General features: G+C 45.3%; 7 protein-coding genes across 33 annotated transcripts; 6 read left to right on the top strand and 1 right to left on the bottom strand.

The window, feature by feature from the left end:
• Positions 1 to 17,125: 17,125 nt before the first annotated feature.
• Positions 17,126 to 25,429, bottom strand: LOC131198944 (HIG1 domain family member 1A, mitochondrial-like). Its single transcript, XM_058184279.1, has 4 exons — positions 25,288 to 25,429; positions 21,305 to 21,406; positions 19,397 to 19,531; positions 17,126 to 17,912 (listed from the first exon to the last, which is right to left on the bottom strand). The coding sequence occupies exons 2-4, from the start codon at positions 21,399 to 21,401 to the stop codon at positions 17,848 to 17,850; spliced, it is 297 nt and encodes a 98-aa protein (XP_058040262.1). The 5' UTR covers positions 21,402 to 21,406; positions 25,288 to 25,429; the 3' UTR covers positions 17,126 to 17,847.
• A 10,840-nt stretch (positions 25,430 to 36,269) lies between these two features.
• GALNT4 (polypeptide N-acetylgalactosaminyltransferase 4) lies at positions 36,270 to 41,489 on the top strand. The gene has a single exon (XM_058184272.1). The coding sequence runs from the start codon at positions 36,374 to 36,376 to the stop codon at positions 38,096 to 38,098; it is 1,725 nt and encodes a 574-aa protein (XP_058040255.1). The 5' UTR covers positions 36,270 to 36,373; the 3' UTR covers positions 38,099 to 41,489.
• Positions 41,490 to 63,831: 22,342 nt separating this feature from the next.
• BPNT2 (3'(2'), 5'-bisphosphate nucleotidase 2) lies at positions 63,832 to 71,817 on the top strand. Its single transcript, XM_058184277.1, has 5 exons — positions 63,832 to 64,388; positions 67,312 to 67,471; positions 68,342 to 68,437; positions 69,599 to 69,760; positions 71,003 to 71,817. Exons 1-5 carry the CDS (start codon positions 64,020 to 64,022, stop codon positions 71,272 to 71,274), a joined length of 1,059 nt encoding a protein of 352 aa, XP_058040260.1. The 5' UTR covers positions 63,832 to 64,019; the 3' UTR covers positions 71,275 to 71,817.
• Positions 71,818 to 75,216: 3,399 nt separating this feature from the next.
• Positions 75,217 to 95,081, top strand: CDC25A (cell division cycle 25A). The gene is made up of 15 exons (XM_058184280.1): positions 75,217 to 75,450; positions 76,710 to 76,792; positions 77,325 to 77,376; positions 78,234 to 78,270; positions 78,846 to 78,947; positions 80,475 to 80,594; positions 80,793 to 80,927; positions 84,599 to 84,676; positions 85,586 to 85,732; positions 89,869 to 89,949; positions 90,081 to 90,143; positions 90,743 to 90,841; positions 92,054 to 92,184; positions 92,721 to 92,832; positions 93,704 to 95,081. Exons 1-15 carry the CDS (start codon positions 75,350 to 75,352, stop codon positions 93,842 to 93,844), a joined length of 1,482 nt encoding a protein of 493 aa, XP_058040263.1. The 5' UTR covers positions 75,217 to 75,349; the 3' UTR covers positions 93,845 to 95,081.
• An 8,689-nt stretch (positions 95,082 to 103,770) lies between these two features.
• On the top strand, positions 103,771 to 239,150 carry LOC131198937 (protein piccolo-like). 27 transcript variants are annotated; one of them, XR_009155201.1, is made up of 28 exons: positions 103,773 to 103,941; positions 126,834 to 126,884; positions 135,750 to 136,016; positions 140,534 to 140,602; positions 164,928 to 165,059; positions 168,822 to 168,926; positions 170,720 to 170,836; positions 174,653 to 174,754; positions 175,773 to 175,874; positions 177,168 to 177,482; positions 178,078 to 178,224; positions 180,155 to 180,307; positions 181,495 to 181,647; positions 182,835 to 182,987; positions 185,538 to 189,434; positions 210,325 to 210,419; positions 211,533 to 211,745; positions 212,322 to 212,496; positions 212,954 to 213,013; positions 213,110 to 213,402; positions 217,764 to 217,886; positions 222,028 to 222,120; positions 227,129 to 227,209; positions 229,879 to 229,960; positions 231,802 to 231,914; positions 234,556 to 234,709; positions 234,901 to 235,321; positions 238,937 to 239,150. XR_009155201.1 is itself a non-coding variant. In XM_058184251.1 (28 exons), exons 4-28 carry the CDS (start codon positions 135,776 to 135,778, stop codon positions 234,906 to 234,908), a joined length of 7,176 nt encoding a protein of 2,391 aa, XP_058040234.1. In that variant the 5' UTR covers positions 103,773 to 103,941; positions 113,760 to 113,806; positions 126,834 to 126,884; positions 135,750 to 135,775; the 3' UTR covers positions 234,909 to 238,930. The 27 variants fall into 27 exon arrangements, 22 of the variants coding, with proteins under 22 accessions (XP_058040253.1, XP_058040252.1, XP_058040240.1 ...); XR_009155199.1 differs by having other exon boundaries at positions 234,901 to 236,214; XR_009155197.1 differs by having other exon boundaries at positions 234,901 to 237,049.
• Positions 239,151 to 244,049: 4,899 nt separating this feature from the next.
• Positions 244,050 to 260,078, top strand: LOC131197704 (zinc finger protein 282-like). The gene is made up of 7 exons (XM_058182084.1): positions 244,050 to 244,203; positions 246,607 to 247,008; positions 249,076 to 249,202; positions 250,178 to 250,300; positions 251,686 to 251,799; positions 252,349 to 252,471; positions 258,439 to 260,078. Exons 1-7 carry the CDS (start codon positions 244,180 to 244,182, stop codon positions 259,158 to 259,160), a joined length of 1,635 nt encoding a protein of 544 aa, XP_058038067.1. The 5' UTR covers positions 244,050 to 244,179; the 3' UTR covers positions 259,161 to 260,078.
• A 4,201-nt stretch (positions 260,079 to 264,279) lies between these two features.
• On the top strand, positions 264,280 to 270,517 carry LOC131198289 (uncharacterized). The gene is made up of 4 exons (XM_058182776.1): positions 264,280 to 264,462; positions 267,026 to 267,164; positions 267,719 to 267,820; positions 269,154 to 270,517. Exons 1-4 carry the CDS (start codon positions 264,280 to 264,282, stop codon positions 270,515 to 270,517), a joined length of 1,788 nt encoding a protein of 595 aa, XP_058038759.1.
• Positions 270,518 to 286,310: the final 15,793 nt, after the last annotated feature.

Raw genomic sequence — 286,310 nt, 5'->3', positions numbered from 1 at the left:
GCCCTGGCAGAGCCAACGCCGGTACAATCCGTATCGTGGCAAACTCTGCAAAATCTATTAAAAAACCATTTCGCACCAACACCGTCCAAATATGTACGGCGTTTTGAATTTGGAGAGCGCAGACAGCAAGAGGGCGAATCCATCAGCGATTACATGGCTGCCCTGAGGAAAGCTTCAAAGGATTGTGGGTACCGAGACTTGGATGAGGAGCTGTTGGAGCAACTCATCCGTGGGGTCAGAGACATTCGTTTGCGGAGGCGGCTGCTATCAAAAAGCAATCTAACGCTGGCAAACGCTCTGGACGAAGCCAGAGCGCATGAGATGTCCACCCAAGCGGCGGAAACCCTACAAAAGCCGCTCACGCCAACAGCGAGCGCGAAATCAACCCCGGTCCACAACGAAGAAATCCAGACCGAATCAGACGGCGAGGATGAGGAAGGAGTTTGCCACACCGGGAGAAGAGGCAAAGAAGACCGGGATGAATGCGGAAGTTGCGGAGGGCAGCACCAGCGTCAACAATGCAAGTTCAAGGACGCTACATGTCGGCGGTGTGAGAAGAAGGGGCACCTGGCTCAAGTCTGTCGAGCACCCCAACCTTCCCGCCGAAAATTCAAACCGACCAATCAGAGCGCGGGATCGGCAAGGCGACCCGTGATTGGTCAATACAAAAAGGGCGCGAAGTCAAATCGAACGACCGTGGTAATAGGTCATGCAGCAACCCGGGTAGAGAAGAAAATCTTCATAAAACCGAAAATCGAAGGAGTGCCGTGCCAACTGGAAGTGGACACAGGGTCAGCGATCACAATCATGTCCTGGGACACTTTTGCAAAAGCTATGCCGAAAATCGCCAAACGCAAACTGCAAACACAGCGGCTTAAAGTTCAAGACTACCAGGGGAATCGCATCCCTGTTCGAGGGACAACCTCCGTCCGCGTCGAGTACGGACCACACAAGAAGACCCTGCCCATCACGATAGTCGAAGGGACCCTGCCAAGTTTGTTGGGACTAGACTGGTTCCGGGCATTGGGCATGGGAGTGACTGGCATCTACCGAAATGACTTTAACCTAAAGGACACACTCATGGACGAATTCGAAGATGTGTTCAAGGACTGCCTGGGCAAGTACAAGGGGACCCCTATCTCTTTCAATTTAGACCCCCAGGTAGCCCCCATACGGTTAAAAGCAAGGAGGGTCCCTTTTGCCCTTAAACCCAAGATTGACAGGGAGATAGACAAACTCATCAGTCAGGGGATACTAGTGCCAGTCGATCACGCAAAGTGGGAGACGCCAATCGTCACCCCAATGAAACCAGATGGGTCAATTAGAATCTGCGCTGACTACAAGGCGACGTTAAACAAAGCCTTGCAAAAAAGCGCTTACCCGGTCCCCGTGGTGCAACACTTGCTGCACTCGCTGGGGCAAGGGCACGTTTTTGCCAAATTAGATTTGGCCCAAGCCTATCAACAACTGCCCGTAGACGCCAACACAGCCGAAGCCCAGACAATTGTGACTCACAGAGGTGCTTTCAAGTGTACCAGGTTACAGTTTGGGGTGAGTGTGGCACCTGGTCTATTTCAAAATTTAATGGAGCGACTTCTGCAAGGGCTCCCGGGGGTAGTCCCCTATTTTGATGATGTATTGGTATCAGCCGAAAATTTAGAAGAATTGGGGGAGCGGTTGAGAAAAGTTTTGGGCATTTTCCGGTCTGCCGGTCTAAAAGTCAAAGTGAACAAATGCCAAATAGGGGTAGAATCCGTAGAGTTCTTGGGCTATAGAATAGACAAGGAAGGAATCCACCCCACTGAGAGCAAGGTCAAGGCAATAAGAAAGGCTCCAGCGCCAAAAAACAAAACAGAGCTACAGGCATTCCTGGGTCTAGTGAACTTTTACGCGGTCTTTTTGAAAAATAAGGCAACCGTTGCCGAACCGCTACATAAGTTACTGGGAAAAAATACTGTTTGGTCTTGGGGAAAGACGGAAGCTAGGGCTTTCGAAGCAGTAAAAAACCTACTTTCGAGCGATAGCTTACTAATACAGTATCATAGCACAATGCCATTGGTATTAGTTTGCGATGTTTCCCCTTACGGGGTGGGTGCTGTGCTCAGCCACAGACTGCCAAATGGCACAGAAGCCCCAATAGCCTTCTACTCAAGAACGATGTCCTCGACAGAGAGGAACTACAGTCAGTTGGATAAGGAAGCCCTAGCTATAGTATCCGGGGTAAAAAAGTTTCACGAATACGTTTTTGGTAGAGACTTTGAAATTGTCACAGACCACAGACCACTGTTAGGGTTACTGGCTGGCGATCGCGCAACGCCTGTGGCGCTTTCGCCCAGATTGACCCGATGGACTATATTCTTAGCCGCTTACGCCTACAAGCTGCGGCATCGGCCAGGAAAAGAGTTGGGGCATGCGGACGCGTTAAGCAGATGCCCACTGCCAGGGGCGATCGAGGACCCCACTCCGGGGACGCCCATACTGTTAATTGACTCTCTGGACTCTGGCCCAGTCACATCTAAGGAGGTGGCTCGGGCGTCATACCGGGACATTGTTTTGAGAACTGTACTTGGTTGGGTACAAAGAGGGTGGCCCGCTGCGCCGGGCGAGCGTTTTAAAGAGTATGTGAAGAAACGCGGGGAACTTTCGGCTCAAGGGGGGTGTCTGCTATGGGGGGATCGAGTGGTGATCCCAGAGAAATTGAGGAAAAGGGTGTTGGATCTCCTCCACGAGGGTCACCCAGGGATCGTTAGGATGAAGGGTCTAGCGAGAAGCTATGTCTGGTGGCCTTTAATGGACTCGGAAATTGCTGAAAGGGTAGGGAAATGCCAAGCCTGCCAGGAGTCCAGACCACAACCCCCAACGGCCCCGGTTCGGGAATGGGAGAGACCCCAAGGGCCCTGGTCTAGAATCCACATTGACTTTGCCGGCCCCTTCCACGGCCAAACCTTTCTAGTAGTAGTCGATGTCTACTCTAAATGGCTGGAAATCATTCTCCTGAGATCCATGACAGCCGAGGCCGTGATCTCAGTCCTACGACACCTATTTGTAACCCATGGGTTGCCCGACACGTTAGATAACGGCCCGCAATTCACAGCAACACAGTTTGAGGAGTACTTGGCAGAAGAGGGCATCCAGCATGCCCTCTCGGCGCCCTTCCACCCTGCGACGAATGGCCTTGCAGAGCGTTTCGTCCGGAGCGCAAAAGAGGCATTGTCCAGACTCAAGCCAGGCGACTGGCAAACAAAAATCGATGTTTTCCTGGCCGTCCAACACAGAACCCCCTGTGTCACAACCGGCAGAAGCCCAGCAGAATTATTAATGGGCCGAAAGCTCAGGTGCCCCCTAGACCGGCTAAATCCAAACTACACACCGGATGGTTACAAGGGGGGACACGAAAAAACAAGAGGGATGGACATAGGCGACCGAGTGTGGGCACACAACTATGGGGAAGGCCCGACCTGGGTAGCAGGAAAAATCCTAAACACAACAGGTCCAAAATCATACTTGGTAGAGACAAAAGACGGCCGGGTATGGAGGCGCCACATAGACCAAATAAGGAAACACATAGCCGAACAATCCGAGTTAGACGAAACAGGCCCTGACTATACAATGTTTGAATCCACAGCTGACTCAAACCCGGGAAAATCGCAGGACTTATCTGAGTTCCAGGAGGTCCAGCGACGCCAACAGGTTCCATTAGAAAACAGCAGGGACGAATCGGCAAATAATCCAGGGCCGGATGGCCTAGAGGAGGAGCTGAGAGGAGCAAACAGCCCCTCCGGTCAGCTCGACCCACTCCCAGAGAATGAACTGCGCAGGTCCGAAAGAGTCAGGAGACGCCCAGTCTATTTGCGTGATTACGTTGAAAAATAATATGTAAATATCATGTAAATATTGGTAAAGTGTTTTCTGGGAGGGAAGGAGTGTAATGTATCTTTAAATATTTTGGCGGGAAACAAGCACGTTGCTGATTGGTTGAAGCCGCCGGCGAAACTGTATTTAAGGAGAGGTTTTTCCCCAGCCTGGTTGCTGGGTTCACCATATAGTAAAGAGCTGTTGTCACTATCCTGGTCTCCTGCCTCGTTATTGCCCGAATCTAACACAGGGGGTTGGACTAGAAGACCTCCAAGGTCCCTTCCAACTCTGTTATTCTACTCTATAAAATAAAATAAAAAATGAAGTGAAATGAAATGAAATGAAATGAAATGAAATAAGGAAAGAAAAGGAAAGGAAAGGTGGAATGAAATAAAATAATAAAATAAAATAAAGTGGAATGAAATGAAATGACATAAAATAAAATAACATGAAAAATAATATAAAATAATAAATAAATAAAATAAAATGATAAAATGAAGTGGAATGAAATGAACTAATGAAATAAAAAAACAAAATACAATGAAATAAGGAAAATAAAGTGAAATAAAACATAAGATATAATAAAATAAAATGTTTGCTTGAGAAAAACCAAATTGAGGTTCCTCAGCGACAGCGGGTCGGGTTTCCAGAGCCGGGAAACCGCGTGGAGCCGACCACCGAGCTGCCGAAAGCCCTCCGCCTCTTACTTAAGCTCTCCGGCGGCCGATGGAGAGGTTTTTAACCTCGTTGGATTCTCGGCCGCTGAGAACGAGGCTGGAGGTATGACTAGGCAGCGGGCAGCGGCGGGTGGCAGCGGCCATCTTGGAGGGGTGCGGAACGGCGCTCCCTGAAGATTCGGTGGCCAGCTGGCTCTCCGGGCTGCTGGATGGCCGGATTGTTGACTTGCGGGCCTTTGGGCTTGCCGGCTTGCAGGAGATGGACGGCGGCGCTCATTTTGGGGGGGGTGCGGTTCGGCGCTCCCCGGAGATGGCCGGCCGGCCTTGCTGGCCCTGCTGGCTTGCGGGCCTGCCGGCCTGTTGGTTCCCAGCCTGCTGGCCTCCCGGATTGCCGTTTTGCTGCAAGTACCATCGGCGGCTGGAATTTCTCCGCTGGACCTAATACCATCGGCCTGGTCATGAGCCTGGACATCGGCTTCGTCATGAGCCTGGACATCGGCTTGGACATTGGCCCTGACATCGGCTGGACATTGGCGGCTTGGACGGTTTTTTGGCTTACGGTACTCACCTCACCGCGAAGGACATCAGCGGGATTATCATCCTAATGGGAACGGCATCGATGGCCTTTTACCACGCTAGGCTTTAAAGGCCTAGATTATGGCTGACGTTAAGTTAACGATATCTGCCGCTATACTTGTCATCAGCGGCATTGCAGACATAATTGTTAACTGTCTGATGTAGTTAACTCCGAATATGGCCGTTCCTTACGGTGATTGCCTGGCAGCGGTGTACCGGTCCGCTAATTCCATCAGCAGACTTCAGACAGTTCGATCCCAGTTTGAATACATCTTATACGGACAGTGGGGTTGGTTTTATTACACCTGTAGAGATCTTGCCGGCCTGGGACACCCTTTTTTCTGCTGTTATTTGATTTTTTATGAGTTACTCGGCGCTTGAACTCTTACGGCTGCGAGGTTCCCCTGCCTCGCAGGAGTGGCCCTCTGCTTTATCGAGGGCCTACCTTAATGAAGGGTCTTGGGATCCAGAGAGGTGGTATGCATCGAAGAAGAATCTTTGGGGTTTTTTTAATAGGTTTTTAAATAAGGGGTTTTCAAGGGGGGGGGAGGGGATTGACGGGTGGGGGGAGTAACCCGTCGGGGAGGGTATGTCCAGTCCCAGCGCTTCCTCACGACACTATTTTATCTGGTCCGAAGACAGGGGGTGAGGGGATTGTACAGAGCAGAGAATGCTACTCCATCTGTACGGTAAGTGGGAGGGGCAGATATGGCGGAGGCGGGGGGCCGCATCGTTCTTTGGGAGCACGTGTTCGATGTCTAAAAGCGATCACATGCTCCGGCCCCTCAATCCTTACTCGTTCCCTGGATGGTCAAGACCCTCAGAGCTTGGGTCTTCGGTTGATGCTTTGCAATGCCCGGTCCGTGGTAAATAAGGCTCCCCTGATTTGTGATCTTATTCAGAGGGAGTCCGCGGACTTTATGGGCATTACGGAGACCTGGCTGGGCACAGAAGGGGGTGTACCCCTGGTCGAACTGTGCCCTCCAGGTTTCCGGGCATTTCATCAGCCGAGGGCCCAAGGCAGGGGTGGGGGGGTGGCGGTTGTGATTAAAGAAAGTCTGGAGCCGAGGGAGTCCACTGTTCCTCAGATAGCTGGTTGTGAATCCCTCCTTGTGAGGTGGGGCCACCGGAATCAGATGGGGCTGTTGATCACGTACCTGGCTCCTTGCTGCGTGACTACGGCCCTACCTGAGCTACTAGAGGTGCTTGCTGGCATGGCGGTTGAGATTCCCAGACTTTTGGTCTTGGGGGATTTCAATTTGCCATCAGCCGGCTTGTTATCAACGGTGGTTCAGGAGTTCCAGGCCTCCATGACGGCCTTGGACCTGATTCAAGTAATTGATGGCCCTACACACATCGGGGGAGGCGCACTAGACTTGATTTTTATCTCTGGTCAGTGGGTAAATGATCTGGATTTAGGAGATATAGTGAAAGAACCGGTGTCATGGTCAGATCATTTTCTTCTTCGCCTAGACTTTCGGACCGCCGCTCACCACCGCAGGGAGACGGAGCCAATGCGTTGGTTCCGTCCCAGGCGCCTGATGGACTCGGAGAGGTTCCTGACGGAGCTTGGGCCGTTTCCTGAGAATCTTATCCACGGCACGACTGAAGAACTGGTTGCGGCCTGGGAACGGGCCGCGGCTGGGGCTTTGGACCGTGTCGTGCCTTTGCGGCCTCTGACCCGGTGCAGATCTCAATTGGCTCCCTGGTTTTCCGAGGAGCTGAGAGAGATGAAAAGCCGGAGAAGACGCCTAGAGAGCACCTGGAGGTCTAGCCGTTCCGAGGCTGATCGGACACTAGTGAGGTCCTTTACTAGGACCTACCTAGTGGCAATGAGGGAGGCGAAGCGTTCCTACATTTCCACCCTCATTGCATCGGCAGATAACCGCCCGGCCGCCTTGTTTCGGGTGACCCGTTCCCTCCTTCACCAAGAGGGACGGGATGACCCCTTACAGGGACGAGCTGAGGAGTTTAACAGTTATCTATACGATAAAATTGTTCAGCTTCGGGATAGTTTGGACCAAGATTGCGATGATCCAGCCAAGATGACAGAGACTCGTCTTGTTGAGGTTATTTGGGATGGGTTTGATTCCGTGGCTCTCGAGGACGTGGACAGGTTGCTGGGGAGGTTACATGCAACTACATGTTTACTGGACCCGTGTCCTTCCTTGTTAGTGCTGGCTGCTCAGGAAGTGACACAAGGCTGGCTCCAGGGGATTATAAATGCTTCTTTGATGGAAGGGGTTTTCCCCGCCGCCTTGAAAGAGGCGGTGGTGAGACCCCTCCTCAAGAAGCCTTCCCTGGACCCAGCTATTTTGGGAAATTATCGTCCAGTCTCCAACCTTCGCTTTGTGGTGAAGGTTGTAGAGAGTGTGGTTGCATGGCAGCTCCCCCGGCACCTGGAGGAAGCTGTCTATCTAGACCCGTTCCAGTCCGGCTTCCGACCCGGTTATAGCACGGAGACTGCTTTGGTCGCGTTGGTGGATGACCTTTGGAGGGCCAGGGACAGGGGTTGTTCCTCTGCCTTGGTCCTATTAGATCTCTCAGCGACTTTTGATACCATCGACCATGGTATCCTGCTGCGCCGGTTGGAGGGATTGGGAGTGGGGGGCACCGTTTATCGGTGGTTCTCCTCCTATCTCTCTGACCGGTCGCAGACGGTGTTGACGGGGGCAGAGGTCGTCCTCGAGGTGCCTCACTTGTGGAGTACCTCAGGGGTCGATTCTCTCGCCTACCCTGTTCAACATCTACATGAAGCCGCTGGGTGAGGTCATCAGTGGTTTCGGGGTGAGTTATCATCTGTACGCTGATGATACTCAGCTGTACTTTTCCACCCCGGACCACCCCAATGAAGCAGTCGAAGTGCTGTCCCGGTGCCTGGAAGCTGTACGGGTCTGGATGGGGAGAAACAGACTCAAGCTCAATCCCTCCAAGACGGAGTGGCTGTGGATGCCGGCATCCCGGTACAGTCAGCTGCATCCGCAGCTGACTGTTGGGGGCGAGTTAGTGGCCCCAAAGGAGGTGGTTCGCAACTTGGGCGTCCTCCTGGATGGACGGCTGTCTTTTGATGAACATCTGGCGGCCGTCTCTAGAAGGGCCTTTTACCAAGTTCGCTTGGTCCGCCAGTTGCGTCCCTTCCTTGACCGGGATGCCTTATGCACGGTCACTCACGCTCTGGTTACGTCTAGGCTGGATTATTGCAATGCTCTCTACATGGGGCTGCCCTTGAGGTGCACCCGGAGGCTGCAGTTAGTCCAGAATGCGGCTGCGCGAGTAGTAACGGGAGCCGCTCATGGCTCCCATGTGACATCGCTCCTGCACAGTCTGCACTGGCTTCCTGTGGTTTTTCGGGTGCGCTTCAAGATTTTGGTTACCATCTTTAAAGCGCTCCATGGCTTAGGACCCGGGTACTTACGAGACCGCCTGCTGTTACCCTTTGCCTCCCACGCTCTCACAGAGAGGGTCTTCTCAGGGTGCCGTCCACCAAACAGTGTCGGCTGGCGGCCCCCAGGAGTAGGGCCTTCTCTGTGGGGGCAGCGACGCTCTGGAACGAACTTCCCCCTGGCCTGGGTCAAGTGCCTGATCTTCGGACCTTCCGTCGTGAGCTCAAAACACATTTATTCATTCAAGCGGGACTGGCATAATTAGTGTTGGATTTTAATTGGGTTTTCTTACTATTTTAAAATTTTAAATCTAATTTTTAACTATCAGCCTTTATAATTTGCTTTGTTTTAATTGTTATCTTAATTGTATATATTTTCTTTTTTACCCTTGGCTGTACACCGCCCTGAGTCCTTCGGGAGAAGGGCGGTATAAAAATTTAATAAATAAATAAATAAATAAATAAATAAATAAATTAGAGAGGCATGAGTTTGCCAGTTCCGGCTGGAAAGGACTCGCAAAAATGAGGCGCCTTAATTTGCTCCCTCATACAATAAGATTCTCGGAAGGGACGTGCCAGATAATTGAAAATATTTTCTCTCCCCGCCTCTTTTCCAGCATCTTTTCTCAAGGCTGAGGGCCAAGTCATCCATTAACCCCAGGCAGGCCATTTCCACCACCGATAATAATAAGAATAATAGGAATTTCCTGAGCTGCTGATAAAACCCTTTTCCTGTTTTGGAAGTCTTCAAAAATAATTGACTCCTGTCAAACCGAAGCAGAGAGAGAAAATTCCTGTGTCCCTCCACCCCCATCCTGCCACCTAATAATTTTGCAATTCTCCTTTTGCTTAAGGTCTACCTTTTAAAAAAATGACACAAATAAAATAACATAAAGAAAAGATAAGCAGAATGAAACAAAACTAAATATAATTAAAAAGAAAAAAGATAAAGTAAAAAAATAAAATATAAAATCACAGGAAATGGAATGAAAAATATAAAATACAATAGAAGCAAAGGAAAATAAGTAAAATAAAAACGACAAGGTAAAATAAAATAAGAAACAAACACAATAAAATAAAGTAAAATGAAGTATAATATAAACTGAAAGAAAAATGACCAAGACAAAATCAAGGAAGAAATAACTGCAAGAAAGTAAAATGAAATATGATATAAAATAAAAAATAAAGTAAAACATAATAAAACAAATCTTATCCTGCTTAAGGTTTTTTCAAACTAAAGCAAAATTAAGCAAAATAAATCAAAACAATCAAAATAAAATAAAAGCTTACAGTTGTGGCAAATCAAATCAAACAGAACAAAACAAAATAATGAAAGTAAAATAAAATCAAAATAAAATAAAATTATACTGAATAAAACAAAACAAAATGAAACAAGTAAAATGAAATGGAATAAAACAGAATAGTGAAAGTAAAGTAAAATTAAAACAAAATAAACAAAACAAAATAGAATGAAACAAGTAAAATAAATGAAATGAAATGAAATGAGGAAAATAATAAAATATATTATTTTTTTAAGGGGATGTGGCTTCCCCATTGACTTTGCTTGTCAGATGGTCATAAAAGGGGATCATGTGACCCAGGAACACTGCAATTGTCATAAATACGAGCCAGTTCTCAAGATTTTTTTTTATTTGATTGAATTTTGATTATATGACCCCCAGGGATGTTGTAACGGTCCTATAAGTCACTTTTTCCCAGCACTGTAGTAATCTAGAATGGTCACTTAACAGACAGTCGTAAGTTGAGGACTACCTATATTACAGTTCTGGTCGTCGCTGATTTCTCCTTAAGGAGATAATCGCTTGCAGAAAGAGAAAATGACATGGAAGATTAAGTCCCAGTCATGAACAAATTCACCCATTGTGCCCACACGCCGAAATTTACGATGGAGACGTTTGGTGTGGCAGCCTGGATTTCCTGGATGTCACGCTTAACCAAATGAAAGGAAGAATTTATGAGGTCATCTGCGAGCTATTTAAAACTCAGAGAGATTTTTTTTTTCTTCAAGATAAGATAACACAAGCTTTGTATTTTTATCAGGTTGCAGTATTTTTGGCAATCGCAACAGCTCCCGGTACGTCGCCATTCATTCGGAAGAAAGATAGTACATAATCGGTCATTAATTAGGTCATTAATTAAATAATACGCCACCAGTCATTCATTAGAAATAGACAAAGTCTCCTTGTTCTCCCAAGTTTTACAGTGATAATAATTTCCCGTTTGCTAAAGTACTCTTGCTGCAGGTAGTCCTCGACTTACAACAATTCGTTTAGTGACCGTCGAATTGTCAGCTCAAACTCTGAAGGCCAGATGACAGTGACTGGGGAAAAGCTTGTTTAAAGACAATACAGATATAGGTCTGAGAAGGAGGGACAGGTCAACCCGCCAGTTTTGTGCTTATTAGAAGACTAGAACTCTCCATCACCTGGTGATTGGTCTACACTCACCCGGACAGTGTTCAGGATTGAACTAGAACTCATGGCCTCCTGGGGATTTGCTCAATCATCCAGCCAACTTTTGTGCCTAAGGTGGGACTAGAAATCACCGTCTCCTGGTCATTGGCTCAAAGTCACCCAGCCAGCTTTCAACCCTAAAGCAGAACTAGAAGTCACTGTCTCCTGGTGATTGTCTGAAAGTCACCCCACCGGTTTTCATGCCTAAAAGGGAACTAGAACTCACCATCTCATGATGATTGGTCCAAAATCACCCAGCCAGCTGTCATGCCTAAGGCAGAACTAGAACTCACTTTCTCCCAGTGACTGGCCCCAAAATCACCCAGCTGACTTTCATGCCTAAGGCAGAAGTAAAACTCTACTGTCTCCTGGTCATTAGAAACTGTTACTTCAAGGAAGACATGGGTGAACATCGCAAGTTGACTTCAGCTGGAGTCCATCCAACACAATCACACTCTGGAAACCCTCTCGAGCACCGGGAGGGGGCTCCACAGATATTGTGCTTCAATAACAACCTCCTTTGACCAGCTGGCGAGCGGACATCTCGAGAACAAAACAGTCATTGTAAGTCTGGAATTCTTCACACGGGTTTGCTCCGCGTTGCAGTGTATTTTGGAATCTAGCTTTGGTGTATTGTGTGTGTGTGAGTGTGTGTTGGAAAATTCAGCCTTCAGATGTCCTGGGTGTGTCCCGTTTTTAGAACATGACCTCGCGCGAACGCGCAGGATGATACCTCGTTCCCACTAACCCTGAGATTGTGCCGCCTGAAGCAAAGGATTTTACTTTTTACCAAATATACAGTTTAAAAGTGTTGTGTCTCCGCGACCACACAAGTGGTGCAGGCGGATCTCAAGGCATCGAGTTGCGCTTGGGTCATTACCAGTGGAATGAGGGTTAAGGATAGGAGAGAATATTTGTAGCTCGGGGTTGCAGGTGGGCTCCTTGGTGGTCACAGGTGGGTCATTTCACACACTCAGAAAGAAAAAAAGAAAGAAAGAAAGAAAGAAAGAAAGAAAGAAAGAAAGAAAGAAAGAAAGAAAGAAAGAAAGAAAAAGGAAGGAAGGAAGGAAGGAAGGAAGGAAAGAGAAAAAAAGAAAGAAAGAAAGAAAGAAAAAGAAAAGAAAAGAAAAAGAAAGAAAGAAAGAAGCGGCGAATAGAAACCACACGAGTTGACGCTTTATGGGACATGCAGCATCCACGGAAACAGACCAAGATCATCCTGGCTTCAGGGCTGTGTTTCTAATTTTGCAGTAGGGACATTGGGAGGGTATCAATAAAACAGAATATTTGGGATTGGACTGTGAGGGACCTTGGTGTTCTCTGAGCTTGGTGGTTTTCTTGCAGATGTCTCGTGACCCTGCTAGGTAACATGTTCAGGGGGAGGAGAGGGAGGGGGAGGAGAAAGGGGAGGGGAGGAGAGGGGAGGAGAAAGGAGCGGAGGGGAGGGGAGGAGAGTGGGAAAGGAGAAAGAGGTTTCTTGACCCTCCTAGGTAACATCTTCAGGGGAGGAGAGGGAGGGGAGGAGAAAGGGAGGGGAGGAGAGGGGAGGAGGAGAAAGGAGCGGAGGGGAGGGGAGGAGAGGGGGAAAGGAGAAAGAGGTTTCTTGACCCAGCTAGGTGACATGTTCAAGGGAGGAGAGGGAGGGGAGGGGAGGGTGAAGGAGATGGGAAAGGAGAAAGAGGTCTCGTGACCCTCCTAGGTAATATGTTCAGGGGAGAAGAAAGAGGAGGGGAGGAGAGAGAGGAGAAAGAGGTCTTGTGACCCTGCTAGGTAACATGTTCAGGGAGAGGAAAGGGAGGGGAGGAGGGGAGGGGAGGAGAGGGGAAGGAGAAAGAGGTCTCGTGACCTAGCTAAGTAACATGTTCAAGGGGAGGAGAGGGAGGGGGAGGAGAAAGAGGAGGGAGGAGAGGGGGGGAAAGGAGAAAGAGGTCTTGGGACCCAGCTGGGTAACATGTTCAGTGATAGAGGGAGTGGGGTTTGTAGACAGGAGGAGGGGGAGAAAGGAGGAGGACTGTGGGGTCCTTGGGGCTCTCTGACCAGGGTGGTTTCTTTGCAGACATTTCATGACCTAACTAGGTAACATCTTCAGTGCTAAAAGGGAGGAAGGTGGCAGAGAGGAGGAGGAGGAAGAGGAGGAAAGAGGATTGTGGAGTCTCTTTCTTTCAATGATTCGGGTTCTTGATTGCAGGCCACCCCTGCCAGAAGAAAACAGAATTAAAAGTTTGATTTAACCTCCTGTATTTTTGCCACGGCCGCAAATATTTTTGGCCCACTGCAATTGTTTGCTTGAAAGGCCATGAACTCCGAGAAAAGTCGAAGTCAAGGACAGAACGAGGGTGAACCCATCCAGGGTGTGTCACACAATTTTTTTGCTTTTCAGTGAGGGATGATGAAGGAGACTTGACAGCTCTTGATGAATCTCAAAATGTTGCGTTCGACAAAAATACCTTCCTGATAGCGATAGGAGTAAATTTCCTTTTTTTTTTTCCCCTTTCCTCCAGGAGATAAAAGTAAAAATATTCCTTGATGAATGAGGAGCTATAAAAAGGACTCAGAAAATTCCATGACCTTCACACATAAGAAATGACTTTTTTTCCCCTCCTGCCTGGAATTGTACAACTTTCCTTGACGAAGCCGTTAAAGGGACCGTTACTGAATTCAATTAATAATTAATATTAAATTAATAATTCATCACAATTAAACTTTTCAAATGGCTTATTTTAAAAGGTTTTGATTGCTTTAATTGTAGGAAGTTGGATTGAAATATTGTAAATATCGGATATTTCGCTGTAGTAGGGAGTTGGTTTGGTCTAATAGTTAAAGCATCTGGTTCATAAGATGGAGACAGTGATTTCTAGTCTCGCTTTAGACATGAAAACCGTTCAAACCTGAGCTACAAGGATTCTCACCTACCAATATCCTTCATAATTTATGCACCAGACTGAGGTAGCAGCCTCTATTTTGTGAAGGTGACACCAGAATTTCCTCCATTTCCTTGTGAGTGCCAGCCTTGCTAACTTTTTCAACTGCAAACATCTGAACCAGCCTCCAATCATTCAAGGGCACGATTCCCACAACACAGTGGACCTCCAACTAATCAGCTATGTGGGGTTTTTTTTTTCAAGCAGCTTGGGTGATCTTAACCCAAGATTGTTAGTTTGTACCACAATGCTGGCCTTCTAAGCTAGGGGTCTCCAAACCCAGCAACCTTAAGACTGGTGGACTTCAACTCCCAGAATTCCCCAGTCAGCAGGGGGGATTTTGGGAACCAACTGGAGAATTCTGGGAGTTGAAGTCCATAACTTTTCAACTTGCCAAGTTGGAGATACCATCCTTAGAAGATAAACTGCAGTCCAACAACTGGTGGACTTCATCTCCCAGAATCCCCCAGCCAGAAAGAGGGGAAAGGATGGCTTAAGAGGGGAAGACTTCAAGTCCCACAATCCCCCATCCAGCATGCTTTAAGAGGGGGCAACTTCAACTCCCAGAATTCCTCAGCCGGTATGCTTCAACTGGTGGAATTCCGGGACCAGCTGGGGAATTCTGGGAGTTGAAGTCCACAAGTTTTAAACTTGCCAAGTTTGGAGAAGGCTCGCCTTAGAAGACCAGCCGAACTGCACAAATAGGTGAACTTCGTCTTCCATAATTCTCCAGCAAGCATTGGGGGGGGGGGTTCTGGGAGCCAGATAGGGAATTCTGGGTGACGAAGTCCACAAGTTTCCAAGCTTGGAAAACCCAGTTTGAAGGCAACGAACGTCAGGAAAGGTTTGGTGAAAGTTGACCTTGGTGAAAAATCCGGACACTTCTTTAAAATTCTGCTGACTGGGGAATTCTGGGAGTTGAAGTCCACAGGTCTTAGCCCTGATTTAGAATACAAGCATTGTGGCACAAACTAACCATCTTGGGTTAAGATCACCCAAGATGCCTGAAAAAAAACCACCCCTCAAAAAATCCCTATTTTAAAAGTTTGATCCAAAGTTCCCTTTTCGTTCACTGAAAAAAGACTTTTAGAAAATGGATGTTCTTACCAACGAAGGAAGTGTGTGCCTCCTATTTCATGTTATGCCTTGAAATCTACTTTAATGTTTATATGTTAAATATATATTTGGCATTTAAATGTACATTTTTGGAGAAGAGAAAGACATCAATCTCTCCTAATGATTCTATGGCATGAGAACCTGATCCAGGAAAATGGATTAAACACTGCCACCTGCTGGCCAGATTGTGGATAAAACCATCAGAAAATATACAGTCCTTGACTTAAAAGTTCCTTTGGTGACAGCCATTTATTTTGGAGGGTCTCCTGCTCAAGCAGGGGGTCAGACTAGAAGACCTCAACCTGATGGCACGTTTTTGGGGTGATGGACCCAAGGGACATTATGTGGGACAGCAAGAGTTCTATGACTTTAGTCTGATTCTGCAGAGGATGGCTGGGTCCTTGGTTCTCTCAGCTTGCTGAGCTTCACCTCTTCCTTTCCTTACACCACACTCCTCACTAGCACTGAGGATGTTATCTAGTTGGGTCATTGAAATGTCTGTAAGGAAGCCACCCAGCTTCCTCCTCCTCTTCTCCATACACCCCAATCCCCTCTACGACTGATGATACTACCTAGTGTGGTCATGAAATGTCTGCTCAGACCCCTCAGGTCTTCTAAAATCCAAGGTCTCCAAACCTTGCCACTTTTTAAGGGTGGTGGACTTCAACTCTCCAAATTCCCCAGGCAGCATGACAGAATGAGGGACTCGTGAGAGTTGAAGTCCACAAATGTTTGAATTGGCAAGTTGTAAAATTTATTATCGTGAGGCAATAAATATTGAGTTTGTCAGAAGTTTGGATGAAAACAAAATGTTTGATCCCTCTGGAATCTAGAATTCCAGATTTGTGGGCTCTCCTTGAAGATTTTTTTTTCTGGGAAAACCTATTTGTCTAGGATGATACAAGCAGCCCTCGTTTAGTGACCATTCGTAGTTACGGCATTGGAAAACAAGTTTTTTACCATTTCTCAAACTTTTGACAGTTGCAGCATTCTCTGAACGAAATGCAGAGGCTTGGCAGCTGGATTCACTTAATTACCCCGTTTTACTCCTTTTTACCACTGTGATTCACTATACGACGGTGGCAGGAAATCTCGAAAAAAGGGGGCCAAACTCACTTGTCTTGCTTAGTGAGAAAAATGCTGGGGGTCCACTGTGACCGTTAAAAAAAGCAGAAATTCGCATCCGTAGACAGCACAAAACCACAAAACACACAATCAAGGCGTGTTTATTATATTTTAATATAAAATCAGGATTAGGGTTGAACTCAGGACTCCATAAGCAACTCATCAACAGGAGATCAAAATGAAGAACAGATCCGGGGTTAGAGTATTTCCTAAAAGAGCCATCCAAACCCCAGCCAGGAAGTCCTCTGCTTATGACGGTTCCCAGCCCAAAGCAATCTGCAATTCTGTCGTCCGTCCTCACTGCATTCAAGTGGTTTGCGATAATAGATTTTTTCCTCACAAAAGCAGCACTTCCGATTTCAAAAATTGAAAAAAAAAAATGAAGCAAACCGTTACCCCCCAAAAAAGTGACTTCGCTTAACGACAGTGTGTTCACTTAATGACCACTACAAAAAAAATATTAGATGAAATTGGGTCGGGTTTTCTAAGGATTCTTCGAATAACAAGACGAGAATCATGACAGGAATCGCCAGATTCAGCGATGGTTGTTATCTTGAGGTCTAGATGTATTTTAGGGGTTTTTTTTAGCATGTCGTCCCTGCCTCTCCATTGTGCCTGGTCACACTTTATGTAAGTCACAATCTCTTCCCAAGCAGAACTGGGAGAAGCAGGCAGATGTTTTAGCTTGCACACAAACACAGGATGCACAACTGAAGCATGACATAACTGAAGTGTAACTCAATTCAACAATTGTTCTGTGTAAAACGTCGCCTGTACCAAAAATTCCTTTTTTAAAAAAGGAACATATGCATACGGAGGTCCTCAAAGTTATGGTCGAAATACATTGGTAGTCATGACTTTGTGTAATGCTTTTTTTTGTGTGTGTTGCGAGAAAATTTTTCTGCCTGTGGGATCCACGTAAAAATGGCAACATCACTGCTGTCATTTTGCTTTTTAAAAAAATTTATCTTAGGAAAAAGATGGCCTATTTTTACACACACACACACACACACACACACACGTGTAGACTGGACACATAAAAATATTAAGGTCACATATATATTTTTTGCTAAATAATTTAAATATCTACGGTTTTAATAAGGTGTAATAAATACAATTGTAAATAGCTTGATAGACAGCTGAAGAGTTAGAATTCTTCCTCATTTCTCTCACAGTCACAATGTTGTGGTTTTTCTGGTGTGCATGGGCACCAGTGTCCCAAAAAAAGCACATTTAACAGGAGGGCGACACAATTTCAAGCGACAAAAACACCACAACTTATCCACCTTCCCCAGAAATGGATTTAAAAAGCAAATTTTTTGTATCGGCGGATTGATGATTTGTGGCCTAAATTCATTTCTGAAGGAAGCAGGGAAAAATGTCTCAATTTTGGGCGGAAAATATACACAGTGGAGAGTGTCACAATTTGATTTTTTCCCCCCCAAAAAAGTTATCTGTGAAAGAGAAAAATCTGGAATTGCCTCGATTTCACATAGTGCCAACGCAGACGGTTGAAACGGCAGCGAAGGAAGAAAACTCAATCCGTAGTTTTGGGCAAATGAAAGTAAAATAAAATAAAAAATAAGGGATTTTTGTGACACCCAAAGGAAATTGGTGGCAGGGAAGGTTGTGTGTGGAAGAGGTATAATTAAATTGTTTTTTTTTCTCCCTTCACCGCAGTGTGGAAAACTATCCCTGTGGTAGTGAGGAACTGGAGAGTTTCAACGGGTTTCTGAAGACGACTGAGGCTTCCTAACATAATCCCGGATCATGGAATAGACTACGCCTGGAAGACAAAAAGGAAAAAAAACAAACAATTAGAAACTTTGGTGGGGGGGAAATGTGTTGATGTAGTAACCACAAGAGTGATCTGGGGAGTCCTAGCGGATGATTGCTTAATGATGAGCCAGCCATGTGTGGCAACAGCCAAAAAGGCCAATATGATCCTAGGCTGAATTAACAGAGGGATAGAATCAAGAATACGAGAAGTTTTAATACCAATTGATAAAGCCTTAGTAAGACCCTATGTGGAATACTGCATCCAGTTTTATTATAAAAGATTGTACTTCATATTATTTAAAATATTATATTATATATTAATTATATTATAAAATATTGGATTATAAAATATTATTAAAATATTATATTATAAAATATACTGAATTATAAAATATTACATATTGTAAAATATTAAATTATACTGTATTGTAAAATATTATAAATATATATTGTTATATTTTAAAATATTACATTATAAAATATATACTGTTATAAAATACATTATAAATATTGTAAAATATATTATAAAAAAGTATATTTTATAATACTTTACATTAATTATATTAAATATATTATAATAAAAATATAAGGAGGACATTGAGGCTCTAGTCTAGAAACAATGGAAAGAAGAGCAATGAAGATGATGAGGGGATGGGAGGAGAAAACATACAAACAGTTGCAGGAAAATAGTATGTCTGGTTTAATGAAAAGAAGGACTAGTGGGGACATGATAGCAGCCCTCCAGTATTAGAAGGGCTGCCCCGAAGAAGAGGGGGATCCCCCTAGTCTCCAAAACACCAGAAGGCAGGATAACTGGATATTACCGTATATACTCGAATATAAGCCGATCCGAGTATAAGCCGAGGTCCCCAATTTTACCCCAAAAAACTGGGGTAAACTGGGGACTCGAGTATAAGCCGAGGGTGGGAAATGAGGCAGCTACTGGTCGGGGAAACCCTCCCTCCCTCAGCCGAGAAGGCTGGCGGCTCCCCCGCCCCGCCCTCTCACTGCACCGGCAGGGCTTCCCCGCGCTAATGCAAAAGCCCGCCAAGTTTGCGCCATCCGGTATAATGTGAAAAAAAGAAGAAAAAAAAAACTCGAGTATAAGCCGTATATACTCGAGTATAAGCCGAGGGGACGTTTTTCAGCACAAAAAACGTGCTGAAAAACTCGGCTTATACTCGAGTATATACGGTAAGTGAATCTGCCTGTTCTCCTTGATGTTCTCGTCCAAAGGTTGCAAAAAGGGATGACACACACACACACACCCCGAGTACTGCGACTGTGGCAAAGACAAATCCGTTGCTGAGCATTTGAATTTTGGAAATGCTGCAAGGGTTTTAAGTGTGCAATGTGGTTCAAAAGTCCCTTTTTTCCCCAGCATCGTCATAGCTTTCAACAATCGCTAAGCCAATGTTTGTCAGTGGAAGACTAGCTAGGTATTTGTGGTTCTGCCTCCATGCGAGGCATGACAACCGCAGCCCAACTTACCACAAACGATGCTGCCCACCACAAAGCCCTGGGCGGCCAACCGGGTGTGGATCAGGTGGATGGACATTTTGGTCTCTCCTCGGTGCTTCAGCCGGTAGATGCCGTAGGCGGCCAGGCCGAAACAGCCCGCCAGACCTGGGAAAGGAAGAGGAAGAACGGCTCAGCGGGTCTGGGGTGGGGAGGAGAGGGGAGGAGGATAAGAAGTATGCGGTCCTGGGTGTTCTCTGAGCTGGGTGGTTTTCTTGCAGATGTCTCGTGACCCAGCTAGGTAACATTTTCAATGCTACAAATCCCTCACATCCTGGACATCAACTGTTTCAACTCCTGCCCTCAAAAACAAAGCTATAGAGCACTGCACACCAGAACAACTAGACACAAGAACAGTTTTTTCCCCGCCATCACTCTGCTAAACAAATTATTCCCTCAACACTGTCAGACTATTTACTGAATCTGCACTACTATTAATCTTCTCATCGTTCCCATCACCAATCTCTTTCCACTTATGACTGTATGACTGTAACTTGTTGCTGGCAATCCTTATGATTTATATTGATATACTGACCATCAATTGTGTTGTAAATGTTGTACCTTGATGAAGGTATCTTTTCTTTTATCTACACTGAGAGCATATGCACCAAGACAAATTCCTTGTGTGTCCAATCACACTTGGCCAATAAAAATTCTATTCTATTCTACAAGGCAGTGGGCTTTTGTGGAGAAAGGGAGGGAGGAACAGTAGGTCTGAGAAAGGCAGAGGAAGAACTGTCAAGGCTCCAGGGGTATTGGGTCCCAGGAATTAGATGAGGGAGGGAGGGAGGAAGGACTGAGAAAGGTAGAGGAAGAACCATCAAGGCTTCTGTGGGTCTGGGGTCCCCAATGTCGTGCCCTGCAATACCGTCCCTAGAAGGAGGGGGAGGATGGAGGGAAGGACAAAGGAAAGAAGGAAGTGCAGGAGGGGAAAGAGAAAAAAATGGAAGGAATGGCATGAAGGAAAGAAGAAAGGAAGGGAGATGAGGGATGAAGGGGAAGAGAGAAGAAGAGAGTAAAAGAGAAAGGAAGGAAGGATTGTGGGGTTCCTTGGTAACCTCTGAGCTTGGTGGTTTTCTCAGACATTTCAAAACCCAACTAGGTAACATCATCAGTCCTACAACTGAGTGATGTGTTCGAAGAGGAGGAACAACAACCCACAGACAGCCTAGGCCAGGTGTTTCAAACTGGCAGCCTGAGGGCCTGACGCGTCAAGTGCAGGCCATGCCCACCCTGGCTCCACAAAGGACCCAAAAAAGGTCACGTGACATCAACGTGATACAGCGAGTTCGAGACCCGTGGTCTAAGTTTACACAAGACGGATTTTGCAAGTCTCGTCACTTTCTAATCGAGCATGTGAACCCACAATCACATCGCCCCCTCAATCCCACAAATCCCTTTTGAAATACAGATAAGTCCTCAACTTGGAAAAGCCCGGAAACAAGAGACTTAGGACCAGTCCTCGCACTTATGACCATTATCACCTTCTCGGCGACACATGATCAAAATTTGCAGGCTTGGCAACTGGATTCATTTCACGACTGTGCAATTCGCTTAAGGACTCCTGCAAAAAAAGTCGCAAAACCCAAATGTGACTCATTTAATGACTGCAAAAAAAAAAAGGCCCGGTCCCAATTGCAGTCGTGAAGTCGAGGACCACTTGAATAGAGAAGGGATTCTCAAGATGGTCAGTTGGAAGATGTGGGGAATTCTGCGTGTTGGGAGTCCAGGTGGAGAAATTTTGATTTCACTCCCGTTGGGTGAATTCGAACCCGTTGCTCAGATTTCAAGAAATTGTCAGAATTCACCGAAGACGCCATTGTGAAATGGGACGAGCTCAGAGCAACCGGCCATCGGACAAAGCCGAAGAGAAGCACCTACCTATGGGGACGAAGGGCATTTCCTTCGATTTTCGGAGCAGTTTCGAACCCGCTGTTTCTTCATAACTCAGGAAGACTTTTTCTGAGGGGGATGCCATGGTCACTGTAAGGAAACAAGAAACGGATGAAATGTTATGTTGGAGGGAGCTGGGGGGGGGAGGGGAAGCAGACTTTGAAAAATACAGGGGGTCCTCGACTTAGTCCATTTAGTGACCGTTTGAAGTTACATTGCCGACGGTCCTGGCAATTACGAGTGTCAAAAGGTCCTCATGAATACATATGTGGGTGGTCCTCGACTTATTACCGCAATGGAGCTCAACTATGTTTTTGAGGGAGGTGTTGGTTGAGTTTTGCCCTATTTAACGTTTCTCACCACACTTGTTAAAAGTGAATCATATGTATATATGTATATGTATATGCGTATACACACACACACACATATACATACACGCACATGTACACACACACACACACACACATACTTATTGTGATCCACCAGCAGCCTACGGAGTTGGCAACGGAGTCAGACAGCGATGAGGCAGAGGTGAGGCCAGGGCCATCGGGGAGTAATGTGCGGACTCCAGAGCCTGGCAGTAATGAGGCAGAGGAACAGGAGCAGCCTATTCCTAATGCACGCATGAGAAGAGCTGCCAGAAGGCAAGAGCAGCTCAAGCAAATAGGACAACTCAGGAGTAAGGCCAAGAGATGATTGGCCACTCCCATAAGGCTTAAAACAGACCAGCAACGGCGTTTGGGCTTTGCCGGAAAACAACGTTGGTAGCTTCGTCTTCTTGAATTTATTTTTGTATGTGTGACTTCTGAACATTTGCCAAGAAAGGCCCTTGGCAGTCTGCCTAATTGGACCAAGGTTTGCAATAGGACTGAAGAATTTGTGTTGGGAGGAATTTGCTTTAATTTAGTTGAACTACGCTGACAATGAAGTAATTCTCAGCTGTTCAAATAAAGTTTGTTTTTTCACTGACCCTGGGCCTGGGCCACAATATGTAGCATATACACACACGCATACATATATGCGCACACACATATATACATACATATGGGCAGCATACAAATGGCCAGCATATAAATTTAATTAAATATAACAGAATTGGAAGGGACCTTGGAGGTCTTCTAGTCCAACCCCCTATTCAAGCAAGAGACCCTTACAGAATCATAGAATAATAGAGTTGGAGAAGACCTCTGAGGTCATCTAGTCCAGGGGTCTCCAACCTTGGCAACCCTGATCTAGTCTAACCCCCCACTCAAGCATGGTTAAAAACTGTGAGTTGACCAAAAGCACCAAATGCAATGAAGTCAATGCATAAACTCCCTGTCTGTCAACCCCCTCCCCCAAAACAAAGGAATAAAAATCTATTTCTCTCCACACCACTGGTCTGGATAATAAGTTAGCTTCCTTGTCTCAAATTTGTGACTTCATTTCCTGGCAACCTTTCTGCCTCCAATTTCATCAGACTCTCTCCCAGATGGTTGTGAGCAAAGGGCTGTTGCATCATTGTGTAAAAATGTTCCGGAAATCCCTCCCTTTATGGCTTGTGGCTCATGTGATTTCACCTCTTTGCGAAGTGATTTTGCAAACTTTAAAAAAAAAAAATCACCTTGCCAACGTCTTTGACCTTATTCCAATTTTTCCACCCCCAAAATCCCAGTCAGCAGTTTCTTGGAAAGGAGAAAGACAGGGATTTTTTTTTTTTTAAAGAAACGACTTTCATCGAACTAAGCTAGAAATAAAGAGAAGTTTCCCAACAGGGAGAACGATTAACCAGTGGAAATGCTTGCCACAAGGAGATGTGAGTTTTCCAACATGGGAGGCTTTTAAGAAGAGATTGGGCAGCCCTTTCGCTGAAACGGTAGAACTGGAGCATGAACTCCAAGGTCCCTGCCAACTCTGTAAAGATCTCCTGCTGTAGCAGTGGGTTGGACTAGATGACCTCCAAGGTGCCTTCCATCTCTGTTATTCTGCAATCCTGTAAGGGTCTCCTGTTTGAGAAGTGGGTTGGACTAGAAGACCTCCAAGATCCCTTCCAACTCTGTTATTCTGAAGCACTCACATGACTATTTGGGCGCCAATTTCAGAAAGTCCTCGACTTATGACCACAACCGAGGTCCAAATTTCCATCGCTAAGTGAGGCAGTTGTGAAGTGGGTTTTTCCCTGTTTTATGGTTTTTCTGGCCACTGTTGTTCAGGGAATTGCTGCCGTTGTTCAATTACCACTGGGATTCCTCAAGTTACGATGCAACTGAGCCCAAAATTTATGTCGCTAAGTGAGACATTTGTGAAGTGAGTTTTGCCCTATTGTATGACCTTTCCAATTGCAGTTAAGGCAAATCACTGCTGTTGTTAAGTGAGCAACCCAGTTGTTATGTGAATCTGGCTTCCAAGTTCACTTTGCTCATCAGAAGGTCACACTGAGGGATCATGCAACCGCGGGCGCTATGACCGTCATAAATATGAGTCAGATGTCAAAGTGTCCAAATTTTGATCATGTGACCTTGCGGATGCCACAAAGGTCATAAGTGTGAAAAATGGCCCCTTTTTTCACTGTTGTAACTCCAAACAGTCACTAAATGAACTGTCATAAGTGGAGGACTACCCATACAGAAAGGAGCCTTTCAGACCACAAAATCCAACTAGGCTTCACTAGGCCAAAACTGGACGACAAGGAGGAAACCCGATGCCATGATGGGAAGTTCTGGAGGCTAGAAGTTTTGTTTTGAGAAGTCACAGTGACCTCTTCACAATTTTTGGGAAAAAGAGGGGTGGAAGCATTGCTTTCCAGCAGATTGACAATTGTCAATATCCAGAAAGTGATTTGCAAAGGGAGTGGAGCCTGAGGGTTGTCACATCTTGCCATATTTTGCATGCAGTGAATAGTGCTTCCAATTGTAATTTTAATAATTTCTGCATTTCTCTTTTTTAATGTTTGCAAGCTGCCCAGATGTAGCATAGATAGATAGATAAATAAATAAATATACACACACACACGTATATACACATATATAATGCTGTATCAATATATGCTGTATTGATCAATTACATTTAATTTACATACAAACACAATGTAATTTAAATTTATATATACATATATATTATGTACTTTCATTAAATTTAATTTTTGTATGTATAATGTACTGTTTTACTAATTTTTTTATACATATATGGTATTGATCAATTAAATTTAAATTATTGCATGTACTGAGCTATTAAACTTAAATTTTATATATTATACATATATGTGTGTATGATGACTTATCAGTTATATAGTGTATTGAGCTATGAAATTTAAATTATACCTATAATGTAATTGCTTAAATTTAAATTTGACATTAAATTTTATATAGATATATCATGTATTGACTGATTTATTGAAGTATATACAATGCATTTTAATATGTATTGATTTATTAAATTTAATTTTTAGTCAGATATATATATTTAGATATTAAATTTATCTTCAATACTTCTTACAGGTGAAGCAACTCTGGGCAGCTTAACAAAAAATAAAAATATCAAAAAAGATATTACAATTACACTTTTCTTTAGGAAGTTTCACCGCCCCTTTCATTTAAAGTGACCCTGGGGAGTTTAAAACGTAGATCTAATAGACGAACACAGATAGGTGGATAAATAGATAAAACGTACATTAATCATACGCCATAAAATGTTACGTAATACACAATTATTAAGCAACACTATTATAATTATAATTATATTATAATTTCTAAATCATAAAAAATGGAGTTAACAGAATATATTACAAGCGCAGGATGGCACATGGGGAGGGGGGGGGAAGGTAACCCTAAGACTTAGACGGGCGGGCGGGGATGATGGTCACCGTATCCCGCGCAGCCGGAAAGGGTGGGGATGATGGGAGGGGTAGTCCCCTTTCCAATAGTCAACCAGGGAACGGCGGAAGAACTCCCCCCGAGGCCGCCGGCCTCACTTCGGCCCTACCCGGGACTCACCTCCGAGTATTCCCGACCTTCCTTCTCACTCGCCGGCCGGCTTCTAATCGAGGCGTCGATGAGGAGGCCTCAAGTCTTTCACCGAGGGTTCCACGCCCCGAAAAGATGACGCACTTCCGCTTCGCGCCCCGCCCTTTCCGCCCCTTGTAGTACGTTCGTTCTTTGTGGGCCTTGAAGGTTGCCAATTTTCCCAAGGAAGCGGTTTCGGGCCGTGAGGTCTTTCGCCGCTCCGCCTCCTTGACGTAATAGCCTCCGCTAGGCCAATCAGAGGGCCTCGCCTATTTCGCTGCCATGGTGACGCAGGGCGACCGCAGAATGGAATGTGAGACGAGTCGAGGCCCTGATTTTTTTTTCCCGCGCTTTTTTTTTTGTGGCGGGTTCACACGACGCGCCAAAAAAGCCAAACAAACAAAAACCAAAACAAGCGAGTCGAAAGTTCGTTGACTCGGGTTCTCCTGGGTATCAAAAGGGGCGGAAAAAAAGAAAGAAACTCGGAGGGAGGGCGGAAATTCACCCTGCTTCGTGTTCGTGGAGGGTTCCTGGTTGTATGAACACGACATTTGTGCTTAATGCGTGTAGGCAGACCCAAAAACGGGTTATGCTCTTTGAATGCCTCAGGAGGGAGAAAAAATTGACTGGAGGCAAAACAATCCCCCTACTGATTTTTATTTCTTTATTTAAAGCATTTCTAGGGCCTTCCCTTCAGCCTCTTGACCCCCGGATTCACTTAACGACGGCCACAGAAAAAAAAGGTTGTAAAATCGGGTATGGTCACGTGATGACCCGCTTAACGACCATCATGACATACAGTGATGTAAAATTATCATCATAAATTGAGGAATGCCTCCCCTGCCTAAGTATTTTTGGGGAAAAACCCCTGATCGAAGGGTAAAATCCAAATCGACGTAGTCCTCGACTTACAACTGTTCATTTAATGACCGTTATAAAGTGATGGCGTTGCTGAGAAAAGTGACTCCATTTTTCACACTTAGCGACGGTTGCATTTCCCCACATGTTCAACTGATTCATATTTGTGACTGTTGTAGCGTCCCGAGGTTATGTTCGCGAGCTTCTGACAAAATCAATGTGGAAACCACATTCACTTAATGACCGTGTGATTAACTTAACACCCGCACGGACTCACTTAATGGTGGCATTAAAGGTAGTAAAATGGGGCAAAACTCAGTGAACAAATGTCTCGCTTAACAATGAAAATTTGGGGCTCAGTTGTGGTTGTAAGTCGAGAACTACCTGTAGATGAAGTAGCCTGATTCACTGTTACTTTCTCCAGACAGGAAGTCCTCGACTTATGATCACAATTCAGACCAGTGTCCTGGGGTCATGTGATCCCCTTTTCTGATCTTCTGACCAGTCTTCGGCTTACGACCACAGTTGAGCCCAAATGTCTGCTGCTAAGCGAGACATTTGTGAAGTGAGCTTTGCCCCGTTTTACGACCCTTCTTGCCGTGTTTCTGAAGTGAATTGCGGTAGTTGTTCTTTGAGTCACAGGGTTGTTAAGTGAATCTGGCTTCCTGCTGGTCGGAAGGTCGTAAAAGGGGATCATGTGACCCTGGGACATCGCAACCCATCATAAATGTGAATCGGTTGCCAAGTTTTTGAATTTTGATCATGTGATCAGGGAGATGCTTGTGTAAGAAATGGTCGAAGTCACTTTTGTGACTGCTGTTGTCATTGTCATTAAATATTGTGTTGTAAATCGAGGACTTACCTGAAATCAATGGGGAAACCAGATTCACTTAACAACTCTGCTACCAGCTTTAGAGAGGGGACCAGATGGGGCAAAACTCAGTGAACAAATGTCTCGCTTAACAATGAAAATTTGGGGCTCAGTTGTGGTTGTAAGTCGAGAACTACCTGTAGATGAAGTAGCCTGATTCACTGTTACTTTCTCCAGACAGGAAGTCCTCGACTTATGATCACAATTCAGACCAGTGTCCTGGGGTCATGTGATCCCCTTTTCTGATCTTCTGACCAGTCTTCGGCTTACGACCACAGTTGAGCCCAAATGTCTGCTGCTAAGCGAGACATTTGTGAAGTGAGCTTTGCCCCGTTTTACGACCCTTCTTGCCGTGTTTCTGAAGTGAATTGCGGTAGTTGTTCTTTGAGTCACAGGGTTGTTAAGTGAATCTGGCTTCCTGCTGGTCGGAAGGTCGTAAAAGGGGATCATGTGACCCTGGGACATCGCAACCCATCATAAATGTGAATCGGTTGCCAAGTTTTTGAATTTTGATCATGTGATCAGGGAGATGCTTGTGTAAGAAATGGTCGTAAGTCACTTTTGTGACTGCTGTTGTCATTTGTCATTAAATATTGTGTTGTAAATCGAGGACTTACCTGAAATCAATGGGGAAACCAGATTCACTTAACAACTCTGCTACCAGCTTTAGAGAGGGGGACCAGATGGGGCAAAACTCATTTAACAACTGTCTTGCTTAGCAACAGAAATTTTGGGCTCAATTGTGGATTACTTCAAACAATCAAAAGAGCTGGAAGGGACTTTGGAGGTCTTCTAGTCCAGCCCCCTGCTCAAGCAGGAGACCATGACAGAATGACAGAGTTGGAAGGGACCTTGGAGGTCTTCTAGTCCAGCCCCCTGCTCAAGCAGGAGACCCTTACAGAATGACTATAACAGCTGCAAGGGACCTTGGAGGTCATCTAGTCTAACCAGAGATGGGTTTCAGTAGGTTCTGACCAATTCTGGAGAACTGTTAGCGGAAATTTTGAGTAGTTTGGAGAACCGGTAGTAAAAATTCTGACTGGCCCCACCCCCATCTATTCTCTGCCACCTAAGTCTCATGGGGATGAGGGAGGAAATGGGGATTTTGCAGTAACCTTTTTTTGCACCCCTTGGAGCGGGGTGGGAATGGAGATTTTATAGTATCCTTCCCCTGGAGTGGGGTGGGAATGGAGATTTTACAGTATCCTTCTCCTGCCATGCCCTCTAAGCCACGCTCACCAAGCCATACCCACAGAACCAGTAATAAAAAATTTTGAAACCCACCACTGAATCTAACCCCTGCTCAAGCAGGAGACCCTTACAAAATTATAGAATAATGGGTGGAAGAAGCTTAGAGGTCATTTATTTCAACCTCCTGCTCAAGTAGGAGATCCTATTCCATTTTAGGCAGGTGGGTGTCCAGTTGCTTCTTCAAAAACCCCAGTCATTTAGAACAAATAAATAAATAGAAATATTTGGGAGATGCCTGCAAGGCCTTATCAGCATCTCGCCGTCGATTAATTCAGAAATGGTGGACAATCCTGGTTAGGATAAACTGGAAGTGGGATGAAAGTTAAAGGGAGTGTTTTTTTCCCCAACCTTTCAACGATCAAACTTGGCTTGTTTTTTTTTTTTTGAAACAAGAACACATTAAAAAACCCAGAATTATTTCTGCTTTGCACGCAAGGACTTTCTCACTCCGCTTTCCAACCTGGCTGGCTGCCATGTACCCATTCAGCATTTCCTTTTTTAATTCTCTTCCATTTTTTTCTGCTTTGACTCCCAATTTTCATTTCTTTTTTAAATTTTCATTTAATTTTTTATGCTTTAACTCACAGTGTTCATTTCTTTTTTAATTCTCTTCCCTTTTTTTCTGATTTGGCTCACAGTGTTCATTACTTTTTCAATTCACTTCCAATGGCTCACCATTGTTGTCTTTTGTAGCGAGTCCCGGCAACTGAGAGAGGCCTGAATATTCTCTTTTCTTTTCAGCCAAGAGTTACACAACCAGGGAAGTGATGACTAAAGCAACTGTGTGCCTCCACAGTTACAGTATTGGTGTGGCTGGTTACATATTGACCTTAAAATGTCCCAAGAATTGTGTCTGTTACAGACACTCGGAACAAGAGGATTGCGTGCTTACGTCAGCGTACGATCACAAGTTTTGTCTTGCACATACTTGTTCCGGATAACCCAACCCTTTTTCAAATACAGGCAGTCCTTGAATTACAACCACAATGGAGCCCCAAATTTACGTTGCGAAGTGAAGCAAATTTTGCTCCGTTTTATGACTTTTTTTTGGCCGCAATTGCTAAGTGAATCATTGCCACTGTTATGTGAGTCACACTGTTGTTAAGTGAATCCAGCTTCCCCCATTGACTTTGCTCGTTAGAAGGTTGCAAAAGCGGATTGCATGACACCCCCCGGCGGATGTTGCGACCGTCATAACCATGAGTCGGCAGAACGTGTGAATTTCGATCACAGGACCATGAGGAGTCCGTGACTATCATTAACTGTGAAAAATTTATTTATTTATTTATTTATTCGTATTTGTATACCGCCCTATCTCCCGAAGGACTCAGGGCGGTTCACAGGCAAGTAAAAACATATATGTACAAATTAAGATAACCATTAAAAACTTATTCTAAAAGCCAAATTATTAAAAATAGTATAAATATTAAAACCAATTAAAACCACTATAAATTTAAAATCTAGTCCAGTCCTGCGCAGATGAATAAATGTGTTTTAAGCTCGCGACGGAAGGTTCGGAGGTCCGGAAGTTGACGAAGTCCTGGGGGGAGTTCGTTCCAGAGGGTGGGAGCCCCCACAGAGAAGGCCCTTCCCCTGGGTGTCGCCAAACGACACTGTCTAGCAGACGGCACCCTGAGGAGTCCCTCTCTGTGAGAGCGCACGGGTCGGTGAGAGATATTCGGTAGCAGTAGGCGGTCCCGTAAGTAACCCGGCCCTATGCCATGGAGCGCTAAATGGTCCTAAGTCACTTTTGCCAGGGCCGTTGTAACTTTGAACTGTCAGTAAATGAACTGTTGTAAGTCGAGGACTACCTGAAAATGCAGTTGGTCCTTGTTTAGTGGCCTTTGAAGTTACAATGGCCCTGAAAAAGTGACTTATGACCATTGTTCACACTTACGACCATTGGCGCATCCCCTTGGTCACATGATCAGAATTCAGACGCTTGGCAACTGAGTTATATTTACAACGATCGCAACGTCCCCGGGGGATCACGCAATCCCCTTTTGTGACCTTCTTGCAGAGGGTCAGAAGGGGGAAGCCAGATTCACTTGTAACTCATTTAACAACTGCAGGGATTCACTTAACCACGGTGGCAAAGAAGATCATAAAATGGGGGGAAACTCACTTAACAACTGTCTCACTTAGCAACAGAAATGTCTTAACTACCTAACTTAACATTTGGGGTGCTTCACTTAACAACTGTGGGCAGAAAGTTCATAAAATAAGACTCACTTAACAACTGTCTCACTTAGTAACAGAGATTTAGGGCTCATTTGTGATCGTAAGTGAAAGACTGCCTGCAATATATACACCACATTAAGGAAACTTACCCATCCATCTCTTTAATTCTCTACGTTGTTTTTCTTTAGCTACATGCAGTCCTCGACTTACGACCTCAATAGGGATCCGAATTTCTGCTGCTAGCCAAGTCGATTGTTCTGCAAGTCTTTTACTGTGCGAGAAGTCCTCAGTTTATGACATCCCAATTTCTGTTGCTATGTGAGATGCTCATTTTGCCTCCTTTTATGACCTTTCCTGCCACTGTTATTAAATGAATCACTGTAGTAGTTCAGTTAGTAAGCTGAATCTTTTCTGGACAGCAGGTCACAAAAGGGATGGTGCAACCGTCATAAATAGGAGTCAATTGCCAAGCGGTCAAATTTCGATCAGGTGACCCTTGAAGATACTGCAACAGTTGTAATTGTGAAACTGCTCGCAAGTCACTTTATTCGTGCCATTGGATGTTTGAACGGTCCCTAAACGAACGGCTGTAAGTCGAGGACTCCCTGTGATTGCTGGCCTCTCTATTTAAGGGATGTCTTGGTAAATGAAACTCCTTCCTCTTTTGCTGAGAAAACAAATTTTGGGGACCCATGATAGCAATTTCATTTTACGCTCGCTCTGGGCTTTCACCACAAAGCTATTCGTTTTATTACTTGATTATCTTTTCCTTTTTCGCAATCAGGATTGGGGTAATAAAAAAAGAATGGAAAAAAGCAGATTTTATCATTTTTAGCAGTAAACTCTTCCATCCTTGATGTGCCTAAGCAGAGGTCAAACACCTGCAGGTCGTTTCCCTGACTGGTTTTGGGGGGGGGGGGAGAAACAGAATTTAAGTCGGAGACAGAAAGCGAAAATGCAGGATAGCTGATGGGAGTCAAAGTCCCAGGAGAGATTTGTATATTCCACCTTTATTGAGGAGCTCCAGAGCGTGTAGAGAGTCTTTTTACTGAGGCTTACTGGTGTTGGCCAGCCCAACTTACTTGCATTATTGATTGATTCTGGACCCTAGCTTTAGTCAGTGTATTGCTAATGCAACACTTTTAAATTAGGACGACGACGACTGTATATCTTTGATGCTCTCTGAGCTTAGTTGTTTCCTTGCAGATGTTTCATGACCCAACTAGGGAACATCATCAGTTCTATGCATTGATATAGCATTGATGCTAGAGCCCTGATGATATTCCCCAGTTTGGTCATGAAACGTCTGCAAGAAAACCAAACTAAGAGAGCATCAAGGTCCCCACAGTCTTCCTCGTTCTTCCTCCTCCTCTTTTCTTTCTCCTCCTCCTTCTCCTCTCCACAACCCCCCCCCTCCCTTCTAGCCCTGATGATGTTCCCTAGTTGGGCCACGAAACGTCTGCAAGGAAACCACCCAGCTCAGAAAGCAGCAAGGACCCCTCCGTGCAATATCTATGTACGTTGCCAGGTATAAATCCTCGACTGAGAAATTTAGGCTATTGGCTTCTAAGGGCCCATTCCTGCCGAGTAATTTCTGTGGAAATATGGAGGAGCTCCCTTCCAATAAATGAAGGTCGCCCTTCAAGTATTTATTCTGGGTAGCGGCTGTGTTTCAAAAGAATGTTGGTCTCTTTTTGGAACTCATTCTCTTCCCAGCTCAAGCACAGAGATCGTGACGATCAAAGAGGCACGTTCAAACAAAGCTAATATTATTTTATTTTATTATTTTATTATTTTAATTTCAATGTAAGAAAAAGTTTGCATTGCAACGGCTTTCACGCTGCATAACATTTTTCGGCTTTGCTGCTTTGTGGGTTTTATTTTTTAAAAAAATATTCACACCATAAAGAACCCAGTGACAGAGTTTCCCATTGTTGATTGTGCTTTTCTTAGTCAGAGGGAGGTTTAGGTAAGGCAGGCACTCCTCAACTTACGACCGCAGTGGAGTCCAAAATTATTTGCTGAAAAGTGAAACAATGGGTTCAGGGAGTTTGGCCCCATTTTACGAGCTTCCCTGCCACCATCGTTGAGTGAATCGCTGCAGCGGTTAAGCCAGCAATGTGGTGGTTAAGCGAATCTGGGTTACCCCATTTTGCTCATCCGAACGTGTGACTCTCGGAGGACCCTGCAACCATTGTAAATACGAGTTGGTGGCTGAACGAGGAGGCTGCGACGATCGTAAGTATGAAAATGGTTCCCGGTCCCTTTCCCCACCCCGCTGTTATAACTCAGAACCGTCACTAAATGAACGATTGTAAGCCAAGGACTTCTTGTACTTTCCAAACCAACAACAGTTTTAAACTCTTGTAGAGCCTTTCCTGGGTGACTATTTGCCAACCTGCCTTAACAAAAACATCACAAAATATTCTCCTTAGTCATGCTGTGTTGTGTCATTTTGTGAGAGGCGGCTTTTTTGGAGTGGCCGGTTTTTTTGTATATGTGAACAGCATGAGACCTGCGCAAAGCTTTACAAAAGTCACAAATGAAGCAACGGGGGCTTCTCTCACTGCAGCTTTTGGAAATGTCACAAACCAGTTGTGTGCCCAAATTGGAGCATTTGCACAACAGTGTTATAATAAATGCTTTACCGCAATCTTCTGAGGTCCAAACTAGGCATGACATTAATTAATTAGAATAGCGCTGGAAGGGACCTTGGAGATCTTCTAGTCCAGCCCCCTGCTCAAGCAGGATACAGGAGACCCTTCCTTTCTGTCCCTATTCTTCCTTCCTTCCCTTCCCTCCTGCTACCTCCTTACTTTTCCTTCCTTCTTCTCTCTTTTTCTTTCTTTTTTCTCTTTATTCCTTCCTTTTCCTTCCTTCCTTCCCATCCTTCTCTATTGTTCCTCCCTCCTTCCCTTCCCTCGTATCTTTTTCTTTCTTTCTTTCTTTTTTCTTTCTTTCTTTCCTTCCTTCCTTTCTTTTTCTTCTTCCTATTGTTCCTTCCCTCTCCTATCTCTTTCTTCCTTTCTGCCCCTTTCTTCCTTCTTTTATTTTTCCTTCCTTCCTCTTCCTCCTTTCTTTCTTCCTTTTTTTTTCTTTCTCCCTTACTTCATCTTTTTTCTTTATTTCTCTCTCTCTTTCTTTCTCTTTCTTCCCATTGCTTTTTAAACTGTTGCCTAATTTATCACCCCCATCCTGGCTAATAATTAAGACTCCTCAAGTTGTACATTTCCTGTTAATAAAGTGCATACTATGGTGCTCCCCCCCACAAAAAAAAATGGCAAGGAAGGTTGTCGAATGGGACAAATCTCACTTCACCAATGTCTTGCTTAAGGACAGAAGTTTGGTCCTCCATTGCGCCGGTCTTTAAGACAAGGACTGCCTGTATTGCCGTTGTTTTATGTTGCAGACGGCTGGGGAGAAGCTCCTGCATTATTTTTTCCGATCTGGGTGTGGAGCCAGAGAACAAAGTTTCCTTCTTTGGAAAGGGAGAAAGAAGTGTGTGATTTCGTGGGTGTGTTATTTGTTGTGTGGTTTGACCTCCCCTTGGTTATGAGCCATGGGTTGCGTCAGAATAAATCCCTCAGTTTGGCCGTAGCCAAGAATGTGGAGGAAAAATAAAAGCCCAACCCAGTCAGATCCAATTGCTGGGACTTTTCCACTGTGAAATTTAAGACCTGGGGAAAACCTTCTGGCTAATGCCAGAATTCCAATAAAAGAGAATATTGGTAGCTCGGGGTTGAAATGGGGTCCTTGGTGTTCTCTGAGCTTGGTGGTTTTCTTGCAGATGTTTCATGACCCAATTAGGGAACATCATCAGTGCTAGAAGGGGGTGGTATTGTGGAGTGAAAAAAGGGAGGAGGAGGACTGTAGAATCTTTGCTGCTCTCTGAGCTTGGTTGTATAAATCCAAACAAAACACTTCCTTGTATGCTTTACATATGTGTGTGTGTATCTTATTCCACCTTTGGCTTATTCCTCAGATCCGGGAAGGAAGGAATTCTGTTTTCCCTGCAATGTGTGTACACACACACACACACACACACACACACACAGACACACACAAAAATATATTTTCTCATATATGGCAGTCTGTCATCTTTTCAGCTCCAATATTTGTTTTTGGGGCTGCCTTCAGTGTTTGCAGGCATCTTCGGAAACCTTCCCTGGTTAGACTCAAATCCGGCTAGTCCTCGACGTACGACTGCAACCGAGCCCAAATTTCGGTTCCTAAGTGAAACATAGCTACAGTGAATTTGGCCCCTTTATTCACTGCAGTTGTTAAGTAAATCTGATCATCAGGTTGCAAAAGTGGATCACGTGACCACCACCACCACCACCCCCCAAGACGCGTCGTAAAGATGAGGCAGTTACCAAGCGCCTGAATTTTGATCCTGGGAGCCTGGAGATGCTGTGATGGTCGTTAAGGGTGAACAACCGTCCTAAGTCATGTTTTTTTAAACTGCCATTGTAACTTGGAACTGTCACTAAATGAACATTGTAAATCAAGGAGTAGCGGTATCCCTCATGGCCTCAGTTCCAGAAATAAAGCCACATTATTTTTAGATGTGATTTCATAGAAATTGTCCCACCATTGATGCATTTTGCAGGGGAAAAAAATCCTTTGTGGCAAATTCCCCGTGGCTAAATTTGCACTCAGCTCAGGTTCAAACCTTTACCATCTACATCAGAAACCAAATTTCTCCTTGTAAATAATTTAATTTGTTATCTATCGTGGCTGGCTGAGGAATTCTGGAAGTAGGAGGTTCTCCTGCTTGAGCAGGGGCTGGACTAGAAGACCTCCAAGGTCCTTTCCACTTCATTCTATTCTATTCTATTCTATTCTATTCTATTCTATTCTATTCTATTCTATTCTATTCTATTCTATTCTATTCTATTCTATTCTATTCCATTCCATTCCATTCCATTCCATATTCTGTTCTACTCTGTCCAATTCTATTCCATATTCTATTCTTTCTATTCTATTCCACAAATCTTCAAGTTGTCAAGTTTAGAGACCCCCCCCATCTAGACTAATTTATCTTGGTAAGCTCTCCCTCTGATCATAATAACCTGGACGGTTTGGGACAGTCACTATTCTATTATTCTGTCCTTCTGACCTGTGGACTTCAACACCCAGAATTCCCCAGGAAAACCATCTTCTGTAAATTGTGTTTGTAAATATTAAATGTGTTGACAAGTTGTAAAATGGATTTCTATAGGGCCGGGAGTCATTTGGAGAGGCAGGGAGGCAAGGTCTAAATCTAAATGTAGATAGATAGGTAGGTAGGTAGAAAGGTAGATAGGTAGGTAGGTAGGTAGGTAGGTAGATAAATAGGTAGGTAGGTAGGTAGGTAGATAATGATGAATATAATAACCTTTATTGTCACTTTTTTTGGTGAACACACTGGCAGACATTATTAAACAATGAAATTGATACACACATATATACATACATATATATACACGTACATACATATAGACATTAAATGATAGATAGATAGAGACAGAGAGACGCAAGGAACAGATGGTTTTTGCCTAAGATTTTAGCCAAAAACCACCCTCCCAATCCACCCCCCATCCCTTACAGTTTTTTTTTCTCGCACCCTCCCCGCCGGGCCTTCGCTGGGTCCTCTTTTCCCATCGGGAGGGGGGCTTCCCTGTTCTTTGAAGACGCGGGGCAAGCCCCCCTGCCCCCCCTCCCCAAAACCCGCCCGAGCGTAACCGTGCAGCAAACATGCACGGAAGCGAAGCGAAGCGCACGGACTCTCCCACTTGCAACAGCCGGGCGCGCCTCGGCTGGGCGGGCGGAGGGGAGGAGGCGCCAGTGCCGCCGCCTCCTCCCTCCTCCTCCTCGTCCTGCGATCGTCCTCGCTGCTACGGCCGCCTCTCCGCCTCCTCCTCCTCCTCCTCGGCCATGCGAACCCGGCTGGCCCGTCGGGGCTGCGCGCTTTTGGCCTTGTTGAGCGCGGCGGTTTTTCTAGCTCTCCAGCTGCCTCTGTCTCCTTTCGGGGCGCCCCCGGGAGCCCGAGCTGGAAGAGGGACCTCCGGGGGTCTTTCCTCCCCACTGCCCGAGCAACTCTCCCAACCCGTCCAGCCCAAACCGCCTCCGGATCCCTCTGCGCCGGGAGAATGGGGCAAAGCATCTCACCTGAGCTTGGATGCGGAGCAGAAGCGACAGGAGGAACGCTTGCTGGACCGCTACGCCATCAATGTCTACCTTAGCGACCGCATCTCGCTGCACCGTCACATCCAGGATGGTCGGATGCCTGAGTGCAAAGCCAAGACATACGAATACCGCGGGCTGCCCACCACCTCAGTGGTTATCGCCTTCTACAACGAGGCCTGGTCCACCCTCCTGCGGACGGTGCACAGCGTCTTGGAAACCAGCCCGGCCGTCCTACTCAAGGAGGTCATTCTGGTGGATGATCTCAGTGACCGGGCGTACCTGAAGGGCCAGCTGGAAGCCTACCTCAGCCGCCTGCCCCGGGTGCGCCTGATCCGCACCCAGAAGCGCGAAGGGTTGGTGCGTGCCCGGCTGATCGGTGCCACTTTTGCCACTGGAGAAGTCCTCACCTTCCTGGATTGCCATTGCGAGTGCATCCCCGGATGGCTGGAGCCCTTGCTGGAACGTATTGCCTGGAACGATTCCGTCGTCATCTGTCCGGTGATCGACACCATAGACTGGAATACGTTCGAGTTTTATATGCAATCCGGTGAGCCCATGATCGGCGGCTTCGACTGGCGGCTCACCTTTCAGTGGCAGGTGGTTCCTGACTATGAGAGGCGACGCCGGAAGTCCAAAGTGGATCCCATCCGATCGCCCACTATGGCCGGCGGCCTCTTTGCCGTCAGCAAAAAATACTTCGAATACCTCGGCACGTATGATACCGGTATGGACGTCTGGGGCGGTGAGAACTTGGAACTCTCTTTCCGTGTCTGGCAGTGCGGCGGTGTCTTGGAAATCCACCCGTGTTCCCATGTTGGACATGTCTTTCCGAAACGGGCCCCATACGCCAGGCCTAACTTTCTACAAAACACCGCCCGGGCCGCCGAAGTCTGGATGGACCACTACAAAGAACATTTCTACAACCGGAATCCTCCTGCACGTAAGGAGAACTTTGGCGACCTCACTGAACGGAAACTCTTACGGCAGCGTCTGCAGTGTCAGAATTTCGACTGGTATTTGAAAACCGTCTTTCCCAATTTACACGTCCCGGAGGATCGGCAGGGCTGGCACGGCGCCATCCACAACCTGGGCATCTCTTCCGAATGTTTGGATTACAACTCCCCGGAACACAATCCCACTGGAGCTCACGTGAGCCTTTTCGGATGTCACGGCCAAGGGGGCAATCAATTCTTCGAATACACGTCCAATCTGGAAATCCGTTTCAATTCTGTGACTGAACTCTGTGCCGAAGTGCGAGAGCAGAAAGATTTTGTTGGCATGAGAAATTGTCCCAAGGATAAGTCTCCCGTGCCGGAAATCATAATATGGCATTTTAAAAAAGATGGAACCATCTACCACCCACACTCCGCCAAATGTCTGAGCGCTTTCCGTACACCAGAGGGTCGCGCAGACGTAAAGATGAGGACGTGTGATCCGTCGGATAAAAACCAACTCTGGAAGTTTGAAAAATAGACCCGGATCGCCTCCTAAAATATAATTCCTGCCGATATAAAGTTTGGGCCTCTTGAAATAACTTTTCCCAAGATTTCCAGATGAGAACAACGGATTGGGGGGGGGGATAAGATTTGTGGATCGGTTGGTGAAAAAGTGCCTTTTTTTAAAAAAAAAAAAACTGAGTGATTGGCAGAACACAACAACACTTCACACACAAGTTGAAGTGTGTTTGTTCTGCACAGATTACGACAAACGGGATCATCCCGGGAACGGGCTAAATTCGAGGGAACTAAAAACAGCACAATAATTGTTCCATTTTTAAGATTTGCTAAAGGATGCACAAGGTTGTGAAATTCAGGAAATGGTTTTTCTGAAGCTGGACCAGAAGCATTGCTTTCATATGATTTTTTTCAACCTTGGCAACTTTAAAATGTGTGGACTTCAACTCCCAGAAATTCACTTCGATGTGTTTGGCTAGGGAATTCTGGGAGTCGAAGTCCACACATCTCAAAAGTTGTCCTGGTTGGGAAAAACTATAATGAATGATGCTTTAACAAGTGTGCCAAAATGCAACTTATGGAATTAGGGAATTCCTTGTTTTAGGACCGACTTTTAATTCCTCTCCTTTGCTCAACGCATCTCTCTTGTCATTAGATTTAGTGTTTAAAGCAGTATTTAACTAGTGTTTAGTTAAATGAGTTAAACAAGAATTTTACTAATGATTGGTTAAATTGGTTAAATGAGTGTTTAATCTTTGGTTAAATTGGGTAGATTGGTTAAATTGGCTAAACACGTAAATTGCTTAAATTGGTTAAACAAGTGTTTAGTGTTTATTTAAATTGGTTAAAAGAGTGTTTAGTGTTTCTGTAAATTGGTTAAATGAGTGTTTTACCTGGTATTTGGTTAAATTGGGTAGATTTGTTTAACCAATTGAAATTGGTTAAACAAGTGTTTAATTAGTGTTTGGTTAAACTGGTTAAACAAGAGTTTAGCGTGTTTCCTTAATTGGTTAAACGAATGTGAGGGTTTGGTTAAATTGTGTAGAGTGGTTAACCAACTGTTTAATTAGCGTTTGTGTCAGTTGATTAAATTGGTTAAATTAGTTAAACAAGTGTTTAACTAGTGTTTGGTTAAATTGGGTAGATTGATTAAATTAGTTAACCAATTGTTTAGCTAGCATTTATGTTAAGTGATTTAATTGGCTAAACAAGAGTTTAGTGTTTGTGTAAATTGGTTACACAAGTGTTTGGTGGAAGACTGAAATACTTTAAACACTCATTTTTAATAGGAGTGCAGCTAGGGAAAACTTGATAGCCTTCTGTGGGAGGAAGGGGAAATTAAAAAGCAATAAAATATTGGTTAATATTTCTAATCAATCCCAAAGTGAAATTGATTTGGGAAGGCAGGCAGAAATAAAATCAGTTTTAGCCAAGATTGAAAGAATGAAATAGCCAAGGATTCCTCTTTGGCCTGTGTTAAAAAGACAGAAAACATTTGTGCTAAATTTCAAAAGCTCCAGTTTGCAAGTTATTATTATTATTGTTTTGTGTGTGTGGGAAAAAATGGGATTAACCATCTCTGCCTCTTTAGACAATCAATCCTCTTTTTTAAGGGCAGGGGGACTTTTGGCCGGGTTCTTCATGCATCATCTCTTACAATGAACATTTTGCTTTTCTTGAGGCCTAGAAACTTTCCATCGAAAAGGTTATTTATCTTGAGCTGGGTTTTTAAGGCAGCGTCCTCCATCCTCCTTAGCTACGTGGCAGATCCGTGAGTAAGGAGTGGTAGTAACCAGTGAGGGCTTGTTTGTTCCCAAGGTTGAAATCTCGTAACCTCTACCGATGCCCTAAAAAAATTCCATTTGCCAAATATTGAGAATGCCCTGGCCAGCCAAATCTGGGGGGTTGCCAAATTTTTAAACGTTTCATATTAAAATAAAGGGAATTTCACAGCTCGATCTTGGCGGGGCTAAAAGAAAAACAGGAAAATTAAAAACATCACCATAAAAGCACACGTGAGTCATCGGCCTTCAACCTCAAAGCTTCTGGAAAGTTTTTATAGACTGTAAATAGAGCAGAAGAACAAAGTCACAGAATTGGAAGGGACCTTGGAGGCCTTCTAGTCCAACCCCCTAATCAGACAGGAAATGCTTCTCCTTCTCTCTTCCTTCTCCTCTTCTTCCTCCTCCTCCTCTGAATAACAGTTTGAAGGGACCTTGGAGATCATCTAGTCCAACCCCCTGCTCAAGCAGGAAACCCTTTTCTCCTCCTTCTCCTTCTCAGAATAACCAAGTTGGAAGAGACCTTAGAGCAGTGGTTCTCAATCTTTATAGTGCTGTGACCCCTTTAATACAATTCTCCACAATGTGGCGACCCCAATCGTAAAATTATTTTCGTTTTGAATTATCGCGCCTGAAGCCTTATTGGCTAGCGATCTGAACTGCTTGCGATTGCCTTGAGGACGGAGGCATTAAAGCGGAGACTCCTCCTCTATTAAGTTTATGGCGCCTGAAGCCAGATTAGGCTAGCAATTGGGAGTGATTGCAGCTGGCTTGAGAGGGAGACATCAGAGCAAAGATTTCTCTCTTTTTTAATTCATCGCGCCTGAAGCCGAATTCGGCTAGCGATTTGAAGAGCCTGCAGCTGGCTTGTGGAGTCAACCATTGTAGCGCGATTCTTCAACTCGCAAGTATACTTCCCATATTTCTGATGGTCTTAGGCGACCCCTGGCAAATCGTCATTTGACCCCCAACGGGGTTGCGACCCACAGGTTGAGAACCGCTGCCTTAGAGGTATTCTACTCCAACTCCCTGCCCAAGCAAGAGACCCTTCTCTCCTACTCCTCCTTAGAATAACAGAGTTGGAAGAGACCTTGGAGGTCTTCTAGTCCAGCTCTCCTCCTCAAGCAGGAAGCCCTGTTTGTCAACCAACCTCTGATGGTCTTTTTGGTTTTGAGACTTTTAGACCTTAGACAGGGAAGGAAGAGTGAAACAAGTCAGCTTTCAAATGTTTGTCTGTGCCTCTGTTTTAACTCGGGTGCGTTTGTCGGACGCAAGCTGAGAAACCTACAATTGAATTGTAGTCTCCATTCCTGCAGAAACTCTGCAGAAGTTCCTGCAGAAACTCAAAATAGCTCTCCAGCTAAGCTAGGTTTTTGTTCTAACCATCACATTCTCCATTTTTCAACAGAACTAAAAATTTTGTGCTGCCGTTTGGAATTGTGGGCTACACGGATGATATATATATACATATATATATATGTAGGTCTTTGGTTGTTCGGGTTTTCTCCCGTGTAAAATTGGAAGTGTCTTGGCGACGTTTCGACGTTGCTCCCAGAAGCACGAAGCTGAAGCCTGAAGATGACGAATGAGACTTCGTCGAAACGTCGCCAAGACACTTCCAATTTTACACGGGAGAAAACCCAAACAACCAAAGACCTACATACAAACACCCGTGAAAACCTCAGAAAACATATATATATATATATATATATATATATATATATATATATATATATATATATATATATATATATATATATATATATATATATATATATGTATGTATATATATTTTCCCAGGGTTGAAAAGTAAGACCAGGGAACCCCCAATTGCTGCATCGCGTCCCATAAGAATCCATTTTTCTTCTCAAAATTCAAACTTTGGGGATTTTTAAAGGGAAGGATGTCTGTTCCCATCCCATGGCACAGATACCGTTTCCCACAGTTTACTCTGGATTACATTAAAAAAGATATATATACACACCTCCACCCAATCAGAACACAGCCAAGCTCCCAACCAATCAGTTCAAACCCCCACTAGCAGTTAAAAGGAAGAAAGCGATCATACATTTCTTCTACAAATAGGAAGCTGTAAGCACCTAGCCTGATGATGACGAATGGGATTTCGTCGAAACGTCGCCAAGACACTTCAAATTTTATGCGGGAGAAAACCCGAATAACCAAAGACATATATATATATATATATATATATATATATGTATGTATGTATGTATGTATGTATGTATGTATATCCCGAATAACCAGACACACACACACACACATATATATTCATTCTTAATTTTGTATGCCAGCCATCTGATGGACACAGCGATGCAGGGCAGCGTAATAATTTAATAAATAAATGATGCCTCCTCTCTTACATAACTTTCCAGAATGACTTATACATTGTAAGCCGCCCTGAGTCTTCGGAGAAGGGCGGGGTATAAATGTAAACAAACAAACAAACAAACAAACTTTGATAAGTGGTTCACCCTAAACTTTTTAAAAATTTTACAATGTAAAAAATTTGTGTTCTTTCTACATAATAATAATAATAATAATAATAATAATAATAATAATAATAATAATAATAATAATAATAATAATAATAATAATTTAATTTGTATACCGCCCTTCTCCCGAAGGACTCAGGGCGGTGCACAGCCAAAATAAAATACAAAAACTACACATACAATACTAAGAACAACCCTTAAAAAACTTATTCAATTGGCCACATTTAAATAAAATATCTCCCTATAAAATTTACAGAAATTTAAAACCCATAAAATCAATTTAAAATTTTAAAAATTCAAGCCAGTCCAGCAAGACGGAATAAATACGTTTTAAGTTCACGGCGAAAGGTCCTAAGGTCAGGTAGTTGTCGAAGTCCAGGGGGAAGTTCGTTCCACACGGTAGGAGCCCCCACAGAGAAAGCCCTCCCCCTAGGAGCCGCCAGTCGACATTGCTTGGCTGACGGCACCCTAAGGAGTCCCTCTCTGTGAGAACGCACCGGTCGCTGGGAGATAGACGATGGCAGTAGACGGTCCCGTAGGTATCCCGGTCCTAAGCCATGGAGCGCTTTAAAGGTAGTAACCAACACCTTGAATGGGAAAGGAGAACTACAATTAAGCTGCGAAGGAAGGAAAGGAAAAAGCTTGTAGCATCCGTTTCTTCCAGGTTTCGAATCTTAACGGCAAACATGGGGGGGGAAATTTTATATTAAACTTCGCACGGGTCTGTTGCTGATTTAAAAATAGATTTTTAAATATTATTTTTCAATGTGTAGGTGACAGAGATGGAAGGATGTTTTCGAACTGTGTGCTGATTAAAAATAGATTTTTTTAGATTATTTGTCAATGTTTAGGTGATGGAGAGGGAAAAATAACTTCGATCCATTGTCACTCGCAGGGTTGGGAGTACAGTAAAGAATTTTGCAATTCTTCACCAGAAACAAGACATAATTCTAGAATTAAGTTGCTCGAATTTCTCTTAAGGGGAACTTCGTTTGGAGAAGTTTTGGCGATAGGGCAAAACAGTCTTTCCTTCCTTCTCTTTTTTTATAAAAGTTTCAGGGTTTTTTCTTTGGGGATTTGATAGCCCAAGACAATCGCAATCAAATTGTCTGATTTATTATGGAAGAAAATACCTTGGTTTACCTAGATTTTCCTATGCACTTCTGTCTATGGCTACGCCAATAAAATTCTTTGACGCTTTAGCACTGAGATGGGAATTAACACTTGCAAAATTTGTGTCTTAAAAATTCACAACTGGCCTTGGCTTTTGGCACCGAAGATGTCGTGTGAATTAAAGCCGCGTTAGCTATGCAATTATTCCTTTCGCCCATATGCCTTATCGCATGTTTTTTATAAAAAAAAAATCCACATTTTTTAAATGCAAAAATTGTATATGTGCCTAGTTTAAAACTGATTTCGGGAAAAATTCTGCCAACTGAACAGAAAACCCAGCGGAGCCAAGATATCTATATCTATATCTATATCTATATCTATATATTAACTATGCATAGATCTAAACCAGTTTACTGTATTTTTTGGACTATAAGACACATCAAGATTTCAAAGAGGTAAGTAAGAAAAAAAAAAGGCTTTTGCCCTCCCCAGCCCCCAGGAACACTCTGCAGGCCTCCCAAACACTCTGTGCACCCTATTTTTTTGCAAAAACGGGCCTGTTTCTTGCAAAAAATGAGGGTTTTTTTGCCCATTTTTGTGAAAAACGGCATGCAGAGGGTTGGGGGGGCTGCAGAGTGCTCCTGGGGGTCCCCATTTTTGCAAAAAATGGGCCCATTTTTTGCAAAAACGGGGGCTTTCCCCAGCCCCCAGGAGTACTCTGCAGGCCTCCCAAACCATCTGCGCACCCTGTTTTTGTGAAAAACGGGCCCATTTTTGGCAAAAATGGGATGAGTGAGGCAGGGCTTTTGGGAAGCCAAGAATGGTTGTATTCAGTGTATAAGATGCACCAACATTTTCAGCCTCTTTTAAGAGGAAAAAAGTGCATCTTATACTTTATAAAGTTGATTGCAAGGAAAATATGCATTAAAAATGCCTTGTTTCACTGTGCTCAAAAGCACAGACCCTAGCAGCAAATTTGCAATAAAATTGTTCAGAATAGCAGGCGTACGTGTCTATTAAAATTTTGTAAATATTTTTTTGTGTGGAGAATTTGCACTCGCAATCTTTTTAATTTTAGCTCTGGCTTTGTTCATAAGTAAAAGTTCAGAAAGCAATAACAGTTGCCAACTTTTTAAATTGTTTGATAGCTCGCAAAAAACCAAGGTAGAAGTACTTGCGTTCTTTTAAGAATGATAACATTAGATTTGAGTGGGATAAAAATTATGTCTTACTGTGAGGCCTTGATACTACTGAATTTTTTTTCCAGATCTGTCTTTAGGGACTTGAATGATTTGACAAATACACGTTTTGTGATAAATGATTTGAAATGGCAGAAATAAAAAAAAATCCAGTTAAATCTGTGATTGTAAGCTTAATTTTTGTCTGTTGTGGTGATTTTTACAATATATTTCTGGACCTACCTCTCTGTTTCATTAATACAATGTGGGTAAGTTGTCCTCAATTTATGGCCGCAACCAAACCCACAATTTGCATTGCTAAGCAAGGCTATTAAATAATTCCCATCTTGTTTTATTACCTTTCTTGCCACGGATGTTAAGCAAACCGCTCCAGTTGTTAAGTGAATCATGCAGTTGTTAAGTGAATCTGGTTTCCTGCACTGACCTTGCATTTCCATGAGGGGAACCAGAATACAAAATGCAGAATACAGAATAAATACAGAATACATAAGGCAGAGAATAGAATAGAGAATGCAGAATATAGAACACCGAAAAAATACAATACAGAGTAGTTAATACTGAATGCAAAACCCAAAATGCAAAACCCAGAATGCAAAATAGAGAACCCAGAATGCAGAATAAATACAGAATGTACAATAAAGAATAGAGTACAGAATGCAGAACGCAGAATAAATACAGAAGAATACCGAATAGAGTACATAATACAGAATGCAGAACTCAGACTGCAGAATACAGAACACAGAATAAATACAGAATGCAAAATACCGAATGCCTAATACAGAATGCACAACCCATAATAAATACAGAATGTAAAATACAGAATAGAGTGCAGAATAGAGAACGCAGAATAAATGCAGAATGCAAAATACAGAGTGCCTAATGCAGAATGCAGAAGAGTTCGTAAAACAGAACAAGAACCCCAAATCGCCTCCCAAAATTTATTATTTATTTATTTATTTATTTAATCATATTTATATACCGCCCTATCTCCCGAAGGACTCAGGGCGGTTCACAGGCGCTTAAAAACATATAAATACAAAATAAAAACAATTAAAAAACTTATTTTAAAGCCCGTTAATTAAAATATACAAATAAAACCCAATTAAAACCCAGAAATTTAAAATCTAGCTCAGTCCTGCACAATTAAATAAGTATGTTTTAAGCCCGCGGCGGAAGGTCCGAAGGTCCGGAAGCTGACGGAGTCCGGGGGGTAGTTCGTTCCAAAGGTTGGGAGCCCCCACAGAGAAGGCCCTTCCCCTGGGCGTCGCCAGACGACATTGCCTCGCTGACGGCACCCTGAGGAGACCCTCTCTGTGAGAGCGCACGGGTCGGTGAGAGGTATTCGGTAGCAGTAGGCGGTCCCGTAAATAACCCGGCCCAATGCCATGGAACGCTTTAAAGGTGGTCACCAAGACCTTGAAGCGCACCCGGAAGGCCACAGGTAGCCAGTGCAGTCTGCGCAGGATGGGTGTTATACGGGAGCCACGAGGGGCTCCATCTATCACCCACGCAGCTGCATTCTGGACTAACTGAAGCCTCCGGATGCCCTTCAAGGGGAGCCCCATGTAGAGAGCATTGCAGTAATCCAGGCGAGACGTCACGAGTGCGTGAGTGACCGTGCATAGGGCATCCCGGTCCAGAAAGGGGCGCAACTGGCGTACCAGGCGAACCTGGTAGAACGCTCTCCTGGAGACGGCCGTCAAATGGTCTTCTAGAGACAGCCGTTCATCCAGGAGGACGCCTAAGTTGCGGACCCTCTCCATCGGGGCCAATGACTCGCCACCGATGGTCAGCCGCGGATTAAGCTGACTGTACCGGGATGCCGGCATCCACAGCCACTCTGTCTTGGCGGGATTGAGCTTGAGCCTGTTTCTCCCCATCCAGACCCGTACGGCCTCCAGACACCGGGACAGCACTTCGATAGCTTCGTTGGGGTGGTCCGGTGTAGAAAAGTACAGCTGGGTGTCATCCGCATACAGCTGGTACTTCACACCGAAACCACTGATGATCTCACCCAGCGGCTTCATGTAGATGTTAAACAGAAGGGGCGAGAGGATCGACCCCTGCGGCACCCCACAAGTGAGGCGCCTCGGAGCCGACCTCTGCCCCCCTGTCAACACAGACTGCGACCGGTCGGAGAGATAGGAGGAGAACCACCGATAAACGGTGCCTCCCACTCCCAATCCCTCCAACCGGCGCAGCAGGATACCATGGTCGATGGTATCGAAAGCCGCTGAGAGGTCTAATAGGACCAGGGCAGAGGAGCAACCCCTATCCCTGGCCCTCCAGAGATCATCCACCAACGCGACCAAAGCCGTCTCCGTGCTGTAACCGGGCCGGAAACCGGACTGGAACGGGTCTAGATAGACAGCTTCATCCAGGTGCAAGGGAAACTGATATGCCACCATACTCTCTACAACCTTCGCCGCAAAGCGAAGGTTGGAGACCAGACGATAGTTACCTAAAACAGCCGGGTCCAGGGAAGGCTTCTTAAGGAGGGGCCTCACCACCGCCTCTTTCAAGGCGGCCGGGAAGACACCCTCCACTAAAGAAGCGATCGTAATCGCCTGGAGCCAGCCTCGTGTGACCTCCCGAGTGGCCAGCACCAGCCAGGAGGGGCACGGGTCCAGTAAACATGTGGTGGCATTCAGCCTACCCAGCAACCTGTCCATGTCCTCAGGAAATTGTGGATGCTTCATCACCAGAGTTTTTAAAGAAGAGACTGGACGACCATCTCTATCTGAAATGGTATATAGGGTGTTCTGCTTGAGCTGGGGGCTGGACTAGAGGACCTCCAAGGTCCCTTCTGGCTCTATTCTGATTGATTGATTGATTGATTAAAGTGATAGTTGCACTATATTTATTTATTTTATTTTATTTATTTTGTCACAACAATATATGTAGGAATCATACAAAAGATTATATAGTATATAAACATATATGGGTAAATATAAGGAGATATAAGCATATATATAGAAAGAAGAAAAGAAAAACAATAGGACAGGAACAGTAGGCACGTTTGTGCGCTTATGCACGCCCCTTATGGTCCTCTTAGGAATGGGGTGAGGTCAATAGTAGAAAGTTTTTGGATAAAGCTTTTAGGATTATGGGAAGAGACCACAGAGTCAGGTAAAGTGTTCCAAGCACTGATGATTCTGTTACAGAAGTCATATTTTCTGCAATCTAGATTAAAGCGGTTGACATTAAGTTTAAATCTATTAGTTGCTCTAGTATTATTGCAATTAAAGCTGAAGTAGTCTTTAACTGGAAGGACATTACAATAGATGATTCTGTGAGTTAAGCTTAGGTCTTGTCGAAGGCGACGGAGTTCCAAGTTTTCTAAGCCTAGGATTTCAAGTCTGGTGGGATAGGGTATTCTATTGTTTTCAGAGGAATGGAGAACTCTTCTTGTAAAATATTTCTGGACACGTTCAATTGTATTGATGTCAGAGATGTGGTGAGGGTTCCAAACAGGTGAGCTGTATTCTAGAATTGGTCTAGCAAATGTTTTATATGCTCTGGTTAATAGTGTGGTGTTTTTGGAAAAGAAACTACGCAAGATTAGGTTTACAACTCTTAGAGCTTTTTTTGCTATGTAATTGCAGTGGGCTTTGGCACTTAGATCATTTGACATGAAAACTCCAAGGTCTTTAACGGGATGGGGGTCATCTGTAAGGTAATGTCCATCTAGTATGTACTTAGTTTTTGGGTTCTTTTTTCCTATATGTAAGACTGAGCATTTGCTGGTTGAAATTTGGAGCTGCCAATTTTTAGACCAAGCGGTTAGATGATCAAGGTCGTTTTGAATGATAGAATATTGTCTGTGATGTTAAATAGTTTGACATCATCAGCAAAGAGAACACAATTACTTGAGTCACAAAGATCATTAATGTATAGTATAAAGATGTATAGTATAAAGAGTGTATAATGTATAGTATAAAGAGTGTTGGCCCAAGAACGCTGCCTTGAGGAACGCCACTCTTGACAGGAACAGGATTTGATAGAGCATTGCCAATTTTGACCACTTGTTGTCTGTTAGACAGAAAAGCAGATATCCATTTTTGGAGGGGTCCTGAGATGCCATAGGATATTAGTTTTAGGAGAAGTTTATCGTGTACTACTGAGTCGAAAGCTTTGCAGAAGTCTATGTAGATTGCATCTATTGATTTGCCTTGATCAAGATTTGAAGTCCATATGTTTTTGCAGTGCAGAAGTTGTAAGTTACATGATAATTTTTTTCTGAAACCAAATTGTTTGTTGGATAGTAGGTTGTTTGTTTCTAAGTATGAGGTAATGATTGGTTGATGATAGATTCCATGACTTTGCAGGTGACACAGCAAAGGGAGATCGGTCTGTAGTTTTTGACTAAGCTGGGGTCTCCTTTTTTGAAGATAGGGATGACTGTGGCTAGTGACCAAAGTTTGGGAAGAGAACTGGTAGTGAAAGCTTTTTCAAAGATAATACTTAGGGGTTCTGCTATATTAATGGAAAGTTTTTTTAAGAAGTATGCGCACAGTCCATCGGGTCCAATAGATAGCGATGGTTTTAAGTTGTGAAGAGCTTTTCCAACGTTGTCTTCTGTGAAATCTATATGAGTTAAATCATCATAATCATTGCTGGTACGTTTGTGGAAAGTCGGATATGTGTTATCGGAGTTAACAAAAACTGAGCCAAAGAAAATGTTGAAGAGGTTTGCTTTAACTGTTTCGTCATTGCATTCTTTGTTGTTAGAATCTTTTAGTGGTGGGATGGATCTAGAGTCTTTAAGTTTATTGTTAACAAAATTATAAAAGGCATGATTGGAATTTGTGCGCAGAAGATTCTCTTCTTGCTTGGTGTGGTAATTTGTGCATTCAGTTTTTATTTGGTTGCATATGTTTCTGTAGCGGTTTTTAAAATTTGTAATATAGCCTTTTTTGTTTCTTTTCCAGAGGGATTTTTTTTTTGATTGAAGCTTTTTTATTGATATGGGTAGTTTGTTTTTCTTGATCATGGTAGTCATTTGTGGTACATATAATTTAATGACTCTATTGATTTCAAGTAGGAAGACTCTATAGTGGTCTTCAGCAGATATGCAGGTTGCAAACATATACTGCTTTAGTAAGGCAGCACTTGGAATACTACATCCAGTTTTGGTCACCACAATATAAAAAAGATGTTGAGACTCTGGAAAGAGTGCAGAGAAGAGCAACAAAGATGATTAGGGGTCTGGAAGCTAAAACATACAAAGAACGGCTGCAGGAATTGGGTATGTCTAGGTTTCATGAAAAGAAGGATTAGGGGTGACATGATAGCAGTCTCCCAACATTTGAGGGGCTGCCCCAAAGGAGAGAAGGGGTCAAGCTATTCTCCAAAGCATCTGATGGTAGGACCAGAGGTATTACAGCTAGCCAGCAAAGGCCCACCTAATAACTCTGGCTGATCGAACGACTAGCCTCATGGTGCGACCGTAACAATCTGGAACTGAACACACTCAAAACTGTAGAAATGGTGGTAGACTTTAGGAGAAACTCTTCCATACTTCCACTTCTCACAATACTAGACAACACAGTATCAACAGTAGAAACCTTCAAATTTCTAGATTCTATCATATCGCAAGATCTAAAATGGACAATTAACATCAAAAACATTATCAAAAAAGGACAACAAAGAATGTTCTTTCTGCACCAACTCAGAAAGCTCAAACTGCCCAAGGAGCTACTGATCCAGTTCTACAGAGGAATTATTGAGTCTGTCATTTGCACCTCTATAACTGTCTGGTTCGGTTCTGCAACCCAACAAGAAAAACACAGACTTCAGAGGATAATTAGAACTGCAGAAAAAACAATGGCTACCAACCTGCCTTCCATTGAGGACCTGTATACTGCACGAATCAAGAAGAGGGCCGTGAAAATATTTACAGATCCCTCACATCCAGGACATAAACTGTTTCAACTCTTACCCTCAAAACGACGCTATAGAGCACTGCACACCAGAACAACGAGACACAAAAACAGTTTTTCCCCCGAAGGCCATCACTCTGCTAAACAAATAATTCGCTCAACACTGTCAAACTATTTACTAAACCTACACTACTATTAATCTTCTCATTGTTCCCATCACCAATCTCTTTCCACTTATGACTGTATGATTGTAACTTTTTGTTGCTATCATTAAGGGTTAAATTGCAACCTATGACCATCATTTGTGTTGTAAATGTATCTTTGATGAAGGTATTTTTTTTCTTTTTCTTTTATGTACACTGAGAGCATATGCACCAAAACAAATTCCTTGTGTGGCCAATAAATTCTATTCTATTCTATTCTAAAGCCAATTTCCATTTTACAAAAGCTTCTTGTTCCTTCTTAATAGGCCAGTCGGCCACCAGATGTTGACATTGGAAGGAGGGTACAGCTGTAAGTCAATACTAATCAAATATCCACTCGTCCAACAGGTTTGGAGAAATCCCGAATGGCCAGCCTCAATTGTCCTGGCAAACTGGTTTAGCCAGCTGGGTTTGATTGAGAGAGGGAGGCAGGAGAAAGGGGATCTTAAAGGAACTGGCTTAGGTGCTTTGTGCCCGTTCTGCATTCGGGTTCAGTGGCCCAGTGCTCTGGCAACTCGAATTCAACTCTTGGCTGCTGCTACTGAATGCCAGGTTGACATATATCCAGGCTGACTTACCTGACAGTCGCTATTAATGGATGGGAGCCTGGCATAGATCAGATCTGGTCCACCAAAGTGCCTTCCATCACTGTTAATCTCCATTCTGCGTTCTGCATTTGGTATTCTGCACTGTGTATTCTATGTTCTACTGTACATTCTGTATTCTGTATTCAAGGTTCTGCCTTCTGGGATCCGCGTTCTGCATTCTGTATTTATTCTGCATTCTGCATTCCGCATTCTGGGTTCTCATTCTGTTTTATGGACTTTTCATTCTGTATTCTGCCTTCTGGGTTCAGCATTCTGTATTAGGCACTCTGCATTATCTATCTCTATCTCTACATCCATATCCATATCGGGCGGGTTTCAAAACCTGTCGCTACCTGTTTGCTTGTGGGTGTGGGCATGGTTGCACGTACACACAACGCTTCTGCGCATATGCAGAAGCATCCAAGCAGGTGGGCGGAGCTTCTTGCTGCCACCGCTACCAGTTCGCCCAATCCAGGGCGAACCGGTAACAATCCACCACTGATCCATATATATCTAATCTGCATCTCTATATCCATCTCTATTATTTATCTATCTATCTCTATCTATGTATACATACACAGATATATATATTATATACATATAAATATACATATATACATACACACACATATCAGCAAATAGCCCGAGCCTGTAAAGATTTTATTTATTTATTTATTTATTTATTTGCATTTATATCCCGCCCTTCTCCGAAAACTCAGGGCGGCTTACACTATGTTAGCAATAGTCTTCATCCTATTTGTATATTTATATACAAAGTCAACTTATTGGCCCCAACAATCTGGGTCCTCATTTTACCTACCTTATAAAGGATGGAAGGCTGAGTCAACCTTGGGCCTGGTGGGACTAGAACCTGCAGTAATTGCAAGCAGCTGTGTTAATAACAGACTGTCTTAGAAGTTTGAGCCACAAATGAAGTGAGGAAAGCTAAGGCTCACAATGAACAAAGGCTAGCGGCAAAAGTAAAAAATAACAAAAAAAGCTTCTTCCAACATGTTAAAAACAAGAAAAAAGTCAAGGAAACAATTGGCCCATTGCTGGGAGAAAGTGGCAAGAAGATGACAAGCAACAGGGAGAAAGCAGATCTACATAACTCATTTTTTGCATCTGTCTTTACACAAAAGGAAAAAAACAATCCAACCTATCAAAAACAGCACCACAAAAAACAGATTAGAAACACAAGTTAAAATAGGGAAGAAAATGGTAAGTGAACACCTGTCTACCCTAGACGAGTTCAAATCACCAGGACCGGATGGATTACACCCCAGGGTTCTGAAGGAACTGGCAGACGTGATCTCAGAACCACTGAACTATATCTTTCGTTATATTATATTATATTATATTATATTATATTATATTATATTATATTATATTATATTATATTATATTATATTATATTATATTATATTATATTATATTATATTATATTATATTATATTATATTATATTATATAAATATATTTTTTTAAATACACACACATACCTATTTGTGTAGGTGTGTATATATCTATGTATATATACTTGTAGTACGTATACATGTATTTGTATGCATATGTGTGTGTGTGTATATCCAGGTATTCAACATGACAATTGAGCCCAAAATTTATGTGGCTAAGTGAGAAATTCGTTAAGTGAGTTTTCCCCCATTTTACGACTTTTCCTGCCCCTGTTGTTTAGTGACTCATTGCAATTCTTAAGTTAGTCAGACGGTTGTTAAGTGAATCTGGCTTCTCCGTTGACTGCGCTGGTCAGTAGATTGCAAAAGGGGATCACCTGACCTGGGACACTGCAACCCGTCATAAATATGAAACAGTTGTCAAGCATCCGAATGTAAAAATCACGTGACCAGGGGACACTGCAATGGTCGTAAATGTGAAAAACAGTCATAAGTCACTGCTTTCAATGCTGTTGTAAGTTCAGCTGGTCACTAAACAAACGTTTGTAAGTCAAGAACGAACCTGTATATAGGGCTACTATTAGGGGTGAAATGCTCCCGGTTTGCACTGGCTCGTCCGATCCGGTAGTGATGGCGGCTGGTGGTTCGGAGGACCGGTAGCAAAAATCCCTGGCCCCGCCCCCTGCCTCTGCTGAGCCACACCGTCATCAGAGGTTTGTTTTGTTTACTTTTAAAAGCAGTCTTTCTTCAGCCGAAAACATGCCTTTAAAAGTAAAAAACCTTTGAGGATCCCGCGGCTCAGCTGAGATCAGCAAAACCCTTAAAAAAAATTTTTTTTAACAACCTCTTCGGTCGAAGAGGTTGAAAAAAAAATGTTTTAAAAGGCTCCTCTGGCGATCCCAGATGAGTTCCTCATCACCAGAATCTTAAAAAACATGTTTTCTATAAGCTCTTCAACCGAAGAGCTTGTTAAAACAATTATTTTAAGAGGTTCTGGGCTGCTATGTGGGAACTTCAGTTGAAATCGTCAGAGGAGCTTTTAAAATCTTTTTTTCCTCTAGCGATCCCAGATGAGTTTCCTGATCATCACAGGCTTTTAAAATCACTTTTTAACTGCCTCCACTTACAAGAGCCCCCACCTGCTCCTTTCGGGCTGGCAAAGCCATGCTTTACTTCAGCTACTGTAATCGGTTGCATCAGCTAGCAACTTCTTAGTGTGGTAGGGAAGCTGCTTGCCCGTGTCATACTGATGAGGCTCCAGGTGCTTGCAGAGAGAATCTATCCAGAATCACAGTATGGATTTCAAGCCAACAGGTCCACTACTGACATGGTATTTTCCCTTAGACAATTGCAGGAGAAATGCAGGGAACAAAGACAGCCACTTTTTGTAGCCTTTGTTGTTATATAATATAACAACAGAGTTGGAAGGGACCTTGGAGGCCTTCTAGTCCAACCCCCTGCCCAGGCAGGAAACCCTACACCATCTCAGTCAGATGGTTATCCAACATTTTCTTAAAAATTTCCAGTGTTGGAGCATTCACAACTTCTGCAGGCAAGTCGTTCCACTTATTAATTGTTCTAACTGTCAGGAAATTTCTCCTTAGTTCTAAGTTGCTTCTTTCTTTGATCAGTTTCCACCCATTGCTTCTTGTTCTACCCTCAGGTGCTTTGGAGAATAGTTTGACTCCCTCTTCTTTGTGGCAACCCCTAAGATACTGGAACACAGCTATCAAGTCTCCCGTAGTCCTTCTTTTTATTAAACTAGACATACCGAGTTCCTGCAACCGTTCTTCATATGTTTTAGCCTCCAGTCCCCTAATCATCTTTGTTGCTCTTCTCTGCACTCTTTCTAGAGTCTCAACATCTTTTTTACATCATGGCGACAAAACTGAATGCAATATTCCAAGTGTGGCCTTACCAAGGCATTATAAAGTGGCACTAACACTTCACGTGATCTTGATTCTATCCCTCTGTTTATGCAGCCCAGAACTGTGTTGGCTTTTTTGGCAGCTGCTGCACACGGCTGGCTCATATCTAAATGGTTGTCCATTAGGACTCCAAGATCCCGCTCACAGGTACTACTATTGAGCAAGGTACCACATATACGGTACCGGTGCATTTTGGGTTTTTTTTGCCTAAATGTAGAACCTTACTTTTTTCACTGTTGAATTTCATTTTATTAGATAGCGCCCAATGTTCAAGTCTGTCAAGATCTTTCTGTAACTTGAGCCTATCTTCTGGAGTGTTGGCTATTCCTGCCAGCTTGGTGTCATCTACAAATTTGATGAGTTCCCCATCTATCCCCTCATCCAAGTCATTGATGAAGATGTTGAAGAGTACTGGGCCTAAAACAGAGCCTTGGGGTACTCCACTGCATACTTCCCTCCATGTGGATGTAGTTCCGTTGAGGACTACACGTTGAGTGCGGTTGGTCAGCCAGTTACGAATCCATCTGGTGGTGGTGCTGTCTAACCCACATTTTTCTACTTTATCTAGTAGTAGGTTATGGTCTACTTTATCAAATGCTTTACTGAAGTCCAAGTAAATTATATCGACAGCATTCCTCTGGTCTACTAATTTTGTCATTTTGTCAAAGAATGCGATAAGATTAGTCTGGCATGATCTGTTTTTGACAAACCCATGTTGGCTTTTGGTTATTATTTTGTTTGCTTCTAAGTGTTCGTTGCTTGATTATCTTTTCCAGAATCTTCCCCGGTATTGAGGTCAGGCTGATAGGTCTGTAGTTTCCTGGATCTGTTTTTTTCCCTTTTTTGAAGATGGGAACTACATCAGTTCTTTTCCAGTCCTCTGGCAGTTCTCCTGTGCTCCAGGATCTTTGAAAGATATAGTTCAGTGGTTCTGAGATCATGTCTGCCAGTTCCTTCAGAACCTTGGGGTGTAATCCATCCGGTCCTGGTGATTTGAAGGACCGGATGGATTACACCCCAAGGTTCTGAAATAACTGGCAGACGTGATTTCAGAACCACTGAACTATATCTTACGAAGGCTTTTGACTTGGTTAGTAGGGACAGCCTTTATAAAATTCTCCCCAAGATTAAATGTCCACCTCTGCTCCTCAACATCATCAGGTCCTTTCCAGTGGTGGGTTGCTACCGGTTTGCACCGGTTTGGGAGAACCGGTAGTAAAAAAATGTAGTCGGTAGTAATAGCTGGCTGGCCACGTCCCTGAATCGATCGCCGGTTGCTCGCCCCGGCTGCCATGTTCATCACCACCATGTTCTTCACGCATGCGCATCCCATTGCCTTGCAAGTCCAATGGGATGCACATGCACAAAGAACATGGCGGCGACAGCAGCAGCTTTTTCATTCTGGCACTTTTTGGCCTCTGGTGGCTCAGCAGACTAAGTCTGTCTGTTATTAACAGCAGCTGCTTGCAATTACTGCAGGTTCAAGTCCCACCAGGCCCAAGGTTGACTCAGCCTTCCATCCTTTATAAGGTAGGTAAAATGAGGACCCAGATTGTTGAGGGCAATAAGTTGACTTTGTATATAATATACAAATGGATGAAGACTATTGCTTAACACTGTGTAAACCGCCCTGAGTCTTCGGAGAAGGGCGGGATATAAATGCAAATTTTTTAAAAAAAGCGGCTTTTCAGCAGCGACCGAAAATTCAGCTTGCCTTCCCGACTCTGGACCATTTGCTGAGTAAGGTAAGCATCCAAACAAACAGGCGGTGGTGAGAGAGGAAGGCAGGCAAGCGGGCCTGTCACGGGACCACCAGGAAGGATACGTGGAAGGGAGACAAGCATGTCAGGGGCCTCCGGCCATTAGAAAGGCAGCTAGCAGCCTATTCCCTTCCCTGCGGCCATGCCATGTTTGCCTGCCACCAATGCCTGCCACAGCAAAAGCCGCCCAGGAAAAGTCTCTGGGAGTTCCGGGATGGCCTGTTGCAGCTGCCGTTGCCTGTTGTGGCAAAAGCCACCCAGGAAAAGTTCCTGGGGTGGCCCGCAGCTGCCGCTACTGCTGCCACCGCATGCCCTGCCACTGCCACCATTACTGCTGCCACTGTTACCGCCACCGCGTTACCGCCGCCACCGCCAAATCCTGAAGCTCCCATTTTGGTCCCCATGTGAAGCCCCCATTCTGGGTTCCGCCACTGCTGTTTAGCACTTTCTCTCGGGCCTCCTGGTCTCACACTCCTAGACTTTGAAGGAGGAAGGGAGGGAGAGAGATAGAGAGAGAGATAGAGAAAGAAAGAAAACGAGAAAAAGAGAAGGAAAGAAAGAGAAAAAGAGAAATAAAGGGAGAGGAAAGAAAGAAAGAGAGAGAGAGAGACAAGAAAGAAAAAGAAAAGAAAAAAGGTAAGAAAAAAGACAAGAAAAGAGAGAGAGAGAGACAAGAGAGAAAAGAAAGAAAGAAAGAAAGGGAGAGAGAGAAAAGAAAGAATGAAAGAAAAAGAGAAAGAAAAAAAGGAGAGACAAGAAAGGGAGAGAAGAAAGAAAGAGAGAAAGAAAGAAAAAGAGAAAGAGACAAGAAAGAAAAAGAAAGAAAGAGAAAAGAAAGAATGAAAGAAATAGAGACAAAGAAAAAGAGTAAGAGGAAGGGAGAGACAAGAAAGAGATAAAGAAAGAAGAAAGAGAAAGTAACAGAAAGAGAGAGAGAGAAAGAAGAGGAAGGAAGGACCACAAACCCTGGCACTAGACTTGGCTTCAGAAGACGTTTTGAAATAGGACAGCAATCTAGGGCTGGAAGGGACCTTAGAGGCCATCTAATCCAACCCCCTGGTCCAGCACGAAACCTTACATCGTCTAGATTATTTTGGTGCCTCTAACAGAGAGGAAAATTGCCAGAAAGGAGAAGGAGTTTACTAGGACAAGGCTGCCATGCAGAGGAAAGCAGAGATAGTCCTTGACTTATGACCAGAATTGAGCCCAAAATTTTGGTTGCTAAGCAAGAGCATTGTTAAGTGAGTTTCACCACATTTTACTCAATCCATGTTCTCTCCTGGCTCTAACAGTCATGTGCAAGTTAGGGAAGAACATCTTAAGGTGTTTCTTATGTTCTAAATGTACAGAAGTTATAGTTAAATGTGTGGCAGAAAGTGGAAAGTTTTTCCAAATGTAGTAAGTGAGGTTGAATGTGTATAGTTTTAGAAGAGGTGTGTGTGTGTGTGTGTGTGTGTGTGTGTGTGTGTGTGTACATACAGTATATATCTATATCTATATATCTATATCTATATATAGTAGATAATGTATCTTTTTGTGTGCCTATACACTCTATACTATGTAATATGTATGTACACATATTGCATATCTACATAGGATTTAATAGTATATTTTGGATATTCAGTAGTAAATAAATAGAACGGGAAATTGTATCTCGTTGAGACCTTTGACGTGAGTAGTGGCCAGGCACTCTAACCTTTGACGTGAGTGACATCAAGTTGGCCACACCCACCCAGTCACATAGAATAGAATAGAATAGAATAGAATAGAATAGAATAGAATAGAATAGAATAGAATTTTTTATTGGCCAAGTGTGATTGGACACACAAGGAATTTGTCTTGGTGCATATGCTCTCAGTGTACATAAAAGAAAAGATACGTTCATCAAGGTACAACATTTACAACACAATTGATGATCAATATATCAATATAAATCATAAGGATTGCCAGCAACAAGTTACAGTCATATAGTCATAAATGGAAAGAGATTGGTGATGGGAACGATGAGAAGATTAATAGTAGTGCAGATTTAGTAAATAGTTTGACAGTGTTGAGGGAATTATTTGTTTAGCAGAGTGATGGCCTTCGGGAAAAAACTGTTCTTGTGTCTAGTTGTTCTGGTATGCAGTGCTCTATAGCGTCGTTTTGAGGGTAGGAGTTGAAACAGTTTATGTCCAGGATGCGAGGGATCTGCAAATATTTTCACGGCCCTCTTCTGACCACCAAGCCACGCCCACTGTCACATGACCACCAAACCACACCCACAAAATAAGCCATGCCCACAGAACCGGTAGTACAAAAATTTCGAACCCACCCCTGGTCCTTTCATGAGGAAATGAAGGGCTCTGTAGTTTTTGATGGCTTATCAAAGGAATTTGGTATTCGAAGTGGAGTGAAGCAGGGCTGTGTCCTCGCACCAATTTTATTCGGGATCTTTTTTGCCGTCATGCTGAAACATGCTTTTGGATCTGCAACAGAGGGTATTTACCTCCGGACCAGATCAGATGGAAAACTCTTTAATCTCTCTAGATTGAGAGCAAAGTCTAAAGTCCAGCTGAAATGCTTACGGGATTTCCTCTTCGCTGACGATGCTGCCATCACTGCTCACTCTGCTGAAGACCTTCAGCAACTTATGGACAGTTTTAGCAAGGCCTGCCAAGACTTTGGACTAACAATCAGCCTGAACAAAACACAAGTCATGGGTCAGGATGTGGATTCACCTCCCCGTATTACAATCTCTGCACAAGAACTGGAAGTTGTCCATGACTTTGTGTACCTCGGCTCAACTATCTCTGACACTCTCTCTTTAGATACTGAGCTGAAGTGGCCACCACATTTTCCAAAGTTACAAAGTGAGTACGGCTTAATAAGAAGCTGACGGAACATACAAAGATATAGAGCCTGCGTCTTGTATCTATAGAGCCTGCATCTTGTACTGCAGTAAGTCTTGGATGCCTTACGTGTGGCAGGAGAGAAAGTTGAATACCTTTCATATGTGCTGTCTCCGTCATATTTTTGGCATCGCCTGGCAGGACAAAGTTCCAAATAGCGCAGTCTTGGAACGTGCTGGAATTTCTAACATATATACACTACTGAAACAGCAACATTTACGCTGGCTTGGGCATGTCGTGAGAACGGCTGATGGTCGGATTCCGAAAGATCTCCTGTACGGAGAGTTAGTGCAGGGAAAGAGCCTCAGAGGGAGACCTCAGCTGCGATATAAGGAGATCTGCAAGAGGGAGCCTGGGAATGGATGTTAACAACTGGGAAAGCTTGACCTCCGATCCTTCAGCTTGGAGGCTAAAGACGCAGCATGGCCTCCTCCAATTCGAAGAGACATTTGTTCGGCAGGCTGAGGCAAAGAGGCAGTCCCGGAACCAGCGAAATCTAGGGGCTGAGCAGGGGACAGAATGTATCTGCCCTCAGTGTGGAAGGGATTCCCACTCTCAAATTGGCCTTTTTTAGCCACACGAGATGCTGTTTCCAGAGCACGATACCATAGTCTTTTGAGACTGAAGGATGCCAATAGAATATATAGAGGTAGGTAGGTAGATAATAGATAGATAATAGATAGATAATAGATAGATAATAGATAGAGAGATAGATAGACAGACAGACAGACAGACACATAGAAACAGTACATATACATACACATTTATGCATATACATATATGTATACACAAACAGGCTCTGGAGAAGACGCCTAGAGAGTGCTGGAGATCCAGCCGTTCTGAGGCTGACCGGACACTAGTTAGGTCCTATAGTAGGACCTACCTAGTGGCATTGAGGGATGCGAAGCGTTCTTACGTTTCCTCCCTCATTGCGTCGGCAGATAAGCACCCGGCTGCCCTGTTTCGGGTAACCCGCTCTCTCCTCCAACAGGAGGGGCGGGAGGACCCATTACAAGGGCGTGCCGAGGAGTTTAACGGTTATCTATACGATAAAATCGTTCAGCTTCAGGATGGATTGGACCAAAATTGGATAGATCCAGGCGAGAGTTTCGAGACTCATCTTGTTGAGACTGTTTGGAATAGTTTTGACCCTGTGACTCCCGAGGACATGGACAGGTTGCTGGGAAGGTTGAATGCTACCACATGTTTACTGGTCCAGGGAAGGCTTCTTGAGGAGAGGTCTCACCACCGCCTCTTTCAAGGCAGCGGGAAAGACCCCCTCCCGCAAAGAAGCATTTGTAATCCCCCAGAGCCAGCCTCGTGTCACCTCCTGCATGGCCAGCACCAACCATTATTATTATTATTATTTATTAGATTTCTATACCGCCCTTCTCCCGAAGGACTCAGGGCGGTTTACAGCCAAATAAAACACAAACAATATACAATTAAGAACAAAATTAAAAAACTTATTATACAGTTGGCCGACATTTAAAATCTAAAATCCATTAAAACATGTTAAAAAAACATTTAAAATCTAAAAGCCGATTAAAATTCATCTAGAAATTTAAAAATTTAAAAATTTTGTTTGATTAGATCAAGATTCTGTATTCTAATTGTCCCTATTTTGTTTCCTGGGTGGTGGTCTGGGTCAAGGCTTCTTCGCCTTGGGGAATGGAAATTCTATGTGTTTTCTAACTCTATCCTGAATCCTGTCCATTTGGCCTGTCTCAAGTCTTCTAACTGGTGTTACTTGAGCCCATTCTGGCTGGGAGGCAGGGATGGCTTGACCTTCTCTGAAGGTGGGGGGGGAGTGTCTTATGATTATTCCTACATATACATACATATATGTGAATGCCTATATCTGTCTACATATGTGTGTGTATATATATATATATGTATGTCATATATATATATATATATATATATATATATATATATATATATATATATATATATATATATATACAGGGGATCTGAGCTGGTGAGCTGCACTGCTGCTGTTTGGCCGTGTTCGTGGTGGTGCTACATCTTCGTGAGTGGGTGTCAGTCTGCTGCATGTATGGATTGGAGGGTTTGAAATGGCTAATGTTGCAGCTGCGGTCTGGCTTCTGGTCCTTGGTCGTGCTTCCTGATCAGTGTGGGTTTGGGTGTGCTTTCTGGGTGGATGTGTGGTGGTGACATCCTGTGTGGACCTCGTGAGTGTGGGTCTGGTGTCATTCCTCGTGTTAGGGACACATTTGTCAATAAGGGCAGGTTTCCAAATGGCTGGTAGGCGGGAGGTATCATCTCGTTTGTTCATGCTGTGTGGGCGTTTTTCTATCATACATTGACAAACCAACAGAAGAATAAGTGCACGATTGAAGAACACAAGAACTCATTCAAAAAGAGGAACTAACTTCTTCCTGGTCCAACACTTTAAAGTCACAGGACACTATATTGACTTTAAAAGACCAGAACTATCGCCAAAACTGAACACTTTAACAACAGAATAATCAGAGAAGCCATTGAGATAGAAAACGCCACACAGCATGAACAAACGAGATGATACCTCCCGCCTACCAGCCATTTGGAAACCTGCCTTATTGACAAATGTCCCTAACACGAGGAATGACACCAGACCCACACTCACGAGGTCCACACAGGATGTCACCACCACACATCCACCCAGAAGCACACCCAAACCCACACTGATCAGGAAGCACCACCAAGGACCAGAAGCCAGACCGCAGCTGCAACATTAGCCATTTCAAACCCTCCAATCCATACATGCAGCAGACTGACACCCACTACGAAGATGTAGCACGACCACGAACACGAAGCCAAACAGCAGCAGTCCAGCTCACCAGCTCAGATCCCCTGCAACTCAGACTAATTTGAGCACAACCAAGCCCCCACCCAAACAGGACACACCCCAGCCAATCAGAGCACAAAACCCCATCCAATCAGAGCACAGCCAAGCTCCCACCCAATCAGTTCAAACCCCACTAGCAGTTAAAAGGAAGAAACAGCTGCAATCACACATTGCTCCCAGAAGCACGGTTGAAGCCTGAAGATGACGAATGAGACTTCGTCGAAACGTCGCCAAGACACATCCAATTTTACGCGGGAGAAAACCCGAATAACCAAAGATCTACATATATATATATTTGTTTTCTGAGGTTTTCACGGGTGTTTGTATGTAGGTCTTTGGTTATTCAGGTTTTCTCAAGTGACGTTTCGACGAAGTCTCATTTGTCATCTTCAGGCTTCAGCTTCGTGCTTCTTGCTCCCAGAAGCACGGCTGAAGCCTGAAGATGACGAATGAGACTTCGTCAAACGCCGCCAAGACACTTCCAATTTTACACGGAGAAAACCCAACCAAAGACCTATATATATATATATATATATATATATATATATATATATATATATATATATATATATATATATATATATATATATATATATATATATATATATATATATATATATATATATATATATATATATACACGCCCTTGTGGCTCCCATGTGACACCACTCCTGCGCAGACTGCACTGGCTACCTGTGGCCTTTCAGGTGCGCTTCAAGGTTTTGGTAACTATCTTCAAAGCGCTCCATGGCATTGGGCCGGGTTACTTACGGGACCGTCTGCTGCCACCGATTGCCTCCCACCGACCCGTGCGGTCTCACAGGGAGGGACTCCTTAGGGTGCCGTCAGCCAGGCAGTGCCGATTGGCGACACCCAGGGGAAGGGCTTTCTCTGTGGGGGCCCCCACCCTCTGGAACGAGCTTCCCCCAGGACTCCGCCAACTTCCTGACCTTCGAACCTTCCGCCGCGAGCTTAAGATACATTTATTTATCTGCGCACGACTGGACTAGAATTTTAAATTTTAAATTTGGTTTTAATGGGGTTTTATTATATTATTGTGGTTTTAATATTCGGCCTTATTTAATAAGTTTTTTAAATTGGGGTTTTAACTTGTATTTATATGTATGTTTTGCTTGGCTGTAACTTTTACTTGGCTGTAACCGCTTGAGATAGAGCGGTATAGAAATATGATTAAATAAATAAATAATAATAAATATATATATATATATATATACACATGCCTGTGTATATGTGTATGTATATATCTGTGTGTGTGTATGTGTACATACATATACACACACATACACATATTTTCCCCATGCTCTTCTCGGCTTTGAACTTTTACAACCGTTTTAAAAAATCTATTCCGCCAGCAATTTATTATTTTTAAAAAAAAGGCAGAACAGGTTTCCCAATTGTGGAAGTCGACGCCTGGCCAACGTCTTCCGTTGTTCTTCCCCCGGAAGCGAACCAAACCTCCCGCCGCCGCTTCCCTCCGTAAAGTGGCCGCTCTCTCCCTGCTCCCTCTATCACCCTTCTAACCCTGACGCGGTCGAATGAGGAGGAGGAGCTCCCGACGGACGTCAACCGCGTTGAGGAAAAGACAGGAAGTTGCGTTTTGGCTCGGATGCGCGCGCCGAAAACGCAGGCCCCTCACCGGTGCTGAGGCGCCCTGGCCCCCGAGATGAGGGAAAACCTCAGAGGCGTTGGGAAGAGAATCGGAAGTGACGTCTCGGCGTTGATACGCGCGCCGGAAATGCAGGCCCCGCGCCGCCCCTGAAACGCCATGGCTCCGCTCTGAGGTAAAAAAAGGCGGCCATGGCGCCGATGGGGATCCGGCTTTCCCCACTAGGGGTGGCCGTCTTTTGCCTGCTGGGCCTGGCCGTGCTCTACCATCTCTACTCGGGCTTCCTAGCCGGCCGCTTCGCCTCGTTCGTCTTGGGCGGGCCTCCCGCTCCGGCCGGCGGCGGCGGCGGCTTGGTGGACTTGCGGGAGTTGCTGGCGGCTTCGGTGGCTGCGGCGGTCCGCGGCGGGGCCGAGGTGCGGCGGGTTCGCGAAGGAAACGTGCTCCACGCCCGGGCTAAAGGCAAGACCCGCGAAGGGGCCGAGGAGAAGATGACCAGCGGCGACCAGCTCTCCAACCGCAAGATGTATTTCCTCCTCAAGGCCGCCTTCCCCGACGTGCAGGTGAGAGGGGGACTCCAAAGCCCATCCTCCGCTCTCCCTCTATGTGTGTGTGCGGTGTCAGGAAGACGGAGGCACCCGCGGGTGCCCGGTTGGGCCAAGGGCCGGCGGAGGCCATCCCTGCAGGGGAGGCTTTTTCCCAAGCAAGGCAAAGGGGAAGCTGAGTGAGCTGCAATTCCCAGAATTTCCCAACCAGCCATGCATGCAAGGAAAAGCCAGGTGGAGTTCAACTCCCATGATTCCCACCCCGCCATGCATGCAAGGGGAAGCTTGGGTGGACTACAATTCCCAGTATTCTCCAGCCGAAGTGCTTTCATTGGGTGGAGCTCAACTCCTGTCATTCCCACCCCGCCATGCTGGGTGGGGCTCAGCTCCCATGATTCCCAGCCAGGCAGGCTTGCCAGGGGAAGCTGGCTGCCGGTTTAGAAACCGGAGGTTTGAATTTCAATCAACATTGAAGGTGCGGTCTCACTTTTATGTCACTTACACAACAACGTCCCAGTTTGTGCAATGTAACCACAAATCGGGATGGGGCAAGCGAAAAGCAGAAGTTGCACACCGTTGTAACCCGCCCGTTGCTACGTATTGCCGTAGCATCAGGTGTCTTTCGTTTTATCCCAAAGTGAAGCAACACCTGGCCCATCTGGTGAGTTTCCCAAAAGGGACCGTTCTGAAAATACAACTAGTCCTCGATTTACGACGGCAACGGTGCTCCCAATTTCTATGGCTGAGCGAGAAATTTCTTTTCTACCACTTGATGGATTTTCTTGCCATGTTGGCTAAGGGAATTTCTCTACAGGCAGTCCTCAATTTACGACTGTGACAGGACCCCCAGTGAAGTAAGATGTTGGTTAAATGAGCTCGGCCCCATTGAACAAACTTTCTTGCCACCGTTGTTAAGTGAATTGCCGTGGTTGTTAAAATGAATCTGGCTTCTCCCTTGACATTGCTTGTCAGAAAGACCTTTGGATGCAGCAACGGTCATAAGTATGAAGCGGTGCCAAGCGTCTGAAATTCCATGGCATGATTAGGGTCGGGCTGCAAATGTTGTAACGCTGAAACACATTTTTTTCAGGGCTGCTGTCACTTGGAATGGCCACTAAGTGAGCTGTCGTAAATCAAGCATCTCCTGTTGTTAACTGAGTCACCCGGTTGTTAAGTGAATCTGGGTTTCAAATCAGGTCACAAACGGGGAATGATGTGATCATGGGATGCTGCAGCTGCTGTATGTGTCAGCTGTCAAGCATCCGAAGGGAAAGGACGAGATTGCGAGGATGCTGCAATAGTCATAAGTGCGAAACACGCTTATGAGAATAGAATAGAATTAGAATAGAATTCTTTATTGGCCGGGTGTGATTGGACACAGAAGGAATTTGTTTTGGTGCATATGCTCTCAGTGTACATAAAAGGAAAAAAAATACCTTCATCAAAGGTACATTTATAACACAAATGATGGTCATAGGTTGCAATTTAACCCTTAATGATAGCAACAAAAAGTTACAGTCATACAGTCATAAGTGGAAAGAGATTGATGATGGGAACGATGAGAAGATTAATAGTAGTGTAGATTTAGTAAATAGTTTGACAGTGTTGAGGGAATTATTTGTTTAGCAGAGTGATGGCCTTCGGGGTGAAAAACTGTTCATGTGTCTAGTTGTTTATTTATTTTTATTTATTTATTTAAATTTTGTTCTGGTGTGCAGTGCTCTATAGCGTCGTTTTGAGGGTAGGAGTTGAAACAGTTTATGTCCTGGATGCGAGGGGTCTGTAAATATTTTCATGGCCCTCTTCTTGATTCGTGTAGTATACAGGTTCTCAATGGAAGGCAGGTTGGTAGCCATTGTTTTTTCCGCAGTTCTAATGATCCTCTGAAGTCTATGTCTGTCTTGTTGGGTTGCAGAACTAAACCAGACAATTAAAGTCACGGTTTTCGGTATCATAACTTGGAACGATCACTAAATGAACAATTGTAAGTCAAGGACTACTTGTACAGAATTTGGCACTGTCTGTAAAAGGGTTTCAGTTAGGGGCAAAAATAGCATTTCCATAGGAAGCCTTACTGGTTTCATGTTTCAAAGCACTTTCCTTGGGTAACATTAATATGACACTGTATTCCAGGACATCGTTAAGAAGGAAATGCATTATATATTGTGGAGTCCTCGTTGATCTCCGAGCTTGGTCCATTTTTCCTTGCAGATGTTTTGTGACCCAACTAGGAAATGTCATCGGGGCTAGAAGGGAGTGGGGTTTATAGAGAGGAGGAGGACGGTCCATGGTGCTCTATGAGCTTGGATGTTTTGTTTGGCTCAGTTGGGGAATATTGTCACAGCCAGAATGGGCTATATAAATAGAGCAAACCCCCACTTTTCTTTTACCACTGATGCTGTTCCCTAGTTGGGTCATGAAACATCTGCAAGAAAACCATCAAGCTCAGTGAGCACCAAGAACTACAGTTCTCCTCCTTCTCCTTTCAAGCAACTCCGTTCCCTAGTTGGATCATGAAACGTATGCAAGGGAATCACCAACCTCAGAGAACAGCAAAAACCCCATAGCCTTCCTCCTCCACCTCCTCCTTCTTTTCTTCCTCCTTATCCTTTTCTTCTTCCTCCTCCTACCTTCTAACACTGAAGCCGTTTCCTCATTAGGTCATGAAACGTCTGAAAAGGTAACCTCCAAGCTCAGAGAACAGCAAAAACCCCACAGCCTTCCTCCTCCTTCTCTTCTTCCTCTTCCTCCTCCTCTCCACAAACCTCACTCCCTTCTTCCATTTATGATGTTCCCTACTTTGGTAATAAAATGTCCACAAGCCCATCCCAAGGCTCAGAGAGTGTCACAGTTCAACCCTGTGGTACACAACTATTCTCTTCTAACGGGATAAATGCACTTCCGTTGATTTCATGATGGTACTTGCGTCCTTTCCCTTCAGATAAACAGTGAAGAACACTTGGATGAAAACGACCTGGAGGTTGTCTCCTGGGACCACACCATTCCTGATGACATTGTGAGACAGGTCCAGCCGAAGTTGGTTCCAGCCGAGAGCATCACCATGTGGATCGATCCCTTGGATGCAACTCAGGAATACACCGGTAACAATGATCAAAGATCAACTCGGAGAAGAATCTATCTATCTATCTATCTATCTATCTATCTATCTATCTATCTATCTATCTATCTATCTATCTATCTATCTATCTACCTACCTATCATTTATCTTCTAAATATTATTTATCTATTTATGATGTCTGTCTGTCTATCCTTCTAAATATTATTTATCTATCTAATCTAGCTAAACATTAAAGATTATCAATTATAATGAAGAAAAAAGACAAGACTGAAATTCCAAACCCCTCTGTTGCCAAGCCATATAATGGCCAAGTGAGTTTTGACCTGTTTATGATCTCCCTGGCCAGATATTTTTTTAAGTGAATCCCTGCAGTTGTGAAGTGAGTCACATGGTCGTTAATATATTAAATCCAGTTTATTACCAGCCTAGACCCTCGGTGAATCTCCAGTTAAAAATTCTAGAGTAAGATAATACATAACAGATCAAATCTATGATAAAATCCAGTCTGTCAATTCCATATGGCCTTAACTATACTAAAATAACAATCCATGGGGACTTCCCTGTAGTTGGTCAATTAGTCACATGGTTGTTCAGTGAATTTACTTATTAGAAGGTCACAAAAGGGGATCACGCGACATTCCCCCTCCCCTGGAATATTGCAACTGTCATAAAGACAAGTCAGTTGCCGAGACACTGAATTTTGATCATGTGACCACGAAGATGTTGTAAGGGCGAAAAACCAGTCCCGAGTCATTTTTTATCAGGACTATGGCAACTTCGAACAGTCACTAAGTGGACCTCTGTAAAACGAGGACTAGCTGAAATGTTGTTGATGTTCGCTTCGTTTTAAGATGGACCTGACGTGTGGGTGTTTTCTCCACTTCCCCTTCAGAGAATCTTTCCCAGTACGTCACCACGATGGTGTGCGCGGCCGTGGATGGGAAACCAGTCATTGGCGTCATTCATAAGCCATTTTCCAGATATACTGGTAAGTGGGTTAAAGTCTGTAGAGATTCATGGTCATCCAGGTCATGGTTGTCCGAAAGGTAATTTTTCCAGGAGGCAGCTGGACTCTCTTGGTTTTTTTTTTTTTTAAGATGTTTCACTTCTCATCCGAGAAGCTTCTTCACCTCTGATGGGACAGTGGGGAATGGAAAGATTTATACTCCTTGCAAACAGCTGGTTATTTGCATCCTTTTAGAGAAGGGGTGTCAAACTCCAATTTCATGGACGGCCGCATCAGGGCTGTGGTTGACCTTGGAGATAGAGTTGGGCGGGTGGGCATGGCTGACTGGGTGGGTGTAATAGATATATACATATATATTTAGATGGTAGATAGATTTGATTGATCGATATATAACAATGTAGATAGATATTTAGATAAAATGGATTTAGATATAGATTTATAGACAGATATGGATATTTAGATAATATAAATACAGAAATATAGATATGGTACATAGATATAGATTTAGAGATATAAAGATAATTACAGATATAGATATAGGTATATATATATATACATACACACACACACACACACACACACACACACACACACACACACACAGAGGTTTTCGTGGGTGTTTGTATGTAGATCTTTGTTTTTTTGTTTTTTTTTTGCATTTATATCCCGCCGTTCTCCGAAGACTCAGGGCAGCTTACACTATGTCAAGCAATAGTCTTCATCCATTTGTATATTATATACAAAGTCAACTTTTATTGCCCCCAACAATCTGTGTCCTCATTTTACCTACTTGTAAAGGATGGAAGGCTGAGTCAACCTTGGGCCTGGTGGGACTTGAACCTGCAGTAATTGCAAGCAGCTGCTGTTAATAACAGACTGTCTTACCAGTCTGAGCCACCAGAGGTTATGGTTATTCAGGCTTTCTCCCACGTAAAATTGGAAGTGCCTTGGTGACATTTCGACGAAGTCTCATTCGTCATCTTCAGGCTGATGTTTACTGCTTCGTGCTTCACATTGCTCCTAGAAGCACGAAGCAGTAAACACCAGCCTGAAGATGACGAATGAGACTTCGTCAAAATGTCTCCAAGACACTTCCAATTTTATACGGGAGAATACCCGAATAACCAAAGACCTACAGCCACAATAACCAACACCGTCAACTGGCAACTTGCTGTTTTCCAGCTTGGGCGATGGTCAACGGTGGATCCAACATTCAGCCCCGCTCTTCCTACAACGAGCGGACGCCAACCATCATCGTGTCGCGATCCCATGAAGGGCAAGTCAAACAGGTGGCGTGGCAGAGCTTTGGCAACCAAACAGTCATCATTAAAGCCGGTGGAGCCGGTGAGTGAATTCGGATTTTTCTTTTTGTTGCATTTCGAGTGGCGAGTCTGTGGGCAAGTGGAAAATTTGTGAGATATTCAGGAAAACTCGCAATCTCTATCGAAAATTTTTGCCCGGTAAAGAATATGATTAGTTCCTCAAATTACAGCAGTTTGGTTAGTGATTGTTGAAAGTTACGACGGCCCTGGAAAAAGTGACTTTGGATCGTTGTTCATACTGACGACCCTTGCAGCCTCCCTGTGGTCACGTGATCAAAATTCGTTCACATGGCAACCAACTCGTATTTGTGACCGTCACAGCGTCCTGGGGTTATGTGGTCCCCTCTTGTGATATTCCGACAAGCAGGAAACCAGATTAACTTAACAACCGTGTGATTTAGGGAACAAGTGCGGTGATTCACTTACCAACTGGGGCCAGAAAGGCCATCAAAGGGAGCAAAGCTCACTCAGGCAATGTCTCGCTTCACAGCTGAAATTTTGGGCACAATTGCGGTCGTAGGTTGAGGACTGCCTGTATAGCTCCTGAAGTTTGAGAGAGATGAATTAAATCCACCATGCCTTTTGTTTGCCACTCAGGGGTGCCAGGCCGCCCTGAGATACAGGCACTCCTGGACTTACAACCATTTGGTTTAGTGACCATCGAAAGTTATGATGGCCCTGGAAAAAAAAGGACTTAGGACCGACCCTTTTTCATACTTAACAACCGTCGCAGCATCCCTGAGGATCACCTGGTTAAGATTCAGACAGACAAATAAAGTCAATAGGGAAGCCCAGATTCACTTAATGACCGGGTTTCTCACTTAATGACTGCAGGGATTCCTTTAACAACTATGACCAGAAAGGTCGTAAAATGGGGCACAATTCCCTTAACAAATGTCTCACATGGCAACATAAATTTAGGGCTCAAATTGTGGCCATAAATTGTGGCTGTGCTGACTTAACTACGGTGATGATTCACTTAACAATCATGGCCAGAAAAGTCATAAAAACGGGCGAAACTCCCCTAACAAATGTAACCCGCATGATCCTGGGATACAGCGACAGTCGTAAATGTGCAAAACGCTCAGAAGTGTGAAAAACGGTCCTAAGTCCCCTTTTTCAGTGACGTGGCCTGTTTGAACCGTCACTAAGTGAATTGTCATAAGGGGAGAATTAGCTGTATATTGCTAACACTCCAAAAATCGGCCTTCCTCCCAATCTTTAATTTTTTTCCCCCTTCCTCCCCCCCCCCCCATTCCCTCAGGATACAAAGTTTTATCTCTTCTCGATGTGCCTGAAGTGAACCAGGAGAAAGCCGACGTCTACATCCATGTCACCTACATCAAAAAATGGGACATTTGCGCCGGCAACGCCGTGCTGAAGGCCCTCGGCGGCCACATGACCACCTTAGCTGGGGAGGAGATCACCTACACGGGCTCTGAGGGTAATGAAGACGGCCTCATCGCCAGTGTCCAGATGAACCACCAAGCCCTGGTTGAAAAACTCCCTGTCCTCGCCAAAACCTCGCGAAATTGAAAGGTGGGGATAAAATCCCGTGCGAGCTACTTAAAACGAATTCAATGAAAGAGGAGGATTGAAAGCAAGGAGGCTTCTTCAGGACCGGAATCTTGCCATGGCGGCGTTTGGAGAAGACGATTGGAGCACGGGTGGGATGGGCTTCCGAGTCGAGGTTTTCCATTTTTAAATTTTGAGATGGTTCTGGTGGCCGAACGTTACTGAGAAATTGAGAGATGGCTTCTTTGTCTGAAATGAAATCTCTGGATTTCTTTGTAACGTCTGGAAGGGCTTGGATAATATTTCTTTTTTTTCGGGATACGATACGATTTCCTCCCGATGGACGATCCTAACTGAAGCAACAAGAAGGAACCCCAATTTTTACGTTTACTTGAAAATGCAAACCAGCGTCATGTGGAGGAGCGTCACTCTCTTTCTCTCCCTCTCTGTGGGTTTTAATTATTTTTATTATGAGAACATTGCTTTGTTCCATGTGTCGTTGCGAAGAACGGTGTGCCCCTGTGCGGATCCCGACTACTGAATATTATTGCCGTGATAAACCTTTGTATGGCCCAGAAACGCTTTTTTACCCCACCCCCCTCGAGCTTCTGTTGTAAGGCAACGCCTTTGATCCTTCAGCTCTTTATGCAAAGGATCGTGTGTGTGTGTGTGTGTGTGCGTGTGTGCGTGTGTGTGTGTGTATGACAAATCAATCATTCTGTTACATATACTATAGGTAGGAAGGTAGATAGATAGATAAATATAAGCAAAGGATCATATGTCTACAAATATATATGTGATCTTTCATAATATGTAGATATAAATATTATTTTATATAAATATAGTATATATAATTATATATAAATACATATATACATATATGTATGTATATATGTATATATATGATTCTTTGCATATTTATACATATACAAACACAAAAATCTACCTACCTACGTATTTTAAAATATATAAGCAAAAGACCATATATATGTGACAGTATTGGCGTAAGCTGTGCCACAAATCTTGATTAGCACCTATAAAATTACCTTCGATTTCATTGTTGGGCTGAGCACACAAAGCCCAGAAATCATAAAATATGGTGGGATTAAGCATCTTTGTTTTCCATTTATTGGATGGATACACACAACTGCACTTTTTGCTGCTTGACGCAAAACACTAACCGGATTTTCTTCCAAGTGAAATTATTCAACAGTAAGTAGCTGAAAAAAACTGGCCATTGAGTTGGTTGATCAAGAGTTGAGGATGGATTAATTTAGAGGCTGGTTGGAGATGTTTCTAAAGGTTAATGACTTTAGGAAGGTTGGACTTCCACTCCCAGAATCCCACAGCTGACCTGCTTTAAGATAGGATAGCACAGCTTAGAATAGAACAGAATCAAATAGAATAAAATTTCTGTTGACTTGTGCTCATCAGAAGGTCCCAGGACACTGTGACCGTCATAAATATGAGTCAGTTGCCAGGGTCTGAATTTTGATCACCTGATCGTGGGGATGCTGCAATGATTGTGTGAAAAACAGTCATATGTCATTTTTTCAAGTGTCGTAACTTTGAACGGTCACTAAATGAACTTTTGTTGTGAAGTGAAGGACTATCTGTAACTTACAACCGCAGTTCAATGTAAAATTTCTGTCATTAACTAAGACATTTGGTGACCACCTTGTATTTATGACGGCTTGTGATGTTTCCGGTTCACGTGATTCCCTTTTGCGACCTTCCGACCCGCAAAAGTAATGAGGAAGTGAGATCCAGTCAACAACTGTGTGTCTTAACGACTGGAGGGATTCACTTAAGAACCGTGGCAAGCAAGGTCGTAAAATAGGGGCAAAAGTCTGTTCACAACTGTCTTGCTTTCAACAATGGCAATTTTGGGTTCAATTGTTGTCGTAAGATGAAGACTTCCATCTTCCACGGTTGCACTGCCCCAGCTTTAGTTCTTATGGGCTTAAACAACCTTGAATTGAAGTCAGGGTTCTCCCAAGTGGGCCATGGTTATGGTTTGTGAACTTCAACTCCCAGGATTCCTCAACCCACTGCAAGGAATTCTGGGAGTTGAAGTTCACAAGTCTTAAAATTTTGCTAAGTTTGGAGATCCCTGTTTTAATGCCTCTCTGCCTGTCAATCTTTCACTGAAACTTTGAATCAGATCAAAAGACTATCTCCACCATCCCCCACTTCCGATAGAGCTAGTCTTCGACTTATGGCCATTCATTTAGTGACTGAAGTTCGGACAGCCCTGAAAAAATGGACTTGGGATCATTTTTCACACTTACAATCATAGCAGATATCTTCACGATTATGTGATCAAAATTTAGATGCTCGCCATTGGAGTCATAGTTACAAGGGGGTTGCGTGATCCTCTTTTTGCGACCTGATGAGCAAAAGTCAATGGAGAAAACTGGATTCACTTAACGACCGTGTGACTTAATGACAGAACTTCGCTTCAAAACTATGGCAAGAAAGGTCATCAAATGTCACTCAACATATGTCTCGATTAGCCACAGAAGCTTTGGACCCCCTTGTGGTCGTAAGTCGAGGACCCCTTGTATTCTTTATTAGGGATTGGCCAATTATGACTAGGCACAGAAGGAATTTAAATACCCAATCAATGTAAATGAAAGTCCAGGTTAAATATCAGAGTTTAAAACAGCTTAAAATGTACCAATTAAAACATACCAATTTTTAAAAATTTCTTAACTTTTTAAATTTTTTTTAATTATTTCAATTTTTTTTAAAAGAATAAAAGTTAAAAATTCAGAAGGTTAGAAGTGAATCCACCCACCGTCTTCCAGGGTTAGATCCAACTCCAAGACTCATGCTGATTGGCCCGGCCAGGTCCTTGACTTACAACAGTACACTTAGTGACCATTCCGAGTTATACAACGGCAGTGAAAAAAAGTGACAGGACCGTTCGCACTTAACGGCCGTCGGAGCACCCTTGTCGTGCCATCAACATTTAGATGCTTGACAACTGACTCGTATTTATGACGGTCACAGCATCCCAGGGTCACATAATCCTTTTTGCGACCTTCTGATCAGCCGAGTCAGTGGGGAAGCTGGATTCACTTAATGACTGTGTTACAGGTAGTCCTCAATTTAAAAGCAGTCTGTTCAGGTTCCAAGTTACAACGGCACCAAAAGAAATCGACTTAGTACTGTCTTTCACACTTAACGACCATCACAGCAATCCTGTGGTCACACGATCCAGATTCAGGTGCTTGGCAACTGACTTATATTTATGATGGTCCCCGTCTCCAGGGGTCACATGATGCTCTTTTGGGATCCTCCAAGGAGCAAAGAATGAGCAAGCCAGGTTCACTTAATGGCCGTTTGATTAAAAATCGCGGCAATTCACTTAACGACGGTCGTGAAACTCCCTTAAAGAATCTTTACTCAGCAGCAGAAATTGGGGGCAACTAAAACCACGGCAAATTTCAAGTTTACATCCTACCCAGAGTAACAGCGTGCGCTCGCGCCTCTAACTTTTCCTATCTCAATAACCTCCGGAGGGGCGTGGCCTCGCATCTGCCAACTGGTCTTCCCTAGCTCCTCCCTCTCATCTGAATCACAGGAGCCCCGCTCATTTGCCTATCACTTATATCCTCAGGGGAGGCGTGGCTTCGACTCTCTCAATGGCTCCCTGCAGCAAATCTTCCCCCTTCCCTAGCTTCTCTCTCTCTCGTCTTGTACACAGGAAGCGCCCTTCTGCAGCTACTTATCTCTATGTAGCCTCTCATCTCCTATTGGCTGGCCTGAACGGTTCCTCCCCTTTTTTCCCCAAGGTCCTCCCCTGGAGTGTCGTGCAACAGGAGGAGCATTTTTCTCTTTCTCTGTCTGATTGGTTCTCCTTCCTCAATGTCCTTCCGCTGATTGCTTGGCGTCCTCGCCGAGCGTAGTAGGCGGGCCGCTTTCCCATTGGCGGCGCCATTTTTGGCGGGAGGAGGACGGGCTCGGTTGGTGGGCGGGGCTCGGCGCGAAGTGCTAAGGAGGGGGCTGCGTGTGGGGGTCTTAGCCTCATTCGGGTTTCGCGCGACGCGGTTCGTTTTGTCGACGGTGGCCGGAGAGGGACAATTACCTCATGGAGCCCGCTGTTCGCCGCCATCACTCGCACCGCCGCCGCCTGCTCCTCGGGGACGCCGAGGGTCCCATCACCCGCCGGAGAAGCCTCGATACTGCCGGGTAAGGCGACTCAGGGGTCCCCGGTGCGATTCTTGGCCTGAGGAGACCGGTGGGAGCCTTGAACCATCTTTCATTGTGCGGGGGAGGATTTGTGTTCCCCTCATCCTTAGCCGCCGGCGGGACTGGGATATGTAGTCCTACAAGGCCCTAAAGCTAGCTTTTCCCCCTGAACTCACTCCACATTACCCCATCACGGAATGGCGAAGGAACGTCGAGGTCATCTACTCGAGCCCCACGCTGAGCTGTTTTCGCCGGCCTCCAAAAGGCCCGAAGCGTGTAGGCCAGGTTTGGTTGTGGCGGATGAAAGGCTGAAATCCCCCCCCCCAGCACAGCCTACCTCACAGGATTGTGGTTGCGGAGGAAAGAAGACGAAAGGAAGGGCATTTTGTATTATTTGAACGTTTGTGTATCTGTGCATAATATGTATCTGTGTTTAGAATAGAATAGAATTTTTTATGTGTATGTTTGACATGTCTGTATCTGTGTGGGGTATAATTATAATCTATAGGTACATATTTGTGATGATGAATGTGTATGTATGGATAAATGTGTGCATAGGTTGTGTATATGAAAGATGTGTGTGTAGATTGTAGGTGTGTGTGTATATGCATATATATGTATATATGCAGGTTTTGGTATGTTTGGGTTTTTTCCGTGTAAGGTTGAAAGTATTTAGGCAACGTTTCGATGAGGTCTCACTCATCATCTTCAGGCTGGAGTTTTTGGCTTTGTTCTTATGTGAGCAAAAAGATGTGAGACCTCATCGAAACGTTGCCTAAATACTTTCAACCTTACATGGGAAAAAAAACCGAACATACTAAAACCTGCATGCGTATACCCATGAAAACCTACGAAAACAAATACACACACACACACACACACACACACATGTTTTCTGAGGTTTTTGCAGGTGTTTGTATGTAGGTCTTTGGTTATTCAGGTTTTCTCCCACGTAAAATTGGAAGTGTCTTGGTGACGTTTTGACAAAGTCTCATTCGTCTTTTTCAGGCTGGTGTTTACAGCTTCGTGCTTCTAGGAGCAATGTGTGATCGCAGCTGTTTCTTCCTTTTAACTAAAAAAGGTTTAGTTAAAGGGAAGAAACGTTTGATTAAACTTCTGTGCACAAATGTGTTTGTAGATTTGTGGGGAGGGGGTGTTCCCTGTTTGATTGTGTAAGAGTGTTTCCCTCCCTGTAGGTCCATTTAATTCTATTTATTACAAGGCAAGAGATCACAGTCCCATCTTTTGAATCTTTGCAGCTCAACTGAATCCTGTGTGCAGATGTTGGAAATCAAGAACGCCAATATGAAGAGGACCTCATCTTCTGATTCTACCGATTCAGGTTTGCCTCTGCATGCTGAGGCCACAAAAGAGAGTGTTCAGATGGCTGTGGATGATGGTGTTTGAAATCTCTGAGCCTAGTCTTATCCTGACTGGATAGATTCCCAGATTCCCCTGTAATGCTCACTGATGCTCATTGTACCTCTCTCAACAAATGGAGCCAAGGATCATTTCTATTTAGGAGTTTTAACTGGTCTGACACTAGAATTTTGAATGGAGCTCAAACCTCACCATCAAATTTGATCTTAGAAGAAAGCCATGTTATGTTCCTCAGCTAAAATGTATTGGCGGAAGGTATCATCTTCCCTACCACTATATACGTAGTATATAATCGTATATATATAATTATACCCTTTTAAGTTAAAAAACAGTGGGGAGGCTTTAGGATTTTCTAATCCTGTATACCTAACTGGTTCTGGTATTCTGCTTTCCTCAAATAGTTGTAATATGCAAGGAACATATAAACTGTGCTGTTAATTTATTAATTAATTAATTTATATGCAAGCAAGATAATTTTTTTGTCTCTCCTGCAGGCTGCTGCATGGATTCCCCTGTCCTGCTTGGTATGAACGACCTTGAAGAAAAGTAGGTGATAAAGATGCTAATGTAGTTTAAATCTACCTTGGGTCAGCAGGAAAGAGGCGGGTTGAGGAGTCTTTGTTAAGCAGAAAATCTGCTTTGCATACAAAGCTGTGAGTCACTCAGAGTATCTCAGAGATCCAATTCTCCAGAGACATGGAATGAGTTTTTTAAAAGGAATCTCTTTAAAAGGAGGCTCTGCTAGGCTTTCCTCCCCCTGCTCTTTTCCCATAATAAAGGGGATGAGTTAACAGAATAACAGAGCTAGAAGGGACCTTGGAGGTCATTCTGCTCAAGCAAGAAACCCTCCTCCTCCTCCAACTGGCTATCCTTTCTCTCCTTCAAAACCTGCAGGGATGGAATACTCCACAATTTTTGCTGGCAAGCCATTCCATGGGTTGATGGTCGTTGCTCTCACAAAATCCCTTCTTATGTCTAGCTTGATTTTTTTCCCCTGTAGGTCAATTCTGAGTTTTCTTGCTGGATGTGCCCTTGTGCCCTACACAAGGAATTTTGGGATTGAAAGGGAAAATAATTGTGGTCTTAAAAACCTGCCTTCTTCACATTTGCTGAAGGGTTTATTATACAGAAGGAAGCCTTCATCAGAATTGGGTGGGTGGGGGGAGACAGGAGTTAGGATAAGGCTTTACAAGTGAGCTGTTATCAGCCTAGAACAGGAAGTGCTTTGCATATTTATTATATCGTGACAAATACTGTAGGTCAGGTCAAGGTGTGAGAGCTTCAGCCTTGTTTTGCTGATTGGATTAGGTGGTGAAAAATTAGAATTGTTAACCCTTTTTTTGTTGTCAGTGCAGTTTGGCTTTGATGTTGGAAATTTAGCTTTATTTCATTCTCCTTTGCAGCTTTCGCCTGCCCATGAGAAGAATATACTCCCTCCCGGTAAGTTCAGCTGAGGAATCAGGGTCTCTTGTGTCAGTACTATTTCTCTCCTTTCTAAATGTTGTTTTGAATTACTCAGACCTCTGTGAGATTACAGGTATTGTAGATAAGGCTTAGAAAAATCCCTTTATCTGCCTCTCAAGGGTCTAGAATGCTTGAAATTTGAGTACAAAAGGGGTTTTTGCATAGTAGGGGGCAGGGAGAGTTCCTAAGAAATGTTGAGTTGGTTCAGAATAGCAAAGTTGAAAGGGACCTTGGAGGTCATATAGTCCAACCCCCTGCTCAGGCCAGAGACACCCCCCCCCCGCACCATTTGAGACATGCAACATACTGCTTTTTTTTTTTTTATCAAACATTTATGTCTCTGATAGGTTTTAAAGCACACCTCCGTTACTTCAAGTCAGTTATATGCATTCTACAAATCTCTGCATCCATTCAACAAATCATACACAATGCATTCAATTTGTGTTTTCTCCCCCACCCCTGTGTGTGTGTGTGTGTGTGATAAAAACTAAGCTTCCCCTGCGTGGCTCTGGGATTGTTTTTCTCAATTTAAAAAAATTAATTATTTTTAGCACGGCCTTCTGGGTTGCAGCCCTGCGCTGAAGCGGAACCACTCGCCTCACCCGGATTGTGACGTTTTCCAAGCCCTCGCTCCTGAAGAAAACAAAGAGAACGTGAGTTTGGTTTTCAGAGATTCTGACGGAGAAAGAGAGCCACAAATTTAGCACCAGGTGTTCTGATATAAGATCGGCCCCCAAGGCTTTTAATGTCGGATTTTTGTCTCAGTGACCAAAAAAAGCAGAGATCTTTCCTCACAGTGAACAGCATTGCTGAAAACTGGCCAATTTTGCTGTTAAAATTTGGCAGGTTGGACTTATAGTTCAGAACCATTTTGAGGATAGAATAAAGGAGGAGACCTTAGAGGTCTTCTAGTCCAACCCCCTCTGCTCAGGCAGGAAACCCTATACCATTTCAGATAAATGGTTGTCCAATGATGAAGCATCCACAATGTCTGGAAGCAAGTTGTTCCACTGATTCAGTGTTCTCACTGTCAGGAAATTTCTCTTTATTTCTAGGTTGCTTCTCTCCTTGATTAGTTTCCACCCATTGCTTCTTGTCCTGCCCTCAGGTGCTTTGGAGAATAGTTTGACTCCCTCTTCTTTGTGGCAACCCCTGAGATATTGGAAGGCTGCTATCATGTCAGTGTTAATCTTTGTTTTCATTAAACTAGACATACCCAGTTCCTGCAACCGTTCTTCATATGTTTTAGCCTTCAGTCCCCTAATCATCTTTGTTGCTGTTCTCTGCACTTTTTCTAGAGTCTCAGCATCTTTTATACCACAGTGACCAAACTAGATACTGCGTTTCCCCGAAAATAAGACTCTGTCTTATATTTTTTTAAAGCCTGAAATAAGTGCTTGGCCTATTGCCATGCGCTCAAAAGCCCAATTGGGCTTATTATCAGGGGATGTCTTATTATGGGGAAAACAGGGCATAATATTCCTGGTGTGGCCTTACCAAGACATTTATAAAATGATATTAACACTTCACGTGATCTTGATTCTATCCGTTTATGCTGCCTAGAACTGTGTTGGCTCTTTTGGTGGCTGCAGCACAGTTGGCTCTTCTTTATGTGATTATCCACTAGGACTGGAAAATCCCTCTCCCAGTTCCTCCGTTTGAGCCAGATACCACCTGTCCCATCCCTGTGCATTTGGTTTTTCTTACCTAAATGTAGAACCTTTCTCTGTGTCATATAATATATGTGGGTATATGCGTAATTTTGTATGTATCTTGTCATGTTTATGTAGTGTAAAATTGGAGTTGGTGACTCTTTAAGAGCTGTATGCAATGAAATTTCATTTTTAATATATGCCAGTTAGTGTACATTGAAAGTGACAATAAAACTATCCTATCCTATATTCCAATATTCTATTCTATCCTATCCTATCCTGTCCTATTCTATTCCATTCCTTAATTTTTTTCCCATCCTTGAATTTCATTTTGTTAGATAGGCCCCAACGTTCAAGTCTTTTGTGGCACTCTTGAAGCCATTCATTTCACCTGACTTGAATTGTATTTTATTGTGCCATCCAGATCAATGGCGATAAATAAGAAAAATTCCTTGTCTGTTCCACACAAGTTGATCATTTTTTAAAAAAATGGTACTTTCTTCGCCCCCCTTTTTTTTCCCTCACAAGGAGCACTTTGAGTTCAAGAAACCAACCCGCCCTGCCTCTCGTGGCTCTCTGCACCTTTCTTCTATCTACGATGAAAAAGACCCTTCGGCAACGAGGCAGAACTCAAACACAGTACTTACGGTATTTATCGAGAGAGCCTCTGGCTGGCTATCCCAGAAAGAAGGAGTAGTGTGTATTGGAGATATGTAATTATGGATTGTTGCTGATTTACAACCGTTCGTTTAGTGACTGTTTGAAGTTACAGTGGGACTGAAAAAAGGGACTTGGGACCAATGTCTCTCCATCTGTATTTTTCCAAGAAAATATCCTTTGCTTTAGTTCTCCAGCGGTCAAAATATTGAAAACGATACCGAAACGGAGATCCCTGCATTCCCACGTCTGCTGTCTGAACAAATCACGGTAACGGAAAACGACGATGGCTTTTTAGAGATGATGGATGGCCCGGATAGCACTGTAAGTATGCTGGTTTAGTTCTTGGTAATTGCAGTATGGCCAGCTTCTTCCCAAGGGAGAGTTCAAAGTAATTGGCTTCCTTGCAATATTGCAAAGATAATGTTTATTTTTAAAAATAACAAGAACAAAATTCTGTAGACTTAAAAAAAAAACCTTTGTCATAGTTGTGAGGTCGCTTTTGACGAAAAGTTTCCATCGCCGGAATTTCCCCCCTGGAATTATTGCAATAGGAAAACGGTTTGGCTCTTTATGTTAATGTTACCCTGCGATGCTGGGACTTATTTGTGCCGCCCCCCAAAAATGACATATTTTTTATTGATATATTGTTTCCAAAAATGTAAGTTTGTCACAATCGGAACATCTTCACCGTCTTTAATTCGGTCCCTTCTCTCCCACTTCTGTTCCTCCTCGACTCAATTTTCCAATCTGCCCTGATGTCGTTACCAAGTTTGGTGATGAGACATCTAAGCAACAATTCAGGGAGCATTAAAGGACCCCAAGTTTATTGTTAATTTTCACATTTTCATATTGGTGTCTCCTTGTTTTATGCTGTTGGTTAATTGTGAGAGGAGTGCCGATACATTTAAATACAGGTGGTCCCCGACTTACAACAGTTTGTTTACTGACCAAACCTCTTCTTCCTCCTGAGACCAAATCCACATCTCCTCCTCCTCTTATCTTCCTTCCTCTTCTTCCTCTTCCTCACTCTTCTTCTACATGTAATAAATACAGTTCCTTTAGTGACTATTCGACGTTACAATGGCACTGAAAAAGGGACTTGGGACCAATGTCTCTCCATCTGTATTTTTCCAAGAAAATATCCTTTGCTTTAGTTCTCCAGCGGTCAAAATATTGAAAACGATACCGAAACGGAGATCCCTGCATTCCCACGTCTGCTGTCTGAACAAATCACGGTAACGGAAAACGACGATGGCTTTTTAGAGATGATGGATGGCCCGGATAGCACTGTAAGTATGCTGGTTTAGTTCTTGGTAATTGCAGTATGGCCAGCTTCTTCCCAAGGGAGAGTTCAAAGTAATTGGCTTCCTTGCAATATTGCAAAGATAATGTTTATTTTTAAAAATAACAAGAACAAAATTCTGTAGACTTAAAAAAAAAACCTTTGTCATAGTTGTGAGGTCGCTTTTGACGAAAAGTTTCCATCGCCGGAATTTCCCCCCTGGAATTATTGCAATAGGAAAACGGTTTGGCTCTTTATGTTAATGTTACCCTGCGATGCTGGGACTTATTTGTGCCGCCCCCCAAAAATGACATATTTTTTATTGATATATTGTTTCCAAAAATGTAAGTTTGTCACAATCGGAACATCTTCACCGTCTTTAATTCGGTCCCTTCTCTCCCACTTCTGTTCCTCCTCGACTCAATTTTCCAATCTGCCCTGATGTCGTTACCAAGTTTGGTGATGAGACATCTAAGCAACCGAATTCCAGGGAGCATTAAAGGACCCCAAGTTTATTGTTAATTTTCACATTTTTCATATTGGTGTCTCCTTGTTTTATGCTGTTGGTTAATTGTGAGAGGAGTGCCGTATACATTTAAATACAGGTGGTCCCCGACTTACAACAGTTTGTTTACTGACCAAACCCTCTTCTTCCTCCTGAGACCAAATCCACATCTCCCTCCTCCTCTTATCTTCCTTCCTCTTCTTCCTCTTCCTCACTCTTCTTCTACATGTAATAAATACAGTTCCTTTAGTGACTATTCGACGTTACAATGGCACTGAAAAAAGGGACTTGGGACCAATGTCTCTCCATCTGTATTTTTCCAAGAAAATATCCTTTGCTTTAGTTCTCCAGCGGTCAAAATATTGAAAACGATACCGAAACGGAGATCCCTGCATTCCCACGTCTGCTGTCTGAACAAATCACGGTAACGGAAAACGACGATGGCTTTTTAGAGATGATGGATGGCCCGGATAGCACTGTAAGTATGCTGGTTTAGTTCTTGGTAATTGCAGTATGGCCAGCTTCTTCCCAAGGGAGAGTTCAAAGTAATTGGCTTCCTTGCAATATTGCAAAGATAATGTTTATTTTTAAAAATAACAAGAACAAAATTCTGTAGACTTAAAAAAAAAACCTTTGTCATAGTTGTGAGGTCGCTTTTGACGAAAAGTTTCCATCGCCGGAATTTCCCCCCTGGAATTATTGCAATAGGAAAACGGTTTGGCTCTTTATGTTAATGTTACCCTGCGATGCTGGGACTTATTTGTGCCGCCCCCCAAAAATGACATATTTTTTATTGATATATTGTTTCCAAAAATGTAAGTTTGTCACAATCGGAACATCTTCACCGTCTTTAATTCGGTCCCTTCTCTCCCACTTCTGTTCCTCCTCGACTCAATTTTCCAATCTGCCCTGATGTCGTTACCAAGTTTGGTGATGAGACATCTAAGCAACCGAATTCCAGGGAGCATTAAAGGACCCCAAGTTTATTGTTAATTTTCACATTTTTCATATTGGTGTCTCCTTGTTTTTATGCTGTTGGTTAATTGTGAGAGGAGTGCCGTATACATTTAAATACAGGTGGTCCCCGACTTACAACAGTTTGTTTACTGACCAAACCCTCTTCTTCCTCCTGAGACCAAATCCACATCTCCCTCCTCCTCTTATCTTCCTTCCTCTTCTTCCTCTTCCTCACTCTTCTTCTACATGTAATAAATACAGTTCCTTTAGTGACTATTCGACGTTACAATGGCACTGAAAAAAAGGGACGGATCACTCATTTTTCACACTTAACAACCATCGCATGGACACGTGATCCAAATTCAGACCTCTGGCAACTGTCTCCTATTTACGACGGACGCAGTATCGTAACCACAAAGGGTTAGGAGATCCCCTTTTGTGACCTTCTGGCCATCAAAGTCAAATGGGAAAGCCCAGTTCACTTAACAAGCTAACAAGTGCAGCGATTCACTTAACGATGGTGACACGGAAGGTCGTAAAATGGGGTGAAACTCTCTTGACAAATGTTTCACTTAGCCACAGAAACGTTGGGCTCGATTGTGGTCGTAAGTCAAAGACCACCCGCATTGTTAATTGACATTGTTTCCAAAAATTAGTTTGTCACAAGTTGAACATCTTTGCCAGCAGATAAAAATGGATCAGTTTTGCAAATAGGAATTCCTCAAATTATAATGGTTCATTTAGTGACCGTTAATAACAGCACTGAAAAAAAGAGGACATAGGACCCCTTTTCACACTTACGACCATGGCATCATCAGATTGCGTCCGTTCAGGTGCCTGGAAGCTGACCTGTATTTCCGATGGCCGCAGTGTCCCCAGAGTCATGTGGTCCCCTTTTTGTGATCATCCGACATCAAAGGGGTAAACCAGTTTCACTCAACCACGTTTCCAAACTGCGGGGATTCACTTCATGATGGTGGCAAGAAAGCTGGTGAAATGGGGCAAAACTTGACAACCGTCTCCCTTGGCAACTTAAATTTTGGGCTCAGTGATGGTTATAAGTCAAGGACTACCTGTATAGAACTGCAATCCTAAAGCCATTTCTGGGGTGGTTTTTTTTTTTTAACCAACCTGGAAATCTTGACGATTGCCAGCAAGAAAAAGAACAACCAAGGAGCTTCATCATATATATTTTTATAATTCCTGGTGTGGTTTTCTCCCCCCACCCCCACCCGCTTTTGTCTCCAGAGGGAAGATGAGACGGCTTCCAATATGTCGTGCCTTTGGACTGCTCCTCTGGTGGTCGCTAAGAGCAAGGACCTCCAGGTAACTTTGGGGTTTCGAAGCAAAGTTGGATTTTTAAGCTTGCTTTAAAGCAAACCCCCCACCTCCCTCCCTCCCGATTTCTGTTAAGACTGCTGGTTGAGCAGGGGATTGGACTGGATGGTCTCCAGGGTCCCTTTCGACTGTGATTCTGTAACATTCTCCCCTTGGAGCAGAGGGTTGGACTACATGACTTCTAAGGTCCCATCCTATTCTGTGATTCTGCTCGACCAGGAGTATGGGTTAGATGGCCTCCAAGGACCCTTCCAACTCTCATTCCATCATTCCGTCATGGTTTCCTGCTCGAGCTGGGGGTTGGACTAGATGACCTCTGAGGTCCCTTCCAGCTCTCTTATTCTGCTCACTTTTGCTCTGCCTGGGGCAGTTAAGAGGAGGCTTTAATGCCAGTAGAGACATTGCTACTCAAATGACGGACGGGGCTTTGAAGGGAAGCCCCCAGTTTTTTGTCGGGCACGGTGTGTTGGGTGTCCTTGTTGTGTTCCTTTGCAGGGTTCAAGCTTTGTCAGCCCCTGTTTAGGTTTCCTCCTTCGGGTGTGTATATTTTGATATCCACAATTAAGTCTTCCCTTTTTGATGTGTGTGTTTAGATATCCACAATTAAATCTCCCCTTTGACTCTTTTGGTGTGCATGCATGTTGATATCCATAACTGCCTCATCTTGGTGACTGAGATCCTGAGTGTTTGCAAAAGGTGGGCTCTGCTTGTCCCTTCTCTCCCCCACCCCACCTACCCCCCACTTTTGAATTTTGGGGTTGTTTTTTGTCTTGGGATAGTGTCCATCAACTCTTACAGAGCATAAAAGGCCAACAGGATCCCTTCTACTCACCTGTAATACTTCCCCTCCTCCTCCTCCCCTCACTCCCTCCCTGCCCTGCTTTGGCTTCCACCCAGAGCCAGCAGCACAAACTGAGCAACACAACTCGCAACCTGGCTAAGAAGGCCGCAGTGAAAAGAACAGAGAAGGCCGTCGAAGAGAGCGTCCCGGCTTTCGGTAAAAGGAGGAGAAACAGCCACACGGAAGATGCAGAAGAAACCACGGTTGGTAGCCGATGGAGATAAGGCCGCGATAAGGCCGGATGCAGGGATGGTCGCTCTTGCAAAGCTGCCCCTTTGTTGTATCTTAGAAGCCTCTGTAGGAACATCCATTTTGGGGGGCATCAGACAGAGAAGAGCAACAAATGACTTGGGGGCTTGGAGCGGGGATGACATCCACTCACCTTTGCTACCCGTTTGCAAATTTGAGCGCATGCACTCGCTACACTTGTGCGCACCTCCTCCACACGTGCAGCGCTTTCTGCATGGCATGCACAGAGGGTCAGAAACAAGATGTGATGACATCCAGGCGGGGGGGGGGGGCAGAGCCTCCTGGTGCCAGCGCTACCGGTTCACTCGAGCTGGATAGAACTGCCTGAATTTCACCACTGGCTTGGGGGTTTGTGAAAACATAAAAAGGATGATTGCAGGGATTGGGGATGTCTGGTTTTATGAAGAGAAGAACTAGGGGAGACACGATAGCCTCTTCCAACATTGGGGAGCTGCCCCAAAGAAGAGGGGGGTCAACCTATTCTCTAAAGAACCTGAAGGCAGGAGAAGAAACAACAGATGGAAATTAATCAAAGAGAAGCAACCTAGGACTGACAATGAGAGTAATCAATTGGTGGAATGGCTTGTTTTTAGATGTTTAAAAGGTTGAAAGACTTTTAGAAGGATTTTAAGAAGTAATTTGACAACCATTTGTCAGAAATGCTATAGGCCATAGATTCTCCTGCTTGAGCAGGGGGTTGGACTAGAAGACCTCTAAGGTCCCTTTCAAATATGTATTTTTGTTAGGGCCTCCTGCTCAAGCAGGGAGTTGGACTAGACTTCCAAGGTCCCTTCCAGGTCTTCTATGATTCTGTAAGGGTCTATTGCCTGACCATGAGGATGGACTAGAAGACCCCGCAAGGTCCCTAGATAGGTAGGTAGATAGTTAGGAAGATAGAAAGATAGGAGGGTGGATGGATGGATAGGTAGAGATATAGGTATAGATAGATGTAAATGGATAGACAGCCAGCCAGAGAGGTAGCCTCACCCGAGGTCCCTTCTGTCCTTCATTCCCTGCTCAAGACAGACTTGAAAGCTCTCCTTATGGCCTTTTCTTTATCTTTCCTTCCTGGCTCGTTTTAATATCCTTTACCCCGAGCAGATTTTACTTTTCCTAGAAAGGGCAGATATAATTCATAAAGACATTTTGGAGATCACAAATGGCCAAGATGACCTTCTAAGGGATTCTTGATGGAGTTCTCGGTTAGCTTCTTCCAGAGGGAGAGTCCAAACCAGTCTGAGTATTTTTTTTTTTATTTTTTCTCCTTGCCAGTCTCTTGTTACTTTTCAAGACAAATATATAACACTCCAACACAATTACATTTAATAATAAAAATGCAATTAAAATGATCTCTGCTTTCAGCCATATTATTAATCATCGCACAGTCAGCCAGATGTTCAGACTGGGTTTGCCATTTTTGTCTACCTATCAAGTCCTTACCAAGGACCTGGGATAAGCAAATATGGATGTTTGAGAGAGTCACAGAGATTGTTGCAGGATGGAAGCAGTTCCAAGTAAAGCTGCCTGCTACAATTGACTGGCAAATTTGTCAATGCCTATGGCGTTGAAGTGGTGCTTCGGTTCTTTTGGGACTGCACCAAAGGCCCCTATGACTATCAGTACTACCCTTGCTTGCCTTTGCCATAGTCGTTCTATTTCTACTTGTAGGTCTTCGTATTTTATTATTTATTATTATTTATTATTATTTATTAAATTTTTATACCGCCCTTCTCCCGAAGGACTCAGGGCGGTGTACAGTCAAAAGATAAAAAACACAGAAATGTACAATTAAAACGACAATTTAAAACCGAGCATATTTAGAAAAAATGGCCACATTTAAAAGTTTAAAATTTAAAATTATAAACCATATAATAATAAAACCCCAGTTAAAATTTTAAAATATTAAAAATATTAAAAACATTAAAAATATTAATATTATGCCAGTCCCGCTTGAATAAATAAATGCGTTTTGAGCTCACGGCGAAAGGTCCGAAGATCAGGCACTTGACGTAGTCCAGGAGGAAGTTCGTTCCAGAGCGTAGGAGCTCCCACAGAGAAGGCCCTTCCCCTGGTGGCCGCCAGCCGACATTGTTTGGCGGACGGCACCCTGAGAAGACCCTCTGTGAGAGCGTACGGGTCGGTGGGAGGCATGCGGCCCTAAGCCATGGAGCGCTTTGAAGGTGGTAACCAAAATTTTGTTCTCCAGTTCTTTCTCTTCTATTCTGCTATCTCCAGGCCCTACCACATCCACTATCCAGACTATTATTATTATACACTTTATTTATTAAACATGAAACTTAGTCCACAGAGCGATTTGTATTTTCATCACAAATATCATTGGCTGGTGCTAATGGTTGATATGGGTTGCTGCCAACATCCTAGGTATCAACCAAGTACCTTCTTAAGATGTACGATGTTCCAAGTAGTGCAGTTTTTTGTAGTTCTGCTGGTGTTATTGCAGGAAGCTGCAATTTGTTGATGTATATTATAAAATTCTTGGACATGGTACCAAGTGCCCCGATGACAATGGGTATCACGGTTACATGTTTCATCCATAGCCTTGTAGTTTCGATGGCCAGGTCGCGATATTTCATGATTTTTTCCCTGTTCTTTTTCTTTGACTCTGGCATCTCCTGGTACCGCAATGTCAATAAATTACACGTTTCGATTTTCAACAATTGTGATATCTGGCGTGTTGTGTTCCAAGTGACGATCCGTCTGTATTCGAAAGTCCCACAAGATCTTTACCTTCTCATTTTCTATAACTTTCCACTTTATGTTCCCATGACTTTTTGGATACAGGCAAGTTGTATTTTTTACATAATGACCAGTGGATTAATTTAGCAACTTGGTCGTGTCTAGCTTTATAATCAGTTTGTGCAATTTTGCTGCATTCACATTAAATGTGAAACAGTTTTGACTTCGTTGTTGCAAAGTTGGCAGTTTGGATTGCTGGTGGATTTTTGTATCTTCGCTTTCATGGCATTAGTTTGTAGTGCTTGTTCTTGAGCAGCGAGTATTAAACCTTCTGTTTTTTTCTTGATGGTTCTCATCTTAAGCCATGCCCATGTAAAGTTGTCATCACATTTTCCTTCAATGTTTTTCAAGTGCTGTCCATGCAAAGCTATGGTTTTCCATCTATTTAATCTGTCATCCAGCTGTTTTTCCTTATATTCTGCCTTTGTTTCTGTTGTTTTTTATAATGTTCTCTGTTTTTACAGCCTGCAGCAATTTTTTTGTACTTTGGTTCACATAATCATTCAAACTTTGTTTTTCTTCTTCCACAGTTCGATAGATTTGCAATAGCCCTCTGACCCCTATTTTTCTTGGCAGGTACAACCTGTTGATGTCACTTTGTGGATGTAAAGCGTGTTACATATTCAAAAGTTTGTGCGTTTTCCGGTCCAGGTTTTCTAGTTCAGCCAAAGTCCAGTTGATGATTCCAGCTGAGTAGCATATCACTGGAATTATTATGTATTAATGTCTTTAATTATATTTCCAGCATTCAGCTTTGATTTTAATATTTTGCGGACCCTCTTGATATATTTCTTTTGCTTTGACTCTTTGACTTTTCCATTCAAGATGTTATCTGCTTCCAATATTTGTATTTGTAACCATCATCTTTTGCTAATGCTTATACTATGTTTCCATTTCTCAGTTATATTCCTTCTATTTTTTCCATTTTTCCTTGCTGCATGGATAATATAGCACATTTTTCAAGTCCAGAGTTCATTTTGATGTCGCTGCTGAACAGTTGCACTATGTTGTGTATTGATTTAAGTTCAGTGGGGCTTTTTGCATACATTTTTAAGTCATCTATGTATAAGTAGATGGTTTATCTTCCCATGTTGGCTTGAGATTTGGTATCCCAGTTTTGTGTTTTGTAGGATTATTGTCAATGGAATTAATGCGATGTTGAGTCCCCCTGGAAGATTCCTCGTCTGATATTGACTTCACCAAAGTTCTCTCCATTTGCTGCTAGAACTGTTTTCCATTTTTGCATATTTGCTTCCTAAAATGTAATAAATTTATTATTATTGTTGTGGTGGTTGTTGTTGTTATTATTATTTCTTATTTTTCCCTCTGGTAGAGTCCCACCTGCTCTTCCTCTTTGGAAATAGGCAACGTGTTGGATAGGGACCAGAGAGACCTCATTGGAGACTTTTCAAAGGTAATTCCTTCTCTTTCTCCCTAACCCCTTGACTTCTCCGAGTTAATAATTGGCTTCTCTTCGCAACGTGCGCCAGGTGGAATGTGTGCGTGTCTCCCTCCAAGCAACAATTTTTTGTCATCTCTTTGCAGGGTTACCTCTTCCACACCGTTGATGGCAAACATCAGGACTTGAAGTACATCAGTCCAGAAATGGTACGTGACCTCCCTCAGGAGTCGAGGGATCTGTTTTTCTGATGGGGATGGAAAGCGTTCTGGGATGTTAAAATAAGCACACATTTCCCAGATCCATCTGCATTCATTTTCCCTAATTACTTGAATTTCTTTAATTGCATGATATCAGTGTTCTGATATTTGAGGGGCTGTCACTCAAAGAAGAGGGGGACAACCCATTTTCCAAAGCACCCAAAAACCAGACAAGGAGAGATTCAACCTAGAAATAAGAGAATTTTTCTGACAGTGAGAACAATAAACCTGTGGAACAGCTTGCCACTGGAACTTCTGGGTGCTCCATCACAGGCTTTCAAGAAGAAACTGTTATTTTATGATTCTGTAAGGGTTTTCTGCTTGAGCAGGGGTTTGAAGTAGAAGTTGGACTCCAAGGTCCCTTCCAACTCTCGTTCTGTAATTCCGTAAGGGTCTCCTGCTTTTGCAGAGGGTTGGACTGGATGACCTCCAAGGTCCCTTCCAGCTCTTTCATTCTAAGTTTAATTAATTTGTCAAAGTGCTCAAACTTAATTCTCATCCTTTTATTCATTTATTTATTTAGTCTTTTTTCTTTTCTTTTTTTTCAGATAGTCGCCATCCTGAAAGGCAACTTCTCCGTCTTCATCACACAGTGCGTGATCATCGATTGCAGGTTCCCCTACGAGTACGACGGGGGTCACATCAAGGTATAGACGGGGTGGAAGGGCCCTCATCGAGGATCAGCCTCGGTTACAATAGAGGAAGCGGTGACTTCCACATGGCCAACTGTGATCCAGCTGTTGCTGTGATGAAACTGGTGCCAGATCCTTAAAATTTGTGTTGTCCCAAAAGAGCAGAAATGGAAATGCTCTGATCTGCCCATTGCACAGAAAGGTGGACTTAACTGTCCAGCTCAGTTACTTTGCCCAGACGAAGTCATTGGACATAGTAATCCAGGCAAGTCCTCAACTTACATCCACCACGGAGGCCCAAATTTAGGTTGCTGAGCTAGACGGTTCAGGGAAGGCTGGTGGAAGGGCTTGTTGCCAGGAGTTACACATGCTCCATCACTGGAGAGTTTTGGGGAAAAGGCTGGAGAGCCATCTGCCTGAAATGGTAGAGGGTCTCCTGCTTGAGCTGGGGGTTGGATTAGATGACCTCCAAGGTCCCTTCCAACTCTTTCTAAGTGTCTGCTTGAGCAGGGGATTGGACTACTAGATGACCTCCAAGATCCCTTCCAACTCTGATTGTATGATTCTGTAAGGGTCTCCTACTTCAGGTGGGGGTTAGACTAGATGACCTCCAAGGTCCCTTCCAGCTCGAGTGTGATTCTTCTGATTTGTGATAAGTGAGTTTCGTCCCATTTTACAGCTTTGCATGCTGCCTTTGTTGTGAAAAGCCAGATCGACTTAACAACCGCCACACTTAATGACTGTTGCAGCATCCCCACAGTCAGGCGATCCCAATTTGGACAATTGGCAGCTTGACTCGTGATTATGATGGTCGTGCAAGTATCTCCTTTTGTGACCTTCTGACCAGCAAATTCAATAGGGAAGCCAGAGTCACTTAATGACCATGCTGCTAACTGAACAACTGCAGGGATTCACTGGTTGCAAGGTCGTAAAATGGGGCCAAACTCGCTCCACTTTCTCGCTCATCAACAGAAACGTCGGCCTCCGTTGGCATCGTCAGTCAGGACCACCTGCGATCCTATTTTCAGCTGTGTAATTTTTAATACTTGAAATTTGTTTGATAAATTGTGTGAGAGATGCACAGCATCACAATTGAATGCACGACCAATGTTGCCGGGAACTCTTGCTCCTAACATTGTGTAGTTGTGAAGCAGAGCCAGGAGACTGGTCTGCTTGAGGCAACCCTATTCGAGGTTTTACTTGTGGTTTACTCGTCATCCTCTCCAGGGCGCCATCAACCTCCCAATGGAGCAAGACGTAGAAGACTTTCTGCTGAAAAAACCCATAGTGTCCTCTGGCAACAAGCGCATCATTGTCGTCTTCCACTGCGAGTTCTCCTCTGAGCGGGCCCCCCGGATGTAAGTAACCCAAAAACCATGCTCCCCAACCTTGAGGACTTGCTGGTTTGGGGCTTCGGATGAGCTGAGGGAGAGAATGGGTCCGTCTTCATTTAGCTCCTACATCTTTAATTTAGTCCGTTCTCTCCTGCTCCCATTCCTCCTTGGCTCAATTTCCCAATCTGTCCTGATGCTGTTACCTAGTATGGTGATGAGACGTCTGCAAGGAAGCGACTGAGCTCCACAGAGAACCAAGGAACCCCCCATTTTGGGGTGTGTGTGTTAATTTTCACATTTTTCATTTTCTCTTGGTTTTTATGCCGCTGGTTAATTGGGAGATGAGTGCCATATATATTTAGTAAATACAACAGTTTGTTTAGTGACAGAAACGTCTTTTTCCTCTTCTTCTCTTCCTTTTCCTCCTGGGGCCAAATCCTCCTCTTCCCTTTTCCTTGTCTTCCTCCTCTTCTTCTCTTCCTATTCCCCCCTCTTCCTCTTTTTTGTATTCCTCCAAATTCTTCCTCTTCCTCCTTTTTTTCTTCCTCCTCCTCTTCCAGGTGCCGATTCGTCAGAGAAAGGGACCGGCTGGGCAACCAGTATCCCACCCTGCACTACCCAGAGCTCTACATCCTCAAAGGGGGCTACAAGGAATTCTTCCTCAAATGCAAGGTAAATGTCTCTCTCTCACACACACATACACACCCCATTTGAGGGCCTTTGCACCATCCCTGAGGCGGCCATTTGAGGTTGGGGAAAACCAGTGGCAGGCGAGATGGACAAGGGTGAGTGGGAGTGTCAGGTGAGCCAATACCAATTCAGAAGGGAATCATAGACGTGGAAGGGACACAGGAGGTCTTCTAGTCCAAACCCTGCTCAAGAAAGGGACCCTTCTTTCCTTCTCCCCCTCCTCCGAATAACAGATTGGATGGAACCTTGGAGGTCTTCTAGTCCAGCCCACTGTTCATGCAGGAGATCCTTCTCCTCCTCTCCACAAACCCCCATTCCCTTCCATCACTGATGACGTTCCCTAGTTGGATCACAAGACATCTGCAAGAAAATCCCCCAGCTCAGAGAGCACCCAGGACTCCCACGGTCCTCCTCTCCCTCCCCCCTTCTAGCACTGATGACATTCCCTAGTTGGGTAATGAAACGCCTGCTAGAAAATAAGCAGTCTCGGAGAGCACCAAGGACCCCATGGTTGCCTCCTCCTCCTCTTCCTCCCTCCTTCCCTCCCTCCCTCCCTTCATCACTGATGACGTTCTTTAGCTGAGTCACGAAATGTCTGCAAGAAAACCACCAAGCTCAGAGAGCACCTGTGGCCCCACTAGCTGAACCCCGAGCAACACGTATTTCTCTTCTATCGCCTTTAACTTTACACTACCCCACCTCTACGTCAGGGGAGGGAAGCCCATGATGGTTTGTTTGTGCTTGTTGCTTTGGCGTAGCTGCGAAATCTGCCGGGGGGGGGGGAATCGCCAATGCCAGTTTAGCGTTTCTCCCGAAGCTGGTTTCGAAATCTTTCTATCTCCTTCCCATCCAGAGTTACTGCGAGCCCCAGAGCTACCGCCCCATGCACCACAAGGACTTCAAGGAGGACCTGCGCACCTTTCGCACCCGGAGCCGGACCTGGGCAGGCGAGAAGAGCAAACGCGAACACTACAGCCGTTTGAAGAAGCTTTGAAGGGGGCCGGGGTGGATTCTGAAACGGACACATTTTTTCAGGGGGGGCGGTGTTGGGGTGAGGTGAGGTAAGGGGGGGGGTTGGATCCATCCCATGCGACCTGACAGAGACACAGGACTGTCGTCGCAGGTAAGAGAGGGTAGCATTCTAGACACGAATCCTGGATTGTTTTTCCTAAGGAAAAAAAAAACTCCAGTGGTAATTGAATGATTTTGAAGGAAGCCTTGGCATAAACCGACATCGGAGACATAAGCTGAGATGCTACCTTGGAAATCTTGCTCTTTTTTTGGTGGGGGGGGGGTGTATTTGTCCACGTTTTGTGTAATGCTAAACTGGAGGTTGTTACTCTTAACCGCAATTCAGACAAGCCCCAATTATCGTTAAGCTAATTTGGGAGCAACATGAAACTAACATGCAAGTTTACTTTAGTTTGTCACAAACTCCAAGCATGATGCTAGCCTGGAAATCTGGCTTATCTTTTTGTATGTGTATAATATTAGCTCCAATTGGGATTAAGCTCCTAATTCAGGTCCACATGCAAGTTAACCCTAGTTTGTTACAAACTCTGGTTAAGCCAACTTGGCTTGAAATGGCCGCACACATCCAAGTTTAACTTAAACCGAGATTATTCTCTTAAAGCAAAGGAGAAACTGACCTCAACCTCTGGTCTCAGGGTCTGTGTCTCCTTCCCGCTCTTGGAAGTTTTAAATAATGGCTTAGTGTTACATGATCAAATGGCATCCATGTCAGTATTGAAAATCCTTTTTAGTCGGTGCAGGTGGAGGCATTTTTTCAGGAAGAGTAACATTGTGTAAGCTTCCATTTTTCTGCTTTTCATATTCAGTGTCTGCATCAGATCCGGGAAAAAAGCCCACTACCTCAGTTTACTTAAACCAGCAATGCTGGGTTTTTTGGAGGGATGCCGGAGAGCCGCGTGAAGTCTCTGCAGCTGAGTCTACCGACCATTTGCGGAGATCAAGGAAGCCTTGCTCGCTCACTTCCTGTGTAAAAATATTCCCCGGGCATGGCCCAAATCCTGGCATATGGTTTACGTAGTCTGCTGCCATTTGCCAGGCTACTCTGACCCGTTTTGCACAGCCCACTTGCTGACAGAGGGATAATAATGTGCTTTTAAAGTCTTGTAAATAAGTCGTTATAAGGGAGGGTGAGGAAGATCGGGAAGGATGAGGAGGTTTAGGAAAAAATGAACTCTTTTGTGCAAATAAATTGCCCACAATTTCAAATGTTCGTGTCTTCATTTTTTACTATTTTATTTTATTATTGTATTCCATTCCTTTTTATTTTATTTTAAATTTTATGTAATTATTTTATTACATAAATTTTTTTATTCCATTCTATTCCTTTATTTCATTTCATTTTTTATTTTATTTTACTTTTCATGTGATTTATTTTTATTTATATTTCATATTTTCTAATCACCCATCTCTCTCCTTCGCCTTTCCTGCAGACAAACCTCTTGTCCCAGAATTGGTCACATTTTCAGAACTTTCCATTCATAACTTTATACTCCCAGGATACTCAAATGCACAATATTGTGCAGGCAGTCCTTGTTTAGTGACCGTTCAACAGTATGATGTCAGTGAAAAAAGTGACTTAGGATCGCCGTTCACATTTACGACCACTAGGGCCTCCCCCGTGGTCAGGTGATCAAAATCTAGATCTTTGACAACTGACTCATGTTTATGACGGTCGTCACATCTTGGGATCACCCGATCTTTTAGCAACCTTTCTGAGCAGCCAAGTCAATAGGGAAGGCTGATTTGCTTAATGACCGTGTTACTAGCTTAACTGGAGGGATGCACTTAATAATTGCGGCAAGAAAGATCATGAAATGGAGGAAAATTCACTTAGGAAATGGCTCACTTAACCACGCTCGATCTGTAATTTGAAGACTACCTGTATTAGAATTAACTTGTTGGGTTACAACAGATTATTTAGTGATGGTTGAAAGTTACAATGACGCTAGAGACTTTACCCTTTTTCACACTTAAGGACCATCGCAGAACCCAGGCGCTCAGGATCAAAGTTCCGACGCTTGGCAGCTGACTCATATTTATGACGGTTGTGATGTCCTCACGGGGCTCAGGCGATCCCCTTTTGCGACTCTCTATCCAGCAGAGTGAGTGGGGGAAGCCCATGAAGATTCCCTTAATTTAGGTCTTTAATGAGACATTTAAGTGAGCTTGCTCCGTTTTAAAGAGTTTTCTCACCTTTAAATGAATCTCAATACTTGAATTGAGTCACCCAGACGTTAAGTGAATTGGGCTTGTTGGAAGGTCGCAGAAGGAGATCACATGATCCCAGGACAGTGCGACCGTTATAAATGTGAGTCTATCGATATATTGTGGGGATGCTACAATGGTCATAAGTGAAAAAGTCCCTTTTTTCAGTGTAACTTCGAACCATCACTAAGTGAACTGTTGTAAGTTGAGGAGTAATCTGTATTCATGGCGGTTGCACCATCCCAGGGGTCGTCCCCTTTTGTGACCTGACAAGCCAACATGGAAACCAGATTCACTTAATGACTGTTGCTCGCATAAAACGTCTGATTTGGTTAATGACTGGAAAAGTGATAAAATAGGGCCAAATTTAATGTCTCACTTAGCGACAGAAATGGGCCTGTAAGTCGAGGTCTACCCGTCATTCCAATTGATGATCCATTGTTAATTATTCCCCTGTTAATTTCAAAGTCTGCTCTGAAATTCCGTATTAATTTCGAAGTTGTGCTGTTGTGTGTTGTGTTGCCGAAATGCCAGCGGATGGAGTTGTGATTCCATGCTGAAATGTGTGTTTAGCAGACATCTCTCCCCATCCCGTAGTCCTTGGCTACAACACGCCATTTAGTGACCAAAGTTGGAATGGCTTTGAAAAAAGGGACTTTGGACCGTTTTTCACAATCGGACACTTGGCCACCGACTCATATTTACGACGGTTCAAGTGTCCCCGGCTCATATCCTCTTTTTATCACCTGACAAGCAAAAGGAATCCAGAAGCTCTACTCGCTTACCAACTGTGTTCCTAACGACTGCCAAGATTTGCTTAATGACCGTGGCAAGGATGGTGAGTCACTTAATGAACAAGAGGGGAAATGTGAAACGGGGGTGAAAGTCGAATGTCTCACTTTGCGACCTACAGCTCCAGGTCCCAAGTTAAGGAACTACTTGCAAAATAAGAAAACGCCTCTTGAACCCTGCTTCAGATCACACACTTCGTTTTTGCAGAAAGGAATGTTTTAACATGGGGCAAAATTCATTTTAATAAACGTCTCGTTCAGCAAGCTAAATTTGGGGCTCACTTGTAGGTTGAGGACTGCCTGTAAAATAAGAAAATGCTTCTTGAACTGTGCTTCTGATCATGGTGTTGGAATGGAATTTTAAAATGTATGAAACTGATTTTGACAAATGTCTTGCTTAGCGACCTAAATTTGGGGGCCCCAAAACACAAATTTGAGGGATGTAAGTCGACTACCTAGAATAAAAAACACACACTTCTTTTTAACAGTGCTTCTGGTTACAGTTTCTGGGTTTGCGGGAAAGAATTTGCTTTGGTGCCAAGCAAGCAAATTCTGGATTTCCGCCTTGATGAATTCTCTAAAATCTTTTTTGCCCCCTCCCCATGGAAACAAAAAATTCAAAATACAGAGTCATTAAACAGGCGCCTTTCCATCTTAAATATTCCCATTTCATATTATAAAAATAAAACAATAAAAATAAATAAAAAATAGAATAGAATAGAATTTTATTGGCCAAGTGTGATTGGACACACAAGGAATTTGTCTTGGTGCATATGCTCTCAGTGTACATAAAAGAAAAGATACCTTCATCAAGGTACAACATTTACAACACAATTGATGATCAATATATCAATATAAATCATAAGGATTGCCAGCAACAAAGTTACAGTCATACAGTCATAAGTGGAAAGAGATTGGTGATGGGAACTATGAAACGATTAATAGTAGTGCAGATTCAGTAAATAGTCTGACAGTGTTGATGGAATTATTTGTTTAGCAGAGTGATGGCCTTCGGGAAAAACTGTCCTTGTGTCTAGTTGTTCTGATGTGCAGTGCTCTATAGCGTCGTTTTGAGGGTAGGAGTTGAAACAGTTTCTGTCCAGGATGCGAGGGATCTGTAAATATTTTCACGGCCCTCTTCTTGATTCGTGCAGTATACAGGTCCTCAATGGAATTAGAATTAGAATAAAATAGAATAAAATAAAATATAAAATAAATTAGAATAAAATAAAAACGCCTCTTGAACCCTGCTTCAGATCACACACTTCGTTTTTGCAGAAAGGAATGTTTTAACATGGGGCAAAATTCATTTTAATAAACGTCTCGTTCAGCAAGCTAAATTTGGGGCTCACTTGTAGGTTGAGGACTGCCTGTAAAATAAGAAAATGCTTCTTGAACTGTGCTTCTGATCATGGTGTTGGAATGGAATTTTAAAATGTGGCGAAACTGATTTTGACAAATGTCTTGCTTAGCGACCTAAATTTGGGGGCTCCAAAACACAAATTTGAGGGATGTAAGTCGACTACCTAGAATAAAAAACACACACTTCTTTTTAACAGTGCTTCTGGTTACAGTTTCTGGGTTTGCGGGAAAGAATTTGCTTTGGTGCCAAGCAAGCAAATTCTGGATTTCCCCCCCCCCCCCCCCGCCTTGATGAATTCTCTAAAAATCTTTTTTTTTGCCCCCCCTCCCCCCCCCCATGGAAACAAAAAAATTCAAAATACAGAGTCATTAAACAGGGCGCCGCCTTTCCATCTTAAATATTCCCATTTCATATTATAAAAATAAAACAATAAAAATAAATAAAAAATAGAATAGAATAGAATTTTATTGGCCAAGTGTGATTGGACACACAAGGAATTTGTCTTGGTGCATATGCTCTCAGTGTACATAAAAGAAAAGATACCTTCATCAAGGTACAACATTTACAACACAATTGATGATCAATATATCAATATAAATCATAAGGATTGCCAGCAACAAAGTTACAGTCATACAGTCATAAGTGGAAAGAGATTGGTGATGGGAACTATGAAACGATTAATAGTAGTGCAGATTCAGTAAATAGTCTGACAGTGTTGATGGAATTATTTGTTTAGCAGAGTGATGGCCTTCGGGAAAAAACTGTTCTTGTGTCTAGTTGTTCTGATGTGCAGTGCTCTATAGCGTCGTTTTGAGGGTAGGAGTTGAAACAGTTTATGTCCAGGATGCGAGGGATCTACAAATATTTTCACGGCCCTCTTCTTGATTCGTGCAGTATACAGGTCCTCAATGGAATTAGAATTAGAATAAAATAGAATAAAATAAAATATAAAATAAATTAGAATAAAATAAAAAACTGGAATAAACAATAAAATAGAGTAGGAGAAAATAGACTAGAATAAAATTTTAAAAGACAGTAGGAGAAAATAAAGAACAGAATAATATAAAATTATAACAAAATAAAATATAAATAATAAGATAAAATAAAAGACGGGTGCAAACACACACACATACACACACACACACACACACACACACACACACGGCCTGCACAATCTCAGCGGTTCTTCCCCCCCCCCCCGCCCCAAGGAAGTTTCCGCATTGACCTGCCAAACCTGCCCTGCAGTTCCTGCTGGGATGTTTGGGGGAGGGCCGGAGCCTGAAGGCGCCAGATGGGGCCTCCTTTCCTGCTTCCCTCTGAATTATGCCAAGAATTATTGCTGGGGCCTTGCCTAAGCGACTGGCGCACTGCCCATGCGCCTCCCCATGCCATTCTCCTGTCCCTTCAATCGGCGAAATAAACCTCTCGCTCTTACAGTCATTTTATTCTGCAGAGGGGTTGGACTAGATGACCTCCAATTCCAGTTTCCGGCTTGACCAGAGTCCCTTCCTACTCTTGTTATTTTGTCATTCCTTAAGAGTCCCCTGCTTAGAATAATGGGTTGGATTAGATGACCTTCAAGTTCCCTTTCAACTCTTATTCTGTAAGGGTCTCGTGCTCGAGGAGGGGGTTGGACTAGATGACCCCCAAGGTCCCTTCCACCTCTATTCCGATTTTATGGATTAATATGCTGTGCCAAGCTTGCTGTCCCTTTTACATTTCGCTCATTTCAATAAGCATACCGGTATTTGGAATTTTTCTACCCTCTTTCGGTTTCTCTTCTTGGCACAGGATCATGGGCGTGTAGCCTTTCTAGAAGGACCGGAAAACAGGGGGGGAAAAAAATAACAAAGCTATTTATAAAAATACTAAGCAGGCCCGTTATTAATTAATAGCCTCGGGGGTTCAAAAAATGAAGTTGAAAATAAAAAATTGGATTTCTGATGGGAAAAAATTGGCTTTTCCCCCTCTCTAAACTTTTTCTCTTGTAATTATCCAAAGCTAGAATTATTTCTTTTCTTTTTTTTTTTTAAAAAAAAGGATTATTGTGCAATATTTTTTCTCTGAAAAATCACCAGAAGAAAAAGCCTTAAAGATTATTATTGTTTTTTTCAAAGTGTGGGGAGTCCTCGATTTACAACAGTCCATTTAGTAACCATTCATAGTTATAAGGGTCTTAGGAGCATTTTTCATACTTACGACCACTGTAGCATCCCCATATAATGGGATCAAAATTCAGAGACTTGGCCATTGAATCATGTATATGACCGTTGCAGTATCCTACAGTCACGTGATCCCCTGTCTGCGACCTTCTGAGAGTACTGAAAAATGGGACTTACGACCGTTTTTTAACACTTACAACTGCTGCAGTATCCTGATGATCAACTGATGTTCCTGAAAAAAAGACTTCTGACCATTTTTCACACTTACGACCACTGCAGCATTTCTATGGTCACGTGATCTAAATTCAGATGCTCGACAACTGACTCATGTTTATGACGGTGGCAGCGTCCTGTGGTCATGCGACACCCCCCCCTTTGGCGACCTTCTGACAAGCCAAATCCAAAAGAAAGCCCGATTCACTTAACAACGATTTGATCAATTGAACATGTACAGTGATTCGCTTAACAACTGCAGCAAGAAAGGTCGTAAAATGGTACAAAACTCATTTAACGGAATGGAAATTTGGGGCTCAATTCCAGTCATATTGAGGCAGGAAACCTTCATACCATTTCGGACCAATGGTTGTCCAATCTCTTCTTCAATTCCTGCAATGCTCAGGAATACAATATAATTCTTATACAATAGAAGCATAGAGCTGGAAGGGACCTCAGAGGTCATCCAGTCCAACCCCTTACTCATATTACCAACCACAATATTTTTAATCTGCTGGATTTAGGAGCATCCTAAGAAGATGCTTGGATCCTCCTAACCTAGGATAAATTCCTAACCGATATCCACAGAAAATTGCCAGGACATGTCTCCAAGGAATCTCAACGGAGTTAAGTTTAAATTTAAATTTAAATAATAAATAATAAATAATAAATAATTAACAAACCGGGGCTTAAGCCTAAGCCCTTCTTAGCCTTTTACAACTGTGAGCAGGTCACTAGATTATGGCAGCAAAAATAGCAAAGGGCTTTGTAGAACTTCTACTATTGACGGCTATGTGAGGAAGCTAAATCGATCCATGTATTTCCCAGTTCTTCACGGGTTTAAAAGTTTTTAGATATGGATTTATCCAACCTGGTGAATTTAAGAGGGGAGGACTTCAGCTCCCATAATCCCCCAGCCGGCATGCTTTAAGAGGGGAGGACTTCAACTCCCAGAATCCCCCAGTTGGCTATGCTTTACAAGGGGAGGACTTCCACTCCCATAATCCCCCAGTTGGCTATGCTTTACAAGGGGAGGACTTCCACTCCCAGAATCCCCCATGTGGAATGCTGCAAGAGGGGAAGACTTCTTGCTTGTCAGGGAATTCTGGGAGTTGAAGTCCACCTGCCTTAAAGTTGCCAACGCTTTGAAGAGACTCTATTTCCTCACCAACGTGTTTGTCTATTAACTTTCGGCTGCGTAGGAGGGTGGGCGGACTACAACCTGTTTTTCTAGCCCTTTTATTTCTCCTTTTGCCCAGCTTCATTCAAACTGAAACCTGGGCTCAAAACAACAACAACAACCCTCTCAATTCCTCCTCCTGCTTTACCCCAAATCTCCATCCAAAATCCCTTAGAACTCTGGATTTACTCCGGGTTTTTCCTCCTCTTTGCAAATCATGAGGATCCTTTCCTTTTGGAGAGAAGGAGAAATTTGGATTTCTCCAGATTTTTTCACCCTGCATTGAGTCGGCTTCCCAAACGGGACAGGAGGGAGGTCGGGTCAGGTCTGCCACGGGATCTTGGCACGGCCTTTACCTGCTCGGCCATGGAAGCCACGGACAGCTGAGTCACGGTATCGAGTTCGGGAAGCGACAGCTGCTAAAGTGAGCCGGATTCTGGCAGCAGACAGGAAGCTTGTTGGACTACGGGGATGAAAAGGCTCTTACTATCCATCTATCGTCCCCTCTTAAAGCATGCCGGCTGGGGGATTGTGGGAGCTGAAATCCACCTGTCTTGAACTTGCTGCGGTTGTGATACAACACCCCAGAATATCTTTGTGGCTTTGGATGCAACCCGACAATACCGACACATTTCTGCTACTTTTACTCTGTGTCTGAAGCGGAACAGCCTTAAAGGAAGAATAAATCCTTATAATCCCCAACTAGAAGCCAGCCAGGGACCCACCCAGTTTGACGCTGACCCGCCTGATTTTTTCTTTATTTATTAACAAAAGCCCCAAGGCCGACACACTGCAGCTGGGTGACTCTGGATGGCACAGACATAGCATCGAAAACAAACAAGAAATTGCGCGATGGCAAACACACACACCCCCTGCAGCATGAATCACAACAATATAGAATTGTGGAATGAAAGAGTTGGAAGGGAGCTCGGAGGTCATCTAGCCCAACCCCCCTGATGAAGCAGACCTTTTGAGAATGACAGGATAACAGTTGGAAGGGACCTCGGAGGTCATCTAGCCCAATCCTCAACTCAAGCAGGAGATTCTTACAGAATCAGACAGGAACACAGTTGGAAGCTCGGAGGTCATCTAGCCCAACCCCAGGTCAACCAGGAGTCCCTTACAGAATCATGGAATAACAGAGTTGGAAGGGACCTTGGAGGTCGTCTAGTCTGACCCCTCTGCTCAATGACCCATATTTCTCAGCAAATCCCTCTTCTACTTGAGGGGCTGGCGAGAGAAAATAAAAGAAAACAGAAACAAAGAAGGAAGGAAGGAAAGAAAAAAGAGACAGAGAAATAAATAGAAAAAAGAAAAAGAGACAGACAGAAAGAAAAAGAGACATAGAAAGAGGAAAAAAGAGAAAGAAAAAGAGACAGAAAGAAAAGACAGAAAGAAAGAATAAAGGAAAGAGAAGAGACAGAGAAAGAAACAGAAACAAAGAATAAAACCCAGAAAGAAAGAGAAAGAAACAGAGAGAAAGGCGGAAAGAAAATAGAAAGAGAAGAGGGAGAAATGGAGAGAAAGAAAGAAAGACAGAAAGAAAAAGAAACAGAAAGAAAGAATAAAGGAAAGAGAAGAGACAGAGAAAGAAAGAAAGACAGAAAGAAAAAGAAACAGAAAGAAAGAAAAAGAAAAGAGACATAGAAAGAGGAAAAAGAAAGAAAGAAAAGAGAGAGACAGAAAGAAAGAATAAAGGAAAGAGAAGAGACAGAGAAAGAAAAGAGACAGAGAAAGAAAGAAAGAAAAGAGAGAGACAGAAAGGAGGGAAGGGGCGTGTCATCTCCGAGCCTGTAGCCCCGCCCCCTTCCTCCCCCTCCATGTCACGTGCCTGTAGCCCCGCCCCCCGCCCCGCGCGAATTCCCCGGATCCCGCTCGCTGCCCAATTTGGCGCCGAGAGCCCTTCCCCCCGCCCCCGCGCGCCGCCATTGGTCCGCGGGACTCTCTCTCGGCCGCCATTGGCCGGCGGGGGAGGCTGCGCAGGCAGCAAGTTCGGCTGCGCCTCCGAGGGCCTGGGCGGGGCGGCCCCTCCCGCCGGGCGCGCCTCCGGCCTTTGGAGTGCTATGCGAGGCTGCGTCTGGGGCTGGATGCTCGCCGCCTCCGGCTGCGTCGCCCGCTCGGACCGCCGCCTCCTTGCCAGCTCCGGTAAGCCGGGGCCCTGGTCCCGAAGGCGCGCAGAGCCCCCTCCAGCGGCGCCCCCTCCCCTCCCTGGGTGCCCGGGGGCGCCACCTTGACGCTCCAGAGGCGCCCCTGCAGGGCTGCTGCGGGCAATCGGGATGGAAGCGGGGGGGCAGCTGGGCGTTGTCCCTGGGGGGGGGATTTCCATGCGGGGGATCTTTCCAGAAGCCTCTTTGCAATGCGGTGCAATTGGGGAGGGGTCGTCGTGGTGGGGGCTCCCCTCCCTCCTTGGGGTGTGAGCCCCTCCCATCTCCGTTCCCCCCCTCCCTCTTTGCAATTTGCAAAAAATAAAAAATAATTCGTTACAAAAAACAGATATATTTTTTGCAATGTTACAATTGCTTTTTTTTTTTTCTCCTTGTCTCTTTCCTTTTTTTTTGGAGTTGGTTGCAAACTTCTTTTCCAGGCGGGAAGTGGGGGACTTTTTTTTTTTTTTGCAAAAAAAAAAAAGGGGGGGGCAGGGCTTAGCCAAGAGAAAATTTGGAGGCGGTGGGGAAGGGGGGGGCTTGTCCTGGATGCTTGGCAGAGCCTTTTTTTTTTTTGCAAGCAAGCAAGGGGCTGATGCCAGGCGGGAGGGAGGAGGAGGGTGAGAGCATTGGAGGAGTAGGAAAGTTGCAACATCATCGGGGGGTGGAACACCCATCATCCTGATCCTCAGGGTTGATGGGCCTTGGCATGAGGAGGAGGAGGAGGAGGGAGCAGAGGCCTGGCAGCAGAGAAATGTAATGCATTAAATAAATATATTATTCATATATGTGTGTGTGTGTGTGTATAGATATATGCATATATAGATGTATGTATGTATATAGATATAAGTATATATAAATGTCTAGATAATCTATGTATATAGATATATAATAGAATAGAAATAAGAGAATGGAACAGAACTGAATAGACAAATTGGAAAGGAGTGGAATGGAAACTTTATTGTCACTTTGAATGTACACTAATTGGCATACATATACAGCTGTCAAAGGGTCTCTTATGTATGTATGTATGTGCATATGTATATTATGAAAAATGTATACATTTAGGGTTTGGTTTTAATGGTGGAAGCCGCCCAGAGTCATAAGGGAGATGAGTAGTATGTATATATTGAATAAATATAGTATTGACAGCTATATATTTTAATGGTGCTAGCCGTACAAGGTCATGTGGTAAGGGAGATGGGTGGGATGGATATTTAGCAAATGAATAAATTGAGTAAATATAGTATTGATAGCTACTGTATATTTAAAAATACGTATGCTTAGGGATTCGTTTTAATGGTGGAAACCGCCCAGAGTCATCTTGCAAGGGAGTGGGTGGTACAGACATTGAACAAATGAATAATTTGAATAATCTATCCATATATTGAAAAATGTACCTATGTAGGGTTTCATTTTAAAGCAGGAAGCAGCCCAGAGTCATGTTTAAGGGAGATGGGCAGTATAGACGTTTAATATAAGAACAACATTGAATAAACGTATCTATCTATCTATCTATCTATCTATCTATCTATCTATCTATCTATCTATCTATCTATCTATCTATCTATCTATCCACACACACACTCTTTCCTTTTAATGGTGGAAGCTACCCAGTCACATTGTAGGAGAGATGGGTGGTATAGATGTTTAATAAATCAATCAATTGAATAAGTATGTGTGGATAGATAGAAAGATAGGTAGGTAGATATGGCTAGATATACATATAGAGGGAGACAATTAGATACAAACGATTGAGAGATGATAGACAAAGAGATGATGGATGGATGGAAAGATGGATATAGATGACAGATTGAGAGGGGGAAATGATGGATGGACAATATATGGATGGAGAAATGGGAGGAATGGATGGATAGAGAGAGAGATGGACAGATAGATAGATAGATAGGTGATAGATTAGAGATAGGTAGGTAGAGATATGGATGGAGAAATAGGGATGGATGGAGAGAGAGAGAGATGGATAGATGGATATGGATAGAGACTGATGATAGAGATAGAGATAGATAGATATATCAATATGGAGAGAGAGAGAGAGAGAGAGAGAGAGATGTTAGTTTATGTGTTCAGGCTTTCATTTTTAAGAGTGTCAGCTCCCCCGAGTCGCCTTGCGGCCGGATGGACCTGCAGGAAATTTAATAACCAATTAAAGAATAAATGCACGCAAACATCTGTCTGGCGCAGCTGCAGGCCCTCCCCAAGGACCCCCATCGCTCTGCCCGAACGCCAATCATAGCTTCCCCTCCCCCCCAAAAAACTTCCTTTCCCCATACAAAGCAATTCTCCTTCTTCACATAACTTGTGATTTCCACACAAACCCGCGCGAGGATATCTGGCTTCGATTTGGGATGGGGGCTTGGTTGGACCACCCCACCCCTCCTTTCCTCTCCCTTCCTTCCTTCCTGCTATGTGACGTGGTGAATTTAAATCACTGACTATTTATATCGCCGGGACAGATCCGGATTTAGCAACACCAGTTGTCATGGCCGAAGAATTAAAATGGGACAGGGGGTGGTGCCCGAAGGTTTCTGGGGTAGATTTGAACCCCAGAGCTGAGGAAGGGGTTTCTAGCTCACCCACCCACTCAGATGTTTTTAAATTTCTCTTCATTTTTACGGCCACGGGGGAAAAAAAAGGTTCGGCTTTCTTGAAAAGTTTGCAAAAGATTGCGGGATTTTCACACGAGTTGTGCAAGAATGGCAACTGGTCCTTGGCTTAACAACCACGATGGAGCTCGGGCGGGGGGGCTGTTGTTAAATGAGGCATTTCTTTAGTGAGTTTTGTCTCGTTGGCCGCCGTTGTTAAATGAATCATGGCCATTAATTAAGTTAGTAACCTGCTTGCGAAGTGAATGCAGGTATTCCTCCTCTTACGGCCGCAGGCGAGGCCCAAGTTTTGCGTTGTTAAGCGAGACATTGGTTCAGTGAGTTTTGCCCCATTTGGCCACCATTCTGGCCGCTGGCATTCAGTGAATCCCTGCTGTTGTTAAAAGAGTTCCACCGTCATTAAACGAATCTGGTTTCCTTCTTTTGTCAGAAGGTCGTCAAAGGGTATCACGTGACCTCAGAAGGATACGACAGCTGTACATGCGAACCAATTGCAGCATCTGAATTTGGATCACTGACTGTGTGTGTGTGTGTGTGTGTGTGTGTTTGTGTGTGTGTGTGTGTTGCTACAAAGGTCGTAAGTGTGAAAAACGGTCATATGTCACATTTTTTTCAGTGCCCTTGCAACTTGGAATGGTCACTTCAGTGAAACGATCACTATATAAGTCAAGGACTACTTGTATTGTGTGGTTTCGTTGGCTTTTGTACTTCCCACTAGCTCTGGATTGAGTTAAGTCCCCCCTCCGCATTGCGGCCCCGTGGCAACTTTTAAGACTGATGGACTTCCGCTCCCAGAATTCCTTAGTCATGGTTTGGCAGAAGAAAGCTGGGAGTTGAAGTCCACAGACTTAATAGAATAGAATAGAATAGAATTTATTGGCCAAGTGTGATTGGACACACAAGGAATTTGTCTTGGTGCATCTGCTCTCAGTGTACATAAAAGAAAAGATAACTTCATCAAGGTACGACATTTACAACACAATTGATGGTCAATAAATCAATATAGATCATAAGGATTGCCAGCAACAAGTTATAGTCATACAGTCATAAGTGGAAAGAGATTGGTGAGTTGAAGTCCACAAGACTTAAAGTTGCGAAGGTTGGGGTACCCCAATCTTAAAACATTCTTTGACCTAAAGACTTCAGTAATCACTTAAGTGCTAACAAGGTTTGGGTAAAGCCAAGAATGCCGGTTTAAAATTGGGTTGTCATTTATACTTGGCAGAGAAACTAGCTTACAATAGTTCTGAATATATTTTCGACTTGTAAATCGTTCATTGATATGCGTTTGCCTAGAGGCACCCTTGGGCTGCCTTTGATTGTCCAAATATTATCCAGCCTTTTGACAAGCCATGATCCTACCTAAAAGGAACCCGGCTAGTCCTCAACTTACAACCTCGGTGGACTCCAAAATTCCTGTTGTTAAGCGAAACATTGATTTAGTGAGTTTAGCACCATTTGGCACCGTCGTTAAGTGAATCTCCGCAGTTCAGTTAGTAACCCGGTTGGGATGTGAATACAGCCAGTTCCTCGACTTACGACCAAAATTTATGTTGTTAAGCGAAACATTGATTTAGTGAGTTTAGCACCATTTGGCACCGTCGTTAAGTGAATCTCCGCAGTTCAGTTAGTAACCCGGTTGGGATGTGAATACAGCCAGTTCCTCGACTTACGACCAAAATTTATGTTGTTAAGCGAGACATTTGTTTTGCCTCTTTTACGGCCTTTCTTGCCACCATCGTTAAGTGAATTGCTGCAGTCATTAAGTTAGTCACCCAGTTGTTAAGTGAATCTGAATCTAGCTCCTCCCATTGATTTCGCTTGTGGGAAGGTTGCAAAAGGATCAGGTGACCTTGGGACCATTGTAAATATGAGTCAGTTGCTGAACGTCTGAATTTTGATCCTGTGACCGTTGTCAGTATGAAAAAGAGTCCAAAGTTCCCTTTTTTCAGTGACGTCGTAACGTGGAACGGTCACTAAATGAACCGTTGTAAGTCAAGGACTAACTACATTGTTGACACATCTTTTTAAGTCCCAAGATTGAGTAAAATCATTTTAAATAATTTAAAATTCCCACTGACTTGGACTCCTTGTTCTCTTCAGTTTGTTTAATTGAATACAGCCCGTCCTAGACTTACGATGGTTCACTTAGCAACGGTTTGAAGTTACAACGGCACTGAAAAAAAAGGGACTCTGGATGCTTTTTCATACTTAACGATCCTTGTGGTCACATGATAAAGTGATATCCTTTTGCGACCTTCCAATGGGGAAGCCGGATTCACTTAACGACTGGATGACTAACTTAACTGCAGTGATTCACTTCATGACGGTGGCAAGAAAACTTGTAAAACGGGGCAGAACTCAAGAAATGTCTCACTTAACAACTGAAATGTGGGGTCGTAAGTCGAGGACTTCCCGTATTTCAAATTTCCACATCAGCGTGCCCGTCACTAAGCTATCCAAGCTAGAAACTTACGAGGAGCCTAAAGTTTTTGGCACTAAGCCAGACGGTTGTTAAGTGAATCTTGTACCATTTTACAACCTTCCCACAGTGGTTTAGTGAATCGCACCAGTTAGCAACACGGTCGTTAAATGAATCTGCCTTTCCCCATCGACATTCTGGGTCAGAAGGTTACAAAAGGGGGATCACATGACGCTGGTGCGCTGCGACTGTCATAAATATAAATAAAATAAATAATAAATAAATATGAGACCTTTGCCAAGTGCCTGGATTTTGATCCCCTTGGGGAATACTATGATGGTCGTAAGTGTGAACAACGGCCCTGAGTCAATTTTTTCCCAGCTGTTCTAATTTGAAATGACTGCTGTAACGCAAGGACTACCTGGAACACGGTCGTTAAGCAAATCTCCCCCCCCCCCCCATCCCCGAGCTGACAGCTTGTTGGAACGTCGCAGAAATGGCATCCCGGGATTGCATTAATCTCGGGACCCTGGGGATGCTACGACGGTCGTGAGTGTGAAAAATGGCCCTTAAGTCTCTTTGTTCAGTGACGTTGTAACTTGGAACGGTCACTAAACGAATTGTTGTAAGTTGAGGACCACCTGAATGGCTGGATTTTTTTTTTTGTTCCTCTTCCTTCCCCATCGCTTTTTCCCTCCTCTATCTTTTGGAGTTTCATCAAATTTCTAAATATTCCGAATGTTCTTTTTTGTTATAATTAACGTTAATTAAAGGCCCGGAGTCCCATTTTTTAATCAAAGGCGAAAGAAAAAAAGAACAATTAACAATGTGAATAATGAGCAATTAAGCCTGCAAAATCCTAGCAACAAATAAAATGAACAATTAAGGGAACTTAATGGCCCTTGACTTATGACCGTTTGTTTACTGACCGTTGGAAGCCCTGAAAAATGGGATTGAGGACTGTTTTTCAAGCGTAGCGAGGGTTGCGACATCCCCGAAATCTGGACACTTGGCATCTGACTCGTGTTTGTGACGGTTGCAGCGGCCCAAGTTCACCGACCTCCTTTTGCGACCTTATGACGTGCAAAGTCAGTGAGGAAGTCGATGCATTGAAGGACCAGGGGACCAACTGAACGTTTGCAGGGATTCACTTAAACGACTCCAGCAAGAAAAGGGTAGAAAATTCACTTTAGAAATTCAGCAACAGAAATGCTGAGTTCAATTGTGGTCATAAGGTGAGGACTTTATGTGGAGATGGGGAGAAACAGGCTCAAGCTCAATCCCTCCAAGACAGAGTGGCTGTGGATGCCGGCATCCCGGTACAGTCAGCTAAATCCGCGGCTGACCATCGGTGGCGAGTCATTGGCCCCGATGGAGAGGGTGCGCAACTTAGGCGTCCTCCTGGATGAACGGCTGTCTTTTGAAGATCATTTGACGGCCGTCTCCAGGAGAGCTTTTTACCAGGTTCGGCTTGTCCGCCAGTTGCGCCCCTTTCTGGACCGGGAGGCCCTATGCACGGTCACTCACCCCCTCGTGACGTCTCGCCTGGATTACTGCAATGCTCTCTACATGGGGCTCCCCTTGAGGAGCACCCGGAGACTCCAGGTAGTTCAGAATGCGGCTGCGCGGGTGATAGAGGGAGCCCCTCGTGGCTCCCGCATAACACCCATCCTGCGCAGACTGCACTGGCTTCCTGTGGCCTTCTGGGTGCGCTTCAAGGTTTTGGTGACCACCTTTAAAGCGCTCCATGGCATAGGGCCGGGTTATTTACGGGACCGCCTGCTGCTACCGAATACCTCTCACCGACCCGTGCGCTCTCATAGAGAGGGACTCCTCAGGGTGCCGTCAGCGAGGCAATGTCGTCTGGCGACGCCCAGGGGAAGGGCCTTCTCTGTGGGGGCTCCCACCCTCTGGAACGAACTACCCCCCGGACTTCGTCAGCTTCCGGACCTTCGGACCTTCCGCCGCGAGCTTAAAATATACTTATTTAATTGCGCAGGACTGAGTTAGATTTTAAATTTCGGGGTTTTAAATTGGGTTTTATTTCTATATTTTTAATTATTGGGCTGTTAGAATAAGTTTTTTAATTGTTTTTATATTGTATTTATGTGTTTTTTAAGTGCCTGTAAACCGCCCTGAGTCCTTCGGGAGATAGGGCGGTATATAAATATGATCAAATAAATAAATAAATAAATACACACACATATCCATCTCTCTCTCTCTCTCTCTCTCTCTCTCCTTCCCCTCCCTCTCTCTTTCCATCCATCCATCTCTCTGTTTTCTATCTATCTGTCTGTCTGTCTGTCTATCTATCTATCTATCTATCTATCTATCTATCTATCTATCTATCTATCTATCTATCTATCCATGCATATTTATCTGTCTGTTTATCTCTTTACTTCTGTCTACGTCTCTCTTTCCCCTTTTCTCTCTATTTATCACTCTATCTCTTATCTGTCTGTCTGTCCCTCTCTCTCTTATATCTATCCATCTCTCTCTATCCATCTCTTCTCTCTTTCTATTCTCCCTCGCTCCCTCGCTCTCTCCTCCGTTTCTTTCTCTCTCTTTCTTTCTTTCTTTCTTTCTTTCTTTCTTTCTTTCTTTCTTTCTTTCTTTCTTTCTTTCTTTCTTTCTTTCCCGCCCCTCTTCTACCAACAACTGGAAGGGTTCCCTTAACAACAGCGTTGCTCCCTGCAGAGCAGCACAGATTCCCTTAACACAAGTGAGAAAAGTCGTAAAACCAACCCAAACTCGTGGTTAAACTTAATTAACCAGGCACATTTTTTCCGGCTCCATTGTGATCATAAATCGAGGATTAACCTGTATCCCTTCCCTGGGATTGCAGAAGAGAACCATTTGAGGGGCCCATGAGGTCCTGCAAAGAGGCTCCGGGCCCCTTCATTGGCCCTTGGCCACATCTGGAGCGCTCGCTCCCTCGGGATGAATTGGGACGCATTGATATTTTCGCTCTGCTCTTTTGTGTTCTCCCTGCTAAGCGACGGTTGCCAAATTCAGAGTCCAAGAATTAGTAATGAGTATGTAATGACCGTATTGCCTAAATGGCCCATTTATTCCTTTTTATTTTCTTATTTTTTGCTCATATTTTGCCATGTTAACCCTCTTGGCTCCTCTCCTTATTTTAATGGGCCAGTATCGGTTGAGCTCCCTGAGTCTGCAAGATTCAAATCTGATTTAATTGTGGTTTACCGGTTTTCTGAACAATAATCCCATTGTTTCCACCCTGGAATTAACGTGCAATTACTTCTCCTATCTAAGTCCTTAAGAATTACAATGACCTGCCCAAATTTAGATGAATTAGATCAATAATGTGAAATAGGGAAGCGAGGGGATTGACTTAAATTCAAAAGAAGTAATCCTTGATTTACAACTATTGGTTTAGTGACGGTTCGAACTTGCCATGGGGCGGAAAAAAATGTAATTTAGGACCGTTTTTCACTCTTACGACCATTGCGGCATCCCCATGGTCACATGGAGGGGAGGACCAGAATCCCCCTGGCAGTGTGCTTTTAGAGGGAAGGACTTCAACTCCCAGAATTCCCCAGCCAGCATGAATTCTGGGAGCTGAAGTCCACACATCTGAAAAACTCTGAGAGGGAGAAACGGGGCCCTAGAAGCTGTAGATACTCCACCTCTGGATAATTTTATTAACGAGAAGGTTGAGCTAGATGATCTTTGAGGTTCCTTCCCATTCCACAAGTCCGTGATTCTGGGAGGGAGGAAAAGCAGGCCTTCAAAAATATGAGAGTTTAGTGGCATTTTGTAGGCTTGATAAATTAGCTTTTTTCCCCAGTTTTTTTTTTGTTGGGGGCAGAGAATGTTGCCGTAGGCAGAAAAAAAGGTCAGTTATTATCAATGGAAATTTTGAATGTATGAGAGGCATTCATTCCTGCAAATGCCTCTTTTGGATAAGAAAAAAAATATCTTTTAAAAACTTGGGATTTTCTCCCATTTTCTGAAAGTTAGGGTCGTCCGTAGACATTTGGCTGTTTTGGGGGTATGCACAGAGCGAGTCTGGGAAGGGGTCTTGATTGGATTTAATCTAAGAAGAGTTGGAGAATGGATAATATTGAGGAAGGGGGGAACCCGGAAAAAGCACGAGAAATTGTGTGTTGGATAGAGAACGGAATTTTTATATCAATAATTGAAGATAATAAATCGTAGCTCGGGGTTGAATTGTAGCGCTCTCTGAGCTGGGTGGTTTTCTTGCAGAGGTTTCATGATCCAACTAGGTTACAGCATCAGTGGTAGAAGGGAATAGAGTTGAGGAGGAGGTGGGGAGAAAGAGGAGGACTATATGATCTTTGGTGCCCTCAATGCTTGGTAATCTTTTTGCAGATGTTTCATCAGTGGTAGCCATCTTCTTCGTCCTCCTCCCTGCAACCCCCCACCCCCACCCACTTCTAGCACTGATGATGTTCCCTAGTTGGGTCATGAGATGTCTGCAAGGAAACCACCAGGCTCAGGGACCACACAGTTCAACCCTCCCTACAAAGATTTTCTTCTGTTCAAACCCAAGATTGTTTTCCAACGGAGTAGAAGCTCTAAGTGGTTTGTTTAATTATGGCTTAGCCTGCTCTCTGAACCCAGTCATTGTGGTTACGTCAATCGCCGTGGGGAAGCCAACCATGGTTTGGCTTCATGTGTCAGTCCCTCTTGGCTGTCCCGCAGCATCAAAAAACATTTTTAAAGACTTCTTCGAATTCTTAGGGACTAGTATCATTCTTCTTCTTCTTCTTTTTTTTTTTTTTTTAGTTCTGCTCCCCGGGAAGACGTCCGACATCGTTGGTCGCGCAATACAGGTAGCCCTCGACTTACAACCATTCATTTAGTGACCATTCAAAGTTACAGCGGTGCGGAAAAAAGGGACTTAAGACTCTGTTTCATACTTATGACTGTTGCAGTGTTCCCCGTGGTCATCAGAGTTGGGACGCTTGGTAACTGGCTAGTATTTATGATGGTTGCAGTGTCCTGGGGTCACGCTTTTGCGACCTTCTGCCAAGCAAAGTCAATGGAGAAGCCAGATTCAGTGAGTCACTGAAGAGCTGCAGTGATTCACTTAACGACGGTGGCCAGAAAGATGTTAAAATTGCAGAGATTCAATTAACAATGAGCCAGCAAGGTCATACAATGGGGCCAACTCACTTAACAATCAACCACCTCCACAGCGTCAGCGATTCACTTAACAGTGGTGGCCATAAAGGTTGTAAAATGGAGCAAAGCTCACTTAACAACCAGCAACCTTAAAAAAAATGTAGCGATTCACTTAGGAACAGGGCCCAGACAAACTCACTTAACAACCAACAGGCTTTACAGTGCCAATGATTCACTTAACAACGGGAGCTAGAAAGATCATACAGTGGAGCCCAACCCACTCAACAACCAACAACCTTCACAACTCGTGCAATTCACTTAATCACGGTGTCCAGAAAGGACGTAAAACAGGCCACAGCTCCGTTAAGAGTGGAAAGTTTGGGGTCCCTTGGGGTCGTAAGTCGAGGACTACCCAAACTCATGCCCTGTTGGCCGCAACCGATTGTGTCAGTTGTGAGAGCGGCTAATCAGAAAGTTGGTCACAGGCCAGGATTGATCATTTGAAACGCAAGCCCTGATTTGCTCTTAGGGTGTTCAATTCCTCACCCTCCTCCCCTCACGCCTTTGGCCCCGGGTTCAGCCGAAATCTGGCACCACGTTGCCTTTTGAACTCAAGGCCTGCTTTGGAAAGAGCGTGTGGGCTCAGGCGGGCTGTGGAATGCGGTTGGTTAACCTTCTTTTTCCAAGCCTGACAATGATGGTTTGTTTCCGCTGGCCCGAAGCCTAGGTCCTCGAAGGCGAAAGCAGGGTGGGGTGGGGAGGGAGCCACCCAGATTAACCCGTGTTAAGCCGGGATGAAAATCTCGGTTTATGCGCAGAATCCAAGATAATTTCAGCAAGTCCTCGAGTTACGACCCCAAATTCAGGTCGCTAAACGGAGCAGAAACCCCGTTTAGGAAACCTCATTTATGTCGTTTACATACCACCACAATTGAACCCAAGATTTCTGTCGCTAAGCGAGACACTTGTTCAGTGAGTCTGGCCCCCTGTGGCGACCTTTCTTGCTGCCATCGCTAAGTGAATCCCTGCTGGTGTTCACTAAGTCACACGGTTGTTAAGTGAAACACGGTTGTTAAGTGAAACCTAACTTCCTGCTTGTTGGAAGGGTGCCAAAAGGGGATCGCGTGAGCCCAGGAGGCAGCAACCGTCATAACTATGAGTCAGTTGCCAGGTGTCTGAATTTTGATCCCGTGAGGGTAGGGATGTTGCAACGGTGTGAAACAGATTCCTAAGCCCTGTTGTGAGTTCGAACGGTCGCTAAGTGAACTGTTCTGAGTCGTGGACTAAGTGTTCACTTAGCGACCGTTCAAAGGAACAACGCAAAAAGTGACCTCAGACCGGTGTTCACACTTAAAGACCATCATATCATCCCCCTCGTCACATGACCGCAATTCAGACATTTGGCGACTAACTCGTATTTATGACCGTGGCAGCGTCCTGGGCTCATTTGATCCCCTTTCAAGTCAGCGGAGAATCTTGATTTGTTTAATGACCCCACTCTGCACTGATTCGTTTAAAAACAGTGGCAAGAAAGCTCATCAGAAGAGGCAAAACTTCCTTTAACCAACGTCTCACTTAGCAGTGGGCTCAATTGCGATTGTAAGTCGAGGACTGTAAAAATATAATTTCTGCCCGGAGACCCTTTAGCTAGATAAATTTGGACCTTCATTGCAGTCATAACTCGAGGACTATAAAAATATAATTTCTGCCCGAAATTATTGTTATTGTTTTCCAATTTGATGACGTCCTCGACTTACGACCGTCACGGCCAGCCTTGACCAACGTATGTAAGGTCTTCACACAACCTTCCTATGATGGTCACATAGTAAGACAGTTGTCAAACAGGATCATTGTACGACGGTTGTTGCAACGGTCACTGAGTGAATCCCACCGTGGTTAAACAAACATGGTTGTTAAGCGAAACCTGTTGTTTGCTATCGCCCTGACAGCTGGAATTTCAGACATATGTTCGTTCTTTTTTCCTTCTACGTTGGTTGTAACTTGGAACTGTTACTAAGTCAGTTGTCATACAATGAGGACTTCTGGTGACAAGATTTATCAAAGATTGCAGCACATCTGGAGTCAGCTTGCTGCAGGGTGGATGGGTGACTCTGCCCCATGGTCTTTGGAGTACCACTAGTTTTTTTCGGGCTGCACATAATCTTAGCTTGTTCTGACTAGCCAGGTTTAAACCATGAATATTGGAAGTCAAATCTGTACGTGAAGGAACCTAGATTTCTCAAATACAGGTAGTCCTCGACTTACAACTATTCGCTCAGTGACCCTTCAAAGTTGCAACGGCACTGCAAAAAGGGAATTGTGACAGTTTTTCACACTTACGACCGTTGCAGCATCCGCAGGGTCACGTCACCCAAATTTGGACACTTGGCAATTGACTCATAGTGGGGTCAGTAGGGAGTTGGTTGGACTGGAAGACCTCCGGGGTCCCTTCCAACCCTGTTACTCTATGATTGTGTAAGGGTCTCCTGCTTGAGTAGAGGGTTGGACTCGATGACCTCCAGATGCGGCCCGTGGGGTGCTTAGATTTGGCCTGGGGGGCCACCCTGGAAAGAGCGAAGGACCCTCCCGCGGTGCCTCTGCCAGCGAAACGGAGGTCGGAGGTCGGGAGGGCTGCGTGCGACCCTCCCATGCTCTGCTTTCCCTGGCAGGAGGTGGCAGGGGCCATCGCAGCTGAAAACTGAGCTTGGGAGCCCATTTTCACGGGCAGCATTTGGGCCACCACAGCCCCCCCTCACCCCCCCCACACGAGTGACGTCGAGCTAGACACACACACACACACACACACACACACACACACACACACACACACACACACACACACACAGGTCAAACACAACCCTGATGCGGCTCTCAGTGAAATGGAGTTTGAGACCCCTGGACTAGGAGGCCTTTTCCTTCCTTCCTTCCTTCCTTCCTTCCTTCCTTCCTTCCTTCCTTCCTTCCTTCCTTCCTTCCTTCCTTCCTTCCTTCCTTCCCTCCTTCTAACTACCATCTGTCATTCCCTTTCCATTCCCTTCCATCTTTCCATCCATCCATCTATCCCTCTCTATTTTCTTCCTTCCTTCCTTCCCTCCCTCCCTCTCTCCTCCCTCCCTCCTTCCTTCCTGCTATCCATCCATCCATCCATCCATCCATTACTTTCTATCCATCCATCTATCTATCACTATCATTCACTTTCCATTCCCTTCCATCTTTCCATCCATCTATCCCCCTCTATTTCCTTCCTTCTTTCCTTCCCTCCCTCTCCCATCCCTCCCCCTCTCTCTCTCTTCTCCTCCCCATCTCCCTCCCTCTCTCCTTTCTTCCTTTCCCTCCCTTCCTCTCCCTCCCTTCCTCTCTCTCTTCTCCTCCCCGTCTCCCTCCTTTCTTCCTCTCCTTTCTCTTCCTCCCCCTCCCTTCCTCTCTCTCGCTCTCTTCTCCTCCCCTCCCTCTCTCCTTTCTTCCTCCCTTCTCTTCCTCTCCCTCCCTTCCTCTCTCTCCCTTTCTTCTCCCTGTCTCACTCCTCCCTCCTTTCTTCCTTTCCTCCCTTCCTTTCCTCCCTTCCTCTCTCTCTCTCTCTCTCTCTTCTCCTGCCCGTCTCCTCCCTCTCCTTTCTTCCTCTCCTCCCTTCCTCTCCCTCCCTTCCTCTCTCTCCTCTCTTCTCCTGCCCGTCTCCCTCCCTCTCTCCTTTCTTCCTCTCCCTCCTTTCCTCTCCCTCCCTTCCTCTCTCTCTCACTCTCTTCTCCTCCCCTGTCTCCCTCTCTCTCTCCTTTCTTCCTCTCCCTTCTCTTCCTCCCCTCCCTCCTCCCTCTCTCCTTTCTTCTCCTCCCTGTCTCTCTCCTCCTCCTTTCTTCCTCTCCTCTCTTCCTCCCCTCCCTTCCTCTCTTTCTCCCTCCCTCCCTCTCTCCCTTTCTTCTCCTCCCCTGTCTCTCTCCCTCCCTCCTTTCTTCCTCTCCCTTCTCTTCCTCCCCCTCCCTCCCTCTCTTTCTCTTTCCCTCCCTCTCTCCTTCTAAGGCGAGGCAGCCCACTTCCCGAGCAAACTCCAAACACACACACACAAAAACCCCTTTGGATGGAATCTGGCCACGGACAATGATCTCATCCAGCTGACTCAACCAACCCGACATAAAAAGAAAGAAAGAGAAAAAAACAACCCTGGCTATTCGCTCCAAACCAAATCGGGCCTCCCCATTGTGGCGCATGCCGTGGTCGGCAGAGGAGGGGCTGGCACGCCTCTCGCAGCCAGGAAGGATGTCGCAGCAGGAAACGGCAACTGCACAACTTGTGCGGCCCATGATCTCCGCAGCCCTGTGAGGCTGGAAGGTTTGGGATGGATGTTGTTGCGACTTCCGGCCCGCGAGCCAGGAAAGAGGGTGATTCGAACCCGGGACTTCTGGAGACTCAACTGACCCCTGAAGTCTTGGAAGGAGATAACAGACAGTCCTCGGTATTACGACTGCCGTTAAGTCCGACATTCGCCATCGCTGATAACGATTGTTGGATGTGTTTTGTGTCCTTTTAAGCCTTTCCTCCCACCGTTGCCCTTAGCAACACGGTTGTTAAATTAATTCAGTGTCAATGCGGGAGCCAGATTGGGCTTAACATCCGCCTCCCTAACTTAACAATGGCAATCATTCACTTAACAAAAGGGGGGTGGGGAAACTCACTTAACGACTTAGCAAGAGTAAAACATTGGCTTCCGTTGCGGTCATAAATCAAGGACTACCTGGAATGGTTGAAGCCATTGTGAAGTGTGTCTCGATTGTGGGCCCATCATTTGTCAAATCTGCCCGTTTCCCCCCCCTCCCCCTTTCAATTGTCATTTCGATGGCCATCCGGGACGTCCTTGAGTTACGACCGTTCATTTAGTGACCGATCTTAACTGATTTCAATTTATAGCGCAGTCGAAAAAAAGATGAATATGATTGAGATATACCTATATAGGCCCAACTCGCCTTACAGCTCTTTATTGAATGACATTTCCAAGTTACAACGGCATTGAAAATTGGGATTTATATAACAGGTCCTTGCACTTATGACCATCGCAACTTCTTCACGGTCACGGGATCAAAATTCGGGCACTGGGCATGAATTTACTATCTAACCGTCATCGTCTTCCTCCCCAGCCGGCTTCCAACAAGCAGAGTCAGTGAGGGAAGCCCAATTCGCTTAATGACTGTGCAATTCATTTAACGACCGCACTGATTCTCTTAACGATGGTGCCCAAAAGTTCTGTTCGCTGTCCTTCGCCTATCGGCCAGTCTTTGGGTTGCCAACCTGAAATTTCATTGCCTCCTAATGAGATTTATTTCCGACTTCTTTGGAATAATTTTATGACGTTAACAGCCGATGAAGCAAAGTCCTTGTTTTTCTCAATTACTCAGTGACTAAAAATAAGATACGTGAGCTAAATAAAGCATAATCCACATAATAAATCAGCTTTTTCTTGACCCGAGAAATATGGCGCCTGGCAGTTCATTGGAAAAATATCTGCCATTCTCCATGCTAAGAGGGGAGGACTTCCACTCCCAGAATTCCCCAGCCGGCTCTGCTTTAAGAGGGGAGGACTTCCACTCCCAGAATTCCCCAGCTGGCTCTGCTTTAAGAGGGGAGGACTTCCACTCCCAGAATTCCCCAGCCGGCTCTGCTTTAAGAGGGGAGGACTTCCACTCCCAGAATCCCCCAGCCGGCTCTATTTTAAGAGGGGAGGACTTCCACCCCCAGAATGCCCCAGCCGGCTCTATTTTAAGAGGGGAGGACTTCCACTCCCAGAATCCCCCAGCCGGCTCTGCTTTAAGAGGGGAGGACTTCCACTCCCAGAATCCCCCAGCCGGCTCTGCTTTAAGAGGGGAGGACTTCCACTCCCAGAATCCCCCAGCAAGCTCTGCTTTAAGAGGGGAGGACTTCCACTCCCAGAATTCTCCAGCCGGCTCTACTTTAAGAGGGAAGGACTTCCACTCCCAGAATGCCCCAGTCGGCTCTGCTTTAAGAGGGGAGGACTTCCGCTCCCAGAATCTCCCAGCCGGCTCTGCTTTAAGAGGGGAGGACTTCCACTCCCAGAATCCCCCAGCCAGCTCTGCTTTAAGAGGGGAGGACTTCCACTCCCAGAATCCCCCAGCCGGCTCTGCTTTAAGAGGGGAGGACTTCCACTCCCAGAATCCCCCAGCCGGCTCTGCTTTAAGAGGGGAGGACTTCCACTCCCAGAATCCCCCAGCCGGCTCTGCTTTAAGAGGGGAGGACTTCCACTCCCAGAATTCCCTAGTCGGCTCTGCTTTAAGAGGGGAGGACTTCCAGAATTCCCTAGTCGGCTCTGCTTTAAGAGAGGAGGACTTCCACTCCCAGAATCCCCCAGCCAGCTATCCTTTAAGAGGGGAGGACTTCCACTCCCAGAATCCCCCAGCCGGCTCTATTTTAAGAGGGGAGGACTTCCACTCCCAGAATCCCCCAGCAAGCTCTGCTTTAAGAGGGGAGGACTTCCACTCCCAGAATCCCCCAGCAAGCTCTGCTTTAAGAGGGGAGGACTTCCACTCCCAGAATCCCCCAGCCGGCTCTGCTTTAAGAGGGAAGGACTTCCACTCCCAGAATCCCCCAGCCGGCTCTGCTTTAAGAGGGAAAGACTTCCACTCCCAGAATCCCCCAGCCGGCTCTGCTTTAAGGGGAAAGGACTTCCACTCCCAGAATCCCCCAGCCGGCTCTGCTTTAAGAGGGGAGGACTTCCGCTCCCAGAATTCCCTAGCCGACATCTTTTAAGAGGGGAGGACTTCAATTCCCAGAATTTCCAGCTATGCTTTAAGAGGTTTGGGGCTTCAGCTCAGTTTGCTAGCTGAGGAATCCTGGGAGTTGAAGTCCAACCATCTCCCAAGTTTAAATTGGAGCCGATTGGTAAGGCTGTATGATTTTCTATTTCTGGTTTGGTATTGAGTTACGAAAAATTATTCTGGCAATCTGTGCTCCATCAACCCCCAGAGGGTGACTCCTCTGTCCTTATCTTACAAACATGAGTAGTTGGGAGTACCGGTAGTAGAGGCCATGAGACCTTAAAAAGCAACAACATGGTGAGTCAACCATGCTTCGAAATTATACTCTGGAACTCAGAAATGACTTATTTATTTATTTGTCATTTAGGCAGTCCCCTACCTACAACCGGAATTGAGTCCCAAATTTCTGTCATTAAGCGAGACAGTTCAGTGACTTTTGTCCCATTTTACAGACTTCCTCCCCACCGTTGCTAAGTGAATCACTGCAGTTCTTCAGTTGGTAACCCAGTTGTTAAAGTGAATCTGCCTTCCCCATTGAGTTTGCTTGTCAGAAGCTCGCCAAAGCGGATCACGAGAGCCTGGGACATTGCGACCGTCATAAATACGAGTCGGCTCCAAGCGTATGAATTTTGATTACGTGACCATGGAGATACTATGACAGTCGTAAGTGTGAAAAATTGTCATAAGTTGTTCTTTCCAAGATTGTTGTAACTTTGAACGGTCGCTAAAGGAACCGTTATAACTTGAGGACTTCCTGAATTACCACAAGTAGTATTTGACTTATGATCAGAATTGGCCCAGATTGTTCCATCTGCCTAGTAAGGCAGTTGTTAAATGAGAAATGATTTTACGAACTTTTTTTTGCCACGGTTATTAAGTGAATCCCTTTAGTTATGTGAATTTACACGTTTGTTAAGCGAATCAGGCTTCCTTCCTTGACTTTGCTTATCGGAAACCAGCTGGGAAGATCCCATAGGGAGATCCAGTGACTGAGGGATCTTTCAGCCATTGTAAATATTGTCCACCTGACCGGAGAATGCTGCAGCAGTCGTAAGTGCGGGGACCAGTCGGCCGTAACATCAAACGGTCACTAAACGAATGGATGTAAGTCAAGGACTAACTGCATAGCCCATCTCGCCAGAAAGTATATTTTCCTGATTGGTATAGATCAAATTAATAGTTGGGCAAGCCTACAAATTCAAATTAATGTTATGTATTTAAATAAAACCAACTTCGAAATCTGAACTCATTTTAATGTTTCCAATAGGACAGGTAGTCCTCTACTTACACAACAGTTCACTCAGTGACCACTCAAAGTTACAACGGCCCTGGAAAAAGGGACTTATGGCTGTTTTTCACACTTAGAACCATTGCAGTATTCCCTGGGCAGGGATCTCCAACCTTGGCAACTTTAAGCCTGGAGGACTTCAACTCCCAGAATCTCCCAGCCAGCAAAGCTGGCTGGGGAATTCTGGGAGTTGAAGTCCTCCAGGCTTAAAGTTGCCAAAGTTGGAGTCCCCTTCCCTGGGTCACATGATCAAAATCCGGACACTTGGCAACTGATTCGGATTTATGACTGTTGCTGTGTTCCGATGTCACATGATCCCCTTTTGCGACCTTTTGATGGGCAAAATCAAAGGGGAAGCCAGATTCACTTAACGACCGTGTCACTAACTGAAGAATTGCAATGTTTCACTTAGCAATGGTGGCGAGGAAAACCGTAAACGGGGTGGGGTGGGGGCAAATTGACTTAACACATGTCTCACTTAACGACAGGAATTTTGGACAGAAATTTTGGACTTTCTGGTGGTCATGATTCATATTCATGACCATGGCGTTTCCCAGGGTCATGCGATCCCGTTTTGTGACCGTCTTGACAAGTAAAATGAATGAGGAAAGGAAATTTGCTTGACAACGTGTGACTAATGGAAGACCTCCGGCGAGAGAGGTCGCAAAACAGGGCAGAACCTGCTTATCGACGGAAATTCTTGTCTAATCATCCGTCATAAGTCGAGGACTATCTGTGTTGGTTCAATAAATGCAGAGGCTGCAGCAGACGTAAGTGTGGGAAACGATCCCACGTCTTGTTTTTCAGTGCCATTGTAAGTTCGAATGGTCACTAAATGGTCATAAATCAAGAATTAGCTGCAATTGGCAGCCGTATCTAACCTTCCAGTTGAAACCAGTAGTAGTTACTTTAGGAGTGGGTATTTACCGCTGAGGCTTGTTATGGCAACACACAACATGGTTGGAAAATGTTCTTGCCTTGGGAGGCACATTTGCTGTCTGGAAAAATCTTTTTTTAATTGCTTGGCAAAACGCGTCGTATTTCTGGAACGCAGCCTCTGCATTCAAGGGATCATCGTTACGTGGGAGTAAATTCTTCAGATCCCAATGCGCAAAGCTGGGTTATGATCACTTAAACCAGCATAGTTTAAGAGGGGAGGACTTCAACTCCCAGAATCCCCCAGCTGGCATCCTTTAAGAGGGATGGACTTCAACTCCCAGAATCCCCCAGCTGGCATCCTTTAAGAGGGATGGACTTCAACTCCCAGAATCCCCCAGCTGGCATCCTTTAAGAGGGATGGACTTCAACTCCCAGAATCCCCCAGCTGGCATCCTTTAAGAGGGATGGACTTCAACTCCCAGAATCCCCCAGCTGGCATCCTTTAAGAGGGATGGACTTCAACTCCCAGAATCCCCCAGCTGGCATCCTTTAAGAGGGATGGACTTCAACTTCCAGAATCCCCCAGCTGGCATCCTTTAAGAGGGATGGACTTCAACTCCCAGAATCCCCCAGCTGGCATCCTTTAAGAGGGATGGACTTCAACTCCCAGAATCCCCCAGCTGGCATCTTTTAAGAGGGATGGACTTCAACTCCCAGAATTCCCCAGCCAGTATGCTTTAAGGGGTGGATATCAACTCCCAGAATTCTCCACTACCTCATTTCTCTCCATTATGTATGTTCGTGTCATTGGATGTTTTTGTGGTTGTGTGTAGTTCTGTGCGGTTGCATAACTGGACCCACAAGCCAAGCCACCCACACAACATAGTGAACTGCGTGTTGGAGCTCACATCGCTCAAGGGTGGCTTCGGGCCACCCCGACATGCACATTGTGACGTATATTTTCGTCAATTTTTGTGTGTGTGTTGGATTGTGTCGTGGGATCGGAAGGGAACTACACAAAAACAGTAGAGAACAGAAAATTTGGGTCCCCAAGAGTTGTTGCATCGAATTGTTGTTGTTCCTAAAATAGGATTGCAAGGTTAAATTAAACTGCAGATAGTTCTTGACTGTAAAAGATTTGCTTAGTGACTGTTCGCTAAGTTACAACAGCCATGAAAAAGGGACTTACGGCTATTTTTCACACTTAACGACTGTTGCAGCATCCCCACGGTCAGGTGATCACAATTCTGACAATTGGCAACTTGACTTTTATTCATGACTCTCGGGGTCACACAATCCCACTTTTGTAACTTTTTGACAAGCAGATTTACTAGAGAAGCCAGATTCGCCTAACGATTGCGCTGCTAACTGCGGGGATTCACTTAATAACTTGCAGCAAGAAAGGTCGTAAAATAGGGCAAAACCCACTTAAGAGCTGTATCGCTTGGCAACAGAAATATTGGGATCTGTTTGCGTTCGTAAGTCGAGGACTTTCTTGTAACAGGGATTGACTTTTAATGACTGTGTTACAAACAACTGCAGTGATGCATTTAACAACCGCTGGTAGAGAGGTCGTAAAGTGAGGCAAAGCTCACTTAACAACTGTCTGGGCTTAGCTATAATTTTGGGGTCTGTGTTGGTTGTAAGTCAAGGACTCCCTGCGTTTTCTCATGTTTCTGTGCCAGCATCTAGGTTTATCACAGCTATTAAACCAAGCAGATGGTAAACTTAATTTTTGCAGAGATCCAGGCTGTCAGTTTTGGGGCTCATCCAGGTTGGGTCCTCTCGTGTGGATAAGGAAAAAAACACCCACAATTTTGCTTATTAAAAATTAAAAATAGGAAAAAGAAAGAAAGAAAGAGGGAAAAAAAGTATATGTGTGTGTGAGAGAAGAAAGGGAGGGAGAGAGAGAAAAAGAGAGGGACAAAAAGAATGAGGGAGAGAGGGAGAAAGAAAAAAGGGAAGAGGGAGGGAAAGAAAGAAGAACTGAAAGAAAAAACAAGCAAGATTGACAGAAAGAAAAAGGGAGGGATGGAAGGAGGAAGAGAGAAAGAAAGAGAAAGGAATGGAGAAGGGAAGAGAAGAAAGGGAGAGAGAAAAGAAAAGGAGGGAAAGAAGAAAGAAAGGGAGGAGGAGGAATGAGGTAGGAGAGAGAGAAAAGAGAAAGAAAAGGAGGGAGAGAGAGAGGAGTATGAGAGGAGAGACAGTAAACAGACAGAGAAGGAGGGAGAAAGGAAAAAAGGAGAGGAAAAGGAAAAGAGTAAGAGAAAGAAAGGGAGAGAGAAAAGAGAGGACAAAAAGAATGAGGGAGAGAGAAAGAAAAGGCTGGAGAAAGAAAAAGAGGGAGAGAGAAAGAAAGAAGGATAGAGAGGAACAAAAAGAGAAAGAAAGTGTGGAGAAGGAAAAAAGGGAAGGAAAGAAGGAAAAAAAGAAAGAAAAAAGAGGAACAAGGGAGAGAAAGGAAGAAAGAAAGAGAAAGAGAAGAATAGAGAAACAAGAAAGAAAAAAGGTGGGAGAGAAGAAAGAAAGGAGAAAAGAGAAAAGGAGAAAGGAAAGGGGAAGGGAGGGAGGGAGGGAATGAGGTAGGGAGAGAGAGAGAAAGAAAAAATGAAAGAAGTAAGGAGGGAAAGAGAGAGAGAGAGAGGGAGTGGTAGAAGCTTTAGGCCTAAAACATAATTTTCTGGGGCATTTTTCAGCCTTAAAGGATAATCCCAAATAAATCTCTAAAATGATAAAAGTCACGAAACAGCTTAATACTTATTTTTCCACTTATTTTTCATTTGATGAGGAGGGGATGGGTGACCCACAGGAATAAATGATAAAAAAATACATCAGAAAGTTTTTTCCCCCCCACGTACAATACCGAAAACCAAAACTCTCATAAACTCTCCTCGACTTATAAACTCTCATAAACTCTCCTCGACTTATGACCATTAGTTTCAGGTCGGTTCAAAGTGACAACGGCGCTGAAAAAAAGGGGCTTCTGACCCTTTCCCACGCTTAAAAATATCACAGCACCCATGTGGTTACGTGATCATCATTCAGCCCCTCGACGACTGATTCGTATTTGTGACTGTCACAGCGTTCCAAGGATCGCCTCTCCCCCTTTTGCGACCTTCTGAAGAGCAGAGTCAATGGGGAAGCCGGATTCACTTAACAATCATCTGACTCACTTAACAACGGCAGCGAGCCGCTTAACAGCTGTGGCAAGGAAGGTCGTAGAAATGGGGCAAAAGTCATTCGATAAATGCGTCGTTTAGCAACAGAAATGTTGGCCTTGGTCGTTGTCGTAAGTCGAGGACTAGTTATAAAAGAAATAATTTTACGGCTCGTAAGACCCTTTAGCACAGGGGTCTCCAACTTTGGCAACTTTAAGCCTGGCGGACTTCAACTCCCAGAATACCCCAGCCAGCAAAGCTGGCTGGGGAATTCTGGGAGTTGAAGTCCGCCAGGCTTAAAGTTGCAAAGTTTGGAAATGTGACCTTAAGCCATCCCGCGCCGTCCCCCTTTTGTCCTATTCACCCCTTTGGTAAATGGAGCACTACAAAGAGTATTAACTTAATCAAAGTTGATCCCGAACAACGTTTTAAGTAGCTTGGTCATTCGGATTAGTCCCTTAATTACTCGCTGATCCTCCCAGCACGGGAAAAGCCGAACGGGACCCCACCCAAAAAATGAAAGACAATAACGATAAACGAAAATCTGAAACGGGATAATGTGATGAAGCGATATTCGGAAGACAAGAATTTCTCAAAAAGCCAATCACGTTTTTTCCTTTTCTTCGTTGTTGTTTTTTTTTTTTTTATGCAGAGAAAGAGATCTGAGAACTTTGGGACCTGCTGAGAGATTTCTTGTCTTAAGGTAAGACTTACTATCCGTTGTAGGAACCATGTTGCATGTTTCGGGATATGCCTGAACTCGGGGTCTGCCTTCCGGAGACACACAACTTCCTCCTCTTCCTTTTCCTCCCCTTCGTCCTTTCCCTCCTCCCCTCTTCCTTTTCCTCCTCCTCTTTTCTTCCAACTTCCTTTCCTCCTCTTCCTCCTCTCCCTCCCCCCTTCCTCTTCTTCTTCCTCTTCTGCTTCCTCCTCATCCTTTTTCCTTTCCTTCCTCCTCCTCTTCCTCCTTTTCCTTCTCTTCCCCCCTTCCTTGTCCTCCTCCTCCTCCTCCCATTCCTCACCCCCCCCCCGCGGTCTCCACTTCCTCCTCTTCTTCCTCTCTGCATATTCTATTTTTTTCCTGGCACTGATGGTGTTCCCTCATTGAGTCATGAAAACCACCCAGCTCAGGCAGCATCAAGGACCCCAAAGTCCTTCCTCCTTCTCCTCCTCTTCTTCCTCTTCTTTTTCCCTCTCCTCTTCCTCCCTTCCCTCCTCCTTTTTTTCCACCTCTCCCCTTCCTCTTTCTCCTCCTCCTCCTCCTCCCTCTCTGCATATTCTATTTTTTTTTCTAGCTCTGATAAAAGTAGTTGGGTCATAAAATGTCTGCAAGAAAACTACCCAGCTCAGAGAGCGCCAAGGACCCCACAGTTCCACCCCAAACTATAAAAATCCTTCTCTATTAGTGTTTAGTTCTTTACAGTTTTTCTTTTCATCCTCAGGAATGCAGAATAAAAGAGTTGGAAAGGTGTCTCGGAGGTCTTCTAGTCGGGCCCCTTCCTCAAGGAGGAGACCCTTAGAGAAATACATAGGTCCCCCAGTCCACTTATTCCAATAAAACTTCAGCCCGATTTGTGTTAAAACCTTCTCCTTTTTTATATATATATGTATATATATAAAATCAAACATTTTTGAAGGCAAAGAATTTAACCTTAAATGTTTATATATGCTGATCCTTAACCTGCTTAAAGCTGCAGCTTTGGGCTAAAGCTCTGCCTTCTGCACGCAAGGGAGGTTCTGCACATAATCTCAGTTTCATCTCGGCTTAAAGCTTGCACAGAGCAACAGAAGGAATCGACGTGAAAGGAGAATTTGAATTTATAATTTCTGAATTTCTGGATGTGAATGTATTTGGATTCCCGTCAAAACGGCTCGTTGCTAAATTGTGACTTTGCGGTTATGGTCTTTTTTTTTCCAGCTGGTGTGGGAAAAAAAGTCCAAGGAAATTTGGGGGAAATTAGCTCATTTTTGGAGGTCAAAGGGAGCTGATATAATTGGGACTTTGCCATATAATATGCGAAAACGTTCCTTTTTAAAGTTGTGCTGCTTCCCGGCTGGGAGGAAGCGATGGGAAAAAAAAAAAAAGGAAAATTGCAAAGGAAGAATTGCTGCCTTTATCCTTCTTCTCCAGCCTGATAGTTTCCAGATGTGCTTTGCAAATGCAGCGACTCACATCTGGCTGACCGGAGGCTCTGGAGACCGGCCATTTTGGCCCAGGCGGTTATAGGAGTCTTGCACACCCTTCCATCTCTCCTTGTGCCTGTTGGGAATTCGGTACGGGGAATCCTCGATTTAACGACGGCCATTGAGGCACAGATTTCCATTGCTTAGCACACAGGTCTCTAGATTTGAGAGCTTTAAGCTTGTGGACTTCAGCTCCCAGAATGCCTCACTTGGTGAAAATGGCTGTGGAATTTCGGGAGTTGAAGTCCACAAGTCTTCAGTTTGTGGACTTCAGCTCCCAGAATGCCTCAGCCAGCCGAGATGTTTGTGGAATTCTGGGAGCTGAAGTCTGCGAATTTAAGCCAAGAAGCCCATTAAGTCTTAAAAGTTGTCAAATATGGAGACACCTGGCTTAGCAAGATGGTTGCTAAGTGAGTCATGCCTGATTTTTTTTTTGGTTTTGCCCTGGTTCCTAAGAGAATCCTTGCAGTCATTAAGTGAATCGCCATCATGAAGCAAGACGGGCTTCTCCTGTGATCAAATGGCAATCACATACTAGTTTGCAAGCACCCAAATTTTGATCATGCAACTGTGGGGGATGCTGTGATGGTCGTAAGTGTGAACTGGTCATAATTGTGAGGACCTGTTATAAGTGTGGGGACCTGTCATAAGTGTGAAGACCCATAAGTTCGATGACCAGTCATAAGTGCGAGGACAAGTCATAATTGTGTGAGTGTGAGGATCTGTTGTAAGTGTGAGGAGCTATCATAAGCACGGGCACCTGTGTGAAAACTAGCGATAAGCGCCAGGAGCAGTCGTAAGCGCAAGGAACTGTCCTAACTACGGGTACCTATCATAAGTCCGAGGACTGGTCATAAACGCAAGGACCGGCCGCTGTAAGTCATCTTTTTCACTGCTGTTATCCCTTCCAATGGCCGCTAAATGAATGCTTGTAAGTTGACTGCTTGTGGTCGTTATTGTGGGTTGGCTTGTACAATCCCAGGAATTCAAACCAGGGTTCTGGAGAAGCAGCAATGGCCCAAATTCTTTGCAAGCACATCTGGGGATTATGGGTCTTCAAGTCGGTGAACAACTGTGATTTTCCTTTCCCTGTGGGTCTTGGGATAGACTCACAAACCTCTTGGACTTCAGCCTGTCAAAATTCTGAGTTTCGGAGTTCACGCCAGAGAGGCTCACCGCCCTCAAAAGCCAGAATCCTTTTCGAGTTTGAAATCTTTTTTAAGAGAGATCCCAAATCTCCTTTTCTCTGGATCTAATTTTGGATTTTCCCATTTCTTATAAATTAGCCTGCGGTATTCCCACGCCAGGGGCGCGGTGGCTTAGTGGGTAAGAGACGCTGAGCTTGTTGATTGAAAGATCGGCAGTTGAGCGGTTCGAATCCCTAGTGTTGCCGCGTAACGGGGTGAGCTCCCGTTATTTGTCCCAGCTTCTGCCAACCTAGCAGTTCGAAAGCAGGTAAAAAATGCAAGTAGAAAAAATAGGGACCACCTTTGGTGGGAAGGGAACAGCGTTCCTGGCACCTTTGGCGTTGAGTCACGCCGGCCACATGACCACGGAGACGTCTTCGGACAGCGCTGGCTCTTCGGCTTTGAAACGGAGATGAGCACCGCCCCCTAGAGTCGGGAACGACTAGCTCGTATGTGCGAGGGGAACCTTTACCTTTTTATTCCCACCTCCCACCATGTTTTTTTGCCTGATCAGTTTGACCGAAAACCTACTTCTTTTCAACATTTGGAGTCATCCCTGCGTTTTGCTGCCCGCCAGCCTAGGATTTAACTCATTGAAATATCTTTGGGTCAATTGCCAGGAGATTGGGAGTTCTAGTTCCCGGTTTAGGAGTGAAAGCCAGCTGGGCGACATTGGGCCAATCACCAGGAGCTTGGGAGTTCTAGTCCTGCCTTATGCATGAAAACTGGCTGGGTGACTGGCCAATCATCAGGAAATTGGGAGTCTAGTCCCGCCTTAGGGATGAAAGTCAGTTTTGGACCAATTACCAGGAGATGGTGAATTCTAATCCCACTTTAGGCACAAAAGCCAGTTTGATGATTTTTGGGCCTTTAAATGCTCAGCAACATAAATTTCGAGTTCCATTGTTGTAAGTTGAGGACGCCCTTTACACAACAATTCCACACTTGGTGTACAGAGAGTCCTCGACTTACAATAATTCATTTAGTGACCGAAGTTGCAACGGGATTGAAAAAAAGTGACTCACGACAGTTTATTCCCTGTTGGACTGTCGCAGCATCTGCAACGGTCACGCAATCCAAATTCACACGCTCGGCTGACGATTCGTATTTGTGACGGTTCCAACCTCCCTGAGTTCCCATGATCCCCTTTCGCGATGTCCATGGGGAAGTCAGATTCACTTAATGACCACGTGACTCCCTGAACCAATGAGAATATTCACTTAGCAACCAGGGCCAAGAAAGTTGGTAAAATGGGCCCAAACTCCCTGAAAAGTCTCACTTGGTGATGGGAATGTGTGGTCATAAGTGGAGGACTCCCTAAACATAAACAATTCTACACTCAAGAGTAGTTTTATTCACCAAGGTGGATCTGTTTCCTGACTCTTATTCGCTATTTGGAAGTAGGTTAAATTTAAAACCCAAATTGAAATTTATTCCACGGCTGTTGTGTGTTTATTCAAGCAGAAACTAGAATTAAAAACTCATTTTTCCCTGCTGGGTAATTTGATATTATCATTATTTATTTTTTAATAATAGCCTGTCATCCAGCTTATAAAGTCACGGCATTTTTAATTGCTAGGAGGATATTCAGAATTATTTCTGCTCGCTGTAGGGAGAGATTTCTCGGAAAACAATCATATAATTAACAGTTTGCTTGTCAGCTCAAATAACACAGGCCGAAGTCAATTTACAGCCAGAACTTAGCCCAAAATTTACGTTGCTAAGTGAGACTTTTCAGGGAGTTCGGTCTCATTTTACAAACTTTCTTGTCCCCGGTTGTTTACACTTAAAGCTGTCGCTACATCCCCGTGGCCACGGGATCAAAATTCGGGTGCTTGGCCCCTCGATTTGTATTTACGATGGTCGTGGCATCCCCTTTTGTGACATTTTGAGCAAAGTCAGTGGGGAAGCCAGATTTGCTTAACAACCGTGTGGCTGACTTAATGACCGGAGGGATTCACATAACAGCTGTGGCAAGAGAGGTGGCCCGATGTGGCAGAACTCAATAAGTGTCTCGGTTAGCATCAGAACTGGTCGTAAGTCGAGGACTACCTGTATTGCAAGATCTCAGCGGCGACCTTGAGAACAAGGCCTGAATTAACGTGCTAGTTTGGGCTTGTCTGGAATGGTACAGGGTCTCCTGCTTGAGCAGGGGGTTGGACAAGATGATCTTCTGGGTCCCTTCCAACTCTATTAGTCTATAATTCCGTACGGATCTCCTGATGGAGCAGGTAGCTGGGTTAAACTGGATGACTTCCAATGTCCCTTCCAGCTCTGATTCTATGATTCTGTAAGGGGGATGGACTAGAAGACCTCCAAGGTCCCTTCCCGCCACGTGATCCTATGCTGTATAGAAGATTTGGAGGAGAATCCTATTTTTAAAGCTTTGCCTGATTGAAATTTACAAATTATTTCCATGCTGTTTTCTTAAATTCCCATCATTAACTTCTGGGTGTTTGGAGTACAGGTAGTCCTCGACATACGACTGCCATTGAGCCCAACTCTGTTGTTAAGCGAGACATTTGTTATGTGACAGCTGTACCCCCTTTTATGACATTCCTTGCTCACGTCCTTAAATGAATCACTGCAGGTTGTAAGTTTGTCACCGGTTGTTAAGTGAATTGGGTTTTCCTATTGAATTTGCTGGTCAGAAGGTCGCAAAAGGGGATCGTGTGACACCCCCCCACCCCCGGCACAGCAACTGTCATAACTATGAGTCAGTTGGCAATCCTCCCCATTTTAATTGTGCGACCACAGGGATGCTGGCCATGGTCATTAAATGTGAAAAAACGGTCCTTTTTCCAAAGTGGGGGGGGTTGCTTCAAATGGTCACTAAACGAACCGTTGTAAGTTCAAGGACTATCTGTATTTCACGCCAAGCCAACATGGAGAAACCTTGGCTTGTTTCCAGCAATGATTCAGCCATATAGGCGCCCTGGAAAGGAGATTATTTTGGGATCCTTAATAAAAAACCGAATTGCAAGCGAAAAACATCTGGAGGGGGAAAATGAAGGAAATGTCTTGATTCTCTCTTCCCCTCCCTTCCCCCCCCCCCCCCCGAGAAGGCACAACGGAGCCTGCAAAAACATTGCAGCTTGAACGTGGCTCCCCACAGGCTGAATGGCAGTTGCTGAAAATAACAGATTTTAAACAACAATAATAATCAGATTTTGGCTGATGGTAAACTTGCCCTGGGGGTCCTCCCCCATCCCCCTCATGTCTGTTTTTTGTAGGGAAAGGTTTTGCTAATTTCCTCTTTTTTCTTCTTTTTTTTTATCAAAGTTAACCCTGCTTTGAAATGCTTAAAAAGCAGAATCTATTATTGGCTATATTTGTGATTTTCTGTGTGTCTGTCTGTCTCACCCACCCATCTATCTTCTGTCTGTCTGTCCATCCATCCATTATTTAGTATTTGTCTATCAATCAAATATTTTTATTTAGTATTTGTATTAATTTATCTGTATCTGTCCGTCTGTCTGTCTATCATTCAGTATTTCTCTGTATCCATCCATCCATCCATCCATCCATCCATCCATCCATCCATCCATCCCGTCTGACTATCTATTTATCTATCCTATCTCTCTATATCTCTCTATCTATCTCTCTATCTATCTATCTATCTATCTATCTATCTATCTATCTATTTAGTATTTATCTGTATCCACCCTCCCTCCCTCCCTCCCTCCCTGTCTATCTATCTATCATATCTATGTGTTCATCTATATTCTATTTAGTATTTCTCTGTATCATCTATATTTTTATTTAGTATTTGTATCAATCATCTATCTATATCTATCTATCTATCACCTAGTATTTATCTGTAGCCATCCATCCATCTACCCACCCATCCCATCTGTCTGTCTGTCTATTTATCTATACTATCTGTTCATCTATATTCTATTTAGTATTTCTCTGTATCAATCATTAATATGTATTTTTATTTAATATTTGTATCAATCATCTCTCTCTCATTTACTATTTATCTGTATCCATCCACCCTGTCTGTCTGTCTATTTATCTCTCTCTCTCTATATATATATATTCTATTTAGTATTTGTTTTCTATTTAGTATTTGTATCAATCATCTATATATATATTTATTTAGTATTTGTATCAATCACCTATATCTGAGAGCATGTACACTGAGAGCATATGCACCAAGACAAATTCCTTGTGTGTCCAATCACACTTGGCCAATAAAAAATTCTATTCTATTCTATTCTATTCTATCTATCTTTTTTTCTATCTATCTATCTATCTATCTGTCTGTCTGTCTGTCTGTCTGTCTGTCTGTCTGTCTATCTATCTATCATTTACTATTTATCTCTTATCAATCATTTATCTATCCAATCACCCATGCATTATTCTATTCTGCTCTGTATTTGTATCAATCATTTATCTATCAGTCTGTATTTCTCTGTCTGTCTGTCTACCTTCATCCATCTGCCTCTCTATAATCTGATTATGTCTCTCTGTCTGTCTATCTTATCTGTGAGGTCCTTGGTGCTCTGCAAATTCGGTTCTTTTCTTTCAGGACCCAAAGAGGTAACATGATTATTGGGGGGAGGAGAGGGAAGAGATGTTGGAGGAAGAGGAGAAGGAGGAGGAGGACTGTGGGGTCCTTGGTGCTCTCTTAGGCTTGGTGGTTTTCTTGCAGATGTTTCATGACCTAACTAGGTAACAGCATCAGTGCTAGGAGGGTGGGAGGTTTGCTCTCAATTTACATTCATTAAATTGAGAGAACGCCGTCCACCTCACCTATAAGGTTGACTCCGAATGGGTTACAGGTTTAGAAAACGGATGGAAGAATTATTTAAAATATATTAAAATTTAAATGTCTTACAACTGTACCAAAACTTTAGAAGTATACAGAAGTTTTAGAAGTATGCCAGAACTGGAAAACCGGCGTTTGCGATCTCGATCCGATCAAAGCCTCCTGCAACTGTGTGGATCTTTTGAGACGAGGCTCACGCGATCGAAGTAGACAAGAGTTTTGACATTCGGCCAACCACCTTTGGTGCTCCTAGGAGGAGATCTTTGCTCTCTTTGCTGCAAGGACCTCTGGAGTAGTTGCTCGGCTGCTTTTCCAAGATGCATTGGCGTTGGGACGTTACTCACGTCTTCCCTCGGGAGTTCAGAGGACCTTTGGGGCTTCGTCTCCTTGGTTCTTCTCCTTTCGTGCCGGTTGTTTATGCCTGCTTCTTGCCTTCGGTGTCGTCTTCTGCCTGCTTCTCGGAAGAACGTACCTCTCAAGGTCTTTCCTCTGATGGAGAATTTGCAGCTGAGGGTTGAGCTCTGGGGTCCTTGGTGCTCTCGGAGATGGGGTGGTTTTCTTGCGGACGTTTCGTGACCCAACTAGGGAACGTCATCGGCCCTAGAAGGAAGGAGGAGAAGGAATGTAGGGTCCTTGGTGCTCTTTGAGCTGGGTGGTTTTCTTGCAGACGTTTCATGGCCCAATTAGGGAACATCATCAGTGCTACAAGAACGGGGGTGTGAGGAGGAGGAGGGCTGTAGGGTCCTTGGTGCTCTCTGAGCTTGGTGTTTTCTTGCAGACTTTTCATGATCCATATTTGTTAGAACGGGTATAAGTCACCTTTTTTCAGTGCCTTTGTGTAACTTTGGTTGCTAAACGAATGGTTGTAAGTCAAGGACAATTTTATTACTGTCTGAAACCAAATTTGTTTGGGGAAGGAATGACAGAACCCTTGGTGAGAGTTAAAACAGGCATCAACCTAGAATTCGTATGTAGTCACAAACGTCCTTGTGTCCTAGGGAGCCTTATCTAGCTCTAATAGTTGCTCACCATTAGTTGAAAGATTCCTGTGCAGAGGCTTTTAGCAATAAATCAATTTAATTGAAAGATTCCTGCCAGTAGGTCTTCAGTAATAAATTGGTTTAGTTGAAAGATTCCTGTGCATAGAATTTTAGCAATGAATCAGCAATAAATTTTGCAATAAATTTTAGCAATAAGTTTAGTTGAAATATTCCTGTGCACAGACTTTCAGCAATAAATCAGTTTAATTGAAACTTCATGTGTGCACCTGGTATTTCGCACCTGACTCCCTGCTCTTTCTCTCTCTGCCTGGAGTTTGCATCTTTGATTCTTAATCGTCTTTAAACACTGATTTGAGATGTCGATTGGATTTTTGATCTTCTTCTTGTCCTTCTTTTCCTCCTCTTCCGCCTTTCTTTTTCAGAGTTTGATCGGAAAGGACGCGGCGGCATGGCGGACATGGAGCAGAACCTCAGCCTGGCCGATGCACTGACTGAGCCCCCTCCCCAAATCGAGGAGGAAGTGAAGCGGGATTTCATGGCCACCCTGGAAGCTGAGAAATTCGACGACGTGATCGGGGAAAAAGTGGGCAAGACGGATTACGTTCCTCTTCTCGATGACGACGACGACCCGAAGGCTGGGAACCAGGAGGCGAAAGCCAAACCGCGGGTTGAGAGCGTTCCTCGGGAGCGTGAGTGTCCGGACGTGAGCGGGAGTCAGGTTGGGTGTCGGGTGGGATGAGGGGGGGGTCAATGGAACGAGAAGCTGGATTATGTCTTACGACCACAGTTTGAGCGCCAACATTTCCGTGGTTAAGCAAGGCACTCGTTTTGGGAGCTTTGCCCCGTTTTATGTCAGCATTGTTAAGGGAACTAGGCGGTCGTTAAGTGAATCTAGTCTCCCCCCCCCCCCCCGGGTTGACTTCGCTTGTTGGAAGGTTGCGAAAGGGGATCGTGTAAGCCACTATCATAAATCCATGTCAACTGCTTCAAATTTCGATCATGTGACCCGAGAGATACAGCAACGGTTGTAAGTCCGAGAACAGTCCACAAGTCACTTTTTTTCCAGTGGTGTTGTAGGTTTGAACACTCAGTAAACAAATGGTTGTAAATGGAAATGAAGAAGTGGACGGGAGCTCAGGAAGATCCTTCTTTGTTTTTTTGCGTGAATATTTCATGACCTAACTAGGGAACATCATCAGTGCTAGAAGGGAGGAGGAGGAGGAGGAAGAGGAGGAGGAGGAGGAGGACTGTGGGGTCCTTGGTGCTCTCAGAGCTGGGTGGTCTTTTTGCACACGTTTCATGACCTAACTAGGGAACAGCATCAGTGCTAGAAAAGAAAGGAGTCTGGAAGGAGGTGGAGGAGGAGGGAGGAGGAGAGGAGGAAGAGGACTGAAGGGGTCCTTGGTGCTCTCAGAGCTGGGGGGCTTTCTTGGAGACATTTCATGGCCCAACTAGGAAACATCATCAGTGCTAGAAGGGAGGAGGGGGAAGAAAACGACTGAGGGGTCCTTGGTGCTCTTTGAACTTGGGGGTTTTCTTACAGACGTTTCACGACCCAACTAGGCTATGTCATCAGCGTTAGAAGAAAGGTCTCTTTGTTCTCTTTTTTATATACAGTCCTATCTAGCACAGATAGTTCCCTAGTTGGGTCATGAGACATCTGCAAGAAAACCACCCAGCTCAGAGAGTACCAAGGACCCTGCAGTCCTCCTACTCCTCCTTCTCCGTCAAATCCCTCCTCTCTGTTACTACTGATGATGTTCCCTAGTTGGGTCATGAAACGTCTGTCAACACCCAGCTCAGAGAGCACTCAGGATCCACAGAAATAATCCCTTTGGCCCTAATGTCTTTCTTATCCTCAGCAGATCCTGCCCTGACCAGGGGTTTCGCTTTGAATTTTTGAACAAGAGGACCCTGAATAGAATAGAATAGAATAGAATAGAATATTTTAATTTATAGACCGCCCTTCTCCCGAAGGACTCAGGGTGGTGTACAGCCAGAATAAAATACAGGGAAGCAAAACAACACATACAAAGCTAAAAACAACCCTTAAAAAATCTATTCCATATGGCTACTTTAAATAAAATATTTCCCTATAAAATTTACAAGAAATTTAAAACCCATAAAATCAATTTGATAATTTTAAAACTTTAACTTTGACCCTGCGGTGTCGGTTGATTGGTTTAAAAAAAAAAAGTATTTTTTTCTCCCCCCCCCTTGTTTTTGATTTCTGGCTTCCTCTGAATCTCCTCCAGACCATCGCAGTCTATCTGATGTGCTCGTCCCTTTGCGCGGAGACATCCCGCCATTGGCAAATTGCCGGCTTCAGTGATCTCATTGCTTTGAAGTCCTTTTGAAATCCTAGAATTTTTCCTGTTCAATTTTCATGCATCCCTTCCTTCTCCTCTTCCAGGCTTTCTCCAATCAAGAGAAAAAAAATAAATTAAATTTATTTCCACGGGTGCCATTATCCGGCTGGCTCCCGGTTCCTCCGGGCTTTGCCTTTTTAATAATCTCTAATTGCACCGTAATTTAGCCAAGAAACGGTTGAGCGGATATATTTAGTGCTGCTCGGTGAACTCCAACGCTATTGGAATATTAGAGAGGATAATTTTTCGGCTGTTTTTTTGGCAGGCTTTTTTCGCAGGGAATGTGGCTTTTTATTTGATATTTAATATTTTTATAACATCTCAACGTCAAATGTGTAAATAAGGATTACACGGTTTAAAAAATAGGCCTCAAACCAATTTATAACTTTTCATTTTTGTTGCGGTAACGACGTTACAGGTCGTCCTCCAGTTACAAGCACAGTGGAACCTAAAATTTCTGTGGCTAAGCAAGACGGTTGTTAAGTGAGTTGGGAGCCAGCACCGGATTTTTTTCACCTGCCGTCATTAAGTGAATTGCTGCAATGGCTCAGTTAGGAGCAGGGTTGTTAAATAAATCTGGCTTCCCGCTTGACACGTGACCCCGTGCCGCTGTGACCGTCATAGCAAGGAGCACCACGGACCCCACAGCCCTCCTCCTTCTCCAGTCCACAAACCCAACTCCCTCTTAGCACTGAGGATGTTACCTAATTGGGTCTCAAAACGTCTGCAAGAAAACCACCAAGACTAGAGAGCATCAAGGACCCCACAGTCATCATTGCCCTCTTCCTCCTCCTCCTCCTCCTCCTCCTCCTCCTCCTCCTCCTCCTCCTCCTCCTCCTTTCCTCCTTTCTCCCACTCCCTCTTAGCCCTGATGACGTTACCTAGTTGGCTCCTGAAATGTCTGCAGGAAAACCACCAAGCTCAGAATCCACCAAGCACCCTGCAGTTGTGTTTTTATCCGCCGCGGGGAAGCTACCCAAAAAGCACGTCTCTTACACATGTGCCGTTGTGTAACTTTTTCCAACAAACACATCGCCTGTTGTCGTGCGGAATCCGGCATGTGCACAATCTCCTTTGCAAAAGTCTGGTGGTGTTCGAGAACCTCAGAGTGGGGGGTTGACGGATATTTCCCGCGCACCCCTCAAATGATTTTTATTTTCTCTCTCTCTCTCTCTCTCTCTCTCTCTCTCTCTCACACACACACACACACACACACACACACACAACCCGACACTGCAAAGAGGATTGAACTGAGTTCAGCCAGCTGCCTTTGCAACCCAACTCACGGCATCTCGGTTTGATAGGTTTGTCCTAATCCTCTTAGTTTCTCCGTTACATAATCCGGAGGGATTGGGGCAGTGGGGGGTGGGGGTGGGGGTTGTGCAGGCTGAACTTTGCGTGGCCGCCTTCTCCGAGTTCATCGGAGATTAGCAACCCAGCATCTGGCAGGAGAGGCAAATGACTTAAATCCTGCTGTTGGAACAATGACGTTGTGATGGTTTGCCTGTGGTGGAAGAGGAGTGAATACAATTGGAAGCGTAGTGACTGCATTCTGGCAAATTGGTTTCAAAGGGGAAGTACTGATGCTGTTCCCTATTTGGGTCGTGAAACGTCTGTAAGAAAAGCACCCAGATCAGAGAGCACCAAGGATACCACAGTCTTCCTTATCCTCCTCCCCCTCTTCCTCTCTTCCTCCTCCTCCTCCTCCTCCTCCTCCTCCTCCTCCTCCTCCTCCTCCTCCTCCTCCTCCTCCTCCTCTTTTTCCTCCTCCCTCCTGGCACTGATGATGTTCACTAGTTGGGTCACGAAACATCTGCAAGGAGCTCAAGAGAGCACACAGGACCCTACAGTCACGATTATTTATACATATAGAGATAGAGATATACATATGCATTCCTCTGCCAACTCCCAGCAGCTCTAGGCAATGCACAAAATGGGGGGAAAAAGTTTAAACAAAAACCAACATTAAACCAAGATGGCAAAGAGAACTAACCCAGAGAGCGACAAAAGAAGAAAAATCAGATGCTTTAAGCACTCTAAATCCTGGAGAGGCCATCTCAAAAACTCTTGAATTTGGAGCCTCTTCCTCCTGCAGATCTTTCTCTGGAGTTGATTTAGGGCAGGGGTCTCCAACCTCGGTCCCTTTAAGACTTGTGGACTTCAACTCCCAGAGTTCCTCAGCCAGCAAAGCTGGCTGAGGGACTCTGGGAGTTGAAGTCCACAAGTCTTAAAGGGGCCAAATTTGCAGACCCCTGACTTAGGGGAATTATTACCATCTTTGTACCCCTTAACAACAATTTGTTTAGCAACCGTTTGCATTTTGCAACCCCACTGGAAAAAACACACCAATGAACCTTTTTTGACGTGACCATGACAGCATCCCCGTGGTCAAAATTCGGACGCTCGGCCACAGACTCTTATTTATCCCGGTGGCAGCGTCCCCGGGGTACTTATCTCCTGATCAATGGGGAAGCCAGGTTCACTAAACAACCATGTCGTTAACTCGACCACTGCCCTGATTCGCTTAACCCCATAGAGCTCACTTAACAACCATCTCGCTTTGCAGTGGCAAGTTGGGGCTCCATTATGGTCGTAAGTCGAAGACTAGGTATAAAGATGGATCCTAAATACTCCATCGGATGGAGATTTTAGAAAGATTTGGAAATGTAGGTTTAGGCAGATGATTGATGGCAGCATCTGGAGGAGAGACATGGCTGTTGGGCCATCTTGAGCAGAAGGTCCAACCTTCAGCTGGTCAGAGAAGGTCTTTGGGGAAAAAATTGGGGTCCCCCCAGGTCCTAAGTGTCCACCAACTGATGTAGACATCTCTCTTCTAGGTCCCACCGCAACTGGACCAGCTGCCGTGGTTGAGAATGGGGATCACGGCCTGGAGGGGAGCCAAAAAGGTAAGACGTTGGGTTGACGTCCTCCATATGCTTCAGAGCTGCTTCCTCATTTGCATGTCGCTGCTGACACATGTGTGACGTGTTGTACGTGTGAAGGTAGACTCTGCGGGAAGCGCGAAGTTTCCGTCTCCTCCGGTCCCTTGTCTGCCAGCCTCAATAATTTAGATTTTTTGATGGATCGGGCTTTGGTGGGAACTCAAGTTTGACGTCCTTCAAGATTGGTGGCTCTTTGGGGGGTCACCGTTGTCAATTTTGGACGTTGTGAGACAGTGTTGTGAGGTCTGGCCCAGCAGAGCGTTTCTCAAGCTTTGGCAAGGTACGTGGACTTCAATTCCCAGAATTCTCCAACAATTGTAGACTTCAAGGCTGAGAATTCCTCAGGATCGCCTGTTTTGAGGAAGGCAAGGATTCTGGAACGGAGTTTCTCAACGTTGGTCACTTTAAGAGGTGTGGACTTCAACTCCCAGCATACAGGGCATTCTGGGAATTGAAGTCCACTCAATGACAGCTAGGGAATTCTGGGAGTTGAAGTCCACATCTGTTAAAATGGCCGCCTTGAGAAGATGCTTGACGTCCTCACATTCCCTTCCCCCCACAAAATTCTCCTCTAAAACGTTTTATTATAGATAGTTGCTTTCTCAGATAATTTTATGACTTTTTACCGATTAAAAACAACAATATTATGTTACAGTCGGTAGAAAGATGAGTGGTAAGGATAAAACTCTGAAAAATACAAGTATAGATGTAGTCCTCGACTTACAACCGCAGTCGAGCACAAAATTTCCATTGTTAAGTGAGTTCTTCAGTGAGTTTTGCCCCATTTTACCACTTTTCTTGCTTGTTGTTAAGCGAAGCACTGTTGTTAAGTGAGTCACACAGTTATAAAGTGAATCTGGCTTTGACTTTGCTTGCCTGAAGGTCGCAAAAGGGGATCACATAATGCTCCGGCCGTCATAAATACGAGTCAGTTGCCAAGTGTCTGAATTTTGATCATGTGACCAGGGGGAGGCTGCAGCGGTCGTTAAGTGTGAAAAATGGTCATAGGTACCTTTTTTCAGTGCTGCTATAACCAGTCACTAAATGAACTCATAAGTCGAGGACTGCGGGTACAAGCAAAGAGTTATTTCAGTATAGAACCTCAATTTCCACCCTCCAAAAATGGAAAGAGGAAAATAAATGGGGGGGAAAAACTCCTCCCCCCCCCATTTTTTTTAAAATTGTCCCCGTCCTAAAATCCCAAATTTGAGTCTGAATTTTGACTTTTGCAAGAGAGGGAGGAAAAAAAAAACACCAAACCAAGGCAGGCACTGCTAAATTTATGGCCTTCCCTTTACTGACCATTCAAAGTCAACAACAGCGCTGGAAAAAAGGGAGACACAACCGTTTTTCACACTTAATGACCGTTGCGGTATTGATCACATGCTTACACTTGGCAACTGATTCACATTTATGACGGTTGCAGCGTCCCGGGAATCACATGATTCCCCCTTTTGCGACCTTCCCGACAAGCAGGAAGCCAGATCCGCTAAACGACCATGCTACTAACATCACTGCTGCAGCGATTCACTTAATGACGGTGGCCAGAATACAATTTGGCAAAGTTCCCTGAACAAATGCCTCCCTTAGTGACATAAATGTGGGACTCCGTTGTGGTCATAAGTCGAGGACCAGCTGCATACACAACTTCCAACTTCTTCCAAAGATAGAATGAATGCTTCCTTTCGACGCCGAATTGAAAACCGGGATAAAACTTCCAATTTTTCCTCCCCCCCACCTCTGGAAAATCATCATCATATGTCAAACTTTTATTTTGATTTATTTTTCATTGGATTTTATCCTGTTGAGTTTTTAATTTTTTTCTCTCCATCCCCGGCCAAAGTCAACATTTTGACTGACAGAGTTGAGGATGGGGATGATTTCAAAAGGATGAAAAGAAAGAATACTTTTTCCCCCCCCTTCCTTTTTTGAAATTGTCCCCATCCTCAGCTCCGTGAGTCGAAATGTTTTTGTTTGTTTTTTTAATAAAAAAGTTTTATTTTTACATTCATATCCAACAACTCATCCAATGTACAGTCATATGCAGTCGAAATGTTGACTTGGCAAGAGCCGGAGAAAAATCAAAATAAAAATTCAATGTCTTTGGAGATTTTCAAGTCTATCCAGATCATGGTTGTCCGAAAAGTGCTTTTTTTCAAAAGGCAATTGGACTTTCTGGTTTTTTTCTTCGAAGACGTTTCACTTCTCATCCAAGAAACTTCTTCAGTTCTGACTGAATGGTGGGAAATGGATCAGTCAGAGCTGAAGAAGCTTCTCGGATGAGAAGCGAAACCTCTTCAAAGAAAAACCAGAAAGTCCAGTTGCCTCTTGGAAAAAAAAAAAGTACCCTTGGGATAAAAATCCCCCCAAAATCAATATTTTTGGAGGCTTTCCGTGATCTCCTGCGATGCCACGTTTTTTCCACTCCCCCCACTTCAATCCTCCGGAGTGAAAGCCGGTTTCTAGCTGACCCATTTATGGACGGCTTATTTAAAAATAGCAACGGCTTATGCTCTTCCTTCCGTTTTGGGAAGGATTTTCTTCTTAAGGACCGATTTTATGCTGAGAATTAGCGAATGCTGCTCTCGCTTGTAAGGCGACGAGAGATTTTTACCTCATAAACCGGCTTTCGGAGAAAGCTGCTCCTGGCAGCTGGTTTTTCTGTGCTTACAGCAAGTCCTCAATTTACGACGGTGGCTGAGCCCACAATTTGTGTTGTTCAGCGAGACGGAGGTTAAGTGAGAACGAAGATGCACCTCAGTACAGACGGTCCTCAAGTCACGACAGTAATGGAGCCCCAGATTTATGTCGCTAAGCAAAACATTTGTTAAGCCATTTTTAAGAATTTTCTCGCTGCGGTTCTTAAGTGAATTTGTGAAGTCAGTCTCGCGGTTGTTAAGTAAACCCGGCTTTTCTGTGGACTTGTCAGAAGGTCGCAAAAGGGGATCACGTTAGCACGGTCACTGCGGCCGTCTTAAATAGGAGCTGATAGCCAGACATTTTGAGGATGCTGCAACGGTCGTTAAGTGTGAAAAAGGGTCATAGGTCGCTTTTTCCAGTGCCGTTGTAACTTCTAACGGTCACTAAATGAAATGTCGCAAGTCAAGGACTTCCTTTATTTCGGGTACAGAGGGTTTGAGGTGTTAGGTTTGCTTGTGTTATGGGGTGTGTGTAGGTCTACAACTGGTGTGTGTTCATGGGCACTCACAATTCGTAATTAGAGAAATACAGAGTTGGAAGAGACCATCTAGTCCATCCCATTGCTCAAGCAGGAGGCCCTCAAAGCATCGTAGAAAGACAGAGTTGGAAAGGATCTTGGAGGTCTTCTAGTCCAACCCCCAGCTCAAGCAGGAGACCCTTAAAGAAATACAGAGTTGGGAGGGACTTTGGAGGTCTTCTAATCCAATCCTCTGCCGTATCAACATAAATGATTTCTCCTTGAAGAAGATAGTTTTGAGATGGGGATTTTTATCAAGTCATCTTCCTGAAGGACCAAAGCTAAAATAAAGGTGAAAATGAAGGTTTTATGGAGTCTTCTACCATCTAAGGATGTGTTCGTAGATGTATTTTTCTGTGCCAACCTTCTTCCAGTTGGTGATCACCAAACGCTGTGGACTTCAAGCCTTACCAACTGGCAAAAAAGCAGATTGTGGTTCTTCTAGCTCAGGGGTCTCCAACCTTGGCAACTTGAAAACTTGTGGACTTCAACTCCCAGAATTCCTGGATTCTGGGAGTTGAAGTCCACAAGTCTTCAAGTTGCCAAGGTTGGAGACCCCTGCTCTAGCTAGCATTATGAGATGTGGCCTGTACTATTTAGGATTTGGGCTTCATGCCCCCCTGTTCTTGGATCTACTGGTCTAAAGTGGTTGAGACAACAAGATCCTGCTTTGAATAGGGATCATCCTTGGTTCTTCAAACAGCTTATTGTTGTCTCCTCCAATGTTTTGAGAACTTTATCCTGGTCTTGAGCTTATATTCTTCCATGAATGATTTCTGACCAGGCACCATTTTGTGAGTTGGAGTAAGAGAATGGAGGCCTTGCTAAGCTTGAGGTTTTCGTGTGTGGTGGCCATGGGCATCAAGAAAGGAGAGATAAGATTGGTGGACATGGGACATGTTGGGGCAGATGATTGCCAAGGTCTCAAGTATGGTAGAGAGATAAAGAGGAGGTGTTTCTGAGAAGCAGAAGTGGTCCGGTTGCAGAAGAACATCTGGAGAACTCAAATATGGTAGAGAGACTCAAAGGGGAGTTGTTTCTGAGAAGGAGAAGTGGTCCGGTTGCAGAAGAACATCTGGAGAACCTGGTTTAGTTGAGAAATAGGTTGTCCTAATGTATTTCAACTGACTGAAGAAAGATGGGAAAGGCTTCCTTGTATCATTCAAGAGGTCCCAGTTTCCTTATTCTTCGGCTCCTTTCCACCAAGACCAGCAAGATAGGGACACTCGATTCTACTGAGGTCATTACCCAAGTCGTCATCCTCATTTTCTTTTAACGACCCCAGAATCCCTTGTTGGGTGGAGTCTGGGCAACAGAATGGAGCTAGCAGAGTGTTTTAATGGCCAGATGCCCTTCCTGTCACCAGTGTGGAGTTCTGTTCAGCCGATATATTTGAGAATATTGAGAGAGAGAGAGAGAAATATCTGCCTCTACCTAGGATCGAACTCACCGCCTCCTGATTGTGAGGCAAGAGCTCTACCTCTAGGCCACCGCACCACTCCGAGATCATCCCCTAAGTGATGAAGAAAAAGGGACACCTGACCCAACTTGGGTCATTCCATTGTTTATTGATCTCCCCAAATTCAAACCAACTGGTTTAAAGCATAGCATCAAATTGTGATTGTGTTTTTTGCAGACTGAGGGTTGCAACTAAGCTTAGAGAGATACTTGCCACCAAGTTGGTCCATAGCAAAAATTCCCGTCCCGTTCTGCCAGAAGGTACGCAACGGGGAGAAGGGGTTCTGCAAAGTCCAGTTCAGTTCTTGGGAAGAAGAAGCACGGCGGCTAAAGTGGTTGGAACACCAGGCACGAGATTTGGAAGTCCAAGTTCGAGACCTGAGATCTGCCATTCGGCAGGGTTGAGTTACCATCCTTAGCTCGAGTTCACCTTTTCAATCCTGAAACACTTCGGTGCTTCTAACACAAGTGCAAAAATAAATAAATAAATATTAAGGTTCTTTGGGAGGGTACAAAACAGAGTCAGAATTTGAAGACGTCTTGGCCGGTCGTCCTCAGGATGTTCTAGAAAATTGATGGCAGGGTTGAATTCCCATCCTTAGCTCCAGCTCCTGCTGGGGAAAAGAAAGGAGCCTCCAGCTAACCCTTCCAATCCTGAAACATCTGGGGGTTTCTAAAATGGGTGCAAAACAAAATGAAAATTAAGGTTCTTTCAAGGGTACAAAACAAGGACAGAGTTTGAAGGCCGGTTTTCACCTTTCAGGACATTCTAGAACATTGATAGTTGAGGAAGGATCTTCTATCTTCTCATTTGCCTTCTGGGTCCCGGAGTTGTGACGTGTGTTTTGTGATTGTCTTTGTGTGTAGTGTTGGGAGGTTGGCCTGGGCCATTGCTGCTGCTTTGGGTTTGTCTGGTGGGGACATCTGGGAAACTTTCCGGGGGTGGACAAGAGGTTTACATCTGCTTGCTTGGAACCCACAAGGTCCTACAAGAATTTGAGCCCCAGTGTCATAGATTCCTGGTTTATGGAACAGGCGGACACAGCTTAAGCTCCAGTGATCATTGAGCTGTTCAAGGTGCTGTTGTCAAACTCACAACACTATCTTTGCTCTTTGGGAGGGTCAAGGGTGAGATCAGGTGAGCCACCATCAACCAGGAGTCTTCTCGGAACAGACGTGGTGGAAGCCACGGCTGCTCACAAAATCTAATAACACTTGTGAATTGGAAAATAGGCTACTGTATTTTCCATCGTAGTCGAATGTCGCTTCTCTTTCAGTCCTTATTAATGCAGTAACCACGATTGTTAAAATCCAAGGAGATATTCAGAGTTTTGCTTCCATCCCTCCCTCTCCCAACAGTCTTCAAAAATATTGGAAATTGACTACAGAAATCCCAGCATGTTGAAAACTGACTAGATTTATCCCAGCCAATTTGTTGGGAATTGACTACCCGAATCCAAGCATATTGGGAATTGAGTACATTACTGCTAATCCCGGCCAATTTGATGGAAATTGACCTCACAGATCCCAGTCGGTTAGTTGGGAGTTGACTACATGAATCCCAGCCAATTTGTTGGGAATTGACTAGACTAATTTATTTATTTATTTATTTATTTATTTGATTTCTATACCGCCCTTCTCCCGAAGGACTCAGGGCGGTTTACAGCCAGAATAAAACAACAAAGACATAAACAAAAATAAAACATTTTTAAAAACTGATTATAAAATTGGCCATAATAAGTTAAAACTATCATAAAAATCCTCATAAAAACCCTCAATAATCCCAGTCTGTTCACTGGAAATTGACTAGACTGACCCCAGCCAATTCATTGGGAATTAATTAAACTAATCCCAGCCAATTTGTTGGGAATTGACTATACACACATCAGCCAATTTGTTAGGAATTGATTAGATAATCCCAGCGTATTGGAAATTGACTAGACTAATTCTAGTCACTTTGTTGGGAATTGACTACACTAATCCCAGCCAATTCATTGGGAATTGATTAGACTTGTGACAGCTAATTAGTTGGGAATTGACTAGGCTAGCCAGTTTATTGGGAATTGACAAAACTAATCCCAGCATGTTGGAAATTGACTAGACTAATCCCAGCCAGTTCGTTGGGAATTGACTACAGGAATCACAGACGATTTGTTGGAAATTGACTAGACTAATCCCAGTCAGTTTAATAAAACAGATGAGCCAAAGTATAAGATTACCCCCCCCCACCTCCCACCCCTGTCTTCTCCAGGTTGGGGAATTCCTTGCAATTGATTCGCCATTTCCCTTTCAGGCAATGACTGTTTTGGGGAAGCCCCTTCCTCTTTGCTACTCTCTTTTGCTGGGCTGACGCTTGCTTGCGATCGTCCATGCCATTGCCTCCCATGTTCATGTTTACTAACGACTTAATGCTTTTATGTTCTCTTCCTGTCTCCTGTTGCCTTCCTCCTCTTCTTCCTCTCTTCCTCTCTTCCTTTCTCGCTTCCTTCCTATAGAAACCTAGACTCCCCCCTCCTCCTCAGGGGGGCTGCTCTCCATGGGAGACCACGCGTGCTTTGCTTCCCGTCACTGCACTTAAAAGCCACCTGTCCTCTGACTTTTAAAGAGCTCTTCCTCTACCTGCCTGGACGTTGTGGGGGATGAAGAACGAAGAGGGTAGATCTGCGGTGGGCCACCTCCTCCTCCTTCGTCTTACTCTTCCCTCTCCTCTTCCCTCTATGCTCCTCCTCTTCCTTCTTTCCTTCTTTCCTTCCTGTCTTCCTCCTCTTTCTCTTCCCTTCTTTCTCATCTCTCCTCCTCTTCCTCCTTATTTCTCCTCTATGCTCTTCCTTCTCCTCTTCCTCCTCAGCCTCTTCCCTCCTTCCTCCTCTCATTTCTCCTCCTCCCGTTCCTCTCTCTTTCCTCCCACTCTCCCTCCTCCTCCTGTTGCCTTCCTTCCTTCCTTCCTTCCTTCCTTCCATCCATCCATCCATCCATCCATCCATCCATCTTTCCTTCCCTCTATCTCCTCTCTTCCGCCTTCTCTATCTCCTTCCTTCTTGTCTCCCTCCCTTCCTTCTCTCCCTTCCTCCGCAGTACTTGTTGACACTTTCGCCAAACCGACAATTCTGCCTGCCGGATATCCGAGCTGCACTCTTGCTTTTCTGGTGTCCCCCCCCCACTTTTTTTTCCTGAACCCCTTTTTAATTTCCTCCACTCCTTTTGGTTCTCTCTCCTCCAAGTTCACCCCTCTTTCCCTTCCTTGCCTCATCTCCCCCCCCTCCCCAAACTCATGGGGGGCTTGGTTGTCGGAAGGGCCCTCGTCTAGGCTGGCCTCTTCTCCTCTCCAGCTTTCTCACGTTGAGGAGATGAATTTTAGGGTCCTCCTTTTAGAGAGTGAAGGAAGCCTGACCAGTCTCAGATTTCTCTAACTTAGATTTCGGGAAAGTAGTTTTTAGTTAACTATTTCCCCGGTCACCTTGGATCTAGATGTCCTCCCTGCGTCAAAGCCAAAACCTTCGTGCAATTTTAATGCAGCTTGAAAGCCCTTCCTCGTTCTGGGATGTTTGCGCTCCTCTTTTTTTTCCTCGTTGTTGCACATTCTTCTTTGTGGCTTGTCACAAACAAATCAAGCCGGGGTGGGACAGATCGGATGGGCTGAGCAAGGAAGGGGAGCAGACAATCCGACCGACGATCTGACAGGAACTTTGATCCCCGAGGTTTTTAAGCTTGTCGTTTGCAATTTGTCTGGCTGTCTGCTCGCCGCCCAGAAATAGCCCGAACAACCATCTCTTTCTGAGTCCTAAATTTGGAATTCTCGGCCTCTCCATCAGTTGAAGCCGTTCTTTTAAAAAATATATGATTTTAAAATAATAATAATACTTTTATAACCCAGTTTTTGCTGATTCCTTTCACTCGCTCGTAAAGGGATGGTTCGAGTCCCCGCATGTGGTTTGAGTGCCGCTCCCTCAAATTCAGAGCAGCTGAAGATGGGGAATGTGTCAGCATTTGTTGATGATGCTTGTGGGGTCATAGTTCCTGAAAATGATGCTTGCGTGCACACACACACAAACACAAACACAAACACACACACACACACGGATGAATTATGCAGGGAAAGGCCCAACTGTTTTTGCAGAGATGCATTTTCCATTAAGGTTCGTATTTCTTCCGGCAGCAGAGAGAACCAGCGAGAGGGTGAACGTTGGGCCCTGCAATTAAAAGGAATGAGGCCCTTTTGCCTTAAGGCATCCATCTTGGGCGAAACACAATTTAAATTTAGACCAGATTTCCAGCAAAATGCAATTTTAAATTTAGACCACCTGAATCTAGCACCAGGGAGGCTGGATTTAGCTACCAAAATTATCCTTCAACTTTGTGAAGGAGTTGGAGAACTGTTTCCTGATAGCTTCTCCGTCATGGGCAGCCTGGAACTTTTGAGGTAGGACATTAGTGGAGAACCAGACCAGAAGCTTTTGAGGTGGGTTTTTTTGTGGACAACCAGATCCAGAAGCTTTTGAGGTAGGACATTGTTGGAGACAGCCAGGCCACCTGAAGAGAGGATCTCCCTTTGGTCTTCTCTTTTAGTTGATAAGGCCATGAGGTTGAGTGCTCATGTCTTCTTGATGGACCTTATTTGAAGGATGTTCGTAGTCTTCTCCTCTTTCATCTGGTAGGGACGCTTAGATGGATGTAGACCAGGGGTATCAAACTCAATTTCATTGATGGCTGCATCAGGGCTGTGGTTGACCTTGGGGTGGAGTGGGGGCACTGGGTGGGTGTGGCCAGCTGGATGGGCGTGGCCAACTTGATTCCACTCCCGAAACTGCTGGTGTGTTTCCTCTTTGCATTGGGTAGACCAGGTTGAAGCTATGTTGACCTGATCTTTCCTCTTCGCATTGGGTAGACTAGGACATGCGACCCGCATCACAGGCCTTGAGTTTGACACCCCTGATGTAGACCTTGTAGACCCCAACTTCCCAGCTGCATTCAGAAGCATCCTGAAGGGTGATTTCCACCTGAACGTTGAGGGTCTCCTGGATATGGTCTCTTTCCCAGGTTAAGAACCTGGGACCTGCTAATGGAGAAGCTACCTAGGAGTTTTCCCAAGCTGACCCAATGTATCTTGGGTCCTGCTCTGATCCCACCACAAAGCAGCCTTCATCCCAACAAACAATGTTTTTTTGGACCAAAAAGTTCCCGCTAGAGTAGGGTGTCACCTTCATTTTTCATCCTCGTTTATTAATTAAAGGAATAATTAATGTGTTAGACCTGAGGGTTGATATTCCATCAGCTCCTAGCTTGTTTCCCTTTGCCATGCTGTCCTCGGAGTTGGAAATCCTATTACTTCTTCTTCCTTGCCGTAAAATAAGACGGGTTCTCCTTAATTATCAGAGGCTAGCATATCTCTTGAGGTTCTACACACACCAAGTCATATAATAAAGCGGTCTTCTTCAACCAGCTGAAGATGGGTGGACTTCCAACTCCCAGAATTCTTGGCTGGGTGGGGAACCCTGGGAATTGAAGTCCACCCAAGGTTTGAGGAACACACTAATAGAACCAATCTAATGGTGGATTCCTCTTTGGTGAATCCATATCTCGTGGGATGGGTGACGATCGAGTTGTAGATGAGCTAATGGAACTTTTGAGTCCCTGAGGACTCCCAAACACCACCACTGCAAGCAAGGAAGCCTTGGTTTTTGCAGGTGCTGGATGGGTAGCTTGCTTAGTACGTGCTGGAGAAAAGTAGGGTCACAGGTTCAGAAGGTTGGATTCTGGATTCCCATTCTGGATGAAGAGGTAGCTTTTCCACCATTGGTTGGTTGCAGGCAACAGTTGAGGATTCTGGGTGTACCCAACTGAAAGACTTTGAAGGATATTAGATTAGTGAAGAAATGTTGGCTTCCGAGGTGGGTTGTTGACCAGCGAGTTAGGAAGATAATGTGGCTTTCAAAAATACAGTTGGGCCCAAAATACATGTGCTAGGAATTATAGGTGGGACTTCATACCGAAGAAGACTTGGGCAAGCATTGTGCATGATCTTGGTGAGACCTTCTCATGAACTTCAGAACTGCTCCTCAAGAAGACTTCCTTGAAGCAGTTCTTCCTTGGAAGGTCAAGGTCTCTCCCTTAGCTCTCTCCTTCCTGGAGCAGAAGACAATTGATCGCCTAGAAGTGGAGCTCTTGCCTTACAATCAATAGGTTGTGAGTTCGATCCTAGGTAGAGGCCAGAAGTAGGGTCCCCTGCTTGGGCAAGGGGTTGGACTAGATGACCTGCAAGGTCCCGTCCGACTCCATTATTCTGTTAAAAACAAAAATCTTAATTGATCATCTCCACAAAATAATCTCTGACTCCCAACTCTTCGTGGTCTCCTAAACCAGCAAAGATCTCGGATATAGATTCTTACCCCCATCTAGGCTTCTTAAAATCAGTGGTGGATTGTCCCTTCCACCCAACAGTTGGGAATCCCAACATTCAGCCCCGCCAACTCGGCCCCATCATGACTAACTAAGAATCCCAGCTTATTGTACCCAGGGAGGAAATATTGAGATGATTGCGTGAGATAAACCAGCCCACTTCTTCCTTTTTCAGTCTTTCCATCTCATTATCTCGTATTTCCTTTTTTTTGTTCTTTTTTTTTTCAATTTAACATTCATTTTCCCTGCTTAATAGTTTGAGTTTCTCCTCTTTGTTGTTTTTATTCTTTTTAGGTTTGTTGGGGGGGAATGCTTGCCTAAATTGAGTGTCTGAGCTCAAAACGCTATAATTCTCGTCTTCCTTGTCGCAGGGAAAAAATGTTCGAAAATTCTGTTTTTCTGCCATAAATTTTGAAGTTGCCTTTCGCAAATGCTTTAATCCATGTGGCCTTCTAAAATCACTGCGTCTTTATCCCAAAGGAATGTTTTTCAAATGTGGCCCTTTTAAGAATGAATGGACTTCAACTCCCATGATCCGTTAGCCAGCCAGGCGTGGCTGACTGGGGAATTCTGGGAATTGAAGTCCGCCCATCTTAAAGGGACCATGCTTGATTTATTCAACTGCTTTATTTCATTGTTGCAATAATTAATTGTAAAAAAAAAATATATCTTTTAACAATTGCCTCTGTTTACTCCTGCGCTTTGTATGTTAGCCTTGTACACGATTAATGCTCCTTCCCCCTTTTTGCTAAATAAACCACTAATAAAACCTGTCTGCTAACCTCGGGTGGAAATTTTTTTATTAAACCACAGTTTAACCAACATCTGCAAAGCTGAATAACCAGCTTTCTGCTGCAGTCATTTGTTTCTGGTTGATGAGAAAGAAGATCAGAAACTTGACTAAATTGAGGGGTTTTTTTGAGTTGAGAATATATATATATAGAATATGAATATATATGTGTGTGTGTGTGTGTTTTCTGAGGTTTTCGCGGGTGTTTGTATGTAGGTCTTTGGTTATTCGGGTTTTCTCCCGCGTAAAATTGGAAGTGTCTTGGCAATGTTTCGACAAAGTCTCATTCGCCATCTTCAGGCTTCAGCTTCGTGCAGCTCAAATCCCCCTGCAACTCAGATTAGTCTGAGTTGCAGGGGATTTGAGCTGCAAAGCTGAAGCCTGAAGATGACGAATGAGACTTACAAACATTGCCAAGACACTTCCAATTTTATATATATATATATATATATATATATACACACACACACACACACACACACACACACACACACACACACACATACATACAGAGAGATAGAGATATAGACAGACAGACATCTCTCTCTCTCTCTCTCTCTCTCTCTCTCTCTCTCTCTCTCTCTCTCTCTCTCTCTCTCTCATTTATGTTTATTGCTGCCTGAAAATTGCTTATGGACCTTGTTCTTCTAGAAAATGGAAAAAAAGCAAAAAGCTATGATTGATGGCTTTGAGGATTAGACAAGATGGATTATAGGAAGAAGGGAAGGATGATGTAATTGTAGAAAATGAGGCAAATTCATAATTTTAACATGTAAAGAAGATTTGAAACGAGTTCTTGGTAGCTTTTTTCCTCTTTCGGTTCTATTATTTTTTTAAAAAACTTTGTTTCCACTATTAGCTTTCTCTCTCTGATCTATTCCCTTCCCTTTTCTCTTCTCTTCTCTTCTCTTCTCTTCTCTTCTCTTCTCTTCTCTTCTCTTCTCTTCTCTTCTCTTCTCTTCTCTCCATATATTCCATTCCTGCAGCTTGGAATGCAAATCATTCCTTTGAATTTCTTTTTTCTTTTCTTTTTTACTTTCTTTCCTTTCTAGCACTTTGAGCTTTCTCTTTGATTTCTTTTCCTTCCTCTCTCCCTCCCTCCTTCCCCCTTTCCTATTTTATATCTCCTCCCCCCCCCCTTCTTTCATTTTTAGCTTTAGCTTTATTTGTTTTCCTTCTTTCTTACTGTTTTTCACTTTGCATCAGTTTATCTACTTTAGAATTTTTACACATAAAAAAGAAAAGATCCGGATCATTGAAATAAAGCAGAAGAGACTTTCTGCCAGGGAGGTAATTAGACCAGAAATCTCCAACGAAACACAATGAATGGAAAAACGATCTATTTTAGCAAAACATGCTGCAAATGACACATTCTTACGCCACTGACTTTTTCAAACTGAGCCTGGACTTCGACTCCCAGAATTCTCAGCCAGCATGCTTTAAGAAGGGAGGACTGCTTAAGGCGGAACTAGAGTTCTCCATCTTCCGAGGATTGGCCAATAGTCACCCAGTCCCTGCACTTATGACTAGTCCTGATGCTTATGACCTGTCCTCAAACTTACAACCATCCCAATATTCCCCCATGGTTCTGTAATCAAAATTAGGTGGCTCAGAAACCCGACACGTTTTTACGACAGTCGCAAGATTCTGGGGTCACATGATCGTCCTTGAAAAACAATCCATCGGAGGGGAGCTGTCATTCTCTTAATGACCACATGATCCACTTAACGACCTCAGTGATTTCGTTTACAACTAGGGGAAAAATGATCGTTCAGCTGGCTATGACTCACTCCACAACTGTCTTCCTTCCCATAACAATGGAAATTTGGGTGGCCGTTGTCATCATAAGTCAAGGACTTCCTGTTAGCCAAGTTGGAACCGTCCAAAGTTTCTTTCTTTTATTTTATTTTATTACTTCATTAAATTTATTGGCCACCGATCTTACCATAGTTACAGTAAGATCACAGTTAACAATGGCACTGAAAAAAGTGATGAGTCCTCGCACTTACAGCCGCCACAGCCTTTTCCATAATCACCTGTATCAAAAGTTAGGTATTTACAAGGGTAAATTTCCCCTTTGCTAATGATCCCAGCTGGCTTCCGACAAGCCAAGTCAATTCCCCTTGCTTAGCAGGGGAAATCCCGGCTGTAAATCCAGGATTACCCATTATTCTAAGAAATTATAGCCCAAGGTGGGTGTCTTTGCTGACAAACCAAGATTGTTGGCTTGTTTCAGGCCTGTGCAATCCAGAGACACCACAGTTTAATTGAGGGTCGGGATATTGATCGGGATCAAATGCCAGAAAGTCCTTCGGGTGTCTGTCAGTGAAAGTCAACCCTGCTTGATGGACGGATCGATGAACTGTCAGTTAAAGGAGGGTCGAGGATATCCATCTGACTACATCAAAAAGAAAATACAATTATTCCCCTCAGAATTCGATTTTTCCTGCAAACTAAATTGGGTCGAATAAAGGACTCTATTACCCATAATGCGCCAATCTTCTGCTAAGTTGTAGAGAAGACTTGTGGTGGGATCCATAGTTATGCAGGCAGGCCTCAGCTTATGACAGTCCATTTAGTGAACATTCAGAGTGACCTCAAAAGTGGTGCAGGGCCAGGATTCACTATTGCGACCATTGTAGCATCCCCGTGTGATCAAAACTCAGAGGTTTGGCAACCGGTTCGAATTTACAACAGTTGCAGTATCCCGGGGTCGCGTGATCCCCTTTAGGGACCTCCTGACAAGCGACCGACTCCGAGTTATGAAGGTCGCAGCGTTCCAGGGTCACGTGATCCCCTTTAGCGACCTCCTTTAGCGAGCAAAGTCCATGGGGAAGCTGGATTCACTTAACAACCGGGTGACTGACTGAGCAGTGGCAGGGATTCACTTAACAACTGAGGCAAGGAAGGTCATAAAATGGGGCAAAATTCACTTAACAGAAATTTTGGCCTCTATTGTGGTCGTAAGTCGAGGACTACCTGTATTGTGGTTTCATTTCTAAATACAGTCCATCCTTGGCTTATGACTGCAATGGAAGCCGAAACTTCTGACAGTCATTAAGTGAGTTTTACCTCCTTTCATGACGTTTTAGGATATGGTTGTTAAGGGAATCACTGGTAATTAAGTTAGTCACGCTGTCATTAAGTGAATCTGGATTCTTCCTTGTCAGGTGGTCACAAAAGGGGATCACGTGACTGCGGGATGCTGCGACCGTCATAATTAGGAGTCAGTTGCCGAACATCCGAATTTTGATGACGGAACCATGGGGAGGCCATGAGTGTGAAACATAGCTGAAAGTCACTAATTTCAGTGTCGTCACAATGACGGTCACTAAACGGACAGTTGTAAGTCGAGGACTGTCTGTAGAAGTACGGATCCCACCACAAGTCTTCTGTACAGCCTAGCAGAAGAGGAACTTGGGTAATAGAGTCTTTTATTCGATGCAACGTTTCACACTTAATGACGGCACCAGCCTCAATGATCATGTGGTCCAAATTCCGATGCTTGGAAACGGACTCCTATTTATGATGGTTGTGGAGTCCTTGGCTCACGTGATCCCCTTTGCGACCTTCTGACGAGCAGGAAGCCGGGTTCACTTAACAACGGGGTGACTAACTTAATGACTGCATTGACTCACTTAATTATGGCAGGAAAAAAATTGCAAAATTACATTGGTATACAGTTGTTTCCGCCTTTGGACAAGGAGTCCTCGATTTAGTGACCGTTTGAAGTTACGACGGCTCTGAACAAGTGAGTTTCACGCTTAGGACCGTTGCAGCCTCCCCTTGGTCAGGTGATCAAAATTCAGATGCTTGTCAACTGGTTCCTATTTATGACGGTCACAGTGTCCCATGATCTCCTTTAGCGACCTTCTGACCACCGCAGTCAATGGGCAAGCCAGATTCACTTAACAACCATGTTACTAACTGAATAGCTGTGAAGGTTGACTTAATGACCAATTCCCTTAATGACCAATTCACTTAATGATATTCACTTAACAACCAATTCACTTGACCAGCAATTCACTTAATGAATCTGTTCATTTAATGACCAATTCACTTAACTACTGATTCACTGAATGGCCGATCCACTGAATGACCGATTCACTTAACGACCGATTCACTTAAGGATCTCGTGCCTGACTTCACAGCCACAGGTATTCGTTTAGCAACTGTGGCAGGAAAGGTCCTCCCATGGGGCAGAAACCTGTTTTATCACTGTTTCGCTTAGCGACAGAAATGTTAGGCTCACTTGTGATCGTAGGTCGAGGATCTGTAGAAAAATCTGTACAATTAAGGGCAAGAGTTAACTTTCCTTCTGTGACTTGGATGTCCTTCACCTACCCCGGCATCCTTTTTATGTAAGAAATCCTTCACAATCAAGTTTATGAGCATGAAATAAAAGAGATTTTTTTCTCCCCTGGGAGGGAAAAAAATGCTTCTGACAGCTTTAGATGAAATATTAACATGGAGCGACAACAACAAAAATTTTTTGTCAACAACATGTCGAAGCGTCTGGCTCTGGAATCTGCTCTGTTAGGGAGGTGAAAAGATTTTTAAAATGGATTTTTCAGAATTGAGGGTTTTTTAGCTTTATATTATCACAAGCAGGAGCTTGTAAAATCACCTGGTCAGATTTCATACTTAATGTGGGACTAGAACTCACTGTCTCCTGGTGATTGGCCTCAAGGCACCCATCTGGCTTTCCTGCCTAAGGTGCAACTAGAACTCCCTGTCTCCCGGTGATTGGCCCATAGTCATCCAATGGGCTTTCGTGCCTAAAATGGGACTAGAACTCACCGTTGCCTGGTGATTGGCCCATAGTTGTCCAATGGGCTTTTGTGCCTAAGGTGGAACTAGAACTCACTGGCTCAAAATCACCCAGCTATCTTTCTTGCCTAAGGCGAGACTAGAACTCACAGTCTCCTGGTGTTTGAGCCAAAACTATCCTGTCAGCTTTCATGCCTAAAGCAGGACTAGAACTCACTGTCGCCTGGTTTCTAAGCCAACACCTTTCGAAATTATGCAAATGACTTCCTTCGATGAGCCTGGTTTCATTTGTTTGGCTGCTCTTAGGAGTTAACAGGTTTGGCCAAACTTGACAACTTGTTTCTCACCCTGAATGTTGGATGGTTTGTGCATTTTCAGCTTGTCAGTGCGAGTTGGGAAGAAAAAGAAATCTAGGTCAGCAGTGTTTTTGGGTGTTTGTGTGTGTGTGTGTGAGAGAGAGAGAGAGAAAGAGAGAGAGACAAAGAGACAAACAGAGACAGAGAAAGAAAGAGAGAAAAATGAGACAGAGGTAAATAGAGAAAGGGACAGAGAAAAATTAGAGAGAGAGAGGGGCAGAAAAATGAGAGACAGGTGGAAAGAGAGAAAGGAACAGAATAAAAAATGAGAGAAAATGAGGCCGAAAAACAGTGAGGAAGAGAGAGAAAGACAGAAAAATGAGAGGGATAGGTGGAAGAGAAAGGGACAGAATAAAGAGTGAGAGAAAAAGAGTGAGAGAAAGAGAGTGAGAGAGAAGAGAGAAAGAGTGAGAGAGAAAAGACAGAGGTAAAAGAGTGGGAGAGAAAGAGAGAGAAAGAGAGAAAAAAGACAGAGACCGACAAAGGTAGAAAGAAAGAGAAAGACAGAAAAAGATAGAAGGGAAGATAAAAGAGAGAGAAAAAGACAGAGGTAGAAAGAAAAAGACAGGAAAAGAGAGAGAAAGAGACAGAAGAATGAGGGAGACAGAGGTAAAAAGAGTGGGAGAGAAAGAGAAAAATGAGAAAGAGAAAAAAGAGTGAGAGAGAAGGGAAGATAAGAGAGAGAAAAACAGGTAGAGAGAAAAAGACAGGAAAAAAGAAAGAGACAGAAGAATGAGGGAGACAGAGGTAAAAAGAGAGAGAGAAAGAAAAAGGAGAGAAAAGAGAGAGAGACCCACACAGAGAGATAATCTCAGATCAGAAACGGGCTCTAATCCTAGCATTAAACCAACCTGGCTTCCAGGCTTCGGGAGTTTTGCTATTTTAAGCATTTTCCTCCCTGATGGATTCATGTCAGAGCAAAAAAAAAAATAGCAGCAGAACCAGGCTGGGCGATTACTGCTTCAAATACAGGCAGTCCTCGACTTATGACCGTAACGGACTCTGCCTGTTACATCTGTAAGTTGTGATGGCCATAAAGCAGGTCGCCTTCATGACGGATCTCATTTTACAGCCTTCTTCAGTGGGGTCCTTGGTGCCCTCTGAGCTGGAGGGTTTCCTTGCAGACGTTTCATGACCCAACCAGGTAACATCATCAGGGCTAGAAGAGAGTGGGGTTTGAAGGGAGGAGGAGTTCGCAGCAATTCGCTTAGCGACCACGGCCAAAAAAGGCTAAAATTGAAGCAACCCTCTCCACGACCGCCCTGTTCAGTGTCCGAAATCCGGCCATCAGTCTAGTCCAACCTATTGGCCCTTTGACTCCCCCCTCCCATAAAACGAGCAGCGAGAGGCCGTTCCTAGACCAGCCTGATTTTTGCGGGATCCCTCTAGGACTTTGGAGCCATGAGAGGCCATTCCTAGACTGGCCTGGTTTTTGTGGGACCCCTTGGGAGCAATGAGAGGCAGTCCCTAGACCGGCTTGGTTTTGGCAGGGACCCCTCTAGGACTTTGGAGCCATGAGAGGCTATCCCTAGACCCAGCCTGATTTTTATGGGACCCCTCTGGAGCAACGAGAGGCCATTCTTAGACCAGCCTGATTTTGGCAGGGCCCCTCTAGGACTTTGATTCCACCCAAGACGATCCCAAGAAAACTTTTTGTTTGTTTGTTTCCCTTTTGCTGTTCAGATGCTGCAGTTTGACCAGCCAGCTTTCTTCTGCTTAAAAACAAAAACAAAAAAAAACCCAAACCAACCCATCCTTGGGGTTCTTTGGAGCTAAAATTAAACCCGACTGATGGCTGGATAATTCGCGTGACACCTCGCCTCGCCCCCGTTCCTGACCCAGTTTCGTCTCGGCGGAGATAAATCTCCTTGCAACTTTTTTTTTTAATGGGTCTGTTCCGAAGCGGCAGATGGAAAAGCTATTTCCAGAAGGATCCGGCTGTGATTGCCAAGGGGAGGGGGGGGGATGGTCTCCTGCCCTGCAGGATCCTGGAAAGAGGCGGAAGAAGCCGGGGTCCAGCGGGGGTCCGAAATAAAATCTGACAGGCTGCCACGTCGCGGGGGGTTTGCGCGGGATGTAACCCAGGGATGGTGTTTCATCTTATTGCAGTAGGAGAGAATACATGTTGGTAGCTGGGGGATTAATGGGGTGGGTGGGTGCATGTCGGGGTCTCTGAGCCGGGTGGGTTATCTTGCAGGCATTTCAAGACCCAACTAGGGAACATCATCAGCGCTAGAAGGTATATAAACAGAGAGCAAAGCCCACACTCCTTCTAGCGCTGATGATGTTCCCTAGCTGGGTCGTGAGATGTCTGCAAAAAAGCCACCAAATTCAGAGAGCACCAAGGACCCCACAATAATCCTCCTCCTCCTCCTCCTTTCTATCCTTGATGTTGTTACCTAGTTGGGTCATGAGACATCTGCAAGAAAACCACCCAGCTCAGAGAGTCCCAAAGTTCCCTCTTGCAAATTTGCAAATCATACTGCGATATAATTCTATAGGGAAACTTTGCGTCTGCCTTATGATAGGCAGTCCTTGATTTACAACCATTCTTTGAATGTCCGTTCGAAGTTACGACAGCATGGCAAAATCTTGGGACCGATCCCAAGATCCGGTTAACGCCTGCCACAACATTGGCATCATTCCGCTTAACAACCTGCTGGATAGTTCACCAAATCCGGTGTGACTCACTTAACAAATCGCACTGGTGATTTAGGTCCCCATTTTAGTCGTATGCGGAGGCTGGCTGAAGACCTCAGGAGGAAGTTAACTAAACACTTTCTGCAGAAAATAAATGTTTGTGGTAGAGGGTTTGACTTCCTCATTTGCAGACTTTTCAGGAATTTTTTGTTTTTAGATAGATAGATAGATGGATGGATGGATGGATGGATGGATGGATGGATGGTCGGAGAGAAAATAGACAGACAGATAGGCAGACAGAGGGGGGAGATAGATAGATAGATAGATAGATAGATAGATAGATAGATAGATAGATAGATAGATAGATAGATAGATAGATAGATAGATAGATAGATAGATAGATAGATAGATAGACAGACAGACAGACAGACAGACAGGCAGATAGGCAGACAGACAGACAGACAGACAGACATGGTAGATAGGTAGGTAGATAGATAGATAGATAGATAGATAGATAGATAGATAGATAGATAGATAGATAGATAGATAGATAGATAGATAGATAGATAGACAGACAGACAGACAGACAGACAGACAGACAGACAGGCAGATAGGCAGACAGACAGACAGACAGACAGACAGGGGGGAGATAGAAGATCCATAGAGAGGGAGGGAGATAGAAAGAAAATAGATAGATAGACAGACACAGAGAGGGGGGAGATAGATAGACAGACAGACAGACAGACAGACAGACAGAGGGGGGAGATAGATAGGTAGATAGACAGAGAGAGCGGGGGGATAGACAGACAGACAGACAGACAGAGTAGTGATAGAGACAGGCAGGCAGGCAGATAGAGAAACTGAGAAACTGAGAAACAAAGATACAGAGAAAGATGAGAGAGATGTTAGCAAAACACAATAAAACAAACTTATATAGATACATAGAAAGATAGATAGATGAGACACACACACACAGAGAGAGAGAGAGTTTTGATTGATAGGTAGATACAGAGAGCTTGACAGATAGATAGTTGTGACTGTATTATTATTATTGTGTAAAAAGTATATTAAAACTTAAGGCTTTCAAGGACTATAAATTCAGTGGACTTAGATATAATCCCGGGACTGATTAAATCTTATTAATAATTTGCTTTATTGGTGTTTCTAGAAAATTGAGATACTAGAGTTATAGTGGAATATCGAGTAATTTTAAAAATATTAAAATATTAGTGAAAACTAAAAGTAAAACACACACACACGGTGTTTTTCTGTCGAATATAAATAAAACATTTATATAAAAAAGGAAGGGAGGGAGGGAGAGAGAGAAAGAATGAGAACTGTGTTTCAGCTACTGGTTCATTTTTCATGTCCCGGTTTTTAAAAGAATCCACTATGCAAAACACAATACTGTCCATAATTATTTGAATTATATATATATATATATATATATATATATATATATAATGCAAATATTTTTGGACAGTATTCTGTTTTGCATTGCGGATTTTTAAAAGGGGAAGGCAGGGAAAATCCACCAGTATCATAAACACAATCCTATTTGTTCCTGTTTTAAAAGGCGGGGTGAATCTCTTCAGTGTGTGTTTTTGCTGGTTGTGATGTACGGCTTTGCACAAGGTGCATTGTGGTGCCTCACAAACTCCTGTCACCGGATTCAGGCTGCCCTTTTAATTTGCAAATCCAGCAAAGAAATATTCCGCTTTAATGGCAAAGCTCCATTAAAGAACCCGCAACCAGAGCACGACACAAGACGGTGTTGCTTTGCAAATTAAACCGACTAAAGTTGTCGTTCGGGCACACCCAGGTAGGACTGTTGCGAACATAGATTTGCATGGATATGTTCAAGGTGGGATTGTCATTCTCCGTTGCGGTATCCGAAAGGAAAGGGTTTATAGATTTTTTTCAATATTATTCATTTCATTGGATTAGAAACCGGCGTTGGGAGGGGTTGAGAGAGCTGGAAATTGGAGTAACTATGATGTGGAAGAGAGTTACTCAATCCTGGGCACTTCAAGGTGTGTTGGTTCAACAAATGGTCCTGGGTGCTCTCTGAGCTGGGTGCTTTTCTTGCGGATGTTTCATGACCCAACTAGGTAACATCATCAGTGCTAGAAGGGAGAAGAGGAGGAGGAGGAAGAAGAAGAGGAGGAGGAGGACTGTTGGGTCTATGATGCTCTCTGAGCTTGGTGGTTTTCATGACCCAACTAGGTAATCAGTGCTAGTCAGGAGTATAGTTCTACCTTCTAGCACTGATGTCGTTATCTAGCTGGGTCCTGAAACATCTGCAACATAAGCACCAAGCTCAGAGAGCACCCAGGACCCCACAGTCGTTGTTCTCCTCCTCCTCCTCCTCCCTTCTAGCACTAATGATGTTCCCTAGTTGGGTCATGAGACGTCTGCAAGGAAACCACCCAGCTCAGAGACTACTTGGGATCTCACAATGGTGGGATCCTCACTTTTCAATTCAGTTCCCGAATTGCGTGACCGAGGAGTGTCCTTTCTTGGACATGGTTAGTTGGTTGTTCCATCTCCTTCTACTCAATTCTCTGATGTCCATTTTGGAGCACTCCATCGGATAGCTGGTTAGAACTTAATGGAACCTGCAGAAGAAACTCCATTAGTTCTTTCTCCCCTGTTCTTCAGTGCTGTCCTCTCTTTTGACCCGTCAGGAAGATGGGATATTTTTAGAAGAAATTAGAAACCCGAGGTTCTTCTGATGTCCTCAATTGCCTTGTCTTCCAACTTGGGTGACCTCAGGAACTTCTAGAGAACTTGCTGCAGGAAAAAACACACACACAAATGTACCAAGAATGGGAATGCAGAAGTTGAAGGTGGTGGAGAAACAGGCCAAGAATGAACTGTGGACCACTCAAGTGGGAAGGAGGACCCAGAAGAATGTAAAACGGAGGGGGAAAATATATTGAGAAGTTCTTGAGATAAGTTCTTGCTTAGAAAGAATTCGATCACAGCTGTGTGTCAGGTTGACATTGTGATTCTGTTTGTGACTGGAAATTCGTCAAGGAGGAGATCCAGACTAGAGCTAAGGAGAAATTTCTTGTCTGTGGGAAGAATTAGTGGGTGGAACGGCTTCCCTCCACAAGTCGTGGTTGCTGCAACATTGTAGGTCTTCAAGAAAGAGACTGGACAGCCATTTGTCCAGAATGGTATAAGGCGTCCTACTTGAGCAAGGGGTTGGACTAGATGACCTTCAAGGTCCCTTCCAACCCTGTTATTCTCTAACTCTTGTAAAGGTCTCCTGCTTGAGCAAGGGGTTGGACTAGATGTACTCCGAGGTCCCTTCCAACTCTACTATCCGCTCGTATTCCTGATGGTTCTTGTCCGATTGTGTGGTTTATTGTTAGCTTGTTTCAATGGACTATTTTTTGCTTCTTGATGGTTTGTCTGGTATCAATCCCGGCTTATCCCGGTGTTAATTGCAGGCAAGGAGATGTTTGGATCATCAGCGTTGATTGTCTCTTTTTCAATGGTGTGTAAATGATGCTTATCAGAGTGTCTGTTGATGGCCGATTATCTGAGGAATCCCTCAGCATTTTTGAACTTGGCTTGTTCTAAAATGGTCAATTTCCCCGTTGAAATTATGGTTAAGTCTGTCTTCAGGTCATCAAAATAAAGAATTTTTCATCACGTCTTTTATCTGTTACTTGGTGTTCATGGATTCGTTCTCAGAGTCTTCTGCCTGTTTGTCTCACATAGTGACCGTTGCAATTCTTACATCCTACATTATACAGGTAATCCTCAACTTAATGATCGCCATTGAGCGCCCCCCCCCAATTTCTGTAGCTAACAGAAACATTTGTCAAATGAGTTTTGTCCCATTTCTTCTGACCGTCGTTAAGCGAATCACTGCAATTGGGAAGTCTGTCACAAGGTTGTTAAATGAATCTGGGTTCCCCCTTGCTCATCAGATGGTTGCAAAGAGGATCGTACAATCCCGGGACATTGCAACCATCATAAATATGAGTCCGCGTCTAAGCGCCTGAATTTTGATCACGGGACCATGATGGTCGTAAGTGTGAAAAGTGGTCCTAAATCTGTTTTTTTTTTTTTTAGTGCTGTTGTGCTTTCGAATGGTCACTAAAGGAACTGTTGTAAGCTGAGGACTATGTATACACAATTTGTGTTTTTTCTTTTGGGTTTAGAGGTAGTCCTCGACTTACGACGGTTCATTTAGTGACTGTTCAAAATTACAACGCTACTGAAAAAAGGGACTTACAACCATTTTTCATACTTACAACCTTTGCAGACTGCCTGTAGTCATGTTGTCAAAATTCAGACATTTGGAGGCTTATTCATATTTATGACGGTCGCAGTGTCCCGGGGGTCACGTGATCTCCTTTTACGACCTCCCAACAAGGGAAGTCAATGGGGAGAAGCCTGATTCACTTAACAACCGTGGGACTAACTTAACAACTGCAGTGATTCACTTAACAAGGGTGGCAGGAAAGGTCGTAAAATGGGGCAGACCTCCCTTAAGAGATTGTCTCACTTAACTAAAGGAATTTGGGGCTCCCTTCCGGTCGTAAGTCAAGGACCGCCTGTACTCAAGGCGTTTTGAAGAACATATTGAGTATCAATAACAGGACCGCTATTTTTTTATTTATTATTATTATTTTCATTTTCTAGAACCTTCTGGAAAAATCATGGAGGAACAGATGTCGTACAAAGAATTCCTCGATCACAACGATGTGTGGCCGATGGATGACAGCAGCCATGGCTTTGAGTCACAGCTCAGATTTAAGCCGATGGACGTGGCGGGTAAGAGAGTGGCATTGGAAAAAAAACAACGAGCGCTCAGTTCCCTGAGACTCACTGTGGTCGTTAAGTGGATCATGTGGTCGTTAAGTGAATCAGATTATCAATAAATGAATCACTTGGTCATTAAGCGAATCCGACTGCCTTTGCTTGTCAGAAGACAGCTGAAAACATTGCAAGTTACGTTGTTAGATGGATCACATGGTTGTTAAGTGAATCACAGAATTAAGCGAATCTGGCAGCCTCCATTGACTTTGCTTTTCATAAGCCGGCTGGCAATGTTGCAAATGGCGTCGTTAGGTGAATCATGTGGTTGTTAAGCGAATCATGTGGTCGTTAAACGAATCGTGTTCCAAACTATACAACCTGCAGGGGTTCATGTAATGATGGCGCCCGGGAAGATTTCAAATGCTACAAAATTAACAACCCTCTCGCTTAGCATCATACATTTGGGTCTCATTTTGGTCATAAGTCGAGGACCTCCTGCAAATTCCTACTGTTCAGCCTAAAAAAACTGGTTGTTTTTTCTTTCTTTCTAGACCTTCCTAGCATTGGACCATTAAAAACCTATTTTTAAATCATTCTGTCTTCATGGTGTAGCTGGTGCATTAAACAGATGCTACTAAAAATTGATTTTCTTGCAGAGTCCTTGTCTCAAAATAGCTTCCTGGATGGAAAACGGGAAGAGAGAAATTATCGGAAGGAGATATACAGATGGCCTGCATTAAATCGATTTATCCTTTTAATCGTTGGTTACAGGATATGGGGGAAGGAAAGAAAGAAGGCAGGCTGTCTCACTTCCTTTCCAGGCTGCAGGAGGAAATTTATAATTTTTTTCTCCCAGTTGATTTTTTTTATATATATATATATATATATATATATCAGAGAGAGATTCCTAAACTGGTCTAGGAATAAAAAGCTGAATTCTTTCCAATTGCTGATGCAATTCGGAGTCGAGGCATTTTAAAGCGATTATTGAAAAGTTTATTTTGGCTGTTGACCAATCAGGCTTTTTAAAAGAGGAAAAAAAAACAACTTGGACTTCCCAGTTAGCTCAGTAAATACTTTGAATGATTTAGAAAGAATAAAAATAAATGACCTAGTTTATATCAACATTTTTCAACCCGGAAAACGTTAAGAGGGGTGGACTTTGACTCCCAGAATTCCCCAGCCGCCGTGCTTTAAAATTTGTGTAGTTTAGGGTTGAACCCTACGGGGTCCTTTGTGTTCTCTGAGCTGGGGGGGGGGGTTTCCTTGCAGGCGTCTCGTGGCCCAACTAGGGAACATCATCAGTTTTGGGAAGGGAGGGAGGGAAGAAGGAAGGAGATAGGAAGGAAGGAAGGAAGGAAGGAAGGAAGGAAGGAAGGAAGGAAGGAAGGAAGGAAGGAAGGAAGGAAGGGTGTGATGAAGAGGAGGGGGAGAGTGAAATGGAGAAGGCGTTTCATGGCCCAACTACAGAACACCCTCAGTGCTAGAAGGGAGAAGGGGATGCTCTCTCTCTTTCTTCCTCTCCCTCCCTCCCCCTCCCTCTCTTCCCCTGCCTCTCCCTCCCCCTCTCTGTGCCTCCCTTCCTCTTTCTTTCCCCTCCATCCCCCTCCCTTCCCCCCCTCTGCCTCCCTTCTTCTCTCTCCCCTCCCTCCCCTCTTTCTTTCTCCCTTCCTCCCTCTCTCTCCCCTCCCTCCCCTCTTTCTTTCCCTTTCTCCCTCCTCTCTCTCCCCTCTTTCTTTCTCCCTTTCTCCCTCCTCTCTCTCCCCTTCCTCCCCTCTTTCTTTCTCCTCTCCCCTCCTCCCCTCTTTCTTTCTCCCTTTCTCCCTCCCTCCCCTCTTTCTTTCTCCCTTCCCCTCCCTCCCTCCCCTCTTTCTTTCTCCCTTTCTCCCTCCCTCCCCTCTTTCTTTCTCCCTTCCCCTCCCTCCTCCCCTCTTTCTTTCTCCCTTTCTCCCTCCCTCCCCTCTTTCTTTCTCCTCCCCTCCCCTCCTCCCTCCCTCCCCTCTTACTTTCTCCTCTCCCCTCCCTCCCCCTCTTTCTTTCTCCCTTTCTCCCTCCCTCTCCCTCTCTGCCTCCCCCTCCCTCCCCCTCTTATCTCGCTAACTCGATCGCTTCCCGCCCAGTCATTTCAACATCAAAAGTCTCCTTTCTAATCTCGCCAACGGAAATTTCTTCCGCCACGTCTCAAACGCCGTACGGCCGCAGGGCACCGTTTCCATTTTTAGGGGGGGGGGGAAGAGAGAGAGAAGCTGTTTGAAGGTCGAGGTGGGGATTTTTGCCCGCCTGACTGCCTCTGTTCCACCAGAAGTGTCCTAGGATAGCTGTCAGGGACTATCCAGATGATTTGTCGGATGGGTGTCGAGTTCAAAACAAGGCTAAAAAAAAAACCCAGCCAGCACCCTCATTTTGAGAATATAACCCTGTTTTTTATTTTTTTATTTTTGGTTCGTTGGAGAAAGTGATTCCTTTTTGGAGAACTTTCTCTGCTTCCAGTTTGAAACCCGGCCTGTTCGTCGGTTTGCGTTTGGCCTAACAACGGTTCATTTAGTGGCCGTTTGAAGTTAGCGCGGCACGGAACAGAACGGTTGTTTTTCGCACCCAATGACCGTCGCAGCATAGGAATAAAAGTGGGATGGTTGGCGACCGATTCGTATTTATGACGCTTGTGTCTTGAAGTTGGTTGCACGGTCCTCTTTTTTGTGACCTTCGCAATTTCAGTGGGGAATTCGCTTAACAACCGTGTGACTAACTGAACGACTGCGCTGGACGACTGTGGAAAGAATGTCACCAAATGGGATAAAACACACTTCACCGATGTCTCACTTAGGGACAGAAACGTCTGGCTCAACTGTTGTCATAAATCTAGGACTATCTGTACTCCAGATAGAGCTGCGTTATAAGCCGAGGACTTATGATGTGTCATAAGTAGAAGATTATCTGTACTCCTGTCCCAGTTAGAGCTGCGTCATAAGTCAAAACTATCTGTGCTCAGACCGACGATCACTAAGCCACTGGTCATAAATAGAGGACTTCCTGTAGTCCTGTTCCAAATAGAGCTGCGTCGTATGTCGAGGACTTAACGACCTTTTGTAAGTTGAGGTCTGCCTGTAGTCAGATAAATCTGTGAGAACATCCAACGGTCCTTAAGCGAGAGGATGCACATTGAAGACTTATCTTTACTCCTAATAATAATAATAATAATAATAATAATATTTTAATTTGTATACCGCCCTTCTCCCGAAGGACTCAGGGCGGTGAACAGGCAGATAAAATATAAATACACACAATAATTAAAAACATCCCTTAAAAAACTAATTTAAATGCCCAAAATGTTAAAAAACGTACTCCCCCGTAAAATCACAAAATTTTAAAAACCCATCCAATAAAAATAAAAATCAGGCTAGTCCTGTCCCAGATAAAGCTGCATAGTAAGTCGAAGAATTATGACTGGCCGAAACTCCAGTTCTTTTGAACAGGAAGAGGACTTTTGACCGGTCATAAATCGAGGATTTTTGACCGGTCGTAAATTGACGACTTTCAACCGGTCGTAAGTTGAGAACTACCTCTACTTAAAGCCGTGTGAACATCCAACAGTCACTAAGTGACCAGTTGTAAGTCGAGGACTTCCTGTATTCAGATAGAGCCAAGGGAATATCCAACGGCCCCAAGTGAACGGTTATAACTCGAGGATTTCCTGTATCCCATACCTGAACCTTACCACACGTCCCCGATTTCCAACGCGGGAAAAATCACATGACTGTCCATTGTCCCCTCCCCCAGAGGTTTTCCCGACGTCCCGAGAAGACGTCCAGTCCGACCTGCTTCTCCTTCCCGAAGACATGATGGGTTTCGGACAATATTTTGGCGCTCTGAAAGGATCCCACAGTACATTTTGCAGTCCTCGTTTTGTTGACGTGCTCGATTTTTAGGCCATCCTACTCCACTGTGTGACTTACTCTCCCCCTCCAGTCCTCGGTTGCCAGGAAGGGGTTATTCTGCCCAGCAACCTCTTTTATTCTTGGCTGCTTTGGAAACTAATTCTGCTTCCTGGCTAATTGTTTCTAATTTGCATGATGGCTTGTTAATTTGCATGTGTGCTGCCATCTGTTTTTTGTTTAAAAATGAATTTTCTGATCAAAAGTTTGGCAAAGAGTGTTACAGCTAACACGTACTAATAAAAGGGGAAGGAGGAGTAAGAAAAGGAGGATGAATGGTTGGATGAGTAGATGGATGGAGGAAAGAAAGAGGAAGGAAGGAAGGAAGAAAAAGGAGGATGGGTGGATGAAGGCAAGGGAAGGGAAGAGAAAGGTAGGAGTGACAGAGGAAGGAAGGAGAAAAAAGGATGGATGAAAGAGAAAAAAAGGAAAGAAGAAGGAAGGAAGGAGAAAAAGGATGGGTGGACGAAGGGAAGGGAAAGGTGGGAGTGACAGAGGAAGGAAGGAGAAAAAAGGATGGATGAATGGAAGGAAGGAAAGGAAAGAAGGAGGAAGAAGGATGGATGGCAAAGAAAGGAAAATAAGTATGGAAGGAAGAAAGAAAAGGATTGGTGAGTGGATGGGTGGATGGATGAAGGGAAAGGAAAGGAGAGAGCGAGGGGATGGAAGGAAGGAAGGAGAAAAAAGGTTGGATAGATGGAAGAAAGGAAAGAAGGAGGAAGGAAGGAGTAAAAAGGATGGATGAGTGCATGGGTGGATGTATGAAGGGAAGGGAAAGGAGGGAGCAAGGCGGGAAGGAAGGAGAAAAAGGATGGGTGGATAAGAAAGACAGGAAAGGAAGAGAAAGGAAGGAAGGAAGGAATTGGGGAGGAAGGAACAAAAAACAGGAGAGAGTGCGCGCAGGAGGTAGGAAAAAAACAAAAGGAAGGAAGGAGAAAATGAAACCAATGAGGAGGGAAGAAGGGAGGAAAGAAAGAAAAGATGAAGAGTGAAGAAAGAGGAAAGGAGGAAAATGAAGGAAGGAGAAATGAACAGCTTGTTCTTCCCTGTCTGATTAAAACAAGAAATTCTTCCTCTCCTCCAAATAACAGAGTTGGAAGGGACCTTGGAGGTCATCTAATCCAACCCCATGCTCAAGCAGGAAGCCTTTTTCTCCTCCTCCTCCGCCATGGTTGTAGTGCCCCAGGGTTATGTGATCACCCTTAGGGATCTTCCCTCCCAGCTTCCGACAACCAAACTCAAGAAGGGAAGCAGACTCTGTGAGTCGGTTAAGAACAGTGATTCACTTAACAACCATGGGAAAAACAGGTTGTCAAATGGAGCAGGACAGACTCTGATCACATTTGCAGTTGTAAGTCTGGCTTAGCGATGGAAATTCTGTCCTGCCTTGTGGTCATAAGTCCGAGGAGCAGCAAAATTGAAAGCAGAAAACAATAGAGTGACCTCCTCCTCTCTGTCTGCTTCCTCTCCCTATCAGGTCTGCCTTTAATGGAAGGTCTGCTGGAGCAGGGGGTTGGACTAGATGGCCTTGAAGGTCCCTTCCCACTCTGTCATTCGATGATTCTATAACGGTCTCCTACTCGAGCAGGGGGTTGGACTGGATGCCCTCCGAGGTCCCTTCCAGAGTCCTTCTGTGGATTCTATAAATTTCTTAATTTTTTTCCCCCTCCTGATCTAATCTCGGTTTGTGCTCACAGGCAAAGAAAAGGTGGCTTGTTGCAAACTCAGGTTTGTCTCTTCCAGGTCCTTTTGGAACAACCGAATTTTCTGAACCTCCCCCTCTGGGATTCACTCATCCAACAGCCGCTGGTTTTGAACTCCTGTCCTTTCTCAACCCAGCGCCAAATCAGAGCCAAGCAGGTAAGCCCGGGTTTGGAAAGGGAGGCGGGAAAAATCAGGACGTACGATGGGAATACAAGCAGTCCTCGATTTACGACCGCAATTGAGCCCACAAAATTTCAGCCAGGCAGTGTCTTTTGGCACCCGTCATTAAGCAAATCGCAGTTGTTGCTAAGTGAATCATGCAGCCATGACATGGATGCGGCATCCCCAGTTTGTCAGAAGGTCAGAAAATGCTCCTTTGACGACTCTTCCTGCCACAGTTGTTAAGTGAATAACCGCCTTTGTTGAGTTAGTCATTAAATGAAGCGGGCTTCCCCATTAACTCTACTTGTCCGAAGGTCGCCTTCGGCAATGTGATGGTCATTAAGTGTGAAAACTGCTCCCAAGTCCCTTTTTTCAGTGCTGTTGTAACTTCGAACCATCCCTAAACGAACGGTCGTAAATTGAGGACTGGCTGCAGTTTGTTTGGATGCTGGGTTACAGGATTCGAATTGTCCTCCTTATGGCAAAGCGAGCCAGGGTTCACTTAATGACCGTGTTATTAATTTTAACCACTGCTGTAGAGGCAGCCTTCATGCTCCAGATCTTTGTGGCTTAGCGAGACAGTTGTTAAGTGAGCTTTGATTCACTTTTACGACCTTTCTTTCAATAGCTGTTAAACGGATCGCTGCTGTCAGTAAGTGAGTCATGCATTTATTAAGGGAATCTGGCTTCCCCGCTGACCTTGCTCGTCAGACAGTCGCAAAAGGGGATTGTGTGGCCCTCAAGAGACAGCAACTGTCATAACTATGAGTCAGTTGCCAATTTTGATCATTGGGGATGCTGCGACGGTCGTGAGTGTGAAACATGTTTGAGAAAATATTTTCTTTCTTTTTTGTAAAAGAAATATTTTTTTATTTTATAGACAAACATACGTTTAAAACATCAATAATTCCTTCCGTTTCTTCCTGGCTCCTTTCTTTTGTTATTTCTTCTTTCTTCACTTCAATTTAAATTATTACCATTTTTCCACAAATACATTATTATCATTTTCTTACATAATTATCCGTTGCTTATCTAAACCTGAGAAAAGATTTTCAAATAGAAGGGATTTGCTTCATGTTACAACCTTTCTTGGCACGGTCGTTAAGTGAATTACTGCCGTTGATAAGTCACATGTTCGTTAAATGAATCTTCCTCCCTTTGCTCATCGGATGGTGGCAAAAGTGGATCACGTGACCTGGGGATACTCCGTCGTAAATATGAGTCAGCGGCCAAACGGCTGAATTTTGATCACGTGACCATGGGGCTGCAATGGTCATTAAGTGTGAAGCACAGTCCCATTTTCCTGTGCGATCGTCACTTCGAACGGTTGCTAAATGAACTATTGTAAGGCAAGGATTACCTGTGATTCACTTAACGACAATTGCAAGAAAGATGGTAAACGGGGGCTAGACTCACATAAAAACTCTCTCGCTTAGCAATAGAAATGTAGGCCTCCATTTTGGTCATAAGTCGAGGACTCCCTGCTGCGACTCAAGAATCTCAGCCCTTCTAGATTCGTTTTTGCTGGGAAGCAAACACTGGTGCTTACGACTGAATTTACGACCAAGATTTCCATTGCTAAGTGAAACCTTGGTTCAGGGTTAACGTTTCGTCCTGTTTTGTGATCTGGCTTGCCACCGTTGTTAAGCAAATTTGGCTTCCCTCTTTTTGACTTCGCTAATGAATTTCTGTTGCTGAGCGAGACAGTTGCTAAGTGAGTTACGCCGGCTTGTATGACCTTTCTGGTCGCCTATTAAGTGAATTGCTGTGGTTGCTTGGTTATTAAGCAAAGCGGACTTCCCCATGGACTTCGCTTATTAGACCGTCGCAAAAGTGGATCAGGTCATGTGACCCAGGGACACTGCGGCCGTCACGAGTATGAGTCTGTTGCCGAGCATCTGAATTTAGATCTGACCGCGAGGATGCTACGACAGTTGTTAAGCATGACAAACGGTCGTGAATCCATTTTTCCACTGCTATCGTAAATTGGAACGGTCACTAAGTGAACTACCTGTATTTTTCCTGCTTTTGCCCCAACAAAAGAGCGGGAAAAACATAGGTAGTTCACTTACTGACCGTTCCAAGTTACGATGGCACAGAAAAGAGGGTTACTTATGATCAGGGACTTCTGCCCCAGGAAAAGAAGGTTCTCAGGCTACTGGCCCAGAAAGTTTAGGCAGTCTTTGACAAAACGCTTCGTTTAGTGAATGTTCCAAGTTATGACCTCCTTGAAAAATGCGACATAGAACGAGTCCTCACTCTTAACTTCCCCAGGATCCATATTCGGGGGCTAAAGCATGCATTAATCATGGTTTACGTGATCACCATTAGTGACCTTCCTAACCAGCTTCTGACAATAAAACTCAATGCAGGAAGCCGGATTCATTTAACGACCGTGTGATTTGCTTAACAGCCGTGGGCAAAACAGCTTGTCCAACAGAGCCCAATGGAATGAACCGCCACCACGGTTTGCAGTGCGAATTACCCTCTCCCTTGCGGTTGTATGTCTGGCTTAGCGATGGGAATGCAATTCTGCCTTGCAGTCATAAGTTGAGGACTAGCCGTAACAGTGTCCTGTAGATTTGAATCTGGGGTGAGGTCCTCTTCTCTTTCTGTCATCTTCTTCTCTCCATCAAGTTTGCCTTCAAAGGAAGCTATCCTCGCCTTTGGGCAGGAGGTTTGGCCTCATCGTAATGTGGAGCGGTCACTAAGTGAACTACCTGTATTTTTCCTGCTTTTGCCCCAACAAAAGAGCGGGAAAAACATAGGTAGTTCACTTACTGACCGTTCCAAGTTACGATGGCACAGAAAAGAGGGTTACTTATGATCAGGGACTTCTGCCCCAGGAAAAGAAGGTTCTCAGGCTACTGGCCCAGAAAGTTTAGGCAGTCTTTGACAAAACGCTTCGTTTAGTGAATGTTCCAAGTTATGACCTCCTTGAAAAATGCGACATAGAACGAGTCCTCACTCTTAACTTCCCCAGGATCCATATTCGGGGGCTTATTAACCAGCATGCATTAATCATGGTTTACGTGATCACCATTAGTGACCTTCCTAACCAGCTTCTGACAATAAAACTCAATGCAGGAAGCCGGATTCATTTAACGACCGTGTGATTTGCTTAACAGCCGTGGGCAAAACAGCTTGTCCAACAGAGCCCAATGGAATGAACCGCCACCACGGTTTGCAGTGCGAATTACCCTCTCCCTTGCAGTTGTATGTCTGGCTTAGCGATGGGAATGCAATTCTGCCTTGCAGTCATAAGTTGAGGACTAGCCGTAACAGTGTCCTGTAGATTTGAATCTGGGGTGAGGTCCTCTTCTCTTTCTGTCATCTTCTTCTCTCCATCAAGTTTGCCTTCAAAGGAAGCTATCCTCGCCTTTGGGCAGGAGGTTTGGCCTCATCGTAATGTGGAACGGTCACTAAGGTGGTGGCCGTAATGTGAGGACCGTCTTCTCGGAAGGCCTCGTGTTTCCTCTTACCGATGGCATCCTCTTTCCTGCGTCTTGTCCACCAATGGCTGGAGAATGAAGAGCATGTCCTTCTCTTCAACCTTCATCCTCCTTTCTTGACTCCCCAAATAATTGTGGGGGACACCGGGAAGTGGGGTGACCTTCAATGGTCCACAGGTCTTGGCGTGGTCCTTCAAAATCCCCTTGAGATGTTGGGTTCTCTGGAGAAGATTGGAAGGAACCTCGTGTCCCACCTGGTTTCGTGGAAGACCAAGCTGGGGGCCAGAGGACCGACCTGGTCAAGGTCTGCCATGGGTCTTCTGAGGTGGAAACATCTCACCTCTTGTCTTCTTCACAGAGGTCCACCAGGTCCCCATGGAGAAGCTCCACCCTGCTGAAGATGCTCCCTGCTCTGGAGAGCTCACCCCTCCAGAAGCAGAGCAGGTGATGGCCTCCTCAGGTGAGAGAAGAGGGCTTCCCCCATCCCTCCATACGTCTTTTGGGTTGGGCGTCTTTGGGTGGAGAAGATGGTGGAGAAGACAAGGGGTTGAGGTGTCCTGCCACAACGTCCTGTGCGTGAAAGTGGTTTTGTCTACTTGGGTCGATGGTGTGCCCTTTGGCTGAGGAAGCATCTCAGAGTTTGCTCCATACAACTCATTGGATAAGAGGATAAGAGGGGCACCATCAACTTCTCTTCCTCTTTCTCCCCTCTTCTCCATCCGTCTTCTCCATCATCTCCATCCATCTTCTTTTTCTCCTTCTTCTTCTCCCCTTAATTTTCTCCATCCATCTTCTCCTTCATCTTCTCCATCCTTCCTTTTTCTTTTTCTCATTTTCTTCCTTCTCCTTCTTCTCCCCTTAACTTTCTCCATCCATCTTCTTCATATTCTCCATCCATCCACCTTTTTTGCCTTCTCCCTTTGACCTTCTCCTTCATCTTTTCCATCCATCCTTTTCCTTTTTTTCTTCTCCTTCTCCTCTTCATTTCCCTTCTCTGTCTCCTTCTCCTCCTCTACACAAACCGCCTCTCCCTTGAAGAACGGATGATGTTCCTTAGTTGGGTCACGAGATGTCTTCAAGGAAACCACCCAGTTCAGAGAGTACCAAGGACCCCACAGTCCTCCTCCTCCACCCATCCTTCCTTCCGCTCTTTCTTCCAGCATCGATGATGTTCCCTAGTCGGGTCATAAAATGTCTGCAAGGAATCCACCCAGCTCTTTGGACGCTAGTCCTTCTTCTCCCATCCTCTTCCTCATCCTTCCTCTCTCCCTTCACACCGCAGAGAGCCAGCTCTATCCTTCAAGGCAACGGATTTCTGGAGGATCTGCTGATGCTTTTGGGGTTTTAGTTTGGCTCGGGAGGACAACAGAACAGAATAGAACCGTCCTACCGAAGTCCACCGTGATCTCTTCCTGACAAATATTTAAAAAGAAGATAATGCGCGGTTGTAAATCTATTTTCCTCTGTTTCTTCTGCAGTTCCTCCTGCGTTTGAGGGCGCTGTCCCTACCATGGAGGAGCTGATGGGATTTGAACCCTCGCTGGACCAAGGTTTGCTTCTTCAGAAAGGACCTCAAGCAGGTGAGCCGAGTGAGGAGCAGGCAGCCAGAATCGGGCCCACTTCCTTGGCCCGTGTCGCAGCTGCTTCCTTGGGTTGAAGAATTGTAGATTGGATTTTATTCTAATTTCGTTTTAAATCGCTTTTATCAAATTCTAGTAATAATTTGTTTCTGGAACTCTGCACTTTGATGTGGCCCAAGGGCTAATCAATCAATCAATAGACTAAATAAAAGAATGGGAAAAAGGCTCATAAGCTGCCACATTCATTCATTCACCCAGCTACCCATCCATCCCCTTAAGAAGAGGGAGAGGAAGATATAACATAACATAATAACAGAGTTGGAAGGGACCCTGGAGGCCTTCTAGTCCAACCCCCTGCCCAGGCAGGAAACCCTACACCATTTCAGACAAATGGCTATCCAACATTTTCTTAAAAATTTCCAGTGTTGGAGCATTCACAACTTCTGCAGGCAAGTCGTTCCACTTATAAGACAACTGTGGGCTCCTTGGTCCTCTCTGAGCTTGGCTAATTTTTGCAAACCTTTCATGACACAGCTAGGAAATGTAATGAGTGCTAGAAAAGAGGGGGTCTTGTAGAGAGGAGGAGGAGGAGGAGGAGTTCCTCCGCCTCCTGAGCTAGGCTGTTTTCTTGCAGACATTTCATGACCCAACTAGGTAACATCATCAGTGTTAGAAGGGAGGGGTGTGTGTGGAGAGGAGAGGAGGAGGAAGAGGAAAAGGACCATGGGGCCCTTGGTGCTCTAAGCTTGGCTGTTTTCTTGCAGACATTTCACAACCCAACTAGGTAACATGATCAGTGCCATCGGTAGAAGGGAGTGGAGCGTGTGGGGTAACCTCCTTACCACCTTCCCAACTCCAATGCATATTTTCCTAGAAACCTCCCTTAATGGAGTCCATTAAAAGACCCTCCTTCTGTAAGGATGTGCTGGCTCGTAGATGGAGCAAGCCTGCTCAACATCTGGTCAGATGGTTGTCTGAAATGACACCAGGGTCTCCTGCTTGGGGTGGTGGTGGTTCGTCTTGAAGACCTCTAAGGTCCCATCCAACTCTGGGATTCTGTTATCTCTCTGATGGTGCACCTTTTCTGGTTTGAACCTGAACGGCAGCCACCCGTTCCTCGTTCCTGATTTCTGGAGGACTTCCAATGGATGGGACAGAGTGGCTTCATGGTGGTGGTACGTCACTGACCATGGATGGTTTGGAAAGTTGAAAACTGTGGGCCACTCAAGAACATCTGAGCAGTTTCCAAGTAGAAGGAGACAACTCTTTTCTTTCTTCCTTTCTCCAAAACAGGCTTCCTAGAGACCTCCGTGTCGAAAGAACTAAAATCAGAAGACGAAGATATCATTGTCCTCACCGCCGGCAGTTGTCCTATGCTGGAGAAACCAGAAGAAGGGAGCCAGTCCCTTCCCTCTCCGAAGGAGAAAGACGGTTTTCTTGGCCAACAGCCGATGGAAATCAACCTTCCAGCCCAAAAAGCAGAGGAGGCCCAGCCATCACTTCCCTTTCCCGCTCCAGAAGAAGAGAGACCATGTCCCGACTTCAATACAGAAGATCTGTTTCAACCAACGCCAACCAAACCTGGAGAGCATCTTCCACATCTTGCAGGTAAGGAGAACGTTGAAAAAAACAAATCAAAGTTTCATGATGGGCTGTCGTCTCCTACCATTCTAAGTCAAACTCTTTTTCTTCCTCTCTTCTCTAAGCCTGAGCCTCTTCTCTCAGGGGTGCTCTTGATAGATATTGAGTTGGGGGCTGGAGAATTTCAACTAGAAGGGCTTCCATGACATACTTGGGAGACGGATCAGAAGAGCACTTCTGATCCAGGAGTATTCTCTTGGCTTCCTGAGTTGTGTCCCAACGCCCTGCTGTTCAGCACAAGACCTTCTTGAGTTGGACGTAATAGTGTGGGTGGCAGACAGATCTACAATAAATGTCAAGGACCATTGAATCCCTGGTGTTCCCTGATGTTCTCCAGTTGTGTTGGGACTGGACTAATGATAAAGAGGTCTTAAGGCCCTCCACAGAAATTCTTGGAAAGGCTCCTTTGAAGCCCAGAAGTTCTGGAGATGGTTCTTCCAGCATTTCTGGAGAACATCTTTTTGGGCAAGACCAGCCTGAGTTTGTCCACGGGACCACGATGCTTCTGGTCATTGGAGAAAGTTCTTCGGTTTGTGGTGATGATCCTGGTTTTTGTCTTCAGCAGAGTCGATGGGACCTGTTCTTGGGGAGGAGCCCCACGTGGACTTTCCAAGGTCCTTTGTTGATGAGTCCACGTTGGTCAAGGCCAAGGAAATACCTGCCCACCCTGTGGAGCCACCTGTAGGAAAGCTGCCTCCAGAACAAGGGGGTGAGTATCTATGGAGAAGTAGAAGCTGAACCTTCTCTGAAGATCTTCTCTTCCTTCTCCATCCTGCAATTTTTCTCCCTTGCAACTTGCCTTTCTCTTGGTTGATGAAGAATCTCAGGTCTTCTGCTCTGGAAGGTAGATCTTGGCTATTCGATAGAATTAGATAACTGGTAGAAATTGTGGGACAGGAATTATAAATTAACAATGTCAACTGCATATAAGGAGAATTCGTATGAGATGTTTTATAGATGGCACTTAGCACTAGCGAGGTTGGCAAAGATATTTAAAGATAAATCAGCAATTAAGGAGAGAGAACAAACTGAATATTATATGATATAGGAAGTATTTTATCAATGGTTAGAGAATAAAAAAGGAATTTGGAAATTAAGATTAGAGAAAAATAGAAAATATATTAAGATAGATATAAATAAGATGACAATTGTTGGTATACGTATGTTGAGAATCACTATGTTCAATGTTATTATTGTTCAATCATTAGAAGATATAAAGAAGAAAATGAACAATTTTATAATGTTTAATTGTTTAATGTATTGTAATTTTAAGCTTAGAGAAGTAATATTAATGTGAATGATGTTGCAAATGTTGAAGGATGTTGCACAGAGATAGTTGTACCCAGACTACACACTGCTTAAGGAAAGATGGAATGTTTATATTTTAAAAATGGAAAAATAAAAAAAAAATAAAAAAGAAAAGAAAAAGAAATTCTTGGAAAGGGTCCTTTGAAGCCCAGAAGTTCTGGAGATGGTTCCTCCAGCACCTTTGGAGAACATCTTTTTGGGCAAGACCAACCTGAGTTTGTCCACGGGACCACGATGCTTCTGGTCATTGGAGAAAGTTCTTGGTTTGTGGTGATGATCCTGGTTTTTGTCTTCAGCAGAGTCGATGGGACCTGTTCTTGGGGAGGAGCCCCGTGGACTTTCAAGGTCCTTTGTTGATGAGTCCACGTTGGTCAAGGCCAAGGAAATACCTGCCCACCCTGTGGAGCCACCTGTAGAAAGCTGCCTCCAGAACAAGGGGTGAGTATCTATGGAGAAGTAGAAGCTGAACCTTCTCTGAAGATCTTCTCTTCCTTCTCCATCCTGCAATTTTTCTCCCTTGCAACTTGCCTTTCTCTTGGTTGATGAAGAATCTCAGGTCTTCTGCTCTGGAAGGTAGATCTTGGCTATTCGATAGAATTAGATAACTGGTAGAAATTGTGGGACAGGAATTATAAATTAACAATGTCAACTGCATATAAGGAGAATTCGTATGAGATGTTTTATAGATGGCACTTAGCACTAGCGAGGTTGGCAAAGATATTTAAAGATAAATCAGCAATTAAGGAGAGAGAACAAACTGAATATTATATGATATAGGAAGTATTTTATCAATGGTTAGAGAATAAAAAAGGAATTTGGAAATTAAGATTAGAGAAAAATAGAAAATATATTAAGATAGATATAAATAAGATGACAATTGTTGGTATACGTATGTTGAGAATCACTATGTTCAATGTTATTGTTCAATCATTAGAAGATATAAAGAAGAAAATGAACAATTTTATAATGTTTAATTGTTTAATGTATTGTAATTTTAAGCTTAGAGAAGTAATATTAATGTGAATGATGTTGCAAATGTTGAAGGATGTTGCACAGAGATAGTTGTACCCAGACTACACACTGCTTAAGGAAAGATGGAATGTATATATTTTAAAAATGGAAAAATAAAAAAAAAATAAAAAAGAAAAGAAAAAGAAATTCTTGGAAAGGGTCCTTTGAAGCCCAGAAGTTCTGGAGATGGTTCCTCCAGCACCTTTGGAGAACATCTTTTTGGGCAAGACCAACCTGAGTTTGTCCACGGGACCACGATGCTTCTGGTCATTGGAGAAACTTCTTCGGTTTGTGGTGATGATCCTGGTTTTTGTCTTCAGCAGAGTCGATGGGACCTGTTCTTGGGGAGGAGCCCCACGTGGACACTCCAAGGTCCTTTGTTGATGAATCCAAGCTGGTCAAGGCGAAGGAAAAGGAAATACCTGCCCACCCTGTGGAGCCACCTGCAGGAAAGCTGCCTCCAGAACAAGGGGGTGAGTATCTATGGAGAAGTAGAAGCTGAACCTTCTCTGAAGATCTTCTCTTCCTTCTCCATCCGGCAATTTTTCTCCATTGCAACTTGCTTTTCTCTTGGTTGCTGAAGAATCTCAGGTCTTCTGATCTGACAGGTAGATCTTGGTTATACGATAGAATTAGATAACTGGTAGAAATTGTGGGACAGGTATTATAAATTAACGATGTCAACTGCATATAAGGAGAATTCGTATGAGATGTTTTATAGATGGCACCTTGGTTGGCAAAGATGTTTAAAGATAAATCGGCTAATTGGAAGTCCCGCCAGTTACCTGGATCTTACTTTCATATGTGGTGGACATGTGAAGCAGCGAAATAGTATTAGACAAAAATAAAGACATGTTTGGAAAAGATGACAAAACAGCGTATTGCGTTAAAACCAGAAATATTTCTGCTGGGGATCTTACCTGAAACTAATAATAAAGAGAATGCATATTTAATGATTCATATATTAACCACAGCTAGAATTGTATTTAACAACATTGGAAAAGTGAAGAGATTCCCACTGATGGGAAGGGGATTTAGGGAAATACTAGAATGTGCAGAAATGAAGATATTAACACTAGCAATTAAGGAGAGAGAACAAACTGAATATTATATGATATGGGAAGTATTTTATCAATGGTTAGAGAATAAAAAAGGAATTGGGAAATTAAGGAGATTAAAGAAAAATAGAAAATATATTAAGATAGAGATATAAATAAGATGACAGCTGTTGGTATACGTATGATGAGATTAACTATGTTCAATGTTATTGTTGTACTATCATTAGGATATTAAGAAGAAAATGAAGAGTTTTGTAATGTTTAACTGTTTAATGTATTGTAATTTTAAGCTTAGAGAGGTTGCAAATGTGGAAGGATGTTGCACAGAGATAGTTGTACCCAGACGACACACTGCTTAAGGAAAGATGGAATGTTTGTATTTTAAAAATGGAAAAATTAAAAAAAAACTTAAGAAAAAGAAAAAATAAATTCTTGGAAAGGATCCTTTGAAGCCCAGAAGTTCTGGAGATGGTTCTTCCAGCATTTTTGGAGAACATCTTTTTGGGCAAGACCAGCCTGAGTTTGTCCACGGGACCACGATGCTTCTGGTCATTGGAGAAACTTCTTCGGTTTGTGGTGATGATCCTGGTTTTTGTCTTCAGCAGAGTCGATGGGATCTGTTCTTGGGGAGGAGCCCCACGTGGACTCTCCAAGGTCCTTTGTTGATGAGTCCAAGTTGGTCAAGGCGAAGGAAAAGGAAATACCTGCCCATCCTGTGGAGCCACCTGCAGGAAAGCTGCCTCCAGAACAAGGGGGTGAGTATCTATGGAGAAGTAGAAGCTGAACCTTCTCTGAAGATCTTCTTTTCCTTCTCCATCCTGCAATTTTTCTCCATTGCAACTTGCTTTTCTCTTGGTTGCTGAAGAATCTCAGGTCTTCTGATCTGACAGGTAGATCTTGGTTATACGATAGAATTAGATAACTGGTAGAAATTGTGGGACAGGTATTATAAATTAACGATGTCAACTGCATATAAGGAGAATTCGTATGAGATGTTTTATAGATGGCACCTTGGTTGGCAAAGATGTTTAAAGATAAATCGGCTAATTGGAAGTCCCGCCAGTTACCTGGATCTTACTTTCATATGTGGTGGACATGTGAAGAAGCAAAATAATATTAGACAAAAATAAAGACATGTTTGGAAAAGATGACAAAACAGCATATTGCGTTAAAACCAGAAATATTTCTTCTGGGGATCTTACCTGAAACTAATAATAAAGAGAATGCATAGTTAATGATTCATATATTAACCACAGCTAGAATTGTATTTAACAACATTGGAAAAGTGAAGAGATTCCCACTGATGGGAAGGGGATTTAGGGAAATACTAGAATGTGCAGAAATGAAGATATTAACACTAGCAATTAAGGAGAGAGAACAAACTGAATATTATATGATATGGGAAGTATTTTATCAATGGTTAGAGAATAAAAAAGGAATTGGGAAATTAAGGAGATTAAAGAAAAATAGAAAATATATTAAGATAGAGATATAAATAAGATGACAGCTGTTGGTATACGTATGATGAGATTAACTATGTTCAATGTTATTGTTGTACTATCATTAGGATATTAAGAAGAAAATGAAGAGTTTTGTAATGTTTAACTGTTTAATGTATTGTAATTTTAAGCTTAGAGAGGTTGCAAATGTGGAAGGATGTTGCACAGAGATAGTTGTAACCAGACGACACACTGCTTAAGGAAAGATGGAATGTTTGTATTTTAAAAATGGAAAAATTAAAAAAAAACTTAAGAAAAAGAAAAAATAAATTCTTGGAAAGGATCCTTTGAAGCCCAGAAGTTCTGGAGATGGTTCTTCCAGCATTTTTGGAGAACATCTTTTTGGGCAAGACCAGCCTGAGTTTGTCCACGGGACCACGATGCTTCTGGTCATTGGAGAAACTTCTTCGGTTTGTGGTGATGATCCTGGTTTTTGTCTTCAGCAGAGTCGATGGGACCTGTTCTTGGGGAGGAGCCCCACCTGGACTCTCCAAGGTCCTTTGTTGATGAGTCCAAGTTGGTCAAGGCGAAGGAAAAGGAAATACCTGCCCATCCTGTAGAGCCACCTGCAGGAAAGCTGCCTCCAGAACAAGGGGGTGAGTATCTATGGAGAAGTAGAAGCTGAACCTTCTCTGAAGATCTTCTCTTCCTTCTCCATCCGGCAATTTTTCTCCCTTGCAACTTGCCTTTCTCTTGGTTGCTGAAGAACCTCAGGTCTTCTATTCTGGAAGGTAGATCTTACAACATCTTCTTCCGTCACTGCTTTCTCCCTGCCTCTGCTAATGTTGTCCACCAAAACTGGATGGCTTACCTTAGTTGCCCTGATACCTGTGTCCCACGCAGTTCCTTGTTTTGATCTTCCTATTTCTGTGGGTTCCTGAGAACCATTTAAACCAGACACTAAGATCAACACTTTTGGGAAGGTCTGTTAACGACATTGGCCTGCACTTGCGAGAAAGCGGACTTTCCGTATGTTGTCCCTCGTTCTCCTTAAATACATCTTCTGAACACTAAGGGATTGAGATGTTCAGAGACACTTCGATGACCTTCTGTGGTTGAGTAATAGATTGTGTGGAAGTCCAGAAAAAAGATTTCTTCCCTTAAGTTGAGACTTCCACTCTTGCAGGAAGAGTCATAGAATCTTACGGCTGGAAGGGACCTCGGAGATCCAAGTCCAACCCCTTGCCCAAGGCAGGAGACCTTATACCATCCTGGACAAACAGTTGTCCAGTCTACTCCTGTCTGTCTATCTCATTTCTAGCTGTGTCTCAGACATCTTAGCTTGCAAGTATGCTGATCTTCTGAAGTAGAAGATTTCAAGGTTTAAATCCTGATTAAAGGGACAGATCTGGAAAACATTTTAACAAAGTGAAGACGTTCAGCCCTTCCTCAAACCTACCACCATTGGATTACAATGCCCATCATCCCCAAGATAATAGGAGAGTGGACAAGCAGCCACTGAAAGCTAAAATGTGGGGTTAGCGATGCTTAAGAATACCTGTTTATTCTGTTTGATCTATTCATCCCTCTCCTTACCACTTTCTATAGAGCAGGGGTGTCAATCTCAATTTCATTGAGAGCTGCATCAGGGCTGTGATTGACCTCGGGGGACCAGGCGGGCATGGCCGACTGGGTGGGGGTGGCCAGCTTGACCTCACTGCCCAAACTGCTGGCAAGTTTCCTCTTTGCATTGTAGACCAAGACGGCCCTGCAGGCCCGATCCGACCACATTGCAGGCCGGTTCTGGCCCGCAGACCTTGATGTTGACACCCCTGCTGTAGAGAGAGTGGTGAGGACAATGGTTTGGAAGCATTACAGCTGCGGACAGGAAGGTTGTAGAGCAGGGGTGTCAAACTCAAGGCCCATAGGCCTGATCTGGCCTTAGGGCTGCTTAGATCTGGCCTGTGGATCCGCCATGGAAACAGTGAAGGACCAGCCCACAGTGCCTCTGCCAGTGAAAACTGAGCTCGGGGAGGCCACATGCAGCCCGCCTGGGCTCCGTTTTCACTTGGAGAGGACTGCAGGAGGCTGTAGCAAGTGAAAACAGAGCCTCGATGAGTGACATCTAACTGGTCATGCCTGCCCCTGCCCCCCCCAAGGTCAAACACAGCCCTGATGCAGCTTTCAATGAAATCAAGTTTTACACCCCTACTGTAGAGAGAGTGGTGAGGACAGTGTTTGGGAAGCATTGAGTGGTGTGGTGGCCTAGAGGTGGAGCTCTCACCTCACAATCGGAAGGCTATGTTCAATCCTAGGTAGAGGCAGATATTTCTCTCTCTGGGTACGTTGAGAATATCTGCTGAATATAACTCTGCATTGGTGCCAGGAAGGGCATCCAGTCAGTAAATACTCAGTTCCATTTCAGTTGCCCAGACTCCATCCCGCAAGGGATTATAGGGTCATTAAAAAGAGATGGTGGGTGGTTGGGAAGCATTACAGCTTCGGACAGGAAGGCTGTAGAGAGAGTGGTGAGGGCAGTGGAAAAGATTATTGGTAGTTCGCTTCCTTCTATCCAAGACATATAAGCGATGCTTCAGCAGGATTGTCTGGGACACTACACATCTTCTCCAGTTTTCCTTATTACCTTCTGGGAGGGGGCTTCGTGTTATGTGAAGCCAAACATCCAGATTCAATTCCAGTTTTATTCCATACAACATTAATCATATAACATCAACCTTATATTATCTTATTCATTGAGGTAGATGGGATCGAATGGAGCGGTGGCCTAGAGGTGGAGCTCTTGCCTTACAATCAGGAGGCTGTGAGTTCGATCCTAGGTAGAGGCAGATATTTCTCTCTTTGGGCCACACTGAGAATATATCTGCTGAACAAAACTCCGCATTGGAGACAGGAAGGGCATCCGGCCATTCAAATACTCTGCTAGCTCCATTCAGTTGCCGAGACTCCACCCCCAAAAGGTATTATGGGATCGTTAAATGAAGATGATGATGATTGAGATAGATGTGAGAGCTCTTCAGAAAATCTGATCCTTGACCTGTCATCTAGGCAGGGATCAGCGAAGCTTAAACCCCTCCCCCCCTCAAAATGATCCAGTCTAAGTAGACGTTGCCTGCGGTGTAAACATTTGGAACATGATTCTTGGTTCGTGGTGGGTTCTGTCCTTCAGTGACCTTCCTGTATTCCAGGTGGATCTCCCGCCCAAATAAGACATGCTCACAAACCCAGTGACCACCGCAGGTTTGGCAGAGCGAAACCTGTCCAGATGACTCTGGCAGATGCTCCAGAAGATCAGCTTGCAGGTTCTCCAACCCTGAAGAGTCACAGCCCTAGAGGTGGAAACTCCTTTTTCGTGGCCGACTTTGGCTCCACTGGTGGAACTTCTCCCCGTAGCAAGAGATCTCCGAGGAAGGGAGCTGGCCAGGCTTTCGAAGTTGGAGAAGGTTCAAGGGAGCTGTTGCAAGAGGGATGGGACCTCGAGGCGTCGGCTGCCTTGAAGAAGAAGAAGAAGAAAGCAAAGCAGAAGAAAGGGCAGCAGCCACGGGGAGCGGAAACGTGGGAGGACAACTCGAAGAAGTTAAGAAGCCCCCCGGCTGCTGACGAACATCCAAAGGTTCTCCAGGAAAGTCCTCAAGAGGTTTTGTGGGCCTCCCCAGAAGTTCTTGGAAAGGAGAAGCTCATGAAAGAAGGACAACAACTGGAAGGACAACAGCTTCCATACCTTCCTCCTGTGAAGATTGAAGAACCTTCCAAACTTTCGTTGGACCCCAAACCAGGAGAATTGAGCCAAGCCACACTGGCCATGGATGACAGCTCAGCGTGGCGGCCCAAAAGTCCAAAGAAAGAACATTCTGACGAGCTTCGGAAGCACCACGTTGAACAGAAGAAGAAGGCAAGTCCAACTTCTCCTCCTGGTCCTGAAGAAGTAAGTCCCTTTGAGAAAAGGGTGCAGTTGGGGGATCTGACTCCGAAGAACTCAAACATTGATGCCTCAACTTTGAAGACCCACTCTGCCGTGGGGCAGAAGATTGAGGTCCAGGCTCTAGACCCCATGGTTACCCTTGAGAAGGTTGCTCCAGAGTTTCCAAGTCTTGAAAGGAAAGAAGAGTTGGTAGAGGCATCCAAGAAACTTGAGAAGGTCTTAAAGAAGGGCAGGGAGGTCAAGGAAGATGTGACTCTTCCAGCTGAACCAAAACTGGCCGAGCCAATCCAAGAAGGGACTTCTTCTCTTCATCAAGACACAGAAGAAAGCAGAGATGTCTCAGAGATCCCCAAAGAAAGACCACTGGGCAAAAAATCTGATTTTAGTTCTGACAAAACTCCATTCGTGGTGGAAACCAAGTCAGATCCAGCCCAACCCTTGTTTGCTGCTGAGACCCTTGGTGGTGGCCCAGTGTTTTTCATCAACCCAACAGAAGACCCACTTGGTGTTCACCCTCCAGAACATCCGACCAGTCTCAAGTTGAGACACGACCAACCCAAGAAGAGGGGCAGTGATGGAAAAAGCAAGAAAGCAAAGCATGTGCCAGAGCTGGAGGAACACGTTGGTTTGAGCAAAGCTTCAACGGCGGTAGACGTTGAGGGCCTGGGCGAAATCGGTTGGGCAACCCGGAACCCAGAAGAGAATTTTTCCACTTCTCCAGGAGTGAGAGAGAAGCCGAAGAAGAGATCTAGCGTGGGGAAGAGCAGAAGAGCGGAGGAGAGGAGCTCCTTTAGACAACCATTTTTCTCTACTGTGGAAGATCATGAGATGTTTGACCAAACCCAACAGAGAGCAGATGAACCGAAAGAAGGGATTACCGTCTTAGCTACCAGCCAGCAGTTGGGCAGTGCTACAGACGGTGTGAAGCAACCAAGTCCTCCTTCCATCACCTTAAGTGAAAACATCGAAAGTTCTCCAGCTGGACCTGGTCAAAAGGTTGACCTTCCTCCATCAGCATATCCCTTCATCCTGGAGGCCCCTGGAAAACAGACAGAAGGCCAGGTTCTCCTAGAGTTAACAGTCCAAGGCCAGGAAACGTGCGGGCCAAATCAAAACAAGGGACCCACTTTGGCGAGCTCCCCTGGAGGAGATCCCACCTTCATGTGGGCCACCAACAAATCCAAGAAGAGAAGCAGTGATGGGAAAAGCAAGACGGCTCACAAAGGTCCCTCAGGAGAACCACCACCGGAGAAGACATTGGATGGGATTGTCTCTTCAAAGAAAAATGATTTAGTTAACGAAGGGTCTCCTGAGAAGAAGAATCAAGGGCTAGACCTTCCAGGTGCCGCCCAAGTGCAAGTCCCTGCTGAAAAACCGCTGGAAATGACAGGAGGAAAGGAGGAGAAGAAGGTTGGACAGCTGTCCACTTTGGAGGAGAAATCCAAAATTGCAGAGGTCCCTAAAACCAAAGAAACACTATCTAAGGGGCAGGAAGCTAGCCGAGATGAAGCTGGAAAAGGTCCACCCAAGCCAGATGTTGTCCTCCCTCAAGTCCCGGAAGAAGTTAAGAAACAGGAGACTGACTGGCAAAGTCTCCAATTTCCTAAGGTCTTGGAGATGAAGGCAGAACCTTCTGGTGAACACCACCAAAGAGTTAAGATTGAGAAGGTCCCCACCTCTGATGGCATCAAGGAGGAGACATCAGAACATCTCCTCAAGCATCCAGAATCTACAGGCCAGGTTCCTGCCAAGCTCTTTGTTGAGGAAATGCCTACTTTGGAACAATCTATCCATTCACTGGGGAGGTTGGACACCGGGACAGTCATAGAAGATGATAGAGAGACGAAGACCAAAGCAACAACAGCTTCCAGTGAGAAAAAAGATGGGATCCCTGATCTTCCAGTTCTTCAAACCCCACTTGCAAAACCTGAAAAGAAGAGTAGAGAGAAGAAAAGTAAGAAGACCTTGATTGTCCCTCAAGAACCTGTAGTTGCCCAACTAACTAAGGAAGACGTCAACCGTGAAGAACCTCGTGGGGTTGGTGGATTGAGCTTCTCCGTAGGAGAAGTTGAGATTGTAGATGAAAACAGGAACATCAAGAGTTTCCCTTCTGGACGTCAATTACATTGGGAAGAGGACCTCACAAATGTTTTTGACCCAGCTGGACCTCTTGACGAAGCCGTCGCCAAAACTCGTCCCACCTGTCCGTTTTTAGAACACTTCAGCAAGTTGGCCGACGAGCCAAGCCAGGAGCAGTTTTTTCTTCCCAAATTCCTACAAGACGCCAAGCCAGGGGACGAGAAGATTCTGGAGGACCTGCAGGAGAACTTGGCCAAGCTTGAAGGTCGAGAGGCGGAAGCTTCCCTCGTCATGAAAGCCGGCGACGACATCAGGGAAAAGAAGAAGAACAAGCGGACCCCAGCGGACCATCTCTTCAAAACGGAAAAGCAAACGGGAGGAACAGACCTTGAAGACAAAAGACAAGAACTTGGTTCACCAGAAATGGTGGTGGAGAAGCTAAAGATGGCTCCTGGGCTGGTGGCTGAAGGCAGTGACCTCCCTACGGAAACCGAAACTCTTAAGGGATCCAGGAAGGAAGTGTCAACTCTTCAAACTCTAACAACTGTCCTTCTCAGTGGTGGAACCTCAGAGCCAGGAGTGTTAGCAGAAGATAGACAAGAAGATGAAGTGAGGCCTTCTGAGTGTCTAGACAGCTTAGGAAGCAAGACAAGGACAGATAAGGTCCTGGAGGATGGCCTTCTGGAGGAAGTGGGAGGAAGTGGGCTCTCTTCCGATCATCTGGCACCAGACGACAAGAACCTGGCCAAGATAGAACCTCTCCTCCAACCAACCAGCAAAGAGGAGAAAGGACAACTTGGAGAACTGCAAGATGTTCCGAACATGAGATTGGAAGCTGGAGAACCACAAACATCAACTTCTCTGGCGGTCACTGATCATGATGACCGCGGACCACTGGCTGAGACCAAGAAAGCAGGCCGAGCCAAAGCTCCTCCACCGATGAAAGGCTACATGAGACCTACCAAGTCAAGAGGCCTTCCTCCTCCTCCTCCGTCTCTCCCTTCCCTGAAGGATGGAGCTCCAGACCAAGGCAGGAGAAGACCCCCCAAAGCCGATGGCCCGCTTCTCCACAGGCGAGACAAAGGTGTGTGTGCGTGCTTGTGGTTATGGCCTGCCAGCTTCTTCGTGCCTCCTCCATCCAGCTTGGTGTGTGAGAACGTGCTCCATGTTGGTTGCATTGGCACGAGCACCTAACCTCGTTGGCATGACCGCGTTCCAGGCTGTCTTTGAGAACCCAGCTTGCTTTGCGTCACCATGCTAATTGGCCCCGTTTTGGACCTGACCTTAGCAGCTGAGACCCTAAAGCTTCTGCCTGTGTGTGCTTCTGAGCCTTGTGTGTGTATTTTGTGGTCACTAATCTTGAACACTCCACGTGGGAAGGAACCTGTGGTCTGCTGAGGCTGTAGGCCACCTTCTTGTTCAGTTGGAATCTAGGAGGTCAAACACTCTTGAGTAACTTGGTTCCACTGTCAACTGTTAGCAACGTGACTTTCAAATCTGCCTTCATCCTGTCCTTTAGGGTAGATGTTTCCAACAGAAAACCCCAAATGGATTCTGAGGAACATCTTGTACCATCCATGGCAGGAGGTCCTTGAGTCACAGAAGTGAATCAGAGTAGGAGACAATTCCATGATCCAATCTTGAAGTGGGTTGTGGTTTCCTCTTGAACCCAACCATGTTTGGAGCCAGAAGTCCATAATCTCACCAGTCTTTGAGTTTCTCCTTCGTGGTGGCCTTTCTCCGTTCATCTGGAGGTGGCCACCTGGCCTGGTTTGGACCTCCTTCCCTCCTTTTTCAACCCCAGGAGACTCCAATTCACATTGAACGTGGTACGGTTGAGGTGCCATTTTCCAGCAAAACTGAGGTCTGAGCTTGTGTCACTAAGCAAGGTGTGCGTTTGTGCGTGTGTTTTTGTGTAGACCATTCAACAACACCTCTTTAACATTAGCTTGCATGGAAGAAACTTGTGGGAATCCTGTCACATCTTTGACATTGGTTGCAACCCCCGAAGGGATCGCCTTTGGAGGTGGTGGTGGGGGCAAGTTGTGTTTTCTGCACGAAATTGCTCCTTGGAGTTGTGAGTCTGTGTGAGTTTTGTGTGCACGGGGAAGGAAGGTGTCAAAAGTAAAAACAACAACAAAAATGTTTAACGCAAAGGTGTCAAAAACGCATCCTTCTGTTTCCTTGCATGCTGTTGTAGAGGCAGTCCTCGACTTATGATCAGAATCTCTGTTGCTAAGCAAAACATCCGTGAGCCCCATTGGACGACCTCTCTCTTGCCCCCATTGTTAAGGAAGTCCCTGCGGTCGTTCAGTGAGTCACCACGGTAGTGAATTGAATCCAACTACCCCCCGTTGACTTGGCTACTCTGATGGTCGCAAAAGGAGATCACTGTGGCCGTCATAAACACAAGTCCATTGCCAAATGGTCTGAATTTCGACCACATGACCCACGGGGAGGCTGCGGCTGGCCATAAGCGTGAAAAATGGACCTCCGTCCTTTTCTCAGTGCCGCTGCCCCTTGAACGGTCACTAAGTGAACCGTTGTAAGTCAAGGACTATCTGTTGTTGAGCACATTAAGATGAAAAGTTGATGAGGGTGTTGGGAGGTTGGGTTCTACTGGTTCTACTGGTTCCAGTTTGGAACTGGTGAGGGAGCGGAGATGGTTGCGGCACTTGGTCACAATGCGCGCAATGTGGGCTCTAGGTAACACAATTTGGACTTTTGGACTTCCACGCCCAGAATTCCCTGCTGGCTGGGGAATTCTGGGAGTTGAAGTCCATCACTCTTAAAACTTATTGACTGTGGGATTCTGGGAGTCAACATCCATATAGCTTAAAGCAGGGGTCTCCAACTTTTGTCCCTTTAAGACTTGTGGACTTCAACTCCCAGAGTTCCTCAGCCACCTTTGCTGGCTGAGGGACTCTGGGAGTTGAAGTCCACAAGTCTTAAAGGGACCAAGGTTGGAAACCCCTGGCTTAAAGCATGCTGACTGCGGGATTCTGGGAGTTGAAGTGCACATATCTTCAAGTTGATAAGATGGAGAAACAATGCATGGATGGATGTGGAGATAGATACGGATCCGTATTTTTCTGAGCATGCTGCCTGGGGAATTCTGGGAGTTGAAGTCCACCCCTCTTAATTCATGCCAACTAGGGGACTCTGGGATTTGAACATGCAACTTTAAGCATGGTGGCTGGTGGATTCTGGGAGTTGAAATCCATGTAGCTTAAAGAATGCTGGCTGGAGCATTCTGGGAGTCGAAGTCCATCACTCTTAAAACTTACTGACTGCGGGATTCTGGGAATTGAAGTCCATGTAGCTTAAAGCATGCTGACTGGGATTCTGGGAGTTGAAGTCCACCCTTCTTGAAGCTTGTTGGCTGGGGACTTATGGGAGTTGAAGTCCATGTAGCTTAAACCATGCCGTCCGGGGGATTCTGGGAGTTGAAGTCCACCCATCTTAAAGCTGCCAAGGCTGAGGAACACTCTTGTAGGTTCAAGGCTGGGAGGTGGACAATCATACCTCAAAAGCTTGAAGTTGTATGGTCACGTATGGACCGCTGAAGGTGTGTGTAGGGATTCTGGGGACTTCTGGGAGTTGAGGTCCATTCACTTTCAGACTGCCATGGTTAGTCCTTATTTCTTCTGCAAATAGGGCCTTTTTCTGGGAAGACGATGGAAGCGTTAAGAGAGGCCTTCTCCAACCTCGTCTCCTTCCCCCGATGGCACAGTTGAAACATCCCCCCCACCACCACCCTGTGAGGATGGTCCAGGATTGAGTGTGGTTGTGAAGCCAGAGACCCACAATGCAAACTCCCCGTCCCTAAAGTTTATCTGTTAGCCAGTCAATTCTGGTTGACTCACATGGTGCCACCTCATCGCATGTGGATTTTGGTGGACCAGCAAGAGATCCTTCAAGGTGTGGTTGTCTTGGAAACAGGCTGCACAGAGGACCTTGCTGGAAACCATTCCTTGGCTGCTGCTGCTGTGTGTGTGTGTGTGTGTGTGTGTGTGTGTGTGTGTGTGTGTGTGTGTTGCACAGAATCCGTAGTAGCTTAAAGAGCGGAACAAATATAGAAATTTTGTAAGCTGCCGTGGGTGGGAAGCAACAACTCACAACAGAAACCACGGTGTGTTGAAGCCGCAGTCGGTCCGAGGTGGGTTTGAGGTCCATCTCTCCACTGTTCTGTCTCCCACAAAGCCCATTGTCCTCAGCCAAAAGATCCGTACAGAGTGGGCTCAAACTCTGAGGGCCTCAGAAGTTCTCCAGAACTTCGTGTATCCGTTTTGGTCTAGTTGTTCAGGCATCAGGCTAGAAACCGGGAGATGGTGAGTTCTAGTTTTGCCTTAAAAGGTGAAAGTTGACTGGGTGACTTTGGGCCGATTTCTGGGAGATGGTGAGTTCTAGTTCTACACAAGCCATGAAAGCCATCTTAGTGACTTTGGATCAGTCGCTCTCTCTCAGCCCATCCCACCTCACAGGATTGTTGTTATGGGGGAAAAGAGAAGGAAGGAAGGAGAAAGAGGTACATTTGCCACTTTATTTATAACTAATCACAAATCAGGACAAATAGAATGGAGTAGAGTAGAGTAGAATAGAATTGGACAGAGTAGAACAGAATATAGAATGGAATGGAATAACAGAGTTGGAAGGGACCTTAGAGGTCTTCTAGTCCAACCCCCTGCTTAGGCAGGAAACTCTATATCCTTTCAGACAAATGGTTATCCAATATCCGGGCCCTTACGTGTATGCCACTCCTCTACCCACTTTTGACTCGCTTTACCTTGGCCTTACTCTTGCCCTCTGTTTGCAAGTAGTCCTCGACTTACAAACTTCCATTTAGTGACCGTTCGGTCGTACTCCAGCACTGAAAAAAGTTGTCTACAACCTTTTTTCATGCTTGCGACCTTCACAACATTTACGACCATTGATTTAGGGACTGTCTGAAGTTTCAATGGCCCTGGGGGAAAAAAAAAACATTTTTATGGCCGGTCCTCGCGCTTACGACCATCGCACAAATCCGGAGTTACATAATCAAAACCGGCATGTCTTCACCAGGGCCGTCACATGACTGCCCCATTGCATACACAGGTAGTCCTCAACTTACGACTGTTGACGACGGCTTCAAGTGATGATGGATCTGAACCAATGGACTTTATTTATATGACCATCAAGGGTCCTGCGATCAAAATTCAGAGGCTTGGCCCTCAACTCGTATTTATAACAGTGGCAGCATCCCGGGGGGGTCCCATGATTCCATTTTGCGACCTTTGGACAAAGGGGAAAGCCAGCTTCGCTTACACGTCGTGCACCTTTCTGAACAACTGTCGTGATTCGCTTAACAACAGCAGCAAACAAGGTCGTAAAGTGGGGCAAAGCTCACGTAACAACTGTCTTAACTTAGCGACAAGAATGTGGGGCTTGCTTGTGACCATAAGTCGAGGAATACCCAGACTTCCTCTGTGGCGAACATCGCAATCCACTCAGTCGGGAAGCTAGTCAGCGCCTAGTCTGCGCCTGGAATCCCAAGGGAGAGTTCTGTCGAGTGAGGATGGTTGGGTGGGAACACCGGTTTGGGGTGTGTGTGTGTGTGTGAGCATAGTGTATAAAGGACTACGCAACTTTATACTTCTGAAGATGTTCGCTCCCTCTCTCTCCCTGCACCCAGCTCATGGCACCCGTGCTATCTCTCCCGCGGCTGGCTGCTTTTCCACATTGGTGCCGTGACAGGGTAAAAATAGCTCCTTACAAACCGCCAGGCGTTGTGAGTGCAGCAAGCTGTGTGTGTGTGTGTGTGTGTGTGTGTTGTCACATTCCCCCTCCCTTCTCCCACCCACCCAACCCGTATTTAAACAGCATTGTTGCGCTGTGCTTTCTGGCTTCAAAGGCAATTAAATTCAGGCACGTGGCGCCTAGCGGTGCCTGGCTGGACGTCAAAGGGAAGATTCCTGTGACAAGGTAGAGGGGTTATTATAAAGGGGTTGGGAACACGCAGGTGATGTACGACCTCAAAATGCCAAATGCAGACGGTTCTCAACTTACGACCGCATATTTCAGTCACTAAGGAAAGTGGTCATTAAATGAGTCGTGACTGATTTTTTATTTATTTATTTATTTTGCCATGGTTGTTAAACAACTCCCTGAGGGTCATGGGATGAGCCAGCCGGTCATTCAGCAAAGCCGGCTCGTCCCATTGACTTAAGGCTCTCTCTTTTTTTTCAGGGCCGTTAAAACTTCAAACAGTCCCTAAATGAATGGTCATAAGTCGAGGACCACCGGGTGGGGAATTGTGCGCCGTCCTGTCCCTTCCAGTTGAAGAGATTTGCCTTTTTTTCGAAAGGTATACCCCTCATATCATTACGGGCAGTCCTCAACTTATGACCGCTTCTTCTGTTGCTGAGCAAGGTGATTGTTAAGCGGGTTGCGGCCAATTTTACGACCCTTTCCCCCCCCCTCCCCGTGGTTGTTAAGTGAACTGCTTTTGTTGCATAGCGAAACGTGGCCGTTAAGCAAATCGGTCTCCACCCGTTGATCTTGAAGAGTTTCACACCCCAATTTACGACCCTTTTTTCCTACCGTTGTTAAGTGTGAGAACTCCTGCGGTGGTTCAACAAATCAGGGTGGCCGTTAAGCGAATCCGGCTTCCCACATTGCAGAATTGCTTCTTGTTAAGCAAACCGGTTGTCGAGTGAGTCACACCTGATTTTATGACCTTTATCGTCCCTTGGTTGTTAAGTGAATTGCTGCAGTTGTTAAAGGAGTAATACGGTCGTTCAGTGAATCCGGCTCCCCCATTGATTTTGTCTGTCTGAGAATCGGACACTGGGATTATTTGACCCCAGGTTACTGCGACCGTCATAAATATGAGTCAGTTGCCAAGCATCTGAATTTTGATCCCATGGCGATGGGGATGCTGCAACGGTCATATGTGTGAAAAACGGTTACAAGTGCATGTCAGTTTTGGGGGTGTTCCTTGGAACCCCGACAGTGCATTTTTTTCAATGCCGTCGTAACTTTGACTAGTCACTAAATGAATGATTCTAAGTCGAGAACTGCTTATGTCTTGATCAATAGTGGATTTTACTCATCTCTGCTACCGGTTCACTACTGGTAGTAACCGACCATCGGTCTTGACCCCCGAGTGCATTAGCGTCCCTCCTCATTCTCCTTTTCCAGTTAGTTCTTGACTTACGACCACAACGGACACAAGCATTTCCATTGCTAAGCATGGAGGTCCTTAGTCGTGCCCGATGTTATCCTTTGCCATCCGTGTGAAGCAAATCTAGATTCCTGCAGTCGTTAAGCGGATTATGCGGTTTGTTAAGTTAGTGTGGATTCCCTTACTGACTTTGAGAAGGTCACAACTGACGGTCACATGACGCAAGGACGCTGCAACTCTTGCAAACGCATGCCCGTTGCCAAGTGCTGGAATTTTGATCGTGTAATGACGGTCGTAAGTACGAGGACCGGTCCTAAGTCACTTTTTCCAGGGCTGTTTTAACTCGGAACGGTTGCTAAATGAACGGCTGTAAGTTGAGGACTGCTTTATCCCCTCCCCGTCTCTCTGCAGCTGCTCGTGGGGGTCTGGGCAGGAGTCTCTTCCCCATATGTGCTGCCGTTGTAGCGGAAAGACACACGGGCGGTACCATCTGTCGCAAACTCCATCCTTCCCCCTCCCCCGGAGCTCCCCCCCTCTTTGCAAAAAGCTGGTGCCCCAGTTGTTGTTGTGGGTTATTTGTTTGTGCCATACGTCCTGCCACAATCGCAGATGTCCCAGCAAAACAGAACCCCCTTTCAGTGATGTTTTTCTGTTAACGTCACGCGTTAAATCTTCATTTAACAGTGCGCTCGGACACCCGTTTCCTTTGAACGGTTTTTTTTTCTGAATGGCGTCTTTTGTTTGTGGTTACACAAAAGAGAAAACGGTGATGTGAGGTCCTCAGGCTGAAAGAAAAAAGAAAAACGGAGATTTCAAGTCCTCATGTCGCGTACCTGGGGTGTTAAACCATGCTCTCTCATCCTCCCTTAACCCTGGCTTAAAAGATAATAGCGCTTCACCACGCACAGTTTTCCCCGTACGGCTAGGGAGAGATCCCACCCAACCTGAGTTTTTAAAATGCTCGTTTTGTGCAAATGCTTGTTTTAAATGAGAGCGGCGATAGTATGAAGGATCGCTTGCTGCAAGGCGACCACGGGGGGGGCCTGGCGTGTCGTCACCGCATCACGGTGCCCGCCAGCCCAGCTGGGTGGTGTTCCAGCTCGGAGACGGGCGAGGAGCAGCAGGCGAGCAGGCAGGCAGCGATGTCGCTCTCTAACCAGTCCCCTGCACCCCTCGCCGAATACAGCCAGCTGTGCAAAACCCCCAACACCGACGGCTTTTCGGACGCATTCGCCTGCATGGGCACACCGAAGGAATTTGGCGCTGCTGCGTTTGAGTGGCAGCGGACGGAAGGTAAGCTGAGCGAGATCGGGCTCCATGTCCACCCGGCGGGGCCGCGTCAGGACGGGCTGGGGAAAAGCGCCGGCTTTACCGATGAGGACAAGCTGTGTTTTTTCGAAGGGAAGCTGGAGAAGGACCTCAAAACCGTCTCGAAGGACAAAAGGGAAACCGAGGCCCCGAGTAAGCCATGCCAGCCAGCCTCAGGTCACCTTGAGAAGTGGATGCAGGGGTCCGAGAAGAGCCATTCCGGAGAGAGTCTGGGCATCCTCAGTTTAGTCGGCTTGCAGACCGAGCCGGCTGGATGCCTGAGGGGGTCTCCAATCCTGGAACCTAACAGAGGTATCACCGATCAGGAGAAGGCAGCTGGGTCAAAGTCGGGAGAGGTTGACGCCAAAGGCCGTCCGGAGACACCGAAAGACCTCATGAGTCGCCCGATAGAACCAGAGATTCGGGCATGGGCCCCCACTTTCAACCCAGTCTTGTCTGAAGCCACTGGGCCGAAGAACGGAGCCCTTGCCCACAGCCCAGTGGATCTCCTAAAGGACGGTTCACTCCTGAGTGGTTTCGGCTCTGCGCCGAAGCTGGGACCGCCAACGACCATGGTCGAGCTGGCTCACGATGATGGGAAAGGCAGCAGCTTGGTTGGCGCTCTCCCTGAGACAGAAGACGACAGGTTTCTGGCTGAGCTGGAAGACAAACTGGACTCGGCCCCCGAGAGCGGCTTTCTCAGTCGGGGGGGCACCCAGCGGAAGGCGATGCGTCGCGCCATGTCGGAGTGCTCCCACTTGTCTGTCCCCCCCGCCCTCAACCTGGTGGACAAATACCCCGAGCCGGTCACCGTTCCCGACTGGGAGTCCCCACCGAGCATTCTTTCTCAGTGCGTTGCGCCTCGCAAACTAAGCGCACCAATGAAACGATCGGCCACTGTCTCCGAAGAGCAGACCTCTGCCCACCCTCCCGGTCAGGTCAATGCTGCCCCCCTCTGCCCCATTGTGAAGGAGCCTCTCCTCCCCACGGAGGAGGAGGAGGAGGAGGAGAAGAAGAGGGACCAGCAGAACAGCGGTAGTGGCGACACCGTCAAGAGAGAACTGGGCAGCCCGGGCTCATTCCATCCTAAACTGGCGCTGATTCCTGAGACGAGCGATCAGAAAAAAGGAGAACAAGAGGTGGCAGCCGCCAAAGGAAGCCATGCCCAACTTAGCGGGGCCGTCCCTGCCGTGGAGGCAGGCAGAAGTTCTCCAGGGCTGGGCAAAGAGGCATCTTTTCCAGGCATCCTTGGCGCTCCATCTCCCCGGCCAGGCGAGAGAACCCATGACAGTACGTTGTTCAATTTTTTTTTCCCACGGGAGGGCAAGTGGAGCGGAGCGGGTTGGCTCTAGAATTTGTATACAGACGGGAGGACGGCTGGGTTTTTTCCCCCACTGAACAATAGAGCTTCAACTGGCTGAGGAAGGGGAGGGGGGGGTCTGACAAAAGCCCAGAGGGTTATAACTCTTCCCCCCCTCCCCACATTGCATTTACCTCACTTCCCCCCCCCCCTCCCCGCCACCCCACCCTACCCCGAGTTACAGGGCTGTTGCAGAATGCCAACAAGGGAGAAAACTTTAAAAATCAGCATCGATGAAGTTTGCATGCTGTGGACGTGTGTGTGTGTGTGTGTGTGTGTGCGTGTGCGTGTGTGTGTGTGTGTTTGTGTGTGTTTGTGTGTGCGTGTCGAGGCGGAGAACGACTCAAATGAGGCCAGCACAGCCCTGCTGTTCTGCCTAACCAGGATGGCAGCTGTCATGGTGGCTAAGCTGAAGTGGGGGTTCCATTTTTCCCTTCATGTTAGACGCCCGTCCTTTCCAAGCAGGAACCAGCATTTTGGGTCAAGTTTCTAGACCTCAAGATCCCGTCGGCTCATTTTGGGTCTATAGAGGCAGAAATGGGCAGCACAGGGACCTTTATTGGTTTTTTTTTTTTTTTAAATCTTTTGTTTTTCTTCTTTTCTTAAGCTGGTTTGTGCAGATTGGGGTTTATTCATGGCTTCTGAGTGCTGAATTTTGACCATCTTTTGTGGTTTAGGGTTTGGGGTTTTTTAAAACAGCAAATGGGATTGTGTGGGGTGCTGGAAAAGTTTTGGGGGGAAAATAACACAAGCTCTCCAGTATTTGTTCCCATTCAGAGAGAGTTTTTCAACCGGACGTTGAACCTACTTGGCTCTCGTTTCAAAGAGCGTCTGTTCCCATTAACGACCTCCTTGCTCTAAAACTCCATGGCTATTAACGCACATCTGGTTTTGTGTTTCTGGGTATGACCTGAAAAAAAAGGAGGAAGCTGGGAAGGAGACGTCTTGAATTAGATGATGGATGAACTTTGCTTGGAGGAAAGTCAAAAGGTTGGCAGCTAGAAATGGGACTTTTGAAAGGTCCCTCAAAGGAGGTTCTGGAGAAGGTCGGACTAAGAATGGCAGCTCTAGAAAAACTGGAGAAGACACAGCAAAGACTCCCTTCCTTCCTTCCTTCCTTCCTTCCTTCCTTCCTTCCTTCCTTCCTCTTGTCCTTTCTTTCCTTTCTCCTCCTCTCCTTCCTTCTTTCCTTCCTCCTCTCCTTTCTCTCTTCCTTCTACCCCCTCCCTCCTTTCCTGTTCTCCATTCCTTCCTTCTTTCCTCATCCTCCCCTTCCTTCCTTCACTTCTCCTCCCTTCCTCTTGTTCTTCTTTCTTTCCTTCTTTTTTTCCTCCTTTCCTTCCTCCCTCCCTCCCCGTTCCCCATTCCTTCCTTCCTGTTCTCCATTCCATCCTTCCTTCCCTTCTCCTCCCTTCCCCTTTCCTTTCTTTCTTTCCTTCCTCCCTCTCTTCCCTCCTTACTTCCTGCTCTCTTCCTTTCTTCTTTCTTCTCTCCTTCCCTCCGTTTCTCGCCTTCCTTTATTCCTTTTTCTTCCCTCTTTCCTACCTTCCTTCCATTCTTCCCTCTAATTCCTCCTCCTTTCCTCCCTTCCCTCCTTTCTTCCCACTTTCCTTCCTCCCTGCTCCTCCTTTCCTCTCCTTCCTCCTCCTTTCCTTTCTTCCTTTCTCCTTTCATTGCTTTCCTCCTCCCTGTTTCTCCTCCCCTTCCCGCCTTCTTTCCTTCCATCCTCCTCTCCTTCCTTTCTTCTTTCCTTCCTTCCTTCCTCCCCCTCCCTCCCTCCCTCCCTCCCTCCAAGCAGTATCTCCATATTGCTGGCTATTGATGGGCCTCGGTGTCTCACGCAGTGGAGGATGGGTCTCCCAAGCGAAGGAGATCCTCCTCGGATGAGTTTCCGCCATTCCAAGTCGGAGGAGTGATGGCTTCTCCCCCTCAGAGCAGCTGAGAACAAAGGAAGGTCGTTTCCTTTGCGTCACCTTCAAAGCCTGGGCTCGTTTTATGACGATGGGGAAGCCTCTCTTGGGGGCATCCGTCCACAAAAGGGAAAGGGATGAAATCTGGAATTTATGGGTGGGATGATCGGATGGTTTGGGTGAGAGGGAATTAGGGGAAAGAATGTAGGTTGACCTCGGAGGAAGAGAGGGACAAATTTTGCTTTTTATTTCTCTCTCTTGCAAAGAAAGTCAGAAGTCACTCCTTTTTCTATTTTTCGTACTTTTTCATTTCCTTTCTGTCTTGCCTCCTTCCTTCCTTCTCCTCTCCTTCTTTCTTCCCTCATCCCTTCCCTCTCCTTCTTTCCTTTCCTTCCTCTTCTCTATTTTCATTCTTTCCTACTTTCCTTCCCTTTCTTTCTTTCTTTCTTTCTTTCTTTCTTTCTTTCTTTTTCTTACTTTCTTTCTTTCTTACTTTCCCCTTCCTTTTCTTCCTTCCTCCCTCATTCTCCTTTCCTCTTTCTCCCTTCCTTCCTTTCTTCTATCCCTCCTTCTCCTCCTTCCTCATCTCCTTCCTTCCTTCCTCTTCTCTCCCTCTCCCCCTCTCTTTCTTCTTTCTCTCCCTCCCACCTCTTTCTTTTCCTTTCTTCTTTCTTTCTTTCTTTCCTTCCTTCCCTTTCTCTTTTTTCTGCCCCTCCCTCCCTCCTTTTGTTGTTTCCTTCCTTTGCTTTCTCTTTTCCTTTCTTTCCTTCCTCCCTCCTTCCTGTTTTCGTTCCTTCTTACTTTCCATGCTTCTCTTTTGTCCTTTTTCTTTTCCCCTCCCTCTCTACCCTCCCTCCCTCTTCTCTTTTTCTTCATCTCCCCCCACCCAAATCTTTGTAATCTCGCCTGTTTCTCTTTTCTTCTCTTTTGGAAACTCAACCAAGTTCTAATAATTAAAAATAAAAAAAGGAGTGGTTGTCCAGAGCTCAGTTTGGGATTTGGGGGAGGAAGAAGGATGTTTTGACGGACAGAATGCAGACAGTCCTCGACTTATGACCACAGTGGAACCTGAAATACCTTATTGATAAGTGAGACATTTGTTAAGGGCGTTTGGCCCCCTTGTTACAGGTTTTCGGGCCGTGGTCGTTAAGCGAATCACTGCAATAGCTCAGTTTGTCACCCGGTCATTAAGTGAGTCTGGCTCCCCCATTGCTGGTCCAAAGGTCGCAAAAGGGGATCGTGTGACCCTCCATACAGTTGAGAGGCATTTGTTCAGTTGGGGATGCTACAACGGTCGTAAGTGCAAAAACTGGTCGTACGTCCCTTTTGTCCACGCCGTTGTAACTTGAAACGGTCAGTAAGAGGACCATCATAAGCCAAGAGGACTGCCTGTATCGGATTTCTGATTTTGAATTGCCTTCACCGATTTGGAGAGTGGATAAAAGTTGAAAAAAAATAATACCTTCCTTTGTTCCATTTCTTAAAATCCACCAATATGGTCGTAGTCCTCGACTTACGACTGCAACAGAGCCCCCCCCACCTTTCCGCCGCAAAGCGAGACAGCATCAAAGTGAATTTGGTCCCGTTTTACGAACCTTCTTGGCACCTTTGTTAAGTGAATCCCTGCAGTTGGTAAGTCAGTCACACGGTCGTTAAGTGAATCCAGTTTCCCTGTTGACTTCTCGTCAGAAGGTCGCAAAAGGGGACCGTCGTAAATATGAGTCGGTGGCCAAGTGGCTGAATGTTGACTCACGTGACCACGGGACGCTTCGACAGACGTAAGTGTTAACAGTGGACCTGAGTCCCTTTTTTTCAGCGCTGTGACCACTTTGAATGGTCGCTAAACGAACAGATATAAATAGAGGACTATGAACTTACCTGAAATTCTTTCCCTTTTTTTGTGTGCTATATTTATGTCTAATGGGAAAGAATCGGAGCCACGGATCAAAAACTGACTGATTTTAGGAGGTTTCTCTAAAATTTCGGTCCATTTTTTGCTTCCAAATTCCATGTTTTTCCACGATAGATCCCTAAAGTCGATCCCTGGGGGTTTTGGGTGATCCGTAAGGATTTCTATGGAAAGTTTAGGTGACTTCAGTCAAACCAGAAACAAAAGAGCCAGAATTGAGTCCCTGTGACCTCTGCGAATGGCTCGTTTGCATATCTCAAGTTTCTAGTTCCTGGTGAGAGTGCAATTTTTTTATAAATTTTTTTTTGTCAGGTAGACAATACAACTTCCGCATGGCATCGGTGTTGAGTCACAAAAGAGTCCTGCTGGGTTGGGATCTCACTGCTGCTTGCAAGTTTCCTTCTCCTTCAGATCCCGTCAGATCCATCTGACTCTGATCCCCCTTGCGTAATCTACTCTTTCGGATTACGGAAAATCCTCGATTTACAACCGTTCATTTAGTGGACTTGGAAAACTTGGAAAAGAGCAACTTTTGGACCGTGTTTAACACAATAGTGGTCACTTGATCAAAATTCAGACCCTTGGCAACTGACTCGTATTTATGACGGTCGCAGCGTCCCGAGGTCACGTGATCCCCTTTTCGACCGTCTGAGCAACGTCGATGAGGAAACCAGATCCACTTAACAACGGTGGCAAGAAAAGTCATAAAATGGAGCGAAACTGATGCAACAAACATCTCGCTTAGCAATGGACATTTGGGGCTCGATTATGGCCGTAAGTCGAGGACTATGTGTATTGGGGCAAAGAGAGTTGGAGATAGCATGGATTCGGTCAAAGGTTCATCAAACGGGACAAAACTCAATTAAGGACAGTCTCGCTTAGCAGTAGACATGGCCTGAATTGTGGTCATAAAACGAAGACTGCCCGCAGAAAGAAAAGTAGGAGCTGTTAATCTGGATTAAAATTATTTATTTTTTCCTTGGTTTTGGGTTCCGATCCTCCTTCGGTCCCCAGACTCCAGATTTCATGTAATTCAGATTTAATTCAGATGAAAAGCAGACCTGGGGATCGACTGGATCCCCATCCTTGGGGACCCCAAAAGGCGCCAAAAAGGGATCCTTCCCTGGGAAATCCACCCTCTCTCCACCCACAAAAAGAAATCCCCGACCCGCTTCTCCGACAGACTTTTCCGAGCTCGGCTGGGTTTCTCTGAAAAGGCTCCCCGGTGGATCATGGGTGTTGGAGTCCTTTGGCAGGCAGGAAGCTATCCGTGGCTGCTGTTTTTGCACACAAGGGGTTTTTTTGTGTCTTGCTGTTGCTGCGCTCCAGGGTGCCGTCTGTCACTCGCCCTCCCTCCTCCATTTTGTGCGTTGTGACCTAGATTTACGCACGAGAGACGACATCCATCTGACGCCGCCCGGAGAAGCCTCGATTTCTTCTGCCCCGTCAAGCCTGCCTTTCCTTCTCCCTCCCTACATTCCTTCCTTCCTTCCTTCCTTCCTTCCTTCCTTCCTTCCTTCCTTCCTTCCTCACTTCCTCACTTCCTTCCTTTTTCACTTTCAATTCCTTTCTCATTCGCCTCTTTCCTTCCTTCCTTCCTTTTTCTTTCTCCCTTCTCTCTTTCTTTCTCTTCCCCTTCTCCTTCCTTCCACTCTCTGTTCCTCTCTTTCTCTCTTCCCTTTTTGTTTCCTTTCTTCTCTTTCTCTTTCAACGTCCTTTCTTTCTTATATTTCTCCTTCCTCTTTCTCTTCCCTTCCCTTCTTTCCTTCTTCTGTCCCTCTTTCTCTTTTATCTCTTTCTCTTGCCCTTCTTTTGCTTTCTTTCTGTCTTTTTCTTTCTCCGTCAACTTCCTTCCTTCATTTCTTTTTCTCCTCTTTCTCTTGTCGTTCTCCTTCCTTCTTCTGTTCCTCTCCTTTTCTCTTTTGCTTTCTCTTTTTCTCTTCCCTTCTCCTTCCTTCTCTTTCTCTTTCTGTCTTTTTCTTGTCTCTTTCTCTTCCCCTTTTCCTTCCTTCTTTCCCTCCTCCCTCTCTCCCTGTTTCTCCTTCCTTCCTTTCTTCTACCTTCCTTCCCTCCTCCCCTTGCTCCTCCTCCCCTTCCTTCCTTGCTCCCTCCCTCCCTTCTTTCCTTCCTTCTTCTCTTCTTCTCTCTCTCTCTCCCTTCCTTCCTTCCTCTTTCTTTCCCTTTCCCTTTTCTTCCTCCCCTCCCTCCCTCCCTCCTGTCTTCTTCTTGTATTTCTCTTCCCCTTTTCCTTCCTTCCTTTTTCTCTTTCCCCTTCCTTTCATTCTCCCTCTCTCTTTCTGTTTCCTCCCTCCTGTCTTCTCTTCTTGTCTTTCTCTTCCCCTTTTCCTTCCTTCCTTTTTCTCTTTCCCTTTCATCCTCCCTCCCTCCCTCTTTCTGTTTCCTCCCTCTCTCTCTGTTCTTCTCCCCTATCTCCTCCGCAGAGCCCCCAGTGACGCATCCCCCACCCTCATTAAACCAGGCGCCAGCATGTTCTGAAACCCTTCAGGCCTTTTGTGCACGAACTTCCCAATTGTGCAGCCTCTTTCCCACCTCCTTAAATCTCTTTTTTCTCCAGTTTGCTTTTTCAACCTTTTGTGTTTGTGTGTGTGTGTGAGAGAGAGAGAGAGAGAGAGACTCACTCCCTGGAGGTTTAGCCTGGGTTTTGGGATTGTGTGTGTGTGTGTGGGGGGGGGTTAGTCGAGCTTTGTTGAGCTTTTGTGTAGGTACTTTGTGCTGTCTATTGTGCAAGGAAACCGCAAAGCTTTTGTGCAGATTGCAAACTATACAAAGCCAGCTTCTCGGAGCAGGGATTTGGAATTGAATGTCGGACCTGTTTAAAAACAACGGCAGTCCTCAAGATACGACCACGACGGAGCCCCAAATTTCTGTCGCTAAGTGAAACAGTGACCGAGTGAGCTTTGCCCCCTTTTACGGCCTTTCTGGCCACGGTTGTTAAACGAACCTCTGCCTTTGTGTCCCATGGTCGTTTAAGTGAATTCGGCTTCCCCCTTGACTTGCCATTGACTTTGACTGGCTCTCCCAACTGGCTTTAATGGCTAAGGCAAGACTAGAACTCCCCATCTCCTGGTGCTTGGCCCAAAGGCATTCTCTCTCTTCCTCTTCCTCTTTCCCCTCTTCCTCCTCCTCCTCTTTTCCCTTCCTTCCTTTCTTCCTTCCCTCCCTCCCTCCCATCGCCTTCCTTCTTTTCCTTCCTTCTCCATATTCCTCTTCCTTCCTTCCCTTCCTTTCATCCTTCCATTCATCCCTCGCTCCCTCCCATCTCTCTCTTTCTCTCTCCTTCCTTCCTCCTCCTCTTCCTCTCCTCCTCCTCTTCCTTCCTTCCTTTCTTCCTTCCTCCCCTCCCTCCCATCGCCTTCCTTCTTTTCCTTCCTTCTCCATATTCCTCTTCCTTCCTTCCCTTCCTTTCATCCTTCCATTCATCCCTCGCTCCCTCCCATCTCTCTCTTTCTCTCTCTCCTTCCTTCCCCTTCTTCCTCTCTTCCTACTCCTCTTTCCTTCCTGCAATCCTTCCATCCATCCTCCCTTGCTCCCTCCCATCTCTCTCCTCCCCTCCCTCCCACTCGTTCCTTCTTTCTTTCCTGCTCCTCCTCTTCCTCTCCTCCCTCCCTCCCTTCGTCCTTCTCCTTTCTTCCTTCTTTTCTCCATCCCTCTCCTTCTCCTTCCTCCCCTCCCTCCCCCTCTCTTCATTCTTTTCCTTCCTCCTCCCTCCTCCTCTCCTTCCTTCCCACTCCCTTTTCCTTCCTTCCTTTCCCTCCCTTCCCATTTCCCCTCCCTTGTCCTCTCCAGGACCTGGACCTCCCCTCCCCTCCCCTCCCTCCCTCCCCTCCCCTCCTCCTTCCCTCCCTTCCTGGAACTGACATTTGCAAACCGAAATAAAAAAGTCCCATTGATTGGATTCCTTTCCAGAGGGCGGAATTGGATCGTGAAATGCCAGATTCTCCCCCCTTGTGTGATAATCTGCTCGATAATCACAACAACAACAACAACAACACACAACGGCTCCTTTCCAGGCCATCAAATCCCCTCAATTCCCTCCGAGCTCTTTCTCTTTGGTTTATCTGCCCTAAAATGCCCCCAAATGGAGATAATTGCCTTTAATCGGTTGCATAACCCCATCCGGTCTGTTTGTTTGTTTTTTTGTTTTTAATTTAAAAAGAATTAGTAGTTTCCCACTGGGATCCTTTTGCTGGGTAGATTTGCTAGGATTTGGTGAAGGAGTTGCCTATTCCTTTTGTTTCTCTTTTTAAAAAAAATCTGTAATTCCGTGTAGTGCGCTGGCGAAGATCTAATTCGAAGCAATAAAAGTTCTGTTGTGCCCAGTATTTGGGGGGACAGGGGGGTTAAAAATCATCTTCTAAGTATCAAATGTGTCGAATAATCCGAGACGGAAATTCCTCTGGGAAAGACAATGGCACATCACGCAATTTATTCACATTACTTGGTGTAATACAATATTTTTTGGAAGCCAGAAGGGATGGATGGATGTTTTTGCCAGCTTCGCTCAAGGTCTAAGGGATAACTTGGCCACTTGAAGCTGACTGGACTCCAACTCCCAGAATTCCCCAGCATTAAGATTGATGGACTTTCGACTTTCCTAGCCAGCATGCTTTTAAGAGGGGTGGGTTGACTCCCGGAATCCCCCTGCCAGGATACTTTAAGAGGGATAGACTCCAACTCCCAGGTATAACCAGGTTTAAGATGAATGGACTTCGATTCCCAGAATTCTTAGCCACCATGCTTTAAAAGGCATCCACCCAGTATTTGCTAGGGAATTCTGGGAGTCGAAGTCCATCCGTCTTAAAGCATGCTGGCTGGGGGATTCTGGGAGTTGAAGTCCACCCATCTTAACAATGCCAGCATTGAAAAACTGCAGCAGAGGCCCCACAAATGTTCAGGTTTTCATCCTTCCAACATTCCTCTGCTTAACCCCCTTCGAAGGGTGGCAGAGGAGAGACATCCCCCCCCACCCTTAAGTCCTCATAAAAGGGTCTGGGGGTGGTCTTCCTTTGCCCGTCCTCACCATTTTAGAAACTCTTAGTCTGGGACCGCAGGTCCTATGATCCTCGGACAAACCATTGTCTTATCAGATGGCAAAACCTGAAGTCGGTCTTGTGAAAGGGGTGTGTGGTGTGTGTGTGTGTGTGTATTGCAGCTGCCGGGATCTGGGAGGGGTGGTGGGGGAGAGGGTGGCTGCCCATTAGTCAGCCTTGCCCCAAGGAGATTTCTCCTCCTCTCTTGGAGGTCCAAGGGAGTTCTGTGTCCACTCTGGGCTCTCTGACGTCTGTCCTTGACCCCTTTCAGAACCTGGCTGGCTTTGACAAACTGGCGACAAACCGCCTTCAGCCAAGCTGGCTTTTGAACTGTGGGTGAACTAGCTTGGCTGGGAGGCAACGGATGCTGGCCTGTTGCCGGAGGCTGCCGGGAGAAATTTATTCATACATATATACATGTATATGTATGATCGATCTATCTATCTATCTATCTATCTATCTATCTATCTATCTATCTATCTATCTATCTATCTATCTACTTCATCTGTCTGTCTGTCTGTCTTTCTATCTATCTTACCTATCTATGATCTCGATGTATCTATCATCATAGTCTATCTATCTGTCTGTCTGTCTCTGTCTATCTTATCTATCTATGATTTCTGTGTATCTATCATTATCTATCATCTATTTTCTCCATCTATCTTATCTATCTGTGTGTCTGTCATCTGTCTATCTATCTATCTATCTTTCATCTAACTAGTCTGTCTGTCTATCTATCTATCTTATCTATCTATCTTCTCCATCTGTCTTCTCCATCTATCGATCTGTGTCTGTCTGTCTCTCTTTCTTTCTATCTATCCATCCATCCATCCATCCATCCATCTATCTATCTATCTATCTATCCTATCTATCTTATCTATCTATGATCTCTATGTATCTATCGTTATCTATCATCTATCTTCTTCATCTATCTTATATCTATCTATCTATCTATCTTATCTATCTATCCCTTCCTCTCTCCCTCTCACCCTCCATCCTTCCTCCCCCCTCTAATTTCTTTCTTTCTTTCTTTCTTTCTTTCTTTCTTTCTTTCTTTCTTTCTTTCTTTCTTTCTTTCTGTCTGTCTGTCTGTCTGTCTGTCTGTCTGTCTGTCTGTCATCTACCTATCACTATCTGTCTGAGTTTGCAGTGACCCAACCAGCACACAAGTAAATGATTCAGCAGGATTCATTTATAGAAGAAACTTGTTTGTATACAATAATATAAAAGACGATGCATGTATACAATACCCATGCAGCTCTTGCAACGTGGTAGCAAGTACAAGGGTAAGAAGCAGAAGCCACAACCGGAAGAACCAAAACTCGGAAGCACAGAAGCTACAGAATCAATCACGCAAGGACAGACTCTTATAGACACACCAGTTAAGCTAAACCCTGCCCAGGCTCCGAGCTGTATCGCATGGCCCATAGCAGATCTTCTTTCTCGGTCTCCAAATAGTTCCCATCGGCTGTCTTGTAGTTATGGCTATCCTAGCTCATAGTTTCTTATACACTGACCATCCATCCATCCATCTCCAAACTGTGAACTTGGTCATACTTGGCATAATGAAAAAACATTCCGGAATGGTGGACGTTAAGGAATCACAGAATAACAAGAGTTGGAAGGGGCCTAGGAGGTCATCTAGTCCAACCGACCAGGAGACCGGATCCCATTCCAGAAAAATGGTTTGCTTTGAAACTCCTCTGAACCCGGGTGCCTTGGGTTGCCTGGCTGTGTCCGGTTCCTTCGAGGAAGGGGAGGGGAAGGGCTTGAGAGCCATATTTGGGAGACTACCAGCTGTCCTCAAGTTAAAACATTTCATTTAGTGGCCATCCAGGGGAAAAAAAGGATGAAAAAAATGAACTTAGTGCTGTTTTTCACACTTAAACGTCCATTTTTCACACAACCGTGGCAATCTTTCCCCAGGGTCACAGGATCAAAATTCAGCTGCTGGGCAACCGAGTAGTATTTATGACGGTTGCAACAACCCGGGGGGGGGGGGTCTCGCGATCCCCTTTTGTGACCTTCTGATGAGCACTATCCATAGGGAAGTGAATGCAGGTTCTTAACGACTTAACAATTGTTGTGATTCGTTTAACCCCCTGTGCCCAGAAAGGTTGTAAAATGGGGCATAACTCATTTAACAACTGTCTCGCTTAGCAAGGGAATGTTTGGGCTCCATTGCGGTCGTAAGTAGCTATTTTTCCACCTTTTATGGACTTCGATTCCCAGAATTCCCCTGCCAGGTTAAATGGGGTGAAAGGCCAGGATTGCATATGAAGGTTCAATTAAATTGATTGCTGAAAGAATCTTCCCAACTAAATTAATTTATTGGTAAAAACTTGTATAAGAATCTTCTAAAGGAGAAGGAGGAAGAGGAGGAGGAGGAAGGACTCTGGGGTTCGTGGTGCTCTCTGAGCTGGGTGGTTTTGTTGCAGACATCTCATGACCCAACTAGGGAACATAATCAGTGCTAGAAGGGAGTATGGTTTGCTCTGTATTTATGTACAGTTCCTTTGATGCTGTTACCTAGTTGGGTCATAAAATGTTTGCAAGGAAACAGCCCTCCTCCTCCTTGGATACCCCTTCTCTCTTCTAGCGCTTCTAGGTGGGTCATGAAAGGTCTACACCAAGCTCTAGCGCTTCCTCCTCTTCCTCCTTTTCCTCCTCCTAATTCTTCTTCTCCTCCTTCCTCCTTTTCCTCCTCCTCCTAATTCTTGTTGTCATCCTCCTTCTCATTGTTCGCCTCCCCCTCCTCCTTCCTCCTTCTTCTGATTTTCTTCTTCCTCCTCCTTCCGTTTCCTCCTCTCCCTCCTCTCTCCTAGCACTGATGGTGTTGCCTACTTTGGTAATGAAAAGTCTGTCCAAGCTTATAGAACACCAAGGATCCCACAATTCCACCCAGAGCTACACATAGTCTCTTCTACCTTTGGGGCAGATAGCTGTGAACGTGGCTTGCTTTTTACAAGCTAGCTTGTCCCTAAGCCAGGTTCTTAGCTTCACGTCATGGAAACGGAAGTCTGGGGGAGCAGATGGGATATATAAATTCAGCCCCAGGTTTATCCTGGGCTTATGGGTGGGAGGTCCCCTTCAAAGCAAGGTGGAACTTCCTCCCAAGGTCTTGTCTCAGGAGACTGTCCAAGTCCACTCCAAACACAACACTGTGATAGGCACTTGGGCTGCAGTCCTTCAAGCCTTCAAACCCGTTGTATTGTGTGAATTCTGAATTCTGACAGTGTTGTCTCTGGGTCTTTGTTTTGTGTCACCAAACCAGAAGAGGTGAAGGCATCTGTTGAGGTTCCATCATCGGAAGACGCAGCTGCCCTTCCCAGCAAGGACCTTCCACCGAGTCCTGAGAAGAAGACCAAGGTGAGGATTCTTCCACATTTTCTGCTTCTGACATGCTTGATTTCTCACCCTGCTTCTTCTAAGCTAGCGCTAAGGTCTGTTCTCTGAGATGATCCTTCAGGAGAAAGTCCTTGCAATCTGTAGAACGGTGGGTCTCAGCCTTGGTCACTCGAAGGTGTTTGGACTTCAAGTCCACTACTAGCTGGGGACTCCTGGAAGTTGTCCATACATCTTTCAAGCTGCCAAAGTTGAGAAACACTTATGGAAGTTTATGGCTTTGAGGTGGACAACCATTACTTGGTAGTTTGAACATGGATGGACCTTTGGAGATGTATCGACCAAGTCCATATTTGGTCCACTTGCCTTCATCTCCCTTAAAGATGGATGGACACACCTGCCACAGTTGAGAAAAACCTGTTATGAACTTCATGGCTTTTTAGGTGGACATACATAGCTTAGTAGCTTGAACATGTATGGACCATGTGTGGACCATCTCCATATTTGGTTCATCCATCTTCATCGCCATGAAAGATGTGGGGGGCCAACTTACCAAGGTGGAGAAATCCTGCTCCAGGTTCATCAGTAGCACTGATGATATTACCTAATTTGGTAATGAAACGTTGGCAAGAAAACTGTCAGAGACCACCAAGGACTCCCCCAGTTCTCCTCTTCCTCCTCCTTCACAAAGCCCACCTTCCTTCAAGCACTGATGATGTTACATAGTTGGGCAACGATACGTCTGCAAGAAAACCACCAAGATCAGAGAGCAGCAAGGACCCCTGACTGCTATTACAAAACTTCGACTCTTCCTTCCCGAATCCTCTTCCACTTCTGTTCCCCAGAGGACTGATAATCCGATTTTGAAAATTCCCCGGTTCTCCCTTTGATCTCAGAGAACAGAATTATGCCGTCCTTATTTTAATTCTGAATTGACCTGAGTTGCGCCTGGGTTTTGTTTTTTTTAATTTTTTTTTTTTTTTTGCTTTTTTTGCCTAATGTTCAGCCTTTCATTTACAACGCCCGGCTTTTCTGTTTTTCTTTTTTTCGTTCCGTCTCTCTCTCTCTCTCTCTCTCTCTCTCTCTCTGTCGTCTCTTTGTTTTCCGTTCGGCTTGCGGGCATGTTTCCACGTCAAGCCTTCAGCCAGCGTGGGGGTAAAACCCGCTGCAGCGAAAGCCAAGCCCGGGACGGCTGGCGTTTCCCCCGCCAAGCGGCCGGCTTCGGCCACCCTGGGCCCAAGCAAAAAGGCCACTGCCAGTCCCTCTGCGGCAGCGACCACCACGCCCAAACGCCCGTCGACCGGTGGCGCACGACCCTCCAATTTAACTTCCCGAGAGGTTAAACCGAAGGTAAGCAAGCTTCCACACCCTCTGGAAATTGCAGAGACCGTGCCGGGAATGGTGTGTGTTTTTTCCGCCTTTGTAAGACATTTTGGATATTCGCTGTTGAACGTAGAAAACGCCTCCAGCGTCTTGATGAAGAGATGTTGGCTATTGAAGTGGCAGATAAGAGACGGCAGAACCCACCCCTCTATAACGAGTGGAGAAAGACACTTAGAAGAGAGGCTGTACAGAAGACGGCTTCCGTAAATCTCTCTGGTTTAGATAGTTTAGATGGCTTTAATAATATGTCTCCTGCTTGAGCAGGAGTGACCTCCGAGGTCCCTTCCAACTCTGTTGACTCTGCTTGAACAGGGGTTTAGACTAGATCAGGGTTCTCCAACCTTAACCACTTTAAGACTTGTGGACTTCAACTCCCGGAACTCTGGGAGTTGAAGTCCACAAGTTTTAAAGTGACCAAGGTTGGAGACCCCTGGACCAGATGACCTCTAAGGCCCCTCCCAACTGTGCATGTCAACCCGAAGGAACTTCTGGAGAACATGGAATACGCCCCTTGTTCCGACGCAATTTCTTTCTCCTTACTAGGCGACCGACGTTAAGATCCCAGAGAAGAAGGTGCCCCTTTCCAAGTCCCCTTCTGCGACCTCCCCTCGGCCAACTGTGAAGACCACTTCGGCTACTTCCAAGCCTCCGGTGGCTGCTGGTGGGACGTTGCCCAGCCCAAGGACCACAGCTGGTTTGCCACTGAAGAAGCCCTCTGGTGAGTCGTCCCCTGGTGCCTGGGAAATTCTGGGGAGGGGGCCTTTTGTGGATGGAGGGTTGGGAGGTGGGCCGTCACCGTGGGTCATTGGAGGTTGAAGGAGCTACGTGGAGCCTTGGGTTGGTCTCCAGGGCCCCAGGAAATCTAACCCGACTTGGGAATGGGGTTAGACGCAGAATGTAGATGCAAAAGAAGGAAGATCCTTCCTTCCTTCCTTCCTTCCTTCCTTCCTTCCTTCCTTCCTTCCTTCCTTCCTTCCTTCCTTCCTTCCTTCCTTCCTTCCTTCCTTCCTTCCTTCCTTCCTTCCTTCCTTCCTTTCCTCTGGGTTGTCGTCACAGGGAAAATGCGAAGGGGAAGGTTTGTCGGATACATTCTTGGATTCTTCATAAAAATAACAACAACAACTACAAAAGCAGGTTGGGAATTAACCGACGTTGGTCTCTTTTATGTTGTGCAGCCATCAAGACAGAAATCAAAGCCGCCGATGCGAAGAAGGTCCCGGCAAAGTCATCAACAGGTAATCCCCCTCTCGGATCCATTCCTCAAATGTCCTCCTTTCTCCATGGGATGCTGCTGTCCCCCTCACCTTCCTCTTCCACTTCCCCCCTTGCAGCTGAGCCCAGCCGTCCCAAGAGCGCACCGGCTTCCACCACTTCTTCTCCTGCACCTTTGGGACCCTCGGCCGCCCGTCCTAAGGCAAAACCCGTGGGTTCCAAGTCTCCGGGGATGGCGGGCGTCACAGCCGAAGCCAAGAAGCCACCATCGGCACCCAAGGCTCTTCCCAAAACCAGCCCAGTCTCCAAGCCTTCCCGTCCTTCCACCAGTATCTCCGTTCCGGATCTGAAGAACGTCCGGTCCAAGATCGGTTCCACAGATAACATCAAATATCAGCCGGGTGGAGGAAAGGTGAGTTGTTCTCCTAAGGGACCACCGTCGATCCGAAGAGATCCAGAGATGGTTCCTCAACCCAATAACCTTGCGGAGATGCCACCATCCTGGTTTGGAAGTATGGAGTGCAGGAGATTAATTAGTTGGTCACATGGAGAGAGAGAAAGAGGGACCATGGCTGAATATGCTTGGCTCAGTTCTGATGGAGCAGGATCTTTGCCGTTCAGATATCACTGTCCCAAGGAGAAGGACCTCAACTTCCTAACAGCTAGTGTCTTGGGTGAGAGTTCGCTGTGAGCAGGAGGTGTTTATGAACCTTCTCTTTCTTGGTCAAGAGGTTGGGGAAGTCCTGATGGACTCCAGAAACACGTCCATGGAGCTTCCCTGCCGTGATAGGGAAGGGGTTGACCCAGGATTGGTGGTAGATGTTTGTTGGGACTCCTCAAGGTAGCCTGTAAGCAGGACTTTCATAGCGGACCCCTTTGGAAGATGAATCCAGAGCTGGCCCAGAGAACCTCATCGCTGCTGAAAGTCCCTGTAGAAGAGAATTTTTGTAGCTCAGGGTTGAACTTTTGGAGAGGGGCCTTGGTGCCCTCTGAGCTGGGTGGTTTCCTTGGAGATGTTTTGTGACCCAACTAGGGAACATCATCAGTGGTAGAAGGGAGGAGGGTTTGAAGGGGAGGGGGACTTGAGCTTGATGGTTTCCTTGCAGACATTTTGTGACCCAACTAGGGAACCCCCCGCTTCTAGCACTAATGATGTTCCTTAGTTTGGTCATGAAATGTTCTATAAGCAAACAACCAAGCTCAGAGAACACCAAGAACCCTACAGCCCTCTTCCTCCTCCTCCTCCTCCTCCTCCTCTTCCTCCTCCTCCTCCTCTTTGCAACATTCCCCTCCTTTCTAGCACTGATGATGGGTCACGAAACGTCCACAAGGAAACCACCCAGCTCAGAAACCACCAAGGACTTCCCAATCCTGAAGGTCTCTGCTAGGACCCTCTAAACTAACTAGCCTGGTCTTCTTGGCCAAAGCGTTGCTGAAGACTTCATTGATCATTTTATTGATCGAGTTGTTCATTCACTCATTCATTTCTTTGGATCAGTTGATCATCTTCAATAGACATGATGTTCTCACTTCTCCAAGGTTGACAGTTCACTGCCCACTCTTCATTCGCCTATGAGTTGAGCCCATATCTTGGTTTTCCATCCCTTCCCATCCCGGAAGGACCACCTGAAACTTAGCTCTAAGATAAGGGGGGCCTCTGGTGGCTCAGCAGACGAAGTCTGTCTGTTATTAACACAGCTGCTTGCAATTACTGCAGGTTCAGGTCCCACCAGGCCCAAGGTTGAGTCAGCCTTCCATCCTTTATAAGGTAGGTAAAATGAGGACCCAGATTGTTGCGGGCAATAAGTTGACTTTGTATATAATATACAAATGGATGAAGACTATTGCCTGACATAGTGTAAGCCGCCCTGAGTCTTCGGAGAAGGGCGGGATATAAATGCAAATAAAATAAAAAAAAAGATGGAGATCATGAATGACCAGGGAAGAACCTGAAGGAATGTCTATCATTCTCCACCTTGAATGTCTCTCTCTCTCTTACTTTATTCTCACTGGTAGCAAAGACAGACATATCCATGATTGTCCATGTCCTGCTCCAGAACTCTTGTTTTTCCACACTTGGCTACTTCAATATGGGTGGACTTCCAGCTCCCAAAATTCCATCAGTGTGGAATTCTGGGAGTTGAAGTCCACCCATCTTAAAGGGGTCAACTTTGAAACATTGTCCCAGAGTTGATTCTGATGGACCAACGGTTTCCAGCAGCCTTCATGTTCAGCAGATGTTTTCCTGGATCTTGATTTGATGGTGGAACATGAGAGCTGGAGGAAAGAGGGAATTCAACCTCCAAGCGAAATGACCATCTTTCTTGGAGCGGGGTGGAGAAGGGGGAAGGAGTGTCTGGAGGAGGTTATCTCTCTCTAGATATGAAGGATCCACTCTCATCCAGTGGACGAGTGGTCCAGAAGAAGACTTTGTTGCTTGTGAACTTCTGTAGATCTTCCTTCTGGCCTGGGTTGAGATCCCCAGCAGGTCAGCTGACCAGCCCAGTGGCCGAGGAACTGGAGAACTGTCATCTCGATAGCTTCTGGAGGACCACAACTTCACCACTACAGAGGGATTTTCATAGGAACATCTCCATCCTTATGGTCTTCTCTCAGTCGTTCGCAACTCTTTGTCCAACATCCTGTTGCGTTGTGGCAATGGCCCTCTTGAGCAAATCAAGCTTTCGAATGCTGGATTGTTGGTGGACACCTAGAAATATCTCCTCAACTTCCTGGGTTGCTTTCATTTGGGGGGAAATGCCGGCTCACGGTGGAAGCCAACCTGGTTTCTTAAACCCTAGTCTGATTTCTCTAGTTTAAATTTCATAAGTAACCCTGGACACCAGTTGTGGTGATAAAGGAGATGGTCATAGCTTCTTGTGATACCTCACTGGTGTTTAGTTTTGAAGGCTACTCAAAGAAATCCAACCATTGGATCTTCTTGAGAGCCAGATCTTGACTTCAAGCCTCCATGTTTTTGTCACGTGGGTTGAAAGAATGGAATTCTTGGAAATTTTGGAATAGTAGATAAGAATATCTGGAATTCAGGATTGAACGGTGAAGTTCTTAGTGCTCTCTGAGCTTGGTGGTTTTCTTGCAGACGTCTCATGACCCAGCTAGGGAACATCATCAGGGCTAGAAGGGAGTGGGTATCCTCTCTGTTGATGCCCAATCCCTTCCAGCATTGATGATGCTACCTAGTTGGGTCATGAGATGTCTGCAAGAAAACGACCAAGCTCAGAGAGCCACAAGGAACCCACAGTCGTCGTCGTCCCCACGAATCCCACCTCTTTGTAGCACTGATAACATAATCTAGTTGGGTCACGAAACGTCCGCGGAGAACCCATCAAGCTCAGAGCGCACCAAAGGCTGAACAATTTTGAGACGCTTAAAAAAGTGCAGGGCAGTCACGACGGAGCAAAACAATTTTTCAACCTGAGCCACCTGAAGATATGCGGACTTCAAGTCCCAGAATCCCCCAGCCAGGGTGCATACTGGGAGTTGAAGTCCACATATCTTCCAAGTGGCTGAAAAATGCTGCTTTGAATTCTTTTGTTTTGAAAACCGCGAATAATAATAATAATAATAATAATAATAATAATAATAATAATAATAATAATAATACTACAAACAAACAAACCAGTCAATGGTATTTGTGATGCCTTTTTGAATGTTCAGTTGACTGAGTTTCATGTTTAATGAATAAAGATAAATAATAATAACAACAACAACAATAATAATAATAAACAACCTACAATACACCATCGCACCATTTACACCAGGTTTACGTCAAACGTGTCCAGCCTACGTTAAGCTTCACTTTCATCTAGTTTCGCTCTGATTGTGTCCAAGTCAGTTTCACCTGCTCCAACCCATCTGCAGAGAATCTCCAGATTGCGTGAGAAAAAAATAAAATCAAATCTGGAAGAACAAAAATGCAGTTACTCCTGGATGTACAACTGCCACCGAGCCCCGCTATTTCTGTTGCTAAGCGAGACAAATGGGGTCCCGTTTTACGACGTTTCTCATCCCCCTTTACTGAGTGAATTACTGCAGTCATGAAGTTATCTCACGGTTGTTAAGTGAAATCTGGCTTTCCCTTTGACGTGGCTCGTCAGAAGGTTGCAAAAATTGATCACATGACCCCACAACCATCGTAAGTGTGAACCAACTATGTCTGAATTTTGATCCCATGTCCATGGCTGCCACGGTCGTAAGTGTGAAAACAGTCATAAGCCCTTTTCCCTCCCCAGTGGCGTTGTAACTTCAAACCGCCAGTAAATGAACTGTTGTAAGTCAAGGAGTACCTGAAAGATAGGAAGAATGTCCACCTGCCCAAAGGTGCCAACGAAGGCAATCCTTGACTTACAACTATTCATTTAACGACCGAAGTCCTCATATGTGCAACCGGTCCTCACTGTTACGACCATCCGTAGCATCCCCACTCTCATATAAGCTTGGAACTCACAACAGTTGCGACTTTCCCAGCCAGCTTCCGTGAAGCCACGTGAACAGATTACCCCAGTTTCGCTTAACGGCTGTGTCACTCGCTTAAGGACAGCCAGGGATTTGCTTCAAAACCCTGGCCAAAAGGTTGTGGACACATGGGACGCCCTTCGCCTCTGTCTCGCTTAGTGACAGAAACTTGCGGTCGTAAGTCTGAGGACCCCCTGCGATCTGCACCGTCGCTCGAGCAGCCCGTTGGCGACAGCAACGGGACATTGTTTTGCCATTCTGATGATCTGAAAACTCCTAACTTTATCTTCATTTTAGGCCAAAATAGAGAAAAAGTCCACTATGGCTACCCGAAACTCCGAACCCAACGCGGTATCCAAAACCACTCCAAATAAAACAACCGTTTCTAAAGAGGGGCTCGCAAAGTCACCCAACGGGAAAGTGAGTCCTCTTTTCGACTTCCGACGCTTGGGAGAGGAGAGAGCCACCTCCCCTCCTAGATTTTCTTCTCCTGGTAGTCCTTGGCTTACGACCGTTTCCTGAACGACGGTACGGAAGTTCCAGCGGCGCCAAAAAAAAAAAAAAGCCACTTGCCGTGTCATTTTTAAAAAAACTCTCCCTGATCACCTGATCCAAATTACGACGCTTGGCAGCTGGTGTGACTTACGATGGTTGCAGCGTCCCGGGGGGGTGGGGGGGCGTCACGCGAACCCCTCTCGCGACCTTCCGACCTTGGGAAGCCCGATTCCCTTAACAACCGTGCCACTCATTTCGTAACGGTTGGCTAAGCGATGACGGCGACAGAGGTCGTTGAGCGGGGCCAAAACTCCCTTGCCCGGCATCTCGCTTAGCGACAGTGGTCGTAAGTTGAAGACTACCTAGATTTTTATTTTTATTTTTATTTTTTCGTCTTCTTACTCTCCTCTTTGGGTCACTTTTTCTTCCTCTCTGACTTGATTCTGAGTCTTTTTTCGGGACCCTCCGCTCCTGCACGACGCTTTTTGGAAGGGGGCCGCGTTGCCAGGGAAGATGGGTCTCTGAGTAGGAGTCTTTTCGGTCGACTAAGGAAGGAGCTGAGGGGCTTGCGGGGAGGCTGGGGCTTTTTTCCAGAAAGAAGAAAAAAATATATTGCTGTCCTTCTGGCCGAAGTGCCCCTTAAGATGTCCCCACCTTGGTTCCGATTTATCGTCACACTTGTTCATCACATAATTTATTAAGTCCAAAAAAAAAAAACAACCTGGTTACGAGTCCAGGGTCTCTCAATCTTGGCCTGTGGGAAGATGGCAGTGGTGGTGGGATTATAACTCCCAAAATTCCCCAGCCAGGATTTAAATCGACAAGAAGCCTCCGGGTCTCATTGCCTGTTGGATACAAGTTAGTTAAAAAGGCATTCGACAGCATAGTGTGGCAAATGTTAGTTAGCCCTTGAAAGAAAGATTATATATGTAAGTCTTGGCATATTCGGGTCTTTTCCCGTGTAAGGTTGAGAGTATCTTGGCGACGTTTCGACGAGGTCTCACTCGTCATCTTCAGGCTGGTGCTTTAAGCTGAAAGCACCAGCCTGAAGATGACGAGTGAGACCTCGTCGAAACGTCGCCAAGATACTCTCAACCTTACACGGGAAAAGACCCGAATATGCCAAGACCTACATACCTATACCCGTGAAAACCTACCAGCTCCCGAAATCCACTCAGATCCCTTGGCAGGAGGGTTGATTCTTTTCCCAAGGATTTCTCAAGGATCCCCTCCCTTGGGCATGGAGGGGGGAGGCCCTTTGCAGAGAGCCTGAGCCCCTTCGAGGAGGACGGGGGGGGGCCCACCCTGAGTGAGCTGCTTTGCAGGAGGTGCTGCTTTTAACCAATCCTCTTTTCCTTCGCTTTCCTTCGTCTGTGGCTCCTTCGTTTTTTCTCTCTCCTCTTCTCCTTCCTCTGTCTCCTCCTCCCCCTTCCTCCTTTCCTTTGCTGTATCCATGACTCTTTATCTTCTCCTCTTCCTCCTCCTCCTTACCCACATTCCTTCACTATGGCTCCTTCATTTTTTTCTCTTTTTACCTTCTTCTGTCTCCTCCTCCTGGTTTCCTTCACTGAATCCGTACTCCTTCTTTTCCTTCTTCTGCTTCCTTTGTCTCCTCCTCTTCTTTCACTCCGTCCTCCTCTTCAGAGCTTCGTGGCTCCTTCTTTTTTCTCTTCCTTCCTCTCTGCCCCTTCCTCCTCCTCTCTGTCGCTGAGCCCATGACCCCTCCTCTTCCTTCTTCTCCTCTTCCTTACCCACATTCCTTCATTCTTTCTCTCTTTTCTTCTGTCTCCTCCTCCTCCTCCTCCTCCTTATCCTTCTGATTTCCTTCACTGAGTCCCTGACTCCTTCATTTTTCTTTCTCCTTCCTCTCTCTCTTCTCCTTCCTCTGTCTCCTCCTCCCCCTTCCTCCTTTCCTTTGCTGTATCCATGACTCTTTATCTTCTCCTCTTCCTCCTCCTCCTTACCCACATTCCTTCACTATGGCTCCTTCATTTTTTTCTCTTTTTACCTTCTTCTGTCTCCTCCTCCTGGTTTCCTTCACTGAATCCGTACTCCTTCTTTTTCCTTCTTCTGCTTCCTTTGTCTCCTCCTCTTCTTTCACTCCGTCCTCCTCTTCAGAGCTTCGTGGCTCCTTCTTTTTTCTCTTCCTTCCTCTCTGCCCCTTCCTCCTCCTCTCTGTCGCTGAGCCCATGACCCCTCCTCTTCCTTCTTCTCCTCTTCCTTACCCACATTCCTTCATTCTTTCTCTTCTTTTTCTTCTGTCTCCTCCTCCTCCTCCTCCTCCTTATCCTTCTGATTTCCTTCACTGAGTCCCTGACTCCTTCATTTTTTCTTTTCTCCTTCCTCTCTCCTCTTCTCCTTCCTCTGTCTCCTCCTCCCCCTTCCTCCTTTCCTTTGCTGTATCCATGACTCTTTATCTTCTCCTCTTCCTCCTCCTCCTTACCCACATTCCTTCACTATGGCTCCCTCATTTTTTTCTCTTTTTACCTTCTTCTGTCTCCTCCTCCTGGTTTCCTTCACTGAATCCGTACTCCTTCTTTTTCCTTCTTCTGCTTCCTTTGTCTCCTCCTCTTCTTTCACCCCGTCCTCCTCTTCAGAGCTTCGTGGCTCCTACTTTTTTCTCTTCCTTCCTCTCTGCCCCTTCCTCCTCCTCTCTGTCGCTGAGCCCATGACCCCTCCTCTTCCTTCTTCTCCTCTTCCTTACCCACATTCCTTCATTCTTTCTCTTCTTTTTCTTCTGTCTCCTCCTCCTCCTCCTCCTCCTTATCCTTCTGATTTCCTTCACTGAGTCCCTGACTCCTTCATTTTTTCTTTTCTCCTTCCTCTCTCCTCTTCCTCCTCTCTTCCTCCTTTTTTTTGCTGAGTCCTTGATTCCTTCTCTTCTCCTCCTCCACCTCCACCATTTTTCCTTCTCTGAATCCATGGCTTCTTTGTTTTTTTCTCTTCTTTTCCTTGTCTGTCTTCTTCTCCTCATCCTCATCCCCTTCCTCCTCCAGGTTTCCTTCCTGACTCCTTCAGGTTTTTTTCTCCTCCTCCCCCTCCTCCTCCACTATCTTGTCTTTGCTGAGTTCGTGGCTCCTTCACTTTTTCTTTTCTCCCTCTGACTCCTCCTCTTCCTCCTTTTTTCCATGTCATTTTTTTCCTCTCCTCCTTCCTGTCTTCTTTTCCTTCTCTCCTTCCTTTGTCTCCTCCTATTCCCTGTCCCTGCCTGGTCCCCCCCCTAACCCTTGGAGTCGTTTGGATGGCGTGGCTAACACCCGCTTGCGCTCTTGTCTGTCTTTTCCCTCGGTTTGTCGTGTGACTCCCAGAGAGAGAGAGAGAAAGAGGGAAAGAGGAAGAGAGAGGGGGAGGGGGAGAGGGAGAGAGAGAAAAAGAGGGAGAGGGAGAGAGGAAGAGAAAGACAGAGGAAGAGAGAGAAAGGAAGAGAGAGAGAAAGAGAGGAACAGAGAAAAAAGAGGGAGAAAGAGAAAAAGGGAGAGAAAAAGAAAGGGAGAGAGAGAAAGAGAGAGAAAGAGGGAGAGAAAGAGAAAAAAGAGGGAGAAAGATAGGAAGAGGGAGAGGGGGAGAGAGGCAGAGAGAAAAAGAGGGAGAGAAAGAGGAAGAGAGAGAAAGGGAGAGAGGAAAAGAAAGACAGAAAGAGGAAGAGGAGAGAGAAAGAGGGAGAGAGAGAAAGAGGAAAGGGAAGGGGGAGGAGGGAGAGAGAGAGAGAAAAAGAGAGAAAGAGAAAAATGGACAGGAAGAGGTAGAGAGAGAAAGGAAGAGAGAGAGAGAGAGGGACAGAGAAAAGAGGAGAAAGAGAAAGGAGAGAAAGAGAAAGGAGAGAGGAAGAGGAAGAGAAAGAGAGAGGAAGAGAGGGAGAGAAAGAGAAAAAAGAGGGAGAAAGAGAAAGGAAGGGGGGGGAGAGAGGCAGAGAGAGAAAAAGAGGGAGAGAAAGAGGAAGAGAGAGAAAGAGGGAGAGAGGAAAAGAAAGACAGAAAAGGGGGGGGAGAGAGAGAGAGAGAGAGAGATAAACCTAACCAGTCCTTTTCCCTTTGTGTCCTTCTCTCCATCTCTGTTGACACTCCAGGTCCAGATACTCTCCAAAAAAGCGAACTACAGCCACGTCCAGTCCAAATGTGGATCCAAGGACAATATTAAGCATGTCCCTGGAGGTGGGAATGTAAGTACATCAGGACCTGAGGGCAGTTGTCTTCTTCTTCCTCCTGACTAACTCTTCTTCCTCCTCCTCCTCCTCCTCCTCCTCTTCTCTTCTTCGGTGTGCTCATTTCGACTCTGAAGTTGTTCTACCTGTGTATGTATATCTCTGTGTGTGTGTGTGTGTGTGTGTGTATGTGTATGTATTTCTTGGGGAAGTGGGGGGGTGTAGAAGTGGACCTTTGCCTCCCATCCCCCAAGCATCTCAAGTGGGGAGGGGCGGGGAAGGACTGACATCTGGATTTGGGTAGGTTACAATCGGGACCAAGCTGAAAAAGTTGAGGTTTTGTGTGTGTGTGTTGTTTTTTTAAGAAAGGGTGGAGGCTACCTGGGAATTGGGTGAAAAAGCGGAGGGGGAGAGAAAGAATGAGAGAGAGAGATGAGGTGAGAAATGATGGACAGAGAGATGGATGGATGGTAGATGATACACGTATAGATGGTAGATAGGTAGATAGGTAGGTGGGTAGAGAGGATAGAGAGAGAGAGAGAGATGGTAGGTAGGTAGGTAGGTAGATAGACAGGCAGGCAGGCAGATTAGATAGATAGATAGATAGATAGATAGATAGATAGATAGATAGATAGATAGATAGATAGATAGATAGATAGATAGATAGATAGATAGATAGATAGATAGATAGATAGATAGATAAGGCAGGTAGTAGGTAATTAGGTAGGCAGAGACCGAAATAGATAGTAATGTAGAGAGAGATAATAGATGGATGGATGGATGGATGGATGGATGGATGGATGACATGATGGATAGAGAGATGGATGGATAGAGGGGTAGATGGAGGGATGATAGTTGATAAACATGGATGAATAGAAAGAAATGGATGGTAGATGGATAGAGGTTGATGGATAGATATAGTTAGATGTTGGATTAAATATATAGAGTGACAGAAAGATAAGATGTATGGTTGATAGATGATAGAATGGATAGGTCGTATAGATGGATAGAAGGATGGATGAATAGATGACAGATGATGGATGGATAGAGATGGCTGGATGATAAATAGATAAATAGGTGATAGAGTGATGGATAAATAATTATATCATCTATTTATCATCTATCTATATCTATATATTCTATCTATCTATCTATCTGTCTATCTATCTGTCTATCTATCTATCTATCTATCTATCTATCTATCTATCTATCTATCTATCTATCTATCTATCTATCTCACTTCTATACCACCCGCCATCTCACCCAAGTGTCCTCTGGGCAGTTTCCCATAAGATAGAGAGAAGGATGAAGTTAGGAAATTGGTGGTGATTATTGGAAAACCGTGAACTTAACCCGGAAAACCGGAAGGCATGCAAAAGAACATCAAGATAACTCCAGCTTGATGCTCTTTGGCATAGTCGGGAAGGAGTTAGTGGGTTTCTTACCCAGTCAGGCTTTCCAAATTTGGCCCAAACAATCTATATCCGTAGAATTGAGTGTGGGGGTCTGTTTCAAGACCTGGTCTACTCCAAAGGGGTGTGTGTGTGTGTGACAGCAGGGTGTAAGAAGGAGAAGATCACCTCAGGGTGCCTAAGTAGGGAATGTCGCTGTTTTCCCAAAGCTGGCTTGTGTTTAAGAAGGGAGCCATGAGAATTTGAGGGGGTAGGCATCGCAGAAGAAGAGGCTGCCTGGCATTGAGCAAGGAGTCCATCAAATCACGAATCATGGACTTTTGAGAGTCTATCTTGGTGTAGAAACCCACCCAGGTCAGGGCAACTGAAATTATATTCTGGGTATACCACCATTTCTGAGCCCTGGAGAATTTGGTTCCACAATGGGGCTTCTTTGGAGAGGAGCAGGGGTGAAATGCTGCCGGTTCGTATGAACCGTAGTAAAAAATGCTACCAGTTCAGGCGAACCGGTATTTCCGATCATCAGCTGGGCGACGATCAGCTGTGAGGCGCGATTTATATGAGCTGGAATCGTCGGATTTCCTGCTTTCTAGCTAATCTAAATCGTGTGGCGCAGCGGATTCTCCCCCCCCCCCGTTGTTCTCCTTACCTTTGCAGACTCGGGAGGCGTCAAAATGTTCCTTTTTTAGCGCTGCGTGGATGCGCCTCAAGGCAAAGCGCGCGCTTGGTAGCAAACTCAACAGAACCGGTAGCAGACTTCAGAGGATTTCACGCCTGGAAAGGAGCCCTTATTGACGTCCACCAAAGATCTTGAGATAACACCTGGTTCACCAGGATCGGGGCCAGACCTGGTTCATCTCAATCAAGCTCCTTTCTAATTCTTGTCACACAGACAACAGCAAAGGAAGCTACTGACCTCTTGAAGGTCTACGTTTTACGAGTTGGGAGATCCAACAGGGATCTCCTGCCAACTGGCATGGAGGCCCCTGACGAGAAGACTCCCATCGGGGAGGATTTCTCCCTTCGCCAGTTGGGCCTAGAGTTCACCTCTCCAAAGCGTGGTCTCTTCCTTCTGAGCAGGTGACGTGTAGAATGCATATCGTAGCTTCATCCCCTCAGTCGGTCTTTTCCAAAGTTGGCCACTTGAAGGTCTGAGGATTTCAACTCCCAGAATTCCCTGGCCAATGTTGCGAGAGATAACTAGATAAAAGATGGCTGGAAGATAGATCATATAGAGATGGATAGGCAGATAGATAAAGATGGATGGATGGATGGATGGATGGGTGTGTGTGTGTGTATGTATATATATATATGTATGTATGTAGGTAGGTAGGTAGGTAGGTCGGTCGGTCGGTCTTTGGTTATTCGGGTTTTCTCCCGCGTAAAATTGGAAGTGTCTTGGCGACGTTTCGACGAAGTCTCATTCGTCATCTTCAGGCTTCAAAGACCTACATACAAACACCTGCGAAAACCTCAGAAAACAAATATGTGTGTGTGTGTGTGTAGGTCTTCGGGTTTTCTCCTGCGTAAAATTGGAAGTGACCTGACGAATGAGACTTCGTCGAAACATCATCTTCACGAAGCTGATAACACCAGCCTTCGTCGAAACGTCGCCAAGACACTTCCAATTTTACGCGGGAGGAAACCCGAATAACCAAAGACCTACGTACAAACACCCGTGAAAACCTCAGAAAATATATATATATATATATATATATATATATATCAGTGGTAGTCAACCTGGTCCCTACCGCTGACTAGTGGGCGTTCCAGCTTTCATGGTGGGTGGTAGGGGTTTTGTCCAATACTGAAGCACTTTCCTTTTTTTAAAAAAAAAATTTTTTAAATTTTCATCGCATTATTTAAAAACATGTTCATTAGATTTTCATAAAATTCCCCGTGACAATTTAAATTTCAGAAAATATACTGTTTGTATCGCCCGCGCATAAGTTTAGTTCACATTACATAAGTGAAACTAAATGGCGCTATAGTGCGACCGCAAACAAAAGAGCCTCATCCCAGAATAGTTCGCGCATCTCCCCCCGCACTATCCAGCTGTAACAGACAAGCAAAGCTGGTAGCCGGCGGGCCCCCCCCCCCAAACTCAATCCACGATCCGCGAGAAGCATGTGCAGTCGACAATACAAGGCGCATTACTGTGGAACCGGGGGGCGATTAGAAAATTTTACTACTAACAGAGATACAAAGTGGGTGGTAGGTATAAAAAGGTTGACTACCCCTGATATATACAGTATGTAAGTCTTGGCATATTCAGATCTTTTCCCGTGTAAGGTTGAGAGTATCTTGGCAACGTTTCGACGAGGTCTCACTCATCATCTTCAGGCTGGTGCTTACAGCTTCGTGCTTGTGTGAGCTTTGCTTTATCCGTAAGCATATAATATACATAATATACATACAGAGAGAAAGATGGATGGATTTAGAAAGAGAGATGGATGGATGGATATATATAGAGAGAGAGATGAATGGAGGTGTGTGTATAGATAGGTAGGTAGGTAGGTAGGTAGGTAGGTAGGTAGGTAGGTAGATAGATAGATAGATAGATAGATAGATAGATAGATAGATAGATAGATAGATAGATAGATAGATAGATAATGATGATATAGATATATATGGATGTATATATGGATGGAGAGAAAGACAGAGACTGATGGAGCGATTATATGTAGATACAGATGATAGAATGATAGATAGATTTAGATAGATGATATAGGCATTAGAGTGATAGATAAATGATAGACAGAAGACAGCTCGATCAGTCCTCAGTCCACCCGTCAACCCACCCATCCACCCACCCATCCATCCCATCTCACCTGATTGTCTCTGGATGGTTGACAACAGCCTAGCTGGGATGGATGAAGTTGACCTTGAATTCTTTTGAGTTGAAGTCCAACGATCTTCCAGTGGCCAAAGTTGAGCCACACTGCCTCGCTCGTCTCTTCAGTGCTCTCCAGAGGAGGAACTTCTCTGAAAGCCAGAAGAAGAACCTGGTGACGCCACGTAATCGGTGACCGGCCCCTCAATACGGATGAAACCCGCTCCCTTTTCAGATCTGTGGACATTGCCGGCTGGGGAATTCTGGAAGTCCACCCATCTTCAAGGGGCCTCTTTCAAGGTCCAGCATCTACCTTCACGTTTGGTAGCTCCCCAAAGTTTCCTCCTTTTCTGGTACCATGAAGCCTGGAACCTCCTGGAGGTCACTTTTAACCACCATTCCAGGGGCTGTCTGCTGCTCCCAAACATGTCTGTATAAAGTGTTGGGTTTTTTTGTACTTTCGACTTGATTTGACAAATTTTGCTATTCTTTTTTCTTTCTATCTATCTTCTCTCTAGGACTTCTTCCTCCTCTCCAAAAAATAATAATCATAACTGCCGATCAATTCTAGATGATCTCCAGATTTATGTGCGAAATCCTTTTGTTCCTTCCGTTGAATGGTCTCGTTTTAGTTCTGTCTCCTCCAGGAAGCTCCTTGACGATCTTCCTTTTTCTTCTCCTCCCACTGTCCTTCCTTCCTTTCTTCCTTCCTTCTCCGTTGTCCGCCAATCAGTCTGTCCCAACTGCTCAGCTCACAGAGTAAAGTATCTATTGTTTTCAGGTCCAATATCTCCCCAAGTCAGCTTCAGGCAACAAAACCCAGCCATCGACCAACCCCAAGCCCAGCCGTGGCTGTACCAATGTGAGTAGAACCACTAGACTTGGCCAAGTGACTTTTCATGTTACGGAGTGTCCACCTTTTTTGAGTGTTGTAGGAGGTCCTTGGCCAAATGACTTCTGATGTTACGGAGTTTCTACATTCATCCATGTTCATAGGACGTTCTTGGTCAAGTGACTTGATGTTTTCACCTTCTTCCTGTGTCATAGGACCTTCTAGGTCTAGGACCTTAGTCCTGCCAACTCAACTCTTGGGGAAGATGATGGCTCTTCCAATGTCATCTGTCTCTGAGGTTCTCCTGCTACCAACAGGTCACCTTTCTCCCAGAATATGAGAGTTTGACTGTTGGAGAACTGTGGTCTGCAGGGATGGAGAGGGCGGATGAAGAGAGAAACCTACTTTGCTGAAGAGCAACAAAAATGATCAGGGACTGGAGGCTGAAACCTATAATGGATGGTTGTGGAAACCTACCTAGTCTAACAATGAGAAGGGGTGACACGGTAGCATCTTCCAGTACTTGAGGGGCTGTCACAGAGAAGAAGGGGTCAACCTATTCTCCAAAGCGCTGAGGTGTAGCATAAGTAACTAGAATCAAGGAGAGAAGCAACCCAGAACTAAGGAGGAATTTCCTGCCAGTGAGAACAATTAATCAGTGGAACAATTTGTATCACTGAGGTTTTCAAGAAAAGATTGGACAATCATTTATCCGGAGTGTTATAGAGCAGTAATGGCAAATCTTTTTGGCGCCGAGTGCCCAAACCGGAACATGTGTGAGTGTGCGCGTCAGAGCTCCAGGAACCCGGAAACCCAAAAACCAGCTGGGCGGTGCACAGGCCCACGCTGCCCAGCTGGTCTTGTGGTTTCTGGTGATACAGCGCGCGCGAAGACCAGCTGGCCGGTGCGCATGTGTGTGCTGAAAAGCAGAAGAGCAGCTGGCAATGGCCCATGTTCCGCACAGAGAGGGTTCTGCACGCGTGCCATAAGTTCGCCATCACGGGTATAGAATCTTCTACATGAGCAAGGGGTTGGACTAGAAGACCTCCAAGGTCCCTTCTGACCCTATTGTTCTATGTTCTTCAACGCGACGGTGTTTCTCCAGCGTCATAGGACTTTCTGCGATCTTGGGGGGGAGTGATGGCTGGCCCAGCTTCTCCAAGTTGAGGTTCTCCCACTATCGGAAGGTTACCGCTTCTCCCAAAATGGGGGAGTTTGGCTTTAGGAGAACCATTATCTCTTGGGACACACGCATGGTGATTCTTCAAGTCATGAAGTCTTTGGTGTTCTCTGAGCTTGGTGGTTTTTCTTGAAGACCTTTCGTGACCCAACTAGGGAACATCATCAGTGCTAGGAGGGATTGTTCTCTGTTTATAACATAGAACTATAGAACCAGATGTTTCACGACCCTCCTAGTTGGGTCGTGAAACATCTGCAAGGAAACCATCAAGCTCGGAAAGCACCAAGGACCCCCATCATTCTCCTCCTTCCCTGCTCCTCCTCCTCCGCCTCTCTACAAAACCAGCTCTTCTACAACTGATGATGTACCCTAATTGGGTCATGAGACAATCTGCAAGAAAACCACCAAGGACCCCACAGTTCAACCCTGAGCTTCAAATATTCTCTTCTACCGATTCTCCAAATCACCCACTCAAAGAATGGGACATAGTGGTTCTTGGCTTGGGACTGTCCACCCTTTTGAGACAGGCAGGCGCTAAAAAACCCCCAAAACCCTCCCATATTAGCCCAACCCCAAAGGTATCCCTTCGATCTCCTGAAGAACATCTCCAACGTTCATGAAATCCTGGGGTGACCGAGGTGTGGTTGACTTGAGCAGAGGGAGTCCTGAATCCCTCTCTTCTGGCCCATTGCATTCCGTTGAAGTTGGAAACGCATCTTTTGGCCGTTAGCGGCAACGGGAACAATGGATCTTATTGTCCTTTCCAGCTTTCTGTTTTTATGGTTGTTTTGGTCCTGCAAGGAGACATCCCGGCCCTAAATAAACACTTTTTAATGGCAGCTGGGATTGTGTAACCAGATGTCTCCTATTTCTTGCTGGTCCCTGAGGGTGCTTTAAACATCTGGAGAAGATTGGAGAAGACTTAACGCCCAAGAAGAGGGGTCCAGGCCTTCCGGTGGGGTGGGGTGGGGCTTAGAATTCAGCCCTTTTCCCAATCTTCTAAGAGCTCGAAACCCCCAGAGGTCCTACATCTGGTCCTATCTTCTTCTCTCCAGCTTCTGTCCTTCTCCTTCTCCTTATCCCACCCCAACACCCCTTTGGAATAAATTATGCAGAGGGTCTTCCCCTTGCATGAAATATATTCTGAGCACATCTATTCTGGAGTCGGAGATTTCTAGACCGTCGTCCAAAGATCGGCACTGTTGGGATGGATGGCCTTGCTAGTCAAGTCCGTTCTCGTTGGATAGATCTTCTCTTGGGTCATCTCCCAACTCTGTTTTCATGGCATTCTGCTCACATTTTAGGACCCTTGAAAGCTCCTTCTCGCCAACCCCATTTCTGTGCTGCAGGAGATCCCGGTGTCTTGCACGTTCCTGGAAGAACAGCTTCACTAGCTTGGACCTGGTGGGAGGAGAACATCTGGGACTCTTGGCTTCTGGAAACATCTGCAGAACTTTTGGAAGGACCTGGGCTTGCTTCTCCCTCAGTTGACCCTTTCTTTCCTTCTCCTCTTCCTTAGGTGCAGATCCAGAACAAGAAAATTGACCTTTCTAAGGTGTCTTCCAAATGCGGTTCCAAGACCAACATCAAGCATAAGCCAGGTGAGAAGCAGAAGTAGGTGGCCACCAAGGGAGGTGGGCTAATTTATGGGTTTGGCTTTCACTTGAGCATCAATCTAGAGTGGTGAACGTGGAGGCTGGGTGAGAGACATTGAGGAGAACAGTGTGGGCCTTCAACCCAGAATCTTGCTCCTTCTGCATTGGGCCTGGAAGTCTTCTGGGAAGCTTCTAAGCAGGTCATGGTGCTATCCTCCAACTTTAATCTCCCAAGAGCATAAATCCAGAGGGACAGGATCTTGGGAGCAGATCTTTGAGCAAAGGAGAATCCAAGAGACATCCATTGGAGAGAAGATATGCAGCTCCAGAGCCTTGGGTTGGAGATAGGTGATCTCTCAGAAGGAGTGGTTGAAGCTTCAGAGGACTTTATGGCTGATCTTGGAGAAGGTGTCAAAAGAGCCACCAAGGCAGGACTTGGAGAAGTGATGACCCTGTCCTGTCTTGTTGCAGCTAGATACCAATATGGTCTCTTGAACCTGGCCTACCTTGAAGAGCCAACCCAAGCTGATGTGTCCTAGAAGACGACACATCAATAAATGGTCACATCCTCCAGGATCTGTCTGTTGGATCACAACCAATCTGTAGCATCAGAAGGACTCTGTGAAATCCAATGAGTATATTTCTCGAGGGGGACACGGTGGCTCAGGGGCTAAGACACTGACCTTATCGATCGAAAGGTCGGCAGTTCAGTGGTTCGAATCCCCAGTGCTGCCATGTAACGGGGTGAGCTCCCGTGACTTGTCCCAGCTTCTGCCAACCTAGCAGTTCAAAAGCCCGTAAAAATGCAAGTAGAAAAACAGGGACCACCTTTGGTGGGAGGGTCACAGGGTTCCGTGCGCCTTTGGCATTGAGTCATGGCGGCCACATGACCACGGAGACGTCTTCGGACAGCGCTGGCTCTTCGGCTTTGAAATGGAGATGAACATCGCCCCCTAGAGTCGGGAACAACTAGCACATATGTGCGAGGGGTGCCTTTATCTTTACCTTATATGTCTCAAGAGTATACAGCAAAGAGGCTGATCCTCACACGATTGGTCCTTGCACTTGCAACCACTTCCTGCCCAAGTCACATGATCGCAATTCATGCCCTCGGCCACTGGCTCGCATCGTAGTGTGTCCCACAATTGTGGGTTTATGACTTGCTGAACGACTAGTGATTCATTTAACAACCATGGTAGAAAGGGTCGCCAAATCAGATCTTGGGGACCATAATGACTTAGGATGGAAATTATGGTAGTTTTAAGTTATACTCTTACATATAAGGGCATGCAGAAGTCGCTTTGTCTGGTGATCTCCTTTAACCAACAGATCGAACATTGGTGGAGATCCTACTTGGACACCCCCCACCCCTCGAGAAGGTGTCAGATGGGATGGGACTTCCATTCAGATGTTCCTCATGGGCCACTCAACAATCATCCCTCATCATCCTCATCTTTTAACAACCCCATAATCCCTTGTGGGGTGGAGTCTGGGCAACAGAATGGAGTTAGCAGAGTGTTTTAATGGCCAGATGCCCTTCCTGCCACCAGTGCGGAGTTTTGTTCAGCAGATATATTCTCAAGAGTGCCCAGAGAGAGAAATATCTGCCTCTACCTAGGATCGAACTCACAGCCTCCTGATTGTGAGGCGGGAGCTCCACCTCTAGGCCACCGCACCCCACCGCACCATTCCACCACGCCACTCCACTCCACTCCACTCCCCCATCATCCCTACTCCAAGCAAAGCAATCCGAGTTGGTGGTTGGTAACAAGGCTGTTCACCAAGTTGCTGTGGCTGAGACGGTGTGGTTGAGACGGTGAAAATTACGTTCCCCTCTTTTCTTTCAGGCGGAGGAGACGTGAAGATCGAGAACCAGAAGTTGAACTTCAAGGAGAAGGCCCAAGCTAAGGTGGGCTCTCTGGACAACGTTGGGCACGTGCCCACTGGAGGCACTGTGAAGGTACGCTTGAGGGCTACCCTCGTTGAGGTTCCTCACCGTGAATGAACCAAGAGATTCTTAGTGGCCCATTGAATCAAATCTCTGGGTGGAAACTGAGGTCTTGTTAGATAAGGTGGACCCTCAGAGAGGCTGAATAACGAGTAGCAGAGCAGGAGGAACGGAGGAGGGAGATCTTGTGTGATGTTCTCCCACCACCTCTGCTCACAGCCATCCTTCCTCTTGGTAGCCGAGATGTGGGCAGAGAGGAGAAGGAGTTGGCAGGCAGCCTTCCACACGGTCCAGCTCCACTTGGCGTGTCGTTATCCCGTGGGGCATGAGCAGAACCTTTGCCCACTCCCGTTCTGTCTCTCTGCATCAGAAAAGGGACGTCTTTAAAACGTCTCCTAAAGGGGTAGTCCTTGACTTACGACCGTGCATTTAATAACCGTCCCGAAGGTGTTTTCTTTTTTCTTTTTTTTTTACTTCAAGAGGCGACAGGACTTCCTTGGTTTTTCTTTGAAGACCTTTCGCTTCTTCGGCTTCTGAATGGATGGCGGGGAACGGAAGGATTGATACTCCTTGCTGGTCATTTGCATTTTTTTCAGAGAGGCGTTGAGGCCACTTGGAGGTTTGTCCTCGGGGTCATCTGAGGAGTGTAGCAAACAAGTGTTTAGCCTTGTTGGCACCTGCTGAAAGGATGTCGTTGTGGGAGTTGTGCTTTCTGCACGATGCTCAGCAGGGCCAAGAAGGCTCCCTGACAAACCACCAAGAACACAAACAACCGGCTGTCTGCAAGGACTATAAATCTCTCTGTTCCTCAACATCCAATCAGAAGCGGAAGAAGCTTCTTGCTGGAGAAGCAAAATGTCTTCAAAGAAAAACAAAGTCCAGTTGCCTCTTTTTTTTTTTTTTTTTTAAAAAGAGCACCTTCGGATGACCGAGAAGTTCCATAGACCTTTGTTTAATAACTGTTTCGTTTTGTTACGAGATGGGCGACCGATCAATTCAATCGGTCGATCAATCAATAGTGATGATGGCCTTGGAAAAACGAAGTACGACCCATCCTCAAAGTTACGACCGTCACAGACCCTCCCGTAGTCAATCGCAATTGGGCGACTTGGCCACCAAATCCATTTACGATGGATGCAGCCCCACAGTTATAAATTGCGACCTTCCCAGCTGATTTCTGATAAACAAAGTCAGTCCGGGAAGACGGGTTCGCTCAATGACCATGTGATTCACTTAACAACCATGTAGTTCACAGCTGGTTAACAATCACAGCCACAGTCACAGTCACAGCCACAGTAAAAATGGTTCACTTAATGTCCATGTTGTTTAGCGAACAAAATTCTACTCCGAATTGTGGCCGTAAATCAAGGATTACCTTAAAGTTGTCTTCAATCCTTTATGACTGCTACAAAGAGCAGCTGAGTTCCTCGGCAATGGAGAGAGTTGACATTTAGAGAAGTCCTCTTGGGCGTCTAGACAGTCGGAGTATTTTATCCTGGATAGCTTTAACTCCTCCTAATGTGCCTGTCTTGAGCCTTCAGAAAAGTCTTGCGGGGGAAAGACATGACAGGTCCCCTCCCAGCATCCTTCTCAACAATCGCCTGTGTCTGTCGTCCCTCCACCACTGTTCCCACATGCCACCGTGTTCTCACGTCTTCACTTCACAGCCCCCGAGATTGCAGAAGAGTACAATATTTGGGCTGGGGTACAGGACAGAGGAGGTGAGGAGCTGAGCAGGAGAAAGGAGCCTGGATGAGATTGAAGCGAAAGGGATCAGTCTCGCCCCAGACTAAATGATCTTCTTCTCGGAAGAGTCATGTTGAAACCTCTCTGTTTGGGAGAACTAATCACAGCCAACTCGCTATAGCCATCACTCTGGGACGTGGCCATGTTGCCATGGCCAACTCGCGCCGGGACAATTCCATGCGGGATAACAGGATAAATATTATCTGTTTCCACTGTTTCCTCAACCTTATTTCTGTTTTTGTCCATGGACAACATATCATAATGTCAAAGATGTCAGCGTTCCAACTAATTCCTCATTGCAATTCAGAACTCCGAGACGAAGTCGATCAAAGTAAGGTTTTATTAGAGAAGTCATATTGGCACATCTGGGGAAAACCCGAATCTGAAATCCTGTGTTTCCCCCCACCCAAACTAAAGCTCACACCCTGACCTGTCCAGTGACATTCACATCACGTGGCCCAATCAATCCCGTCTCAGCTGCCGCCAAACCTTTGTTCACTCCCCTCCCGGTGCCAGCAACCCAACCTTGATCTTGTGAAAGAACGTTGTTACGACTATACTCCCTTCGCTACTCTCCTGTTCCCATTGTAAAGTCTGGCCGAAGGTGGATCCAGGACTGACAAAAGAAACAGTGGCAGATAACATGACATTATCCCAGGTAGAATTGTCCCGTGGCGACTTGGCTGTTTTGAGGAGAGTTGCCCTCGGAGAAATGGCCGTGATGAAACAGCCACACTAGGTTTGCCATGACGAGATGGCTGCGGCGAGTTGTCCCATTCCGCTCTCCGTTTGTTCCCTCCAGAGAGATGGGACCCGCTTCCTCCCAGCCATCCTCCCTTACATCCCATCCCCTTCCCTCTGTGTAGTGACCCTTCATTGTCCTCCCCACCCCACTGTTTCCTTCTAGACTGAGGGGGGCAAGGAGGCAGCCCCAGAGAATGGAGCACCCCCATCGGGCAGCAGTGCCCCGCAGGAGAATGGCGCAGGGCCACTCGCGCCCGCGCAGGGCAGTGGTGACCAAAGGGAAATTCAGTGCTTCGACACTCACATACAAGAGACAAGTAAGTGCCCAGGGAAACTGGCAGCCCTAGAGGAAGTAGCGGGTCTGGGAGAGCCATTGAATTCTGGTTTTGTTTTTTGTTTTTTCAGGGCTTGGAGGGAAGGGAGGGGAATAAACCCTGAATGGCTGCTTGCGGGTGATGTTGTTTTCTGCTAATGTTGTTAATGCAATCAATTGCCTTTTATTTTCCAGGCCTTTAATGCTGACATTCTGGTATCGCCTTCCGTCCCTTGTCTTTCCCCCCCTTTTTCCCCGTCCCCCCAATGTGTCGCTGCAGATTGAATCCCACAAGCTGACCTTCCGTGAGAACGCGAAGGCTCGCACGGACCACAGGGCGGATTTCGCGGTCTGCGCCGGCAGCCCCTCCACTTCCCCACCACCGAGCACTTCTGTCAGCGAGAGCCTGGGCACCATCGCCGCCGCCGCCGTGTCCTCCTTGCCCCCACGGCTGCCCTGGCGGGCTCCCCTTGCAGAAGACACCTCTGCCGCGCTCTCTTGGCCAGGCTTGTGACTCGCTTTCCTGCCTATCCCAGACCCCAAATATCCCCCAGAACCTCAGCTTGCCTCCCTTAATCCGGTGCCGTCCACGTGCCCAGGCTTCAATGGGGCTCCAGTAAGTGGTTTGTCCATTGATCCTTTGCGCGAGTCTCGGACTCAGATGGGATGGGATGACCTTTCGGGCAGGGGGTCTTGCTCACCTCTGGCCTCCCAGATCTCGTTTCAATTCTTGCTTATTTGGATTTCAGGATCAAAGTGCAAATTACGAATTTGGCTTTCGGGCCCACAAATATTGGATCCTTCTCGGAAACTCGGCTTGAGAGACCGAGAAAGGGTTCAAAGGCCGATGAGAGAGTTAAAGGGGGCAAGCTTTCTTCCTTTCTCTTTCCGACTTCCTCCCACCCCATCGATCTCCTCTGCACCCCATTTAGCGCTGACCCGTTACTCACACATAACGTCATGCTCATTAGCATACCCCGCAAACAATGCCGTAACCTTTTAATTTTCTCGTTCTTCCCCTCGCGTCCCAACTGAGTGGTGTGGCTGTGACGAGCAGTGGTCCCTGTGGCTCCCGCCCCCCATCCCGGCTAATGCTTCCTTCCCTGCTGGTCCACACCGCCCTTCCCTTCGCCATAGGAGAATTAAAAAAAAACAAAAACCGCACCATTATCTATCTGCTGTTGCAGCGCTGTTGGCTTTGTTATCCACATATCCTGCCATTTTAAACCGTGTTCTGTTTTTGTTTTCTTTTTCTCTTTTTGTTTTTCCTTTTCTTTGGTGTGGTGGTTCTTTTGCGTGTGTGTTTCAAAATATTTGGAGAACGACGGAGCCAAGGGACTCAAAGCCCCCCTCCCCGGGGGGGGGGGGGCGGGAGGGATAGTGGAGACGAAAGTGGACAGGCGAGTGTGAGAAAATAGACGATGTAGAGCTGCGTCTTTGCACCAACGTGTTGCAGACAAAAGCTTCAAGATGGGCGTTGAAAGTCGGCCACTCCTGCACAAATACCGGGTGGGTTCCCCTTTGAGAGACCCCTGCCTTTGCAGGTGGCTTCCAAAGAATCATACACCAGTGATCTGAGCAATCTGTACCGTACGGGAGAACCCGTTCGGTAGATTTTGCGACCACCAAGGGACACTGAAATATGCTGGAATGTTTGCGAGGAAATCGGGCAGGGAGACAGGGAAAGTCACAGGAAAGTGTTTGAAGGTCCGAAAATGCTGGGCTGTGCAGGATGGAATCGGGGTCCTTCTGGCTTTGAGTCTCACGGGGAGGTCCTCGTCCGCATTCCGTCTTCCACACTGCAAACGACACTAAACAGAGTTGTAAATAAAAGTTTAAAAACGACCTGTGATGAGAGTCTAAGAAGGGGGCACTTCAGGGGAGGCTGGGGGCGGGGAGGGGGTTACGCCAGAAGGCATTGGAAGGGAAATGTGTAAAAATAATTCTAAAAAAATTAACTTTTTCCTCTTTCCCACCACCCCTGAGTCAGGATGCTCCTTCAGGGCCTCTTCCAAGTAGCCCCACAGTTTGCATTTTCCCACCAAGAATTCTTACGCTCGTGATTGTTTTATATATATAAATATATCTATTAAAGATTGCATGGTTTCTAATAAAATAGCATTTCAAACTGTTAACAAGGGTTTATTATTTATTTTTTTTTGGGAACATCCAAACAGTCTGCAAATTTAAAAAAAAAAAAAAAAATGCAACTCCCAGGAGAGAAAATCGATGGGTAATAGAAATTTTGCAGATTTTGTCCCGAAGGAAAGGTACAGTTTAATCCTCGACTTTACGACCACCAGTGAGCCTGGAATTGATCTTGTGAAACGATAACAATTGTTAAGTGAGTTTCAGCTCCCTATATGAATTTACCTGCCTAGTGAATCCCTGCAGTTGTTAAATTAGTAGCACGGTCTTTAAATGAATCTGGCTTCCCCATTGATTTTGCTCATCGAAATGTCACAAAAGGGAATCACACGACCCTGGAACATTGCGACCGTTATAAATATGAACCAGCATCCAAACGTAAACCATGGGACCGTGGGGATGCTGCAGCGGTCATAAGTGTGAAAAACAATTGTAAGTCGCTTTTTTCAAACGTAAATTTGAACAGTCACTAAATGAACTGTTGTAAGTCAAGGGCTTACCTGTCCTTTATTTCCCATTTTTGCCCTCTCATCCCCCTTCTCCTTCCTTTCTGTGCTGCCCAAAAGCAGGGCTCCCACTCCTCATCTATCTTCCAAGTTAGGACGGACTCTCCCTTACACTTACCTGGCGTGTGTCCTGACTTCTTCTATTGTGTGGTTTTGAGAAGGGAGAGACAACATCACAACTCGCCCTTCGCACACCCGATATCAGGTGTGGTGGGCTTTGAAGTCAATCAGAATGAAGCTGGGAGGCACCTTGGAGATCTTCTAGTCCACCCCACCTACTCAAGCAGGAGACCCTATACCCGGGGTGTCAAAATCGATTTCATTGAGGGTCACATCAGGGCTGTCATTGACCCCGGGGAGGGGGGGTTGTCAACTTGATATCACTGACTGGGTAGGCATGGCCAGCTTGGCACCATTCCCCAAACTGCTGGCACGTTTCCTTTTCGTATTGGGTAACTGGGCCGAATTCTAAGTCGAGGATTATCCGTCCTTGCTCCTGATCTTGTAGTTAGTCCTCACAACAGTTCATTGAGTGACCTTTTTTAAAGTTAACAAGGTCCTTGGAGAAAGTGACTTAACGGCCGTTTGTCATATTTAACGACTGTGGGCACATCCCCGTGTTCAAAATTCAGAGGCGTGGGAATTTATTCCTCTTTATGATGGTTGCCGCGTTCCCGGGAGTCATGTGATGAGTCACATGATTCCCCCTTTGCGACCTTACGACAATGGGGAATCCGGATTCACTTAACAACCATGTTTCCTAACCAGTGCAGGGATTCATTTAACAACGGTGGCAAAAAAGTTCTTAAAATGGGACCCAATTCAATTAAGATGTCTCGCTTAGCAACAGAAATTTTGGACTGGATTGTGATCGTAAGTCGAGGACTACCTGTATATAAGCGGTTGGATCATCATTTCTACAGGTTCTCGACCTACGACCACAGTTGTGCCTAAATTTTGTTTAGTGACCATTGGACATTACAAAAGTGACAGCTGGTCATCACACTTAAGGACTGGGGCAGCATGCCCACTATACAGGAAGTCCTCGAATTACGACCATAATAGTGCCCCAAATTTTAATTCCTAATCGATAACAAAGTTGTTTTGTCCCGTTTTACAACCTAGCTTGCCACTAAGCAAATCACTATAGTTCTCCTTAATCACACTGTTGTGATCTGGCTGGAATCTGGCTTCCCCATGGACTTGGCTTGTCAAACGGTCACAAAAGGGATCACGTAACTCGTGGGACACAGCAACTCTCGTAAATGCGAGTTTGTTGCCAAGTATCAGAGTTTCGATCACCAGAAGGATGCTGCTATGGTCGTAAGTGCGAAGCACGGTCCTAAATTGCTTTTTTTTCACCGCTGTTGTCACTGGGTGAACGGTCGTAAGTCCAGGACAACCGGGGAACGTTTGGCAAGGAGAGTCCATGGGGAAGCTCAAGAGTGTCAGGCCTGGAAGAAGCCATCTTTTGCATTGGGCCTTCAGGCCTGCCACATTTACTATTATGGGAAAGTGGGAGGGGGGATTGTGTGGTGTGTGGGTGATATATAATCATAATAACATTCTTTTCTCAGAGAGTCAAGGACAGCTTGCCCTGCACCTGGAGGGCTGGAACTGGGAGGCCTCTCCAGTTGGGACGGTGCATTGATTGGACCATGTGATGGACATGTGGGTGTGGGGGAAGGGACTTGGACTTTCTGTTGGGTGGGGAAAACCTGGAAGCTTTCAGATTCAGGTTTTCCCATATGTGCTAATATGATATCGCTAATAAAATGGAACTTTGAGGAACTTTCTGGCCTCGGAGTCTTCTTTCGTTGGGGGTGTTACTTGGGACCTTGACACCAGATTCATATAACAACCTAGCCTCTGCAGTGATTCACTGAACAACAGAGGCAGGAAAATTCGTCAAATGAGGGGTAAAACTCATTTCAAAGCTGTCTCGCTTACCAACAAACATTGGGGGATCAGTGTGGAAGTCTGGCTGTATTTTTTACTCTACTTATTTCAAAATCATCCATTAGTCGGTTTGCTGCTGCCCCCTGGTGGACACAGTAAATCTCTGAGACTCCAAAGTCTCAGTTTTTTTTCAGTCCCATTTTAAAAACTGTTCACTTAGTGACCAATGTTGCAGTGGGACTCAGCAATATGACTTTTTCTACACTGAACAATGGTTACATTGTAATCAAAGTTCAGACACTTGGTCGCTGATTCACATTTATGACGGTCGCAGAGTCCCGAGGTTGTGTGATTCCCATTTTATGTCCTTCTGCCAAGCAAAATCAATAGGGAAGCTAGATTCACTTAACCATGGTGTGACTAACCTAACAACTGCAGCAATTCACTTAATGACCGAGGCAAGGAAAGTCGTAAAATATGACAAAACTCACTTGGAAGATTTGGGCTCCTTTGTGGTCCTAAGTGGTGTAGGAATTTAGCACCCACCCCCCTCCTAGAAGAATGAAATATTCTAGGAAATATTTTAAAAAGCAGAATATTATACCTTCCTGGATGAGAAATGGAGAAACATATTTTAAAGACAAAGGAGCTCCCTGCAACTTCCTGACTCCCCCCCACCTTTGTCAATGGGCCATTAAGGCTTCAACCAAGCTCACTCAATCCCCCCATGATCTGCAACACAATACAACTGAAACTCACCACATGGCAAGGCTCAAGCAAGCTTGAGAGACAGCCAGCAAGGCTAGCTAAGACCCCCACCCCCTGGGAGTCTGACAACCAATCAGGATACTCTTCCTGTGCCCCAGAAAGGTCAAAGCTCAGAAAAATCATAAAACCAGGGAGCACACAGGATCTCAGGCCCTTTTCTGTTCAGGAACTCAAGCCATGTGATCCTGACCACCATTAAACCATCTTTCCAAGCAGCCTCCATGTTTCCAGTGTCTTTGTCCCCACTTGGAACTGAACCCAGATGGATATTTCTTCCAACAGTGGAGAATGCCTTTTTTTTTTTTTTTTTTGCATAATGTTAAATTTCAATCATTTTTCTGCTTGCGTTATAACAATTACTGTTGGAAGGGGATTTGGAGGTCATCTAATCCAGCCCTCTGCTCAAGCAGGAAACCGTCTCTCATTTGTGACAGATGGCTGTCCAATCTCTAATTAAAAACCTTCCAGGTTATCTAAATTCAATAAATTCTAACCAGAGTAGACCCTGCTTAGCTTCCTAAGTGTGCAGTCAGTTACGACCGTTTAGGATAGAATATTTTGTTGGCCAAGTGTGATTGGACACACAAGGGATTTGTCTTGGTGCATATGCTCTCAATGTACATAAAAGAAAAGATACCTTCATCAAGGTACAACACTTAATGATAGTCATAGGATACAAATAAGCAATCAGGAAACAATATCAATATAAATCATAAGGATTGTCAGCAACAAAGTTACAGTCATACAATCATAAGTGGAAAGAGATGGGTGATGGGAACGATGAGAAGATTCATAGTAATAGTAATGCAGATTTAGTAAATACTTTGAGTGTTGAGGGAATTTTTTGTTGAGCGGCGTGATGCATGTATCCTCCCTCTTTCTAGCCTTGCAAACGGGAAGAAAAAAAAGGGGTGAGAAGTTGGAGGGGGCTTTCCGCCAACCAGGGAGACCCCAAGTTTCTTGGGGAGCAAGAGGAATATGGGGCTACCACTGCGGAAGAAGCGTGTGTGGAAGCTGCTTTGCAGTCCAGTTCCGCTTGGAGCACGGAATTTTAAACCCTGCCTGCCAGGTTGTCGGACTACAATTCCCATCATGCTCTCATGGCGGGAATAACGCGACTTGCCACCCGCGGTCGCCGAGTTGCAGAAGACTTAAATTTAACCTCGGTTTCTTCTGCGCAGGCGCGACACCCACCCCTACCGGTAGGTGTCGCTGCCGAACAGCTTTCCGCCCTCGGCGAGGCAACATCGCGCCGGATGAAAAGGCTGCATCCAATCGCGTCTTACGTCCCGCCCCCTGGGCTCCGCCCACCCCTCGAGGGGTTAATTTTCCCCGCTAGAGCGGAGTGAGAAAAGGTTGCGAGGAGTTCCATCGGCCTTTCTTGCTTGGAAACTCTGCAGAGCTGGCCGTTTGCTGACATTTGGGCCACGGGTTCCAAGTTTTCTCCCATAACTGTTGCAATAGGAACGGATTTTATTGAAAAACTTTTTAAAGTTTCATTGCAAAATCCCCCATTAGGAAAAAAGGGGCCAAATTTACAGGAGTCAAAGGGAAAAAAGCAATGATTTTACAAACTAAATGCAACTTGAATAATTTGCACTAATTTAATCCATGCCTTTAAAATCCTTTATTCATTTCTTATTCATCTGTCAATAAAAGCACAATATACAGTTCTGGTGTTTCAGAATCTCAACGGGTTTAAGGGCTGTGGACTTCAATCCCAGAATTCCCCAGTTGACCCATCATGCTGGCTGAGGGATTCTGGGAGTTGAAATTCTCCCCGCTTAAAGCATGGCAGCTGAGGGATTCTGGGAGTTAAATAAGTAAAATTAGCTTGTGTGTGTTTCTGTAGGAAATGGTTCTGAGAATTCAACTTCGGATCTCTCGGGACATCAAGACGAACCCCCAGACCTTATTTTTAGGGAACCTCAACCTTAGGGTTGAATCTGGGTTGCTTGGGATGGGAATCCAGATCCTTATGTCGCATCCGTGAAGTTAAGCCGCTGAGCTTGCAGGGGAAAATCTAATTTAACTAACATTTCTTTCTTACGGGCCCTAGGCAATCCTTGAAAAAAAGCAGGTATTTTTTAAAATATGCATCAATATCTGGCCAAGATCAGGGTCTCAACAGAGGCAGTAAAATCCCATCCATGCCTCCCCCTCTCGAAGCGGAAGAAACCTCCTTGTGAATCGCTCAGTGGAGGAATTGATTTCACACCAGCCTGTTGGATGTTGGATGGGGCACCACCAGGAAATCCCAGGGCTACAAACAAGTGGGGGGTGGGCTCGAAAGCAGAAGGAAGAAGACGACAGGAGCCCGCCCCCTGGTGTCTCTTTGAGGGAGAGGGCTGGTTCCGAAATGGGGGAAAAGAAAGAAACAGGTTGGAGAAGAAAAGGGAGCGAAATGGGATGGGGCACCACCAGGAAATCCTTGGGATTGTTAGATTTGGCTGGGAAGGGAAAACCCACCCTGCAAAAAGGGGTTGGCTTCAGTGGGCCGTGGCAGGATCCTTTGGCCCCGAGGGCTTCCAGCCAAAGCAGGTGTGTACCGTCTCCGGGCGAGGTAGGGAACTGTTGCTCTCATACAAGGATTTGGTTGGGAATTGGGTGGAGTACCACCAGGAAATCTCAGGGCACAGGCTTTGAACAGGCCCGCTGAAGCCCCCACCCCTTTTTCCAGTCCGGAAAGAGCCAGAAGGAACCTCACCTGCATCTCCTGGCTGAGCAAACAGAAAGAACAAAGAAAAAGCTCGGAGCTGGGATGGGAGACCAAGAGGAGATCCTCGCCAGTGTCGACTTGGCTGGGAAGACCGAGGTGAGGTTCAGTCAAGCTGAGCCGAACCAGCTTTGCTTCCCCCTCCCCACCCAAAAAAAAAGCATGCGTGAAAAGCAGGGAGTTCCGCGGATGTGTGGATTTCACACAAAGACATGGCTGGGAATGGGATGGGGCACCACCAGGAAATCCCAGGGACGCAGGATAGGGAGGGGCAGTGGGAAGGAAGCAGGAAACCCATCGGCATGTCCTGGCTGACCAAATGGATCAGAAAAAAGACCAAGCTTGCTGCTGGGATGGGGCACCAAGAGGAGATCCTCTCCAAAATCTACTTGGCTGGATGGAGATGCAAGGACGCACCTAGGAGTCGGATGGGTTACCACCAGGAAACCCCAGGCTGGGAGGTGGATTCGAAAGCGTCCCTGAGGAAGGCAGGAGGAAACCAACCTGTTTCCAACCGGCTTGGCTGGGAAGGCAGATCCCCAGCTACAGGTAGGTCCTCGACGTACGACCACAATCGAGTTGCTGAGTGAGGCATCTGTGGTGAGCTTTTCCCCACCGTACCACTTTTCTTGCCACGGTCGTTAGGCGAGTCGCTGCATCTCTGGCTTCTCCATTGGCGGATCATGTGATCCGGGGATCCTGCCTCCATCATCAAAAATGAGCCACTTGTCAAGCGTCTGAATTTTAAGCATGTGACCACGGTCGTAAGGGTGAAACATGGTCCTGAGTCCCTTTTTTCAGGGCCATTGTAACTTCAGTCACTAAATGAGCTGTTGTAAGTCGAGGACTACCAGTATTTGGGCTGCATCGGGCCCAGCAGGGCTTCCAACACCTCGGTCCGTCCAAAGCATATTGTCAGCAGCAGGCTCCTCGGGGAGCCGGGATGGGGGACCAAGAGGAGATCCTTTCCCCTGGAATCCTCTGGGCTGGCATCCTTAGGCTGCACGGAGCCCAGGGCTTCCAAGACACGTGTCCGACCAAAGCACGTGCGAAGCAGCAGCGTCCTCGGGGCTGTCACGGGGAGGGGGCAAAGAGGAGATCACCAGGGGGGGGGGGGGGGGGACGGGATCGACTTGCAACGGGGTTTGCAGCGCGCACGGGTCCTAGGTCTCCCAGGACACGTGTCCGTGCAAAGCACGTGCGAAGCAGCGGCCTCCTCCGGAGGGCCCGTGGGTGGGATTTTGGGGTGGGAGGGGTCTGCGGAGGTCCCGGACGGGCGGGCGGAGGGCGGGGCTGTTCCGCTCGAGCCCTGCAGGGGCGCCTCCCGGCAAGGATTGAGCGCCGCCCGAGGCTTCCTGGCCGATCAGACGCCGCCGCCGCCCGGCCTCGGTGCCCCCGCCCCCCCCCCCCCAGCCCCGCCCCGGCCCCAGCGCCGCCATGGCGGAGTGGGCCCCCGCCCAGGTGAGACCCCCGCCCAGGCCGCCTCCCAGCGGGGTCTTCCTCCTCCCTGCGGGGCCCGCAGCTGCAGCCCCTCCGAGCGGTTGGGGAGGGGCGCCGGGCCGCCTGGGGGCTGGGGGAGGGAGGGGCGGGAGGCCTGAAGGGGAGGGAAAGGGTAGGGGCTTGCTTAGCCTCCCCTCCTCCCTCCTCCTCCCAGCATCTCTCGCCCGCCGGGCCGGAGGAGGAGGAGGAGGAGGGGGCAGGTGGGGAGGGGATGCTGCCCGGAGCAAGTTTTTGGGAGGGTGTCGAAGGGGAGGGCTTGTCCTTGGTTCTCCCTCCCCCATTCCCCCAAGTGATCCTCCCTCCTGCCTTTGGATCCCTCCCCCATTCCACACCCATCCCCCACCCAAGTGATCCAAGAGACACCCTCCCTCCCCCCACGCATGCCCTGCCCTCCAGTCCCATACACACACACACACACACACAACCTCATCCTGGGGATCCCCTGACCAACCCCCAGGGGGACCAGGAGATCCCCCTCCCCTGACTCCTCCACTCCCCTTGTGCCCCTCCTGGGCTCCTCCCTCGCCTGCCTCCTCACCCCAGGGGATCCAGGAGAGCCCCCCCCCTTCCGCCCCTCGTCTCCAAGGGAGCGAGTAGGACCCCGCCCAAGGGAATCCAGGGGTCCTCCCCCACCGACCCTAGTGAGCCCAGGAGATCCCCTGACTCCCCTGCCCCCAAGGGATCCAGGAGATCCCAGTGGATATTGACCAGTGCTCTAAGACAGGGGTCCCCAACCTTGAACTCCCAGAACTCCCCAGCCAGCTTTGCTTTGCTTTGCTGGCTGGGGTATTCTGGGAGTTGAAGTCCTCCAGGCTTAAAATGGCCAAGGTTGGGGACCCCTGCTCTAAGAGATTCCCTTCTCCGTGATGGCCCCCACCCCAGGGAACCCATTAGATCCCTCTCCTCCTTTGAAATAGCACCTCCTGTTCCTGGGCAGCAACCCCCCCTCAACTCCCCGAGGCAGACTCTTTAAGGACCCCTCCTTTCCTCCTCCTAGGAAACCTGGGTGACTTCCATCACAACAACCCTGCAGAGCATAAGAAGAGACTGGCCTGAAGACACACACACACACACACACACACCTTTTGTCTTTCGGTCTGTCTCCTCTAATCTGGCACTCTGCAGGCCTGGGGACTCCATTTCCCAGAATTCCCAGCCAGCCTGACCGGGGAATTCTGGGAAATGGAGTCCCCAGGCCTCCCGACGGTACCGGTCCCTGTTTTATCATCCGCATGGTGGCTGGTAAATTCCATATACAGGTAGTCCTCGAATTACGACCACAACCGAATCCCAAATTACCAGTGCTAAGCGAGACAGTTGTGTGACTTTGGTCCCATTTTACGACCTTCTTGGCCACAGCTGTTGTGAATCCCTGCGGTTGTTAAGTTAGCAACTCGGTTACTCTTTAGTTACTCGGCTGTTAAGTGAATCTCATCCGAAGATCGTAAAAGGGGGGGGATCACGTGACCCAGGGCCTCTGCGACCGTCATAAATGCGAGTCGGTTGCCAAGTGTCTGAATTTGGATCACATGACCACAGGGGAGGCCTCAGCGTCGTCACTTTTCTTTAGTGCCGTCGCAACTTCAAACGGTCACTAAAACAAATGGTTGTAAGTTGAGGGCTAGCTGTATAGTACCGGCTGCTACATCTTTTGTAAATTCAATTTTAGCCGGTTTTATAGATAATACAATAGCCCCACTTTTATGGACAGAAATTTTTCAAGCTGAAAAAGCCACTTGAACTGTATAGAAGTGTGCTTTAGTCCAGACACTGCACTTCTTAATTGCATGCATATTACCCCTTTTGTATAAATATATGGCTCCACCATTTGACACAGGTTTGTAGTCCTCATGAAACGCTGCAATTTCGTTCTGATCCCGCTGAAGTCTCACTGTCTGAGCGTTAGGCCCCAAGGGAGTAGCATGTGCTGAAACACAGATAGTCCTCGACTTACAACCACAATTGAGCCCAAAATTACTGTCACTAAGCGAGATTTGTTCTTAAGTGAGTTTTGCCCCATTTGACAACTTTTGCTCCTGCCTTCGTGAAGTGAATCCCTGCAGTTCCTAATTTAGTGACACGGTTGTTTAGTGAACCTGCCTTTCCCCTTGACTTTTGCTCATCAGGAGGTCACTGCAACCGTCATAAATGTGAGTCAGTTGTCTGAACTTTGATGACGTGACTGTGGACAGGCACCGATGGTCGTAAGTGTGAAAAAGGGTCCTAAGTTTCTTTTTTACAGTGCTGTTGTAACTCTGAAAGAACTGTTGTAAGCTGAGTACTTCCTTGGGGAAGGTCACTGAACAAGGGTTGAATTTCCATCTTCTCGTCTTCCTTCTTGGTGATCTTCTTCTTCTTCTCCAGCTCCAGGAATGGAACGTGGAAGCTCAACATCTGATGCCCCTCCAACCTCCTCTGGTCCCCGAGCTGAGCCACATGCGAGAAGCGCAACTGCACACCGCCGAAGCCTCCCTCTGGAGCGTGGTGGCCACCGTCCAAGCCATGGAGAGGAAGATTGACCTGTTGGCCACCAGGTTGCTCAGCTTGGAAGGCCGATCCGGGACGGCCGAGAAGAAGCTCTTGGATTGTGAGAAGACAGCTATGGAGTTCGGCAACCAGCTGGAGAACAAGTGGGCTGTCTTGGGCACCCTCATTCAAGAATACGGCCTGCTACAGAGAAGGCTGGAAAACATGGAGAACCTTCTCAAGAACCGCAATTTCTGGGTCCTCAGGCTGCCCCCGGGATCCAAGGGAGAAATACCCAAGGTCAGGGGGTCCTCAAAGAGGAAGGGGGGGGTCTTGAGTGGAAGACGGAATCCTGGGAAGGAAAGAGGCTGGTTCCTCAGAAGGTTGGGTGATGGTTCTCCTGAAGGAACCACAGTGGGCTAAATCTGGACATCTTCTCCTCCGTGGTGGTTTCCAGACGTTGGGTTGGGACCAGAACTTCCATAATTGTGTCTCAGATGGGTGGGATGCAGGGGTGAAATGCTCCCGGATCGGACCAGACCGCGCAATCTGGTAGCGATCATGGCTGGTAGTTCAGCGGTCCAGTAGCAATGGCAGAGCAAAGCTCCACCCACCCGCCCAGGTGTCATTTCTTCCTGGTATTAACCAGGAAGTAATGTTTTTACTTTCTGCGCATGCATGTGATGCGCGAGTGAAGAGTGTACTTCCAAACCGGTAAGGAAAGTAAGTAGATTTTACCCCTGATAGGATGGGAAATGCCCTCCTGAAACATCTGAAGACTTATGGACTCGGGTCCTCCAACTTTTTGATGGTACACAAATCCTGATTTGGTGGGCTCCAAATGGGGACATGACCTCTTACTTGAGATCAATCCTTCTTTTCCCCCACCTTAGACCAACATACCTGGCAGGGTGGTTGTGTCAGGAGATATATTTTTCAAAATGAAAGATCCAAAATTAGGAAAGAAAATTTTTAAATATGTGTTTTCTATTTCCAAATTGTGACAGGATTTATGATTGAATTCGCATTTGGTAATTTTTAAATAAGAAGAATCACCTTAAAAAAGGGACTTAGAAAAATTAAAACTACAAACTAGGAAGAAAAGAGGGGGAAAAAATCATATTTTTCTACTTATCATTCAACAATGGAGTTCTAATGAATTCACTTTTTGCAGTGTTTTAAATAAGAAAACAAACTATAATCTTAAAAAGAAAAGAAACTTAAAAAAATTAAAAATACAAACTAGGAAGAAAATTTTTAAAAATGGATCATATTTTCTATTGATCAGTCATCATTGGATTACCATTTGATTTACTTTTACTAACCAAATAGTCTTTAATCTTGAAAAGACCGTTTTTTTTAAAAAAAAAACAACAAACAAATTAGGAAGGAAAATGAAAAAAAAAATTTTTTAACTTGTCAATCATCACTGGATTCACAATGAAATTACTTTTAGAATTTTTTTAGTGGCAAAACAATTTTTAATCATAAGAAAAAAAATCTTAAAAACAAAAGAAAATTAAAATATAAATGTATCCTGTTTTTTTATATATCAATCACTGGATTTGCAAGGAATTCACTTCTAGCACATTTTTTTAGGGGAAAAACAATCATCTTAAAAAGAGAAAAAACTGTAATTTTAAGAAGAAATACTTCAAAAATTAAAATATAAACTAGAAAGAAAAAGACAAAAAATTTTCTCCTTACCAGTCGTCACTGGATTGGCAATTAATTTCACTTTGGATGATTTCTTTTTAGTCTTTAAAGAAAGGGACTTAGAAAAATTAAAAACAGAATTTTTTAAAAAAAATTAAAATGAATTTTAAAATTTGAAATTTAAATTAAAAAAAATAATAAACGGGAATGGATGATTCATTTTCCTTCCATCTTTTTTGCCAAGTTCTTCAGGGAAGAACCGGAGTGGTGTGTCCTTTTCCAGATGCAGGCTCGGCCTGACCTTGACTGGCAGGAAGGTTGTTATTATATCTAATAGCCCCTTGTACTCCCCCACCTCTTCTACTTCCCCACTCATGGGAAGGTGGCAGCGTGTGGAAGCCTTCGGCTTAGTATAGCTTTTTATTATTATTATTTTATTATTATTATTTATTAAATTTTTATACCGCCCTTCTCCCGAAGGACTCAGGGCGGTGTACAGCCAAAAGTAAAACACAAAATATATACAATTAAAAACAACATTTAAAACATAGCAGATTATAAAAGGCTGATAATTAAAATTAAAAATAAAAGCTTCCAAAGCTGACGGTGCAAAAATTCAGGATCTGGGTGCGAAAGCCATCTTTTTTTTACCCTTCTTGAAGTCTTGTGTGTGTGTGTGTTTTGTTTTGTTTTTTTAAATTGTATTTGCAGATGCCGGTTACGTTTGTGGATATTGCGGTTTATTTCTCCGCCGAAGAGTGGAAGAATTTGGCTGATTGGCAGAAGGACCTGTACAACAATCTTCTGAAGGAGAACTACGAATCCTTGCTAGCATTCGGTATAGCCAGGTTAATCGGCAGGCCGCCTGTCTCTTTATATGTACTTGCAGCTAGTCCTCGATTTACAACGCCGATTGGGATTGGAACGTCCGTTGTTAAACATCGCGGTTCTATTAGGACGTTTTTGCCCACGGTTGCTAAGCGAACCTCCACCATTGTTAAGCAAAGCACGCGGCCGTTAAGTGAGTTTGGCTGCCCTTCCTTAGTCGATTTTAAGGTCAATGACAACCTTCTGGCCTTAAAAATGTGTCGTAAACAGGAACCCGTTGCCGAGTGCCTGAATGGCAGTTGGTGACTCCAAGAACGCTGCGACGGTCGTAAATGTGAGGACCAATTCTAAGTCACTTTTTTCCCGCCAGCACCATTGGAAGATCAAAGGGAGACCTAAACAACTGGTCATAAATCAAGGACTACCTGAAGATGCACTTTGGTAAATTTTGCCATATTCCAGGTAGTCCTTGACTTAAAACTGTTTGTTTAGTGACCGAAGTTACAGCACTGAAAAAAGGATTTTTTCACTTGTTTTTCTCATTTATGCCCATTGCGACATTCCCAACATTCATACGGTTGGCCGTTGACTCATATTTATGGCGGTTGCTGCATCCCCAGGGTCACGTGATCCCCTTTCGCGACCTTCTGACAAAGTCACCGGGGAAGCCGGATTCGCTGAACGACCGTGTGACTAGTTCAATAACTGCAAGGGTTCACTTAACGACCGTGGTCAGAAAGACCATAAAATGGGGCGAAGCTCCCTTAAGAGAAAGTTTGGGCTCCGTCGTGGTTGTAAGTCGGGGACTGAATCACGGTGTTAAGAGAGGTCATAAACGGAGCAAAACTCCCTTAGCACCTGTTTCGCTTAGCAACGGAAGCTTTGGGTTCCATCGTGGTCGTAAGTCGAGGATTGCCTGTATTGCCGAACTCTATTCCCCAACCCTGCGAGGTGGGGAATTTTTGATTGTCTCCCCGTTTTCCAGGTGCCAACGTCAACGTTGCCAAACCTGAGGTACACCCCAGGGCTGAGAGGGGGGCGCCCGAACCCAGCGTCCCAGAGCCGCCGAGCGCGAAGGAGCGTGACGTGATCCCCGAGCCTTGCACAGGTGGGGGGAAGGGTATCTGGGGTGGAGGGGCTCTGGTTTGGAAGGGGTGTGTTGTCTGAGATGGTAAAGGTCTCCTGCTTGAGCATGGGGGGGGGGCTGGACTAGATGACCTCTAAGGTCACTTCCCACTCTGTCATTCCATGATTCTGTAAGGGTCTCGTGCTTGAGCAGGGGGTTGGACTAGCTTTGCTGGCTGAGGAACTCTGGTCGTTGAAGTCCACAAGTCTTAAAGTTGCCAAGGTTGGAGACTTCTGGACTAGAGGACCTCAAAGGGTCCCTTCCAACTCTGTCATTCCATGATTCTTTAAGGGTCTCCTGCTTGAGCATGGAGGGGGCTGGACTAGGTGATCTCTAAGGTCCCTTCCAACTCTTGTTATTCTGTAAGGCTCTCCTGGTTGAGCAGGGGGTTGGGCTAGATGACCTCCGGGATCCCCCCCCGTCCAACTCTGTCATTCCATGATTCTGTAGCGGGTTGGACTAGAAGACCTTTGAGGTCCCTTCCAGCTCTATTCTGATTCTAAATTGTGAGCTTTGGGTCTCACATGCGCACACAACACACACACACACACACACACACACACACACACACACACACACACACGGTTTTGCTGAATGCTGGAGATAAGACTCCCACGGCTTCGCACAGAGCAAAACTTTTGTTTTGTTTTCCTTCCCTCTCATCCGGTTCCTCCTCTTTCTCCCCGTCTGCTTCTTATCTTCCTCTGGTTTATCTTTGCCTGCCTGCCTCCTTCCCTCCTGGCTTCATTCCTTTTTTCTTCTTTTTTTCCCTTTTCTTTCTGTCCTTTGTTCCTGCTTTCTCCCCTCCTTCCCTGTCTCCCGTCTTCCCTTCTTCCCTCCCTCCTTTATTCTTTCATGCATTACTCCTCCCTTCCTCCCTCTTATTTTTTTTCCTTCCTTCTGCCGTTCTTTCCTTTTTTCCTTTCCATTCTTTCATGCACTCTCCCTCCCTCCTTCCCCTCTTCTTTCTTCCTCCCGCTCTCTCTTCTTCATTCTTTCATGCCTTACCTCTCCTTCCTTCCTTCCTTTCCCAGAACTGTATACATGCCAACGCAAAATGTCCAATCCTGGCTCACCCTTTCCAGCCAACCACCGAATAAAACCACGATTGCTTCCTGCAGCTCCCCCTACCCACATTCAGCCTTGCCCTCCCCCAAATGCGCCCCCATCCTGCATCTACCCATTCTTGCTCCCCCTTCCCAGCCCTTCTCCCCCCCCCAATGGGGTGCATTTTGGAGCCTGTGGGTCGAGGAGGATTTGGGGCTGGCTGGTGCCCTTCGCCCCATGGCGGGGGGTGGGGGTGGGCTCCCAGGCTGTGTTTCCAAGTTGCGTCCCGTCTCTCCTCCCCTTCTCTCCCTCGAACCCAGGACCCTTGGCCTCCACGCCGGATATCCTGACACGCATCAAACAGGAGGGGGGGTCCTTCAGCGGAGGAGGTCCCTTCTCCGAGGACAGAGGCCTGGTGGCTGACCCATGTGCAGGTGATGGGTGAGGGCGGGGGCTGACTTTGGGGGCGGTCAAAAGGGGGGGTGTTCCAGATTCTGATCCTCCCACACAAGGGGGTCGAAAAATGGCAGAGTTTTAATAGCACCGATGCTTTTAATGTCAGATGTTTTCAATTTACAATCGCCTTTCCCATTGAAAGCACTGGGTGGCTGGAGAGAACAGCACGGATTGGCTTCTTTGGTTGGCTTAAGCCCATTGGATGACCCCGCCTGTTGGTCGAGGGCACTAAGTTTCAAGCTCAGCCACTTTAAGAGGGGAAGACTTCCACTCCCAGAATCCCCCAGCCAGCTGGTTGGGGAATTCTGGGAGTTGGGAGTCCATCCTTCTTAAAGTTGCCAAGGGAGAGAAAAGCTCAGTTTTTACATGCCAGCTGTTCCATGTGCAGAAGGGTGATTTCGACACCTCCGGGTAGGTGGTCCTACATCGGTAGGCTCCTTTCTCCCCTTCTGCCTTTTTTTGGGGGGGCCGGGGGAGGTCCCCAAAACCCTTTCTGTGAATTCAGCATCCCCTCTGTTCTCCTTTAGGGGCCCAGGGGCTCATGTCCACCCATGATTTTTTATCCTGGATTAAACAAGAAGAGAATTCGTGTGTCAGACATCAGTGGGACACATCGGAAAGGGAGACCCTCCCTGTGCACGGGGGCCCAGGTAGGTCCTATTCCGACTCGCTCAGTCGTCAGTGGGGTGCTGTAAGTCCTCAGCTTAACGACCGCAAATCGAGCCCAAAGTTCCCATTGCTAAATCAGAGACATCTATTAAGTGGCGTTTCACCCCGTTTTGTGACCTTCCTTGCCCTCGTTGTTCAGTGAATCACTGCTGGTGTTAAGTTAGCAACATGATTGTTAAGCCACTGCAGCTTCCCCTTGGACTCTGCTTGTCAGAAGGTTGCGAAAGGAGTCAGTGGCCGAGTGGCTGAATTTTGATCACGTGGCCCACACGGGGACACTGCCACGGTCGTAAATCGCTTTTTTTCAGGGCTGTCGTAACTTCAAATATTCAGAAAATGAGAGAGGAATGAATGCTGAAGTTGACCGGAGGGAAGTGAGCCTCCACTTAAAACACACCTTGGGGATGACAACTTCTGTCATTAAGCAAGGCGGGGATCGAGTGACTCGTGCTGGATGTTGCTATTTTTCGCCACTGTAGTTAGGCAAAGCACTGCGGTCGTTAAGTGAATTATGCCATTGTTAAGCGAAGCCGGCTTCCGCCTTTGACTTGGCCTTGTGGGGAGATCCCAAAAGGGGATCTCGTGATTCAATAAGACCATTGTAACTATTATATAGGTTGTGATGTGACCTAATTTTGATCATGTTGGATGCTGGGATGGTCGTAAGTTTGAGGACCGGTTATAAGCCACTTTTTTTTTTTTTCTGGTGTGGTTGGAATTTTGAACAGTTGTTAAATGAACAATTGTAATGAGGTTCTGGTTGTTGGACAAAAAAAAAGATCCGATACTTGGTTCTCGCTGACTCTGTTTTTGAGATGGAGACATGCAGGTTGTATTATGTCCTCAATTTACATCCATTTCTTCTTCGTCAAAGTACTGGGAAAAAAGCCCGGTCCTCATACTTATGACTAGCACACCACCTCACGGCCACATAGTCACAATCTGGGCACCCTTATGACCTGTCGAAATGATCTATTGTTACGTGATCGTAATTTGTGATACTGTTTGGATAGTTTACTGCAAAAAAACCTGCCCATTTGGAAAAACGAGATTGTGTTTAACGATCACAGTATTCGCTGAATGGCCGTAGTAAAAACGGTTGTAAAATCAGGTCTGACTTGACTTTACCACTGCAATGGTGTGTGATGGGCATTTCAATGTCGGTGGCGGTCGTAAGTCAAGGATTATTTATAAAGCAAGCTATTTGGTCCAGTGTAGATTTTGATTCCCAGAATTCCTCAGCGACTACTAGGGTTAGTTACTACTTACGGCAGTAAGTCAAGGAGTGGCCCTTGCCTTTATTTGGGGGGTGTTGTTGTTTTTTTGTTGTTTTTTTGCAATTTGAAATATGCCAGCTTTGAAAAGCCCTAGAAGTCTCACATTTATTTTTTACTTAAAAAACATTTTTTATTGATTTCCCATTAATTATATCTCTTAGTGCTTAATAAACATCATGTCTGGTTATTTAATTTGCTTAACAGTATTAATTTAAATTCTTAATCTCCACCGCCTTTTTTTCAACCCTTGGTAAAATAAAATCCACGTTTGAAAACATTCTACATCATCTTTCTGTTAAATTTTCAACTGTCAGGCTATCCACTTCTGCATAATCTAGTATCTTCCTGACTATCTCAATTTTGCATTTCGGCTCTTCGACCTTGTAGGGCTGAATGTCAGATAAAATAATGGCGATTTGCTGATTTTTCTTCTTTCTTGGTATTTAGTTACTTTTCTTCTGTTTTCAAAAGAAGAGGCGGCTGTAAAAGTGATTGTGACCTGCGAAGAAGGTCAGGTTTTTGCATCTGGCACCAACAGGATGTCAACAAGTCTGGCTGGGAAAATTCAAAGGTTTTTTTGGAGTTCCAGGAAAAAATCAACACTCTCAGTTATTTGTCCCCTGGGATAAATCCAAGCAGTTTGAAGAACTCATGGACAAAACTTTGTTTCCCCCCCCCAAAATAAATTTCTTATTTTACGTGGTTCTCTCAACGCATTGGATCAGTTTTAGAATTAGAATTAGAATCACAGCGCTTGGAAGGGACCTTGGAGGTCTTCTAGTCCAACCCCCTGCTCAGTCAGGAAACCCTTTACCCGTGATAGTGAACCTATGGCATGCGTGCCACAGGTCTCACGCAGAGCCATATCTGTGGGCACGCAAGAATTGCCCTAATTCGGCTCCAGCGCGCATACACATGCAGGCCAGCTGATTTTCAGGCCCACCGGAAGTTGGGAAATGGGCCATTTCCGGCCTCCGGAGGGCCTCTGGGCGGGTGGGAGACCGTTTTCACCCTCCCCAGGCTCAGAGAAACCCTCTGGAGTCTGGGGAGGGCGAAAAACAGACCTACCGGGCCCACCGGTAACCTTTTTGCCATCACATGCCAAAAGCAGGGGGTCGCGGGAGGCATTGAATTATGAGTATGGGCACACATGCGTGTGGCAAACACACCCACCCCACGCTGCTCCTTCTTTTGGCACGTGATGGCAAAAAGGCTAGCCGTCACTGCCTTATACCATTTCAGGCAAATGGTTGTCCAATCACTTCTTTAAAATTTCCAGTGTTGGAGCATTTACAACATCTGGAGGCAAATTGTTCCACTGATTAATTGTTCTCACTCTCAGGAAATTTCTCCTTAGTTCCAAGTTGCTTCTCTCCTTGATGAGTTTCCACCCGTTGCTTTTTGTCCTGCCCTCAGGGGCCTTGGAGAATAGATTGACTCCCTCTTCTTTGGGGCAGCCTTTCAGATATTGAAAGAATGCTATCATATCTCCCGTGGTCCTTGTTTTCATTAAACTAGACATAGCCAATTCCTGCAAGCATTCTTCATATGTTTTAGCCTCCAGTCCCCTAATCATCTTTGTTGCTCTTCTCTGCTCTCTTTCTAGAGTCTCAACATCTTTTTTACATCATGGCGACCAAAACTGGATACAATATTCCAAGTGTGGCCTTACCAGGGCATTATAAAGTGGTATCAACACTTCACGTGATCTTAGTTCTATCCCTCTGTTTATGCAGCCCAGAACTGTGTTGGCTTTTTGGCAGCTGCTGCACACGGCTGGCTCATATCTAAATGAAGATTTGTCTGGCATGATCTGTTTTTGACAAATTCATGTTGGCTTTTGGTTATTACTAGTCCTTGATTTACAATCACGAGCAGCCCTCAATTTTATCATCTATTTTGCGACTGTTGTTAAATTAGTCGCTGCAGTCATTAAGTGAATCACTTGGTCTTTAAGCAAATCCGGCCTCATTTGTTGGGTTGGATGCTGGCTAGCAAGGTCGTGAATGGGGATCATGTGATCTTAGGATGCTACCAACAGGTAGTCCTCGAATTACAACAGGAATTGAGCCCAAAATTTCTGTTGCTAAGTGAGACATTTGTTAAGTGAGTTTTGCCCCGTTTTGCCACCCTTTTTGCCACAGTTGTTAAGTTCTGAAAAAAGCTGAGTCCTCACATTTATGACTATCACACCACCCCATGGTCACATTATGACAATCTGGGCACATTTACGACCTGTTGCAATGATCTAACATTACGTGGTCACAATTCATGATGCTTTTTTTGATAGTTAGATAAAATGAGATTGTGGTGTTTGCTTAACCGCCATAGTAATAATGGTCATAAAATCAGGTCCGACTTGACATTACAACCGCAGCGATGTGCGATGGAAATTTTGATCTCTGTTTTGGTTGTAAGTCAAGGACTACTTATAAAGGAAATGTTTCTCAATCTTTGATTCCCAGAATTCCCTGCTCACTACACCTGGTTGGGGAATTCTGGGAGTTGAAGTCTCCATGTCTTACAGTTTGAGAAACACATATGTCCTCCTTTCTACTGGATTGTTGTTGTTGTTTTTTTATTTCTTTTTGTCACAACAGTATACACAAACAATTGTCATAGATAAAACAACATATCTTGAAGAAAAAAAATATATATATAAGTAAAAAAAATATGCATCAACTATATTAATTTGATATAATGAAGGGAACAATAGGACAGGAACGGTAGGCACTTTTGTGCTCTTATGCACGCCCCTTATAGTCCTCTCATGAATGGGGTGAGATCAATAGTAGACAGTTTTTGGTTGAAGTTTTTGGGATTTTGAGTAAAGACTATGGAGTCAGGTAGTGAGTTCCAAGCGTTAACAACTCTGTTACAGAAGTCATATTTTCTGCAATCAAGTTTGAAGCGGTTGACATTTAGCTTGAATCTATTTTTTGCTCTTGTAATATTGCGATTGAAGCTGAAGTAGTCTTTTATAGGAAGGATATTGGAATAGATGATTGTGTGTTAAACTCAGGTCATGTCGAAGTCGGCGGAGTTCTAAGTTTTCTAATCCCAGGATTTCAAGTCTGTTGGTATAAGGTATTTTGTTGTTTTCGGAGGCGTGAAGAACTCTTCTAGTAAAATATTTCTGGACTCGTTCTACTGTATTTATGTCAGAGATGAGGTATGGGTTCCAGACGGATGAGCTGTATTCAAGAATAGGTCTGGCAAATGTTTTGTGTGCTCTAGTTAGTAGTGTAGAGTTGAGTTAGTCCTTGACTTACAACAGTTCATTTAGAGACCATTCAAATTTACAGAGGCATTGAAAAAAAACGACTTATGACCGTTTCTCACCATTGCAGCCATCCAATGGTGGGTTTCTACTGGTTCGGGTAGAAGGTTCTGCGCATGTGAAGAAGCGCCATACATGAGCAAAGCAAGCACGCATGCACAATCCCAATTCCAAACCAATAGCTGAAGTAAGTGGAACCCACTACTGCAGCCATCCCCTTGACTGTGATCAAATGCTGGGCAACTTTCATACTTACGACCGTTGCAGTGTCCTGGGGTCGTGTGATCCCCTTTTGCGACCTTCTGACAAGCAAAATCAATGGGGAAGCTAGATTCACTTAACAACCGGGTTACTAATTTATCAACTGCGGTGGTTCACTTAATAACTCTGGCAAGAAACGTGGTAAAATGGGGCAGAATTCACTTAACAAATGTCACACTTAGCAACAGAAGTTTTGGGCTCCATTGTCGTCGGAAGTTGAGGATTACCCGTACTTTGGCACTTGAAAAAAAGCAAAATTAATTTTCCCTGCATAAGCCCTGCGTAGTTAAATATGAGTTTCATCCCCTCCTCCCGTGGAACAGATCGCATTGTCCAATTTGGAATCATCTTTTTGTTTTGATAACTGTGCACATCTTGGCAGACACCTACAAAAGTGTCCTTGGTTCTTATGGTTAAGATTCTAGCCTCCACATTCCATCTTGCCCTTCCCTCCCCCCAGTTCTTTGGCAAGTTGAAAAGGCTAGAACATATGAAGGACAGTTACAGGAACTGGCCATAGCTAGTCTAGTGAAGGCCCAGGGGAGATACGATATCACTGTTCTAATATTTGAGGGGTTGTCATAGAGAGGAGGAGGTCAGCCTGTTTTCCAAAGCACCCCAAGGTCAGACAGGGACTAATGGATGGAAACTGCTCAAGGAGAGATTCAGCCTAGAAATAAGGAGAAATTTTCTGACAGTGAGAACAATCAACCCATGGAACAGAAGTTGTCTTCAGAAGTTGTGGGCGCTTCATCACTGGAGGCTTTCAAGAAGAGACTGGACTGCCATCCGTCAGAAATGGTGTAGGGTCTCCTGCCTGGGCGGGGGGTTGGACTAGATGACCCACAGGGTCCCTTCCAACTCTGTTTATCTGATTTAGCAATAGTAGTCACAGGAAGCTTAAGCATTTTTCAGTCTTGGCACATCGTTTGTTCGGTTCTTAAATGCACACGCTGTTAGAATTTGTTGTCGGCTGCCGTGCAATTCTCCACATTATTCCTGATGGGAAAATTTTGTTTGGGACTCATAGTTTTTAGTACTCAAAAACTTGTGTCCTCCTGAACCAATTAACGCTGCGTACTGAGGTATCACTATAAATGATTTCAGTTTTCTTTCACTTTCTATTCCAGCTGGAGACGCAATGACCATCAAGGCTGAGCAGCCGCCCCTGTGCCCGGAAGAGCCGGTGAGACCTCGGGAGATGCTCTTCCAGGGAGAGTCTCCTGCAGCAGCCGTTCTCGCTGTTCCTCCAGCAGCAGAAGGCTATGAGGCCCCTCGTGGGCCGCCCGTCAGTCCCACCAAATGTAGAGCGGGTAAATCGCTGGAGTTAGACAGTGAGCTGCAAAGCATCCTGGGCCCCCCTCAGGGCTCTGCCGAACGGCCCCACGGCTGCAGTGAGTGCGGCAAGATGTTTGGGGTGAAAAAGAGCCTCAAAGTCCACCAGCGCAGTCACCACGGCCAAGCTCGGCCGTACGAGTGCGCTGAATGCCGCAAGAGCTTCAACTGCCACTCAGGCTTGGTGCGGCATCAGATGACCCACCGGGGTGAGCGCCCTTACAAGTGTGCCGAGTGCGGCAAGTGTTACAGCCGCAAGGAGCACCTGCAGAACCACCAGCGGCTGCACACAGGCGAGCGCCCTTTCCAGTGTCCCATCTGTGGGAAACGGTTCATCCGGAAGCAGAATCTGCTCAAGCACCAGCGCATTCACACGGGCGAGCGCCCCTACCAGTGCGCAGAGTGTGGGCGTAGCTTCCGCTACAAGGAGTCGCTCAAGGACCACCTGAGGACTCACAGCAGCGAGGCCTCGGCCCAGCGACTCCTGCCCGGGATGGGGGGTGACGGTCTCCCTTAGCACCCCACAGCAGCGGGAGAGAGCCCAGCCTCTCAGCCCGTCCAGTTGAGCCCCCCCCCAGCACTCCCTCTGCAGCCCCCAGTCTCACACTTTAATTCTACTTGATGTGGAAAAACAGCTGGACAGATGGGCTGCAGTAGATAGACTCATTTTGAACCAGAATCTGTGCCAACTGCCATAAAACCATTTCTGAAAAAGGACACGACGGTGTGCAGAGGTGACGTATAGCTGCTTGCAACCAAGTTCTGCACAAGTCTGGGTCCTTTTCAGCTGATGATGGTAGGTGCACGTGTGCGGGATGTTATTCCTTGCGCGTTAAGACACTAACGGCAAGCAGTCTCATTTTGCTGGATGCTCAAAGACATCGTGTGTCTTTTGGGCTTCTGTTGGATGCCGTCGGCTGCAGTTATACTTTTCCCATATGTTTCTGACAGAGTGAGTCATAACCTATAGCGGCAGAACCACGCTCCGGATGGATCCTGTGCTTTAAAAAAAAAAGATGTTTTTCCGGATGTACGGATGGAACCATTTACACGGAAAACTTTACGATGTGTAGCTCGCATTCCGTGGGACTCCTTGTTCGAGCCACCAGTAGTTCCCTTTCTCTTTCTTTTCCTCTTCAGTTCCTTTTCTGGTTCCCAGTTTTATTGCGAGTACGGGAAAATCTTTCGAATTTTCGAAAGAAATCTTGTGGGTCTGACCTGCAGCAACCATATTAATTTGTTCTCCCTGGGCTCTCTCCTCTGCTGCTTTTAGGATGTTAAAACTCCCTTTTATCTCATAAAATGTGGGCCGCCTCGTTTTATTTTTTAAACGAACAATATATTATTCACCCACACAGAGATACGTTCTTTTCAGGATGTAGTTTTGTATTGAAGGTGCATTGCAAATAAAGACAAATTACCAAAAAACAAAAACAAAGAAAATCGCTTGCATTTTTTGTTCATTCACTTCAGAGATGTTTGCAGATAGAAATGGGCACAAAGGCTGGGAAATAATGCAGTTACAGGTAAGTCTTAGACTTACGGCAGTTCATTTAGTGACCGCTCAGTTACAATAGCACTGAAAAAAGTGACTTAGGACCATTTTTCACACGTCTGACCATTGTAGCATCCCCATGGTCATGTGATCCAAATTCAGGTGCTTGGCAACTGACTCATATTTATGACCATCCCCGAGTCACATAATCCGTTTTTGTGACCTTCTGACAAGCAAAGTCAACGGGGAAGCCAGTTTGGTTTAACAGCCGTGTGACTCACTTAATAATTGCAATGCTTCACTTAACAATGGTGGCAAGAAAGATCATAAAATGGGGCAAAACTCATTTAATCGTCTCTTAGCAACATAAATTTTTGACTCAATTGTAGTTGGAAGTTGAGGGTTACCTGTATCACTATAGAAGGGAGTGGGGTTGAAGGGAGGATGAAGATGATAGAGGAGGAGAATTTTTGCACTGACAGATGATATTCCATCAAGATGATATTGACTCTAGTGACCATATATCTTCCAATTGCCCACTTCTTCTCTTTCTGTCCTCTCCAGGATCACACAGTATTGATGGGCACTATATTGATGATTAAGTTCTCTCACATCAGTTTTAATTCTTAGTGACCACATAGGTAGATCTACCCCATGGCAATCTCTCCTAACCTGGTCTTTCAGGTCTTCTAATGATGCCCTCATGTCCATACACATGCTGGTTATCCTCTTTCCTTCCACCATTACTAACATAGACTTCTCCAGAGAAGACATTTTGTGTCCAATGTAGGATAATTTGAACCTGGTCAACTTTGTTTCCATCTTCCGTACTATTGTAGACTTCTCCAGAGAAGACATCGGGTGTCTAAAGAAAAATAAATTGAGTTGGGTCATTTGTTGGCCTTCAATAGTCGAATTGATCTGTTCGATGATCCATCAGTTTGGTTACTTGGCTGCCCACAGTATCACCCACGAAGTCTTCTCCAGCTCCAAAATTAAAAAATGTCAATATTCTTCCTTTCCTGTTCTTCAAACTCATTTTCTCTTCCACAGGGTGTCACAGGGTATATTATGTCTTCTGTGATTTTGATTGTCGTAGGACATACGGCACATGACTATCTTTTAAAAGGCATTCCTGGATGTTCTACCAAGGGCTAGTCTTGGTAGAAGAGAGCATTTATATCTCAGTGTTGAATTGTGGGGTCCTTGGTACTCTCTGAGCTTGGTTGTTTTCTTGCAGACATCTCATGACTCCACTAGGGAACTTCATCAGTGCTAGAAGAGAGGGGGGTTTTCAGAGAGGAGAAGAAAGGGGGAGGTGGAGTAGAACTGGGGGGTCCTTGGTGCTCTCTTGAGTTGAGTGGTTTTCTTGCAGACATTTCGTGATCCAAATAGGGAACATCATCGATGCTAGAAGGGAGCTGGGTTTGTAGAAAGGAAGAGGAGGAGGACTGTGGGGGTCCTTGGTGCTCTCTGAGCTGGATGGTTTTTCTTAGACATTTCATGACCCCACTAGGGAACATGAGTGCTAGATGGGAGGGGGAAAGGTATGCAGGAAAGAGGAAGAAGAGGAGGAGGACAATGACTATGGGGGTCCTGGATGCTCTCTGGGTTGGATGCTTTTCTTGCAGACGTTTCATGACCCAACTAAGGGACGTCATCAGTGCTTATTGTTGATCCTGAAAGCCAGTGTCCACATCCGAGATGTTGGCCACAAACTGTGGAGGGAGTGCATAGTTGGCTGTTGGGTACTAAGTGTTTGCAGTACCCAAACGGGTGGAGGGTCAGGAAGGAGAGACAGCTGCAGCCGGATCAGAGACCATGAAGCCAGGTCCTAAGAGTGATTGCAGGAGCAGGCCAGTAGCAGGCATGGGTGGGGTGAGCCAAACCCTCATAGCCAGCTAGTAATGCTGGCTAGAAAAGCTTCTGTTGTGTTCACTGTTATGCTGAGCGACCAGTAAAATAATTTGTTGGTCACTTCTTTTGCTGTCCAAGTGACAGTGACAGGTCACCAGCATTACCAGTTGGCTGGGGAATAAGTTGTCCCCCACTTCTATAAATTCATTGCCAATTCTGAGGCCCAGTTGTTCTCCTAGTTGCCATGAATTTAATATTTAAATTCATACTTTAATATTTAATTTTGATGTCAGCTATTTCCTATTTCATCCCTAAAAACATTTATTTCACGATTAAATTATTTTACTTGTTCAGCTATTGAATTTAGTAGCTGGAGCTGGCGAAATGCACAACAGGGCAGAACAGGCAGCTGTGATCAATGAGTTAGAGGGCTGACTCACTCCTGAGGCAATCTGCGCTGTGATTGGTTGCCATCAGTATAAAGGGGGCGTTTCCCTTTTTTCCCACCTTTTTTCCTTCTGTCTGTTCTGTAGCACCCTTTAATTTACCTCATGAAGTTCCTGAGAGTCTCGTTTTAGTTTCTTTCTTTCTTTCTGGATGATGATTAAGATGGCTGTTAGCTTGAATGTTAAATACATATACCTGTTTATAAAGGTAAAGGTTCCCCTCACACATACGTGCTAGTCGTTCCTGACTCTAGGGGGCGGTGCTCATCTCCGTTTCAAAGGCGAAGAGCCAGCGCTGTCCGAAGACGTCTCCATGGTCATGTGGCCGGCATGACTCAACGCCAAAGGCGCACGGAACGCTGTTCCCTTCCCACCAAAGGTGGTCCCTATTTTTTCTACTTGCATTTTTTACCTGCTTTCGAACTGCTAGTTTGGCAGAAGCTGGGACAAATCACGGGAGCTCACCCCGTTGCGCGGCAACACTAGGGATTCGAACCGCTGAACTGCCAACCTTTCGATCAACAAGCTCAGCATCTTAGCCACTGAGCCACCGTATCCCTAGTATACGTTTATATACATATACACTATATATTATACATACACATGTGGACATATATACCATTGAACAACATGGAATTAAGTGTGGAGAAAAGCGAAGTTTTACACCTAGGCAGGGTTTGGGTATGGCTGGTCTGGAGAAAAGAAGGACCAGGGGAGACATGAGAGCAGTGTTCCAATATCTCAGGGGCTGCCACAAAGAAGAGGGAGTCAAATTATTCTCCAAAGCACCTGAGGGTAGAACAAGAAGCAATGGGTGGAAACTAACCAAGGAGAGAAGCAACCTAGGAGAAATTTCCTAACAGGATAATTAACCAGTGGAACTACTTTCCTCCAGAACTTGTGGGTGCTTCATCACTGGAAGTTCTCAAGAAGTGATTGGACAACCATTTGTCTGAGATGGTGTAGGGTTTCCTGCCCGGGCAGGGGGTTGGACTAGAAGGCCTCCAAGGTCCCTTCCAACTCTGTTTATTCTATTCTATTCTATTCTATTCTATTCTATTCTATTCTATTCTATTCTATTCTATTCTATTCTATTCTATATACGTTATACATGTATGTGTACATTACACATAATTATACAGATACATACCCGTACATGTACAATGTATATGTATAATGTTAGATGTGTCTGTATATACACAAGCACACATTATACATATACATATATGTGTACATATACATTATACATATATACATTACACAGATATATATATACATTATGCACATATAATTGTATATGTGCATAATACATGTACGTTATACATGTAATATATGCATCATACACACACACATATATTTAGTTCATTAATAATATTGAATAGATTATGAGTAATAGAGGAATGTTATTAATCCTATTTAATAGATAATGGCTAATAGATAAATATTAATATTTGATGGGTAATAAATATTACTAGTATTAGAAACATAAACAATACTTGTTGGGTAATGAGGTGGCCAGCCAAGTCCCCAGATTCCCTCCACCCGGATAGAGCCCGCCCCACCTGCACGTCGGGACGCGGACGCGTGTTGCAAAGACGCGCGTTTGCAGCCTGGGAAGCGGGGAGGGCGTGTGTTTGTGGTGGGTGGGGGGCGTGTGTGTGCACCGGTGTGGCCGGCGAGCTCTCTTTCCGCCTCCGGGCTGATTTCTATAAATTGCGTTGCGAGGCGTTCGCGATCCTTCCTCCTGCGCGTCAGTCCTGGGACCAGCCCAACCCACCCGCCGCCGTCCTTCTTGCCGCCCGAGGAGGTCCAGTTCGAGCAGCCCAAGAGCCGTCGGGATGGCCGGCAGAGAAGCCGAAGGAGCCCAGCCACAGGTAGATGGGGGAAGTCCCGCTTCTCCACCCGCTGCTTCCACGGGGCTCCCGTGCAGGACGCGTCCGCTTGCAAACCGACCGACGGGCAGTTGCCGGCGCTGCGCTTCTGGCCGGTGCAAACTCCGGGAGCGTCCCGTGGGCGCTGGGGTCTCGACTTATGACTTTCTCTTCCCCCCCACACACTCTTATGGCCATTTCCCCATCCCCGGGGGTTTCCGCAGCTAGGAACGGGGCGGGCGGGGAGAGCCGGGAAGAGGGTCGTAGCAGAGACCCTCCGAAGCAGCGGTCACCAACCGGTGGTCCATGGACGACTTGGTGTGGTCCGTGAGAAAATTTTGGTGGTCCGCAGAAAAATTAGTTGCGGTTTTTTTTATATTGCACTAGATACTATTTATCTTTTTAAACAAATTCATATTAGTCGTCCGCGGGATTTAAAATTGTGAATTTAGTGGTCCTTGAGGTCCGAAAGGTTGGTGACCGCTGGACTAGAAGACCCCAATTCAAGGTTTACTCTTAGCTAAGCTAGCAAGTGCTTGGCTGAACTTGAATTCAATTTTTTTCTGCGTTTTTAACTTTTCACCTTACGGTAGTTTACTTTTTAAAATCTCTCTCTCTCCCTGAGGCGTCTTACAGATTATTACTTGATTTTTAAAAAAAATTTATGTATTTATTATTATTTCTATCAACAAACGACTCCGGGTGGCTCACAGTCCAGATTAAGTTATTAAATGAAATTTCTACCACCTTTTAATTTTTACTTTGCTAAGTTCTTCAGCCATCTGTCTCTTATCCGGTGACCCTGGGTGGGTTGGAAATTATTAAATTTACTGTTAGCCCTTGATTCATGGCCACAATGGAACTGGAAACCCATCATTATCATTGCTAAAGGAGGCTGTTGTTAATTGAATCTTTGCAGTCTCATTACATCACCCAGCTGCGAGGTGAACTTAACTCTTTCAGTGTAACTTTTATTTTTACTCTTAGTTTCACTTTCTTTCTTTAAAGTAATTTTATGCCACCCTTGTCTCACTGCAAATGGCTCTCGACCGGCTTACTGACTATTATTTTTACATTCTACATTTGGCTTTACTAAAATAATTAAATTGAATTAAATTTCTATCCCATCCATGTTGCCTTAAGTCAGGGGTCTCCAACCTTGGCAACTTTAAGCCTGGAGGACTTCCAGAATTCCCCAGCCAGCTTTGCTTTGCTGGCTGGGGTATTCTGGGAGTTGAAATCCTCCAGGCTTAAAGTTGCCAAGGTTGGAGACCCCTGCCTTAAGTAATTCTGGGTAATATACCATATTTTCATCCACTTAAGACCACAAAGGAGCCCAAAATTTCTCTTGCGAACAAGATGTTGGGTTAACTGAGTCTTGGCTCATTTTACAACCTTTCTGGCCACAATTGTTAAGCGAAATACTGCAGTTGTCAAGTCACTGATATGATTGTTAGTCTGTTAAATCCCATTCTTCAGTGTTGTTGTAATTTTGAACAAACCGTTGTTAGCCAAGGATGGGGATGACAAATCACTTTTTTTAGTGGTGTAACCCAGAACGGTCACTAAAATGAATGGCTGTAATTCAAAGAGTCACTTTCAGCTTTTGCAATTTGAAATATGCCAGCTTTGAAAATCCATAGTTTTATTATGGCTTAAATTGTGATCAGGTGCCATGTTCTAACGTTTCCATAGAAAAGCCTGCAGTTTTGTAAATTAAGCTGTGCTTTTCGGCTCTTCGCCCTGGCCGGGGTTGAATGTCAGTTAAAGCCAGTTTGTTGATTTTTTCTTTCTTTCCGCTGCTCAGTTCTTTTTCTTTTGTTTTCAAAAGAAGAAGCGGCTGTAAAAATGATTGCAACTTCAGTTTTTTTTGCATCAATGGGATGTCAACAGTTCTGGCTGGGAAAATTAAAAGTTTTTGAGACCCAGAAAAATTCTCACTCTCGGTTAGCAGTCCCGGTAGGATAAATCCAAACAATTTGGAGAACTGGTAGACAACTTTAATTGCTTTTTTTACAAAATATTTTATTATTTTAAGTGATTCTCTCAGTGCATCGGATCAATTTGTGGGGACTGAAGTGGAAATACAGATAGTCCAAAAAAAGGCTGGTAAGTGAGTGGTACCCAATTTTCCTGCCTATTTTGTGACTGCTGTTAAGTGAATCACTTGGTCCTTAAGCAAATCCAGCTCCCCTCCCTTCTCTCATTGGCTTGGTTGGTTGGAAGCTGGCTAGCAAGGTCACAAATGTTGATCATGAGACCCCAGGAAGCTGCAGTGTGGTACAGGTAGTCCTCTACTTATGACTAGAATTGAGCCCAAAATATCTGTTGCTAAGTGAGACATTGCACCCATTTAAGCTGCGTTCACACAACCGGTTAGAACGAGGCTTGAGTTTGTGCAATAATCTGCCGCCAACTAACCAACTTTTAGGGTGTGTCCTGTGAACCCTCCTTCGGGCCACTTTGCAAGGAAGCGGAGTGAATGGTTTGTTCTGTGCCCTCAACCCCCTTAACCCGGGTTCCAACTTTTGCATGTGTGAAGGGACCCCAAGAGTTGACCCAGACCTGATGATGTTTAAGCCAAGCTGACTTAAGTTTAGATTTGAAGAACAGACCTTGATGCTCTCTTCCTGTCCCCCTTCCATTCTCGTCCCCCAGCTCCCCCCAAAAAATTGGGCTGGGGAACTGACTTGCTTGTTTTTCTCCCATGCAGCCTTTCTCCATGGAAATCAGCTTGGAGGATATAGAAATTATCTTCTCCGAAGAGGAGTGGCGGTTGCTAACCAACGAGCAGAAGAAGCTGTACTGGAAAACTTTGGAAGAAAATTACAAGTCTTTTCTTTTTGTTGGTGGTAAGCTGGATTGATATGGGGCTCGGTGTGGCTGGGCTGCGGAGGTGAGGAAAGGCTGGTCTATAGAAGCGTGAGAACTGGGTTCGAGTCCTGCTCAGCCACAGAAGAGACGCCTGGGAAGGACTTCCCGTGTCTTGGACTAGCCTAACTGGAAGGGTGGTTGTTTGAGATGAAGGGGAACGGACAAAGGGTTCTTGAATGCCATTCCTAATGAAAAGTGGGGTTGAAATGTAACCAACAAATCATTTAAACGGCCCATCCCTCGAGATGCCCTTTTTGAGAGCCTAACTGTAACACCTCTGGTCCCCAGCATTTTCGCTTTCTCTAACTGTGAATGAGGGGATGGTGGGTGAAGGGCAGGGAATTATGGGAGGTGAAATCCGGACATGCTAGTTGGGGAATTTGGGAATTGAAATCCAGGCATTCTAGTTGAGGGATTCTGGGAGTTGAAATCCAGACATGGTGGTGGAGAATTCTGGGAATTGAACTCCAGACATTGCTGAGATAAGGGGAACCCTGAAGCATTTTCTTTGATCATCCTGTTTCCCTTCAAGGACGATGCCCTTTTGACCCAGCAGAAATCTTCACTTGGATTCATAACAACAAACATCTGAACATCCGACTCTTAAGCCGTCCTCGTAGAATCCTTTCTGTAGGTGAGTGACGCGTATGGGAACCGGGAAAACAGGGCTGTTCTTACGTTAGCAATCGTTGCTGCTTTCCTAATTCCATCTTTTCCGATTTACCATCTTCTGTAGTTCTGAACTACAACTCCCATCATCTCAGTGGGAGGAATTTCAGAGGCCATGCACGTATGGAAAATGGTATATATATATGTATATGTATGTATATATATATTATTTTTCTTATACACATATTATAAATGTACATTTTCTTATTCATAGATAATCATACATATTCTCTCTAAAGAAAGCACACCAAACTTTTTAATTACCTTTGGAGTTGCTCTTCTACCCTTTCTTTCCCTTCGTTTTAGAACAAACCTTCTTCTTCTCTTTTCCCTCCCTCCTTCTCCTTTCCTACCTTCTTCCTCCTCCTCTCCTTCCTCATACCTCCTTCCCTTTCCTCTCCCCCACTCCTCTTCTCTTTCCCTCCTTTCTCACCTTCTCTCCTGCTCTTATCCCCCCCTCATCTTCCTCTCCTTCTCTTTCTCCTTCCTTCCATCCCTCTCTCTCCTTCACCTCCTCTATCTTACCTTCTGTTCTTTCTTTCTTCCTTGTTGTATATTATTTCCCTTGTTTGGTATCCGAGCAACTCCAAACTTCTGATAATACTGTATATACTTTATTTTTGATTTCTTTTCTATTTTACCCAATCCATCATTTCATGGTTGTACATTTATATCTATAATCTTCTCTCCCCCTTTTTCCATCTATTTTGGCGATATCTGGGTTTCTATTTCTTAATTACCATTTTCCTCATTTCTTTTCCATTTTATTAACATTGTTTGACTTTTATTTCTGTCTCTTTTCTAACCATACATAAAATCTTTCCCGTGTCTTGAAATACACCGATTCCTCTTTATGGAAAATGTTTGAGGTCGAGCCTTCCTTCCCTCAAGGCAGCCTCGTGGCAATCTGCCTCCTTTGGGAAATGCTCTTTTAATTGAGTGGGGAAATTTAATTAAATGTCCAAAGAGGTTAATCATCACCTTCCCGCATTTCTCTTAAACTTCTCCCTTCTCAACTCCTGGTGACGCCTCCATGGACGTTTCTGTAATTTTTAAAGAAATGGTATCCTTTGCTGTTTGCCTTTTTTCAGCCTGTTTTTGCTTCCTCGTTTAAGCTACCGCACTGGGATCTCCTGGTGGTCACTTCTCCCTGAATCAAATACCTTTGGTCGTACTTTGCTTCTTATAAAATCAGCTAGGGTAGGCTGGGGTGGTTCCCCACCCCCCCACCCCCGCAACAAGACTGGATAAACTCCTCTTGTCCTCCTTCACAACTATACATTCTCTTTTTCCTCCAGATAAAGAGCAACCCCAAATGGACAGAGACCATTTTCCTAAGCAAGGGGCCCCTCTCAACAGCACCTATAAACAAGAGGACATGGACTATATGGCTGCCGAGGGGCATCCTGAACAACGTGGTATATCGGCCACTGAACAGGGACGCCTGCCCGATTCTGGTGGACAGTTACAGACAGAATCGATGCAGCAGGCTTCAGGTGGTGCAAGTGCAGAGGTCAACATACGGCCGTGCTATGTCTTGGTTTCTTCCTGTACCCTTGCCTGTTATGGTGCCAACCAGGTCCGCCAAGCTGCCGAGCTGCCGTCTCACCCGATGGTGAACCTGCCCCAGCATAATTTTGCCATGGGTTCAGGACGCCTTGTGGAGGAAATGCGGTGTGCGGATGCCATTTGCAATGAAAATCGTGCGGATTTGCGCTGGCAGGCTGCAGCGGCGCCACCTCCGGCATGGGGCACAAGGAATGTGCCGGCTACTCGCCCGTTTCCCCTGGCAGTCCCCACTGAGGAGAGAAAAGTCTTCCGTTGTGCTTGGTGCAGGGAACCGTTCAGCCTGCAGATGAACTTGGAAGTGCATTATAGGTATTGTCGTTGCAGGCAAGAGCAACCGAAGCTGCTCTTGCAAGCCCTGAAGGCTCCCTGTGGGATAGAAGCACGTAGCTCAAGCAGCACAGGGAATCCGGCAGGTCCCGTCCTCCTCCCACCAGCACCTGTCCAATGCCCAGTGCCCAACGATAACAAGGGGACCACCTCGCATTTTAGACCATGGCTGACTCCTCAACAGGTTAAAAACAAGGATCTCTTCACTGCCCGCACAGGTACCACTGAGAGAGTCCGTAGTATGATGGCGACAGCCTCTGCAATGAAGAAGCTGTGGCGGTGTACGGAATGCGAGGAAAAGTTTGTGTACAAGTGGCAATTCTTGGCTCACATGCAAGATTGCAAGAGAGATGTGCATGAGGAAACCCCCCCGGCCCCAGGGCCCCAGGGCCTTGCTCCAACAGAGGGGCTCCCTGAAAGTGCCGAAACACAAGAGCCAAGCGTCGAACCGCCCGTGCTTCCGAGCACTTCTAAAGAGCAGGAGCAATGTCCATGCGACCAATGTGGCAAGAATTTTAGCAAGTGTTACATAGCCACGCATCGTGCCTTCCACAGGGGCCAAAAGTACAGGTGTCTGTGGTGCGGGAAGGTCTTCAACTTCCGGAGCGCGGCAGTGAGACACAAGAAGACGCACTACAAGTATACTGAAAACCTCGAATATGGCACGCAACCTGACGACAAAGATTGCATGTGCATGATTAAAAAAATCACCGTTCCTCCCGATTCGGAAGATGAGGAGCAACCTCAGCCGGAGGAGCCCAAGTAGCTGTTTGCAAAAGATGGGCAGGTTTTTTTTTTGTTTTTTTTTGTTTTTTTTATTATTTCTAACAGTATTTTAAGCAGGGCTTTGAAAACGGGGTGCCAGGGTATTGCAAGTGACGACTGGTACAAGTTCAAGTGATACCACCACAGGAGTTTCGAACGCGACGCCTGCGTGAGAGGTTTAGCACTTCACTCGGCTGACTGCGCATCAGGAGCACTATGCAAAATGTTTGTTCCAGATGTTGCGAGAAATGCCTTTTTCGTCAGCCCCTCGGCCGATGCTGGGAAATAAATACACGTGAATTGTATATACGGCAACACACCAGGAAGACACTGTTGTGGGCCTGACCTCTTTTGCGTGGACAGAATGAACTTGCCTTTTATTTGCTTCTCACTTGCACTCCGGACCCCCCAAGCAACTTCATATGCTCTGCCCGTGGGTGTCGGCTTGAGAATGGATCACAGCCATAATGCCCACCAGCAACTTTACTTTTTGCCTTAGCTGGATTTTTTACATATTCTGTGATAAATCTAGTATGATATAAGAAATGATGATGCAGGGATCTGTTTCACAAATGTCTTAAAACAGTGTTTCTCAACCTGGGCTATGAATTCTGGGAGTTGAAGTCCACCCTTCTTCCAGTGGTCCAGTTGAGAAACCAGTTGCTCTAAGAAATCCAAAATTAAGGGTGGGCAAAGGTGTTTGGGACCTGACTCCAGCAGATGTGGATAACTTTAGTTTTTTTGTTTGTTTGTTTGTTTTACCTCACCCCACCCAAATCCTTTAAGGTCCTCAGTATTTTGTGTCTAATTTCAACTGATTACTGCACTACAACTGGTAAAAAAGTTAAAAAAAAATTTTTTTTTCATGGCTGATTTCAAAATAATGTTCTTTATCTTGGATGAATTGCAATCAAAGAGAAGAATGTTTGTCACGGTTGTGGATGAATTTGAAATGCCAATTAATTGTAGTGTAAATGTAGTTATCAATAAAAGCATATATAAAAGTCCTTCCTGCGTGTATGAATTCCTTATTCTGGCAATATTAATACTGGAAGTCCTCGACTTACAACTACAACCGAGCCCAAAATTTTCGTTGTAAGTGAGATGGTCGAGTTTTGCCCTATTTTGTGAACTTCGTTTTGTTCACCATTGTTAAGTAAATCGCCGCGGTTTTTAAGTTAGTCACGTGGTTTTTAAGTAAATCTGGCTTGCCCATTGAGTTTGCTGGTCAGGAGGTCTCAAAATAGAATAGAATAGAATAGAATTTTTTATTGGCCAAGTGTGATGGGACACACAAGGAATTTGTCTTGGTGCATATGCTCTCAGTGTACATAAAAGAAAAGATACGTTCATCAAGGTACAACATTTACAAGGTACAGAATAGAATAGAATAGAATAGAATTCTTTATTGGCCAAGTGTGATGGGACACACAAGGAATTTGTCTTGGTGCATTTGCTCTCAGTGTACATAAAAGAAAAGATACGTTCATCAAGGTACAACATTTACAACACAATTGATGGTCGATATATCAATATAAATCATAAGGATTGCCAGCAACAAGTTATAGTGGGGATCATGTGACCCTGGGTTACTGCAGCCGTCGTAAATATGGACCAGTTGCCAATTGTCCAAATTTCAAACAGTCACTAAACGAATACAGGACTACCTGTATCTGCTGGCCCCATGACTTTCCTTACAATAGTTTATTTTTTAACCTCCAACGATAGAAATGTCCTTGAGATCATCTAGTCTGACCCACCCAGTTCAGAAATCAAGCATTTTTTGTGAGTTGGCAGGCTGAGCTAAGAACTAGATTTCACTATCTAATGGATAACTAGAGAAATGACATTCATACTTTTTCATTCCAGGTGCAACAGTTCATGACTTGTGACCATTCATTTAGTGACCGTTCAGTTACAGCGGCACTGAAAAGGGTGACTTGGGACTGTTTCTCATACTGGCATCCCCATGGTCACATGATCAAAAAATTTTAATTAAGTGATCCATGTTTGATTTTATCTTTTTTTGCCATGGTTATTAAGTGAATCACAGGTCATTAAGCAAACCCAGATTCCCCCATTGACTTCACTTGTATGAAGGCAGCTAGGAAGGTCACAAAATGGTGATCACATGACCCCAGGAAGCTGCCCCCGTCTTAAATACAAGCTATTGGTCAAGCTCCCAAATTTTGAACATGTGACCAACTGTGTGAATGGTACAGCAGTCATAAGTGTGAGGATCGGTCGTAAGCCACTTTTTTTCCAATGGAGGAAAAAAATTCACTAAACGAAGAGTTATGAGGGGAAGACTGACCATCTGTAGTGCCACCTTTTTCAAGCTTGGCCACTTTTTAAGACCTGTGGACTTAAAAAGCAGACTATAACCTACTACTAGATAAAGTAGAAAAATGTGGGTTAGACAGCAGCACCACCAGATGGATTTGTAACTGGCTGACCAACCGCACTCAACGTGTAGTCCTCAACGGAACTACATCCACATGGAGGGAAGTATGCAGTGGAGTACCCCAAGGCTCTGTTTTAGGCCCAGTACTCTTCAACATCTTCATCAATGACTTGGACGAGGGGATAGATGGGGAACTCATCAAATTTGCAGATGACACCAAGCTGGCAGGAATAGCCAACACTCCAGAAGATAGGCTCAAGTTACAGAAAGATCTTGACAGACTTGAACATTGGGCGCTATCTAACAAAATGAAATTCAACAGTGAAAAAAGTAAGGTTCTACATTTAGGCCAAAAAAAACAAAATGCACAGGTACTGTATATGTGGTACCTGGCTCAATAGTAGTACCTGTGAGAGGGATCTTGGAGTCCTAGTGGATAACCATTTAGATATGAGCCAGCCGTGTGCAGCAGCTGCTAAAAAAGCCAACACAGTTCTGGGCTGCATAAACAGAGGGATAGAATCAAGATCATGTGAAGTGCTAGTACCACTTTATAATGCCTTGGTAAGGCCACACTTGGAATATTGTATCCAGTTTTGGTCGCCACGATGTAAAAAAGATGTTGAGACTCTAGAAAGAGTGCAGAGAAGAGCAACAAAGATGATTAGGGGACTGGAGGCTAAAACATATGAAGAACGGTTGCAGGAACTCGGTATGCCTAGTTTAATGAAAAGAAGGACTAGGGGAGACATGATAGCAGTGTTCCAATATCTCAGGGGTTGCCACAAAGAAGAGGGAGTCGGGCTGTTCTCCAAAGCACCTGAGGGTAGAACAAGAAGCAAGGGGTGGAAACTCATCAAGGGAAGAAGCAACTTAGAACTAAGGAGAAATTTCCTGACAGTTAGAACAATCAATAAGTGGAACAACTTGCCTGCAGAAGCTGTAAATGCTCCAACATTGGAAATTTTTAAGAAAATGTTGGATAGCCATTTGTCTGAAGTGGTGTAGGGCTGTGATGGCAAACCTATGGCACGCATGACACAGGTGGTGTGTGGAGCCCTCTCTGTGGGCACGCGAGCCATTGCTCAGCTCAGCTCCACTGCGCATGCACACAGACTTCTGGCTGGCCAGCTGATTTTCGGGTCTGCCCTGCAAGCAGGAGACCTTCCTCCTCACTTTCTGCTGCCTGTGCCTGCCCAGATCTCTGGAGATTCCCCTCCCAGCGCTGTTTTGGAAGGTGAAGCTAAAAGGGGGGGGTTACGTGTGCATGCGGGGGGGGAGGGTGGTCGTGTGAGCATGCAAGGATTGCCCGCATATGCAGGGGGCGCAGGGCATGTGGGAGTAGCATTGCATTATGGGTGTGGGCACATGTGAGCGTAGGATAGCGTAGGCGCACACTCTTTTGGCACCCGAAGAAAAAAAGGCTAGTCATCACTGGTGTAGGGTTTCCTGCCTGGAAAGGGGGTTGGACTAGAAGACCTCCAAGGTCCCTTCCAACTCTGTGGCTCAGACTGCTAAGACAGTCTGTTATTAACAGCAGCTGCTTGCAATTACTGCAGGTTCAAGCCCCACCAGGCCCAAGGTTGACTCAGCCTTCCATCCTTTATAACAGGGGTGTCCAAACTTGGTCCCTTTAAGACTTGTGGACTTCAACTCCCAGAGTCCCTCAGCCAGCAAAGCTGGCTGAGGAACTCTGGGAATTGAAGTCCACAAGTCTTAAAGAGACCAAGTTTGGACACCCCTGCTTTATAAGGTAGGTAAAATGAGGACCCAGATTGTTGGGGGCAATAAGTTGACTTTGTATATAATATACAAATGGATGAAGACTATTGCTTGACACAGTGTAAGCCGCCCTGAGTCTTCGGAGAAGGGCGGGATATAAATGCAAATAAAAAAAAACACAACTCTGTTATTATGATTGTGACTTCAACTCCCAGAAGCCCCCAGTGAGCCTAGAAGAGGCAGGAGAAATAACCAGCAAGGCTCATAAATAAAATTCCACACAGGAAGGTTTTATTGGTAAAATACAATCAAGATATGATAAAGACTTGAAACAATATGGTTTTAACTTGGAATCAGAGTTGGATCAGATACTGGAAAGGATGAAAAAAAATGATTAAAAAATTGTATAATTACTTATTGCAAGTTAGACTAGAAAATGAAGAAGTAAAAGAAACAATGATAATATTGGAGTTGCTCGGATACCAAACAAGGGAAATAATATACAACAGGAAGAAAGAAAGAAGAGAAGAACAGAAGGTAAGATAGAGGAGGTGAAAAAGAGAGGGGGATGGAAGGAAGGAGAAGGAGAGGAAGATAAGTTAGGGGATAAGAGCAGGAGAGAAGGTGAGAAAGGAGGGAAAGAGAAGAGGAGTGGGGGAGAGGAAAGGGAAGGAGGTATGAGGAAGGAGAGGAGGAGGAAGAAGGTAGGAAAGGAGAAGGAGGGAGGGAAAAGAGAAGAAGGTTTGTTCTAAAAGGCAAAGAGGGTAGAAGAGCAACTCCAAAGGTAATTAAAAAGTTTTATTTTTGTGCTTTCTTTAGAGAGAATATTTATGATTATCTATGAATAAGAAAATATACATTTATAATATGTGTATAAGAAAAATAAAAAAATAAAAAAACTTTTTAAAAAAGGAAGGTTTTATTGGTACTTTTCTTCTAAAAAAAATTAAAGATTTTATATATAATACACACACACACACATTTATATATATATATATATACACACACACACACACACGTTTTCCCCAAAATAAGACCGGGTCTTCTATTAATTTTTGCTCCAAAAGACGCATTATGGCCTATTTTCCTGTTAGATCTTATTTTGGGGGAAATGCAATACTAAACTCTGCTGATGATCCTAATGGGGGCTTATTTTTGAGGCAGGGCAGTGGTGGGATTCAGCCAGTTCGCACTACTTCGGGAGAACCGGTTGTTAACTTTCTGAGCAGTTTGGCAAACTGGTTGTTGGAAGAAATCGTTAGCGCAGAGAACCGGTTGTTAAATTATTTGAATCCCACCACTGAGGTGGGGCTTATATTACGAGAATCCTGAAAAATGCTAGGGTTTAGGGTAGAACAAGAAGCAATGGGTGGAAACTAATCAAGGAGAGAAGCAACTTAGAACTAAGGAGAAATTTCCTGACAGTTAGAACAATCAATCAGTGGAACAACTTGCCTCCAGAAGTTGTAAATGCTCCAACACTGGAAGTTTTTAAGATAATATTGAATAACCATTTGTGTGAAGTGGTGTAGGGCTTCCTGCCTAGGCAGGGGGTTGGACTAGAAGACCTCCAAGGTCCCTTCCAACCCTATTGCTCTGTATTCTGTAAACTTTCAGAAGAGGAGAACTACAGGTAGCATGATAGAGTCTTCCAGTTTTTGAGGGGCGGCCAAAAAAAGGAGGCAGTCAAACAATTCTCCAAAGCCCCTGAAGGCAGGACAAGAAGCAACAGGTGGAAACTAATCAAGGAGAGAAGCAACTTAGAACTAAGGAGAAATTTCCTGACAGTTAGAACAATTAATCAGTGGAACAACTTGCCTCCAGAAGTTGTGAATGCTCCAACACAGGAAGTTTTCAAGAAGATGTCGGATAACCCTTTGTCTGAAATGGTGTAGGGTTTCCTGCCTGGGCAGGGGGTTGGACTAGAAGACCTCCAAGGTCCCTTCCAACTCTGTTATTATTATTATTTTCCAGTTGGGTCTTATTTTCGGGTCTTGTACACGTATACACATATACATACATATTACTTCATGAAATGAATGTTGAGAAACTCAAAAGTCATTAAGAATTTATCATGCCCTGGAGACACACTGAAGGGCAGATCTGTTTGGTGAGACACCTTTTGCACTGACACGCCTATCCACATGTGCCCACATGTCCCATCTCTTCCCCGGTTTTATTTGACCAGGGGATGTTTACCGTGTCTTCACGGACTCCCAGAGGACAAAATTTCCAGATGTGTAAAATACGTCACGGTGCAGCCGTCTTTGAAATCTGCATAGTCTTGGGATACAATTGACCTTGTTCTGCCTTGATATAGTCCTCAATTGATGATCACAATTATGTCCCAATTTCCACAGCTACGCAAGAGTGGCAAGTGTGCTTTGCCCCATTTTGTGACCTTTCCATCGTTTTTAAATGAATTGCAGTTGCGAGTAACATGGCTGTGAAGCAAACCTGGCTTCCCCATTGATTTGGCTTGTCGGAAGGTCGCAAAAGGAGAATTTCAGAGCCCTTGGTCACAAGTCCATGCCATTTGGAAAAGGGGGAGGAGGGATGAAGAAGAGAAGATTATAGATATAAATGTACAACCATGAAATGATGGATTGGGTAAAATAGAAAAGAAATCGAAAAGAAAATATATACAGTATTATCAGAAGTTTGGAGTTGCTCGGATACCAAACCAGGGAAATAATATACAACAAGGAAAGAAGAAAGAAGAGAGGAATAGAAGGTAAGATAGAAGAGGAGAAGGAGAGAGAGGGATGGAAGGAAGGAAGGAGAAGGAGAGGAAGATAAGTTAGGGGATAAGAGCAGGAGAGAAGGTGAGGGAAAGAGAAGAGGAGTGGGGGAGAGGAAAGGGAAGGAGGTATCAGGAAGGAGGAGGAGGAGGAAGAAGGTAGGAAAGGAGAAGGAGGGAGGGAAAAGAGAAGGAGGAGGTTTGTTCTAAAACGAAGGGAAAGAAAGGGTAGAAGAGCAACTCCAAAGGTAATTAAAAAGTTTGGTGTGCTTTCTTTAGAGAGGATATGTATGATTATCTATGAATAAGAAAATGTACATTTATTATATGTGTATAAGAAAAATAAAAAATAAAAAACTTTTTACAAAAAAAATAAGTCCATGCTAGTTGCCAAGCGTCTTACATTTGATTATGTAAGATGCTTGGCAAGAGCGGGAGGCTGCAATGGCCGTACGTGTGTAGAATGGTTATGAGTCACTTTTTTTCAGTCTCGTGATTCTGTACAGTCGGTAACTGGATGGTTGTAAGTCAAGGACTTCCTGTACACAGCACATGCTCACCTGCACGGAGGTCATACATCGATCGCCACGCATACTAATTCATCCCATGTTATCAAGAAAGCGCAAGACATTCACACCATGTGTTCTGGGGTTGTTAGACTTGTGCGAGAAAACAGACCCCCATGATTTTCACGCTCGCTGAGTGTTCAGGGCACGTGGCATGTCCTCACACATGGCATGTCCGTTAGTCTTGGGCTTTGCAAATGCTCATCCCACCTATCTGTTACTCACTGACAACCTTTTGTGATGAGACGCGGACCCTCGGGGACGCCCCCCTGCCCCGCTGGGCGATACCCTGAGGACTTCTGAACCCAATATCGCTCTCTCCCCGCCCACCATTCAGGAAAGATGGTCCCGGGAGGCATGATTCGGTTTCGCTGGGGTAGAACAGTGGGACGTGTTCAGACGACGGCTTGGGAAGTGACGCCTCAGGTTTTCGATACAGGTAAGGCAAGATGAGCTCCGCGCCGGTTTGTGACGCACGGTCCTGGCGGGAAGCTGCCTGTTCCTGCCGCAAACACCGCACCTCGTCGCGGATCTCGATGAGGACAGCCAGGAGCTGCAGCTGGAGGTCCCTGTCTCTAACATGCACCTCCCGTTGCTGCGCTCGTTCCTCTTGCCACACAGCTAACTCATGGTGGTAGAGCTGGTTCAGCTGGTCTTCCATCTCCATTAAGCGATGGAGGGTGGTCCTGCAAAGTTCTTGGCGGTTCTCCCATGGGCGGAAGCCCCCAATTCCCCGTGGCAAGGAGTGCGAAGGAGAAACCCTCTCTACACAAGGCGATACAGGAGGCAGGGACTCCTCCATTAGAGTCCTTGTGCTGAGCAGAGGGACAGACGGCTTCGGCTGCTGATCTTCATACGGCTGCTTCTCCCATGCTGGGCCCATCGGTCCCTGTGGGCAGGAGCCTTGCTCAGTTCTGGGGGGCTCTGACTCTTCCTCCTCCGTCTGGGGTGCCAGAAGTGGAAGGTCAGCACCTCCGTTAGGACTGCACTTAGAGTGACCACCTGCCCGAGTAAGCATGTCCTCCGGCTCGAATGCAGGCAATCCCTGTGAACTCCAGGCATGGAGGATCACTGGCTGCTGGTTGGAGAACTTCAGGTCTTCCTCCGGGAGCTGCAGATTAAAACTCACATCCCCATCCGGGCCTTCGGCTTCCCCCTCTTCAGAAGTATAGGAACCCAGGGAGCAATTTTTCACTGGGGGTGAGGCAGTTGACGTTTCGGGAATCTGGAGCTCTGGATCATAGTCAGCTGGAAGAGAGAAGGAAACAAGGTTGACCTGTGGTTCCCATCCCAGGAGATGGTGAGTTCTAGTCCCACTTTAGGCATGAAAGTGGGCTGGGTGAGTTTCAGCCAATCACCGGGAGATAGTGAGTTCGAATCCCACCTTAAGCATGAAAGCAGATGTGTGACAAGAGCCAGTCACCAGGAGATGGTAAATTCTAGTCCCACCTGACTAGGTGACTCTGCGCCCATCACTCTATCTCAGCCAACCCACCTCACAGGGCTGTTGTTGTGGGGGAAATCAGAGGAGTAAGTTGTATTGGATTTGTTCACCACCTGGAAGTTTGTTGTCAAAATAATAATAAAGGTGTTTCACGAATAAGTAAATTAAACCTCTCTACTTGGTCTTAAGCTCTCTGAGCGTAACTTTGAATGATCGCTAAACAAACGGATGTAAGTCAAGGACTGCCTGTAAGTAGGTCGTGGTCATCTCTTTAACGGAGGTCTCTGTGGCAGATACAGTGGGGAGGCAGATGAAAAAGAGAAGGGGGCTTGAGCCCAGCACAGAGCCTGCACTAAGCAGAGGGTTGGACTAGATTAGGGCTCCACAACCCTCAGACCGCTAGTGGGCTGCAGCCTATCAGGAACTGGGCTGCATGAGTGGCTACGCAGCTCCATGCGCATGAGTGGCCAACTGGCGCAGACATGCACACATCTGCTCACCGTTTGTGTGAGTTGATCTGCAGGCAGGGGTGCGCCAGACCACCACTCAAGTGGCCCTGTTCCTTCCCCACCCCATCCCCCACCCCGAGCCAGGCTGCCAAGCCACAAAAATTGGGGACCGCTGGACTAGATGAACTCTGAGGTCCCCTTCAAACGCTACGGTCCTAGAACAGCAGCCTCGCTTCACTGGTGGACAGTCTAGGCAGCGTCCAGTTGCCTTGGAGGACTCACCAGAGCTGCTCCGCTCTTCGCCTCTGCTGTAGTCTCCAGTTAGTGACAGGTCTGGACTCTGGACGTCCAGGTGGGGTCCAATGAGCCCCTCCATTTCTGGCAGAGTGGACAGCTGCCCGTTGGCGTGGATATAAATACCAGGGTGGCTGGTTGCAGCCCGCATGTGCCCAAACCTGTGTTTGTGATTTTTGGGGTATCTATGGGTGGGTTCCAATTTTTTTTTACTACCGGTTCTGTGGCCGTGGTTTATTTGGTGGGTGTGGCTTGGTAGTTATGTGACTGAGTGGGCGTGGCCAACTTGAAGTCAATCAGGGCAAGGTGGGGCGGAACCTTGCTGTGAGTGACATCAAGTTGGCCACGCCCACTCAGTCACATGACCAATGCTGCAGAGACAGGGCAATTTCTCCCGGGGCGGGAAGCGGGGGGGGGGGGACAGCCTGAGCTTCCCCACCTCCTCTTTAACTCAGAGGAGCTGCCTCCAAGTTCTTACGAAGGGACACACACACAACACACCACAACATAACACAATACACACACAGACTCACACACAATGCAAAAGAAGCTGCCCTTCACCCAAAAAAGTGAGATTTGAGTCCTTAACTATCTGGATCCTAGTTTCACAACTTCGGCAGCTTGGAGAGGTGTGGACTTCAACTCCCAGAATCCCCCAGGCCAGATGCTGACTGAGAATTCTGGGAGGCCCTTCGGATTGTCCCGCAATCACCCTGAAATGGAGCCCCCCCCACTATTCTTAAGGCCCAAATAAGTGGGGTAGGGTTTTCTGCCTGGGCAGGACTAGAAGACCTCCAAGTTCCCTTCCAACTCTATTCCCCACTCACTGAGGACCAGGATGATCTCCGGTTCCGGATCATGGGTGGACTGAACGAACGTGGAAGCCACCATCTTCTCCAGAGCTGTCAACCGTGGTTGTGGGGGGTTTCCAGCCTCCTGGGCGGACAGGGGCTTCTTGCCGGAGAGTTTCTTCTTGACGTCCAGGCGTAGATCCCGCCATTTGTGCTTCAGATCTTCGATCGAGCGCTCGGTGTAGCTGAGAAGGTTGACGCGGGTTTGAATCCGGGTCCAAAGCTGCCTGCGGCGTAGGGGGTGCGCCCGTATGTCGTCAGGACCGTACAAGGCGTTAAAATGCTTGACTACATTCCAGACCAGGGCTTCCATCTCATCGGTGGAGAAGTTCGCTTTTCTTCTGCGTCCAGGAACAGCGGTCAGGGGTGCCATGGATGAAGTGGACGGGAGAGGGTCAAACTGGACGCTCCATTGATTTCTCGCAGCGGCCGAGGGCAACATGGTGTCTCGGGCCGAAACGAGGTGCAGGAGGACTGTGAAAATTTAGATGGGGGGAAAGATGGGGTGGCTGGTGGGGGTCAGGCTTGGACCACCCTATGGGTCCGAAGGCCCGTGGGGTCTTTTCTGGCTAGTGGGACGACTAAAGTTGTGGTCTAAGTTTGTGCGGTGTTATATCCAGGATATCTAGTGAAAGGCACAGAGAAAGAAAAAGGAAAAAGAATTACAAACTTTCAAAAACATTTTGTCTGCATTGCAAATGATCATTTAGTGACCGTTTGAACTTACAAAGGCCCTGAAAAGTGACTTAGGAGCAGTTTTAGACCACCGTAACAGCCTGCAGGGCCATGGGATCCATATTCAGATCCTGGCTGCTGGCATGTACTTACGATAATTGCATGTCCCGGGGCCTTCTAACAAATAAGGGGAAAACCGGATCCGCTTAATGACCGCATAATTCACTTAACTGCTGTTATTCGCTTAACAATGGTATCAAAAAAGGTTGTAAAACGGGGCAAAGCTCACATAACAACCGCCTTGCTTAGCTATGGAAATTTCAGGCTGGATTGTGGCCGTATGTCAAGGGTTACTTATGCGTCATGGCTCCTTCATGGATTACTGCCTTGTCGTGGCGAAGGGGCTCCCGTAGCTCAATGAAGCTATGAGCTACGCTGTGCAGAGACACCCAAGACGGACAGGTCATAGCGGAGAGTTCTGGCAAAACGTGATCCACTGGAGATGGAAATGGCAACCCACTCCAGGATCTTTGCCATGAAAACCCCATGGACAGTATAAAAAGGAAAAAAAGATATGACGCCGGAAGATGAACCCCTCAGGTCGGAAGGTGTCCAATATGCTACTGGGGAAGAGCGGAGGGCTAGTACTAGTAGAGCCAGAAAGAATGAAGCAACTGGGCCAAAGCCGAAAGGACGCTCAGCTGTGGATGTATCTGGTGCTGAAAGGAAAGTCCGATGCTGTAAAGATTTTTTTCTCCATAGGAACCTGGAATGTAAGATCCATGAATCAAGGCAAGCTGGACATGGTCAAACAAGAGATGACAAGACTGAACATCGACATCTTAGGAATCAGCGAACTAAAGTGGACAGGAATGGGCGAATTTAATTCAGATGACCATCAGGTATACTACTGCGGGCAAGAATTCCTCAGAAGAAATGGAGTGGCCTTCATAATCAATAAAAGACTAGGAAAAGCAATACTGGGACACAATCCTCAAAATGACAGGATGATCTCAGTTCGAATCCAAGGCAAACCATTCAATATCACAGTAGTTCAAGTCTATGCCCCAACTACTGGTGCTGAAGAAGATAAAATTGACCGGTTCTATGAAGCCCTACAGAACCTTATAGAATTAACACCAAGAAATGATGTCCTTATCATCATGGGGAATTGGAATGCTAAAGTAGGAAGCTAAAAGATAACCGGAATAACAGGCAAGTTTGGCCTTGGAGTAGAAAATGAAGCAGGGCACAGGCTGATAGAATTATGTCAAGATAATATGATGGTCATAGCAAACCCTCTTTTCCAACAACCCAAGAGACGACTCTACACATGGACATCACCAGATGGTCAACACAGAATCAGATTGACTAGGTGCTCTGCAGCCAAAGATGGAGAAGCTCTATACAGTCAGTAAAAACAAGACCAGGAGCTGACTGTGGCTCAGATCATGAGCTTCTTCTTGCAAAATTTAGGCTTAAACTAAAGAAAGTAGGGGAAAGCACCAGGCTACTCAGGTATGAACTAAATCATATCCCTGATGAATATACAGTAGAGGTGACAAATAGATTTAAGGAATTAGATCTGATAGACAGAGTGCCTGAAGAACATTGTACAAGAGGTAGCAACTAAAACCATCCCAAAGAAAAAGAAAGGCAAGAAGGCTATCTGAGGCTATCTGAGGAAGCTTTGCAAATAGCTGAGGAAAGAAGGGAAGCGAAAGGCAAGGAAAAAGAAAAAGGCAAGGAAAAAGAAAGTTGGATGCAGAATTCCAGAGAATAGCTAGAAGAGATAAGAATACATTCTTAAATCAACAGTGCAAAGAAATAGAAAAAAACAATAGAATAGGGAGGACTCTTCTCTTCAAGAAAATTGGAGATATGAAGGGAACATTTCTTGCAAAGATGCGCATGATAAAGGACCACAATAGCAGGGACCTAACAGAGGCAGAAAAGATTAAGAAGAGGTGGCAAAATCACACAGAAGACTATACAAGAACGAGCTTATCATCTCTGAAAACCACCATGAGGTGGTCACTAACCTTGAGCCAGACATCCTAGAATGTGAAGTCAAATGGGCTTTAGGAAATCTGAGCAACAACAAAGCTACTGGAGGAGACAGTATTGCAGCTGAGCTATTCAAAATCTTAAAAAGACAACGCAGTAAAAGTGCTATACCCAATTTGCAAGCAAATTTGGAAAACTCAGCAGTGACCACAGGATTGGAAAAGGTCAGTTTACATTCCAATTCCAAAGAAAGGCAATGCCAAAGAATGTTCAAACTATCGCACCATTGCACTCATTTCACATACTAGTAAAGTTATGCTTAAAATCCTACAAGCTAGGCTCCAGCAGTATGTGGATCGAGAACTACCAGAAGTACAGGCAGGATTTCGTAGAGGCAGGGGAGATCAAATTGCCAACATATGCTGGATCATGGAGAAAGCTAGGGAGTTCCAGAAAAACATCTACTTCTGCTTCATTGACTATGCTAAAGCCTTTGATTGTGTGGATCACAACCAATTGTGGCAAGTTCTTAAAGAGATGGGTGTACCAGACCATTTTATTTGAGAAACCTGTATGCGGATCAAGAAGCAACAGTGAGAACTGGACACGGAACCACTGATTGGTTCAAAATTGGGAAAGGAATCCGGCAAGACTGTATACTGTCACCCTGCCTATTTAACTTATATGCAGAGCACATCATGAGAAAGGCGGGGCTGGATGAATCAAAAGTTGGAATTAAGATTGCCGGGAGAAATATCAGCAATCTCAGATATGCAGATGATACCATTCTAATGGCAGAAAGTGATGAGGAACTAAAAAGCCTCTTGATGCAGGTGAAGGAGGAGAGTGCACAAGTTGGCTTGAAACTCAACATTAAGAAAACTAAGATCATGGCATCTGGCCTTCTCAATTCCTGGCAGATAGATGGGGAAGAAATGGAGGTAGTGACAGATTTTATTTTCCTGGGCTCCAAGATCACCGCAGATGGGGACTGCAGCCAAGAAATTAAAAGAGGCTTGATCCTAGGGAGGAAAATGGCAAATTTAGACAGCATAGTAAAAAGCAGAGCCATCACCCTGCCAACAAAAGTGCGTATAGTCCTGGTTTTCCCAGTTGCAATGGATGGCTGTGAAAGTTGGACCATAAGGAAGGCTGATCGCCAAAGAATGGAGGCCTTTGAACTCTGGTGCTGGAGAAGACTCCTGTGAGTCCCTTGGACTGCAAGGCGAACAAACAAGTCAGTCCTAGAGGAGATCAACCCTGACTGCTCTTTAGAAGGCCAGATCCTGAAGAGGAAACTCAAATCCTTTGGCCACCTAATGAGAAGGAAGGACTCCCTGGAGAAGAGCCTAATGCTGGGAAAGATGGAGGGCAAAAGAAGAAGGGGACGACAGAGAATGAGGTGGCTGGATGGAGTCATGGAAGCAGTCAGTGTGAGCTTAAATGGACTCCAGAGGATGGTAGAGGACAGGAAAGCCTGGAGGAACGTTGTCCATGGGGTCGCGATGGGTCGGACACGACTTCACAACTAACAACAACATACATCATTGAGGGATGGAAGTTCCTGGCTGATTGTGGTTGTAAGTCGAGGACTACTTATAACTGTTAAAAAAAACCACAACCATCTGGGGCACCCTAGCCAAAAAATAAAAAATCCTGCCTCTAAAAAGATTATTTTTTTTAATTAAAAAAGTTTTACAAAATTTTAACAAATATTTCCCCTCCTTCCCCCTCCCCCAAACTCCCCCCTTCCCCTCTTTTCCCAAATCCCCCCTCCAAGACTTCCCAGAGCAAAATACAGGGTATAACAAACATCTAACAATCATAAGCTAAACTTATGCTAACTATCCATAAACTCTCATCCTCCCCTAGGACCTTAACTCTCCTTTTACATAAAGAGAAATATAAATATAATTCTTGCAGTCTGTTCATTTGAAAACTATTTGATATTTCTTGGTCTGATATTTATTTTGAATATAGTCAATCCATCTTCTCCATTCCACTATATATCTTTCTTGTGAACAGTCTTTCAAATATGCTGAAATTTTTGCCATCTCTGCTAAATTTGCAACTTTTAATATCCATTCTTCAATCGTAGGCAGATGTTCCTTCTTCCAATATTGCGCTACCAATAGTCTGGCTGCTGATATTAAATTTAAAATCAATTTACTCTCTATTATCGTACAATCCGAAATTATACCCAGTAAAAACAATTATGGAGTAAACTTTATCTTCTTTTCCAAAATATTTTGCATAATCCACCAAATTCTTATCCAAAATGGTTTGATTTTTTTACAAGTCCACCATATATGATAATAAGTAGCATCATCACAGTCACATCTCCAACATTTAGCTTGCAAATTCGGATACATACAGGCTAATTTTTTAGGATCTAGATGCCATCTATAAAACATTTTGTAGAAATTTTCTCTTAAATTTTGTGCTTGTGTAAATTTAACATTTCTCACCCAAATTTTCTCCCAAGCTTCGATCATTATTGGTTCCTGTATATTTTGTGCCCATTTTATCATACAGTCCTTAACTAGATTATTTTAGGGCCTAAGATTTCCAAGCAAAAAGGTTAAGGCTAGAGAAAGTAATGAGCAAGGGGTCAGCCTAGATGACCTCTAGGGTCCCTTCTA

Source organism: Ahaetulla prasina, chromosome 4, assembly GCF_028640845.1.
Source record: "Ahaetulla prasina isolate Xishuangbanna chromosome 4, ASM2864084v1, whole genome shotgun sequence".
Classification (NCBI taxonomy): Eukaryota; Metazoa; Chordata; class Lepidosauria; order Squamata; family Colubridae; genus Ahaetulla; species Ahaetulla prasina.
This window is presented reverse-complemented; position numbering and strand designations above follow the sequence as displayed.

What these genes read in the sequence shown, in the direction of transcription:
- GALNT4 (XM_058184272.1), top strand. Translation starts at nt 36,374, where the DNA reads ATGCGAACCCGGCTGGCCCGTCGGGGCTGCGCGCTTTTGGCCTTGTTG.
- LOC131198937 (XM_058184250.1), top strand. Translation starts at nt 135,776, where the DNA reads ATGGCGGACATGGAGCAGAACCTCAGCCTGGCCGATGCACTGACTGAG. An exon ending in GCTGCCTCCAGAACAAGGGG is followed by an intron (nt 181,648 to 182,834) that starts GTGAGTATCTAT and finishes TTTTGTCTTCAG; the next exon opens with CAGAGTCGATGGGACCTGTT. An exon ending in CCCGGCAAAGTCATCAACAG is followed by an intron (nt 213,014 to 213,109) that starts GTAATCCCCCTC and finishes CCCCCCTTGCAG; the next exon opens with CTGAGCCCAGCCGTCCCAAG.
- CDC25A (XM_058184280.1), top strand. Translation starts at nt 75,350, where the DNA reads ATGGAGCCCGCTGTTCGCCGCCATCACTCGCACCGCCGCCGCCTGCTC. An exon ending in ATGAACGACCTTGAAGAAAA is followed by an intron (nt 77,377 to 78,233) that starts GTAGGTGATAAA and finishes TCTCCTTTGCAG; the next exon opens with CTTTCGCCTGCCCATGAGAA. An exon ending in ACGACGGGGGTCACATCAAG is followed by an intron (nt 90,842 to 92,053) that starts GTATAGACGGGG and finishes CATCCTCTCCAG; the next exon opens with GGCGCCATCAACCTCCCAAT.
- LOC131197704 (XM_058182084.1), top strand. Translation starts at nt 244,180, where the DNA reads ATGGCGGAGTGGGCCCCCGCCCAG. An exon ending in CGGAGTGGGCCCCCGCCCAG is followed by an intron (nt 244,204 to 246,606) that starts GTGAGACCCCCG and finishes CTTCTTCTCCAG; the next exon opens with CTCCAGGAATGGAACGTGGA. An exon ending in CCAAGGGAGAAATACCCAAG is followed by an intron (nt 247,009 to 249,075) that starts GTCAGGGGGTCC and finishes TTGTATTTGCAG; the next exon opens with ATGCCGGTTACGTTTGTGGA.
- LOC131198289 (XM_058182776.1), top strand. Translation starts at nt 264,280, where the DNA reads ATGGCCGGCAGAGAAGCCGAAGGAGCCCAGCCACAGGTAGATGGGGGA. An exon ending in AGCGTCCCGTGGGCGCTGGG is followed by an intron (nt 264,463 to 267,025) that starts GTCTCGACTTAT and finishes TCTCCCATGCAG; the next exon opens with CCTTTCTCCATGGAAATCAG. An exon ending in TCGTAGAATCCTTTCTGTAG is followed by an intron (nt 267,821 to 269,153) that starts GTGAGTGACGCG and finishes TTTTTCCTCCAG; the next exon opens with ATAAAGAGCAACCCCAAATG.
- LOC131198944 (XM_058184279.1), bottom strand. Translation starts at nt 21,401, where the DNA reads ATGGCATCCCCCTCAGAAAAAGTCTTCCTGAGTTATGAAGAAACAGCG. An exon ending in AATGCCCTTCGTCCCCATAG is followed by an intron (nt 19,532 to 21,304) that starts GTAGGTGCTTCT and finishes TTCCTTTCCCAG; the next exon opens with GTCTGGCGGGCTGTTTCGGC. An exon ending in GGTGGGCAGCATCGTTTGTG is followed by an intron (nt 17,913 to 19,396) that starts GTAAGTTGGGCT and finishes TTTGTCTTCCAG; the next exon opens with GCGTAGTCTATTCCATGATC.
- BPNT2 (XM_058184277.1), top strand. Translation starts at nt 64,020, where the DNA reads ATGGCGCCGATGGGGATCCGGCTTTCCCCACTAGGGGTGGCCGTCTTT. An exon ending in TGCAACTCAGGAATACACCG is followed by an intron (nt 67,472 to 68,341) that starts GTAACAATGATC and finishes CTTCCCCTTCAG; the next exon opens with AGAATCTTTCCCAGTACGTC. An exon ending in GCCATTTTCCAGATATACTG is followed by an intron (nt 68,438 to 69,598) that starts GTAAGTGGGTTA and finishes GCTGTTTTCCAG; the next exon opens with CTTGGGCGATGGTCAACGGT.